The sequence below is a fragment of the Calypte anna genome, chromosome 23 (genome assembly GCF_003957555.1).
Source record: "Calypte anna isolate BGI_N300 chromosome 23, bCalAnn1_v1.p, whole genome shotgun sequence".
Lineage (NCBI taxonomy): Eukaryota > Metazoa > Chordata > Aves > Apodiformes > Trochilidae > Calypte > Calypte anna.
Window position 1 is genome coordinate 5,681,117 of NC_044268.1, and position 265,156 is coordinate 5,946,272.

Consider the following 265,156-nt stretch of genomic DNA (forward strand, 5'->3'; position numbering starts at 1 on the left):
AGGGGGGTGTTGGGCTCCGGGGTGTTTCGAGGGCTGAGGATGAGGTGTAAATTTTATCCCGTCTGCCTCAAAAGAACCCAGAGGTGACGGGCAGCGGCTCAGTGCGGCCACACATGTAGGCAGGGAGCAAAAGAGCAAAAAAACCCCAGTGCTGCTGTGGTTGGCACTCCCTGGGACAGAGCTCGGTGGAGAAGACACATGCACAGGACAGAGGATTCAACTGGAAAAGAAAATTGATTGCTGTGAGTCCATAAATCACAGAGGAGTGGCTTCAGTCTTGTCCCCAGATGGATCTGGCTGTCCCCAGCCTTGGGGAAGTGTTGGGAGGTCCAGCATTTTTATTTCAGTGACAACTTTGTCTCTGAAATGACAAGCCAGATGGAAAAAAAGAGTGTCTCCTCCCAGAGTGCTGGGTTCTTCAGTGGGGGAGCAAAATTTTGTTGGCTACCAGAAAAAAACTCAATCCACTGCAAGACTTGGCTTTTTTTTTTCTAAACCAAGCCAAAACCTGCTGAGATATTCATGTGGGATACTTTCAAAATGTGCTAGCTTCACTGAAAAGCTTTACAAGCCAATTACAGCACTCAGCTTGGTCGCTGGGACAGTGTTTCATCAAACCATGTTGCCTTGAGACAAAAAGCAAGGACCAGCCAGTCAGCTGGGCAAGTTCAGCCTTGCTCATGAGCACAGGCTGCGTGCTGACCCATCCACCTCTCCATCAGCTGCTCCACAAGGATGGCCACAGACCTCAAATCCAGCACCTTCCCCAAGGAACCTTCCCCATGAGAGCCTTGTCCCACACCAGTGAAGATGCATGGAGCACACAGAAGCTTTTTCCAAGCTAGATTTGTTGTCATCATCAGGACTAGATGAGGAAAGGGCCCTTCTTTCCTGCAGCAGCTTCCAGGGCTCAGATCAACCTGTGGTTTTCACCACCACTTTTCGCCCCCAGTTTTCCACACTCATGGCTGAGAAACCCAGCACAGAGGTTTGCAGGAGTCAGCAGCCAAGTGGCTCAGAGCAGCTGCTGAGATGTTGTGGGTACAGCAAGCTGAAGGCAATTCTGGCTGCAGACCCAGCTGTCAAGTCAGAAAGTTTCATTTTGCCTGGAAAGTTGCTTTTTTCTTGCAAAAATATACACACCCACCCCCCCAAAAAAAAAAAGAAATTAAAAAAAAAAAAAGTTTTTAAGCAGCTCCCAACCATTGGCTGTGCTCAGGGTGGGAGCCTGCCACAGAATCCCCAGTCCTGGGTGCAAGGACAACAAGCACCCAGCTCTGGGTGGTGTTCTGAGGGTCATTATCAACAAATCCCACTCTTGACTCTGGGTGCAGGAAGGCAGAGGGTAAAGCCATGCCACACATCCTGTGGTTAGAAAACAGCCTTTGTAATGCCTTCCTCTGCATCCTGGGGATGGCTCCTCCTGTCCTCCCTCCAGTTTGCCCCAGCTCACAGAGCTGCCACAGAAGAAGACAGCCAGAGGCAGGCAGCAAAAAATGCCCTGAAGAAGTGAAAATAAAGTCAGGATGGGTTTATGGGATCCAGAGTGAGGTAAATCCAGGATGGAAAGAGACACATAGGGTTTCTTCTCACTCTAAAGGGGTCAAGGAGGTATTGTCCCCAGCAAGAAATATTTTTGGCAGGGTCTGAGAGGCATTGGGAAGGATTCCTGGGTGGCCCTCAGCCACCCCACTGATATAATCTGTTAAAAAAATAAGTGATTGAGAAACCTACAGAGAAACATCCACCCAAACAACTGATAGCAGCTATAAACCAGGAAAAAGGAAACTCTTGTTTGTTTGGTTTTTAAGCTGTGTGGGTTTACCCCCTGGACCTTTACTGCTGGGATGTGTCAGCAGCAAGGGGCAGGGCTGAGCCTCCTCCAGATTCTTACTCCAGCCTTCTTAACCAGCCAGCAAACTCTGTAGGGACCAGGAAACCAGAGCTGCAGGGAAAACAGGAGCCTCTACAGCCTCTGCTAGAGGCTGATGGATAAAATAAATGAGTTCTTGGGCTATGAACAGCCATTGCCTCCAGAGAGCTTTGCAGGCAGGTAGGGCTGTGCTAGGGGATGGCTGGGTTGGGACAGCAGGCTCAGGAGCTGATGGGATCCCAAAACTCCTACAGCTTAGCAAAGCAGCTGCAGACAAGAGAGTTCAGGTGGTGACACCTTTCTCCTAAGAGGGAGATGGTGGTGACATCCCTGTTGAGTGGGGGCTGCTAGCCAAGGCTGGTTTGATACCCAGCTGGAAAGGAGCTGGCAAACTCCAGGGCTGCTCTTGGCCAACCCTTTCCAAGTCACAGTGGAGATTTCTCCCTGCTCAGGGCATCCCACCCACAGCAGCTCTCACTCCAAACGTGTCCCAGGCCAGCTGCAGCCTGGGACAAGGGATTGTACCTATGTATGGTCTAGCTAGATCACCCCGAGATCCAAATCAGATCCTTACAGCTACCCCCTTCCTTGCTTCAGGAGCTCCAGGAGGGTACAGACACCCCCCAGGAGCAAGGAGAGGGGACACAAGGGTCCCTGTGATAAGTGCTACCTGGGGACATTTCACACCCAGTGGTGGCATGTTGTCCCCATGCTCTGCCACCAGTAGGAGCAACACCACCTCCTCAGTGACTACTGGAGAGGCTTCTCTGCTTGGGGATCATCCCCCACACCATACCTCATCCCCAGTTCTGATCATCCCAGCTCTGAGGCAGGATGAAGCTTTCCAGCTTGTTTGTTATCATTAAATATATCAGCACCAGGCTTTCTTGACAGGCAATTACATGACTAAGCCCTCTGGAATCTTGCTGCCTTCTCAGCCCATGTGACTCCTTTCCACAGGCCCATAGCCTGATGGTGTTTCGTGGGGAGCAATTTCCAGCTGCCAGCTCTGGTGCTGTTGCCCACATCACATCAGCTCTTCCCAGTGCTGGGCCACAAGCTGGAGGGATGCTCTGACCTTCTCCTGCCTCTCCAGCATCTCCTGAGCTGAGTCAGGATGGAGCAGGGCATTGGGAGAGGTGGATCCTTCCCCTGGAGACAGAGCTATTTATTAGAAAATAGAAACAACTATAAATATTATTACTGGAAACCTTCAGCCTGTGTGTAGGGCAGCAACACTAACAAGAGCAAGGGGATGAGCAGTGGCTTTGCAAGATCTCTGTCAGCCAGAAGGTTTCACCAGTCTCCAACCCCACTTCTTGGCTCCTAACTTTCCAAGCCCTTATCTCCTGGGGTTTCAGATGTCCCGTTTGCTCTTGTCCCTCACCTGAACACTGGTCAGTCACAATGGCTTCCCAGATCCTCCCCAGGACACAGCTCTCTGCACACCCCACACTCAAGATGTGTTTCCTGTTACATTCCCAGTAAAGAAAACAAAACAACAGCCCAGGAAATTGTCAGGTTTGGAAGAACATCCTCCCAGCTGTGGACTCAAGCACTCAGATTTAGGAAATGCCAGCATTACATTTGCCTGTGCAACCTTCCTCCACCCCCCTTGGGCACATGCTTTGTGATCCAGTCTTTAATTACAGCTCATAGATGAGGCTTTTCCCACAGCACCCATGGCCCAGTTACAACTGGTTCTGCCTGGGGCAGAGCACTGGGGGAGATGTGGCTCTGGGACCCTCATGTCCCATCCTGCCCAAGCTGGAAGGAGTGTGCAGGGTGAAGGGCAAAGGGTTTGATGCTTAAAATGATTTTGCTTTTCTGCTCCCTCCTAACCTGAGTGATTTTGCTACAATCCAGGAGGGTTTGCTGAGGAAGAAAGGGTGAAGGGTAAGAAGGAGCCTCACAACTCCCACCTCCAAACCCCTCTGCCACCACCAGCCTGGCCAGCACCCCTCCCTGCCATCTCCCCAGTGGGCTGCTTCCTCCCACCCTCCTCTTCATCACCCAGAGCCCTTCTGGCAGCCCAGCTCCACACCATCCCTCTGCCCACACACCCCTTGCTGTGGAGCCTGCCATGTGCCTGGCTGAGAGCTCCTTTTGTCCCCACACCCCCCTGGCAGCCCATCCTCCTGCAGCTCTGCCCAAAGCAGGCAGCTGCTCCAGGGTGACAGCTCCAGACACCTCCTGCCTCTGCTTCCACATCCCCACAAGCTCAGGAACCACTCAGCTGAAGGCAAAGGTGCTTTGGGTGCTCTGCCTGGGGAGTGCTCAGGAGTCCTGGCACCAAACCCTCTGCAAACCCCACCCTTGGCAGCCTTGGCTTTCCCCAGTGTGTTTGCAGCTCCAGTGCTGGCTCCCAGGCACACTCCAGCCCATCCTCAACCTTTCCTGATGCTCTGGAGTTAAATGCCAGCTGGCTCGGGGCTGACTGGGATGCAGGACTGGAGTGTGATGTTGAAAGGTGTCCCAGCTGCTCTCCTGGGGAGTGGTGGGGCCACTGGTCCCTATAGATATCCATATATGCAATATGGATATAAATACACTCTGTATCAGTGCAGCATCTTTCAGGAGAAGGCAGCTCCTGGTGGGAGCAGACAGGGAACTTGTCACATGCTCCAGGCTGAGCCATGTGCTGTGCAATCCCAGCCAAAAATCCTGCATGGCCCCGTGGATGCACTGCAGCCAGCAGGGAAAGCCCTGGAGTTCCCACCATGGCATCCACCACGTCCATCCCGTGTTCATCTGGGCTGTGGATCACCTTCCAGCTGGGTCTGGAGGTGATGGGAGCACCCAAAGGAGCATCTTTTTTGGGATGTGAGCCCAGGGATTTCGGGGCTCTGGCACCCATCCAGCTGATCTGAGCAATGTGATGCCAGGAGGAGGGTGCCCTGAGGGGCTGCTGCAGCATCTTCCACCTGGCAGGAACCACTGGAGAACCTAAGAAATCAAAGGGGAAAAAAATGAGGCCCAGGATATGTTCCTTTATCAATTTAGCAACAAAACCAAGCTGCCAGCTTTAGCAGCAAAACCAGCTGCAAGCAAGCTGCCCTCCAAGCACAACATCCTGATTCCCTGATTCCCAGCATCCCACCGCATCCCACCGGCCCCGCCCCTCTTTCCCTGCCCCGTTTATCTCTGCACACCTGGGGTCACCCCAGCCGGATCTCCAGATCTCCTCGAGTCCCTGAAAAGCCTCTCTATGCCTTTGTCTGAGGTCCTGAAAGCGGCTTTTTTACTCCTTAACATCTGTGACTCGCTGGGGTCCCGCGGCTGCGGGAGGGAGGCGGCGGTTTTGTGCGGGGTAAATTCATCCTTTGTTGCTCCTCGGCCATTTCTTTCCTGGGGATGGGATGGAAGAAAATCAACTCGTTTTGCTTCCTGCCCTTCCTGTTTACGGCGACACAGGGGCTCCTCACATGGTAGCAGGGTGAGATGCTTGGACTCTGTAATTCCATCTCAGCCAGAGGCAGGCAGGGGACAAGTGGCTGAGGGAGGGACCAGATTGGGGCTCAAAGTGAAGTTCCCTCAACCCCCCTGGGATGGGGGTAGCTGTGCCTTCTGAAATTCTTCACATTCTTCTGAAATTTCCCAGAATGTCAGCTTGGAAGGATCCTCAAGGATCCCACCCTCCACATTTGAGGTGCCTTGGTAGGTTTAGGGACAGCGAGAGCATCTCTGCTGGGGATGCTGCCCCGTGTCTTCCAGCCCCATCATGGAATGAATTCCCATGGCAATTGTTATCCAGCCAACACGTGCACCCCATGGGGCTGATGTCCCTTACCTGGGTGACACCTCCCAGCTGCCTCCATAGGGACCTGATCCGTGACAGATAAAGCACAATGAATTTCATGGCTACAGACACTGTGTGATGAACCAAAAGAAGCCTCCTTCAATTAAAGATTTTAAGTGGAAACCATTTGAAGAACTTGAATTAAATCTCCAGTTGGGTGTTCTCCTCCCTTGCCTGGCCTCTTACAGGGCACAGGAGGCAGAACCTGGGGAATGGGGAGGCTGAAGGCTGGAGCCCCAGTTCCACCCAAGGCTTTCCTGGCGTGCCCGAGCAGGCTGCTGGGGCCAGGGCCAGGCTGGGTGGCAGGAGGTGGTTTTGCAAGAGGTGGATCCATGGGTGTGGGCTGGGAAACAGGTTTCCTCCTTCCTCCTTACCTGGGGAAGAGGAGTGTGGCCATGGGGATGCTCCAGAGGTGTGGCCATGGGATGCTCTGGTAGGACCATGGGGATGCTGACCCTCTGCTTCCCTGGTCCACAGCCGTGGGGTCTCTTTGCCTGCACTGTTGCCATAGAAACAGACCTCCAGCCCTTCTGACACCACTCCCTGTAGTGAAATGAGGCAACCAGGTGCCACTCATTGCCAGGGAGTGGGCAGGAGCTTGTGTTCAGCCCACCTGGGCCTGATTAGGATGGGTTTATTGGCCCCCTAATCCTGCTCATGGGCAGTGGGGTCCACCCTAATCAGGCCCAGGTGGGCTGAACACAAGCTCATGCCCACTGCCTGGCAATGAGTGGCACCTGGTTGTCTCATTTCACTACAACCCCCACCCCCTCTCCCAATTAAAAAACCTTATTTCCCCCACTCTTGGTGCCTCCTGCTCTTGTTGGCTCAGGCCTCACCCACACACACACCTCACTACCCACAGGGACACCAGGGGGTCCTTTGGGTCCCCTCCCTGGGGACTCAGGGCTGGTGACAGCTCATCTTCCCCCCATGCAGAAGGAAGGCCCCAGCAAGGGCCACTGTCTGCCCTGCACCCACTGCTCTGGGGCACCCCAAGGGTGTTGGGACACCCCACTGTACCCATGGCCAGGGCAAACTCTGGGGTTCTCCCATCCTTACATCCACAGATTTTAGGTCTGGAAACCAGCTCTTCCTCTTTTCTATCAATCACCACACCCTGGGATGGTGAGCTGAGCCAGCAGGACCTGCAGGTGACCTGGTGACATCCACTCAGGGCCACCCAAGCCCAGCCCAGGGACACCCAAGGGTGCTCAGGACAGCACTGCCACACCACAGGGTCTGTCCTCTGGCTGGGGACAGGAGGACCCTTACCAGGATAAAGGCTTCCATCCTTCAGGGACAGAGATTTGGGAACAAGAGGAAACAACTCAACACAGGCATTTTGTCCCCAAAAAGCTGGTGACAAAACTCCACAGGAGGGGGTGGCTGAACAGAAGCATTAGAGGGAGCTCAGCCCAGGGTAGAAGGTTGTTCTGGTACTGATATCACCACAGACACCATAATTGCTCTCCTGGCCTCACCACATTTCCATTTTGATTGAAAAATATCAGATTTAATTCCCTGTCATCACCTCCCTCCTTCTCCTGGAAAGGCAGCGACAGGGAGAAGCCCAAGGCAGAGGATGGGAGCAGGAGGTGACCACAGAAGGTGAAACAGCTTTGGGTACTTCCAAAGAAATTTTCCCTTTCCATCCAGGGAAAACATCACCCTCAAGGGTTGGCACTGAACTAAACTAAAAACTGCTGCTTTGGTGAGGGAAAACTGTGAATATTGGGGCAGAAAAGGAAACTTTCCCTACGAGGCTGCAACTTCAACCAGCTGGGGCATCCCTACTCTCACCCCTCCTGGGGCTGGAAAACTTTCTTTCAGGAGCTCAAACTAGAAAAATACCCCCCGGGGTGTTGCTAATATTATCTGGGGGGGGTCAGGGGTGGGTTAAGAATGTTTGTTTTGGGGTTTATTAATATTCCTTTGCAGGGAAGGGAAGCTGCAGACCCCCAAGCACAGGGGTGGGAGGCACCAGCCCCTGATCTTGCCCCATGGGTGGATGGAATGGGGGATGCTGTTTTTTTGGCATTTATCCTTTTTTTTTTTTTTTTAATCCTGTTATTAGAAGAGGAATATTATTTCTTATTTCTGTTATCAGAGAGGAAACTACCTGTGCAGAGGCAGTGAGGATGGAGGCAGAATCTCACCTGAGCATCATTCAAAAGCAGCACTGAGTTACCAGGCAGGGGGGAGTTGGGGGATGCAGAACCAGCAAGTGAGCAACATGAACAAGTAGGGGGGAAGCAAACAGTTTAAAAAAACCCCAAAACCCAGCAAGTTTTAATCAATTCAGCTGCAGAAGGGAGGGAAATGCCCCCAAACCAGAACAGCCATTGGGTGAAACTTTTCCTTCGACTTTTATAGTTACAGAATAGAAAAGAAATCCTGGGTTCACATTACAAATACAGTCTTGTATAAAAACAAGCCAATGGAAAAGAAAACTGGAAAAGGTCACGGAGCACCGGTGCTTGGCTCCTGCTGAGCTCCAGGGGGGAGGGAAGCTCTTTCCAATGGGTTTTAAATGATGGGAAGCTTTTCCTTCTGCTTCCCGCTGGGTGTGAGCAGGGCTGTGAGCAGACGGGTGTCTTCCCAGCCCATCTCAGGGCAGCGAGAGCATCCTTGGTCCTGGAGAGGAAAATAAAACCCTGGAGATGCTGCTGTCCCCAGGGCTGGGCAGAGCTTGGGGGTGGGGATGTGTTTTGGGGGGCTGGAGAAGGGTCTGTTGCCTGAAAAATGCTATTTTCCTTGGGAAAAAAAGTCCCAAACAAACAAAACAAAACAGAAAAAAAAAAAAAAACAAACAGAAGGGGAAAAGGTGGAAAAATTATTGCCTGTAAAGTCTGCAGCTTGGCTGGAGGGGGTGGAGAAGCCCCAGCCCATGCCCAGGGTTTGGCCTGGGGCACCTTGGGTTGTTGGCACTTCATGGCTGCTTGTTGGGAGGGAACACAAAAAGGAAAAGACAAATCGCTCCAGGGTACACAAATGATCCCCAAGTAACCCCCAGGATGGGAGGAAAAACTCCTGGGAGGCAGAATTTGTGTGACCTTGCTCCCAGATGCAGAGGGTGGGCTTGGGGCCAGCTCCAGGGATCCAGGAGAAACGAGGGAGAAAAAAGAGGAGGGAGCTGGGATGCTTCAGGAAATCATCTTCTTCCTCCCAGCTCCTTCCAAGGGTTTTAATCCCCAGCCAAGTGATTGCTGCCCAACCAACCTTGTACAACCCCCCCTCCAAAAAACCAAACCAAAACAAAAAACCACCCCCATATGGACTGACATCTCCCCCCTTCTGCCACCAAACCTGATGGATGGGTTTGTCACCAAGACCCCAAAGGGATGGAGGGGTCAGAGAGCTGAGCAAGGGGTTGGGGGGCACCAGGCAGCCCAGGGTGGGGGGCAGAGCATTGCTGATGTCAGCCAGGGGGGGTGGAAGCCTGGTACAGACTTGCCTGGGGGGAGATGGGGATTTTGTGCTCAGTCAGAGTCTACTCAGGCACTTTAAAATAAAAAGAATAATTAAAAATTTTTTTTAAAAGCCCAAAACAAAAAGAAAAAGAAAAAGAAAAACAAAACAAAAAAACCCACCACCAAAACCCAGCCTCAATAATTAAACTAAAAAATAACAAAACCAACCCAAAACATTCATTAGATCCATTAGAACAGCCAGGCAGGGGCTGTGTGGAAGCAGTGTCAGTATTGCCAAGCTGGAGCAAGACCCCCTCCTCAAAACACAGCAGAAATAGGGGGGGGATTTTGGGGTGCTGTGCCCCCAGCTCCAGGTTTAGGGGCGGGGGGGTTGAGGCAAGATGCTCCCAGTAGGATCCAGCTCCTCAGGGCTGGGGGGGCAGCCTGGGCTGAGCCCTTCCCCACTGTTTCAGCCAACTGGGGGGGTTGAGGGGGCTGGAAAATTCCTTCTGGGAGCAAAACCCCCCATTTTTGGGGCCATCCCAAGCCCTCAGAGGATGAAGCTGTCCTGTGTGCCCTGCTGTCCTCAAAGCCATATTTACCCCCTCTGCCCGGTTTCAGTTTGCTCCAAACCAGTTGATTTTCACCCCAAATCTGCCCCAGCTCCCTCACCCCCCTCAGTCCCACCCCTCCTGCTCAGAACGGCCCCACTGCTCCAAGGAAAAACCAGGAGAAACAGAAGAAAAGAATGTCCGTGAGTGATGCCACCTTCCCAGTTGTCCCCATGTGTCCCCATGTCCCCATCCTGGGCAGGGTGGGGGAGCCCAAGGGGGCAGCAGGGCTTGGAGGGGACCCCCCCATAACCAGGCCCCCCCCCATCTCGCTGTGGTTTGGGCTGGGCTGGACCTGCAGCTCCTGGCTGTGATTTCGGGGGTCCTGGGGGTGTGGGGAGGCAGGAGGGGGGGCGGGTGGCTCAGGGTCGTGTCAGGACCCCCCCTTGCCGGGGGTCGTGTCACCGGGTGTGGGACAGTTCACTCCAGGGGGGGTCCTGTGGCCGCTGGGTCCCACGCCGGGCCAAGAGGAGGTTACCCAGACCTGGAGGAGGAAGGGAGAGGGGGGGTCAGGGCTGGCACCGGGGTCTCCAAAATCACCGTGTCTGTCCCCACATGGGGACAAGGAGTCACAGCCAGGGGCCACTGCCAGCTGGGGTGACCCAAGGGGGCCCCCGCCCTCCTGTCACCCCCCCCTAAAAATATACGAGAGCCAGGCTGGGGTCCCCCAAAGAGGTGATGTCCTCCCCACGGGTGGTGACACCGGGACTGCCAGGGCCTGACCCCCTCTCGCATCCCCGGCTTCTTGAGGGCAGCGAGGGGACATCGAGGGGACATCGAGGGGACATCGAGGGGACATCGAGGGGACACGGAGGGCCCCGGGAGCCCTGACCACAGCGGGACAGATGCTGCCCGTCCCCCCCACTTTGCTGCCAGCCCCCCCACACCCCCACCCCTGTCACAACTGCCCAGGTCTCAGCTGGTCTCAGGGTCCCCATCCCGCTGTGCCATGGGAGAGGCTGGGGAGTCACAGGACCCCCGCACACACACGCACGTCCGCGGGGTGGAGGGGACACGCGGTGCCCGAGTGTGACACGGCGGGTGGGGTCCTGGCGTCACCCTGGAGGGAGCCAAGGGGACTGAGAGCTGGCGTGTCACCTCCTCCTCCTTCCGCTGGGTGGAAACCCTCCCCCGCGCCCGGCTGCTGCCTATTCCCGTTAATTAGGGGATTAGCTTTAATTAATTACTCAGGCCTGGCCTGCAGCCCCGCCTCCCCCCTGCCCGGCTGGCCTTGGGGACAAAAGTGACCACGTCGGGAAAGCACCTTGTGCCTTCTGTCACCAGGGAGACCCCCGGTGTCCTGTCCCCCCCCAGATGGGATCCCCCATCCCTGTGTCCCTGACGGGCTCCCTGTGACCCGGCATCTCCCACCTTGGGGACAAGGTGAGACCCCCCCCCCCCGTGTCCCTGGCACCACTGTCAGGGTAAGGGTGGCAACTTGATAGGAATTAGAGCTCATTAATTAGGTGATGGTTGATTAATGAGCTGCTGGGGTAGGATGGAAGGGACTGGGACAGAGGGGGAGGTGGCAGGGGTCTGAGTGTGAGTTTCCCCCCACCCAAGCCCTGCCTGTAGAGCTGCCCCAAGCCTGAGCAAGCTTGATTAATTAGGAAGCAATCTCATTAGAGGGAGGGGGTGCTGAGAGCCCCAAATGCTGCATTTAAGGGGTGCTGGGCCCACAGCTCCCCCTGTGCTGCTGGGGGCTGCAGGCAGGAGAGCCTCAGGCAGGGTTCCCCCCCCCTTTCTTCCCTCCTCACTGCCCATCTTTGCTCCCCCTGGCTTTGCAGGGTCCCTACATGGCAGTGCTGAAGGGCTTCCCCTGGGGACACCATCCCTGGGACATGTCCCATCCCTGGGACAACGCTCTCCTGCATCCCCCAAAGCTGAAAGGAAGGCAGGACACCCACATCCATCCCCAGGGTGACACCAGTGCCATCACCCATGTCCCCATCCCGGGAAGGTCCCACCCCACCATGCCCCACTCACCCCAAAAGGGCTGGGGGGCTCCCAGGCAAGGACCAGCTCGATGCAAGGCACCCATGGGTGCTCACCCACACCCACACATGAGAGACCCTCTATGCCCAAACACCCAAGGAGGGCTGAGCAGTATCACAAGAGCTTTTGTTCCGCCCCAGCCCTCTTCTTGCAGCTCTGATGTGTGGTGTGCCCTTGAATTTGCATACAGGGCTTAAAATATAATTACTTTTTGGCACCCGCAGAAGCCCACACGAGGCAAATCCCTTCAGACTTTGCAGCCTTATCTCATTTGAGTGTTTATCTAGTTAAGCTTAATGGAGAAGGGAGAGGGGGAAAAAAGAAAAAAAAAAAAACCAAAATTCAGCTGCATTTATCTGAAGAGCTGCTGCTCCCCTGGGCAGCCCCAGGGTGGGGAAGCTCAGCAGCCAAAAAGCAGCCAAAATACAAACCAAGGGCACAAATCCCCTACCCCTGCCCAGGCCTGAGCAACCCTCTGGATTCTGGGTGAGGCAGAACAGACCCATAGACCTTCATCTTTTGGGCTGTGATGGGGTGATGGGCACCTTGGAGGGGTTTCTGCATCCCTAAGTGTCCCTGAGCATCTCTGAGCACCCCTAAGCATCTGAGTGTCCCTGAGCATCCCTAAGAATTCCTGAGCACCCCTGAGCATGTCCAAGCACCCCTGAGGGTCCCCACAGTCCCCCCCCAGCCCAGACTCACGTGTAGAGTGGCTGTAGCTGTAGGTGTGAGGTCTTCTGTGGTGCCTGGTAGCCGTAGGAGTCGAAGCCACCGATGAAGTCGACTGAGGAGAGGGGGGGACAGCAGTGGAGGGTGAGCTGGGGAGGGCAGCAGGGACACTTTCCTGCCATCCCCCCCACCCCAATGGCACCCGGGGGCTGTGAGGCATCCCGGGTCAGCCCAGCATCCCAAGGGAATGCAGGATGCAGTGCTGGGTCATCACAGCACCCTGGGGACAGGTAGCACCCCAGGGACATCCCCAGGGTCACCGCAGCACCCAGGGCAGGGCAGCATCCCAGGGAAGCTCAAATACTGCATCCAGTTCTGGTGTCCCCACCATGAGAAGGACATAAAGCTGTTGGAATGAGGCCAGAGGAGGCCACGAAGATGATCCCTGCTCCAGGGAGAGGCTGAGGAGCTGGGATTGTTCAGCCTGGAGAAGTGAAGGCTCCAGGGGGATCTTAGAGCTGCCTGCCAGTACCTGAAGGGAACCTCCAGGAGGGCTGCAGAGGGACTTTTCATCAGTGTCCAGTGATAGGAGAAGGAGAAATGTTTGAAACTGAAGGAGAAGAGGTTTAAAGTGGATCTTAAGAAGAAATTCTTCATTAGGAGGGCGCTGAGACTCTGGAACAGATTGCCCAGAGAAGCTGTGGCTGCCCCATCCCTGGAGGTGTTCAGGGCCAGCTTGGATGAGGTCCCTTCCAACCTCTCCCAAGCTGCTGATGGGGGTGGCACCGTTTTTGCCACCTCCCTGGGTGCAGAAACAAGTGGTGAGCAGGCAGGGCCTGATGGCACACCCAGATTTTCCTTTTCCCCAACAGCAGAGGTGTGTGTATGGGGAAAACATGGGGATGTGGCCCCACAGCACCCCCAGGGCTGAACCCAGTGGTGATCCCAGGAAGGTGCAGGATGCTGAAAGCTCCTGGTGAGGTTTTGCAGGAGGTGCTGGGAGCTGCCAGCTGGTGGAAATTAATGAATGGCAGATGAAGGTTGGATGGATGGATGGATGGATGGATGGATGGATGGATGCATCCTCAATCATGGGCTGTGCAGGACACAATACTTCCCCTTTCATTGTCCCCAAGCCCCAGGTGGCTGTTGAAAGGGGGAGGCAGGTGCTGGTGGCTTCAGGAGATGGAAGCAGGGAGGAGGATGAGATGGTGGAAGAGGAGGAGGAGGGGGAAGAGGAGGAGAAGGAGAAAAGGTAAGGGGAAGAGGACAGTTCTCCTGCAGCCCCCCCAGAGCAGGATCCACCCCAGAAGGAGCATTCCCCTTCTCAGCCTTGGATGTGGCTTTTTTACAGCAAGGACAATTGTCCCCCCTCTGCCACACTGGAGCAGGGACCTTGGGGGAGGTGCTGTGCCCCAGAGGAGATGTCTGATTCGGGGTGACTGAGAGCCACACCAGCCCCTGGAGCTGCTGCAGCTGGGGATCAGCACCCCAGATTCCAGGGGAGCTGCACTGGGTGCCATGGAGCTGGTGTGAGGAGCAGGCACCATCCCAAGCCCTCCAGGAGCTGCTGTGGGGATGGAGCCCAAGCCCACCATCCCCTTCCTGCATCCCAAAGCTGGGATTGCACCGTTGCCATGGAGACCCAGCAGCTCAGGGCTCGCTGTCCATGTCCCCCATGTGCCAGGGCACAGCATCCTCCTGGAGGCTGAGGGGGTCCTGCTGGTGGCACCTCACAGCCCAGCCCATCTGCTTCATCAGGGGTGGGAAAATGGGGCAAAAAAACAAAAAAAAACCAACTAAAGGGATCCCTTCCTCCAGTTGTGACCCAGGCATTGCTGCCCTGTCCCCAGCCAGGATGTGCCACCCCAGAGAGGTGCCAAGCAGTGCTGGTCCAGGCCATTCTGTGGCTTTCCCACCTCCCAGGACTAACACCAGGAGCACTCACAGCTGTCTTCTTCCTCCAGGAACACTTTGCTGACGTAGCAGGCATAGACGAAGCCAAAGAGCTGCAAACAGAAGTGGGCAGAGAGGTGGCTGGGTGCTGGGGTGCTGGGCAACTCAACCAGCACGGTGTTCATGATGGGGATGGAGGTGGGTGCTGCCAGGTGGGTGCCAGGGAGCATCCTGGGCCCCCCAACCCCCTCCCCTGGGCAGGATCAGAGCTGCTGTGGTGCTGGAGCCCAACTCCTGTAGGTCTGGGTGCTGGGTTGGGATGCAGCAAGGTTGGGTGGGTTCAGCTGGGCTGGGGGGATAGGGGTAGTGGCTTTTTTGGGGACAAGCTGGCACTGCACCAGGACCACAGGGCAGAGGGTGCTGAGCCCCTTTGGTGGGTGCTCTGCCCCCAACTCCCTTTAAAGCTTTCTTTTCTTGCAGCTCCCCAGGGCTCCCCAGGAGCTTTGTACCCAAGTCCCCTTCCCATCTCCCCATGGGGTCAGAGAGCCCCCAGGAAGGGGGGACACCCCTCTCCCACCAGCCCCAACTCCAGCCAGGCAATGCCTGGGTGTATCACACCAGGAACCCCCCAAATTCCCACAGCCAGGACTTGGGCTGGGCAGCACCCCTGGGTGCTGGCACAGCATCCTTCTGCTCCTCCCTTCCCCACTCCAAGCCAACACCTTGGTGCTACCAACGGGTGCATGGTGGGACCAGATGGACCTGGGGGGCTCTGCCACCATCATCTCTGCCATCCCCTCCAAAAAAACCCCCAAAAAAACCCCATGACTCTCAACTCGGGGAGCTGGGGAGGATGAGGAAGGGTGCAGGAGCTGCCCGTACCGCCAGGAATATCTGGGTGGCACTGCTCAGGACCTCGATGTACTGGTAGTCCAGGAGGCAGCCACTGACTGTGATGACGTGGTGGTCCTCAGGGGCCAGGTTGGAGTTGAGCACCGGGGTCACCAGGCAGCCTGGCCCGTTCTCCATCCACCAGGAACGGTGCAGTGAGGTATTGAAGGTCATGATGAAATCTCGGTCCTGTGGGACAGGAGCAGAGGAGGAGGAGAAGGATGATGATGATGATGAGGAGGAGGAGGAGGAGGAGAAGGATGATGATGATGATGATGATGATGATGATGATGAGGAGGAGGAGGAGGAGGAGGAGGAGGAGGAGGAGGAGGAGGAGGAGGAGGAGGAGGAAGAGGAGGAGAAAGAAGGAAGAGGATGATGATGAGGAGGAAGAGGAGTAGGAGAGGGAAAGAGGGAGGGAGGGAGAGAGAGAGGGAGAGGGAGAGAGGGAGAGGGGCATGACAACGGAGTAAGGAGGGAGAGAGGGGAGATGGAGGGGAAGGATGTGGAGGGGAGGGATATGGAGTGGAGGGAGATGAAGGGGAGAAGAGCAGAGGGTTTTACCTGTGACAAACGTCCAACCTCCAGGTAGAAGCAGATGATGAAGGCGTTCCAGCCGACCCACAGCACCAACCACACTGCATACTGCCAGAGGAGAGGGGGTCAGGGCCGTGCCAGGGGACGGTCCCCCCTCTCCAACCCCCTTTCCGTCCATTCCCTGAGTCCCCCCCACATCCCCAAGGGGTTTGGGCTTTAGGTCCAGGAGGGGACCTGGGGCTGAGCCATCCCTGGGGGTGAGGATGCAGCTCGGTACCTACCATCATGAGGTATTTGGATCGGTACTGGACGGTCCCAAAAATACCCAGAATAACTGCCATGATGTGTAAAAAATTAGCCAGGATGGGTGCCCACTGGTAGCCCAGGAAATCAAAGATCTGCCTCTCCAGAGCAGCCACCTGCAACACAGCCAAGGGACAGGGGGGTTGGGTGTTAAACATCGGGCAGCAGCAGCTCCCGGGATGCTGGAGGCAAAGAGCAGCCGGGAGTTCACGGGAAGCCGGTGGGGAATGAGCTGGGAGAAGCTGAAACCTCCGCGGGATGCAGGGGCTGGGGGAATGCCAGGAGGGGAGGGGGGGAATATTGGGAGCAGGGAGATGGCAGCTTAGCAGCACTCTCCTGCCTCAGTTTCCCCGAGTCTCAGGCACTGATGAAAATCACCCTCCGGGATGGGTTTATCCCCGAGCTCAGCATATCCAGGGACAAACCTCCCTGTGGCACAGGATCCTCTGGTGGTTTGCAAAGCGATTTTTCAGCCCGCTCAGCCCCTGCCTCCCTCTCGGATGCCGCTGGGGTTGGTTCCCTGGCAGCATCCCTGGCCCCTAACAGAGACCTGCTGGCAGGTTGATAAATGCACGGCAGGAAAATTAGGGACGGTGCCTGGTGTGATCCCCCCGTTATCCCAGCCCTTATTTATGGCTCTATTTGCTCGGGATCTATTACTCTTAATTACAGGATTAGCTTAGAGAAAGGTGGTTGCAAAAGTGAGGGGACAGAGCTGGAGGACTCGCTGATGGTTTGAGGTTAAAAAAGAGATTGGATGAGGCTACATTTTTTTTTTTTTTTTTTTTTTTTGTGAGCTTATAGAGGACTCTGGGATGCACTGGACACTGCAGTCCCCAGGGGCACAGGGATGGGGTAGCAGCAAGATGTTCCCAGCAGCCCTACAGACCAAAAATCCTCTTCCCATTCGTCCTCCTGCCAGCCCAGCCCCATCTCGTTGCTCTCCGAGATGCCCCAGATTCACCTGAAAAAAACCCATAAGCTCCGGGGCCCGAGTCCTGCCTCAGTGCAGTGACCCCCATCCCGGTAGAAAAGCAGGAGTTTCTTTATCCTGAAAAGCAGATGAGGAATCAGACTTTCCATCCCCCTCTCCCTGCAGGGATCTGGATTTCAGGAGCTCCATCCCAGTGCCACCCCCCGGGGGTTGCAGCCCCGGGGCTGCCCCAGGGCCCCGCAGTGTCCCTGCCCTCTGCATTACAGGGGAGGGGGGGACAAATGAGGTGCTAAAACCCCTTCCTTGAGCGTTCTGGAGGATGAGCCCCGGCTCAGCCGTGCCTCAGTTTCCCCAGCACACCCTCGCGGGACCGGCTCTAATTTACGCCTCTTCTAAGGCAGGAAGCCAAAGGCAGAGCCAAGGACCGGGGGATCCCGTTCCCTTCCCGATTCCTGGGGTAGGATCCGCTGGATCGGTGGAAGCAGAACCCCGGGCTCAGGTAAAGATGCTGCAGAGACACGGAGCAGCCCTTGGATCCTCGGGGCCGGTTCCGAAGCTGTTTGAGTTGCAGCTTAATTCACTTCCCCGCTATTTAAACTCTCGGAGGAAACAGCCTTTGGAAACACTGACAGCCCGGCTGTAAATCTTTTAAATTGAGGCATGTAAATAATAAATGATACAAGGAGAGCAGCGCCCGGGGGTTTTACGGCCCCCATCGATCTGCTGAGCAGGAGCCAGATGCAAAAGGCTCCAAGTTCTGGGTTGCTGGGGAGGCTCCAAGCTGAGGGATGAGGTTGGGAAGAGCCTCCGAGAACACCCCAAGGAGCTGGAGCATCCTCCCAGTGAAGCCCAGGCAGCTGGGAGAGGCTGGAGGAGCTGGGGAGAACCTGGGTGACCAGAACCCTTCTTCATCCCCAGACAAATGTCCAACACCACGGTGTCCCTGCAGAGGAGCAAGGACTGCTAACTGCATCACAAACTGGTGCTGGAGTCACGCTGGTGGGTAAAACACTGAGCTGTGTCTGCTGGTACTGAACAGGCTCCCTCCAGGTGAAAAATAAAACCTGTTGGGGTTGGGTTGGTTTTCAGCCTGCTTAATGTGAAGCAAATCCAGAGACACAGACAGGGGGCTGGGGCTGCAGCTCCGAAGCCCCAGGGGCAGGGCAGCAGCTTTACACCGAGTGTCATGAGTGGGGAAACTGAGGCACAGCCACACTCCAGGGCAGTGGGGGGCACAGGGTGGGCAACCCTCACACGGGGCATTGCAGGGCTGGGCGAGCACCAACTCAGACATTGGTCTCAGATCATTGCTCTTGGCTTGCTCCCAGCCCCTGTCACTGCTGCAGACCCCACACCCACAGCACCCTCATGGAGCCCTAGAACAGTTTGGGTTGGAAGGGACCCTAAAGTTCATCAAATTACAACCCCCCTGCCATGGGCAGGGACACCTCCCCCAGCCCAGGGTGCTCCAAGCCCCATCCAACCTTGGACACTGCCAGGGATGGGGCAGCCACAGCTTCTGGGGGAACCTGGGGCTCAGCACCCTCACCCCAAAGAATTGCTTCCTGAAGATCTCATCTCAATCTCCTCTCTGCCAGTTTAAATCCACCTCCCTCATCCTATCCCTCCATTCCCTTGTCCCAAGTCCCTCCCCAGCTTTCCTGGAGCCCCTTCAGGCACTGAAAGATGCCCCAAGGTCTCCCCACTGAAGCCTTCTCTCCTCCAGAATGATCCTTCAGGGGTGAGATGTCCCCCAGCAGCAAACCCCAGGACACTCAGATTTTCCCCACAGCCACCACCAAACGTTCCTCAGCAGTGGCCCTAACAAAGCAAGAGAATGAGCAAGCCCAGTCCTGGTGCTCCACAAAAAAACCTCTGAGCAGCTTGGGGACTCTCAGCATCCAACCCCCCCAAACCCAAGTGCCTTAGAGAGCTCCAAGCATCCTTCCCAGATTGCCCTCCTCCAAGACAGTTTCCCATCCTACAGCAGCCCTATTAATGTGTCCCTCCCCCCTTATTAGCACCCTTCTCCTGAGGAATCACACCACAGCCTCCTCCTAATGAAGATAAACCTGCAGCCAATCAATGCAACCAGTTTTAGGGCTCCCTCTGAATTAAACACTCTCTGGTTTATTGATTGGCCCCAAAAGTTCTCCTGGCAGCAAATCACAGCAATTAGTTGGGGCCTGAGTCCTGCTAATTGAAATGCCTGGGTGTAATGATTTTATTCTAATCAAGAAATCAAAGCTGGGGAGCTGCAGGAATGGGGGGGAGGGCACCAGTGTGGGGTGGGTGCCAAGGAGGACATGGAAGGAGGGGACATGGGAACAGAACACTGTGCTGGAGTTTGTTTAGGTTTTTTGGGGGAATTCTGGTACCAAATTAAAGTGGGAAGGAGATCACCTGTCCCTAAATCACTCCCTGGTTTTGGTGCCTTCACCTTCCTCACACCCCTCCTGTTACTTGGTGGGGTTCTCACATCCTTTTTAGTCCTCATCCAACCTGGCCTTGGACACTGTCAGGGATGGGGCAGCCACAGTTTCTCTGAGCAGCCTGGGCCAGGTCACCACCCACATTTCTTCCCTACATCCAGCCCAACCCTGATCTCTCCAGTCTGAAACCACTGCTCATTGCCTTCCTTCTACAGCCCTGCTGAGTGGTTTCCCTCCAGCATTCTAGTGAGGGCTTTAATATATTGAAACACCCCTGGAAGTTCTGTCCAGAGCCTTCTCCAGGCTGAACAACCCCAGCTCTCCCAGCCTGGCTCTAGAGCTGCTCCAGCCCTCCCAGTATCTCCAGGGCCTCCTCTGGCCTCACTCCAGTAGCTCTATGTCCTTCTGGTGCTGGGGACCCCAGAACTGGACCCAGCACTGCAGGAGGGGCTCTCCAGAGCAGAGTAGAGGGGGACAATCCCCTCCCTGGCCCTGCTGGCCATGCTGCTGGGGCTGCAGCCCAGGACACGTTGCCAGCTCACATCCAGCTTTTCATCATACCAAGCCCTTCTCCACAGGCATGCTCTCAATCCCATTCATCCCCCAGTCTGTACTGGTGCTGGGGATTGCCCTGTCCCAGGTTTTACAGGACATTACACTTGGCCTGGTTGAATTTCAGCCCCCTCCTCCAGTCCAGGTCCCTCTAGATGCCATCCCATCCCACCCAGCTTCACATCATCTCCTGACTTGCTGAGGGTGACCCCATGCCACTGCCCATGCCACTGATGAAGATATCAGCCAGTACTGGTCCCAGTATGGATCCTGAAGGGACACCACTCATTACCCATCTCCACTTGGCCACTGAACCATTGGCTGCAGCTCCTGGGACACAACCATCCCACCAGCTCCATAACCATCTGTCCATCAAACCTGCACCTCTCCCATTTAGAGATGAGGATGCTGGGGGGGGGGGAACCCCTTCTGAACCCCACCCTCTCTTTGTGGGATAAAACCAACCCTGCCCTGCTCAGTGGACAGGGACCAAGTCCTCTCTCTGCAGACTGAGATGGACACCACACGGGCAGGGTGGTCACGAGGTCCCAGCACAGCCCAGGTCCATCCTTCCTCCCACCATCTCCACCAGGGATGAGCTGGAGCCATCACAGCCCTTCCCAACCCATCACCCTGCCTGGGATTTGCAGGAGAAGGATTTGGCAGCAGAGCCTCCCAGCACATCTGTCACACCTGATGCCTCTGAGAGCTTTGTCCAAAGCCCATGGAATTACCACCAAAACGGAAGGGATGTGAGGACACAGCCACCTGTGGCCACCAGTGACCCCAGGGCAGATGCCTCTGGGGACTCAGCAGTCCTGGATGTCACAGGGAGGATTTATCCTTCTCCCACAGTGCCCAGGGGAGGTGACACTGATGTCACCGGAGTGAGGATGGGCCCTGGGTCCCCATGGGGGGGGTGTCACTGTCCCCCAGCCCCCCTCCTTGCCTGCAATGGGGATGACACATTGGGTGACATGTCCGATGGCACACGGGGTGGCACAGACACAAATACAACATGACAGCCCCAAAACCTCAAGAACTAATGGGTGGAGAGGGATGGGACCTCGCTCTGGCACTGGGGAGAGGGTCGTCTCCACACCTCCAGCCTTGCATCCCACGGGGCATGTGGGCACAGGAGCTCCCCTTTGGGGCTAAAGATTGGAGAAAAGGAGATTTTTAGAGGATTTCACCACGCACACACACACAAAAACTTCAGCTTTCCTCCTGCAGCTTCCCCAGGGTGTGACTGACAGTTAGAGGCAGGAGCAAACCTCCCCATCACCCTTTCAAGGTGCCATGGGGGCAGGGGCAGGGGCAGGGGATATCCCCCCTGAGATTTCCCAGAAAGGGGGGAAAAATAAATGGGAAAGAGTTCCCACTACAGAGAAAAAAAATAATTTCCTCCTGAGAATATTCTCCCCAAAGACTGAAGAGCCCTGACAATCCAGATGGGGTTTTTTTGGTTTTTTCCAGTGTGAGCAAGGCAGGAGCAGGCAGGATGCTCCCCTGGCTCCTCTGCCCTTCGTCTCCGGGGCAGCATCTGCGCCCCGGGCTGAAATCCCAACCCCCCTGTGCCCCCCTCTCCGCGGTCTGGCAGGAGGGGAGCGGAGCTCCGGGCCCCCCCGCTGGGTTATTCTCCAGCAGCCGAGTGGTTCTGTCCCGCTCACCATATGTCTGGGCTCGCCGGGGATTGAACTTTTCGTTTTGCTGCAATTCCAAGATATTTGAGGGGTTTTATTCGGCTTCTGTGCTGCGGAAGGGGAGCTGAGCCCACCCTGGGGTTTCTGCCCCTTTTCTCTAGGAGGTTAAGCCAAAATAAAAAATAAAATAAAACAAAATCATGGGATGGTTTGGGTTGGAAGGGACCTTAAAGCTCATCCAGCCCCACTCCCTGTCATGGGCAGGGACATCAGCTCAGGTTTAGGGCAGTGACACCCCTGGGGCAGAGCTGTGGGGCAGGATGGGGATGCCTGACCTGTCAGTCCCTGGAAGGGACATTTCCCCATGTCCCAGGGGTGTCCCCGCAGCAGATGGAGCATCCCAGGCGCTGCCGCAAAGCCAACCCCAGCCCTGGTCCCAACCGAAGAATCTTCCAGGGCTCCACACCCCCACCCTGAGCCCCCAGCACCCTCTGCCAGGCTCACCCACCCCCCCAAACCTCTCTTTTGAGTTGGGCTTTTTGAGTTTAAGGCATTTTGCAGGATTTTTCCTCTCGAGGAAGTGTCGGAGGTGTTTCCATCCTGCAGCCCCCCCGCTCCAGGAAAGGAACTTGGCTGCGATTTCAATGAGCGCCGAGCGAGCGGATCGACTCTTCAGAAGGTGCAAACACCGCTGCAAACCCAGGGACTTCAGTTAATGACTTGGAAACAAGTTCTTGACCTACTTCCAACTTGCAAAAGCTTTCACAAAAAATCGCAAAGAAATTAAAGGCACCGGAGCCTGGGTTGCTCTCGGGTAGCAGAGAGTGATGAGAAGATTGGCCCAGAGGATGCTCCAGGGCTGAGCAGCCCCCGCTGCAAAACGTGGCAGGAGGAAAAAAAAAAAAATTGGGCAGCAATTGGGTCCTTCCCCAGCTGTTGCGATCCCCCCCGTGGATGCCAGTGGGTTCTGGGGAGCTCCTGGCGCCCTCACAGCCCCTTTCTCCCTCCTCGCTGGATTTTGGAGCCCCCAGCATCCCAAACCTCTGGGATGTGTCTGCAGGGTCACAGGCAGAGACTTGGGGTACGCGGCGTCCCCTGCCACAGCTTCCCATCACCCCCCAACCATCCGGTGGGCTTTCCTTTCCCTCCTCTCCCTCCCCCCCCCCCAATTCCCGGTGATTTATTTCATTCGGGGCATCCGGCGGCGTTGCCATGGGAACGCAGCAGCAGTCCCGGCTGGATGCGTTTGTCTAGACGCTGCACCCCGGGAACTCCCCACGGGCAACAAACCCCTTCTCCGTGGGCTGGACATGGCCCCGGGGGGGAGCTGCACCCCTAGGGGCGGGGGCACCCATTGCACCGTTCCCCAGGATCCCCCAGGGACCCCAGCACCCATTTGGCTGGGTCCCCTCTGAGCCCTGCACTCCAAATCCCTGCTCCTGATTTCATCTGGCTCTGAGGGGCACAGGGAGGGCTGGGAATGGCTCAGAGGGGGCTTATGGCATTAATAATAATAATAATAATAATAGAATGGGTTGGGTTGGGCACCTCCCCCAGCCCAGGGTGCTCCAAGCCCCATCCAACCTTGGACACTGCCAGGGATGGGGCAGCCACAGCTTCTGGGGGAACCTGGGGCTCAGCACCCTCACATCAAATTAAATATTAATACAAATAATAATCATAAAAAAAAAAAATCATCATCCTCTAGATGTAGCCCCAGGGTTGCAAAGTGCCCACTGCCCAAGACAGGTTAAACCCTACCCCCTCCTGTTTTGACCCCAGCATAGAGGAAGGGAAACTGAGGCACAGCAGGGCAGAAACCCCCAAACCTTCACAGTGCTGCAAATTTGAGGTCTGGAGGGGTGGTGGAGAAGACCAGAAGGGGAAGCTCTGGAGAAGGGCCGTGACCTGAGGACAGCAAAGTGAGAGCTGCTCCAAAGCCAGGGCTGGGAGCTCTGGGCTGGCACCGAGATGGCTTTGGGCTGGATCCTGCTGAATGACAACTTGGAACCTTAATTAATCCAGGAGCAGAAACTAAGAAGAGGGCAGAGCCTGGCCATGCCACTTGGGGCAGCTACAGCCAGGGCTTAAATTTGGAAGATCTTGGGCTTGAATTTGGTGGATTTTTGGCATAGACCTGCGGGATCTTTGGTTTCAATTTGGGGGATCTTGGGCTTTGATCTGGGAAGATCTTGGGTTCAGGTTTGGGAGCTGCAGAGGGAGACCAAACCAGAAGGGGAACCAGGAGAGATATGGAGAGCCTGACCCCCAAAATAACAAGTTCTGGGGGTGGGACACAGCCAAAGCCTGGGGTTGGGTGGGATGGGGAGGGAGGAGGAGCTGGTGGGGAGCTCTGGCCAAGCTCTGGCCCAAGGGGGATCCCAGTAAAAACCATTTTGGGCCCTTGGAAAGAGGAGGAGGAAGACAAAGCCATCTCCAAAAAACTCACACAAACCCCACAGGCACAGGATGGCTCCTGGCAGAGGTGTCCCCACCAGCCCGCGGTGCCCGGGATGGTCTGGACAAGGATTAAGCCCCAGGCTATTTCGATGCTAATTCTCCCCTTCAAATTCTTCAGCCCAGCAGCTGCGAGAAGCGAGAGGTAATTTCCCCCGGATCTCACCCGGCACCTCAAAGGCGCCGTTAATGTAATCCGATGGAGGGGAGAAAAAAGGGGGGGAAAAAAAAATCCAATTTTACTGACTTATTTAGTGACACCTTTCGTAATCAATTCTCCCAGGAAAGAAATCCTGATTAAAGCCAAGCGCATCGCTATGGAAACCGGCAGTCCCTCCTCCCACGACCCGCAGGCTGGGGAAGGAGAAAATCGGGTGAGGAAATCTGCCTGGTAACAACCCCCTTAATGAGCCGGAGAGCAAAAATAATCCCTGGGAGCGGTGCTGAGAAAGGAGCAGCCGGCAGCAGCTGGTGGGGAGGCGAACCCACGCGTGGCTTCCAAAATGTTTGGTTTTGTGGGAGGGGAGAGATGCTCCGGAGGAGGAGGGGATGCTCCTGCATTCTGGAGGGATGAAGGGAGGTGGGACCCATGGGTGGTGGGGTGCACCCCCCCAGCTCTGTGGATATGGGTGGGTTTTCCAGCATTTAGCCCGGATTTGATCCTTAAAATACAGCATAAACTCCTCCTGACATCTGGGTTTGAGGTTCACCTGCCCAACAGCCTGTGAGGAGGCAGCTGCCATAAACCCAGGGGGTGTTCCTCTCATTGGGGTGATTCCCTGACCCACGGGCAGCCACGATCTCGGGTGAGGGGCACTGCTGTCATGCCCGTTCTTGTCTCCCTCTGGCCAGAATTTCTCGGGCAATTGGGGATTTTTTTCTTATTTCTACACTGAATAACAACCCCAAGCTCTGGGAGGGTTTTGGGGTTTTCTCCTGGCTGGCTGTGTTCCCAGCACCCTGCAAGCTGAAGATGCTCAGAGCACCCATGGGTGGAAGGTGCAGGGATAAACCTTCCCGTGGGCTGAATACAGCCCCCCCACGGCCCCCCCACGGGGAGTGGGAAGCAGCAGGACCATCAAACAGCAGCTCAGAAGGGACCCAAGCACCCCAAGCACCCACGCTGGTTTTGGGGTGCTTAAAGGAGCAAAACTCTGTGCAAGGCATCGTCAGGGCCACTCGTGATTTACCGGGAGACTTAATTACAATCCCACCCGGTATTTTCTTTACATTCCCCCCATCACTGTCACCATCACTGCCACCGGGGGTGTGGACAGATGCCCACAGCTCCAGCAGCAGAACCACGCAGCACAGGAGGGTCCCCCCACTGCCACCCCCACGCCAGGAGGATCCCGTGGGGCACCCAAAGGGCTGCGCCGCCCGCAGAAAACCAGAAACCTGGAGATTTTGGAGGCCTTCCCAGGAGCTGGTGCTGTCACCCAGCTCCATTCCCCATTCCTGGTGGAGGGGAATTAATGAGGAGCCGGAGCCGTGACCACCGGCGCGTTATTAACCGCGGCGATTAGCAGCTGCCGCGGATGGGAGCTCATTAGAGACTTCTTAAGCAGCCATAAAAATTGCTTTTATTAATTGGTTCGGTCGCTTTTAACACCCACCGCCTTCGGGAAGGGAGTTTTTTTCCCCGATGTGTATGTGGTGCTTTTTGCCACCCCCTTTGTTGCACGGGAAGGTCCCAGGATTGGACCCAGAACCAGCCCCGGGGCTGCTCCGCTCCGCTCCGCCACCTCCTTTAATGACCAGGAGTGACACTGGGATGTCGCGACGGGTGACAACAACGCGGCTGAGCAGGGCGACGAGGCCACCCCCAAGGAAAAGCGGGACCCTCACATCCTCTGCATCCCACAGGGATGAGAGCCCAGCCCCACAGCAGGGATTTCCACCCCAAAAAACCAGCTTTTTGTCCCCTCTAACCACATGAGATGCCCGGGTGATGGGTGCTGCCCCGTCCCACACATTCCCTCCCCTGCTTCTGGGTGCAGCTCCAGGAGGGATCAGAATTTCCATACCTAAATTATGGGGGGGAAATGAGCCCAGCAGCACCCGTGGCCCGGAGCCAGGACTGGGGGGGAGCTCCTGGGGTCTCCACATGGAGCCCCCCATGCCCTGGAACCAGGAGTAATGCTCTGAGCACCTCCTGGAGTCCCCCCGAAGGGAAATGAGGCTCCGGGGGTCTCCCTGTGTCCCCCTGCTCCATCCCCTCCTCTGCTGGGGGGGAACCAACCCCCCCATGGACCTGTCTAACAAGGCCATGGCTAATTGCAGGGTGGCCACCAGCCCATGTATAATTCAAGCCCCTTTGTTAGGGCTGGGTTTGCTTTGTCTGCCCACCACCACTTCCCCACAGGACCCCCCAGGACCTCCCCAGCCTGGCCACCAAGCATCTCCTGGTCTTGGAGTGGGGGGTGGGGCTTGATTAAAATTAATTAGGGCTGGGGCTGCTGCAAGGTTGGGGTTGTTAATGGGATTTGGATCCTGGGGAGGAGAAGATGGAGAAGGGGGACACAGGGAGAGCCCTGGAGCCCCATTTCCCATGAGGGGAATGGTGTGGGGACCCCAGGAGGTGTTGGAGAATTAGTCCTGGGTCCAGGCTATCTTGCATGTGGGTATCCCAGGGGTTCCCCCAGTCCTGTCTCCAGGCCATGGGTGCTGCTGGGCTCATTTCCCCCCCAGTAATTCTGCTCACCACCACCCAAACAACTGATGAGCTTCAGGGGGGGAAATTCAAGATATCTTTATCTAAAGCCTTCAGTGATCAACTGGTGTTCCTGGAGCAGGTGGGGACAATCCCAGCCTGATGATGCCACCTGAAACCCTTGTCTGCAGTCTCTGGGTCAGAGCTGGGATGCAGCTTCTCAGGAGGGAACAAAAGAGATCCCAGCACTGAGCCTGCACATGTCCCCATCCCTCCAGGCCCTGCCCTCTGTTCCTTCCAAGGAAAGGAGGTGACATCCTGCTTGTCCCCTGGGAACAAAAGGTGAGGAGACACAAGCAGAGCTAGGGCTGCAGAGAGCCAGGGCCATGGGGACCCCCAGCCCAGATTCCCGTGAGCTCCACACCCCCTCCCAGCCCCTCAGTATTGTCCCCATGATGTCCCCACCAAAGCTCAGCCATGGGGCTGCTAGGGATTGTCACCACCCATGCCCATGTGCCATAACACCCCCCCAGTGCCACCCCCAACTCCACAGAGCAAACAGGCACCCCCAGACCCCCCCAAACCTCACTGCACTGACCACCCCCCCAGCCACCCTGTCCCCACACCGCCACGGGGACTCAGTGCCAGCTCCGTGTCTGTCACTTGTGTCCCCTCTCCCTGAGCAGAGCTGGACCAGATGTCCCAAGAGGATCAGGACAGGTTGGTTTCCCCTGAGAGTCCTGGGGAATTGGGCACCAGCTGGTGATGGGCTGGAAGTGGTGGCAGAAGAGGGGACAGCAGGGGACAGGAGCAGGGGGAGAAGTCCTAGAAGTGCAGATGGGGCTGTCTTGCCCCCCAAGGTGGGTAAGGGGGACAGGGAGGAGGAGGATGTGTGTGCAGGAGAGCCCTGGGGGATGGCTGGGGACAAGGACTCTCAGGATGGCATTTCCAGGTAAGAGCTGAGGACCACAAGGAACCTGAGCCAGTGCTGCACCCAGGCAGAGCCAAGAGGATTTCCCAGGGGCTCCTGGAAGCCTCAGCATCCTTCACTGTGCTGGCCCAGCAGCCTCCAGGATCACCCCAAGCATCCTCTGTTCTATCAGCACCCTGAGCACCCATGAGCACCTCAGTTATCCAGTGATCACCCCCAGCATCCTCCATGCTCACTCTGAGCATCCACAATGAGCACCCTGAGCACCCTCTGGTCCTAGCCCAAGAATCCTCCATGCTCACCTCCAGCACCCTCCACTCCCCAAGCATCTTCCATGACCCCCCTGAGCACCCTCCCTGATGCCCCCACTCATCCCTACCTCACCCCCCCAGCCTCCTCCTCTCCCCTGGGACACTTCCTAACTGGGGCTCTGGCCCTGGCTGTCCCCATGGGATGGCAGGGGCATGCCAGGCAGAGTGACACATCCACAGCTCCCTGCAGCCCCCCAGTCCCAAACTGGGACAGTCCCAAGGCAGAGCCAGGGCCCCCCCAACCCTTCAGCTTCCCAGACCCCTTCCCCGAAGGGCTTCATGTTCTGTCCCCAGTCTGTCCTCCCTCTGTCCCTGCTCTGTCCTTGCTCTGTCCCCATTCTCTCCCCTCCCTGTCCCTCAGACACTGACTCTGGGGTGGGAAGGGCTGCACTATTGATCCTGTTATGGGAAGATCCCAGCTTGCCCCAGGGTGCTCATTAGCCCTAATCAAGGTAATTAGCCACAGGCCAGCCCTGAGCTTGCTGCCTGCCCTGCCCCTGGTTGTGTCCCCTCTGTGTGACCGTGCAGCTGTGACCCCCAGCCAGGCCGTGTCCCCTGCTTGGATGTCACCCAGTGTGGGCAGGGAGGATGATGGGGACACAGCTGGGACACAGCTGGGACACAGCTGGGCTGGGAGCCCAACAGCTCTGCCAGCACTGGTGGCTTTGCAGTGCCACTGCTGTCCCCACCAGCCCCGGGCACCTGAGGGATGCTCAGCAGAGAAGCCCTGAACTGGTCCCAGTTGTGGCTGCAAACAGTCCCCCAGCCTGGATTGGGGTCCTGCCAGCACCCACCCACCCCAAACCCCCAAGCCAAGCTCCCCAGCACCCATACTGAGCCTCTGACACCCACACTGAGCCCCCAGCACCCATCCCAAACCCAATCCCTGCTGGGGTGTGTGTGGGAGGGACACAGCCCATGGGAAAGGGGGACCCATCACCCCAACACAGGTCCCACCCCATGAGGATTTCCCCTTTCCATAAGGACATCCCCTTTCCATTAGGATATCCCCATGACAGCTGCAGCACCCCAAGGGCTCCTCAGCAGCAGAACTGCTCCCCCAACAGCTGCCGGGTCACAGAACCTTTTTCCAACCCCAGCACAAAGTTGGGAGGATGTTGGTACCTCTGTGCCTGCACCCTGCACCCTCCCCATGGCCATGACCACCACTCTGCAGGTGTTTTGGGGGAGCAGGATCAGTGTGGGGCTGGCAGTGCCATGGGCTCAGCTGTGGGGTGGGTCCTGGGGAAGGATGTGGATTTCCCATCAGGAATTCAATTTCCCTCAAAGCTGCTCCCTTCACCCTGGGTCTCCTGCACTGGGGACCATCAGTACCAGGAATCTCTTCCACCTCCATCTTCCCCCAGACCAGCTTCTCCAGAAGCCACTTCCAGCCTCAGAGCTCTCTCCCCAAGCCTTCCCAATGCCTTGGGGATGTATTTTGGGCTCCAGGTTCCCCAGAGGCTGGCAGGGACATGGTACCAGGGGCCTGTCCCCTGTTCACCCCATGCCAGGTGATGCTCACCCAGCAGCCCATCATTCCACACATTTTCTCTGGCAATGATTTTATTCCTTCTCTCTCTCTCTCTCCTTTCTACTACCCAAACCAGCAGAATTGATTTTTTATAGTGCTAATTTCTCCCCTACCCACAAGCCAGCCAGGATTAAATCAAATGGTTTATCAGCATCTCAGCACCATTATGGCAGCTTGGTCCTTTGCAGCAGCCAAACCTGTGAGCTCAGCAAGGAACAAGATCAAGCTGGGCTGGACAAGCTTTATTTTCCCAGGCATCAATTAGGGCACGGGCTTTGCTGATCACATCGAGCACCAACCTTCCCTTTCCCTTCTCCCATGGCTTTGCTGTCAGGCCAGCCTGCTCTCTGCCTCATCCCTTGATTTTCTCTACGACCCAGCCCTCCAAGATATTTATTTTCCAGTCCCCCTTGATCCCAGCTCTGGTAGGAACCGACATGAATGATTTAGAGAGTTCTTCAGCCCGGCTCATTAATACTCTTGGGTGCACATTAGGTGGGCCTGGGAATGGAGAGGTTTACCTCTACGCTTTAATTGTGGTTTTAATTGCAAGCTGTAAGGCTCTGCCTCCCCAGGCCTGCCCATAAACCTTCCCAGCAGCCTGGCAAGCAAAGCTCTGGCTGTGAATAATGTACCAGGGGGCACCAGGGGATGCACATTCCCATGGGGGTCCAACCAGGAGGAATCTCCATGGCCACCAGCACCCAGGCTACCTCCTGAGGTTCTCAGGGTGGTCACCCCGTGGTGACAAGGTGGGTCGGGGTTGTTCAGGCCTCTGACACACCCTGAGGCTGCCTCTGGATCCTCAGTGCTTCCCATCCCTATCCCTCCTCCCCAGCATCCACCCCCCAGAGCATCCGTGGGGGTGGAGGGACCCCCGCACCCACCGTGTCCCCCCCTGCAGAGATGGGGTGGGGGGAACGGGGGGGCTGGCCCTCCCCCTGCCACCAGCAGCCCCCCCCATTGCCATGGCAACCATGCAAATGTGAAAGCTTTCCATAATCATTAGGGAGAGGAGCTGGGCAGGATAAACAGTGCCTGCAGTAGATTACATGCCCATTATCAACAGTCGCGCCTTCCGAGCGCTGGTAATTATAGCTAATTGTGCATTTAATTGTGTAATTGAAAACCCCCAGCCAAGAGTTCAACCCGGCTCCGTTCCCCCTTCCCCGAGGGTGGGAAGGAAGGTGGCCAGGGAGGCAGCTCCAGCCCCACTGTTCCCGTGTTGTCCCCACCATGGGCAGGATGGGAACCACAGGAGGACAAAAGCTGCTGGCAAATCCGGGAGGTGGCTGAGTGGCCCTGGTGACAGAGACAGAGGGTTGGTGGCCAAGAACAGGCAAAGGAGGACAGCAGAGGTAAGAGGGCAAGGCCAGGATGGTCTCATCAGCAGGGCCATGATGGCCCCAAGGGTCCTGCTGGGTAAGGAGATGCCACCCAGGGCTGGTGGGTGGCTGGGGGACACAGGGAATGGGACCCTCTCCCTTCACCCATCCTTGGTGAAGCCAACCCCGTGAGCTTCTTCTACTGGTTGGGTGATGGGGATCATGGCCTGGAGGCTCTTGGTGACCCCTGTGAACCTTGGGGCTCAGGTAAGTGGGGTGGGATGGACCCACAGCCCCTGTCCTGCACCCCGGCACTGGAAGGCTGATGGAGAGGGGATGGCATGGCACGAAATGGCATGGAATGGCATGGCACAGCATGGCACAGCCCACCAATGCCAGCCCAGCAGCCTCCAGCAGGCAGGAGGTGCCAACTGAGCTTTTGCTTTTTCCAGCCAATTAAAGGAGAGGAGAGAAACAAAGAAGGAGCTGAAACCGGAGCCGATTCCGCTGGGTGGAGGTGGGAGTGCTGAGCATCTCCTGAACCCACCTGGCTCCGGGGCTGGAGCTGTGACCCAGCCTCTGATGAGCCCCATGCCATGGGGGGGCAGTGGGGTCACCACGCTGGGATGGAGATGGAGCCCACCCCAGAGAGCCTGCCCTGCTCCAGCACCTGAGCACAGCCCCATCCAGAGCAGGATGGCCAAGAGACATGTGCCAACCACCAGCACTCTACATCCCAATACCCCATGTCACTGCACTGTCCCCATCTACTACTGACACCATCAGGCTCCAGAGTTAACCAGCATCACAGCCTGTGGCTCTCCAACCCCCTGCCCATGCTGGTGAGCAGAGTGGGGTCACCTCTGGGGTCATTTTCCAGCCAACCACCTCTTATCTTCCAGTAGAGGAAAGACAAGCCCCCCCAGAACCAAGGGGCATTCTGGAGAAAGGTTCACTGAGCCACCACCAGCCCCTCCCCAGCATTTCCCCGTGCTCCAGATGATGAAGAAGATCAAATAGATCATCACCCCTCTGCAGCAGAGCTGTCTCCTGGGAGGTGGGGGGCAGGTGGGGCAGGGCAGGTGTGTGTCTGGCTTGGGGGTCTGGAGAAAACCACACGGGGAGGCAAAATCTGGTGGGTGCTGCTTGTCCCCTGGGACCAGAGGGACACATGCTGGCAGTATGGTCACCCTGAGCTGGGGAGAAGCAGGAGGTGGGGTACTTGGATGCTCCAAAGCAGCTGTCTGGGCTCCCCCCTGTGCCACAGCCTGAAAATCAGTTGCCCAAACTGGTTGAGGTGCAAGTGCTGCCCTGAGTGGAGCAGAGAGAGCTCCCATCCCTCCACGGGGCACCAGGACCTTCTCCCCAGCACCCTGCAAGAAGAGCATCCCTTGGGAATCCAACCAGAAGGGAAGATGGGTTGATGGTGTCACCTGGGGAGCTGCAGTGGGGACCAGCATGAGATGGTGGCATCCCCACAGGGCAGGCTGAGCCTCACCTATGTTCCTCTGTTTAAGGGAAACTGAGGCACAGCTGATGAGGCTGCTGGGCTTGCAGTGCAGCTCGGACATGGGCACAACCTGACCCAGGGAGCCCCAGCACACACCAGTCCAACCCCAGCCCCAGTGGATGTTACCCATGGGGACACCCCGGTGGCATCTGCCCCGACCCTCACCTGGGGGCTGGCTCAGAGCAGAGCTGTTGGTGGGCACCCAGACCCCCACCCCAGGCAAGGCACCCAGAACCACCTTTTCCCCATGGGGTGGGGTAGGTGCCAAGGCTGTGGGATGGGATGAGGTGCTAGGTGGTGGCATGTGCCCATGGCTATCAGGGTGCAAGCTGATGCCTCAGAGTTGGGAAGGAGCTTGGGAGAATATCCCACAGGCTGGAAGGGTTTGTGCTGGGGTACAATGAGCTGGGTGGAAAGGCCACCAGTAAGGGACAATTCCAGAGCCAAGTTGTAGGGAAGCACAAGGAGACCCAGGGTGAGGGGTGGAAAGGGAAACCTGACCCAAATCTGCATCACAAAGTTTCTCCAGGTGTGAGCAGGAGCTGCTCTCCAAGCCTGGGATTTCCCACAGATTCATTTTGGCCTCTAAGATAAATGAGATGAAAATCTCCTGGATCAGAGATATCTCCAGGAATAAACACCAATAAATCTGCTTGGGAGCTGAGTGGTAAAAAAAAAAAAAAAAAAAAGTGGCTGGAAGCCAGAGAACTCCTGCACACACAGCAAACACCCGTGGGGGTTTCTCCTTAGCGAAGGGGACAGCACAAAGCAAGACTTCACAGACCAACACTTGGGGACAGCTGGAGACAAGAGAGGTTATTCCTGCTGGGAACAGGACTTCAGCCCGGGATGAGCCCCCCACAGCTCTGCCCCTTGCAATGACGACTGGCTGGGTGCCCCCCACCCTTTGATCCTGAAGTGGGGACCCCTCCCCACTCGCTGCCTTCTGAAGGATGGAGAATGACCAAGAGTGATGCCAGGAAGAAAGTGCCCGCCAGGAAGATGCCACCATCATCTCCAGAGCAGAGCCTGAGCCCCTTTCCATCACTGCCTCCATCACCTCAGTCCCTGGGGACATCACAGGCTGACCACCACCAGCAGTCCCCCCATCTCCTCATTCTCCTCACCCTGACAAGCCCTGGCGTGGCTGTGTGGCCAAGCTGTGGGATGCTGATTAAGGAACCACTGGGTCGGTATAATTAATTGCAAGTTTGTCAGTGCTGGTTTGATCAGGAAACCCCTGAACACGCCACATGCTCCTTCCCCCTCTGCCAGCAGCCTGATGAAGATTGATTCAGGGGTGGCAGCAAGCACGATGCCAAACAATCCCATCCAGATGAAACCTCTGCTTTCTCTCTCTGCCCCAACAGCCCCGAGTCCCCCAGCCGCGGGTCCCCCAGACCGGTCCCACTCGGAAGCAGGAGAGTTTACAAAGTGCTGGGAGAGGCTCCAAGTTTCCCTCTTGCCTCGACTCGGGGGACCAGCACCCCAAGAAACATCCTTGGAGCCAGCAGGATGGGAAAGCGCCGGCGGGAGCAAAATCAGAGGGAAGAGATTGCAGTTGGAAACAAAGCTCACACCTGCTGGAGACGCATCCTCAGGCGCTGCCAGCATCGGAACCGCTCGGCATCCATCTCCGAGCCTGCTGCAACTCAGCCAGCGCTGGACTGAGGCAGGGGATGAGGGTGGCACTTCCCTCCTCGATTATTATTTTTTTTCTTTTTTGGGGAAGGGTGGAGGGTGCGGGGGGTTGGCAGTGAAGCATCCCCAAGCTGGTCCCACAGCAAGGTCACCGCCGAGAGGGAGTGGGCAGGGGTGACAGCCAACATCTCGCACAAAGCAGAACCCGGCATGCCGATGAGCGCGGACAGCCCCTCGCCTTACCAGCTGCAGGCAGCAGAATCCGACCAGCGTACATCTCCCATTGCATCTCCCCATGGTTTCCCAGCCGGAGCCTCGGATTTCCCCCACCGTGGCTTCGCGTCGCCGTCCTCCAGCTCCTCACCAACCTCCCCTTCGCCACCCGGGGAGCATCAGGGGGGCACCAGCAACATGTCCCGCTCTCCAGCCTCCGGCCAGCCCCGGGACTTTCTTCACAGCAGCCCTGCCGTCTCCCACATCCTGCCGGGTTAGCACAGAGGCGGGCTGGGCTCAGAAAGGGGCATCGCCCCCCTCCTCCGCCTTCCCCCCACCCCCAGCCCCGCTCTCCCCACCCCGAGCCCGCTCCAGCCCCATCCCCCGGTGCAGGGACCCCGGGGCCGCGCACACCTCGCCATCCATCCCCGGGGCGCGCAGGTTTGCGCGGAGCCCGCCCGGCCCCTCTATTGTCTCTCCCGCACAGCCGCGCTCCGCGCCCCGGGGGCGGGCGGGGAGGAGGCGGCGGGCGGGGTCGGGGGCGCGCCGGGCAGGGCCGCCGGAACAAGGCCAGACGCGCTGCCGGCGGGGCCCGGCGGGCGGCGCGGCCGGGCGGGGGGAGGCGCGGCTGGGGTGCGCTGCGCCGCGCTGAGCCCTTGGCGGCTTCCGGGGGCGCGGGGCAGCGCAGCCCCTTCACCGCAGGCGCGGATGCTGGTCGCTCCCGCCTTTCGTTCTCGTCAGCGCTTGTCTTTTTGATCGCATATTTTTATTGTCGGGTTTTTTTTTTGTTTGTTTTTTGGTTTGTTTTTTTAATCCCCTCCGGAGCCAGGTGGGGCTGGGTTAAATCCCGGCAATTTGCCTACGCAAAGGCTTGGTGAGCGGCTGCCTTTCCCCTTTCCCTTGGGTGGTGCCTAGATCCGTGTCACAGGGACCCTGCAGCCACCTCCTCTGGGAGAGTCCCTGGGCTAACCCTGCCAGGACAGCAGCTGGGCTTGTAGGGAGCACAGATGGCTCAGCCCTGGGAGGAACATCCCCGCCATCCCCCAGCAGAGCCCTGCCCGGCAGCCCGGCACACAAGGCAAGGCAGCTTCCAGCCCTCCCCCCCGGCTCTGGGGCTGGGGACCCACGGGGCTCGCAGGTTCAAACCCAGCTGGTGTGGGCAAGGGGGTGGGTGCAGGCAGAGCTGGCAGGGTCCGGCCCCTCACCGCCACCCACCCCGTTCGCCTTTGTTCTGTTCTCACAGCGCACCTTCAGGGGGATCGGAGAGTGCACAGCTGCCGAGGAATTGCTGCTGCTGCTGCTGCTGCTGCTTCTTCTCCAGGGCTTTGGCAACCTCCTCCTGCGATGCCACCCAGCAGAAGGACTTGGGAACAGTTCACTGCTCGTCGCTTCTGTGATTTCTCAACCCTGATTTTCACAAGGAAGCAGCTCCTAAAGCAGCCCCACACTCTCTCGGGTGTCAGAGCAGCTCTGCACAGGATCCGAGGGACTGCAGCCTTACAGATCCATCTGTGCACAAAGTGTTGGTCTGGCCGTGCTCTGACCTGGCCCACCCAAGCTTGTGTGGGTCCAGCCAGACCACACATCCCCAGGCACTGCTGGGACCAGCACCTGCCACACCTGGAGCTTTTCCTTCCTCCCCCATGGTGGGAATTTCCCTCCCAGCTGCTCTCTGCTCCCAGGAGTGTTTCAGGAGCTCCACACCAGGCTTGGCAGGAAAGTCTTGGCTTCCAGGAACCCCAAAACCCTGCTGCAAGGATGTAGTGGGTTCACTGAGCTGTTAACCAGGGGTCCTGGGAGAAATGGTTGGACCCAGCCTGAGCCAGTGGGTGTCAGAAACACCCAGACCTCTGGTTCAGTGCCCACACGGTGAGCTGCAGCCTCATGTTACCCCCATGTCCCACCCGTGGACTTGTCCCCCACTGTGGGCTTGACAGGAGATGTCCCCATGGCCACTGGGGAGGTCACCAGCAGTGGGGACATCCTCCTGGGACCTCTCTGCTCTCCTGGGGCTCTGGCAGCCCTCGGGATCATCACTGAGGCCAAATCCACCCTGGGCAAGCCCTCCAGCCCCAGGGCAGCTGAGAACACTTCCCTGGCTACACAAAATCACCTCCTTCCCCCAGAAGGGATGTTTTAAGTCAAAACATGCCTGGATCATTATGCCAGAGAGATCTCTCTGCCAGGGGTATAAACAGAACACATGGAAATAGCTTTTCTCTGTTTTTTTAACTGAACTGGTATTTTTATCCCAAAATGTCTGGGGTTTTTGGTTTTTTTTTTCTCAAGAACACCATCAAATGTATTTGTCTTCTGGGGGATTTTTTCCACAGAAAAAAACAATTCTGGAGCAGAAGGAAATCACACCAGCATCAGGTTTTACAGCCCTGCTTCACCCACAGACCATGGAGAGCTGGGGACCTGTTGGGACACCAGGACTTGGAGCACTTGTGTCCATCACCAGGATTATTCAGTATTTCCAAACGGTGCCAAAAAAGACAGATCTGACTCCCCAGGCTCAGCATCAGCAATGCTCCCCATACAGCCAGCAAAACGTTCCTGTGGAAAGAAGGAGGCACAAGGCAAGCCAAACAGGGATGCCTTTTGCTGTCTTAAAAATGGCTAAAAGGAGGAAAAAAGAGGAGGTTTTAGATTAAAAATACCCAAGGGCCATCACACTCTTGCAGCTCTGGCACTGGATTGGATTTTTTTTTCTCTTTTTCCACTTGGGCTCTTTTTTTTTCCTTCTTTTGGGCTAAAACATTGTCCAGGCCTGGTGATGATTCAGAATGTGATTTTTGGGGGGGGGAAATCTATACTGAATCTCCAGTCAGGGATGTCCCTGGGAGAGGCTGGAGGGATGTGCCAGCACACGGAGACAAAGCTGGGGAGGCTCCAGAGCATCTTTCACCCACTCAAGAAGTCCTTAACAGCACTGAGGCAGCAGAACAAGACAAAAATGATGATTTTTGGCATGTTTATTGGCAAAGCTTGGAAGGGACCCCATCAGTCTGAGTTACAGTGACAGTGACAGAGAGAACATATCTATTCTGATGCATTATGGAAATCAGGGTAAGCACATGCAAGTCATCAGCACAGACCACATGTAATTAAGCTGCCTGGGTAATTGCCCTTTACTGGGGATGGAGCTTGTGCTTGGCTTCTTCTGGGATCTCCTGGGACAATGTAGCCTGGGGACAGGGACATCCTGGTCCTGGAGTCAGGGATGCTCCAGCTCTGGGGTGAGGGAAGTCCCAGCTTGGGACCAGGAGTGCTCATGCTCCATCCCTGGGATAATGGACGTGCAATCCTGGGGTCAGGAACATCTCATCCCTGGGGTCACAAATCCCACCTGGAGGTCACGGATGCCCTGGTCCTAGGGCCAAGGACACTTCATCCCCTGGCTCAGGAACACTCCATCCCTGGGAAGAAGGACAGTCCCTGTGACAGGGACCCCAGATCTGGCCATCAGGCTGAGGGTGCTGGGCACCAGCCCACCCCCAGCACCATCTGCCACCATTGATTGTCATCAATGCACTCCAGGAGCTGCCTGGAATTCTGGTGCTTTGCTGTGTTGTCCCTGCACCAGCTGTCAGAGTGATTCCAGTACCCCATGAGCACGATGGCTTGAGAGTGGAAAGAGGATCTAAATTTAGATTCTCCATCTGAAGAGGATCTCATCCACTTGGCCATCCTCTTGGGGTGGTCTGTAGCAAACCCCAGTATGTTCAGTTCTGACCCACAGAGCTCCTCATCCATCCCGGGCAGAGCTCCTTGGACATCCCTGGGGCAGTGATGGACAGACAGACAGACAGACACACACCTCCTTTCGCTTCTCCTGTCCCAGTTTGTACCAACTCATCCCATGCTCCACCAGAGGGAGCCAACCCACCGTGTCTTAGTGACACCAGTGACTGTAACCAATGGTTTGGGTCGGAACAGACCAATAAAGAGTGTACTCTGCCTATGCCATCAGCAGGGACATCTACTAGACCCTTTGACTTCCAGCTCTTCTCTGGACAACCTCTTTCAGTGTCTCATCACCTGACATAAACCATCCCTTCCTCAAGGTCAATACAAACCTACCCACATTCAGTTCAAAGCCTTTGCTCCTTCTCCTACATTACAAGCCCTGGTAAAAACTCTCTCTGCACCTTTCTCCTAAGCCCCTTCATACACCGAAAGGCCACAGCAAGGTCTCTCTGCAGCCTTCTCTTCTCCAGGATGGAAGCCCCAGCTCTCTGGTGTCACACTCCAGACCTACCCACTGCTGGGTTCCTCAGGCCCTTGCAGGAGCAGCAGAGCAATGGGCCTGGGGGGCTGTTGAAAAATAGAAAAGGATTGACTATGGCTCTATTAATGGATTGGTGACAAAATACTAGAATTAATCATGTAAATGTTTTAAAATCTGCACAAACTGAAAGCTTGGTGGATGCTTGACTTGATGGAGCATGAGCAGCTGAGGAACGAGGCTTTGGGCCACAATTCTGGGCAAACTTCAAATGAATTCCTGGGATTGAAACTTCATCTTTCACACTACCACTTGAAGTAACATGGAAACAACATGTAGACAACGAGATAATTACTCAGAATGATCTTATAAAATGGTAAAATGGATTGACTTAGGTTTGACAAACCAGACTCTTGAAGAATTGTCATGATGAGAAGTGAAAGAAAGGGGTGTCCAGCCAGAACCCCATGACTTGGCAGAAGGGTCATCTTGGACTCTTCTTTAACAGTCCCCTCCAGGGACTGAAAGGACTGGGCTCGTCCCACAGCAGCTGGCGTGGAGGCAGATGGCCAGTTTCCCAGGCAGAGATGTTAGTTTTGGGTCCTGCTCCTGGAGGTGCTGTGCTCAGAAGCAGCTGCAGCAAGGCGCCTGTGGAGAGAGGAGCTGCTGGGCCCTGCTGTGGTGCCAGGGTGTGGAGCAGTGCTGGGTGGGGAGATGGGACCTGTGGGCTCCCCCGTGTAGAAAAGGGGCACCCTGAACCCCTGTGCCAACCCACAGCTCCTCACCCCTCTGCACCCCAGCTCACCCAGGGGAGCAGAGCTGGACATGGCACTGCAGGGCCAGGAGAGGCTCCTGCTCTCCTTCCTCAGTGTGATGGGCACAGACCAGCACTCAGCTGCCCTGCCCAGGACAAGGGGACAGCCTTGGCTCTGCCCAGTGAGGTGCTCTCTCTCTTTTGAAGACAGATATGAAGAGAAACCTTCCCCTGCAGAGGGAAGGCCCCTGCCTGTGCTGGGAACACCTCGCTGACAGTGATGGGATGCAAATGGCACACACTGACTTCCTTTCTCCAAAGCAAGGCTGATAGCTGGGAAAGTTCCTCACCACAGTCTGACACCTGAGACACCGGGGTCAAGGTGACTATCTGGGGTTTATGGTATCACCTAAAGGGTGATTTCTGCTGGCAGGTTCACTGGGAGGGAGCTGCCACTACTGCACTTGTCACTTTCTGTGGCAATCTCATCCCTCTCCTTTGTTCCTGACTTTGCCTCCACCTGGGGGCTCTTGTTGAGGCAAGGTCCCTCTTAACCAACACATGCAACAGGATGGACGAGTTTCAGAAAAGAGCACCCAGGAGCTGAGAGATCATTGAAACATCTTGGAGCAGAAACCTCAGTAGAGTCTGGCCAGTGACTAACCCAGCCCTCCAGACCACCCTGCCTCTAACACTTCATGGCAAACAGGAGCCATCTACTGCAGATGTTTGGCAACAACCCCCCCAAAAAAACTCACTGGTTTCTCTTCCTCCAGAGCTGGAACACACACAACACCACCATCCCAAACAGCATGGGGCCCAAGAACGCCAGAGCACCTTCTGCACAGAGCTTCTGGTAATTTGGAGGTTCTGCAGCATTCGTGTTTCTCTTGCCACCCACACCTGGAGGGACAAATCTGTACTTGAATGTGTCCTGCACACTCTTGGTAATCTGTCAGGAGCTCTGACATTCCCAGGAAATGTTCTTTCTTCCTTTGTTAGCATCTCCAAATGAGTGAACCTCCTGGACTGCCATGTTTCCTTAATCTCAGTGGAAACAAAGGAAACTGCCAGTGCTGCAGCAAATCCTTCATTTCTGAGCACAATTTCTTTTGCTCTTACCCACCTTGACCCTCTGAGGCTTTCTGGTGGTGTTTCAGTCTGGAAGGTCTCTGAGCCTTTGGGACATCCCACTGACCTCATGAGGCCAGATGGAGAACACTTGGGGATTGCAGCTGTTTGACCAACTTCCCCTTCAAGTGAGACAGAACAAACCCATCCCTGGAGCAGGGAGTGCCACCTGATGCCCTGAGGGTTTGGGGTCAGACCACTTGGGAAACACTTGAACTGTGCTCTCCTTCTCTGCCTTTTCTCCAGTATGGGCACAGCTTGCAGCCCATAGTTTTGAGGACTTGTCTCCCAAGGCCATGTGGCTCAGGTACAGAGGATGCAGAAGGACAGTGCAGGTTCCCCCTAAGCTGTGCCCCATCTGTCAGTGGGCTTCAGTTGGACCTCAGTTCTCAGGAGGGATTTCCCTGCTCTTGTGCCTAGGAGGGCTCACAGCAAGCTCTGGGAGGTAAATTCCACTAAGAATCTCATTTCCCATCATCTGCAGAGCCTTGTTCCCAAAATGGCAAAGCTCTGAACTCCCTGTGAGCTGAGTGTGCTGGGCAGTGAGCATCTCTTTGCATACCCCAAGCTCCACACTCCAGAGCTGACAGTCACCCTTCCTGGCTTCCCTTAAAACACTCGTTCTGTACAAATGCCATGTCTGGCACCCAAGGGTTTTGATTCAGGACAGGGGATGACCCAAGGACAGCACTTACCTGGCACATCTGCTGGCTGAACTGCCCTCAGGTTTTCATCAGGGACCAGCACTACGTGACTGCGTTCTTCCTGAAAGGCTTCCTCACGTATGGGATCTTCCTCGTGGTCCATGTCTTTAGAAAGAAAAGGTCAGTTTAATTAGAAGTGACCAATTGCTCATCAGGAGCATGACATCTTCAGGAGGTAATACTTTTCCAAGTCCATGAATAATGCTCAGACATTGGTGGTGCACCGAGTCACTAACCCAAACAAGATGTCACTCATGGGAAAAAACCTAATGGCTGGACACTTCCCAGTTTATCCTGACGTGCTGAAGGACCAGGGGGTTGCACTCCACACTGTGCATTTGTGGCAAACTGTAAGATCATGGAATGGCAGGGGCTGGGGCTGGGGTTGGGGCTGGGGCTGGGAGGGACCTCTGGAGATCATCAAGTCCAACCCCCCTGCCAAAGCAGGACCACCTTAGGGCAGGTCACATAGGAACATGTCCAGATGGATCTTTAAAGTCTAGAGAAGGAGACTCCACCACCTCTCTGTGCAGCCTGTTCTGGTGCTCCATCACCCTCACAGTAAAGAATTTCCTCATGTTGAGGTGGAACTCCCTGAGTTCCACTTTGTGGCCACTGCCCCTTGTCTTATCGCAGTGCAGCCACTGCAAAGAGACTTCCCCCTGCTTAACACCCACACCTCAGGGGTTTATAAACATTAGTAAGATTTGCCTCTCAGTTTCCTCTTCTCCAGACTAAGACAGATGTTCCAAGCCCCTGATCAGCCTTGTAGCCCTAAGCCAATGGTACATAACTTCCTTCAGAGAGGACAGGGAGCCTCTGTGGCCAGCTCAGCCGGGGCAAGAGCCCTTCCAGGAAGCACATCCCATCTGCCAACTCCACCACAGAGTTGGGAAACAGAGATGGTGGCCTGAACCACAAGTTCTTGCAACCATTTGCTGGAGACTTTTACAAGTGACAGTGAAAAGCCCACAGTCCCCCAAAACAAGGGAAACAACAGACTAAGTTCTCTGAAACAACTAGAAACAGACAGGCACACCCACTGAGGCTGAATTCACACAAAGCTTCATTTTATCTGCCTTCAGTTTATCTGCCCAGCCTCAATCTCTCTCAATTCTCCTGTCCCTGACCCCAAGGGGTTGCTGAGACAGCAAGGAGAACAAGGGGGCTGGACCAAGCTGTCAATGAAGTTGGGATGGTCTAAGGGTTGGACTTGATGATCTCTGAGGTCCCTTCCAACCCAGCCAGTTCTGTGATTCTATGATTCTATGATTCTGTGATCCTGTGATCCTGGCCAGGGGATCCCTGCAGCCCAGGGCAAAGCCTGCAGGTCTCAACAACCCCAAGCTGCCTCTGGATCCTCACTGCTGCCCAAGACCCTCTCCCCTCTGCTGGCTGCAGGGTGCTGCCCTCTCACAAGTCCCCAGCAATCAGCTCCTCAGCAAGTCCCTCACACACTCAAGGTGTGTGCACTGCCAGCTGGATACCAGTGTCTGACCAGTAAGGTTATAGCTGGGATCCAGCTTGCACTGGGAACAGAAACTCTGGATCATCTCCCTGGCTCACCAGCACCCAGAGGTGTGAAACTGAGTGTCAGTCAGGCTTGGGTGGATCCCCTGTCCATACGGGTACCTAAACCTTCACCTTCCCAAGTCTCCTGGTTAAGAGGGATGTGCACCCACCAGCTGCTGCTTTGTCCAGGTCCTTCAGGATTCCCCTTAGGTCTTCTGATAATGACCGGGAAGATCTTCCTATTTTGGGTTCATACTTTGCTCTTCGAGGACCTAAATGGAAAGTATAAAGTTATTTCTCACAAGCAAACAAAAAATTAAAAGAAAAATAAAATAAAAATAAAAGAAAAAGGAATACTTAGTCTGTGAAGTGAGCCAGGACTGTCTGCTCAGCCCTGGGATGCCAAGGGACTTGTAGCAGCAGAGAATCTAGAAAAGCCCCCCTGGTGCTGTCACCTGCAGCTGAACACCCAGCAGACCTCTCCATGCACACTGTCACAGCTGGGCACTGGGACACACGGGATGTACAACAACGTGACAGACACACAGATCGCCTCTCACACTGTCTGCCAGCTTGCAAAGGGAGCAGAGAGCCAGGACATACCCAGGAGAGCTCCCTGGATGTCATCCCTGGAACCCAGCCGGGAAGCTGAGTATCCACTGCCTGCAGCCATGCCTGTGAGCAGACAGAGCACAGCCAGCTCCAGTAAACAGCTATTGATTTAGATTTATCTATTATATATGTATTATATATATTCTATATGTATTCTATATACACATTATATATATATACACGAGTGGATTGGAGCACTCCTCCACTTGCACTGCTCCTTGATTCCTTCCTCCACAAACACAATTAATGTTTACATTGATCTTTACATTATGCTCACAGTTATTTATCACCCCTGGAGCCTCTCCCGTCCCCACCCATCACCTGCAGTCCCCTCGGGGCTTCCCCACGAGGCATCCGCTGCCCACGGACCTGCAGCCCAGCCCAGCCCAGTCCATCCCAGTTTGCTCCCAGTGCCCCCCATGGGTCCCACTCTTCCCGGGGCTGGGTTCCAGCTCCCCCCCAGCCACCTACCTGCCCCCCACTCTCTCCACGGAGCAGCCCCGGCCCCGTGGGCTGGCAGGGTCACCACGAGCACTAAGCAGAGGAGGTGAGTGGGGGGCATCGCCCACCCGCGCCGTGCTGCTGCCCTGCCGCTGCCCGGGCAAACCCACTGCCCCGCGTGGGCACGGCCAGCACTGTGACTTCACAGCCCCCCCGGCGGCATCACGGCACCCCCAGCCTTTCCCCTGCCCTTCCCTCCGGGATCCACCCGTGACCGCCCCGTCCTGCCCATCGCGACACAGCCCTGTCCCCACACGCAGCCCGGCTCCACGTGGAACCCGCACCGCTCCTGCCCCCATCCCACCCCCGACGGCTCCGTCCCGCCCGGCGTGGGCAGGAGCTGAGGGCACGGGAGTGACCGGCGTGGGGCTGCGTGTGTGGGGCTGCGTGTCCCGCCCCGTGGGGCTGCCCTGGTCAGACACCCGGGACACGTGGGGGTCCTGGCTGGGATGGGGCTGAGGCCCCAGGAACCCCCCGGTCAGACCGAGCCCTTTGCCAGCCCCGGTGCGGGGATCCGGGGGCTCCGTGGGGCGGGAGGGGTTCAGGTACAGCGTTCCCACGGCTTGGCACACCCCGAGCGGGGGCTGTGGGGTCCGTGGACAGAACGTGGTGTGGTTTGGTGTGGTGTGGTGGTTCTTTTGGTTTGGTTTGGTTTATTTTCAGAAAACCGAGGATCACTCTGCATGCCAGCCTTCAGATGGCATCACCCATCCCCATCCCCATCCCCATCCCCATTCCCATCCCCCATTCCCGTCCCTATCCCTATCCCCTATCCCCCACTCCCATTTCCATCCCCCCATCCCCATCCCTATCCCTATTCCCTATCCCCATCCCTAACCCCATTCCCATTATTCCCATCCCCTATCCCTTATCCCCTCTCCCCATTACTCCCCTTATCCCCATTATTCCCATTCCCCCATCCCCTATCCCTTATCCCCTATCCCCTCATTCCCATTCCCATCCCCTATTCCCCATCCCCATCTCCATTCCCCCATCCCCATTCCCTATCCTCTATCCCCCATCCCCTACCCCCTATTCCCCATTCCCCACTCCCATCCCTATCCCTTATCCCCTATCCCCATTATCCCCATTACCCCCCCATCCCCTATTCCCCATCCCCATCCCCATTACCATTACCCCCCCATTCCCCATCCCCATTACCCCCATTACCCCCCCATTCCCCATCCCCCCATTACCCCCATTACCCCCATTACCCCCATTCCCCATCCCATTACCCCCTATCCCCCCCATCACCCCCATTCCCCCCATTCCCCATCCCCATTACCCCCATTCCCCCCATTCCCCATCCCCATTACCCCCATTACCCCCATTCCCCATCCCCATTACCCCCATTACCCCCATTACCCCCATTCCCATCCCATTACCCCCTATCCCCCCCATCACCCCCTATCCCCCCCATCCCCCCCATTCCCCATCCCCATTATCCCCATTCCCATCCCCCACTCCCTCCGCCCCCTCGCGCTCCCGTCGCGCCGCGTGACGTCACGCGACAGGAAGTCCCGGCCCGGCCCGGCCCCGCCCCGCCGTGGGTCGCGCGGAAACCGACGCCGCGGCCGGTGTCACGTGCGCGTCAGGTGACCCCCCCCGTCCCGGGACGATGATGTCAGCGGGCGCGGGTCACGTGAGCGGTGCCTACGCGCAGTGGTGCCGAGCGCAGATGGCGGACGCCGAGGCCGAGGCGGCTCCGCGGCCCGAGATGCAGCGGCTGCTGGCGGCGCTCCGGGGCCGCCTCTGGCAGCTGCACACCGAGCTGCGGGACCAGGAGGTGTCCGAGCCTTCCTCCAGGGCCTACTGCCGCGGCTTCTGCCAGGTAGGCGCCGCGCAGGACCGGGCCGTGCCACGGGCCGCAGGCCAGGGCTCGGTTCCGGCCTCCCCCGCCGCGGTGCGGGCTGAGGGCTGACCGGGCCCCGGCGGTGCCTTCCCGGGGCTTCCGCTCTTCCCTCCGTAGCTGCCGTGCAGCGGAGCTGGCGGCCTGCGCTGCTGCCGAGCGGGGCCGTGCGCGTCCAGCCCGAACGCGAGTGCCGTGGGCGTTGCGGGGCTGGGCCCGCTGCACCGGGGCAGCTGCTGCGCTCTGCGATCCCCGGCAGGCCCTGGGACGCTCTCCTGGGCAGGCAGGCCGGACCTGTTCTACTGACGGGCTCGGCGTGTGGGTCTCCTGTGTTCTGCTCTTTGCTTGTCTCGGGAGGTGCCGTGGAAGGCTCGGTGCTTGCTGGTGTGTGAGGGCTGCGGTTCGTGTAAGGCACTGAGCGGGGTTCTGTGACCCGGGGATCCGGTTTGGACACTTGCAGAATGCAGCCCAGGCTACGGAGCAGCGATTTCTGAACCGAGCTGTTGACTTCCAGAATAAAAGCTGAACGTTATTAAAGTCACAGTGATCTTAAACCTTTCAGTGGTTTGTTAGTTTTTGTGTTCCCTACAGCATCATTTAATGTGATCCTTAAGGTTTAATAATTACTGCTGGGTTGGAGAGCCATCAGTGCTGAATTTGAAGGGATTGGTGTGTGCTCACCAGTTGGATGTGTTGCTGGTGGCATAAAAAGGACAGGGTGAAGTGTGAGGGGTGCAAGTTAACCAGACTGGAAATGCTCAGATATTCTCCTGAGGCACTTACACTGTAAGATAGCAACTGCTTATTAATTTGTTACTTGGCAGCTCATTAATGTGTAGGTTATGTATTCCTGACAAGTCAGAAATTGTCTAATTTCTTATAGAGACTCCTAGGAAAAGCCTGTGGTGGGCTGCTGACACTGGCATTGCTTGGGAAGAGCCTCCTGAATCCAGCTGTTGCACTTTGCTGATTTGTCAGCATGTTAATTATAGCAGAATTGTGTCCAAAGCCACGTGTCCTGGGAGTTCAAGCTCTTCATAAGTCTCTGCTCTTGAAAATGTTATACACTGCAGGTGTCATTGTTCATCTGGGGAAAGGTTTCTGGTAAATGTCTGCTCAGTGGAGAGCTCAGATTGGCCACAAAACACTCAGTGCTGGGGCTGCACTCAGGGAAGTGCAGCAGTGTTCCTGCTCAGTTTGTTTCATCTTGGGAGATTCTGCCAGGTTTCCTTTAGCTCCCAGAGCAAGCAGTTTGATCTCTGTGTCTGTCAGGATAATTGAGGAGTAAACTTGAACCTGATTGGTTTTATTGGGTGTACTTTTAGAAGAGTGCAGAGATTGTTACCTTTGATCTTTGGTTTCTGTAGTCACTGTAATTGCAGAAATCAGTTTTAGGGGTTGAAAGGGACCTTGAGAGATCATCAAGTCCAACTCCCCTGTCAGAGCAGAACCACCCAGAGCAGGTCACCCAGACATGCATCCAGGTGGGTTTGGAATGTCTCCAGAGAAGGAGGCCCCACACCCTCCCTGGCAGCTGTGCCAGTGTTCTGTCTCCCTCCCAGTGAAAAAGCTCCCTCTCTCTGCTCCCTCTTGCACCCATTACTTGTCCGGTTGTTGGTCATCACTGAGAAGATCCTGGTGGATCAGGGGGTCCTGGCTCCATCTTCTGACCCTCTTTACATCTTTGTAAGCATTAATTAGCTCACCCCTCATTCTCCTCCAAGCTAAAGAGCCCCCTCTCCCTCAGCCTTTCCTCACAAGGGAGATGTTCCACTCCCTTCATCATCTTTGTGGCTCTGTGCTGGACTCTTTCAAGCAGTTCCTGGTCCTTCTGGAACTGAGGGCTCACAGCTGGACACACTATTCCAGATGTGGCCTCAGCAGGGCAGAGTAGAGGGGGCTTGACCTGCAAACTACCCCCTTCTCGTGCCCCCCAGGTGGCATTGGCCACACATTGCTGCCTCATGGTCACAGTCTGTCTGCCACCACCCCCAGCTCCCTTTTCACTGCTCTGCAGCAGCCCCCAGCCCACACTGGTACCTGGGGCTGTTCTTTCCCAGATGCAAGGCTTTACATTTGTCATTGTAACTCATTGAATGTTCCCTGCCCAACTCTCCAGCCTGCCCAGGTCCCTCTGACTGGCAGCAGAGGCTCTGAGGTGCCAGCCCCTCCTCCAGCTCTGTGTCAGCACCAAACCTGCTGAGCAGACTCTGTCCCCTCCCCCAGCTCACTGGGAAAGATGTGGAACAGGACAGGACCCAGCACTGATCCCTGGAGCACCCCACTGGTCACAGCTCTCCTGCATATCCAGTTCTTAATCCACCTTACTGCAGACTCCTCTGTCCCTCCTTTCCTGAGTTACTCACGAGGATATTATGGGATGCTGCTCAAGGCAGATGCACCCACTGCTCCCCCTGCCTCTGCCCATGCAGTCACCTGACAGCATTTCTGCTGGGTTTGCTAACCAGGTGAATTTCTGATAATCATCAGCTGAGTATCTGTAGGGATTGTGGCTTGACAGCCTCTCAGTGTCATTTAATGCATCTGATCATTTGTGTTATCAAATCTTTCATTGATCTATCAGGGAAGCACTTGGAGTGGTTAGTAGTGATTTGTTATTTTGCTGCAGATCTTTGTGTTTGAGGAAGATTTTTTGTAAACTTAAAATCTTCCCTTCCCCCACCCTCTAGACTTCTTTATAACTGAATGATGTGTGGGGTTTGTTTGAGAGAGTGGAACTTTGATTCAGCTAAGAAGTATATTATTAATGGTAAGTTATAGGAGACTGATCTAGAAAGCAGTCTTAATTTTTACTGATTCCTAGATAGTACTATTTTCTAGATTATTTTTTAAAGTATGACACATGGTTGTGTCAGCCTAGTGGTTGCCTGCTTTTTTTTTTCCTTGTTTCTAGGACTACTGCCATGTAGTTAGATCACTGACATTGCTGTCAACCTTACTAATATTAATTAGTAGCCTCCATCAACATAACAGCAGATAGTGCACAGAATGGTGTGTAGCTGGCCACTGAATTCTTGCTGTGTTGGAAATCAGCCTTTGTCTGACAAGTTCCTGGCCATTACAATGACTGCACTTGGTTTAGTGAGCTCAGTGCAGTCTGCTCAGTGCTGTCCTCCATCAGCTATTATTGGTGTGATGATGTGTTTGACACAACCAACTCACCAACCTGAACAGTGTCCCAGCTTTGGTGAAGCCATTTGAAGCCTGATGTGACCTGATCATCATCTTAGGTCAGTTTGGCTGGTATGGAGTGGGTGGGGTGCTCTGAACCTTTGTTTTCAGGTCTTGACCCTCAGGGTTCCACAAAGCAGTAATTGTTTGGTTTGGTTTGTTTTTTTTCTCCAGTTGGCCTTAACCAAGACAGGGACCTTGTTTGATCTAGGGAGGGTGCAAGGTGAGAGGAGGGTTGTAACTGGTGAGAACAGGAGCATAACTGGTTTGGAATTGTAGATAGAGGGTGTGCACAGAGAGAAGGAATGTTACTTGTGAAGCTGTCAGTGCCTGCTCCCTCTCAATACACTCAATTACCACAGGGAAATACCATGGCAGTGTAGTTCTGAAAAGGTTGGGAGGCACTACAGTCGTGGGGGGCACTACAGTCGTGGGGGGCACTACAGTCGTGGGGGGCACTACAGTCGTGGGAGGCACTACAGTCGTGGGGGGCACTACAGTCGTGGGAGGCACTACAGTTGTTCCTCAGCTGGTTTTTGAAACTAGTTTTGATTTCTCTTCAAACTGGCTCAATTTTACCTTGCTTCTTCCTGGATATGGACAAGGAAATCTGCATTTGTAAATTCAACATCTGAAGAATGATTAACAGCCTTGATTTATGTTTTCTGTGCCCTTCTCATGGCTTCATGTTTGCTGTGTAATATGCAGGAGCAATGTACACATCTCTAGAATGCTACAGACAGAGTCATGTTCCTAATCTTGAAGTTCTTGCCTGTTTTTCTGCATTCTCACTAGTAATAAAGATTCTGGTGTTACATCTGTGGTGCTCTCTCTGTGGCTGAGTGCAGGACTTCATTAATTTAACAGATCCCATTTCTGCTGATTGCATCTGGATTTCCCCAGTAGAAATTCTGATAACTGCATCAAAATAATAAACCACATCAAAGCATTTTTTTACTAAAGAGAGAACTGTGGTGTGGGAAACACTGCCAGCTTTAAATCTCCTTCAGAATAAAAACTTCCCAACTCCAGACCTCCTCCACTGGGGGTGCTTGATACTGCATATTGATAAGTGGTTTTTTGACAAAAGTGTTATGAGAAGTTCTAATGAGAATTCCTTTTCTTTCAGACACTGCTGCAGTATGCTGGCACTCGGGGTGCATCAGAACATATTTTACCTTTTTTGGAAGTCTATCGAATCTCCATCCAAAGCTTTGCTCATGCACGACCTTACTTGACTACAGAATGTGAAGATGTTCTTCTGGTACTTGGCAGGCTGGTGCTGTAAGTTTTAAGTGCCATTAATATTTCTTTAAAAAGAGTTGTTGAAAATAGCAAACTTAATTTGACAAATGTGTTTGGTTTATTATCTAGTAAATATCTGTAGTACTTTATAAGTCATAACAAAAATGTACTTGAGCATTTTGTTAGTTAATATGAACAAGTGGTAAGGCTTTGTTCTATTTTTGGATGTTGTGCAGGTGTTAGGAATGTTCTGTTCTTAAACATTCTGAAGAAAAAGCTTGCTCTAAAGAAAAAGCTTAGTGTGAACCTCACTAAACAGCAGCTTTAATGTTAGATCTTCATGGATGGATTAACAAACCTCTATCAGTAGCTCTGCAGCTGCTGCTTTCATGTGTTCTCTCACCTGTAATGCTTCTTCTGACCATGTTCCTGTTCAGAAAGGATGAGCTGGTTTGTATTGATTGCAACTCAGGTTGTTACTTGGATTGCTATAGGATAGCAAAGCAGTAAAATAATTCAGTCTGAGCTCTTTGAGAAGTGTCTGTATAGATACTACCTGTCCATCAGCTGAGTTGGAATAACTTGTCTTTCCTCAGTCTGCTTTAAGAGCAGAGCAGCTGTTTGTAACTGCAGGGCACAGTCAGAACTGTCATACATGTTGGAGTATCAGTTACTACCCTTAGCCTGAGAGGGATCATTTGGTGAGCTGGTCATTCCTTGCTTGTAAGGTTTCATTCAGAAGGGAAGGGTGAGGATCTGGAATTTAATATAAAGATCATCAGAGAATAAAATTAACTTTGTGACAGTTTTTCAGTGTCTTTATCAGTAGCTTACTTGCTTTGTGGTTAAGTCAAGTATTATTTTAGAGAAGGATTTTGCAATAAACTCTGTATTCAAATGTTTTTTTGTCATCTGCTAGCTTACAATACAAATCAGTGGCTCAGACCCAGATATGTCCATCTGATGCCTTGAATTATTTTGGTTTTTTGAAGTTATGAGAAGTACAAGAACTAGGAGTTCTTTGTTGGGTTTTTTTTTTTAAATCTATTGTGAGGGGAAGATGCTTGAAACCAGGAAAAGTGTCTGAACTTAGTAATATGGAAAATAAAGACTTAAACTACTAAATAATTTACCTGGTATATAATACATATATTTTTGTCAAAGTATCTTAATTCCTTTTTTAGACTGACTCTGTGGAGAGCATTGTCATCTTGATCATATTATTCTCAGTTACCTTGTGTATTCTGCTGTTTCCTATTTATTTCACTTGTCTGTTTCTTACTCTCCATGTATGCAGATCATTCATATTTGGATTATTTTCCATCTGTATTACCACTGTTATGTACCTCGGGGTACAAAACCCAATTCTTTGTCAAAATTGTTCATCAGAACTGTTTTTCTCTTGAGAAAAATCAGCAAATTCTGCTTCTGCCATGTCACAGCTTAGCAGTTTGGACAGAATTTCTTCTCTATTCACCTCCCCACTCCCCCTAGAATGAAAAATAAAAGGGGAATAAATACCAGAGACTTAAAGTTGGAAACTGAGAACAATTGGATGCAGATTTACTAGCACAGGGGAAAGGTAATAGCATAAGGGGTGAAGTAACAAAGCATACAAATATATGCAATATATACAAATATATATCTGCACAACCTGATGGATAAGGGCTCTGACAAACACCTGGTGAGCTGCTGAGCCCCCAGGAGGTGGAAGGAAAAGCGTGGGGGGTGCAGGTGCTGACTGCCCGATCTTCATAGAGCAGGGCAGGAAATGGGAGGGAACAGAGCCCTCCCTCTGTGTTCCACCCCTGAGTCCAGAATCCCTCCTCTAGTTCCTCCTGCTCAAACGAGGACATGCTAATGGCTTCTTCCACCTTTCAGTGTGAAGAGTTTGATTTCTGTATTTAGAAAACTTTGTGGCTAGGGCAGTAGAGAGGCTGCCTTGCTGGTATCTCCCTCTTTGGTGCTACATTTACATTTGAGAGGGATCTAAAGAATGAGAGTTCAAGGAGTGGGGTTGCAGACAGGGTGAGCTAATTGCCATGCCTACTGAACTCTCTCTGTTCTTCTTTTACATGAGAGTTTCAGGGGGAAGCACAGAGAAGTTAGAGCAGGGAATTAAAGATAAAATGTAAGTTCCAGGAGGGAGGAAGCCTGTTACCTGGTGAGGGGTATGAAAGTGGACTGTAACCATGTAACTGTGATTTTTGGGGAGACAACTGGCTTACCCACAGCTAGGGTATGTGTTGGGTATTTTCAGACTTGAACCCTGATGAGAAATGAAACAAGCAAGTTTCCTGTTTTGAAGCAAAAGTGCTGTTTTAAGAACTTCCTGCTCCTGACACATTCTCAGTAGGGTGAGCCAGTAACAGCAAAACTTGGTGTCTTGTGGCTTTTCCTGCTGCCTGACCAGGTCAGTTGTGTGCTCACAGGAAAGAGAACTGTAGAGACTGCTCTGTCAGACCTCACTGGTCCTCTGTTCAACCTTAGAAAGTAAAAGGAAAGCTTCAAGCAGTTTTCTTGTTGACAGATGTGGCAAATGGTTGTAGAGGAGCAGGAGTGTTCTGGATTGTGGCCATGAAGACCCAGAACTGCTTTCTTTGGTCGAGTAGATCTCAGCATGTTTCCAAAGCTGCAAAGCACCCTCAGCTCCCAGTGTCACTGTATCAAAGGTATTGCCTGTGTGGAAGAATTAATAAAGAATTAGCCACATCAAAGTGTCTCTCGGTGAGATTTGTTTAGCTGGCTCTTCTGAATCATAGGAAGTCCTTGAAGCTGACTGTTCACTGGAATGTCTTGGGTTTTGTTTTGTTTTTTCTGGGGACACTATGTGAGGAGGAAGGTGCCATTCATGTTACTGTTAGTATGAAAATTTTACTTCTATCTAAAAATGGTTTATATTGTCCTAAGAGTCAGGCTAAAGAAGTAGAAAGAATTACAGATAGTTCACATTGTGTTTGTCACTAGCTGATCTCTGACTGCTTGCTGCTGTCTCCCATTTCCTGTGATGGCACTGGTGAGAAAGGGAGTTGATAACTTCTACATCTTTGCTTTTCTACCTATAAGAAGGGAAAGGAGATGAAGATGTTGTATTGTCTAAGCAGCAAAAGTGGATTCAGCTGAGAAGACCAGTCTGCCTCAGCCTTCTTTATCTTATCTTGTTTTCCCTACAGAGTGTAACTTCCACTGTGTCCAGGAAACGTGTGCTTGCTTTCCTCTCTGAAGAGGCACCCATGGTGGTGTCTCTGTCTTTATCTAACAGAGCATTTCTTAACCTCATAAGCTGTTGTGCTTTGATTCACTACCTTGCATTCACCACTTTGCTGCCTAGCAGTAAGAGCTAAATCAGCTCTTAACAAATGCAGGATAATTCCTGGCAAAGGGTCAACAATTCCTGCTGATCAGCTGATGAAAGAAACTTAGGATGAGAAAAGTTTCTAACACAATCTAAAGATGAACACAATTATGAATGCTTTTTAAATTTGTCTGAAGATAATAGTGAGTGAGGTATAAAGTGATTACAGAGTAATTGTATGCAAATAATGTATTCATTTTTCCTAGAGTTATTCCTTTCAAAATAAATAAATTCAGGTCTAGGAGATGTTCACAGGAATAGCAGTGGTTGAAGTTTTAGTGCCTGATGATGGGAATAATTACTGAGTAACAGTGATAAAGGCTGTCCTGTCCTCTGCCTGTCCAATAGAAATTTGTAAAGCTTTTGCAGGTCTAAACCTCCATTGAACAGGATTGTGCAGTGAAGGGAAACTTCTGAAATATGAGGAGGATGGCTGGATGTGAAGTCACTACTTGTTCATTCTGTCTTTTCTATGTACATGACTGCTGGGTCTGGCTGAAAACTGATTAGAGAGCAATTTCCTAAATAGGCCTTGCTGTTCAGTGTAGTGACTGAAAGTCAGGAGGAAAGAGGGAAGGAAAGTCATTCTTTTGGGACACTAAGCAGTTTGGGAACTCATTGTTTGCTTTGTAGTAATCTCTTTGTTATCCCCTTCCTCCAGCTTAGCTCTTCTGTCTCTGGTAAGACTTGTCCTGTCATTCTTCTATTTAATATTTGGTAGTGATGGTTTTGAAAAAAAAAAAAAAAATTGCATGATGTGGAACTGCCCAACAATGTAGGTGTAGCTTCTGGCTGTTATTCTGTGCATTTATCATATGTGGAGTCCTAGGCCAGTTTACTTATATTGTCATGATTTATGAGAATGTTTCTGCTGCATGTAAATCTGTGAATTTCCAGCAGTGTCACAGTTAACACATTAGGTTTGATAAGGTCAGGTTGTTCTGTGCAGCAGTTGGGGTTTATTGATTTAATCTCTTGGTTAGGTAATGCATATGTCCCATACAATTTTAGAGTTGTATCCTATACTATTTGAGAACAGCCTGAGTTTATATATGGAATATATAGGTCTCAAATTAGCTGTTTATTTAAGAGAAGTTAAAACTTTCTGGACCCTTCCCACTTCCCTGAGTTTTCATTTGGAACACCTGACACAGTAGTAAGTTCACATACCCCTGTGATGGGTCTGGCTCGTGCTACCATTAATTTGACACAGCTGAAAACGTGGTGTAGGGAACTTTCCTGTGTATAAAATCAAAAATGACAAGTGTCCTACTTTTAATTATTAGCTTGTCTTAATGACAGAGCTGCACAAATACACCAGCTCCCTGAGTTAATCAACTAAGAGTTTGCTGTCTGATGTGTTTAACTCTGACATTATTATGAAGATCTTTGATATTTATATTGGTGCAGGCAGGGGTTTTTTGTATTTATTTGGTAAGCTTTTGAGCTTATTGCAGTTTGTGCCATAGGACTTGAATCCTTCCAGCCCTCCTTGCCATGCCATCCAGGATTCACAAGGTATTGCTGTAAATCTCTTCTGCAGGTCCAAATCTGTGCTGGTGCACTTTTGAGATAGTTTCTCAGTCCTTTGGTTTTAGGATACTGTTAGGGATCTGTTAGTTCTATTTTGATGCTGATGCATGTGTCTTCTGTCAAGCTGTTCTTCAGTTTCATTTTCTTACATGTCAGAACTGAAAACTTGAAGTTAGGGCTAGGTAAAACTTTCATTCCCAGTGTAGGCAGAGAGACCATGCTGGGAGCAAATGCATTGTACTCAGGATAGGTACTAGGATATTCCTTTGGGAGAGGAAAGTGCAGAAATTCTGTAATGCAGGATTCCTAAGCCACACTGAACTATCTTGGGCTGTAAGAGTAGTTGTAGTTGTGTTTAACAAGACTGTGAGTAGTACCAAGGAGCACTCCTCATGTGATGGTTCCTGCTTGGTTATGGGACTGTTTGGCCATTAACTGATGTGTGCAGTCCAACATGAGTCAATGTTACTGTAATTTCTTACCTGAATGCTAAGTAATATCTACTACAAATGTGAGTTAACATAAAACCAGGTACCAGGGTTCAGGTAGCTTGCTTACTTGCCTCTTACTTTTCCAGGAGTTGTTTTGAGCTACTGCTTTCAATTCCTGAAAGTGAATTGCCGCATGAGGTGTGGTTAGGATTCCATCAGTCCATCCAGGTAAGTGTCCTGATTTTCCTGTTTCCAATTTGCCTTATTTAAAGAAAAGGAAAAAAAAAAATAAGGTGTGTGCCATTTGGCTCCATTTTTCCATCTTTCCCCCGAATTCCACCTGTCCTGCATTGCTCTTGTCAAGGCAGCAAGAGTTTCTGGGCAGCAGCAGAGCACACAACAGTGTTGGCTGCCTTAAGCCCAACAGCTGCACAAATAATGACAACTGCAGCAAGAGAACTGTAGCAAATCTTCACCTGTCTTCTGGCTTGTGTGAGAGAGAATACTGGCTTAGATGAAGTGATTTAACTGTTCTGAAGTATTAGTTTTAAGATGACTTAAAAAGCTCTTGTGGAGATCTGAGTGACAAGTGTCTATACCTGAAGAATGAAAATAGGAGAGGTCTTTAGGTAGGACAGGTCATGCTGCTTCTGAGGTGGTGCTTAAACAAGCTCATAAATGCTACACTTAAATGCAAATGGCTACTGTAGACTGTGTAGGAGGAAAAGATGTATTCAGGGTTTTAATCTGGAGGTAGTACTTAGTTGTCTGTGAGGAACTGTGCTTTATGGAGCTGAAAAAAAGGAGCAGTAGTCTTTCCGTGTCTGTACTGATGGGTGCTTCCAGATGAGGGACTGCTCTGTTGCTGCTATTGCCTGTTCTGACTTTAGCTGTGAGTGATGAAGTTGGGAGGCAATACCTGTTACCAGTTACTGAAACGAAGACTTTGGCAGGAGGTTGTGGGGCAGAAGTGAACTCAGAGCTTGCAGCTGTCTGCACACACCTTGTCACAGGACATTTTGCCCCTACCACTGGGGACTTTCCTTGGCAACTGCTGCTATGCAGTAGCTTTGAAGACACAGATACAGGGGCTCTGAAAGAGCTTCTGCTTTTGTTTTACAGTCAGGCAAAGATTTGGGCAACATGGTGATACTCTGAAACCTTTCTGAAGATATTTGTGGACTTACATGAACAGGTGCTTCTAATGAGATTTTTGAAGTAGCACTTATGCAAAAGTATTAGAATGAGACTGTTTGTATCTTGTCCTGGCATACAACAGGAAGGGACTCATCAGAGGAGGGAATAACAGAGAAGAAGAATGCAGTTATACAAAGGGCAATATAGACCTTTAGACAGGAATCATGTGAGGACTTGTAGGTTTAAAGCCTGTGACCATGTTAGTGCCTCTCTCCAGACAATTCCAGCAGCAAAGCACTGCAAAATTATGTAATTAGCACATGCCTCAGATTGACAGATGTCAAAGTACCTCTTCCTCTCCTAACAAAAGGGACAAGTGTGACTTGTGAGGAATATAACTCCAAATGTAGGTTTATGCTGCATCTGTTGGTGAAGTTGTCATGCAATCATAGAATGCTGTGGGTTGGAAGGAACCCCTAGTCCATCCCCCTGCAGTGAGCAGGGACAGCTTCCACTGGATTGTCTGAGCCCCATCCAACCATCTTCCTGGTGAAATCTGAAGTTACAGGCTGTTAAGTACTGATGATTCTTTTCATACTTAGTCTTTGAGCTAATGATCTGATGTACACTTGGGGCTGCTACAGGTTAAGGCTGTAATGTATGAATTGGGAGGGGAATTCACAATTGATCCTCTGGGAAACTGTTGCACTGAAAAGACTTAAGGTATGGTGCCATCCTGTTGAAAAAGGTTCAAAGCAGAGGTTTTCAAAATGGGCTGGTATTTGTTTTGTGGGTAAGATACAGTATCACTTTTACCTGCACCCTTAATTGTTTTCTTAATCACCTGAAGATAAAGTAAAATGATAAATGGTGGATTCCTACAGAAACTGTGAACTGTGGATAAATACTTAATAATACAAATTGAGATCAGTGAATTGTTTTCCACTGACATTTTAAAAGCTGTCCTGAGACTGCATTTTTGGCAGTAGCACTGGCTTATGTATTGTCTGTCATTCATCTGCCTGATTCTGCTGGAATGCCATTTAGCTGTGTGTAAAGTGGGGAATTGATCATCCTTTAATTTTTAAAAACAAAACCCACTCATCCCCTGAGGCTCTTTCTGATGAACTTGGTTTCCTAATCCAGTTTGCACAGCAAGGACAGACTTGAGAGGAGTAATGGCTGTGTGAGCATAAGGATTGCTTAAATGTTTCAGATGCTGAGAGCTCTGTGTGTTGTAGCTTAGGTATTAATCTCAGTGCTGTTAGCTAAGACCAGTTTGAGCTCTGTTTGAGAACTTAGAAAGTCCCCTGAATCTTCAGGATGCAGTTATGCCACTTTTAAATTTATTTTCAGTTGACCTTGTGAGTAATGTTTGAGGCTCAAGGCCAGAAATCAGTCATTGTGAGCATCATACTTGGCTATCCTTCCATCTGCAAAGCACCAACTCCTGATACCAACAACTCACCAATAGCTCACTTGCTAGTTTTACTTTATTTATAATTGTTTTAGAAGTGGCTTAGTCTTTATAATTGATCTTAAGAAGTATGTGAGGAGCTAAGAGTTGAAACACAGTTACAGTAGTTGTCTAAAAATAAAATAAAAAGTAGGGAAGTATTTACAGAAAATCATGGATACTACTAATCAAGGTGAAATGGTTAGAGTTACCAAAACTGCTCTGAGACCTTTTGATGCTCCTTAAAAGATGGAATTCTGCACTATGGTTCTGCATGTGGAGAGATATGTGCTTTTTTTACTCATTTCTGGTGTTATGCTTTATTCTTACTATTGGAGAAAGTGTGCTTTCAGTATGTTTAGTAAATACATTGAATTTGTAGCCCTGTGAAGGTGTTTGTTGTGGAAGAGTCCTGAGGTAGCTGGAGGGTAGCTCAGGCTGCCTGATCACTCAGAGTAAGGGCTATGTTGTTAGGTTGCTTAGGGTCATCTCCCCAAGATTTAAGTGTTTCTATGGAGGCTGCACAAACTTTGGGTGCTACTTTCAAAAATGAACATATTTAATTATTTATGTGCTTCCCACATGCACACTTTACAGAATTTCCCTTTATGTAACTTCTCCATGGACTCATCAGACAGCAAGAAGAGCCCAGCTCCAGCTGCCTAGTGGGAAGAACAGCAAAGATAAAGACTGCTCAGATTTCTCTCTTCACCCTCTCTTTCTAAGTTTGTATAGGACTTCTGGTGGCATTTTCTGGGTTTGATTCACCATGGCAAATGAGTTGTACAGGACAGACACAAACCAAAGCTGCACCAGCAGAGTGCAGGTTCTGCTGGGAGCTGCAGCCTCCTGGGTTGCACTTCTTATGCAGGGGCAAAGTATGGGACACTAAAACCTTCTAGACTGACAAAGACATTTCTTAGCAACATCAGTGGGTTATCAGTGTTCCTACCCAAGACTAAACACAGCACTGTGCCAGCTGTTGGGAAGACTACTAAGAAGTTGGAACACTTTTTGCCATCTAAGGTTTCAGTAAATCTTAGGTGCTCATGCTGAGTAAGCACAGCTGAAGAAACAGCATACTAAACTACACAATATTCTAACTAGGTAATTAATTCTACTTAAAACTTATTAAAGCTAAAAACCTAGCATTTCTAGGCACCTTCCCTTATGGCTGGGACATTTCAGATCTGGTATTGGTCTTGCAGTGAAATCTGTGATCTCAGTTGACACTCCTGGCTTTTGTTTGGTACCATGGATGCTAACATGATTGTCTTAACATCTCACCTGTTGTGCTGCTTCATGGCCACTGCCCCCAGCTTTGGCACTAATTACAGGGCCCAGGAAGGCCAACCAGAGTGCAGATCTTAACTTGAAATCAAGTTACTGAGTACCTTAGCCACCTCAGTGTCCTCCATTACTTGATACCTGTCCTGTTTAGCTGTTCTTACACTTTCCTTGGCCTTCCTTTTGCTTTCAGTCTTACATTTTCCTCAGCAAATTGAAGATAACCATGTGGGTGGTTGTGAAGTTCAGGTTGGCTCCCAGAATCTTGTATTTACTCTGGATGTGCAGTGTAATTGGTGTCCAAGTGTGTGAGCAGCAAGTGAGAGAAGCAAGTTATTGCTTCTCTGCAATAACCTTGATCCAAGTCCTTGTCAAGCTCCAAACCTTGTGAAGTCTGATTAGCAGCTGAAGATGGTGAATGCTTAGAAAGGATTTAGGCAATGAAAACTGGTAACTTTTTCCTTCCTCCTTCCCCTCTTGCCTATTACATTAAAGACTGGCTGTAGCTGGAAATCCTGTTTATTTAAAGATAAGACATCATGTTACTTTTATGTCATAACTTGTATAGGAAGAGATTAGCCTAGCTGTGGAGTCCAGTGATAGTTTCTGGAGTGGAGTACATTTTGTCAGTTTACACAGGAACATACAAAATATGCTTTATTCTTCCTTTACCTCCCTGTGTTTTTTCTGATAACAGCTCCTACAGGTGCTTACTTCTGTGGTGCAGAACACCCCCCATGAGGGTGAGCATTCTTGCTCATCCTCTAAAATTTCTCAATTCATTGCATGCCAGACAAACGAGCAGGAAGGTGGTTGCTGCCATGAACTTAGAAGAGTGTACACATCTTTCTGTGGTCTCCTTTTGATTGCTGGAATCTTCACTTGGTACTTGCTGAGAATCATTTTCTTCTGAACTTGCTTTTGTTCTCAGTTCAGTCAAAGAGTGGCCCAGAGCCATCAGGATGCACTGACTTGATGAAGTGTGCCCATAGATTTAGTTTCATGTTCTAGGCTATCCAGGGGATGAGTGGATCTGTATAAACTTGCCACTGGACACAGGCTTAAATGGTGAGGTAATGCTTGAGTTGATTCCATAGAGTATGCTATACACCAGTATTCTATGGTCTGCTTGGAGTGGTTACACATAACTGGTGAGTGAGGAGGGAATAAAAGCTATTGACTTTAATTTGGGGTTTACTAAGTAGCATGTCTGATAGTTAATTGAGTCCTTTAAGAAACTTCTGAGACTGCTACTCAGAATATCTCTGGAACAAAGGAAATGAAGCATTCACTGCAAGAATGTAGTTTTCCCCTCATTAATACTTAGCTGGGAATAAACCTTCACTCCTTAGTGGGTGGATGCTTTGCCCAAGAGTTGTATCCAAATTCTCCTATGCAGAGAATTATGGAGTGCAGTTTGCTGCAATATTAGAAAGGAAATAGTTATACCAAAACATGAAAGTTGGTCTGAAATTAGCATCTTACACTGAACATGAACATCTGATTTATTGAGGAGTGTCTAATTATTAAATTCAAGGATGACTTTTACTGTGAGTGGTTAATGGGCAAATCTTGGGTATTTTAGTTGCAGATTTACTTGGTTATAGAAGGTAACTGGGGAACCTGGAAAAGGTGTCTATAGCACAGTCCCATAGGATTCTGATAAATCAGAGCATCAGATTGCTTTGGTATCTGTTGAGGATACAACAGACTGCTGAAGGCAAGGCTGAGGTTAGTAGTGCTGTAAGTACTGCCAGCTTAAAACACATCTCACCAGAGCTGATGGATATTGTCATGTATCAAACTGATTCTTAACCTTAGGATGTATTATGACTGATGTAAGCAGATTTTTTTACTAAACATATCTCCCCAAGATGGCTTTGATTTGTCAGTGCTAGGAAGTTCTGCATAGTTATATTTTTTTCAGTGCAAGTCACCCTTGATCCATGTTCCTTCTAGGGACATTGGAGTCTGTTTCTGTGCTAGACTCTAGACTCCTATATGAATAACAGCTCTTTTTCTTCCTTCCCTTCACTCCTCAGATTTCCAGAATTAAATTGATAGGCCCTGGAACACTGAGTATTGTGCTATGGACATTGGTGGATGTTCAGTGTGGAGTGTCTCAGGGGTATCACACTATCAGAACTGTCAGGACTGGAAATCCCTGGATCTTAGAGCAAATGCAGTGGACATTGAGTAGTTTCTGAGTAGTAAATGATATATTTGTATCCAGGAAAAGGATGTTTTCTTACAGGAAATAATTCATGATCCAGTTTGGCCTGGATTGTGGGTGTTGTACAGCAGTCTCTGCTGTGGATATCGTGCTCTGCTTTCTCTCAAGTTCCATGAGACTTCTTGCTCCTCTGACTACCAGGAAACTGCATCTTCTTATGACCCCAAACTCATGGTTCTGGGAGATGAGTCCTTTGTGAGCCTCTCCTGTTGCACTGCTTCATATGTAGCTTAGAGATGTTTCTCCATTCTCACCCTCACTTTTCTCAGAGCAGTGGGTGACAGCTTTAAATAATTTTTAGAAGTGAATTGATGGGCTCATCTTGCTAGTTTTAACACTCAATATAATATTTTACATTCAACGTTTTGCTATTAATTTTGAAAACTATTCATTTTGACTTCTTAAATGGCACTAAATGCTTTGATACAAAATCATCCTCTGTCTTTGATACAATAAATTCTGTAATATTTACATGCACATGTACATGGAGAAACATAAAAATTGCTCAAGACTACAACTGCAGACTAAGCTTTTAAATTAAGTAATTTCAATTAACTTCCATTACTTTGAAACTAGGAGCTTTTGCTGCAGAGAAGTGAAAGGACATTTTACTGTTAGAATCCCCATGCAAACATGTCAGAATAGTTAATGAGTTACAGTGGTATGAAATTACTAGATTATGGTGAAGTATTGATAACAAAGTTATGTTGGTTTAATTTTTAGCAAAGACTTTTAATGACTTCTTTTAAATTTTTTTGTAGGATTCACATGATGCTTTACTAGAATTTGGGAATAACAACCTCCAGATATTGGTGGATATCACAAGGGAAGGAGTATGGAAAAATCCAGTTCTTCTTAAAATTCTGTCCCAACAACCAGTAGAAACTGAGGAAGGTAAGAATTTGAGGGCAATATAATTTATATAATAATTTATATAATTTATAATTCATTGCTGAAATACCAATTGATGATGCCCCATCATGATATCATGATGATACCAGTTGTTGATGCCCCATCCTTGGAAGAGTTTAAGGCCAGGTTAGATAAATCCTTGTGCAACTTGGTCCAGTGGGAGGTGTCCCTGCACGTGCAGGGGGCTTGGATCTTGATGAACTTCTGAGGTCTCCTCCAACCCAAACCATTCTGTGACCTCATCACAATCCACAACTTCTTCAAGGAGGGAAGAGGAGAGGAAGGTTCTGAGCTCCTCTCTCTGGTGACCAGCAACAGAAGAGGAAACTGAATGAAGTTTTCTCTGGGGAAGTTCAGAACTGGACATTAAGAAAAGGTTATTATTCCCTGAGGGAATTGTTAGTCCCTGGAACAGATCCCCAGTGAAGTCTTGACATCCAGCAGGTCAGGATTCAAGGAGCATCTGAATGATGCTCTCAGTCGTATGGTTTCATTTCAGTTAATTCTGAGAGGAGCAGGGCATTCAACATGATGGTCCTTACAGGTCCTTTCCAACTTGAGATATTCTGTGATATTATGATAGATACCTGGAGAGAGACTCAAACTACATCTGTAAGGTTTTTCATTAGGTTAAGTGTTTGATACAGATCATAAGCATAGCATGTCTTAAACACAGCTCTTCCCAATTACCACAAATCTAAAACCTTCTAATTTCAGCTTCATTTTGTGTATTTTGCCATTGTGTGGGTTTTTAACAACTTGGGTGGGAAAATCTCCAGTTGAAAAGCTTGTAAGGCTTTGTTTGAAATGTTTTTGTTTGAATTGGAAGCTGCAATTTAAAGTTGAAGATCTTGAATGTCAGCTAAACTACTGATACTTTGTCTAATAAGTGTCCTTTAGCCACTGCCCTGGCATGTTTCTTGTTGTGTTAATAGATTTTATCTTTCCTTTGGGGAGGGTTGTCTGTTTTCTGCAGTGCATCATTGTCTCCCTACACAGTTGGTCTCAATTTGTTTGGGGAAAAATATTCCATTTATTGCTGTCACTTTTTATCACACTTAGAGTTTCCTAGGAAAGCTGATTGTACTTTGCAGGTTTGTAGTAAAATAAAATGTGAATGCAGGGAGACAGTTTCACTGAAGTGTCAGCTGTAAATTGGTGTATTCTCAAAGGCTTTTTTCTTTTCCTAGCTACTAAACTGATTACACGAGAAGGGCCTTCCTTTCTGCAGATGAGAATAAAGCATTTGATGAAGTCAAACTGCATCCCACAAGCCACTCTCTTGTCCAAATTGTGTGCAGATTCTCCAGAAATTGCAAATGTTTCATCATTTCGCCAGGCCTACATCACATGTGTGTGTTCTATGCTGCCTAATGAAGACTCCATTAAGGAGGTTAGTAATTTGTAGTCCCCTTTTTAAAGGTGTGTTTTTAAGCATTTTAGAAGTTGTTTCTGCATGACTAAGAACTGAAGCTGAAGAGGGAATCTGTTGCAGCAGATTTCCAAAAGAGAAACAATTTATTACAGACAGCAGTAGGAAACTGGGTTTGTATTAACTGCTGGTTTGGGTAAGTATGGAATCAATCAGTGCCAGACATGAATGGGTGACAACACCTGGACTGTTACATTTTACTCTTAATGAAAAGCAAAACTGACACATCCACGAGCACCTGGACTTTGTGAATTGTTCTAAAAATGCTGCAGAAGGTGAGTCATGGATCTGTCAAGCTGAACACCAAGTTCCATGGGCTCTGGAAGATGCTGACATTGCTTAATCACCTCCAGTGTCAGGCCTGGATGGAAAGCTGGGGTAATATACCTAATTGTATGAGATGTCTGAAAATTAGTCTGGTATATTTTAACTCTCAGTATTGTTACTTTTCATTATTAGGAAGGGATTTTAATTGTTTATGGTGGGAACAGCTGATGAAAGGAGATATTGCTTGAGCACAGTCTATTCTGTGAAGTGGAACAGCTTCAGTGGAAAAAACACATTAAAAATAGTGTTGTCTTAATAGCAAAAACACTACATGCTAAAATTCCTGTCAGTAGTCTGAAATGCTTGGCTTATAACCAGCTAATGCTGTGTTTTGATAGATGGATAGGTGCTACCTTAAAAGTGGGCTTTTCAGAGCTTTGTTGGGATTTACTTCTCCTTAGGTACTTCTGTTTGTAACATCATGCTTTGTCGTGTGGCTGTTCAGTCTCAGCACTTAAAATGGCTGAGAAACTGGCTTTTTACATCTCTGGACCATTTTGAGCCTGGGTTTTAATTTTCAAAAGGAAAACAGGGATGCCTGCAAGTGCAGAGAAGGAGTGGGATGTTTTAGATAGACTTGCACAAATTGTGCTAAGCTGCATGAAATGGAAGATGGCCTCAAAGAAATTAAAGGATTAGAAGGGATCAGAATTAACATATGTGACCTCCCATCATTCTGAAAGTGTGGTATAAACTCTGTGTATTAAAAGGAGACATAGTGCTTTGTTCATGTGTTTCTGAGGCCATTTTCTTTCACACAGTAAACATTCACTTCTTTTCTAACTTTCTGAGAATAAAGTGCCTCTCTTTTTCATTTTTTTTTCTTTAAGATTGCAAAGGTGGATTGCAAAGAAGTACTGGACATCATATGTAATCTGGAATCTGAGGGCCAAGAAAACACTGCATTTATTCTATGTACAACATACCTTACTCACCAGCTTCAAACAGCAAATGTTTATTGCTCTTGGTAAGTAATAAATATTACTGATATTTATAACTCCTCCTCTGTGGCTTTAATACAGGAGAACTGAATTGAGCTAATAGAGAATGGTGATATGTGGGAAATTGCAGCATTCCATGGCTGGGTTGCCTTGGTTATAATCAATTCCTTAACAGCTCAAATGGTCCAAGCAGTGAAGCACATCACTGCTCAGAGGCTGTAGGTGAAACCCTCAGCTTCTGTGTCCCTTAGCCACACATCAGAGTGTGTTCTGGGGGAGGGATCTCTGGGAGCACTGAGTTCCATCATTTGAATGCAGGTGTCAGCATCTGAGCTACTTGCCTGGTGGGAGAGAAGTGGTGACTTTACATTAGGATTCATCTTCCATAATTTAATGTTCTGTGTGAAATGTTAGGTCTCTGCAAGTTTGGGAGTTTTTTCTTGTCTACAGTGGAAGTCTTGGCAGCTTACAGATGCCACATAAAGAGAGACAAATCCCACTGCCACTGTCTGTCCCCACTGAGCAGTAGGAGATCTACTGTGTTTTGGTCTGATGCTTGTTTAGAAGTACAAAGTGTGGTAGAAGTTTCCTTCACCTTCTCCTGGAGATGGAGACCTGATTGAAGTGTGTGCTGTTTTTAAAAACACTGAGACTGTGACAGCAACTCTGAACTGAATTGTGTAGAACTGGACAAATTGTGTACATCAGCAATGTTACGTTCTGTTTTCAACTCTTTTCAGGGAACTGACACTTTTTTGGAGCAAACTGCAGAGAAGAATAGATCCTTCTTTAGATTCCTTTTTGGAGAGATGTCGTCAGTTTGGCATCATTGCCAAGACACTGCAGCATTTATTTTTCTTGATCAGAGTCATACAGTCTGAAGTAAGTAAGTCCAGAGTCTTTGGTCACAGTCAGAACTCTTCACATGAATTTGTTTTCTTAATAGTACTGAGATGATACAAAATATAACTTATTTCATTACTCACATTTTCTGATGAACTGACTAATAATTGGACAGTTCCTGCCATTGTAGTTTTGCATCAGCTTGCACATTAAAGTGTCCTTTCAAAATGGAATGGTTTATCTGTTACTCTGAACACACAGTGTACTTAGCTGAGACTTACAGAGATTTAGCTGAAAGCAAAATTATAAGATAGAAAATTGGTTCTATCCAGGCCCAAACCAGGACACTGCTGCTAGCAAGTTAACACTGCTGGGGAACTCAAGAGGTATTGCATAACCCAACAGGCAGAGCACAGTGAGAGCAAGAGCTTGCTAATTCTTTGAACTTGTGCTTAGTTCTTTTGGGTCTTTATCATCTGAGGTGGTGTGGATGTGGTTGTGTTAGATGTCTCTCTATTCATAAATATCTCAGCTGTTAATTATCTTTACTACCAATGAGTAAATTATTATTTCATGCATTCAGATTTTTATGCTGAAAAGCATGCTTTTGGAACGAGGTAACTCTCAAATTTGTCCAAGTAGAATTTGGAACATATTGTCTTTTAATATCAGCGTGTGAATAATATTTGTAGGAGTCTTCTTGATACTATTGAGCAGCACCTCAGGGTTGCTAAGACTCCTCAGAAGATGTTTGGAAATGAAATGCCAGTTATCTAATTGGGAATCATATGTTACTGTACTGCTTATTCTGTGTGAAGGTTATTTGCTTTCAGGATGTGAATTTATATTACCTTATTACACAGTACTGTGTGTTCTAACTTAACATGCTGTGGGAGGAATGTAAATGGGGGACTTTAATACCATTCTCTTACAGACATTTGGCTTAGTTAAGACTGAGACAGTCAATGAAGAGAAAGGATTTAGGAAGATGTTTTTCAACATTTGATGCCTAAATTAGTTTGTGTGACTCCTCCACAGAGTGAGCTCAATGTGAAGTGACTCCCCTCACTTGAAAAGTAGAAGAGGTTCCTCACATGAAACAAACTAAAACTTTTTAGGGTATGTTTAGTGACTTGGGCACTTAACACTCAAAATCCTGGATACATCCTGATTGAGAGAATGTTGTTAAAAAAAAGAGTAATATTTCTTTTGTGGCTGATTTTGTGTGATATCTTTATGGGTTTTGTTTTTGTTTTTCAAACAGGCAGAAGAAGCAGGACTTGCTGTGTCTGTTTTGTTATGTGTTAGAGCACTTCAGATCAGATCAAATGGAAGTGATGAAATGAAGACATCAGTATGTAAAACAATTGCATGCCTTTTACCAGAAGACCTTGAAGTTAGAAGAGCTTGTCAGCTCACTGAATTTTTACTTGAACCAACTCTGAGTGGATTTAATGTCTTGGAAGAGCTTTATATGCAACCAGATCAAAAATTTGATGAAGAAAATGCACTAGTTCCAAATTCACTACGTTGTGAGCTGCTGTTAGCTTTAAAAGCATACTGGCCATTTGATCCTGAGTTTTGGGACTGGAAGACTCTAAAGCGGCATTGCCTTAAACTGCTGGGGAAAGCAGCTTCTGACTCTGAGGATGATGCAAGTTGTAATATGTCAATCAATGAAACTGACATGTTAGAAACTTTCTTTAGTGACTACGATGAGACAAAAGAACAGAAGTATTACGATGGCAAAGATGCAATCAACCACCCCAAAGAAAAAGCAAGAGTAAAAAAACCAATTGGTTCTTCAGAAAGATACCAGAGGTGGCTTCAGTACAAGTTTTTTTGTGTGCTCTGCAAAAAGGAGTGTATAGAGGCTAGGATTCTGCATCATTCTAAGATGCACATGGAAGATGGTGTTTATACATGTCCAGTGTGTACAAAAAAATTCAAGAGAAAGGAATTTTTTGTGCCGCACGTAATGGAACATGTGAAAATGCCACCTAGTAGAACACACAGACCTAAAAAGAAAATAATACTGAAAAAAGAAAAATCACCACAAAAGGTGACAGCTTCCAGCATCCTGCCCCCAGCATTTCAGGAAAAGCCACACCAGCCCCAGCTGCCTGAAAACTTTGAAAGTGACTCCCAGGAATACGTCACCTTCAGCCAGCTGGAGAACTGCCAGCTGCAAGACAGAGACATCTACCCATGTCCTGGGACAGATTGTTCTAGGGTGTTTAAACAGTTCAAATACTTAAGTGTGCATCTGAAAGCTGAACATCAGAACAACGATGAGAATGCAAAGCACTACCTGGATATGAAGAACAGGAGAGAGAAGTGTGCCTTCTGTCGCAGACACTTCATGACATCTTTTCACCTGCGGGAGCACGAGCGTGTGCACTGTGGGCCCCAGCCATACATGTGTGTGTCCATGGATTGTTATGCTAGGTTTGGGTCAGTTAATGAGCTGCTTAATCACAAACAAACACACGATGATCTTCGTTATAAGTGTGAGCTAAATGGCTGCAATATTGTTTTCAGTGACCTAGGGCAACTTTACCATCACGAGGCACAGCACTTCAGAGATGCATCGTACACCTGCAACTTCTTTGGCTGCAAGAAGTTTTATTATTCAAAAAGTGAATTTCAGAACCACCTTGCAGTGCATAATATTGAAGGGTCAAATGGAGAGGTGAAGCAGACAGTAAAACTTGAAGAGTCAGTTTCAAAAGACAAATCCAGTTATCTTCCAGAGTCTCAGCTGCTTGAACAATCTGAAAATTCCAGTCTGAATGATAACTTGGATCCCTCAGGCTCTCAGGAAATCCCACAGATAAAGGAAGAAGCTCTCTCTGACAGTGAAGATCTAGACAGTGAAAGCAATTGCAGTATTCATTGTGGGGACCACAGCACAGATGCTGCAGGAAGCCAAGGCCAGGTATCTCCTCTGCTGATTGAAACGATGGCTCATAATCAATCAGTTCCAAATTTTCTTATGTCCCAGGAAGTCTTCCATGTGACAGATGTCAAACAACAGTGTTCCACCATGGCAGTTTGCTTTGATGAAAAAAACCTTTCCTGTGGTTTTGAAGGCTGCTGTTCCACACACAAAAATTCCAGAAGTATGCAAAAACACCTTCGCAGGGCCCATCCATATAACCTGAAAGGTAAAAAAAGTATGGAGATGAAACCTAAAGATTTTCTTGATCTGTTGAGTGACACTCAGGACAGTAAATCCCCTGCAGACATTAGTACAGAGTTAGGTCATAATTCAGATACAAATGCTGACTCTCCAGAAAGCTTGTGTTGTGCTATAGATGCTAAAGGACACAATAGCTTGAAGGAAGAAACTTGTCCTTCTTCCCCAGAAACATCTTTTTATGACAGTTCTAAAGAATCAAATATTGAGGATAACATATTGGAATTAATGTTAGGTTTGAAACATCTAAGCTTAAAAAACTCAAACGTTCAGAATTCCTCAAGGCACAAACCTTTTTTGGGCTCTTTACAGTCCTGTTCATCTAGGGATGCCAAGTGCCCTGAGTCAGTAGATGAAACTACCTCAAAATTTCAGCTTCAAGGACAAGAAGGTAATTTACCCAGCCAGTACCTTACTCAGCTGGCAGCTAAACCATTTTTCTGTGAATGTCAAGGATGTACATGTGAGTTTGTGACCAGAGAAGCTCTCTTGATGCATTATGTTAAAAAGCATAACTACTCAAAGGAGATGGTTCTTCAGTTAAATATGTTCCAGCACAGGTACTCACCATTTAAATGTCATATTTGCCAAAGATCATTTACAAGGAAAACACACCTTAGAATTCACTACAGGAACAAACATCAAATTGGCTGTGAGGGGGTAGTTCACAAGGTATGTTCTAATGAAAAATTTGACCATGAAGGTTTATGTACAGATGATGTGCATAAAAATATCACAGCACCTGTGTGTGCAACCAGCGTGGAGTTCATTGAACATTCAGAGCACTCTGACCAGCTGTGTCATCCTAAAAAGGAGGACTGCAGTTCTGAGACAGATCTGGAGTCCAACGAAGAGACAGACAATAATTTAACAAGAAAAACATGTAACATGGCTTCTCTGGACAGTCACAGGGAAGAACTGGAAGCAAGGCAGGGAAGAGGAAGCAAAAGAACAGTTGCTAAAGGAAACTTATGTTATATATTGCATAAGTACCACAAACCATTTCATTGTATACATAAAAGCTGCAACTCTGCATTTACCAACCAGAAGGGTTTGATTCGCCATTATAGAACTGTTCACCAGTATAATAAGGAGCAGCTCTGCTTAGAAAAAGACAAAGCAAGAACAAAAAGGGAACTTGTCAAATGTAAAAAAATATTTGCATGCAGATACAAGGATTGTGGTAAACGTTTTCTATGTTCTAAAGCTCTCACTAAGCATTGTAGTGACTTTCACAACGAACAGTTAGAGGATCAAAAACTGCTTTCTGAAGCTGAATCTGCAAGATTTGCTTGTAACCAAGCCCATTGCCATGCTGTGTTTTTTACCTTTAATAAGCTTAAGCAGCACCTAATAGAAGAACATGCCAACGAAGAAAAACTAAACAAAGACTTTGAGATCCATTGTGACCTGAATGGCTGCGGTCGAACTTTCACAAATTACAGTCACTACTCTCAGCACGTGTATTTCCGACACAGTGAATATTACGACAGTCTCTTTGGAAACAGGAAAGAGGAGGAAGAGAACCAAGAGAAAGATAAGAGTGAAGAAAGTTATTTAAAAGGCAGTTTGGACACGAGCAAGCAGGATGCGACCCAGTCAAAAGAAAAATCTAAAAGAACAAGTAGAAGTAAAAAAAAGCATTTGATTAATTTCAAAACAAAAGAGGAAGCCCTCCAAATGTGCAAAGAGAAGTCGAACCAGACCCAGTATCCTTGCATGGTTCAGGGGTGTTTGTCTGTTGTCAAACTGGAGAGCAGCATAGTGAGGCACTACAAACGCACCCACCAGATGACAAACATGTACATAGAGCAGCGGATCCAGAAACTGGTTCTGTGTGTTAAATGTGGCATAATGATTGAAAAACAGTCCTGCTCTGAAACAGCTGTAAACTTGGATAAAAAAGGGGTAGAAGTTAAAGAGGAGAAATCAGCTGACCCTGAGTATGTGCAGGAAAATGAAAAACCTCTCGATCCAAACACTGACTGTGATCCTAAAGTTGTAAGTGAGGAAGACCCCAAAACCTGTCCCACGAGCAGTGTGAGTTTCGATGGGAGTGCCTTTATCTATTCGGGTACTTTAAAGTATAACCACAGTTCCAAGAACACCTCTTTGGAAGAGCATAACATCAGGGAGACAGCTCTGGGTAAAACTGAGGATCTTTCTGAAGGCAGAGAAAGAGAGAATAGCTCTTGTTTCCCCAAGGTACAGCTGGAGTTGCCAACAGAGAAAGACTCGGAAGGATGTCAGCATAGTGCAGTTAATCAGAATGTAAAAAGAAATGTACTTTGTGCTCCAAAAGACAAATTTCAAAAGCCTCCAGTGTCCAAACCATTTGATTTAAAAACATATAAACCAATGGGATTTGAATCTTCATTTTTAAAATTTATTCAGGAAAGTGAGGGAAAAGATGACGATGATGATGATGATTTTGATGAGGTAGCAGAATGGGAGTCTCCTGAGCAGTTACCAGGAGATAAAACCTTGCAAAAAGAAGGAGATGGTCGAGGGGGTACCCCAGTAAACAGCTTTGTAAATGACAAAAGTGTAATCATAACCCAAAACAATCATGGGCAGCTAGCAGAAGTCCAGCCCTTGCTGTCAGAATCATCATCTGCCCCCTCCTTAGAAAATCTGAGGGCAATCCTGGACAAGGCATTAACAGACTGTGGAGATCTTGCCTTAAAACAGCTTCATTACCTAAGGCCAGTAGTTGTTCTTGAAAGATCCAAGTTTTCCACATCCCTCATAGACTTATTTCCAACAAAAAAGGCTGATGAGCTTTGTGTAGGAAGTACATAATTAGTTTTGCTTAGACCAGATGGCCTCCACTACTGCTCCTTGGGGAGAACTTCAAATTAGAACAGTAATTGTTACAGTGCACACTTTAGGTTAGTTTGGACTGTTTAATTCCATGAATGTATATCTGTCAAAAGTATTGGCCAAGTTAATTTAGCTCCCCATTTTTTTTCAATGGACTGTGCTGATTTTGGTGCTATTTAACACATCAGAATACTGGGGGCTTCCTCTTGAAGAGTAAATGTGCATGATTGTATATGGAACAAGTACTAGGGTACCAGGGTTTGGGGGGCAATGGAGTTATTACTTGACTTGAATGTGCACCCTAGGGTGCTTTGTGTAACATATTGTACACTACAGCATCTTATATTTTTTGAGTTATGAGTTTCAATAAATTACAGTTTTTCACCCATTTGTTTACTGTACAGTAAATCTTTAATATGGTTTGCTTTTAATTTAATTTGGGACCATTCAGACTGCATTGGACCGTGTTGCAAGCTTTATGCATCTGTAGATAATGTATCAGACTGATGAAACAGTGGAGTTACAGAAAAGTATAAAATTTTATTTTCTGATATCATGTGTGCTTTTTTCAGACTTGAAAGAGTTATAGTTTGTACAGGCAGAAAGCACTTGCCACTTAGGGATGAGAAAGTCCTGGTTCCCCTTCCCTTTAAATGGAACATTTATCATGTTGTGTGGTACAACATGAGTGAACAATATTGTCAGACTTCCAAGTGAGTTGTGTCATGTGAAAGTATCAGTGCACATTTTGGGTGTTCTGGTTAGCTTTTTGGGTAATGAATAAAACCTAACTGGAAGATTCACCAGAAGAGTAATCTGATATTTTCAGACCTGTTTCTTGTTCTTCCATGTCTCGTTTCTTGTACTTCTGGAGACACCACGAGGCCCAGAGTCTGTTTGCTCTGGGAGTGTCATTTCTGAATCTCCACAAAGCACCAATCCCAGCTTCCTAGAGCTGTTTTGTTGTGGTGTTGTCTGGTTTATACTGGGATGTGAACAGCAGCAGTGGGAAGGAAATGGAGAAAACTTGTGAAATGTGGTTTAAAACAGAGCATGAACAGGAGCCAGGTGCAGAAATGAAGAAGGATTTCAATCTTTGAGCACCTCTTTTTTATCACCTGCAAAATGCTGCCCTCTCAGCAAGGAGATTCCTGGTGGAGTCACTTGAATCCACATCCTGTTCCTGGTTTCTTCTTGGCCTTGTTTATCTGATCTTCCTAATTCCTTAGCACTTCTTTTTCAGGGCAGGAGGCCCCACAAGGCTAAAGGGCTGAAGTTAGGAATTTTTACTGTGTATTTCTACTTCTGTGCCATCAAGTAAGCCATCACGTTTTCCTTCCAAGTGCCAACAGATCTTGTCTTACAAGTTCTGCAAGTCTTACCGTGCAGATGTAACGTTTCCAGCTTCTTGCTTTCTGACATACTGGAGAAACATTTTCTACTGCAGTGAAGGAACATCATCACACTGACTTCCTAAAAAAGGATTCTTAAACAGCAGATACCTGAGAAAAAATAGGTGTAAGTTAATTAACATGGTATATTGCTTCCATTTCTTAAAAACTCTTTTCAGGTACGTGGATGTGATAGGAAAACAAAGTGTTTATTGGTTGTAAATGCCTAAATTCCCCAAGACTGTGGGCTGCCCTCCCACGTTTCCATTGGTAGTAAAAGAATTGGGAATGCCCAAACATCCCTGGTGCTGTGTGAGTACAGAACTGCTGTGGCAAGCTCTGAATCTCAGCAGTACCAGTGCTGGTTTCACTTGACATTACAGACAGCAACTCTGAAGTGTTTTGACTCCTGGCACCTCATTACTTGCAGGGCTGTGTAGGGTCCCTAACTTTGTATTTCCCAAAATATTTTGGGTTGATCCTTGTTCAGAAGTGGGACCTGCTTACCTTCCAAATGAACTGGGTCATGCAAAAGCCATGACAAGGAAGGGTTGATGTCTTCTAACACTGATGTGTTCTTCAGGCTTTACTACAAAGCTGTGTAGGTTGGTGAGCACAGAAAGTCAGGGAGGGAAAGAAGGGGTTGATGTTCTGCTGATGCTGAGTCAAATCCCTTTCAAACATACCCAGAGGTGAGGCAGTAAATGTCTCATTGCTACCAGAAGGAGTCTTTGCTGCTTCCAGCCTCCCTTGTGCCAGATCTGGCACTTCTGTGAATTTATTTAACTCCTTGAAACTTTAAAAAACAAACCCAGCAACAGTAATATACACTCAGGTGCATTTTTACCATTACAGTGCAAGGAAACAGGGCTGCAACTCTATAAAGATACAGGTTTATTGATGTTATTTGGGTGAGGGGTTTGTATCCCCTTGGGATGATCATGGCATCTCTCAATACCCAGTTTCCCACATCCCTATGCCAGTCCTCTAAGCATCTTACTCTGGTCTCTACCCCTCTTTTCTCCCTGTGCTATCATCCATCTTGTCTTCTTTTGCAAGAGTCAGCTGAGGCTTTGTCTCCTTATTCAGAAGTGGTCCTGCCCAGTGAGAATGGGATCACAAAAAAACCCCCACCAGCTCAGCATTCCTAATATGAAGATGCCTGGCTGTGCTTCCAAGGGTCCCCTCTCCCCTCACCTCCCCACCCCTCTGCGTTCTTCATGGTTCTTCAGATGAGTAAATGTTGTGTTCCAAGTTGTACCAAGTTCCTGTGCTCTCTGCTCCTCTCCAGATGGTCTGGTGCAGCTGCTTCTCTCTGTGGCAGAGCTCTGCTGGCTTGCCCAAGAGGGGCCAATTCAGTATCTTGAATTCTTCCATGTTTTTTAAAAGAAAATAACCCACGTTCTGAGAATTCCTCTGGAGCAATATCCATCTGCAATGGGGAGTCCCAGAGGAAGCAGCCAAACCAGTGACTTCATGGAACATCATGTGCCAGTCTGCTTTATTTTAAAAAGGACTTAACAGAACTTCCTATGTACAGTTCAAGTCAGTGATGCTGCATTGCAAGGACTAAAAAACCCAAACCAAACCAAACCAGCTGTTAGGAAGCAGTCAAGGGACTGCTTGCAATATATACCAGAGGGAAAAACACCAAATACTAGTTTAGTCAGTATTAATTCCTTCACTTCCCTCCTCTTAGTGTGGCTGTGGATGGATTTGGACAAGAACTACTGAGGCTTTATATGCATTATTGTGCTGAAGAAAAACGATCTAAATATCTTCAGATTGCTGTGGCTGGGGAATGACAACTGGAGTGGGTGAAGAAAAAGTAACAGCCCTTGGACTGATCAGCAAATGCAGAGTGAGGAGTGACTCTTCCCCTCACTTCCCAGGGAAGCTGTGTGAGCTTACAGAGCATTGCACAGGGCACATCAACAGGAACACTTTTGTACTGGATGAGGGAAAAAAAAGAAAAAAAATCAGTTGCAAATTATTAGAGCAGTTCTGGAAGATCTTTTTGGTAGAAGCAGTGAAGAAAGAGACCTCTGTGAGGTTGTGAAAGGATGGAATGATGATGACTGTCCTCAGCAGCAAAAATTGCATCCATTCAGTAAAAAAGGAATAATTAAAGCAGTACCCTTGAGAAGAGCTGTGTGACAGGAGTTCATTCTTCTGCATTTTAGGTCAATCGGAAACTTAATGAAATTCTTGGGTTTACTGGGAAGTGGGGTGGGCTAGAGAGAGTGGAACAGAGAAACAGCAACACTGTGTTTGGAAAGGCAAGCTCTAGCAGTAAGGTCGTGTTGTGCAAAACTAGGAAGAATGGCAGATGTAAATTAATTCCAATAATGATAGCTGGGCAGCAGAAGGAACCATCAGAAGCCAGCAAATAAAGACTGGCAAAAATTTTCCTTGTGTTCTCAGATGGAGCCAGCTGGAAAGTATTTGGGAGAGGCAGAGTTGGAAATAGGGCAGAATTTCAGAGCCCTGGGAGGTAACCAGCATTAGGAAAAACATATTTTGGGTCCAGCTACCCAATCATGGAACTGCAGGACGATGGCTTTGATGTTGCACTATGTGAGCCCCACTACATGGGGCTAGAAACTGCTTGTTCAAAAGTCCATTGGCCTAATGTAGAGATTCACTGGCGAACTGTGTTAATTTAATTAAGGTCACCCTTGTCTAAGCACTTCTACTCCCATTGCTACCAGGCCACTCCTCTGCCTCTTCTGGAGGGAGATGTTGTGGCTGATGGTCCAGAACCTGGTGGTTACACTGTCAGTGTACATCAGTGCATCCGCTGGTGATTCTGGTGCAGACAAACCTTTTCCTGCCTTTTTTCACAACTATTTCCAGGCTAGTGTCGTTCAATGGATTCTACTTAAGTATGAGTAACACCAAAGTCTCCATCAAAATCCCACCGTGTCACCACATTGCAGCGAACTAATGTATATATTAACAAACGTATAGATTAACATATAACTAATGTATATATTAACAAACGTATAGATTAACATATAACTAAAGTATATATTAACAAAGATAACCCGCTTGCATACTATAAAGACCAACTGATAGGACTGATAGTCAGGGAAGGGAATTTCCGTAACATCAGCCCCTACGTGTGCACATCAGGAGAGACCTCTGAGCTGTGTCAGGTGTCCCGCATGAACCTGGTGGTGGATATCGATACCGATATCGATACCGATACCGATACCCCCCGTGCTTCCCGCCGGTGCCTCGATCCTGCGGCTGCACAAGGGCCGCTCCGGCAGCTCCTCAGCCAACCTTCCCCTTACACAGCGTTGTCCCAGGAGCAGATTTGTCCCTGTCCTGCTGGCTCCTGACTGGGGTAGTTGCCTTATCTCTCCCTTACCTCTCCCGCCCCATCCCCGTCCCCGTCCCCGTCCCCGTTCCCCTCCGTCTCCCGGCCGCCGCTCCGGGCCCTCCCCCCGGCAGCTCCTCCGGGCTCTGGGCGGCGCCGCAGCGCGGTCGGCGGAAGGAAGCGCGGGAGCGGCGCTGGCCATGGCGCTGCCGGGGGAGCTGTGGGCCGAGGTGCCGACCGAGAAGCGCATCTTCTGCTCCGTGCTGCTCTTCTCGTGGGCCGTCTACCTCTGGGAGGCTTTCCTGGCGCACCGGCAGGTCAGGGAGAGCTCCGGCGGGCAGAACCACCGCCGGGCCGGGAGCTGGGCCGGGCCCGACCCGGCCTCACGTGGAGGGCGGCCGCAGCCCCTCGTTGGGGCCGGCCCAGTCTGTCGGGTACCGGGGAGGGATCGGCCCTTCCCTGGCGAGGCAGTGGGGCTGGGATGCGGTGTCAGCCCTGCCGGGTTGCGGCGGGCAGGCGGTGGGAGCGGGATGAGGGGAAGGAAGGAAGGAAGGAGCGGCCGTGTCTGGCGCTGCGACCCGAGCGGGGTTTCGGAACCGGGTGGCAGAGTTCTGAGCAGATCTGCCGAGCGGGGTCCTGTCCACACTCAGTGCCTGCCTCTGTTCACGCTTGTCCCTGCTCTGGGGCACGACTGATGTGTGGGCTGGCGATGTTCCCTCTGCTAAGGGCTCCGCACGGCGCTGGTTTCGGCGGGGCGGTGGGGATGCTCCCCGGGGTCACAGCAGCGAGTCGGGGAGTTCAGGAAAGGACCTGGAAAGTGTTGATGTGATGGGGTAACCAGCAGGCCAGCACCCACCCAGCAGCCCAGTTCTCCTCCCCCAGGAGAGCTGAGAAAGAGTGGAAATGAGAAAACTCACGGATCTAAACACAGACAATTTAATACCTGGAGGAAGAGGAGGGGGAGTGGGAGCTCCACAAGTGCTGCTCACCACCTCCCACAGGTAGGGCAGTGCTTGGCCAGTCCCCAGGTAACAGCCACCTTGAAGTCAGACCCTCACTCCCCTTCTTCCTCTGCTTCAGATTTTATTGCTGAGTGTCCGTATAATGTTATACAGGATAGAATATTACTGAACATTAACAGTATATCCCTTGGGTCTGCTCAGGTCTGCTGCCCTGGCTCTGTGGCCTGTCCACCTCCAGCTTGCTGGGGGAGTGAGGGTGCCTGGAGGCTCCTAAGCAGTAGCCAGACCACTGGTGTGTTTTTAGCACTGCTGTGGTCACAAATGTGAACCTTACTGTGATGCAGACTCCTAGGAAAAGATTAACACCATCGCAGCCAGACAAAAACCCTGCCAGGAGGGCAGGCACCAATGCTGGGTTCTGTTGAAATCAGCTAAATCTGTGAGACCACCCCTGAACTCTTGTCAGAGAAAGAATGTATTTTGCAGTGACAAAGGGTAGGAACTTTTCCTTTGGAAAGGTATAAATACATTAAAACATGATAAAGCAGTGGATGGAATAAGGACTTTTAGTCTTTAAAAATTTTAAAGTGGCAAGTTCTGCACCAGCACTGAAACAGCACCTCATTTATGCATATCATAGGTATGCTTTCTGGTTAAGTTTGCATGGGATGATCTGTTGGTTTTTTTCAGAAAATGCTGTCATTAACTGGTGTAGTAAGTCATATCCTGTAAAAAATGTGTGCTCTTTATGTAGTGTCAATATTGGAAATAAATTAATAGTTAGGCATCACAGTCTCTGGTTATAACATAGAGTTTAGTTTTGTATTTGGAAATAGTGAGAAAACAGGAATTCAGTGATTTTTTTATTTTGTGTGGCTTGGATTTTTTTAAAAACTTTCTCTGGTGGCCCATGGGATCATGTTATGTGTTACCTTTAAATCTTACTTATGCCCTTAATAAAAAATACTGAATGTAGGTAGACTTTAAGGTTTTTTTATTTTATTTTTCAGAGGCGAGTGTATAGAACAACAACACATGTACCCCAGGAATTAGGACAGATCATGGATTCAGAAACATTTGAAAAATCTCGTCTGTATCAGCTGGACAAAAGTACTTTCAGCTTCTGGTCAGGCCTGTACTCAGAGATTGAGGGCACTGTAAGTACCTGAGCTGCCCCAGCATTTATTTGATACTTTTCATGGACTTAAACTGTGAAATAACATCTGTGGTGGTTCTGTGCAGCTGCACTACTGGTGTTCTGGCATCTTAGGTCAAGCACTGAAATTTGGAAGGCTTAGGATTCTGTGTTCCTTTTTTGTGGCTGTATTTACCATACAAAAAGAAGGCATTATTCAGACAGCACATCGTTTTTCACACAGTGCTGAGTCATACTGCACAACCACAACATACATTATGTTTCCATGGCACAGTTGACCTACTCTGGTTTCTACTGCCAAATAATTAAGGGACATTAGAATTACTTTAAATTGTTAAAAACACAGACCTTTGTTTTGTGTTTGTAGGGATGAGACTAGTTTAATTTTAAAATAAAATTTAAGTAGAAGGGAGAAAGAAAAGCCTGTGAGAACAGGAGCACTAGTGGGTGCTTGAGTGTAAGAAAATTGAAACTGGGCAAGTGCTTTCATCTTGTGTGAAGAAACTGAGCCACTGAGTTAGAACAAAGTATTTACCTGTGTGATACATACTCATAGGAGAATCCTTTTCTGATTTACTGCTGAAATGCACTGCTCACCACGAGCACAACTGGTTCAGAAAGGAATCCTGAAATGCCTGCCATTGCCAAAGATGACTGCAGTATGATCTACATAATTAACTTAAGGAAACATGAAGGTTGATTATAAAAGATAATGAAAAAGCACTGTAAAATAGTCCAAGTCATGTAACTGCATAGCTATGAGGATGCTGGGGAAGGCTCTGGAGGAGAAGTCTTAAGAGGAGCAGGTGGGGAAACTGGGGTTTAGTCTGAAGAATAGGAGGCTGAGAGAAACCTCACTCTACAGCTCCCTGAAAGGAGTTTGTAGTGAGCAGGGTGTTGGTCTCTTCTCCCAAGTTACAAGCAATAGAATAAAAGGAAATGGCCTCAAGTTGCCCAGGGGAGATTTAGATTTGATATTAGGAAAAATCTCTTCCCCAGAAAGGGCTGTCAGGCACTGGAAGAGGCTGCCCAGGGAAGTGGTAGAGTCCTCACTGCTGGAGGAGTTTAAGAGATGTGCAGATGTGGTGCTCAGGGATGTGGTTCAGCACTGTACTTGGTAGAGGTGGGTTAATAGTTGGACTTGAAGATGCTAAGAGTCTTCTCCAAATTAAATGTTTCTGTAAAGGTATTTTACAGCCCACCTGATACCCCTAATGTTTAGGTACATGCAGCTTCTTTGCTACACGATGTGAGTTCTTTTCTCTGATGTTGAGCTGTGTCTTTCTGTTTCTCAGAATCTGTCCTGAGATTATCTGATTCCAGCAGAGCTTAAGTGAGGTGACCTCTGTCTGGGTTTGCCACCTCCTCAGAGAATTAACCTTTATTGGCTTTAGGAATTGCCTAAACTTGGAAGGGCTGTCGTGGCCAAAGTGGATGAAATTGGATGACAGTTTTTGCAACATTTTGCTTTTAGTAGGTAGAAGGATGATTCATTCACCCAGCAGGTTAACTGAAGAGGAAATGCTGTGTTAAATTGCTGGTATGCTCTGATTTATTTCAACCATTCATTATGTGGGTATCTCTTTAACTAGTAAGTAGTATCAGCATCATGCTAATAACTGTCTTTGTTCATAGAGTGGTACTTAGGAGATTCCCAGCTCTGAAACTTAAAGGTTGCTTTCAAAAGCAGAAACATGCTTGATTTGGTCCTTGATATCTCCAGCTAACACTCAAAATAATAGTCTAGTCATACAAAACAGTAACTGCTCCAGTAGCTAGGCTATGAATGTCAGCCTTTAAAAAAAAATAAGAAAAAAAAAATCCTGGTACTGTCCAGACTGGAAGGCTGCTTACTTGGAAACTGATTTTCATGTGTAGCATCACTTGCTAAGAAAATAAATGTGAAACATTTGGAAGTCAAGGTACTTGACAACAACTGCCAGCAGCTCTTGCCTTGAGCTACAGGTAGCACTTGCTTTAGCACTTCAGTCCTGTATGGCAGGAGGCCTTTGCAAGGCAGGCACAAGGGAGAGAGCATGAAGCTTTCTTAAAATGGTTGGAGCTTTGCTGATACTGGAAGGGAAATCATGGCCTTATTCTGAGTGCTTTTCTCTCAGTAGGGGGTGTAGGCAAGACTGTCAAGTTGCTGAATCTTGAATGCCCCTCCTAGACATGGTATGTAATAAAACCAAAGGGCAAATGAGCTCTAAGGTCTTCTGAAAAAAAATAGCAGGAAAGTCTACAGTCTAAATAGGCGTGGAAAAATGATGGTATTTCTCAGGGGAAAAAAAAAAAAAGAAGCACAAATTTGACCCAATCTTCTGTCAAGTAAAAATGAAGCATTGCCAAATATTCAAGGCTTTATTTATGCATTTATAAGATCATTGGGGGACAAAAAAATCTAATTGTGAAGCTTCATCCTTAAAATGAATCCTTGTCATGCTGAAACTTTAATAGAAGAAGATGACAATCTGTTTCATATTGCCTCTCTGGTGTGTGTTCTTGTTTCCAAGATGATTCTTCTCTGTGGAGGAATTCCTTTTCTGTGGAATCTGTCTGGTCAGATCTCTGGTCGTGCTGGGTTTGGACCAGAATACGAGGTAATAAGTCTTTAAATTTTAGTGCAGATGTTTGATCCATGAATTATAATGTTATGATTTTTACTTTTAAGCTTGCATTTACTTGAAGTGGGTTTCAGCTTCAGGTGGAATATTTTCTGGTGAACACAATGACTGTGTGACTCAGAACTGATAACAACATGTGGCTTTTAAATTAGCTCCCTAATTAATATAGCCTTGTGAATTAAAACATACAAGTCTCAAAGCTACTCGAGTCAAATGGGGTGGTGGGTTTGGGTGTTGGTGTCTTTGTTTAGGTGTTGACTTTCTACTCATCATAGAACTCCTTGCACAGTAAAAGGTTAAGCAGTTTGAGGCTTCTTCTTACACTGTCTTTGTGCTGTGGATGAGGCATCTATGAAAATTCTTGTCCCAAATCCTTAGTTTTCATTTAAATTTATTTCATCAGTACATTTTTCTTTTTTTTCTTCCTCTAACACAGTGATTTGTAAGCTAATCATCACAAACAGTTTATTTCTGTGAATTTATCTAGCTTCATCATCTAACTAGTTTCATTGAACCACTGACATAAAAACCCATTCTTTAAATCCATTTTAACAGCCATCAGTGCTGGTACAGGTCAGTAAATATCAGTTGGTTGTGGTTTTTTTTTCAGATTGTTCAGTCATTGGTGTTTCTGCTGCTTGCAACACTCTTCAGTGCAGTGACTGGTCTGCCCTGGAGTTTATATAACACATTTGTCATAGAGGAGAAACATGGATTCAACCAGCAGGTAATGCAGATACCACTTGTACTGACCTAAGGTCTTCAGTGGGTTTGGTTGGTTAGATGGACTGGTATGGACTGGTGTGTCAGGGTTCCATACTGGGCCAGCAATTAAATGAGAGATGCTCCATTGACTCCTCTCCCTTCCTGGAGAGGAATAAGGGAAAAGGAGATGAAGGGGTTGTTACTTGACAGGTTGCAAACTGAATTCCACAGCTTTAACAAAACTGCAGTGAGGGAAAATAAAATAATGGAATATGAAATGCACAGAAACCAACACACACACCACCTCCCAGTAAGGCTGATGTCACCACTGGGACTGCAGGGCCAGCCCTGGGAAATCCCAGGCTGGATTCAGCAGCAGCCAGGAGCTGGATGCAGGAACACAGGGATCAGGATCAAAGGAACAGATGGAGTCCTGCCAGGACACCAGCCATGGATGAATTGAGCTTGACCCTCATGATCCCTTGAATTTATACTGAGTATGAGGCCATATGGGATGGAATTCTCTGTTCAGTTTGGGTCACCTGCCTTGCCCACTCCTCCCCACAGAAAGCTCACAGGTGTGGCCCCTTCCCTTTCATTTCCAGTGCTTAAGAATTTAAGCAGAACCAGGCAGAGGCCTTAGTTTTTCATTCCATTCTTCAGCACTAAGAGCATAATCAGACACTGACTGAAAAACATGCTGTTGATTTCACAGCTACTTAGAAGAGACTTGAAATAAACAGTAAAATTACTTCAGAGGAGATTGGTTCTATTCTGGCTCAAACCAGGGCAATATTTCTGCCAAAGATCACTGGTTTTAGGAACTTTTCTACTCACAGTGCATAAAAATAACAATTACAGTGTGTGACTGTTGCTGAAGTACCCATGCCACACCAGAATGCCTCTGTGTGAGCCACAGCTGTGAGAAGAGGAGGTGAAGAGCTCATTCTGGCTTTTCTTAATGAACTGTGATCTCCTTATCACACTGGCATTGCTGTTTTGAGATCTGTTTTAATCTGTGTGTCCAGCCAAAGGGAGCAGTTCATTAACCACTGTGACATATCAATATTTACACTGTTAATATCACTGGTATCCTTTCTTTACAGACACTGGGATTTTTTTTTAAGGATGCAATTAAGAAGTTTGTCGTGACTCAGTGTATTCTGTTGCCAGTGACATCCCTTCTGCTTTACATTATTAAAATAGGAGGAGACTATTTCTTCATCTATGCCTGGCTTTTCACATTAGTTGTTTCCTTGGTGAGTATCAGTTTGGGTTTCTTCCAAATGGCTTATTTTCATGGCTCAGTGTGCTGAGGTTGAAAAACATCACCAGCAGGAAAGGCAGAAAAGTCTAAATCTCCTGGGAATTTGAGAGTCAATTTGAGAGGAAATTTAACAGTGTTTTGTTCTCAGTGTACTTTTTCAGGAATTAATACCCATATTAGTTGTCCAGATTAATGTGATTTACTGGAGTAATACTGGAGTAGTGTCCTCAGTTGAAAAGTAAACATTCAGAAAACCTTAATTTTTCTTAAATACAGAAAGAACACAGGGAGAACTGCCAGGTGTCAACATGTCAGCTGCTGACTGTCAGCATACTGAGCAGCTTGGTAGATGAGCTGACCCATGGAGAGCCTTGCTACAGATGACACTGTACACACACAGTACTGTTTATCAAGTGCTTTTCCTGAAACTGTGCCCTCTTCTTGTATTTTCTCATGCTCCACCTTCAGTGCTAAACACACGTTATTGTGCCTTGGTTTTGCAGGTGCTTGTGACAATCTATGCAGACTACATTGCCCCTTTGTTTGATAAATTCATTCCCCTTCCTGAGGGAGAGCTCAAGCAACAAATTGAAATAATGGCAAAGAGCATTGACTTCCCACTGACTAAGGTGTACGTTGTTGAAGGTGAGGTTTATTGGGTTTTTTAAATGAAAAGATTAAATTTCTAGATTCCTAGCTGTGGTTGTGGATGCTGTAGTAAGGTATGTTCTTGTATTCCTCAGCTATTGAAATGCTTGTGATTGTCTTTTTTTGGTGATTTTCCTTTTTTTGCCTTGAGGTTAGAGAAGTGAAGCTGGATTTGCTGCACTAACTCAGCATCTCATTGGAAGGATTGTCTTGACTGTGGAATGGAAGTACATAGCAGAGTCAGTGATGGAAGGGGCAATCAAGGTTCCAATTTTAGAAGTAAAAACTAGAGGGAAAAGAGTTTATTTATCTTTTCTAGTTTCAGTTAAGGGTTAATTATCTGAAAGTCTTTCATGAAACAGTTGAAAAAGGTATGAAAGTTATAAATTATTCCTTCTGAGATGTTAATATGAACAGTTTCTTACAGTATGCAGAATGCTCTTTCCACTCTGAATCTGAAATTCAAATAGAAACTGCTTTTCTTCTAGATATTAGATCTTCATGTGACTGCTCTTGTGTTTTTAGCAATTTCAGTGATTATGTATTACAGGTGGAAAAAAAAATATTTCTCTGTTGGAGTCAGTAAATGAGATGATTATTACTTAGATACTGTTAAGATAGACTGCAGCCTGCAAACTCATTTGCTTCAGCTTGTTTATTTATTGGGGGACTTTAAGAATTCCTTTGGAAGAATCTGTTCTATGCAATATTTCAGTCTTCAGTGCATGGGATTATTCAGGTCATGGTCTTTAATGTAAATTTTCCACATTAGGTTCAAAGCGTTCCTCTCACAGCAATGCTTATTTCTATGGATTCTTCAAGAACAAGAGAATAGTTCTCTTTGACACCCTCCTGGAAGATTATTCTGCATTGAACAAAGAGCCAGCAGAAGGAGAAGATAGTGAGAATGAAGAGACAAAGTCTAAAACCAAAGTTAGTTCCTCTTTGTTTTTCATTTTATTATTTCCAAAGTTAGTTCCTTTTTGTTTTTCATTTTGTTTTTTACATTAATTTTGTGCTGAGATATGCCCTTCCATTTTCTCCATGTATCCTAAAGGTCCTAAGTGAGATGCTAGAACAGAAAAAACCAATGATTTCAGCAGCAAAGTATCCCTGAGGTGTGTCATCTTGTACCATGGGCAGGAGTTCTGGTGCACGAGGCATGCACACACATACAGCTCACACGTGTGCATCCATGAGCAGGTTGCCTGTTGATAACAGGAGATCAGATTGGTCAGGCAGGACCTTTCTTTCCTAAACCCATGTTGGCTGGGCCTGGACCCCTTGTTGTCCCCAACATGCTGTTTGATGGCACTCAAGATGATCTGCTCCATAACTTGCCAGGCCCTGAGGTCAGGCTGACAGGTCTGGAGTTCCCCAGGTCTCTTTCTGGCCCTTCTTGTGGCTGGGTGCTACACTGGCCAATCTCTGGGATGTCCCCAGTTAGCCAGGACCACTGATTAATGATGGAGGGTGGTTTATCCAGTTGGCTTAGCCAGTCAAGCACCTTAGTCTGGGACATCTCCAGTATCAGAACAGACTGGGGTGTGAAGGGATTGAGAGCAGCTTTATGGAGAAGGATTTTGGGATAGTGGTTGATGAAAAGTTAGATGTGAGCTGGCAGTGTGAGCTTGCAGCCTAGAAAGCCAACTGTATCCTGGCCAGCAGGTTGAGGGAGGGGATTCTGCCCCACTGCTCTGCTCTTGTGAGACCCCACCTGGAGTCCCCAGCTTAAGAAAAATGTGGACCTGTTGGCACAGGTCCTCAGGAGGCCACAAAGATGATCCCAGGCGTGGAGCACCTCTCCTGTGAAGAAAAGCTGAGTGACTTGGGGTTGTTCAGCCTGGAGAGGAGAAGGCTGTGGAGAAACCTTGTCGCAGTCCTACCAGACTTTATATCATGGCTGGTTGTAATAGGCCAAGAGATCATGGCTTTAAACTTCAAGAGGGTAGATTTAGACTATATGTAAGGAAAAAAAATGGTTGGATTTGATGGTATTTAAGGTTTTTTTCAATTAAAATGATTTTGTGATTATGTGGAAAAAAAATTTACGATGAGAGTGGTGAAATACTGGCACAGATTGCCCAGATTGGTGGTAGGAGCCCCATCTGTAGAAACACTGAAGGTCAGGTTGGACAGGGCTCAGAAAAACCTGATCTGGTTGCTTACTGCAGGGGGTTGGACTAGATGACTTTTAAAGGTCCCTTCCAGCCCAAAATACTCTATGAAAACTGACAGAAAAGAGCCTGAAGGAGTAACTGTGAGAAGGAATTGTCTTGTGCAGCTTATGGATTAGGCCAATGTATAGACAGATTGTTGTTCAGTCCAGCTTTTGTTTCTTGTTAACTGCTGGTGGTGGAGTTCTCTTAATCCATGGTCTGGTTTAGCATACTGCAGGAGCAGGGGATGAGAGGAGGGGATTTGGAGCTCACCTGCTCGAGGCATGAGTATAATGTGTTCCACTTCAACAGGTTCTTCAGGTAGTTCTGTTACCAAGTCCACTTGCTTGCTTCTGACTTGTTATGTACCACTGATGTCTGTCTTTCCTAATGACAGGTTTAAGGTATGTCATAGCATTTGTTGCACAGGACAGGGTTGTAATTTGGTTTTAAAGGAAAAAATAACACATCCTACCCTGGGAGGAAGGATATATGTTGAGTGTTGAAGGAATTAGGGAGAGGACTGTGCTCTCAATTCTCTGTTGAGTGTCTGTGGCTTTCAGTATCTGCTTCCACTGTAATGTCTTTTCTTGAGTAAAGAAACAGGATGAGATCAAGGGATGGTATGAGAGAGTTTGGTAGGCAAATGTTCAAGCATTCTTCCAGGTTTGCATACATGCATTTCTAAAAGAACAGCACTTCATGGTAGGAATCTTGTTGAACTTAAGAGTTTTTTTAATTATTGGGAAAAACTCAATAAGAAATTGTATGTGTGTATCTATTGGCAGAAGGGAGCAGCTTGACCTGGGGAAATTAAGTGGCCTAGGAACTAAACTAATAAGTAAGGAATGTACTGAGTTGTGTTCAGACACACCTCATAATACTTATGCCTTGTTATTCCCTCAGAATAAGAAGCAAGGATGTAAAAATGAAGAAGTTCTGGCTGTACTTGGTCATGAATTGGGTCACTGGAAACTGGGTCACACTGTCAAAAATATTATCATCAGCCAGGTAAGTCAAGATAAACTAGTGGTTTCTCTAGAGCATTCTCTAATCATTGTTACCAAAAGCCTGCTTCCAGATTTGCATGTGTACATTCACACATTGAGTTCATTTCATCAGCTTGCTGAAGTTAGACACATTTTTCTTGCTCTGTAACACTTCTTCCCTGTTTGAATCTCAGGGCCCTCTCTGAAAATCTGTTTTCATCCCTGGGCTGGAGATAGAATTTGATGTACCCTGTCTCCCAACCTCCATTTTTTATGTTTGTTTTTCTCATCTTTTTTCTGTTTTTCTCACCTTTTTCTGTTTCTCATCTTTCTCTGTTTTATTTTTCTCATCATGTTTTTCTCATCTCTGAGAAACCTGTGTGTCTGAGAGTTTCAATCAGTCTTGTTCCTTGGAGAAGGAATGTGACTGAGTTAATTAAATGTGACACAAGAAGGTGTTCCTACTTATTTCTATTATTTAAATTAGATTGTTAGTAAATAACTTCACTCTGCTGTGCTTGCTGCATGCCCAAGTGAGGGTGAACATTGAAGCAATCTCTAGATACTGCCCAAACTTTTTTTTGTGGCACCTTCCACATTACTCTAAAAAGAGCAAACAGCCACTTGAACTGATTGAAAACCTATAGAAATTGAATTTCCTTCTGTAGGAAACGTGGTAAGGCATGGTTCTGAAAAGCCAGGCAAGCACAATGCTTCAAGACATGACACATGGATTAGATGGAAGTGTAGGTTGTTCTCAAGAATAGAAATACAACACAGCACAGACACATTTTGTTTGGTTTTAACCATTTTGGAACCTATGCCTACGTCCAATGAGATGGATTCTGCACTGTCCCCTCTCTCCTTTCTCTTTATTCTTGCCTTTTTATCTTTACTACTCAGACAATTTTTTTCTCACTGACAGAAATCAGTGTTTCTGTACTGCAGACAGTATTTATTTATTTTATTTACAGAAAGCTGGTGCAGGTCTCATGTTTTTCTCCTTTTCCCATATTTATCACAGAATGTCAGGGGTTGGAAGGACCTCTGAAGATCATCAAGTCCAACCCCCCTGCCAGAGCAGGACCAAAACCTCTGTTTTCAGGGCTCCTGCCTCATCCTGCAGTAGGCACACATTTTCTCTCTTCCTTTTCCTATTGACATATTTGAAGAAGGCAATTCTAAAGTAATTTCATTTCAGTAGCATTTCTGTGCAAGTCTGCAGTATGAGACCATGTTTTAGACTTGAATTAAAAACTCATCTTAATCAAGATTGTTGTTTCCTTTCTGTAGATGAATTCCTTCCTCTGCTTCTTCCTGTTTGCTGTGTTAATTGGTCGAAGAGAGCTCTTTGCTGCCTTTGGTTTCTATGACACTCAGCCTACCCTGATAGGCTTGATGATTATTTTCCAGTTCATTTTTTCACCTTACAATGAGGTAAATAGTTTTTAAGACTTAGCTGCTGGAGTATCGTGCTATTTAAATAATTATTTTATTTTGACTAAGGGGAAAGTTTTGGATTTCCTATGGCCTCCATCTGGTATCTCATTTTAATAAGTGGGCTCAGTGCTGCAGTTTGGGTTGGACTCTCAGTTTCAGCTGTGGCCTGGACAGACTTTGGTGAGATCATTCTGGAGCCACAGTGTGGGATATGGGAAAAAAGGTGTGGGAGAATTTACTGATACTGTATAGAACTTGCAGACAGCTGAATTTTAAAATAATTATGAATATATTTCTCCCCACAGGTGCTCTCATTTTGTTTGACTGTGTTAAGCCGACAGTTTGAGTTTCAAGCAGATGCATTTGCCAAGGAACTTGGGAAAGCTAAAGACCTGTACTCTGCTTTGATCAAGCTAAACAAAGATAATTTAGGTTTTCCTGTTTCTGACTGGATCTTTTCCATGTGGCATTACTCCCATCCACCCCTTTTAGAAAGACTTCAGGCCTTGAAAGATAAAAAGCAACAGTGACAGGAATCACTGCTGGTTCAGAGACAGTGCTTCCATCTCAGAAGCAAAGTTCAGAGCTGCTTTTTAATTTCTTTTTAAAAACTGATAATGCCAACTAAGTGCAATATTAACAGCACCACAGATCTAAGAATTCTGAAACAGGTATGATATTATAAATGACTTTTTTTTTAAATGAAAATGAAACTGTGGAACCTAATTTAGAAAAAGTACTAGGTGGAGACCTTCTCCACACAGACACTGGCTTTTATCACAGTATCACAGTATCTGTAAGACTGTAAAGGGAGGAAAACAAATGTGTAGACTTCAAAGCACCTGTTTCTGCAGGTTGGATATGCCTTGGACATTGCTATTGATCCTCTCCCATCCTCAGCATTCTGTGAGCTTTCCCATTCTCAATCCTCTTCACAATGGATATGGTTTGATTTACTTGATTTCATGTATAATAACATTAGTACTCACCATTCACTTTTGTGTTTTTAAAAGGTAAATGCAAGTGCAGGCCTTTCTCCTGGATTCATGTCTGTCATCATTGAAATGCTACTTAATAAAACCTTCTTTATCTGAAATGTGGGAAGAAGTATGAATTACAGCTGAGGGAATTTACTGTGGTTTCCTTGAAAAGTGGCCAGTATTTAGTACCATGATAGCAGGATGAGGCTTCTCTGTGCTGCTGGGAACATGGGATGATGTTACAAAGAACCAGAACAGGACCCACATTAGAGAAAATTGCTAATTTTCTGTTCTTCTCCCTGTTGCCAGTAAGCAGAATGGTTAACAGCTTTTCCACACCTCAGTTCCTCCATTTCCCTTGTCCTTTGCCTATTTTATTTTTTTTTTTTATATATGGAAGTATCCAGTTGCTCAGTGTACCAGAGACACACTTCCATTCTGCAGAGGTTGGTTCTCCATGGAGTGTTTTCCATTAATATGAAACAGCAGTGCTGGAATACTGAGAAAATATTTCTTGTCCTTGCTCTGATACCAATAGATGAAGGCACAGTTTATTTATGTGGTTAGTGATGGACAAATTGAGTAGTCACATAAATGGTTTCTGCATTGATTATCTCAGATTCTTCTGATGAGAGGTGGAATTAAATTTACTTTTGTTTAAAAACTAGTTACCTACATGTTAGTACATGCCATACAAATGTTTTGGAGCAGATTAAATGCACATACTGCATATAAAAAATAGGGATTTATATCTGCAGTAAAAGTTCTGCTCTTCTCTCTACAAAGAGATGAGAAGGTGAAGCAAGTTAATGTTGTTTCAGATGTCAGTATTCTCAGAGACTTTGCTGTTACCTTTTCTGATCCTAGGGGAAAATGCCTTATAAAATGATGGGCATGGTGACCTCAGGTGCAGGAAGACAGGAGATCTTGCTAGAACCCTTTGTATGCCTCATTCTCCTTGTGTTTATATCCTAGTACATGTGAAACTAGGGACTTAGGAGGCAGCTTTACAGATGCGGGGAGCCTGTATGTCATGTTAGCTGCATTTAATGAACAGCCCTTAAGAGGATCAACTGGGTTCGTTCGGTTCAGAAGAGTAAATAAATGGGACAAGTTTTGAAAGTCATTTGTGAACTCAGAAACTGCTGTGGCTGTAGGAACAGCGAGGGAACAGCACGCAGGTACCGCCGGCAGGGAGACAGTCGGACAGACAGACAGTCGGACAGACAGTCGGACAGACAGTCTGACAGACGGACGGACAGACAGGCGGGCGATCCCTTCCCCTCCCGGCAGCTCCCGTCTGACCGAACGCCGCTGAACGGCAGCGCAGGGACCGCTGCTGCGCACCCACCGCGCGGCTCGGGGAGGTGACGTCAGGAGGAGGCTGTATCGGGGAGGTGACGTCACAGCGTGTGACGCCATAGGATGTGAGGTCAGGAGCAGGGTGTGCCGGGGCCGCGTCAGAGGAGGTGACGCGGGGAGCAGGCGGTGTCGGCGGGAGGCGGTGCGGGCCTGGCGCTCGCTGCCTTCTTTGTGCGGCGCGGCCGGGGCGATGCTGTCGGGGGGCAAGAAGGCCGCGGAGGCGGCAGCGGGCGGCGAGGGCGGGCCTGAGGTGCCGGTGCCTCCGCCCGCCGCCTCAGGGGCCCTCGGATCCTCTGCCGAGGGCGGTGTCGCCGCGGAGCGCACTCCCCGCAAGAAGGAGCCGCCGAGGGCCTCTCCCCCGGGCGCTCTCACCGAGCCGCCGGCAGCCGCTGGCGCCCTTGCGCCCGGCGCCGAAACCACCGGGATCGCCGAGACTCCCGAGGGCCGCAGGACGAGCCGCCGCAAGCGGGCGAAAGTAGGTGTGGGAGTGGGAGTGGGGGGCTGGGACGGGGCTGGGGCTGCGGGGCGTGTTGGGGTGTTGGGCTGCCAGGCCCCATCTCGCCGGGAAGGGCCCGGGGCAGCGGGCTGAGGGGCGCTGGGCTGAGCGGCTCCTCGGGCCTTGCTGGGATGGTGTGTGAGGTACGAGAGGTGCCTCGGGGCGGTTCGGGGCCTCCAGGGAAATCCTGCAGAGAGCTAATGGGGTGTGGAGCCTCGTATTGTCAGATCATTCTCACAAGGTTCTGGGGCAGTTTGTTCCTTTCAGGAGGGGCAGCAGTGTGCAGCTGCCGTCGGGATTTTGATGGGCTTCCTGGTCAGACACCGAGCCTGGAAAAGTGGAAAATAAAACCCCTCCGATGCTGTATCTGAGTTCTTACGATTTGCGTTTCCATGAGCACATTAATGTTGTTACTTGGGGTAGATAAATGGATGCAGATTCTCTTGAGGCCTTTGTGCTTGGGATGATGCTGGCATTACAAGGTTACAAACGTGATGATAAAAACATCCAATAACTTGGCCTTGTGATATGTCATTCTCTTACCTTATTCTGAGCATCTGACAGCTTTTGCCTTCTTTTATTAAACTTTTTCTTAGAAATGTTGTTGCAAAAGACTTTGAAGATATTGGCTGTGCCCAAGGCTGGGTGTGTTCCATGGGGAAGGTTAAACTACTTTTAGGAAGGTTTGGATTTACTGTAGCCAGGACACTGAATCTCTTACTTTTCAGAGCCCTTCCATGATGTGATAGCTGGACTGGTACTTTGCACATTAAAACTGCTAAGGAGGTCATTCTGGTGCATCTTCTAAACTGAAAGATGTTAGATGTACACTGGACATGAGAAAGAAATTTTTTATGGGGAGGGTAATGAAGCAGCAAAACAGGCTGCCTAGAGGAACTGGGAATGCCCCTTCTCTGGAAGTGTTAAAGGGCAGGTTGGATGGGGCCTGGGAGCAACCTGATCTAATGAAAGATGTCTCTGGAATTGGACTTGATAGTCTTTAAAGGTCCCTTCCAACCCAAACTCACCTGGGGTCTTCAGGGGGAGCATACCTGGGTTTTACCTGTTTTGTACTGGTTTGTTTGCAAGTAGGAACTGGTGCCTTTTCTGTGGGTTGTATTTCAGTGATGTTTCATTTGATAAGGGCATTAATCTCTTTTAACACAGTATATCCCCACCAGCACATCAGGGTAGCACAGGGTTGCCTGACTGCAAGTGTTCATGGTGTGAGCTCAGTTGAAGAGGACATCCAGATTAAGAGTAAACCTAGGGAAAAGTTTAGTTTTTTATTGGGCTTGATTGTTCTCGGAAACTTTTTGGAGCTTGGGGAAGGTGGGAGACTTCAGAGGGCTGTAGAACAGAGCTGGTTTGTGCTGGTTTCATTGTGATTTTCTTCAGAGTGGGAGTTCACAAGTGATCCTGGTGGTGCAGCATTTGCTGATCAGTGTGCAGAACTGGTGGTTGTGGGCAGGAAGGAGTTAAATATTTGAAAAATAACAGATCGTGGCACATGCCAGTGTTTTACTGAATTTTGGGTTCCTATACAGGAGCTTCTGAGTGGCAATTTGAATCACACCAACTATTGCCCTTTCTTAAAGACTGAACTGTGAAAGATCTGTAATTGCTTTGATGAGAAATGGGGAGTTGCTTTTGTCATCTTGTGGTAGAATATCTGACCTGTAGGATGTTGGAGGTACACTTAACAGGTTGGGGTTTTTTTTTCCAGTTTTTATCATGGCTACATATTGTGAGAAATGCTTTTTTTTTCCTTTCCAGTATGTAGGGAAATTCAACAGCTATATACAAAGCTTTTTTACTTTGGAAATAAAGCTTGATTTAATAAGCAGTATGAGATGGATCCTTTCGAGGTTATTTCTTGGGGTTTCTGTGTTGCTTTATGCTGAGGCAAAGGTTTTGTTACTGGTAATAATGTTTATTTTTATTGGAGAGCAGAATGAAACATACACAACAGTAAGAATATTTTTTTTATTGCTGTTGTGTTTAGTCACTATTGTGACCACCCAGGGGAGGAGGCACATGCGATGCACCATGACACTGAATGTCTTACTCTTCAGAGTTCTTTTGTGATGTGATTGCTGGACTGGTACTTTGCATATAAAAACTGTTAAGGAGGTCATTCTGGTGCATCCTCTGTACCATGGCAAAATTTCCAGGAAACAGGAGATTATCTGTGCAGGATATATATCTCTGTACAGGACACAGGTGGGTTTTTTTCAGGAAATGTTATATACAGTTCTGCTCAGCCATGTTAGTCAGGTAAATTCAAATTGGAACACACAGACTGAGGCAATTTGTTATTTCTGGAGTCTGAGGTGAAGGTGTTATTTCTGGAGGGAGATGAAGGAAAGGAAAAAAACCAGAGAGGTTAAATACACATCAACTGGTCTTGGTATCCATAGAAAGTTTCTCCTGTTGGACAAGTGCTGAGCTCATTTTCTTTAGTGGAGATAAGAACACACGGAACTTGTTAAGCTGTTGAAAATTTATAACATGGTGAGTGTAATAAGACTTTGGACAAAGTATCTCAGGCCACTTACTTTGAGCTGTGGGCAGTTTTGTTGTTTGCCATGTTCATTTTAGTAGTAAGACCTGAAGTCATCTTCATTGTGTTTATCCTCTGTTGTGCTTTTCACAGGTGGAGTACAGAGAGATGGATGAGAGTCTTGCAAACCTGTCAGAAGATGAGTATTACTCTGAGGAAGAGAGAAATGCTAAAGCTGAGAAGGAGAAAAAACTACCCCCACCACCACCACCAGCTCCTGCAGAAGAAGAGAATGAAAGTGAGCCAGAGGAGCCATCTGGTGAGTAAAAAGAGCCCTTCTCATCTGACACTACTCACCTGTTTTATGGCCAGAAGTTAAGCAGGATCAAGTACATCATGAATCCTGTGTCTGGCTTTGGTCTGGTTTTCAGTTGTTCATGTGTATTGTTTTCTTTGATGGCCCCATATATGGAAGGAGGGGAAAAATGCAGGAGACTAGACAGATAAAGATGGAATTATGCATGATCTAATTCCAAACTAACTTCCCATGGTAGATTCTTGTGATCCTTGCTGACTTGTCTTTGGGAGCTTGTTGACCAGAATAACCTCTGTGGCACTTAGCTGCCTCACCTTCTTGTGTACCAACATTCAGTTATTCCTTTGAGAGAAAAGAGATTAGATTTACTGGAGGAACTGTTATGCAGGAGAAACAATTTAATATACAGTGATTTCTGTGGCCTTAAACTATGACTCTGTTCTTAAGTTCTAGTTGGGTACAGTTTGCTTAAACCTTGGTGCTTTACTCCTAACCTTTGACAGATTTGGAAAGCTTCATTTCCAAATAAAACTTAGAAAGTTTTTTGTTCAGTCTTGTTCAGGAAGCAGCTTTTTGAAATTTATGGTGCTAGCATATCATTTTCCTGTCCATTCTTCCTTTGTTGTGTTTACAGCTTCCAGAATCAGTTAGGTTTGGTGGTGGTGTGTCACTCTCCTGTCTACAAAATTACACTTTTGCAAAGTTTAGCTGTCAGAGAGATTTCATGAGGTGATGTGTGTTGTGTGCCACTGGGTCATGCTAGGCAGCTAGACAACAGCTGAAATCCAGCAGCTGAACTTCTGCTGGTTCATCACTGGTGTAAATAAATGTTCAGTTCTGCTACTCAAAGTTGGCTTCCTTTTGGATGGCAGACTTGAAAATGTAGACAGTAAGACTGATGTCAGTTTGGGGATACTTATCTTCAGTTTTACAGAATATACTAAAAGTCCCAGTTGTGTTGTCTTTTAGGATTTGCCCCTGTAGCCTCTCCAAAGTTGTGGCTTTTGGCTCTTGGTTTGATACAGGAATACTGTAGCTCATACACTCCCCTGAGATATTTGCAGTGATAAAAATCCTCTGTACCCCTAGTTCTATCTGATTTATCAAAAATGGAATTCTATGGGTGTAATTAAGCAAATAACCTGAGTTTACTACTTAATTTACTTTAGACTTTGTGTTGAATCCTTGAGGCCTAATATTAATATACTTTTGCTATTTCTCAGATGCCGTTTTGTGCCTCTAAGAATGATTACTGAAATCACTGTGAGGCATAATCAGTCAAGGACAGTGTTCTGTCCCATGAAGGAAGGAATGTGGATGGTAGGCAGTAGCAGATTCATGCTGTTCTCTAAATGCAACAGTCTGTTAAGCAGTTATTCTGCAAGCACTGTATTTAGTAATCTAAACACAAATAATTGTAAAACATCTGCTTAGAAATAAGGAGATATCAGCTCATCATATTCTTTCTCTGTTCCTGAAAAACCTGTGAGAGGCATAAAGTAGTTATGTTGGAGCATGACTCATTTTCAGTTGTCATTCCATAGGTAGTCTCACTGCATTTTTAAAGGCTTCTGAAACTATACCTTGGTGTATCTCTCTGCCTTTGTCTTTATTAATGCAGGCATTAAGAGCATCAAGCCATCCCATGCTGACTGTTAAAAGGCATGGAAGCTTTTAATTTAAACAACCATTAGCAGGAAGAGGCACAGAGTCTGCTGGATATTGAAGAAGTATTTAAAACTGAGGTCTTGACTGTCTCTTTGTAGCAAAAAATGTGTGTTCAATAATAAATACTGAATAGGACAGCAGTACTAGAACATGATTGCTTATTGAAAACTTAAACTACTACAGGTTAGCTTCTGTATTAGTGCTAGTTTAGTTTCATTGTAGGCTGTAGGTTTTAGGTTTAGAACCTGCAGAAACACAGTAGGGATGTAAAGCTTAATTGTGCATACTTAGAAATGTAGTAATGGCAGTAGCTGGTATTTCAGTAGTCTGTTCTGGCAGCCACTTTGCAGTATGATGAGATGAGTGTTTTAAGTAACACACTTCAGATGACAGCAAAATGCTGGTATTATTTGGAGTGAGTTCCATTAATATGTTCAGTTGTGGGGAATTCCAGATGGTTTGGCTATGCAGGTTGTTGCACTCTGGATTTGCAGTTTTAAAAGGTGTACCAATATTTCATGATTAATTTCCTTTAAGTACTTCTTCTCTTCTTTACTTGAGAAATATTATTTGATAGCAAAAAGTTTCCAAACTCACTTTCATTGCTGAATGACATCTGTGTTCCTGTTTGCCAGTATCCTTTCTAAAATTAAGGAGCTTGCTGCTCTTGGTAATTGTTCTCTAAGGATCTTTTTTGTTTGACCAAATTGGATTCTCATTGCTGTAGCTTCCTGAAGATCTTTAACAGCTCCTGTCTTCTTAGTTTCATTAGTGCTCTTTGTGGTAATTGTGTGTTTCTAGCTGCTGTTTTCCAAGGAAGAGTAAGACTGAATATGATCCAGATTAATTTGTGAATTTTCAAATTTACTGGTGCTCTCTTTCTTTCATCTGACTTGTCTGTTTCCCTAATTACATTTCAGTACTCAGTGGTAATTGTGTGCTGCTATTCTTTATTTTGAGGCACTAGATGATCATATGGACTCCTTTCTAGACCTTCCTGATTGCAGTTCAGATCATGGCCTTATATTCTGTTGCCTTGAGCTTTTCATCAGATTCTGCTCCTGAACATGTTGTGTTCAGCTGCAATAATGTGATGTTAACTTGGAACAGCAGTTTGTTTGCTGCCTTGTTCCTTTGCAGCTCAAACATGACTTTGTTACAGGCTGCACTACCTGGCCTTGTTTCTCCATTTCTGTATTCAGACTGGGCAGCATCCAGACTTGTGTCTGAGCAGGCACTAATAGTGATGCTTTGGTTTTTTGACCTAACGTTGAAAATGGTTTAATTGTTATTATCAGAAAAGGAAAATACTGATACCTCTTTGTAAGTAAAACCAAAGGAATTCTGTCCCCTCTACTCGATGTCAGTGCTGGTTCAGTAACACTGAATGCCACAGGGTGATGTCAAGATCTTGTCAACTTCTTAATTTCTGGAAGGCATAAGTGTAACTTTTCCTGCAAATTAATGGTCTGTGCTGGAACATAAATATTGATGTCCCACTTGTGTTTGTCTCTCCCAGAATGGAAGCAGGTCTTGTAATGTTCCCAGCAAAATAAAATACTTGCAGTATAAGTGAAATGATTACTTTTCTCTTGGTGTTGCCTATGTACTAGTTCACAGAACCCTGACTTTGGGATTTCTGAGGCCTGTCAAAATACAACTATTTGTCACGGTCTCTCTTGTGAGTTTCTGAACTTCCCTGCTGGTAGACTGATTATATAAAGGTGCTGTCTATTGCTCCTCTACTGTAGCTGAGTGAAAATGTGTTTCTTGTTTCAGTTTCTATTTTATTTTATCTGTAGATGTGGAAAGTTACAGCATTCCAGATGTTAATCCAGGTTATGGAGGTATGAAAACATTTGATTTACTTTGTGTCTTGCCTTAGGGGTTAAATGTGTAGTTCAGATGAAATTATAAGTTGGTGTATCCCCTAGGAGCCTCAAATGACATTCTGGCAAAATTGTCCACCCAGTTTTAAACTCTAGAGTAATTTTAAGGACTGTGTGTGCAGCCTCAGGTTAGACCTTGCTCCTGTATGTTTGGAGAGGACACCTTGACCAGTTGTGCTCTAGGAAGTGACTGTTTCATATCTTAACTTCACCTCAGCAGTTTGTTTCAGAGAGGATTTGTTTGGGCTTCAGAGAACACCCAGTTTGCTGGCAATTGAAGCACTTGATATGAAGGAGCCTTGGTACTAAACCAACTTAGCTGAGCAGCATTTGGCCATCTCTGTAGTGTCCTGCAGCTTCCAGCTCTGTGGAGGTGAAAGACTTCAGGCAAACACCTCACTGTAGAAGGACGTTTCTTCTAGAATATTCTAGAAATGCTCTGTTCCTTGTTGGGTTGTAGTCCTGTCAAGAGTGCTATTTTGGACGTAAATGCAGGCTAAAGTAATTTTGAGACTTCTTTGGATCTTTTTAGATGAGTGCTTTGCCTTTCCTCGTGTTTCCAGCAGTGGATACATTGGAAGACCAAAGTCTTTCAGTGCTTGGTATTGATCACTTTCTTGATCAATAGTATTGGCTTGTACTTGGCTTCAAAGGTGGTCTTAGTGTGTTAGAACATTGTTGGTGCTGAAGCCAAAGTAAGTGGTCCTTAGCCATTCCAAAAAAAAGTTCCATCCTCAAGCTTCAAGGAAGGATTTATGGCAGAAAAAAAAAGAATAGGTGTTGCTGAAAGTAAGAGGCTTTTCAGACTGATTCCCATTGCATATGAGAAGACTTGGGAGTACCAAGGGCAAGATTATTAATTTCTTACATGTTGAGATCCATGGAAGCTGGTGCTATCCATCCACCAGATCTTGACACTTAAGAAATGCATTCAGATTATTCAGATCCGAGCTATTGATGAAGTCCATCACCAGTATTTAGCCACAAGGAATGCTACATATTGTGTACTACTTTTTTTCCTTTAAAGTCTGATGTAAAGCCTTCCAGTAACATGGATAACACTTCAGAAGACTCTGATAGAGTTTGGTGCCCTAGGGTCCAGACGTGATTCTCAGAAAATGGGTTTAGTTAGTTGGTGACATTTAATACCTAAACCGCCAACTGCCGAGCCTTTATGTCCAGTGTGGTTTAACTTATGGAGTAAGGTCCCTGAGTTCTCCTCTTTCCTTCCACAGGGCAAGCAGGAGGACTTCAAGACGACAATTCTGGAGGGTATGGAGACGGCCAAGCATCAGGTGAGGGTGGCGTTTGATGCTTGCCACTTAGCAGCAAGAGCCCCCAGGTTAGGGATTGATGCTTGCAAGTGCGCATGGGTGTGGTTGTCCAGAACTTAGCAAGAGAAATGGGAGATTTTAACCCCCCTGCTAAAAGTGAGGGGGATTTTCAAGTTTCAGTTGAGGTCTGTACCAACTGTGGAAAAAGGACACTGACTTTTGTTCAAATGCCTCAGGCCGATCTCTCATCCCTCCACTCCTCTCCATGTTTAGAGGAGTCCAAGCATACAAAAAGATCTTTCTTACCTAGCCAGTCTCTACCACCTAGAATGAGAAAGCTCTGGGCTTTAGCACAGTAGACCTTTTTTTCCAATTTGCTGAAGAAACAAAGCATGAGGTATCTTTTTGCTCCTTTTTTTTTTTGTAAGGGTTTGTGTTTGAGCTGTGTACCAATGGTTAGCCCAGAAGGTTTATCTTTTGGGGAGATTTATAGTCTGCTTCTCACTGGACTGGATTGGGAATGGCTAGCAGTATCCTCTTACTGTTTAATTCACAGAGTGGGTGTCTGGACTCAGTGCTACTGAAACTCTTCCTCCAGCTGCCACTTTTGCTCTCACCTGAGGATTGAGGATTAGGGTTTTAACAAAGGAGTTGAAGGCTCCAGAACCTAATCTGTAACTAAAAGATGGTCTTTTGGAAGCACATACAACTTCAAGATACTCCTCTAAGAGTGCATTATTGCTGTTCTGAACAAAGGAACGTAGTTATGTTTTGGATCTTATTACTTGCTCAGAATTTCTGACTATTACAGATTGTGGCCCTAAGGATTCATTGCCTGTTTCATTTTTTTTGGCTGGCATTGACTATTTGGAAGTTCTGTGTTTTACATTTTAAATACATGCTGAGAGTATGCTTTAGCACTTGTCTGATACATCAGCCAAATAACTTTCCTTCAGAGCATTTTTCATCTGCAGATGTTTCAGTAAATCAGTTTTCAGTGAGCAGAATCCTTCAAGATTTCTTCTTTGGGGAAGAAGATAATCAAAACTTCAGCACATTAGTTGCTGATGCTGAATGTCAGGAGGTGACAAGTATGTGTGTGAATGTGTGCTAAGAGATGAGAATGCAGCCTCAGCTGAGCCATGCCTACAGTTGTTAAAGGGTTGTCTGCCTCCAGGAAACTGTGTGTAGTTATTAACTGGTACTCCCTTTAATGTACTGCTTTCTTGAAACAGGCAGTAATGGTGTGGGATGAGGATTTAATCAGCCTAGAGTTGATTTAACTTTGAGCTCTGTAGTTGCAAAAGTGAATTCAAGAATAATAAGCTCCTATAATATCTTCTAGTGGTTGGGCCAAATAAAACAGTATATTAATAAGTAATAATAACTAGGCTTTTTCTAAATTCTGGTGTCAAGCCCTATTATGTTTGGGGTTTTTGGGTTTTGTTGGGTTTTTTTTTCTAAATATCAGTGTTTATCCAAAGATAGTCTAACTCTTTAGTTTAGGTATTGCCATAAAAAACCACATGGCCATAAAAAATAAGTTATCAAAAGACCCACCTTGGAGTTTTTTCCAAGGCTGGTAGGAATGCCAGTTCTTTGGCTTCTCGATTTGAAGAAGTCACAAGAAAGCTTTTAAAGAAACTGGTGAGTTGCCTTAAATCCACATATCTGAGAGTTTCTTGGCAGTTGAACACTGCATGACAGTCAAGGCTACTTAGCAAGTACCTAGAGAATTCTCACTCATTTTACTGTAAACCTGTGAGGGAGGCATTTTGAAAAGCCTGTTCAGCATTTCAGATCTTTAAGTGGCCATTCTCTGAAAATGGTGCTGCTGATTTTTTTTGCTAACACTTGATAATCTAGAAGCTGATTAATATCAACAAACCTTCTAGATTATTAAGTATCAGAGAATTGTTATCTTAAGTTCGATTTACATGCAGCTTTTGGGGTGTGTAATGCATTCATATGTAAATGTTTGCACAGTTGTTCCAGTGTTCAGCTTAAGGATGACAGAAGGGCTGGGGCATGTTTATTCAGTGGAGAAACTGAAGCTCTAGCAAAGTTTGGGTTTCTGTTCGTAGGTGACAAGTGGTGTCCATTAGGATTACAGATGGGCCAAGTTTTACTATCATTAATCTTATTTCATTGCAGTGCTCTGTAGCCTCTTACTAATTTCCTCTTCTTGTAAAATTCCTATAAATTATTACATACAGTTTTCTTTACTTTGAACCAGCACACAGGTCTTCTAATCTTTGCTTGTGAATGAATTTTGTTAGCTTTGCAATCATTTCTTTGCTTAGATTTTTTTCCTTCACCTTTGGGACATAGAAATGTTTGGAAGCTAAAGGTGTGTGTGGTTGCACCAGAACTGGAAGGAGAATTCCTGTCCCCAGTAGAGTGACATGGTTACCTCTAAACATGGACTTCAAACTTCCACAGTTGTCTTGGTTACTGTAACACACTGCAAGCTTGTATTTTCTTTGGTATTTTTAAAAATCTTTTGAACTCTTCAGTTTCAGCAGATGATCTTAAACTTACTGCATTACTTGTGAGGTTTTTTTTCCTCTGTGGGTTGCATTGACTTGTATCTTTCTAGATTCCATATTCTCTCCTCTGTCTGGCCTGATCTCAAGTTATTTCCTAGGACGTACAAGATTTATTTTCTTCTTGCTGTATTTCACATCTGGGTGCTTTATTATGTTCTCTGTGCCTGCAGGTTTGTCTTTCTGCACTCTACTTCTGCTGTACCACTTTATGCAGTCTTCATTTTTCACATTATATGTAGGGTAGCATTCAAATGAGATTGAGGAATGTAGGGTACATGGCTGTATTGTTATTTAATTGCCAGTGCTTGAACTGACCAAAGTATGGGTGCCTTGATGAATGAAGCCTTTCCACAGAGGTGTCTCCTGTGTATGTTCAGATTAGTCTTCTACATGTGGAACACTTAAAAGAAAAAATTAGAGATCTGTAGTTGTTGATTGTAGGAAACACTTGGAGAGTGGACACAGGAACAGGATAAATAGGGCTGTATTACACCACACTGCCTGTTGTGAGCATATGACATAGTCCAAAGGACAGGCTAAGATGGATTCTTGTAGCTTGAGGAGCTGAGTACAAACTGAACCTTGAAAAGCAGGTGAGAGGGGGCTGTGGGCACTCTGCTTCAGTCTTGCCAATCTTCTGCCTTGATTCAGGTCCAAAATATTTTTCATATTCTGGTAGAAACCAGAAACCACACAAATTAAGAACAGCATCTAAACCAGTTTTGGTTTATTGATACTATATTTTATAACTGTTATATATAATATTATATGTTATCTTGATATGTGCCCCAGACCTCCCCTTACTTTTCAGAGGTTTATTTTGTTTATGGATTTTTTTTGCCCTGTAGTAGAGCTTTTTTGTTGACCCTAGGTGATTCCTGTAATTCAGAGAACTGTTGACTTGGGAACCTCCATGTCTTGCAGAAACAAATAAAACAAATAAAAGGACTAAATGCAAGCATGGCACTAAATTGGTCACCATAGCACTTCAAGGACAGGGGCAGTGGGTAGGAATAGCAGTGTAAAAATCCTCATTTAGAAGTTCCTTTTGCAGTACCTGTGGACAACTTGTCTTTTTGTTGTAGGTGTGGAGGGTGCAGCTTTCCAGAGCAGACTTCCACACGACCGCATGACATCTCAAGAAGCTGCCTGCTTCCCTGATATAATCAGTGGCCCCCAGCAGACCCAGAAGGTGTTTCTGTACATCAGGAACCGCACCGTAAGTTGATGGGAAAAGTGTTGATGAAGAAAAGGATAGGGCAAGACTTTTGGGTAGATTTGTTTTTGTTGGGTTTTGAGACAGTGGGGCTTCATTTCTGACATTTTATTGTGCTCTTAAATTGCTAAGAGAGGTGTGGTCCAGTCCTTGATGGAAACAATGTTGTAAGGCAGAATAAAAAATATTTAGTATATTTATAATATCCAGAGAATAGTCCAACAACCATCACAACTCTGATTCAGTTAATAGAGCTCTTGAAAAATAAATAAACAGAAAGCTGCTGCAAATGTTCCTTTACTTCATCTCAGCTTAAGGAAGTCTCTGTAGTATATTTAAATAATACTTTTTATTAGTAGCCATTTGCTGTAATACTGAGGCATCAAGCCAGTCATGTGGTTTATTCTCAGAAGAGAAAAATTACTTCATTAGCTTTGATTTTCATAAAAGAAATTGTAAAGTTGAAGAAATAAAAATGCTTCTGAATGTTCTACTTCCATCCAACATACAATATAGAGAGAAGGGGCAATATTAATGTAATTCATAGAGGAGTTCATTCACTTGAGTTCAGACAAATGTGCCTGAAGTTTAAACCTTATTAAAGTTTCAGCAGTAGTGTTGTGTTTTGCTGATGATGCTTTATAGTTGTGACAATGCTTTTACATTCTTCAGCACACAAAGAAGGTTCAGGTCTTTCTCCTGTTTGTAGAAAAGTGTGTTTTAGAAAACTTAAGTCATGTTAGAAGCATTAGCAGTAAGAAAGCAAGAAATATTTTGAGAATTGTTTTGTTACAGCTATTTCTGCTTCAGTTTTGAGCTGTAACTGTCCTCTAAATGTTCTTTCTTGTGTAAATATGGCCAGTGAAGTCCAGGATAGTGTTACTCATCAAAGGATGATTAAAGGTGTGAGATAAAGTTCATAAGAGGACTCATACTTCTGTAGCTTTTACAAAATAATGTGAAGTTTGATGCCAAAAAGTCAGATGCTGGGTGATGTTGCATGTCCAGTTTAAATATCACACATACCACACTTGCCATGCAGCTGAAAGGAAGGCTTTATGTATAAACATCCTGGTGCTTCCATTTTGTAGGTTTTGTTATTTCAGTCTATGTTTTCTTGTATGAGTGACTAGGAGGTTGCTAATTTGATGCATTTCCACTGAGTTGAAATGGTGTAGGAAGTTAAAATCAGTGATATTCATCTTGAAGAACACTGGAAGGCAAAGTTCAGTGCAGCTTGGGTAGTGCTGCCAAAGTTTTAATTCTTTCACCTAACAGTAACAAACACATGTGGAGAATACCTCTTTTGTATTGCTTAATATAATGTGTCTTATTGTTTGTTTAAATACAGCTGCAGCTCTGGTTGGATAACCCAAAGATTCAGTTGACATTTGAGGCAACTATTCAGCAGTTAGAAGCACCTTATAACAGTAAGTCACCTTTTACTGCCAAAACCACATCCTTGCTAATTCTTTCTTTGGTTTTGGTTGCTCAGAATTGAGGGGACTTCAGGCGGGTCCTTTTATTAGTGGAAGTCCATCAGTGTTCATATAGAGAATGTGATGTTGCAGTATGCTTATGGTTCAGGGCATATTAGGGTTCTTTTTGTCTGGTAAAGAACTACATCCCTAGCAGCATTCAAACAAGCTGGTAAAAAGATGGGTTGTTACACAAGTTTCCCAGCAAGTAAATTTACATGAAGGTTCTAACATTTGCTGCAACTTCATGGTGGTTTGCAGCTGTGAGATTTTCTTAATCATAAGGTTCCTGGGAAGCAGTAAAAGGTTATGTAAAGCATAAACTGAGTGGCTGTGGTGAAAGAAGTAAGAGAGTAAAAGAGCAAGAAGTTAATGCTTTGAAATGTTGACCTTTGCACTCTTCTCCAGAAAGTTCCTAACAGACTGAAAAAGGGTGGAGGGGAGTCACAAAGAGAGAGTCATTAAAGAAGAAAATAATGCTGACTGTAACGTGGATACACTGTGAATTATTGCAAAATAGTGAATTATTGTGTTTAGAAAAATGAAAACAAGAATTCACTGCTTCAGTAATGGGTTGGCTTAGTACTGGCAAATTGCATTACAGTTCCATGTGAAAATCTCCAGATTTTTGTAGCCATCCAGAGGGACCTTGAGAGGCTCCCTGGATGGGACCTTGAGCAGCCTCATCTAGCAGAAGGTGTCCCTGCTCATGGAGGGGGGCTGGAACTAGATGATCTTCAAGGTCCCTTCCAACCTTAGCTGTTCTGTGATTATATGGTAGTCAGTTTCAGACAAGTTGTTCTTCCACACTAAATAAACAGAAGCATTTAATGTCCTATATAACTTCTCAGGTAGTATTCAGAACTGTAGCATAGCATGGGAAACAGTGTCAAAACCAGCAAACCTTAACCTCAAACCTTCACCTTCTTCAGGATGGATTCTTCAGTAGGACAGCTACAGTCCAGAAAGGGATGTGTTCAGGGTAATTTTGCTGCATTTCTGCTGTGACACATTTGCTTTAAATATGTTTTCAGTACACAGGTGCTGACAAATGTACAGAATAATTATAAACATTACCATCTTCCAGGTGACACAGTGCTTGTGCACAGAGTTCACAGCTATTTGGAGCGTCACGGTCTAATCAACTTTGGTATCTACAAAAGAGTGAAGCCCCTTCCAAGTAAGAAACTTGAAATTTGTGTTTAATTGTAGTTTTGTTTCTTGTTCTGGGATTTGTTAGGACAAATTTTTGAGTGCTTCTTATAGGATTGTGATGGTGAGAAAATTAAGATTTTTACTATGATTTTTACTAAATCATAAAAATATTTTTAAAACTTTTAAAAAGCTGGAAAGCCATCTGGCTATCATTGTCCATGAAGAATCCATGTATTTAAGTAAATAACTTTAAGAGGCAAAATGTTTGGAAATCTGTAGATAATTTGGTGCCTGTCACAACTTAATGAGTTATCCTTGTTTCTTATTTGAATAAAAAAAGACAAACACATCTATTAGATGCTCACATGACACTTGAATTTTACAATGCTGAACTTGTCTGTCCTGTTTAGGTTTTATTCTGGGGCAGAAAGAAATAAAACCATGATATTTTGTCTCATTGTATGTAAAAAAAAAAAAATCAGTTTCTTCAAACAGTTGTTCTTCAGAAGTATTTTTCCTCTTGTATTGGTCCCTGTCACAGCTGGAGTAATTGTGTACTTTTCATGGACCTGTCTCATTAAGAAGTGTGAAGTGTTTCACTGTTCCCATACTATGTACATAATTACTTCAATTTTCATCTTGTGGTTTTTTTGCTTTGTTTAAGAGCTTATTCTGCCAGAACTAGTAATGAGAGGAAAGCTTCTCTGTGTTCTCTGTATCTCTTCAGTGCCACATAATTGTACATCTAGAGCCTGCAGCTTATTTTTCCCTTTTTTTAGCCAAGAAGACTGGAAAGGTGATCATTATTGGTTCTGGAGTCTCTGGATTGGCAGCAGCTCGCCAGCTGCAGAGTTTTGGGATGGATGTCACAGTTCTGGAAGCCAGGGTATGAATTTCTGTGCTGGTTTTTTTTCTACGTTGTAAATTACCCAGTAACCACATTTAGTATTGGCATAATCCAAGTACCCTAGTGCCATGCCCAAGATTGGGAAGCCTGTGTGTAGCTACAGACAGTAAGAATACATATTGCTGGGTAAGTAATAGGTAAATAGGAAAATGAGTGTTATTCCTAAGTTAGTAGCATATCAGAGAATCAGACCCTTTCTTTCCTGAATCTAAACCAGCCTGTTGGTTCGTGGTTATCTTGGTTGATAGCTGGGTCCAGAGAACAGATAAGTATGATTGGCTGATGGTTTTTCTAACCCTAAAATTTAGTTTTTTCTAGCACAGTTGAATCACTTCCTACAGAGCTTTTGGATTTGTGGTAGAAAGGAGTAGGAATTCTACTGTAAACATAGTTAAATCTGTCTAAATTAGGTTAGGCATCTTTTTCCTTTTTTTTTTTTTTTAATGCCATGTTAATGTTCATTTGCAGAGAGTCTTGGAAAAGTGTACATTTTCTTTATTGAACCTTTGGATAAGGGAATACTTATGCCATGTGTAGGAGGTTAAGTGATGATATTTCAGTGAGATTTATTGCTGAATGTTACCAGAGGTTTAACACATTGTGCTTTTGAAAGGACCGAGTAGGAGGAAGAGTTGCTACCTTTCGGAAAGGGAACTATGTTGCTGATCTGGGAGCAATGGTGGTAACAGGACTAGGTGAGTTTTTCAAAATATAAAGGTGGGAGGAAGAAAACTGGGGTAAGATATTACAAATCTGAACCCTGATATTATTTCATGGCCAAAATAATAGAGTGTTTTCAACTGTTTTCAACTGCCTCAGTGGCATTTAGCATTTTCCATCAGTGAATCTTGAGAACAGATAGTAACCCACTCTAAAAGTTGGGATTTTTGTTGTTGCCATAGCTCTTGGTCACAGAAATCATACATGGGTTTGTCACATCATCAAGCTATTGAAGATCCATTCTTTTACAGTTTGCATGTGCTAGGTGGAATTCTTTGCTCTTTGGCATGCTGTCCTTCTGTATGTCTGTTCCTTTGCCCAGTTCCTTTAAAGTGATATTTGCACTGGATTCACTGCACTTGCTCAGCAGCTTTTTCTAAAGCTCTTTTTCCCACTTTTTTCAGTGGATTCTGAGCTTGGGTCCCTGGGCTAATTTTCTGGGCAGCTCTCTTAGTTGTTCTTTTGGATCTTCTGAAGTGTAAGCTGAGACTGAACCTGGAGAAGTAAGATTGTTTAAGTAGCTAAAAGCAAAGTAAGTAAGAACAGATACATAGCAAATTTACAAGATGGGAGAGACCCCAAATCTGCTAGATTGCTTCCAGATCTGTTTAGTTACACTTGTTACAGGTATGGTTTATGTCACCTGTTGGAGTTCCACCAATATTTTTAGAAATTAAGTTCTTCAGGTTCCTTCTCAATGTCAGCACACTCCCTAAAGCTCCTGAAATTATTTTGTGGCTTTGGGAGCTTTCCTTGGCTTTACAAGCACACTGCTCACAAACATTTAGAATATATGTTTATGGCTGTAAGTTCTGATTCATACTAAGGTTGCTGTCACCCCAGAACTCCACTTTTCTTGTCAGCCCTTTTTGCATGTGGTCCTTTAAATGTTGGTGGGCAAGGATTTTTTTTTCGTGACCTTGTTGCAAGAATTGCTGTGAAGACCAAACCTCAGGCAGTGTTATGCTACTTCACTGGAATGTATTTTGCCCTGGAGTTGATGCATTTAGTCTCTGAAATAGCTCTAACTGCAGAATTTTTATTGAAAAGCAAGCAAACTTTGCAGAAGTACTCTATTAACTAACTATACAAAATATTTTCCAGGAGGAAATCCCATGGCTGTGGTCAGCAAACAAGTGAATATGGAACTGGCTAAGATCAAACAAAAATGTCCACTTTATGAAGCAAATGGACAAGCTGTAAGTCTGATGCTGTTTTCATGGAAAAAAAAATGCATCCAGTGCTCTCGTGTGGTTCAGGAATGCAAAGGTCAAGTCAGTGGTGGGTGTATCATTGGGAAGGGACAAAAAAGTTTGCATTTTGAAAGCTTTCCTTATAGTTGCATTGTTCATAGTAGCTTTGTTGAAGTATTTTGGTAGATAAAGGGAAATAGTCTCACAGTTGTGAAATACATGTTTTACTTAGTATAAAGCTCAAATATGTTTTAATACTGTAGGTAAAAATGATGTTATATAGCTACAGAGTTATGATTGTTATCAAATGTGACTGACAGGATGGCATGGGGGAATCTTAAGTGCACATCAGGCTAAAGGGGAAGCTTCAGCATAAAATTCTGAAGGGGAGCAGTGTCAGTAAGGGAAGGTGATAAAGGTCTTTGGGGCAGATTTTCAGTTCTTACATAACTGTCAGCAGGCATCGAGATCCTGAAATTGTGCAGCACTGGAGATATATAGGAAAAGTTTGAAATATTCTCATACAGTGTTAAAAAATGAGTAATCTTGAGATTTGCTCTAATCATCATGTAATGTGCCTTCTATAATGCTGCAAAGAAAGCTTGTTCTTTTGGCTCCTAGGTTCCAAAAGAGAAAGATGAGATGGTGGAGCAAGAATTTAATCGTCTGCTGGAAGCCACCTCCTATCTCAGTCACCAGTTGGATTTTAATGTGCTCAATAATAAGCCTGTCTCCCTGGGTCAGGCTCTGGAGGTTGTCATACAGTAAGTGACTTCTCTGATTGTGGCAGACTTCACTGTTTCATGGAAGATTTTCCAAAAGATACCTGAAACAATTGTGATGCTCCTAGGATAAGCACTGACCACTTAATACAGCTCTTTGGCCTCTGCTGAGTTCTCCTTTCTGTATCTGTTGTTTAGTGAAGCAAATTATGCCAAATATAATTTTCTAATTGCCATACAAGTATTTACTGAAATAACCCCTCACATGTGCTTTTATTTCATTACAGTGATTAGATTATCTCAATAACAGGATTTTTTTCTGAGCTGACTCACTTTCCACCTTTTCCAGATTGCAGGAGAAGCATGTAAAGGATGAGCAGATTGAGCACTGGAAAAAAATTGTGAAAACACAGGAGGAATTGAAAGATCTTCTTAATAAGGTCAGATAGTGACATTTAGGAAAAGGGGACAGCTCTGTGCTCCTCAGAAAGTGGCAAAAGATGCATTAACTTCCATGGAAAAATATAAAAACATTTCCATTAATGTTCTTAAATGTATCTTGTTCATTTAAGACCTGCCTAGAAGCAATGTTAGCTCAAAGGAGTCTCTCTTTTTGAGGAGTAAGTCATTAGACACAAGATAAGACAGAATCTGATTTTCAGTGTAGAAGCAGTGTTTTGGGCCTACTTACAATGTTTTTGGTTGTGGTAGATGACATCTTTACTTCTCCAAGGAATTATTTCCAATTGAAAATACCTGGGGACAGCTTTCATATCCTAAGTTATTTGCAGCATATTTTGTTAGAAATCAATAATGTTGAGTTTGAGCCATGTTCTTTGCAGTTGGGTGATATTTATTGTGGTTTCTTGGAGGTAGAATTGTATGTAAGTAACACCTGCCAAAACCAGGAAATCTCATTGGTATAATGGCATTGTTTAAGTTGTGAACATTCATTTTAAACAGTAATTGCCTTAAAATCTACCTTCCCTTATTTTTTTTTTCTTTCTTCTCCCTTTTCCTTCTCCACCTGAAAAAGATGGTGAATTTAAAAGAGAAGATTAAAGAACTTCATCAACAGTATAAGGAAGCTTCAGAAGTGAAGCCACCCCGGGATATTACAGCAGAGTTCCTTGTGAAAAGCAAACACAGAGACCTTACAGCTCTTTGCAAGGTAAAAGTAGAGACACATACACCAGATTCTTCCACTGTTTTACGTTGAGATTAGGTCCAAGTGATGCTATGTGATGCCTTTTAAGACCTTTTGCAGTCAACTGATTTTAATGTTAGTCTTTACTCTCTTTAGGAATATGATGAATTGGCAGAAACACAAGGAAAGCTGGAAGAGAAATTACAAGAACTTGAAGCCAATCCACCAAGGTAAAGATGAAAATTATAAAGTAAATACTCAGGAAAGCAGGTTTTTTACCAGTTCTCACTGAGCTCCAAAAATGGTGTGGTATGCTTCCTTTTAATTACTCTAGCTCAAGGTATTAGGAAGGGACAAACAAGTCTGATCTCCCTCACCTTTAGCTCTTACCTTCTTTGGTTTCAGAGGTGACAAAAACATTTCAGTGGGAATTCTGGCTGTAACCAGAGACTGATCTCAGGAAGCCTTTGAGATTTGTCATGGTTTAACCCCAGCTGGCAGCTCAGCCCTGGGCAGTTGCTTGCTTACTCTCTTCCAAGGGGATGGGGGAAGAGAATCAGAAGGGTACAAGTGAGAAAACTCCTGTGTTGAGAACTGACATTTAATAGGTGAAGAAGAGGCAGTGAACACAAGCAAAGCAAAACAAAGACTTAGTCACTCCTACCATAGGCAGATCTTCAACCTTGTCCAGGAAAGCAGGAGTCCAAAACATGTAATGGTAACTGGGGAAGGCAAACACTATCACTTATCCCTCCCATTCTTTTTCTTTCCCCAGCTTTATATCACTGAGCATGGTGCACTGATGTAACTTTTACTTATGAGTCTAAAATTAACTTAGAGTATCTTGAACTTCACTTTGAAAATGTGAATTCCCTGGTTTTTGACACTCATCTTTCACAAAGGAGGTCTGAACATTTATTCTCCACTAAGCAGGAGCTCAAACAAAAACTTGGATTAAATGTTCAAAATCAATGCATTTGCAACATCCTGCTCTGGCAAACTAACTGTTTTTTGTATTATGTTTGGTTTTTTCTAGTGATGTTTATCTGTCATCAAGAGACAGGCAAATACTCGACTGGCATTTTGCAAACCTAGAATTTGCTAATGCTACACCCCTATCTACACTTTCACTGAAGCACTGGGACCAGGTACCTAAATAATGTGTTAATTCAGCAATACACTAGAATTTAAGCTGTATTTATTGAACTTTATCAAAGTTAACTGTTTCTAAATACTTAAGTGCTATCTGATTTTATGCAGTTGCTGGGCTCTTAAGTGGTTATTTGCTGATGAAATCCCAGACATCTTTTTATTAGTGCCAAAACAACCTCTAATAATTATGTCTGTGAAAGTTCCTGTATTTAGGGCTTAACTCATAGACAGGAAAGATTTCAAATTTGTTTGACTTGCTGTTAGAGAACAAGTCTTTGAAAAAAATGTTGCCATTGTGTAGAGCTGCTGATTGTTTTCTGTTGAATTATGTGAGTACATTTTTATGCATTTTAATTTCAGGATGATGACTTTGAATTCACAGGCAGTCACTTGACTGTGAGGAATGGATATTCCTGTGTGCCTGTAGCCTTGGCAGAAGGGTTGGATATTAAATTGAACACAGCAGTTCGACAGGTTCGCTATACAGCATCAGGTAGAGGAAACCAACTGCCCTGGAAAACTGCTGAGAGAACAGGATCTCAGCAAATAGATTTCAGTGCTTCTGCAGATGTGAAAATTGACCTCATAAATAGTCTCTCAGTGCATGTTTTGGGTTAGATAAGCAGCCACATTTCTTACTGTGATTAATTGTAGTAGGAAGCTGGGGGTTTTTGTTCATTTCTGTGATTTTACTTAGTTCTCTTCAGTTGTTTCAGAATTTACTGATTCACAAATGCACATTTATTCTTCTGTTTCCTTCATTGATTGAAACATTTGGAGTAAGTGGTCTTGGACTGCTTAAGACTTGGTGCCACAGGATCTGGTAACAGAAGTATAAATAAATGCAATATGGATTCAAACAAATGGGAGGAATATGTCTTTTTGATCTTCAGAACATTGGGCTTGGGAAACTGCCAGTTGGAAGAGCAACTCCATGAGAGGCTCACTCTACTTGCTCTTTATTTATGCATATATTTAAACATAATTTACTGGCCTTAAATGAACATTTGGGTTTATGGGTGTTTTCAGATGCTGTGTAAATTAGTTTCTGGAATGTGCCTACAACTTAATTATTAGTGTAAAGCTGTCTTCATAAACAAAATGTTTTCTGATATGGATGTGTTTTTATGGTAGTTTCTTTAATTTTGAATCCAAAATTCTTGTCTCCTGGCCTACTAAATGACTGTTTTCTCTCCATTTTCCAGGCTGTGAAGTGATAGCTGTAAATACCCGATCTACCAGCCAGACCTTTATTTACAAATGTGATGCTGTGCTGTGTACTCTGCCCTTGGGAGTGTTGAAACAGCAGCCTCCAGCAGTGCAGTTTGTGCCACCTCTCCCTGAGTGGAAAACATCTGCAGTGCAGAGGATGGGATTTGGCAACCTTAACAAGGTGACTTGGTCTTTGAGGGAGCTGCAGGCATTGCAGTGGGAGTTTGGAATGGTGGATGGGAGGAAGTACTTTTCTTCTACTTCTGTTTTGTTGAAAGTTTTCTGAAACTGTAAGAACTCCTTCTTGTTTTACTGCTCAGTTTCAGAAGTAGATTGGTGCAGTGTGTCTGCAGTAACTTGTTAACCAGCAAAGTTTTGAGAGCATAATAACTCATGGAAGGGAAGGCAGTGTGTGTTTTATGAATATGCATATTCACCAACTTTTCCTTTCTTGACCTTTCCAGTGGTAAACAAGGGAGCCTAATTGCCTCCCTCCCCCCTTTTTTTTTTCTGTGCTCTTCATAACTCTTTGATTCTTTCTGTTTCTAGGTTGTATTGTGTTTTGATCGTGTCTTCTGGGATCCAAGTGTCAATTTGTTTGGTCATGTTGGTAGCACCACTGCAAGCAGAGGAGAACTTTTCCTGTTTTGGAACCTGTACAAAGGTAGCTTTGGTGCATGTTTCAGATTTAAGAGAGAACAGAGAATCACAGAAACACTTTTTAAGATGCTGTTAGTGTTCAAGTACAGATACAAGATAATATTTATATTTACATTTTGTAGGAGGACAAATAGAAGCAGAAAGCACCATTGGCTTCCAAGTAATTCTGTAGTAAATTAGGGGAGAAGATGGACAGTAGGAGTTTGCTAATGCTGAATTCCAGGCTATGTCTGTTAAATTGCATTGCTACCTATCTACTTTAACACTTGCTAAAATTACATGTTTGGAAAGTATTGTGTCCCCATAAGTTTAGCCTAGATGACTGCTAGGTCCCATTGGAAACTCCTGTGTCAAACAGCTGATGTCCTCACTAAAGAACAACTTTCCTCTGTCCTGCATGCTGTACTTGCTGATGCATGTATTTAATTTTTAATACATCAGTTCTCTTGATAATTCTAAATAATACTATAGCATACATTAATCATTTTTCTTTTGATAATTTGATATGATGGTGGAAGATTTAGGACTATTTTCCTTTGGTTTCTTTTAGTTTTCAAGCTCATGATTTAGCTGCAGATCTGAGTCTGTTCAACTTGAGCTTGTCTGATAAAAATGCTTGATTTCAGTAATTCAGTTGTGTTTTTCTCTCCTTCCCAACTCCCACCCAACCCCAGCCCCAATTTTGTTGGCCTTGGTAGCAGGAGAAGCAGCAGGGATCATGGAAAATATCAGTGATGATGTCATTGTGGGACGGTGCCTTGCCATCCTCAAGGGAATATTTGGCAGCAGTGCTGTGCCTCAGGTTAGTGCAGACAGCATTTTTTGGTAACTCCTCTGCATTTCAGGATGCATGACAATTCTTAGTAGTTTGACTGCAGTATTGAGCTCTTTGGGTTATGCTCCACCTTTTGGTTGTTCAGAGATTTTGGGGAGGAGGGGTTGTTTGTGGGTTGTTTGTCCTAGAAGTAAACACTGACTGAGAAACTTGCTGTTCATTTTGGCAAATTCAGCTACTTACAAGAGACTTCACTGAATAGAAAAATTAGTTAAAAGAAAATCAGTTCTTTCCTGCTTCAAACCAGAACAAGTAGGTTCTGGTAATATATTGGAAAACAGACCAAAGACACCAAAGAGGAGTTACTTACTTTGTGTTATCATGCAATAAAACTTGCATTTTCATGATGAGCATTTGCAGAAGGACTTTGTGTCTTTTGTTCTTGCTGTTTTCTTCTTTCCTATTTTAAACTAACTGTAGAACTTGCACTGTGTCACCAACTGAGGTTTCTCTCTTGTCTCAGCCTAAGGAGACCGTGGTGTCCCGCTGGCGTGCTGACCCGTGGGCCCGAGGATCATACTCCTATGTAGCAGCTGGATCTTCTGGAAATGACTATGATTTGATGGCTCAGCCAATCACTCCAGGACCAGCCATTCCAGGTGCTCCTCAGGTGAGAGATCTCTCCATTCTTTTTAGAAAAACCTCAATAACTTTAGATAACTTGCATTTTCTGATGGTTAGAACATGTAAAATACTTACTGTCCTATCCATGGTTTCTTCCTTCTATGTTTGGTGTCATTTATTTACTAGAAGAAGAGTGGGGTTTTTTATTCAGAAAGTCAGTTTGGAAATGCCTGAAGAAAGTATTATATTATTATCCCTTTCTTGTGTTTCATACTCCATATTTTTGGTGTCCATCACCATATTTGGGTTGTGCTGATTTGAAAAAGGGTGAAAGATGAGTGAGATGGAAAGGTCTCTCCCAGACAGGGAGCTAACACAATGAAGATGTCATATCAAAGCACTAACAGAGAAGGATGTATGGCTTTTGCTTTATTTAGGGTTTTTTCCAGTGAAAAAATACTAATGAACATAGTTATGGATAAAAATGATGTTCTGCAGAGAATAATATATGAAAGTTTGCTTTTCTCCTACTTTTTATGACTCTGTCAATATTTGTTTTAGGTTTCCATTTAAGGAAAACCTGCTACTTCAAGTGAATTGCTGAAGTTTTTCTTTGCTCTCTGTGCTGCAGTTCATGTTCCAGGATCAGAAAATATCATTTGTCTTAAACAGATTTAACAGTTTGGCTTTAGAGTTGTAGATACAACACTCAAGTGCTTTTTCTATATATGGCTGGAGACATTAAATCTCCCCTGTTTATCTGGTTCCAAAAGTACTGGTTTTCAAATAGAGCTTTACTGTCTTTGTATCAAAGCAAAGATGCTGGCAAATAATTGGAAAATATCACCTCATGTTACTGTCATTACAAGTGTGAAGCCCTCCTGTGAGATGAAATGCAGATATAAGCATTTCCTCGGTCATTTCCAGGACAAGTTAAAATATTTTTAATACAGATGCTTTTATGTGTGCCACCTTCTTGTTAGTGGGGACTGTGGGGTGATTAAAGAACTTTAAACATTCTTAAAGTATCTGAAAGAACATGGACAAGCCCTAACAGTGTTCTCTGTTCCCCCCAGCCTGTCCCTCGCCTGTTTTTTGCAGGAGAACACACAATCCGCAACTACCCTGCGACCGTCCACGGGGCTCTGCTGAGCGGGCTGAGGGAAGCTGGGCGCATTGCAGACCAGTTCCTGGGGGCCATGTACACCCTGCCTCGCCAGCCTACACCTGGGGTCCCCCCCCAGCAAGCTGCCACTATGTGAGGAAAGCAGAAGGTGTCAGAAGAGGAGCGAGGAGCCCGCAGTGCTGCTCTTGTGGATGCTTTGGGATGAAGATACTCACACAGGAACAGCACCTGCTGCAAGGACTCAGCCATGAGTTACTGTATGGTACTTCTGTTAGAATGGCCTTAAAAAATCAGCCTTTGGCTTGGCATCCTCTTAGAAAATCTCTTGCAGCTCTTTGAGGTGCACAGACACCTTTACTACCAAGCTGGTCAGGGACTTTTTGACCCTGCAGATACTTTTTGAAAGTCAAGCTTCTAGCTCCAGGTTTTTTTAGGGTTTTTTCCTACCCATACATGTATTTGCAGTTTGGTAATGGCACAAGGCCTTCTAGAAGCTGATTACTACAAATAGGGTAGAATTTATGTAAGCTTCAATGTTGTTTGGGGTTTTTTATACTTTTTGTTTTGAAGATTAGTAGTTTTTCACCAATTCTGTTCTTATCTGGCATTTGAGAAATGGGTGCAGCTGTTTCCCCACCAGTAACAGCAAATCACATCTCTTCAGAATGGTTCACTGGTTGCTACACTATATGCATCCTGTCTAAGAAAAAAAGCTGGTATTAACTAAGAATGTGCTGACTATATTATTTTATTAAATACTTTCAACAAAAGAAATAATCAGAATTGAATATTTGTAAGATAAAACCCAGAAAATTTATTTGTATTTGTTTCTATAGAAATGGAATTGTCTAGACAGTAAGTTAGGTGCAGAACTAATCTCTCTTTACTTCCTTGTACTGCACTCTCTGTACCTGTTGAATTTATTTCTTTTAGCTTCATGAGATGATGTTGCAGCTGTCATTGCTATGCTTCTGAAAATCTCTTTGGTTTGGCTGCTTTTCCAAATATTTTTCTTACAAATTCAGCACTCAGAGTATTCCTTTCATTTCAGAGAAGTCTTATTTAAACATTTAGGTCCCTTTTGCCCTCTCCTTCTTTCCCCATTTTGCATTAGACCATTTCTATTTCTTTCAACTTTTGTTACCCTTCTCTTTCTACAGTTTATTTGTCTCTCGTATGAATATAGATTCTGTTCACACTGGTTTTTCTATTTTTAGTTTTTCTATTCTCACTCTCCCTGACCCCATGTCTTTACACTGTCCAAACTTCCTTTTGCTCTTGAACCTGTTGAGGACTGGTACCTCCTCCTCTGTAATGTTCATCTCTCTGCAGTTACATTGCCCACACTTCTGAATGCACACAGAAATGTCACTGCAGCCCCTACTTGCTTAGATATTTATCTCATCATCTTTGGCCACAGACTCTCCATCTTCTAGCATTGTTTCTTCTGCTGTTTTCTTGTGTCTCAGTAGCTGGAGATCATTCTTCCTCCTCACTATGTCTGTCTTCTGTTTGCTTTCTCATTAGATGTTGGTATCTATGAGGCAGTCCTGACAGTCTGTGAGGAGGGGGAGGACTCTGATGTAGCAGGAGTAATAAATATATTTGTCTGTCTTGAGGTGTCAAGGACTAAATTTGAAGTGGCTGGACTGGGGGGACCCTCTGTCCCAAATCTCTGTCTGAATTAGTGCTCCCTTCCCCAATCTCTGACTTTGAAAATGTTGTTCCTACTTGATCTCTTTATCAAGAGGGTTATCCCTGAGCAGCACAACTCATCCTTGCTTTCCCTTCCAGGGGACAAGACAGACTTGAAGTGGGACAGGAACTGGAAGTACAACAGGGCATAGAGGAGGGATGCCAGGGGGTGACTGAGATCAAACAAAGAGTAATTTGAGACTTAATTCTACTTGACTTATGTTCAGGTAAAGCTCAGCTCCACTACCCAGAGAAATCCTGTTCCATGGTGAGAGGTGTGACAGACCTTTAAAATCCACCAAGAGCTGATCCTGCCTTTTGGCTAATCTGACCTAAGATGGGAAAAGGATCTGAGAATTGGGGTGCTATTTTCTGTAACCAGGCTTCCAGGTCTCCGTATTTGTGGGGTGGTTTGCTACTGGGATTAGTGATGGTGTTGTCTGTCACCATGAGGACTGTTACCCCGTTTGGTCTAGCAGTGTCAGAAACTCAGAACAGCACTTCTGTCCCACTGAAAATCAAGTAGTTCTCAACACAGCTAAATCATATCTTTTTCAGGCAAATATCAAGCAGTTCTGTGTCAGCCTATAATGTTATATTTGTTCTGACTGAGACCTCAGCAGATTATTCAGCAGACCAATTCTGTCAAACAACACAGTAATTGGTCAAAGATAAAATTGCCAAACAAACTTCCTAGTGCACATTGTCTTTGGTTTTGACTGAGTGGGGACAATGCTTCAGCTGACAATCAGACTGTCCTGTTCTTCCTTTTCAAAGAGTTACCTGAAAACTGGTGACCACTGTACTGAGAAGGTGGAGATGGAGTTTAGTTCCTACCCATTTTGAAGGTGTGTGAGGACTTGGTGGCTGTGAGCACATGAACAGGAATGTCAGGAGGAGACCAGGAGGCCCTGTGGCTTGATGTAGCCTGCTAGTTGCTTTCAGAGTGTTTGTTGGAAGATGCAGTCAGTCTGCACAAAGGTTTGCTTTTCTCTGTTCTCCAAATGCCTGTGTTTTTGTCAGGTGCTAGCATCTACTTTGCAATAAACTACTGTTAGTTCAGAGTCTTTGTGTGCAGTCGTTGTGTGGAATTGAGAATATTTGCTGTGGTCTTGCCTATAGTGGAAATTGATTGCAAAGTATGGGTTCTTGTTTTGTTGTCTTGGCAAGTGACAATCATAAACCTCAAGGAGCAGCTGCACTAAGGTGCTTCAGTCTCTTTTTTTATTAGGAATCTTTTCATCTGACTACATCTCTTAATATTAATATATATATATTACATACATTTACCTTATGTTCTGGGTGTTACCAGCATCAGCTGGAGAAATACCCAAGAACCCCACAAGAAGTCACCCTTAGAAAGTCAGTGGAGAATGAAAATCCCTTTAATTACCTGTACATATTAATCATGCAGTGTGTCTTATCCAGAGAACAAATTGTTTTAAAAGTCATTTCTTTAAGGTTTGCAAATATGTCTGCTAAAAGCTGCTGCTTCTCTAGAGTCACTGGGCCTGTATTAGCAAAGGTCCTACAGGCCTTGTGGAGTCTGTCCATTACTTCCAGGTGCTAATAGGCATCAAGCCAACCTGGTGTTTAGAAATTCCCTGGGAAACATCAGTCACAGAGGCTGAGAACTACAATAAAATGCCCAATGGGAATATTGCCATCAGGCATGCAGCTGAGGTTTGAGTCCTGCACTCCTGTGTGCACACAGGTTCTGCTCACAGTAGCTGACCAAGTTCTCTATCACACACTGACCCCAGTTGTTGTTGGTGCAGTTGGTACCACCAGCTCCAGGACCTTGGGAGATGGTTTCTCTTTACCACTCCATATTGCAAACCCAGCTGCAGCTTCACACTCTCACAGAAGCTTCTTAGGATATATCCAAAGGTGGATATATCATCAAGGGGAGCTGCTCTAAAGCCAGGTCAATTTTCAGCAGTGGCATATCTTGGCAAATTTGTTTTTTCCTGAGGTTTCCTTGTGGTAGGGAAGCACCAAGGGAGTGGAGTGACAGAGCCAGCTGCCCTCCTGCGAGCTGCTGACAAGGTCTGAGCATCATCAGAGCAGAGGTGGGAGATGTAAACGCAGTGTAAGCCAACCCACCCTGGGGACCATGAACAGGCAAGCCAAGGGGGACTCCTAAATATCAGACAGTACTAACAGGTTAATTTAATGGAGTGTCTGGAAATGCATCCAGTTTTGCAGTCAATTAGAATAAACCAGATGTAAGGGAAAAGGCTTTGTCTGACACAAGGTGTGGTGCCCTTTACAAGTCCAGGGACTTCTCTCCAAATGACAGGGGCTCACCCTGCATATGAGAGCTGCTACCTGTGTCTGACACTGCAAAAAGTCAGGAACTGTAAAGGAAACTTTGCTACTTGTACTGACACCTCCATCCTCCAACTTCTTCCAGGAGATGGCAAATGGATCCTATTGGGTCTATTACAATCTAAACTGGATGAGTCCAGCAGACCTAGTGGAGAGCTGGCTTGTTTCCCTCTGTAAAGAACCATCCTTCCTTCTACCTGCTCTCAGCAGTGCCAAGTCCAGCTCATCCAGTAGGAGAGTAGCTGTATTCAGCTTCATTTGCCACGTGTATACACTGCCCTTGCCTTAAACACAGCTTAGGCATGGATGTATAAAATCTGTCTGGATACAGGCAAAAACCCCAAGCACAAGGCAGTCAGACTCAGCACTAATGGAGCTGCCACCTCTGAGCTATGGACACTTCGCAGTGGTTCAGCCAAAGCTATAAAAACCACATCACAACCAGGTAAAAAGAAATTTTTATTGGTTATATACTGTAGAGCTGACAGTGTTTGGAGTCAGGAGAGACATGCAGATAAAGTGTGTGTTTACATTTGGCATGCAGGCTAAGAGCACTGTGTAGCTGGGAGGAGGTGAGCACCATCTGTATCCACTGCACAGGCAGTGTGAGGAGGGAAGAGCTGGCTTCCCCCTACTAGCATGCTGAGGCAGGGAGGGTTTTGAGAGGGTGATGATGGCTCTATTGGCACAAAAGTTGCTTTAGGGATATAAGCAATACTGTAGCCCTGAAAAAATTTGCTTAACTTTACTCAGTCTAAGGAGAAGATTTCTTGCATTATTTGTCTTCTAACTAAGCTGCCCCAGCCCGAATATATGTCTGCAAATACAAAAAAATAGATTTAGTATCTTAAAAATACATTCCATGCAGCCTAGAGGGCTGCTTCCCCAAGGCAGGAGTCTGCACTGCATGCTGGGCAGCCTGGGATGATCCTTTGGGTCCTTAGGTTAGTGACCATCAGAGGCAGCTGCAAAAAAGGGCTCCCTGATGGCCCCACATCAGAGCAATCCACAGGAGCCTGGCCTGGAGCAGTGCTTTGGCCACTCCAGTGATGTGCAGTGGTGGCTAAAACGAGGTCAGCTGTATCACAGACAACACCAATGTAACTACTGCTTCAATCTGTAGCTATGGAATTGCTCATGTCCAGTGTCTCTGAAGCACCCAGGTGTGCCCTGTGCCTCCTGTCTCTTCCAGGAGGTACCCTCTGAGCTGCAGTGTGACAGTGCACAGTGCTGGTGACAGCACTCTCAGGATGTCACCCATCCAGGCCACCCAACCAGCTGGGGGGTTGTTGCTCTGAGTGCTGCACTGCTGTTTCTGGACACAAAGGAAGCTGCTCCACGAAGCTGCAAGTTGCTGGCTCCTCAGGCTGGTGCCTGCCATTCTGGGGAAAACTGATGGCTTTCCAGCAGGGACCACATCTCTTGTTTCCTTGGGAGAAGTGAGCACTGACACACTTCCTCTGTACAGCAAATACATTTACAACTTTGGAATTACCCGAGTTCTTGGTGATGAGCATCAGCCCATCTTGGTGGCATCATCAGCCCCTCTGAAAAGCCTATTTATATGCTAAAATTACAAATACTTCAGCGATGGCAATATTTACACATATACTCTATTTTACAGCTCTTCAAAAAAAGTGTGCAATTTGAGTAAAACACATTGTGTTTCCTGAAGTCATTGCTATAAGTTTAATAATACAATCAGATCCTATTGCACTCATGATTGGAGGGCATGGCCCCTTCAATTTTAAGGAGGGTTTGCTTTCTCAGATTTAATCTTGGTCGGGGTAAAAACCACCCAGTGTAGAGTTACTGAGTGACATCTGTGTTCATCATTTGTAAGCAGGGAGTCTAGAGCAAGAGTCCAAGGGATGTGCTGTAAAATACTGAACAAATGACTGAGGCCTATGGAGAAAGTTGTCACCTGTAAGAAGCACCTGAAGAGAGCAGACAGTGCCAGAAGAGCTGCACTGCTGGGTCAGCTCCTGCTGCTTGCTGTGAGCTGGCCAAGCAACAAGGTGATGCGCTCCTAAAGTTTGTGGTTTGTTTTTTCCCCATACACTTCAGACATGGGGCTGCATTCTTGGAGTGAGCTGTGGGGTTGAAAAGCTGAGGCGTCAGCCAGAGTTTTGTGAGTAGGTCCAGGGAAGGCTGTGATACCCCAGCATGTTGTGTTGTAGGGATGCAAACCTTTCCTGGCCTGGATTGGAAGCTGTTCTCTTGGAAGGAACTTGGAAGCACCATGCTGAGCTGGATCCATGACAAGAGGATAAGCAGGAGAGGGCTGGTGGATGTGAATGGGAACCCAAGTGTCCTGCAGCAGGACAGGGCTCATCAGGCTGGGAGGAAAAACCACACAGTCACTGCTCAAAGTGAGCTTGGTCTTCTTTGGTGTGCAGGTGGTGTCCAGCTGTGTGTAAAACTGAGCTGCAGATCCTGGGCAGCAGTGACACAGGGAACAGCAATGCCAGGCAGGTCATCAGCACTGACTCCTCCAGGGTGACTCTAACTGGGTATCTGTCATAGAACTGAGAAGCTGCTTCGGGCATGCAGAAGGAGGTAAATAATTCCTGTGATGTCTGACGAGGCAGATGGATGCCCAGACACTGCCAAGCTGGGAACTTGCTGGTTCAGCAGTCAGGTCCTGGCATCTGTGCCACTCACTGCAGAGCAGCTGCACTGCCTTGGAGGGATTTTCTTTTGCAGCAGCATCTCCCATGCAACGGATGGAAGAGGACCTGAGGCAGCAGGTTTGAAGGGAAATGTTATCTTTAACATGAAAATAAGGGGCAAAAAGTCAGCATGCAGCATCCTGAGGCTGGCAGAGGCCAGCAAGCAAGCCAGCACTGCTGCAGTTCTGCTCAGCAGCAGTGGGAAGCTGCAGGATTACACAGGAGGCAAAGCAAGCTTGCAGTTATCTCAGAAATGTTTTGTGTGTGTGGTGGTGATCCTGCTGTGCAGTTAATCTCTGAGCAAAGGAGGGTGCTCAGAGTGCAGACTGCAATTTCACAGGCTCATTAAGAAAAAAAACTGTGGTTTCAGATATGCACTAATTTTCAGTACTCCCCTTTTAAACAGAGGGCAGCAGAAGGCATCTCAGATATCTGCATTTAACTTCAGAATTTCAGTTTCTTTCATTTTTAGCTTTGAGTTTCAGTTTAAATTTTTTTTCCATTAAACTTGATGATCTATTTGTCCCATTCTCTCCAAGCACTGCCACATCATGAAATGGTAAGAGAGAGCAGTTGATATAATTTATTTTAATATAATTTAATTTTAAGATTATTAGAACTTCCACTTAGTACTAATTTAAAAGCATTATCTTTCTGTCTTGTTATGCAACTTGACACAGATGTAATGAAATATAAAAGAATTAAATGAAAGATTAAAAATATAAATTTGGCAAAACATCTAAAAATTGTAGAAAGAAACACGTTTTTTCAAAAATAATTTTTCCCTTCCTCCAAAGAATATTTTTTTAAAAAAAACAAACATGTCATTGAAACAGTTTCCTTTTCATATAAAAGTTTTCATATATATTTTCCAACCAGCTCTTTTTTTTTTTTTTTTTTTTTTTTTTTTCTTTTTTTTGTTTTTTGATTCATTTGCCTCTCAGAATTGAGGCATGTAATTCCAGGGGGCAGGGAGGAGATACAGCATAGGGGTGTCCACTGCTGTGGTAGCTGCTCATGGGGAAGGTGGGATGTGGGAATGGGTGTGGGTGCAGCTCAGATGTGGGAGCTGCCGGGCTGCAGCTGTTCACACAGCACCTTTAAAACATGTCAGGGACATTTTCTCTTCTGCAGCACTGTCCTTGTTCCTCCACAGATTGTGATGTCTGTTTCCAACAGGTGGAAAAAAGCACTGGCAGCAGTCAGGGGTTTTTGTGTACAGGAGAACAGGGCCAGCCCTGCATCCAGGTTGGGGGACATGAAGAAGAACTGGTGGCTCTCCAGCGTGGGCAGATGCAAACATCTTGCTCAGGGCAGATGCTGCTCCAACACCTGAGCACCTCTTGGGGCTGCAGGGGCTTCCTGCAACAACAGGGATGCCACCAGCACTGACAGGGAAATACACCCAGGTGTTTGAAGCAATCTCTGATGATACCTGGGTCCCAGACCTGGCAGATGGGGTGGTTCGGAAGAGGAGCAAAGACCAAGGCTGACTACGTAGCCAATATGGAGTTCAGCTCAGAGTCCAACCCTGCTCTCTCCATCTTTGTTTTCAAAGGAACAAAGACATCAAAAAATCAGCCCAGTCTAAATCAGGAAGAAGTTTCATTGCTGTGTGAACTGCTGTGGGTTTGGTTCAGAGGATGATTTCTTGGTGCAAGGTTTCAGCTGTGATGAGTAGGTCATGAGAAGCTTCTTGCAGAGACTGACAGCAACAGGGAAGGAACACAAGCCAAGAGGGCTGGGGAATGCAAACTTTCCCTGGGAACTGAAAGCTTTCAGTTGTGTAGCCATGTAAAACAACTGTCAGGGATTGGTGAGCTGTAGTCAAAGGGATAAGGTCTGGAGAAGTCTGGCATCTTGTCTAAATGCAGGGAGTATCATTGTTCCAAGTGTTAAGCAGTCAGGATTTCCATACTGAGACAGAGCTGTCATCCTGTGGAGATTAAGATTGCAGAACTGGAGGTGAGAAGTGGGAGTCCCCTGAGTGAAGTCTCTGCAGCTGCCTCTTCAGCAATGAAGAAAAAGAATTCACCAGTAAAGCTCCTGTACCTTAGCATTAAAAACTTGTTTCAGGCTAGCTGAAGCCTCTGGAGTGGTTACACAGAGGTGTGACACCCACGTGCTTGGTACTATCCTGCCCCTTGCTCCACCTTGCAGCACGTTCACTGGGAACAGAACTCATCTCCGAGATGTTGTCCAGCAGGCACGGGAAGCACCCTGTAAAGAGACAACCCCACAGCATCACAAACTGGCCAGGACCTGCAGCTGCCTCTGGCACCATTTTTAATTTGGGCAGGAGTGTCATGATTGTGCTTAGGCAGCCATCCCAAAGCCCATCAGGATCCCAGCCCAGTGCTGGGGTAGGATTGCTGTGGAAGATACAGGCTGTGTCAGTGTTTACAGTGCAGTGAGCCTGCTCTAGGGGATCCTCCTTGGGCAGATGATCTCTAGAGGTCCCTTCCAACCCTAACATTCTATGATGCTATGATTCTGTAAGCCCAAGGTAGAATGACCTGGCCCTGCCCACATGGACAGGATTTATTATCCTTTTTTTATGCTGTACCATGCCCTGCAGGTGTTTCCACACCCAGCACGTGGACTTGGCAGGTGAGATGCACAACAGCACAGAGGAGCTGAAGCAGTGGGTGGAGGTGTGAGCAAGACAGAGATCCAAACGATGGTGTGTATGTCATGCTGATATGGCTTTACCCAAGTTCTTATTGGTAGTTGACCCAGTTTGTACAGACAAAGGAACAGCTTTTCTGGATGGTCCTTGAACTCACATACCTGCTCCTCCACCTGGAGACCCAGTGGTGCCCGTGGGTTGGACTCAGACTCCTGCAGCTCCACCTTGGCAGCTGCCCTTTTCCCTGGGCTGTCACCCTGTGAGAGGTGCTCAGAGGAGCCGTATTGTTTTCTTCGGGAGCTGGGCACATAATCTTTGCTTTCATCCTGTACAAAGGAAAATAAAGAGGGTTGGAACTTGGGGACTACGAGAGGGTTCCTGCTGGGTTTGCAGCACGAGGTGCTGCCTGAGTCCCTTCTGCATGGAGGGATTTCAGCCACCAGGCCAGCTCTGGCATGTCCTCACCCATGTGCCATTTCATAAAGATTATTACTATTTTTTAAATCGTCCAGTAGTTTTAACCCAAGCTATGGGTGTGGAATCCTCTGTTCTGCTGAACGTCCTCTGCACGAAAGTGTTCAGGGTATGTGGCTTATGAGTCCAGATTGCAGTTGTTGTGCTTTGGGCAGTAGCTGATTATGGTAATGCAATTATAAGTTTGTCACAGCTTAGCAATTCGGGCAGATCACCAACCAAAGGACAGAATTACTCTCTATTCTCCACCCCCACCCCCACCCAAGGGGAAGATAAAAGGCAATGAAGACTGGAGACTTGAAGTTGGAAACTGAAAGCAATTGGAGATGGATTATTGGTACAGGGGAAAGGCAACAAAGTAAGGGATAAAGTAACAAAAATACAAATAAATATATATATATACACAACCCAATCTTGATGGTGGCAGGGATAGGTGCCTGAGGGCCCCTTGCAGCAGGGCCAACTCAGGGAGGGGGGGTCCATGGCTCTTTCCAGCACCCAATGGATGTGGGAGTGGGTGGTAAAGGAGCAAGGGGAACACAGCCAGGAGAGAGTGAAAAAAAAGAGGAGGGGCTGCAGCAGCATCTACAATAGGCATCTACAAAAGGGCACCTACAATAACCTGAGCTGCTCAGATACATACAGTTTGGTATATATGTGCATCTGGGTAACTTCATGCTCCTCATTTACAAGCTACAATATACTTTATGTGTGACCAAGAACTTAGATTCGTGACTAGGTGGTGTTTGGGTGATTTTATTTTATGATATCATACAGAGAGATACCTAACTGAATCCTCAGCAGCTCTCTGTGAACTAACCACACAGCTGCTTTCCTGCCTGCTTGTCACTGCAGACACAGGCAAGGCTGGAAGCCAGCTAATTCATCAAGGATAAGAACACAGAGGTCAGAATCCTCTGCCAGGCACACTTCAGCTGCTGTTGTAGGCACACTGCATAGCCAGCAGATTTCATCTGACAGTGACTTTGAGACCACCCACAGAACATGCTGCAGAGCTACACCTTGAATTGAACCTTTGGAGGAAGTTACTGAGGACCAAGGGAAAAATTAAAACAGTCGTGTGTGGCCAGCAGGTCCAGGGAAGGGATTCTGCCCCTGTGCTCAGCTCTGGGGAGGCCACAGCTTGAGTCCTGTGTCCAGTTCTGGGCCCCTCAGCTCAGGAAGGAGATTGAGGTGCTGGAGCAGGTCCAGAGAAGAGCAAGGAGGCTGTGAAGGGATCCAGCAGAATTCCTGTGAGGAAGGGCTGAGGGAGCTGGGGGTGTTGAGGCTGGAGAAGAGGAGGCTCAGGGGAGACCTCATCACTCTCTGCAACTCCCTGAAAGGAGGTTGGAGCCAGGGGGGGGTTGGGCTCTTTTCCCAGGCAACTCTCAGCAAGACAAGAGGGCAGGGTCTCAAGTTGTGCCAGGGGAGGTTTAGGCTGGAGATGAGAAAGAATTTCTTTCTGGAGAGGGTGATCAGGCATTGGAATGGGCTGCCCAGGGAAGTAGTGGATTCTCCATGTCTGGAGATCTTTCCAAAGAGCCTGGATGTGGCACTCAGTGCCATGGGCTGGGAACCACGGGGGGAGTGGATCAAGGGTTGGACTTGATGAGCTCTGAGGGGTCCTTTCCAACCTGATTCTGTGATCCAAGATGACAATGCCACGCAAAGCCACTCTGAAAAGCACACCAAGTCCTACATAAGTTGTTGTAGTGAAATGAGGCAACCAGGTGCCACTCATTGCCAGGTAGTGAGCATGAGCTTGTGTTCAGCCCACCTGGGCCTGATTAGGGTGAGCCCCACTGGCATGAGCAGGATTAGGGGGCCAATAAACCCACCCTAATCAGGCCCAGGTGGGCTGAACACAAGCTACTGCCCACTACCTGGCAATTAGTGGCACCTGGTTGCCTCATTTCACTACAAGTTGTGACTATGTTTTCCCTGATCTTGGCAAGATCAGATGCTAGGATACAGTTATTCAGATGGCATTACAAGACCCACACAGATGGATCTAATTTCAAGAAGTCTTAAATGAGATACTTCATATATGAGGTGTGGGAGCTGGGAGAGGGCAGCACTTCAGTAAATAATCTGTAAGAATTCCAAAGCAGACACCCTACAGCTAACAGCCAGCTTGGACAACCTCATCAACTGAAAGCCAGGAGTGTTTCACATAGGATACTTACAGGCAGCGTGGTCCTGTGCCAGGGAGAAGCTGCTGTGGAATCACTGGCATAGCTCCTGCGTGTGACCAGTTCAGATGCACTTAAGTTACTTTTGGTCCTTCGGGACCCCAGCTCAGGGGCACTCCAGGAATTAGCTGTGGCACTGGTCCTTGCTGAGCTCTGCTCCAAGGAGTTTGTTCTATCACTGTTCTCTTCCATTTCAGAGAGGTCTACTGAGGACCTGCATGTGTTTGTAGTATTGGAGGCTGCACTTTTCTCCACTTTGGTTTGAGAGCTCTCCAGGGAATGCAAACCTTGTCTTGTTCTCCAGGAGCTTCTCACTGTGACATGTTTTGTTTCAGATGAAGCTGCATCTGAAGAGCCGTGGGTCTTCCAGCTGATTGTCTCTGAAGGTGGCTCACTGTTCCTCTCTGAGAGTTCAGAAGTTTTTATCATAATGCTGCTTCTGGAGACCACTGTTTCTGCTCTGCTTCTCGGTGCTGCCTCTCCAACTCTGTCTGTCTCAGATGATTTCAGAGTATTTTTACTAATTGATATCTCAAAGGGTGTGGGGATATTGTTTGTTATTGCTGAAGGCTCATTTGGAGCAACTCTGATATTGCTGGTGGTAACCTGTCTTTCCTTTGCTGCTGAATCTGCACTGGTCCTTGGAGCTGCTGGCTCAGATGGGAAGATTGTGATGCTGCTTGTCATTTTATTTGTTACCATTTTAAATACAGACTTCTGCTTTTCTGACTCTGCCTCAGCAACAGTCCCTCCCATGACTGCCTTCATATCTTTTTCAATAATTGCAGGTTTAATGACAGCTTTTGATCTCAGAGCTTCTCTTGGGCTGAATGACCTTTTGGATTTAATTCCTCCAGTGCTGGCATCTGATGGTTTTATACACTTGGTGGAGTCTTCATCATTTACAGTGGTTTTGTCATTCTCAGCAACTGCTGCTTGAAAAACTCCCTTGGAACTGGAGAATTGCTTGGAGCTGACTTTTTTTCTTTCAAAATCTGGCTGACTGGTTGGTTTTTTGCTTCTTTCCAATTCTTCATCTGAATTAACTTTTTCCTGGTTAGTCTGTTTGGCTTTGGAGTCTGCTTCTAAGCCAGCTCTTCCATGATCTGGAGCTGGAGCTGCAGACTGCTCTGTGTCTTCTTTATCAAGACCTGTGAGAATCTGCAGGATGTCTTCCTGACTCCTGGAGCGATGGGAACACTTTGTTAGTGTTGAAAGCTTTGCACTCTCAAGGGATGTGTCTGTGACTTCTTTTTCCTGGGAGATAATTGTTCTTTTAGCCCTCGCCTCTGAGGACTCCCTGTGAGATGCAGCAGAAGCATTCGCTGCTTCTGTTTTAGAGCCAGTGGTTTCTGATGCCAGCACATGGGAGGAGAGGTGGTACCTGTAAGCTGAAGCTGTCCCATTGGAAGAGCCATGATTACCCCTGGTGAGCACCATGTTCTTTGGGCAGTCACTGACTTCTGCCTGACTGGTTTTCAGCTTCTCAGCCAAAGAAGCCACTGATTCCCCTTTGCCTGGCTTCTCATCCCGGGTGTCAGCACCACTTGGGCAGCTGCCACGGAACACACGGGATGGCTTTTCAGCCTTGGGTCTCAGACCTGTGTCACCAACAGGTTTGGAAGGTGCTTTCCATGATTTCTGCTCCTGGGCAGCAGGAGGGTATCTGCTGAGGACAGACGGCTGCTCTTTCAGTCTCTTCCCCTCATTCTGCATGATGCAGCTTTCCTTATGACCAGAAGACAGAGTAGAAACTGAAGATTTCTCTTCCAGTCTTTTTGTATCTGTCACAGCAGTGTCTGAAAGGGCAAATACACCTGCTTTTCCTGCTCTTCTGTTCATTAAGCTTGGGCTTGGCACCTGCTTACCACTGTGGCTATGGCTGTCGTTACTGACACAGAAATCCCTGTTCCTTGCCCTTTCCCGGCGCTGTTGTGGTGAGAGCTCCCTTGGCTTGTGCTTGGCAGATGTCAAATCAGGGGTGAAACCTCTGTATTTAGGTCTGTCATGTTTTCCCCTGCTAGAAAAGCTTGTATCTTCATTTTCAACCTCTCCATTCTCCAGATCTTTCTGTTTCTTTATCTGCATTTTTATTTCTTCTAGCTGGCCCATTAGGAGTTTATTTTTATTCTGTTCACTCAAATAACTGTCTTGCAGATCATTGTTTTTGGCTCTCATGTTTTTAAGTTCTTCTTCTAAAGATTCAAAACGTTTGATCTGAGTTTTAAGCTTCTCAATTTCTTGGGTGAGATCTTTCACTTTGTTGTCTTCCTGATTTTTATTCTTTTGGTTTTCTGACTTATTCCTGGTTTCATTTTCTACATGTTTCAGGTAATCCACACTTCCCTTTCTCCTGGTCTCCTTAGAGGGCAATGCAGAAGTTAAGTCATCTTCAATTCTCAAATCATTTCTGTCCAGGAGATTATTTGATGACCTTTCTAGCAAGTTGGATGCATTTCTACTTTGATCTGTCCTATTTAGTTTATTGTTTTGTTCCAGTTTCTGTGTTAGCTCCTGGATTATTTTTTCATTCTGTTTTTCTCTTTCATTAAAATGTTTTCTTTCAGTGATAAAGCTCAGTGCTAAGGATTTCAGTTTTTCTAACTCACCTGTTAAGCTCTGCTCTGTTTTATCCAGCCTGTCCTCAGATGCTTCCAGTTCTTTCACTTTCACTCTAAGTATTTCTAATTCTGTAGATATCTTTTTGGTCAAGTTCTTTTCTTCATTCAGGCTAAGACACAGCTGTGTACAGTCATTCTTGCTCCTGCTGAAGGCCTCCTCCAGCTTCTCCAGTTCTGCCATTCTCCTCTGAAGGTGTTCAATCTCTGACTTCAGCTCTCGGGTGAGGCTTTCTTCCTCTTCAAGTTTTTCTTTCATTAACCTGCAAAGCTCTTCGGCCTTCCTAATTTCTTCATCCTTGCCTTCAATCTTCAGGACTCTTTTCCGCAGGGCTTCAACATCAGCCAGCATGCTGGAGTTGCTGCCTTCTGCCTGGATAACTTTGTCCTGGAGGTCAAGCAGCTCATCCTCTGCTTTCTGCAGGTTTTTGGTTGCTTCCTCTAGTTCATCAAGGCGGCGGCTGAGGCTCTGCAGTTTGAATCGTAGGTGCCGATTTGAGGTTTCCTTGTAACCTGTGAATTCTGCCATGTTTGCTTCTTTTTTTCTTTCTTTTAGGCAAAAGCTTTGCTTAGCCTGGGTGAACGGTGTGGTCTTTAACACCTGATGTATTCCTGGTACCTCAGTGTTTCCTTGACAATCTCACCCTGAAAGAAAGAATGCTTAAAATCAATATCAGAGCTCAGAATGTAAATGTTCTCACTGTCAAAGTTAGACTATAAATGTTTACATAAATAACCTTTAAAATAGGCACATTCCTAAGTGCTAAATTAGAAGAAACCTGTGAGTGGCCAAACACTGGCACAGCACCCGGAGGGACTGTGGGACACCCATCCATGGGATACTCAGAAGTCTACAGAGGCAGCTCTGGAACATCTCAATACCACCCCAGCTGAGATGATTTACTGCAAGAGATAAAGGAGGCTCGTTCTAATTAGCTTAATAAGGAGAAGATGACATAAAGCAACATCTTCTACAAATATGTTGAGCATCCATAAGAAGTCTTCTAGCAGATGGCTCTTTAACTTCTCAGCATAGCCAGAGCTAACCTCAGTACTTGGAAAACCTAAACAAACCAATATTACAAATAAAGTGCACATTTCTAAGATGCAGGGGAATCAGCCAATACAAAATACAATCTTAAATGTAGTGGCTGCTTTATGCTTTGAGTGAGAGAACTCCAGGGATACTTCCAACATAAATTACTCCGGCTGTTCATGACTGCTCTTCTCCAGTCTGCTACTGACAACAAAATATCAGAAGGAATGGTGCAGGACTCAAACATTAGGATTATTATTAATGCTAATTAACATTGTTGAGGGATTTTCAAATAGGACTTATTAGCTAAATCTAATAAGGCAATAACTTGTTTCAGCATCTTTACAAGCTGAGCATCTGACAGATGTAAGTACTGCAGATTTTCTCTCTCTTTTTGGAAAGAAAAGCAGTTCTCATTCTAGCTCTATTTTACATTTTTTGCAGACACCAGGAAGAGAATGACAATTTTCACAAACAGCAAAAAAACTGTGGCAATGTGAAATATAATAAGGACATTTGAGTTAAACAGAGCCACCTGAGTCACTGATAAAGTGCCTGTAAAGGCTAAAATGGTCATGGTAGAAGTTTTATCTACAGAGCAGCTCAGAAGCAGAGCCTCCTGGCTGTATCAGCAGGAAATAGTAGATGTATGACAGTAGAAATTACATTATTTTGTATGCAGTACTGGACTGTGTATTTACTCACCCAAGTCTGTCACATCTCTATTTAGTGACACACAGCAAAAGAGACACCTACAAATTGCTCCTGACCAAAAACCTCAAAAGAGCAGTCATGAGTTCTTTCTTACCCTTTAAAACTCTGAAACTACTGACTGCACCTGAACAAGGGGTGATTCTGTATTAAGAGTCACAATAACATCAATGTGAATTTGAGCTCTGGAAAAAATGCCTTCCCACTGAGAGACATAGTTTGAAATTCCCTGGCTTCCTATCTGTTATTCAAAGCAACCATCAAGGCAAAATGTGTATACCTAGGGGTATAGGTGAATACCTAGGGGGAGAAAAGATTTCATCTGATCTAAAAGGTTCTTTATTATAGCACCTTAAGTCAAAAACCAATTTCACAAGAGAAACATGGCACACAATGTCAGCAATTCAAAGCAGTAACTTACTAACAAACACTTAAGTGAATTTACCAGGATTCATTACTGAAATAATTCACTCTGTTTCTACTTCTCCCTGTGGATTTATCATTGGGCTTTCTGGTCTTCTTCAACAAGTGTATATGTTCCTCCTAACTTTATTTATATTTATGATTACCAATTCTCTCCCCCCCTTGTTTAGTTCAGATTGTCTCTCAGGGCTCTTCTGACTGTGCATAACTTTGGCCAAGGCATCTTGTTACACAGATGAGAATTCAGTATTTGGGACATTCACAAGAGTACTTTCATAACTCTTAATTACCCTTCAGGTTCTTAATTTTTTTTGGCACACTCAGCTTTGCTTATCATTATCTACAGTTCTACGAAAACATTTCTTTAAGAGCATCACTGGATAAAATCTTCCACTGGAGCTGTACATGATCTTGTCTGCACAAAACAGTCAGTTCACTGCTGTGCTTGGAGGCAAAACCCATCTAGCTAGAAACACCTGTACTTTGTGAATTGGAATATAACAAACTTTTATTTCAGGAACAGCAAGTAACTGGCTACTACTTGAGACCTATACAGCTAATCTGTCCTTAGGACTGGGACACTACTCCTCTCCAGATGCACAAAAGCATCTTGCCCTATCTATCATTTTCCTTGCTCCAATCTGTGTCTTGGTTGGATCCCCACAAACACCACTGCTCTGGGCTTCAGGATGTCTGAACATGCACTCATGGGAATAATGATTGGCACCCACTCCCTACTGTTCTCTCTGCTGTGCCAAGATAGAAATGCTGCCAGCTGCCATGCAGGTCTGACACATGCTAGAAGACTCTGCTGTTTGTCATGAGCCCATTTTGCACTTAATTTGGGGGGGTTTTATATTTTTGTTTGCACTTTAATACTGATAATGCAACATCCCTCACTGTGGCTGGGGAAGCCCTGACCCTCAGGGATGGCACTGCTGGTCTGCCAAAGTACTTGTCCTCAAAAGGTTAATGTCACATGATAAATGTCAAGTCTTACTCTATCCTAAAGATGAATGAGAATTATTAATGTCTTGGCCTACAGCCACTTTTATTAATTTGGTCTTGAAGCTGTAGGGGTTTCCAGTAGGTCATGGAGAGCAGCACGCATCACAGGCAATAGAAAATCAATAGGTACAAACACAGCAATAATCAGAGGTAAGCACAGCAATTGTAGTTGGAGTCCTTCAGGTCACTTCCACACAGGATAAGAGTTTTGCACTCCTCAGCTAATGTGGTCTGGCTTCAGGGGATGAGCAGAATGGGATCCTTGCCCCAGTGAATGGGGCCAACAGATGGTAGCACTTCTTCCACCTCCCCAGAAACAGGGGTGAGTTTAGATCCTCCCTGTTCTGTTTTCTGCTAAATTAGAAGACCTGTGGGAACTGTATTTTTGGACAATGCTGGGAGTGTTTGCACATACCTGGGGTAATACAAGACTCCAGACTATGTACCCAAACTGCATTAGGAGGCTGAAAGTCACTTCAGACATAAGGACAGCTCTGGAGATGTGCACCAACCATTGTTGGGGGGTGGCAAGGGGTGACAAGAGGGCTCCTCACAGCAGTTCCAGGTGGCCAAGCAGGTCAGGGAGAAATCAATTAGACTATGCTCTGGTTCCAGTGCATCCTCCTCCACCTGAAGCATAGGTGAGGTGTGTTTGCTTGATTCTGCCCCTGTGCATATACATCTGGAGTTTCAATTGAGCAGTTTCTGGTGTATACACATGCAAGGGAGTGTAAACTTCTCATGCTCAAATGCAGTAATGCTGCTGACAATTCCTGCTTCTATCACAGTTCAATGTGGTGAGAGCATCAGAAAGATTTTTCTTCCCTGTCCCAGGGTGAAAGGGGTGGGAGGAAACCAGCAGGTCGTTCTTCATTTGTAAAGCAAAATTTCTGTGCCATTTAATTAGAAAAAGGACACGGGTGTCACAAATTGCAGCAGATGAGGATGCTGTGGCCACTGCCTTCAGTCAGTTAAAGAGAGAAGGAAGGAAAGTTTTTCTTAATTTGATTTTGCCTTTTCTGAGCTCCTTCCAGCACCTGGTTCTTGACCCCACACAATGATACACAGTCATGGGAACAGGAGAAAAATACTCCAGAAAAAAAAAAAGGGTATAAACCAAGATACTCATACTAAATAAGAATCAAGAGTCCACTATGTGTCATCAACCCCACATGCCACCTGCAGGCACCAAACAACCTCCTGGGGCAGCTTAAGACAGGCACAATGTGTTTGTTTGCACAGGGTGGGGACATGGGCACCCCAGCCCCACTGAACACAAACTGCCAAGTGACTTAAGAAGGTCTGTGTTCTGAGGGATGAGCTGCCCCAGAAATGGCTGCATCTAGTGGAAGAGGAAATTCTGAGAGTCAGAACAAGTGAAACGTGGTTTGAATATTGACTAGTACAATGCTAGACTATAGAGACATGAAATAATGAGAGACCAGCCAAAAATAACCCCATCAACCACAATGTTCAAGGACACTACAACAAAGACACCAAACAGCATCTACAGAAAATGTGAGAGGCTGCAGAGCCTCTGCAGATGCAGAAAAGGACCTGGCATGTCACCAGCTCACACTGACCCCATGCCAACACACTCATTACCCACTGATCTCCTCAGTGCTGCTCTGTTCATGGCATTATGAAAGGAATTTTTCTACATGAAGCTTGCTGGGCCAACGTGAAAGAAGCAGAGCATCAAGGCACTCCCAGTCACTCACAGCAGATGCTTTGAGCAGCACTGAGGTTTGAGCAGGGACAGTTCCTGTTGCTTTCACGTGCACATAGGAGATTTTCCTTTTCTTCACAAAGGTGACACCACTCTCCTCGTGCTTCCCCCCTTCAAAATGACTGCTTGCCTCATACTGGGAAGACTCACAAGTAAAGGTTCACTGAGATCAGGTCTGAGCAGGGACTAGGTGCAGTATCTTCCTTCCTGCAATACCTGATGGTGCTAACATGGGTAAGCACCAAAAGGAGCCCTGGGAATCCTGTATTCTGGAGCTCCTTATCAGAAAAGGATTGATACTTTCAAAGACCCTCAGCGTTCTGCTCCTATCTGCCAGGTGTCAAAAAATGCCTTGTACATGCAGCAGACAAGTTACCTATTTTACACACTATTTTTACAAGCTCTGCATTTGCCTCATATTTGAATTTAGCAACCCATTTCTTATGTATTGCAGGCAAGCAGAAGAGTTGCTAAACAGCTGAGGATCTCATCACATCACAAACCTCAAGAATTACCTTCCCACCTTCTTCATTATTTCAAGAAAAATGCCCCTTCCTGCACTCGAATCAAAGCTGAAGATATTTTTCTTTTCTGACTCAGTGTCCCATGCTGCTACTTGTGCTGTCCTCAGAAGCAGATTTTACTGTCACATTTGATTTCACAAACACTATGTAGGCATCTCTCCAGCCAGTCACAAACTTGGCAGCATCCTGCAGATGGCATGGGAAAAGCTGCCCCAGCTCAGTGGTGCCTTTGAAATATTTACTGGACATGGAGGTCTTCCACATCTTCCAGCCTCCATCTCTCCCTCCCGTCTCCATCAGGCTCAGCACTGTGAGGGCTTCGTGGCTCTCACCATCACTTCTCTTCAGCCCCATAACTTGTGCTAGACTCAAGGTGACGCCTGGAACTGAACCACCCATGGGCTGGCTGAAAGCCATCAGAGCCAGACTTTGGGAGAACCTCAGGGATATGTGTAACTGAGGTATATCAGCTCTTCTTCTCCTCCTCCCCAATATCAGCTTTTGTGCAGCTGGGATGCTGAGGAGATGGGCACCTAGGTCTGACCTACAGTGCTCTCTTCTCTGTTCCTGTCCTCCATCACTTCAGCTTACCTCTCTCTGCCTCTCGAACTTCCACTTTGCCCTGGTATCTAGCATACAGAAAAAGCTCTTCTCAGACCTGTCTTCAACATTGTCACTTTAACAGTCTTGCTTCCTACAATTGCTCTTCTAACCCTTTCTTCAGGCCACAATTCTCACCATTCAAGCACAGCTCTATTCCTCAATCCTCTGCTGTCATGCTTGTGCTGAAGGCTGGGACAGTAATATTGGCTCCAGTCCTTGCTGGTGTTTTCACTCCCTCTTCCCACCCTGTTGCCTTCTGCTCATCTCTGGTTGGGCTCACTCTGTTCAGCACCCTGCTTCTGCTTCCATGTGGCATTACAGTGGGAAGCTTCTTGCTGTAGAATGCTGTGCAAGCTAAAAGTCCTCATGGGTTCACAAAGCAGCAACGAGAGAAATTCACAGAAGAAGAAAAGTCCCTTAAGGTCATGCATACAGGGACAGGGACCCAATCATAGCTCTAAGCCAAAACTTGGAGGTTGGGAAAATCCTCTGGCTTGCATCAGTGCACACTTCCCCTGCCCCTAACTTCCTTCCTGAAGTACATTTCTAGCCACTGTTGGGGATGGGATGCAGAGCAGGTAAACCTTTGCTCTCATTCACTACAGCTCTTATCTTTCTGGGTTCTTGTATTGTCCCATCCCAAACACTTAGCCAGATCAGCCAGGACTAACAGTGCACATCTGGCAAGTGCCACACTACAACTGGGGTAAGTACCCAAAAGCATAAACCCACACATATATCATCCAACAACATCTACAGAGCTGGTAAAGGCATCCCTGTTACAATCCACCTCAGATAAACTTCAGGTACTCATAAGCATCTCAAAATCCTTTCATTAGGTATCGACAGCTTTAACCTCCATGTTTTTCCTAGCACTGTACCCAAGAGCCACATGACACCCTCCTGTTGGCACGAGAACTTATAGGGCATTGGATGTTTCTGAGCACCTCAGCTGGTACAGGGGACACTCCACTCCTAACAGAGTGGCAGAAAGACATCAGAGGCAGCTCCTTAGCTAGAACACTCCTCTGATTGCTGTGAGCCTTCCCAGCCAAAAGCCTGGCTCAGCCATTCATATGTTTTCACTAGGATCCCTACAAATCCTGCAGAAAATAGGGAATGCTCCAAAAGCCCTCCCAAAAGAATGAGGTCATGGATGTAGTAGCACTGGTTATTCTTGTGACCTCATCCCTGGAATAACTCAATCAATGAGATTTACAAGTGCTAAACCAAAAGTTTTTATTTCTCTTATATGTGCCACAAGAACAGCTTGGGGGGTTGCCATAGCTACTGCCTGCTCTGAACTCCTACAGCTTCTGAACCAGCTGGTTTTTGCCTTGGACAGAAATGAAAGGACAGGCCTGCGTGTGGGCACCCGCCCAGCCTTGGCACAGAAATGCAATTCAACAAACTCCCAGCAGATCTCAAAAGCCAGGACAGAGCAGAGTTTTCAAAAAAGGGAGTACGTACGTTCAAAAGACACTTCACATCTGTACCCCTGTCTGGAGGCCAAGACACCAATGTGCACAGCAAGGTTATGTGGGGAAACTAAGCAGAGAATAACTATGTAAAGAATAACTGTAAAATCTCCCAGTGTGCTGTTTAACAGTGCAATTAGAGAACAACAGGATGCACTTCTCATCCTCACCAATGCAGTCCCAGCTATCCCCAGAACACAGCTGCTAGCTTAGAATGCATGCCCCAGTTTTTTTCTCTAGGGCCAGCAGGACTGATGTCTTCAGAGTTTGAGGTGTATTTCAGAAGAAAGCAGCAGCTCTGTTCATCACCCTGGAGTGCAGTGCTGCCTGTTGCTGCCAGGGAACAACTCTGAAAGCCACAATGAGATGTTTGATTCACCCAGTAAAGGCTGCAGGGCATCACTCTGAAGCTCAACCCACTGCTCTGGGGCTTCTCCAGCAGCACTGACTGCTCTTTTGATGCACAGCTCATCCCATGGCCTATTTTCAAGTTTGTTTTGGATATCCCACCATAATAAAGCAAAAATCTGTTGCCACAGGAATGGCTCACTAGCCCTCAATCCATACAATAACATTCCAGAAGGAAGATGGCACTTTTCAAGCTTTTTGAGCTAGTCTACTCAAGGAGGTACCTGTTGGTAGTTCAGGGATTCCACAAGGTCCTATTTGATTTGCTGCCTGTTTGTTACAAGGTTTACTTACAAGGTGTCTTTCCCATGGTGCACACAGCTATGAAAAACAAAGCTTCCCCCCTCATGTTGCAATTTGGATTCCTACATTTTGCTCTGCTTTAGCCATTTCAGCAGCTACTGGGTTTGTTGCCACTTGCTCAGGGATGTCCCAGACTGTCCTAACACTGCTGCTGCCAAAGCAGTGTTTGCTCACTGATGCCTTCTCACTCCCAGGTGTATATTCTCCTGTGCATACCCACCTAACTCTATCCCAAGCATTCATGCAGGGTTTATCCGGGCTAAAATTAATCTCATTAAGGTAAAAAACATCAACAGAAAAATGTTTGTCACAGCAGTGACAGAAGTACAAGGAATGGAAAAGATTTAAAGTGAGCAGCACAGGAGCAAAAAAGCAAGAGGAAGGCACCATTTCTCCATCAGTGAGATCTCTGATTGCTCACAGCTGCCTGCAGCATCTCTTAGGGAAAACAGTGACAGAGCTCCCATATCTTCATAAGCACTTCAGCAGAAATCATGTAATCATAGAATAGTTAGGGTTGGAAGGGATCTTAGAGATCATTTTGTTCCAACCCGCCTGCACAGGCAGGAGGCACCTCCCAACAGACCAAGCCCCATCCAACCTGGCCTTGGACACTTCTAGGAATAGGGCAGCCACACCTTCTCTGGGCAACCTGTTCCAGTGTCTCAGCACCCCCAGAGTGACGAATTTCCTCTTAATATCTTATCTAAATCTTCCCTCTTCCAGTGGCCTTCCTCTGCACTTGCTCCAAGAGCTCCACATCCTTCTCATGCTGGGGACTCCAGAAGTGGACACAGGACTCCAGGTGAGGTCTCACTGCACCAGACCTGCTGGCCAGGCTGCTTTTGATGCAGCCCAGGACACAATTTGCTTTCTGGGCTGCAAGCACACATTGCCAGTTCATGTTGAGCTTCTCATCAACCATCACCCCAAGTCCTTCTCCTCAGGGCTGTTTTCAATCCAATCACTCATCCTGTATTTCTGTTTTGCCCTGACCCAGGTGCAGAACTTTGCACTTGGCCTTGTGGAACTTCATGCAGTTTGCATAAGCAAACAAGGTGAGATGCTGCTCTTCATGATGTGCAGATCAGCTGTCAGACTGCCACAGGATGCTGTGAACTCAAAAGGTTTCCACAGGTTTGGAGCAAACAGATAAAGTAACACCAAGGATATCCTTTAGGGGCTAGTAAAATCCACAGAAGCCACATCCAGCTCTGTAAGTGCCTCTTCCACAAGGGCCCTGAGGCTGGGAGAGCACAGAAATTACTTACTCTAAGTTTTCCCTGGTTTTACTCTCTTCTCCAGGGCCCTGTTCATAGGCACTGCAAAAATCCTGGGCTAGATACTTGTGGTCTGATCCTGGACAAACCTAATGGGTAGCAAAGTGATGTCCAGCTTATAATCACAAAAAGGAAAAGATTTGTCTTACTAATCTTGCCTCAAGAGTGAGGTGAAACAAGGATTATGGCAGGGATGGAACCACAGATAGCAATGGATAGACCTTCACTGAGAGGTCTCTCCCCTCTCTGGCAGACAAGGTGAGGCAGCAGCTGTGGTTTGCTTTGTGACTTCAATCAGATGTAAAAACCTGGATCCCACACTGCACAACAGCATGGCTTGAGAGTAAGGGTACAAAATGGGTTCATCCCAGCCATGCATCAGCTTTCAGCACTCCTCAGGGGGCAGGCAGAGCTACAAAGTGAAACCTGAGCAACCCCAGCATCAGGTCTGCTGGTAAATCCTCTGACCCTGAAGCTGACACCTCAGGTGACACAAGTGCCCTGCTCCTGTCCTTGGCATTTTAAATCACAAGAAGAATGTGCATGACTAGACAACTCAAATATGTGTTCTGGGGCTGGACAGGGTAACTCCATGCTCACTAATGTGTTACTCAGCATCTGCTGTTTCAGAAGGGCTGTGACTCCACACTTGCCTGGAGGTAGAGGCCCTGCAAGAAAGCAGCAACACCTAATTTCACAGAGGGAATGTTCTGGTCTCATGTCACAACCCAATACAGAGCTGTTGTCAACAGATTATTTAACCATCTAATTTGCTTTTTGTTGTTGTTTTTTTTTTTAGAAAGGTAATTCTATGCCAGCCTCAGTGAGCAACACTCTGCTTATCAAGAATATGACATAATCCTGCTAAATTGCCTAAGATCTGATAAAGGAGACTGACCCCAGGTTAAGGAGGGTCTCATCCCTAAAACCAAGATAAAGGCAGAGTTTGAAGTATGTGTCATTTTCCTAGCACAGCCCCTCCATTGGTTCTTTGGAGCAGCACAGGTAATGGAGCAGAAAGGAGACCAAAACAACCTAGAGATGCCACCAAGCTGAGAGCAATGGTGAGCCCAGAACCAAGAATAGTCCTGACACACAAGAAAAATACTTCTGAACCCAAACCAAAACTCACCCGAGGTTAAGTCCTGCACTACAGGCAAGCAAACCACCTAAACAGAGGTGACCTCACACCAGAAAGCAAATATGCTTTTGAGGTGAGAGCAGGCTTCTACCAAACTACAAGTTCATGGTTTTGAGAAAAGGCAATTCATGCTCTGGATACACCAGAGAAGAGCTGTACACACAGCAGGGGAATTATTTTTCTATTTTTCTGAGGACTTTGGGGTCTAAGACACAATACTGTCTTTAGGGCTGCACCCTGGAGTACATGGCCACACAAAGGGATCACCAGGGCATCACTTGAGAAGTCACCATCACTTACACACCAACTGAGAAGCTCAACATGAGCCAGCAGTGCCCTCATGCAGCCCAGAAGGCCAAACATATCCTAGGATGCCTCAAGAAGAATGTGGCCAGCAGATAAAGAGAGCTGATTCCCTTCCTCTACTCGGATCTTCTGAGACCCCCACCTTTAACTGTGAAAATCTCCAGGGACGGAGATGCCACAACTCCTGGGGCCCTCTTCCCCTGCCAAACTAATCTCATGGTGAAAACTATTTGCCTTTACATCCAGTCAGAATTTACCATGTTGCAACTTCCTGCACCTTGGTCAGTGCAGTCTCCAGTATCAGTACAGGCTGGGGCACGAGGGGATTGAGAGCTGCCCCGTGGTGAAGGACTTGGGGGTAACTGGTGGATGAAAAATTGGACATGAGCAGGAAACTTGCACCCAAGGAAGCCAAAAGTGTCCTGAGATGTATCAAAAGCAGCATGGTCAGCAGGTCAAGGGAGGGGACTCTCCCCCTCTACTCCACTCTGGTTCCTCCTTCGCAGTTCTGTGTCCAGTTCTGGGGTCCTCAGAAAAGATTAAAGCACAACCACAAAAAATACCAAAGGACTGGGCCACCTCTCCTGTGGAGAAAGGTGAATGAGCTGAGGTTGTTCAGCATGGAGAAAAGAAGGCTCTGGGGAGACCTTTCAGCATATAGAGAATGTATAAGGACAGAGAGACTTTACCATGGCCTGCAGAGGACAAGAGGTTTCAAACTGAAAGAGGGGAGATATAAATTAAGAAGAAAATCTTAACTATGAGAGTAGTGAGACACTGGCACAGGTTGCCCTGAGAAGATGTGGATGCCATCACTGGCAGTGTTCAAGGTCAGGCTGGATGGGACTCTGTGCAACCTGATCTAGTAAAAGGTCCACCTGACTCTCATGGCACTTCAGACACCAGTAATGAGAGGAAAAAAAACCAACACCAAACCTTCTCCTTTGACCAGCCCTCTGTGCTGGTACCCACACAGCCCCACAAGCTTTGCTGACCTTGCCCAACTTATTGCTGCTTTTTACACAGGAGGGATGGATGCTCTGTGTGCCACACCACACAACCACTGGGCTGAGACAAGGACTGAGCACCCCCAGCCACATGGTCCAGCAGCCACAGAAGCACACAGAGATCTCCATTAAAAAAAAAAAAGAAGGGAATAAATAAGAAGGGAAGAGCCCTGCTCTGCAAATCAGCTCAAAATTTAGGCAGCAGAGGAAAACATGAATGGGAATGATCTGTGGCTACACCCTTGAGAGCAAGTTTCTGTTGTAAGATGGGGGGTGGGAGGGGGAAAGAGGCTCCAGGAATGCTGCACGGCAATCAAGGTGCCAACAGTGCACAACTGCACTGCTTTTTCTGTACTTAGCAGTTGCTTCCTAACTCTACCTGTCCTTAAAGCCAGCCTCGCACCCATCGCTACTCAACACTCAGCCTCCAGGAGCCCCTTTCCTGCCCAGGCTTTGCAGAGCACCCCCGGAGCCCGCACCTCCCGAGCACCGCAGGAAACGCCCCCGCCGCAGGTTACAGCTCCCGCATTCACCTTCAAACACAGTTTCACGGCTTTGCACAACACTGACGACACCCACTGTCCCTTTTACGGTACCTCCGTGACAGGTCGTTTTAAACAAAAAGAAATCCCCGATGCCAAACTGGCTGCTCGGCTCGGTGCAGAAAGAGACCTGAAGGCAACACCCACAGAATTCAGGAGCGGATGGTTCATAATATCCAGCAGCCAAATCTCACCCAGAAACATCAACACCCACGTATTACACAGGATATCTTTATGCTAAGACATTAATCACCCTCAATAAACCCCAAAACCAATCTCAAACAGTAGGTTTGCAGCATGGCATAGAAACAACAGAGTGAGAAGCTTCACCGGGATTTCTCAGCTCCTCTGAGTTCCAATTCTCACCACAATGCAGTACTAATGGTCATTTACTATCACACAGGAATTACTGTTTCCCAGTAAAAACAGACATATTTCCAAATGATTCACACTACCTGAGGAATTCATGTTTTTTCAGCTCTGTTCCAGATCCTAGGTCAGGTATCTCCTTTTTATTCTGGTAAATTAGCCACTAAGATCTCTCATGTCCAAGCATACTCTTTAAGCCGTTTCCTCAGATTTTCCCTTTAAGGTAACCCACTGCACTCCCACGTGAGGCACAGGCACCTCAAATGCACGAGCAGCTCAAAATGCTGCAGTAGAATCAGATGATCAGCGCAAGCTTGGAGCCTCTGCAGCCTCCTTTCAGCTTCAGAAACACCCTGCTAATTTCAAATCAACCCAGTGGGGAAGCCACAAGCCCATGCTGTAGCCTAAAATCCAGATAATGCATATAAAATCAATTTTTATAAAATCAATGTCTATAAAATCGATTTCTATAAGAGCAATTTATACAGAAGCAATTTATATCAGAGCAATTTTGAGAATGAACGTGAAAAAGCCTGACAGATTCTGCAGCAACACGCAACAAGGGTGCAGCACTGCAGCAAAATCTGTGACTCCCAGCTGTACCATGCCCTGCTGCATGCAGCCCAGAGAGGCAGAGCTGGAGACAGCAGAAAGCAGGGAGCTGTGCTGCCCACACTGCACAGCCTTGAGCTGCTCTGTACTTCTGCAAGCATCTGGACTGCACTCAGCATCAGATGAAAATGTGAAAAGTAACCATTAAGGTAAAGAGAAATGTGCCTGAAGTAACTGAGGAGCAGCTTTAGCTTATGTGCCTTGTAATCAGTCACTTAGAAAGGCACATTTTCAGCTTAGGATGAAGTTACCATGTGAGAGGTCAATTAGAGCACTTCAACACATATACAGAATTACAGACACAAACCTGGCCACAACATACTCTTTCATTCCTACTCCACCTTTTCCTGCCATGGGACTTTCGTGTGCCATGTGCTTACTGTTGCCCACTCGCTGATGGCACGACCTGCTACGTGTTGCCCACTGGCTCACAAACTGGGAGAGGTGTTGTCCTGTAGCAAAGGTGGTGATGTGCCACCAGAAATCACATCCCTCAGCTGCCCACAGAGCTGCTCTGCTGTGGTGCAGGTCAGGCAGCCCTCCCACATCACCTGTCAACAGAAGCAGATGCTTTTCTCTCCTGCTGGGGAGCCTGACACATGAGCCCAAGCTTCCGGAGTTTTGTAATATTAACCATCAAACCTACCAGGGCTAAAAAAGCCTCAGTTCTCATTTCTTCCTGATACTCTGCTCTTTCAGAGGTGTGCAGTACACAGATGTGTGTCTGGTCTTCACCACAACACTGCAAGTTGTCCAATTGATCTGGGTGAAAATCAACCATCAGCCTCTTTCCCCCTCACACACCTTCCTTAACCCTGCCTAATTCCTAGCCCAGCTGCAGGTTTCCTGTTGTCTCACTGGGAGAGGGGGGTGTGGGTCTAGAAGATGGCAGGTGCAGTGCAGGGCCACCTAAAAACTGCTGTAAAACTTCAGTCTGAGGATGAGGTCCAAAGCCTGTGATGTCACTTTGTGTAGTGGTAGCATCCCCTGAAGATATCGGGCATTGCTGCTTGTGTTTGTATCTTATCCACCACCTTCCTTTTGTGGTGACTTTGGACACGCTGCCTTTGCAAAGCTCCTGCTTGCACAAAGTGCTCACCAGGTTTGGGCAGCAGGAGTATGGACACCATGTCTAGAGATCTGCAGTGGAAAAGTTTATGTATTTATTAAGTTACACCAATTTTGTTCCTGTTAGTTAGAGCTTTGCTGGACTGGGTGAACCTCAAACATCTTTCTCTCAAAGTAACTTTTGAGCCATATCATCCTGGGTCTGATAAGCTCTTTTGAATTTGGGCCAGCATTTTCACTGGTTTTTTAATAAAACACACTGGTCTTGTGTGTGTAAATACTTTGTCAGAGCTGGAAACTTCTGTATTGCTGCTTCTTGGAGCTGTAGTGTAAGGGCAAGCTATCTGGAACTGCCTCATCTCCTGCACTGCCCACAACTGAGCCATGCTTGTTGTCAGCCTTGTCTTCCCTTGGTTTTGCCCCTTCCAATCATGATGGGAAAAGTGCAGGGTTTAAGTGTTTTATTAGTACTGCATGAACTGGTCAGTTGATGGTTGATTCTCACCCAGATCAGCTCCCTCCACATGGTGCAGGGCTGGGAAGGGCACCTGAAGAAGAAAGCAGCTGGGATGAGGGGAAAGGAAAACCCATCTCCTGAAGCCCCAGTGCCCACCTGCACTGATGCACTGCTTCCCAAAACTGCCTGGAGAGGATGTGAAAACTCCTTGTCTCTCCTTGGAGCTGACAGAGCTGCAGCAAGGAGCAGCAGCTCTCATCTGACCACTGCCACACAAAAACAAATTATCAGCTGATGTTTCCTTGCACTTCATAGCTGTGTATTTTGGCAACTTTGTTCCTAAACAAATAAACGATCCATTTCACTAACTAACTGTATCCATTTTTCCCAACAGGTTCCAGCATTGGCAGAGCTTATCCAGCTCTCAAGGCACAAGGCTACATAGTGTGCTGATTGCTAAGAATAACATTAAAAGTCTGATTCCCTAACACCCTCTCTCCTTTCAGCCCTTTACCTCAACAGGGCATTCCCCTTCCTGGATTGTGTTTCTGTTACAATCGCAGAGATTCAGGAATGCAATGCTGCACAACCACTGTAAGACAGCACCAGAATAGTGCAAACAGTCTGTGCATGGTGTTTACACTGCTCTGCTCACTGTGCTCAGTTCGGTGCCTGCTGCACCTGAGTCTCTTGCTCCACCCTGGTGAAGGTTAAAGAACAGAGGGCTGAACTATATAACCCCTTATCTGCCATGATTAGGGCTTCCTCACCACCAAAACCTAGGAAGACAAAACCACAGATAGAAAAAGACTGAGGCCTAACCTGCCACGTTTTGGCTGCTGACACCCAATGCCACACTTCATACTTGATCATTTCAGTGAAGTATTGATTGTCAGGCTGATGAATCAACTCAAATACCATCGGCTCCTTAGGAACAGCATGCCTGCAGTGCCTGCTCAGAGCCAAGGCTGAAGGCTCCTAAACCTGAACAATTAAGGGCAAAGGGTTTGTGGGTTTTCCACCAAGCTGATTCTATCACCAGCTCTAAGCTCTCAGACACAGAGATGTGACTGTCCACAGCATCTGCAGGGGGTGGATGCAGTCCCCACCAGCAGAAGGCTGCCTTCCCCCGTTATCCTGGCAAACAGCTGAGCTTGGACAGGGAGATGAATCCCACCTGTGGTGACCATGGAGGGAAGAGAAGATAAAATAAAGACTTGAAGCTCTCCAAATATGCAGCCTGACTAAAACAGAGAGAATACCAGTATGGAAAGATGAAGCAGACCACCAGCAAGCAGCAGAGATGCAGGAAAGGCAAGTGTTGCTTGCCAGCATAGCAGCTGTCACCAAGTATTTCAAAACACCAGAGCTTTTTGCTTCACATTTACAGATCCAAACACTAACCAAGGCAAAAAGACTGTACAACAATCTCTAGATTTCTGAAGATGTAACTAACAAAGCCATAATGACCACAGCTACTGCTCACCCTTTCCATACATTTTGCAGGTTCCTGTGACTTACATTGCACTTGTTATCACAAAGTGCATTACTGCTACTGCTGCTCATCACCATCCTGTGAATTATTCAGTCCAAATGACCACCTGAAAAGATTATATGCTTCATTTTAGTGTAACATTTGTTACCAAAACAGCCATATTTTGTCCCTTGGCTCAGCCACAGCAGCTGCACTTTCTGAAAAGCTTCCAGGAGGAAGGAGGCACTTATCAACTGGCTCCTCATTGACCACAGCCCTCAGTGGGAATCAAAGGTTTCATGGAGGATGAGCACAACCTCAGAGTGCCTGTGCACATCCTATGGTAAGGTCATGCTCAAAGATGTAATCACCACCTCATTTTAACAAACAAAATAATGTGGTCTAGATTGTAAGGCATATTGGGCTTTTAAACATTACCACTTCTGGTAACAGCCACATTTGAGACTACTCCTTTTTTTAAGAACAGCTATTTTTTTTCCTTTTAAGTCACATTAAATAAATAAATTTAGAAAGTTTCTCTCAGTTGGGCCAAATTTTCAGAGCACAGAGAAAATCACAGGGCTAGCACAGAGCCCCATTGCCATGATTTCTTTTGACTTCCTAGAAAGTAGAAATCTGGCTGTACTGGAGTGGAAAAACTTTACCATTACTTATAGGGTTATGGGGAAGCTGAGGCCAAAGGGCTTCTCAGATCAGAATAGAGGCACAGGGGTTGGTTAACTGGGACCTCCGTACTCTTCAGTTGCTCCATACTCCCACATACCTTAACCTGGTTCCCTCCTGCCCACAGGAACTTTAAGTCACTTTAAGAACCCCAGCACACGCTGCAATGAGGAGCACTCCTCCTCTGCAGAGGTTTTTAGCAGAATTTATACACTGATTAACATTGAATCCCACTGCACCTAACTCAAGTGGGCTGATAATTTGGGACAGTCGCTTTGACTTGTGTTAAATTGGTTTAAATGCTTCAGATGAAGAAGAAAAGAAAAAACAAACAAACAAAAGGTTTGCAATGAAAGCATGGTCACCAAGGATTACCACCAAATGTCTGTTATTCCACTTGCTTCGTGTGCCAGCACATGGGACACCTGGCAAAGCATAACGTGGTGCTTTTAAGAAATGTTATGAAGAAAAAAAGAAAGGTTTTGCAACATTCTATCAATTCATTTCCTCACAACGGGAGAGCAAAGAAGGCTAAAGCAGAGCATTGGAAAAGGTCACATATAAAAAGGAGAGCACTATTAATTACACCATAAATGTGGGTGAAAGACGGGGGAATTCACAAAAAAAAAAAAAAATAAGCAACAGGAAAGGAAGCATGCGGCTGCAGGAAAAAAAAAATAGGAGAGAGGAAAAAAAAGTTTTTTACAGATATCCCATGCTTTAAGCGCCCGGAAACCTCCAAAATCTTAACTACGCCAAAACGCAACGATGCATGGCGAAGGCTTCAGCCCTTCCCTTAAGGCAGCTCGCAGCAGCCCCTAAGGGATCGTGCCCTTCCCGGGCGGGGACCGGGCGCTCGAGGGGCCGCTCTCCAGTCAGGAAAGCGGCTGTTCCGGTCACGTCGGAAGGAGCCCGACGGCGTCTCCATTTCCGAGCGGGAGCCGAGGCCCCGGCGGGCGCCGTAGGGCCGGGTTGCCCGGGCAGGGAAGGCGGGGTGCCCGCCGCCACACCGCAGGCAGCCCCGGCCCTGCGGCGCCCGCCGGGGCAGGGAAGGAGCTCTGCCGTCCGCAGAGACAAAGCGGATGCCTCAAATTCCTCCCCGCCCGCCGGTCTGGCGGGACCGCGGCACCCCCCGCCCGCACCCTCGGCGCCCACCTCCGCCTACCTGAGCAGCGGGAGCGGCTGGGGCTGCCTCCGGCCCGCGGCGCGATCCGGCCGGCGGGACAGCCCGGGCTTGGGCAGCCGCAGCCCGCGGGGGGCTCCGGGCTCGGGCGGCGGGTGCGAGCGCTGACAATGAGAGGAGGGACGCGGTGCCGGGCGGCGCTTGACGTCAAGGGGAGCGGGGCGGGGGCTGCCGGCCCGGCCCGGCCCGGCCCCGGTGTAGCGCCGCGGCGCCCTCCCCCGGCACTGGGCGCGGGCGGGGAGGGAGTGTCGGCCATTTTGGGGGGAACGGGATGGGGCGATGTCGTGTGAAGGTGCTCGGGAGGGAAACTGGAAGTTAGGGAAGCGGGCGAGCAGCGCCCTGGGGTGGGTGCTGTGGGACGGAGTGCAGGGGAGCGGGGAGGCCCTGGTGAAGGTGGGTTTCCCGCTGGGTTGCCACGAGAGCCAAGCAGACCGAGTCTCCCAGGGGTTCCTCTCGGGGGTGGCTCCACCGCCTCAGGGCTCTGGAGGGGCTGGTGATGGGGTGAGCACTGCCGGCGCCTTTGGGGCGCTCCCTCCCTGCCCGGTGTGCAAGGGATTCACGGGAAACTCGTCTCCCGGAAAGCGGGGCGGGCAGCCGCATGCCAGGGTTTGTCCTGGAGGAACTCCCCTTCCATGTTCATCTCTTGGAAAGTTTTGGACTTGCATCGAACCCCAACTGTGGTTGTTTCCATCTCTGGTATGTGCAGCCCAGAGATGTTTAGATGGAATCAGAGACAAAAGACCTTCCAGCGCTAACCGGGAAAAGCTGCTCCAAGTGTTACTCAGCTGCAAGCAAAGCCCCAGGACTTACCATGACGCTGAGCTGTGGGGTGGTGCAGTCACAGACACTGAGGAGCGATGGTTCGGTGCTTTTGTACATCACGGGGCTGCAGTTCCCCAGCTGAGTCAACAGAGGAGCATCTGGTGAGCGCTTCCAGCCTCCTGGCCCTGCAGCTGGACGTGGCAGTTTTAGAGTTCTTCATCCCCTTTTACCAGCAGGTACATCAGCTACAAATGTATTTCCAGTCCTCTTCTATTTCAGACAGTGCCAAAGGATGATGGTTTGAGCGCTGATTTACCTTGTAAAGCTCTGATAGAACACTGCCCATGCTGTATTCTGAGTTAAAATACTATTCTGTTTCCATAGCACAGTCCGAAATTCACTTGTAGTATCTCTACTTGAAGTATCAACACTTGAAAGTGAATTTTCTAGGTTTACAGCTAAAATCCGAAGTCATGCATGAATGAACAAGACCTTGTTTGTAGGCAAAATGAGGAGGGCTTATGTACAGTCATTCTAACAGGGGAAAGTATTTTTTTTCCTGAAACTCCACCTGCACAACAGCATTCAGCACACAGTACATGTGCTTTGTGGTGCAACTACATTGAGCAGTTTTTTGGTTCTGTGCTTTACACATAATACTTTTAATTTGGGAGGTTTGCTAATGTCAGCTCTTGAAATGCATCTAGTGACAGCATAACTGGGTTTAACTGACAGCTGAAATGGAAAAAAAAAAAGGCAATTTTTTATTTCAGTATGTCCTAAATGCCTGTGCTCCAAAGTGTGCCAGGAGTTGTGTACATAGAGGATGCTTTCCATGCTCTTGGATTTGCTGTGCTGATAGAGAAGTGAAGCTGTGCATGGATAAATTTTCATAGAGTTTGTGGTGAAACTCATTGCTGCAGCATGATACTGGCATCAAAGGTTTCTGTTTCAAAAAGGTATGAAACAAATGAAGGGAATAAAATTCTGCTAGGGGCTGTCAGGGAATCACATCTGTCTTTCCTTACTAAAGTAGAACCTAAAGAGATGGGAAGTATTGATATGCTTGGCATATTGTTATACGTTTTTTCAGACATAAACTACTTGCTGTCTTTATTGGTTTCCACAGTGAAAACAGCTGAAAGTGTATCAGAGACCATTTAACCATCAGAACTGCTCCTCAAGGACAAGGAAGGCATTGTGAAAGCTGTGTGCCTGCTGCTACCTGCTGATGCTTCAACCAAGACCTCCGTGTGCCAGCTTCCCACCTGCCAAATAGGAGAAATAATCCCAGAGACAGAGAAACCCCTGTAACAGGGGACCTGCACCCCTCTCCATAGCCCCAGACAGGGGTCCTGACACTGTTCTTAAAGACATCCTGAGAAAGTGATATCGGATCCACCTCAAAACCTTGATTGCTAAGAAAGTTTTCTTTGATACCAAGTGACTTCATTCTTTCCTCTCTCACTCTTGATTTCTTGTCTCTAAGGAGTGAAGCTTCTGTCTCTTTTTTGAGGTTGAATCATTCCACATTGGTAGTGAACATAGTTTCCTGTTTCAGTTTGTGCATGCAAAAAAAATTAAATGACAGAAATATAAGATTGAGGTACTTTTCAAAATTTTAATGATATTTATTTTGTAGTATTTCTGCACTGTCTATTCTATTAATGATAAAATGGTAAAAGTTATTTCAAATAAATTGCTTTCTTTCTCCACCAAAAGGATTCATTAAATGCAGGATTCATTAAATATCCACAGAGCTTAGGTATGTACTATGCTTTCTATGCCCTGCTGCTTCTGATAAAGCAGAATTGTTCTCCAGAATTTTCTCAGCCTACATAAATTGTTAATAATATACAGCAGAAATCCTGGTGTCCTGCAAACATGCACATGTTTTCCTCCTGTCAGGTTACAAAGGCATGGCAGAACTGCATAATAAGTGTTATACAAACTTAGCTCTCTGGTTCATACTCCTTCACTTGTTACAAAGCTGACTTTTAGTACAAAAACAATCACTGCAGAGACCACAGACAAGTTCTGCTATGGGATACAGAATTCCAGAATAGGAAAAAAATTACCAATTGCATGCACAGCACAGGGTAGCAGCAGCACTGGCAGCTTCCAATACAAACCTTTGGAATAAAAGCACAAAAAGATTCCAGGTAGGCTGCAAGATTGCCAAGGGTCAGGAACACAACAGGAGAGGCTCAAAATGAACACATCTTAAAATGTATTAGTTTTTGAAAAGCCTGTTTAAATTCTTCATTAAAGGCTGTGTAAATTATGGGATTGATCAAGGAGTTTAAGTAACCTAGCCACGTAAAAAAGTCCAGCAGGATGGGGTGAAGCCAACAAGCATCTTGGCAGATGGGCAGGACCAGGGCGACAACAAAAAAAGGCAGCCAGCAGAAAATGAAAGCTCCCAGAATAATACCTAAAGTTTTTGTGGCTTTCCTTTCTCTTGCAGCAGAAATTCTTTTCCTTTCCAGGACACTATCTGCAAGTTTTATTGTGACATGACTGATAAATATTGGGGATCCACCTGAATGGGAATGCCCTTCATGAAGGCTGGCATTAATGGAGCAGAGGGAGGACCCCGCAGAGCCGGTGATCAGGTGTGCAGTAGTGAAACGTTTCCCATATAATGGGGGTGGCTTCAGAATCCTGGATCGAGCTGCTACATAAATTCTACCATACAATATCAGCAGGAGCACTGTTGGGATGTAGAAAGCTCCACAGGTAGAATATATCGTGTAGGAGATCTGATCTGTGTTCACAGCACACTTGGCAATTTCTTCATGAGCTTTCACTTGCCTCCAGAAAAGCGGTGGCACAGAAATACTCACAGATATCACCCAGACCACAGCAACCATCAGCACAGCCCGGGCAGCTGTCCGGCGCTTGGCATATTCCAGAGCATCAGTGACAGCCCAGTATCTGTCCAGGGCAATGAGACAGAGGTGCAGGATTGATGCTGTGCAGCAGGTGATGTCTGATGACAACCAGATATCACACAACACTTGGCCAAAGGCCCAGGTGTGGGTGACAGTGTAAGCAATGCTGATGGGCATCACCAGGACAGACACCAAAAGATCTGTCACTGCCAGGGAGCCGATGAGGAAATTTGCAGGTGTGTGGAGCTTTCTAGTCAGAAGAACTGTAATAACAACAAAAACGTTTGCAAGGATCGTTGCCAAAGTGACAGCAGACAGAAGGACTGCCAGTGAGATCTTCAGTCCTAAGAGTGTCCTTTCATTCAAAGCCAGGGGTGTTTCAGTGAAATTTAATGACTTGTTTGCTGAGCTCTGGAGAGAGAGCTCTGCTGACTGGTTATACAGAGTCATCCTCTGCTATTGTTTCACTTTTAACTCTCCACCATAGTATTTTGGGGACAATGAAGAAAGATTCTTTTGTTGCTGAAGTAGAGCTTTTCTTGCTAGAGTCCAACACTGAAGAAATACTGACTTTTAAAATTTCAGTGTACATACAAGGCCCTCTAAGCTCTGTTTTCCATCACAGCACATCAATGACATCGCTGTCAAAATGTGACCATAATCATCCACACATGATGCTGCTGCATGGCAATACAAGTGGTACTATAAGTGGTGAGAATTTTTTTTTTTCATTTTCACATTGCACACAATTAAATCATTCTTTATTATCTCTATTCATTCTTTCTGAACTCATCTTCTGCAAAGCTGTATAACTCAAAACTGAAGAGTGAGAGGGCAGAAAAACATCTGGGAATGTAATTGATGTCCTTGTGTTTGGGACAAAGCTGTCCTCAAGAGTATTTTCTCTTCCTCTGTAATAGCTGAATGTCAAGGTTTTGATAGTCATAAGGGATACTTTACTAGTACAGTACACAAGATATAAAGCAGCACTCTCTGGATTCCTTCTGTAAACATCATTTCTGCCAGATCTGTAAATCAAGACCCACTCTTGAAAAATGCAGAACTCTTTTCATTTACTTCTCCAGACCATTCATGTTTTCTCTCCAATCTCAACCTTCAAATGCTGAACTCAGGGGTTGGGTATCAGAATTCAATATGCTGCCACGGAAGCTCACAGCTTGTTCAAGTTCCTGGTCATGCACATGGTGAGTGATTGCAATGTCTTGTGGAGTGGTGATTCCTTCAAAAGAGGACGAACAGACTGGTTGAGGGGGTCTGGAGAAAGAAAGCAAATGTTTTAGTCTGGAATGGTGATAAAAGAGCTGTGGAAGTTGAGGTATCACAGCATACAATTTCCATAGTTTTCTACAGATTCACTTAGTGTAACCTGAAATGTTTACAGACCTCAGACAAGGCACTGCCATCGTGCTTACTCTGTGTTACACACTGTAAGTAGCCAGGCCCCTCACATCTTGCTGCTTTTTGATATGCCTCAGTTTAAGAAATATACTCCCCAGATTGCTCAGAGATCTGCAGACCAGCAGTATTCACACCACAGAAAAGGTTTGATTTTGTTTCCTTATTCTCTGCCATTTACTCCCACATGCCTGCATTACACATGCTCAGTTTCTCCTCCCTGCCCATCAGAATTATAACCCAGGCCATGACCATCATCTGCAAAGGTGACAGAACAACCTGTGATTTCAGGAAAAAATGAACAAGTGATGTCTGGTAAGGATGCTCCTCAGAGACCATCAGGATCTGAGCATAAATGGCAAAATGAGAAAGTGTTACAGGCAACATGAAAAGCAACAGATTGACAATTTGTTTGATATTTGTTCATTTTACTATTTGCATGATGTACAACCTAAATCCTTTGTTACGGTGCCACCTTAACTTTGGTGAGAACATAAGGAAAAAAGAAAGCAAATCTGTCTTGATGAGCTTCAGAGGTCCCAGCCATTGCTTCCTGGAATAATCTATTTCACACTTCCTGTGATGAGGAAGTTCCTGGCAAAGTAATTCCCCCATTCTGAAGCCAGTTGTCCACTTAGTTTTGCAAAGCAAGTTTCATCCTTTAAAGCTCATGCATTGCTGCCCACAGCATTTAGGAGAAGTCAGAACCATGTCAAGATCACAGGGCAATGTTACCAGGCCTTGTCTTTGGCTGGATCCTGCTCTTTGCTGTAGAATCCAGCCCCAAAATGGTTCACATCCATAATTCCTTTAACATGGGATGTGGTGCCAGGTGGACTTTGCCCTGGAAATCATGTTTTACATCCAAGCAGGCATGTCAGTACAGAAGGGTGCAGACTGTAGGACATTACAGGGGAGACTCCTGGCTTTGTACTTCAATGGAGGGGATATTTGGTCACCTGAAGCACTACTGAGAAAGGAGTCAGTCACCTGTGATACACAAAACCGGGATGGTGTGGGATAATGCCGGGACAACTGTAACAAGACTGGAGCTGTGGTCAGCCAAAGCTTTACCCAGGGCAATCCATAGACATTTACCCTTTCAAACGGTTCGTTTCATTTTACCAATTACCCAGCGCCTGGGGGACGGGATCTGCAACATCCATTTAAGAGTCTGAATTGCCAGTGAAACCAAAGCCTTCCCTTCGAGATGAACTTATGGGATAAACGCTGCTTCCATCCCCGCGTTCCAGGCTGGGCCGGGGTAGGAAAGGGCGATCCCAATGCCGGAGAGCTTCTCGCTCCCTCCTCCCCCCCCCAAGCCCGGCGGTGCCACCGCAGGCCCCGGCCTCCAAGCCCCGCACCCCCCGCGCCGTCACCGCCCTCCACCCGCGGGGCTGGAGACACCGACTTTGTCCCCGGGCACGGTCCAGCTGCGGCCGCAGTGCCGGGGCGCTGGCGGGGCAGCCCCTACCCCCTTCCCCTGGGGAACCGGCATCGCGGGGATGCGGCGCGGCCCCGCCGTGGGAACCAACTCTAACCGGGACCCTGCGGGCATCCCCCGCACGGCCGGGCCAAACGCCAGCGGGAACCCGCCCCGTCCACGCGGAGCCAGCGCCCCGGCCGCGCCCCGGCCGCACTCACCTGCAGTCCCCATCGTCCCCATCGTCCCCATCGTGCCCGCCGTCCTGCTCTCTCCAGGCCCTGGCAGCCCCCGCCCCACATCCCGGCTCCCGCGGTCGGGCTCGGCTGCGCCAGCGCCGCGCGTCCCGCTCCGCTCCGCTCCGTTCCGCTCCTCCGCTCCGCTCGGCTCCTCCGCTCCTCCCGTTCAGCTCTGGGGGCCGGGCCCAGGTTCTGCCGTCGGGCTGTGTCGGGGCACCGAGCAGCTCCCACATCGGCCCCGGCCCGGCCCCCGGACGTGCCTGCACCGCCATGGGGAGAGCCCCTGCTCGGGGGGCATCGGGGCTGCGGAGCTTCCGCGGGGGACCGGGGTGAGCCTCAGAGTCCTTGGAATCAGAGAATCGTGCTGATTGAAGAAGATCTTTAGGATCATCAAACACAGCATTAACTCAAGACTACCACCCCCATTGCTGAACCAAGCCCCTCAGCACCACATCTACACGGCTTGTGAACACCTCCACCTCCCTCTTCTAGCTTTTAATTACCCTTTCAGTGTAGAAGTTTCTTCTATCTAATCTAAACCTCCCCTGAAGCAAATTTAAGTCCATTTCCTCTTGCCCTGCTGCTTGTTCTTACGGGGAAGAGCCCAACCCCTCCCCCGTTCCAGCCTCCTTTCAGGGGGTTGTAGGGAGCAGGGTCTCCTCCACTCTGTTCTGCTCCAGGCTGAACATCCCCCCGTTTCCTCAGCCACTCCGTGTAAGAATTACTCTCCAGCCCCTGCACCAGCTTCGTTGCCCTTCTCTGACTTGCTCCAGCCCCTCAATCTCTTTTTTTTTCCATGGGGTTACAAACCAGAACTTGAGGTGTGGTCTCACCGGTGCTAACAGCCCCTCTGGCAGGCCAGACTTCCAGCATCCAAATCTCAGTGTTAGTTACAGCTCTTCTGAGAGATGCAGGCAGCATCTTAAAACTGTTTCTAGTTGCTAATGAAAAATAAATTCTGGTATTTTGGGCGGGGAGAAGCAATAACTTTGTTCACACATAGCATTTCTATTAACAGCAATTCAAATAGAACCAAGGTCTTGAAAGAGCAATGCTTAAGTCACAGCCCCTGTGCAGAATAATTTGGCTTTAAATAGATTTTAAGTTAGCCATTGCCATCCAACTGTCTCCATTTCCTTCTGGCAGCTAATTTGCATTTTGGATTATTTTCAAAAAACAGATTACCTCATGATTTTTCAACACTTACTACTGCTGGTAGCCAGGCTCTACAGTCTACACCGTGTTCTCTGTGGATGTGTTGAAACTCATCAACATTCAAAGGGTTTGTGACTGCTGTAGCTGCCTAGAGGTCAGTCTCAGAATAAACACCATGGTCTCTCCAAATGTTTTAGATAATTTTGTCTGAACTTCAACACCTCAAACATCTGGTTACTCCCAGGAACAGCAGCATTTCATCTGTTCTCTGTTGCAATTCGGGACTTAGAACGTGTTTCTAACCATGAAGGGGCTGGGTATTTTATAAGGCAGAAGGCAATGGCCTCACTTATGAATGAAAAAGGAGAATTTTCAACCAGCAACACCATGGTGTAAATCATATACAAAAGAACTAATAATTCCCTAGAGCATCACTTCACATCCAGGCTGGGCGAGGACACTTGGTGAATGCTTTGAGCCTCCACACTTCCCTAGACAGACTGAGTCAGATGGAGCTACAATAGATTTTCTTAGAAAGCCTAGAAAATAGACCTCTCAGTTTATATTCCTTCCAAACAATGTGGGTGCTGGTTGTGGGTGGAAATGTGTGTGTGTGATACGATATGCAAAGCAAGAGCCTGGCTCTTTTGTGTCTCCCAACTGAGGAATAAATTCCACTCTAGGGACAAGAGATACTTCAGGGACGTGAGGTCTGTGTCCACCCCAAAAAAGATATTGCTGCCCTGCCAGTCACTCAGCAGGAGTGGGGAACTCCAGTCGAAGGAAGGAGCAAGATTCCTCACAGCACAGGAAAAACATCTGCTGTAAATTTATTGTACTTCATAGATCTTACATATTTTTTTCAGAAATATTAATTCCATGTAGATAGAAGTGCCCGGTGGTTTTTCTTTGGTTGACTGGAAAAAACAGAGAATTTTTGGGTACAAACTGGTCTTCATATATTTTTTTTTAAAAGAAAAAAAAAAAACATTTTTCTTCTCCCTCTGGCTTTAAGTTATGCAGAGTCTTTCTTGCCTAACAACAGCTATAGTGCATTTCACTCCTATTTTATAAGGTAAAGCTTGTGTAGAGTGCTGTATTCAGTACCCTGTGTTCAATGTCCTGCTTAGAAAAATAATGCAACTCTTGTTTTTTGTGCTATCTTTATTTTGTCCAAGTGGGTACACAGGGTGAATCTGTGCACATGCCCAGAGACAGCGTGAATGTGCATCAGTAACACAGGCAGGTCTTTAAGGAGCCTTTGAAGCTCCAGTTTAACACTAAGAAAAAAACCACAGCTGTGTTGGCAAGGTTGACAGAGTCCCAGGGAAGTGCCTGTGGTGGTGCTCAGCCTATGGACTCCTGTGTTGCAGCAGTTGTAGTTTATACCAGTGCAGCTCAGGTACATTTGCAACCACTTGGTGCAGCCTCAGGCAGAGCCTTTGGAGACGTGGACTTTTCTTTGGGCTGCAGGACACAAACACAGCTCTTGCTAAATTCCTTCCTTGCATCCATTTATTTGACTCTGGTTCGATTCTTCATTTTCAAATGGAGCCCATGTCAACAGTCCTGCCTCTCTAATTTTTGTTTCCTACCATAACACCAGGAATTTCTCACCACTGTTTCTCACAGCCTAATAATTTCCTCAGCAGTCTGAGCCAAGGTTCTGATGCAGCTGAGTCACAGGTCCCTGGGACACCAGGAAGGGGTAAAGTTGCAGGCAGACTTTAAGGATGCAAGGAAAATTAAACCACACTCTTCAAATCTTGAGTGAAAGCCCCACAAGTATTTTCTGGACTGTTGATTGCTCTAAGGTAGTGAAGTGCATCTCCTGGATGTTTGATTTCAAAGGGCTTAGGTTTTTATTCTCTTGCTGCAGCAAAAAGGCTGAAAACTTGAGAGTTCTGCAGCGTGGGAAAAAATTTCCTTCCTTGGTGTAGCTGGAAGACAAACCAGATGCTTTCCTGTCCTTCCCAAGGGTTGGAGAGTACTGGCTGTCCAGCTGTAGGAGTGAACTCAGGATCTTTGGTTCTGGGCAAGCTCCACTTCAAACAAATCTCCTAGGGTGCTGTTGCTTTCCCTGCTGTGACTGCCCTGACTCCCTGGGGAAGTTAGCTGCTTATTAATTATTTCACTTTTCAGACATGCCAGGGGAATGTTTTCACTTGTTTGAGCTGACAGGAGGGGTGTCCATCAGCAATGTTCATCATCCTGTTCATCATACAGGAAAATTTCCAAATATCATGAAGAAGTAAATCAAAGTTGTGGGTAATCATTATGACTCTGGGAAGCAGTAATTAGGAATATGGTGAGGACAGAAGGGTGCAGATCAACTCACTGAGTGATGGAAGCAGACACCAGGACTTGGACACATGGTGCAGGTGTCCTTATCTGTAACCAGTCTTGTCATAAAGTGCAGCACTGCAATCAGAGGAAGAAGAGCATTAGCACTGCCTGGCATAGCAACAGCTTTGAATGATTCATGACATGAGAGCAGATTCATCAGTGAGCTCCCAGACAAGGTCCCTTTCTCATTATTTCTGGTAACTGCTTCTGCCAGTTGATTCTTGTGAGGCAAAGACACCCTCAGAGCTCTCAGTCCTGGCTAAAATGAAAACACCAATGTCACACATTCCAGGAACTTCTTGGATTGTTCCCTCTCTGCTGTGTTGTACTCCCAGCAGATACCTGGGAGGTTCAAGTCCCCCACAGGAACAACACCAAGTGTCTGTGAATTTTCTCCCAACAGCTTATAGGAAGCTTCATCCACCTTGCTGCTTTGGCTGGGAGGTGTGTGGCAGACTCCCACAGCAATCCCAGATTTATTGGGCCTTAACCTAACCCACTCTCAGCCCCATCATCACTGTACTTGATTTCTGAGCTCTCACAGCACTCTCAAACATACAGGACCACCCCACTGCCTCTCCTCCCCTGTTTATCCCTCTGGAAGAGCTTGTAGCCATCAACTGGCACTCCAGGGATGTGATGCACACCACCACATTTCTGTCACAGCCACTATGTCACAGTTTTCCTGGTGTGCCATGGCTTCAGGCTCCCCGTTTGTTGCTCAGACTGTGTGCATTGTTACAGATGCACTTAGATGAGCTCATGATTCCAACACCTTTTTGTAAGCCCCTTTTCCTACCAGACCCAAGAATCTTGAATTTTGGGCTGGCGTTCAGCTCCCATATTGTGCCAAATTGTTTGTGGATAAAATGTCTATCTGCATCAGGTGCTCCTTAATGTGGGCAGTACTGACTAAATATTCGTATTTTTGATTACAAGTGGCAGGTCTGTGTTTGCTGTTTGCCATCCTTCCTTTGCCTTACAGGCTATTGCAAAACTAAGTGTGTAAAGAGAAGAGCAAGAGAAAACACTGGATGCTGAAGGACAAAACATTTTGATTTTGTTTTACAAAACCACTTGTCCCCATCCCATTATGTTCCTAACAATGCATTTTGCTAAGAGAAATTCAAGTATTCAAAGCTGTGGGAAGCAGCAGTGTAGTGAAATGAGGCAACCAGGTGCCACTCATTGCCAGGCAGTGGCCATGAGCTTGTGTTCAGCCCACCTGGGCCTGATTAGGGCCCCCAGCATGAGCAGGATTAGGGGGTCAATAAAAGGTGAGGCTCAAACAAACTCAGCTCACACTGGAACTCACAATCTCGGCATGCTTGGCTTTAACCACTGCTTTCAGCACTGCACTGCCTTCATTGCTCCACTAGAGCTCATCGCCCTCAGGGTGAGGCTTCTGAGTCTCGAACCCCTGACCTCAGCACTGCTCGGGTTTGTTGGTTACTGCGTGCTGGCCGGCTGCACCAATCAAGCCTCACCCTAATTACCTTTTATTGGCCCCCTAATCCTGCTCATGGGCAGTGGGGCTCATCCTAATCAGGCACAGGTGGGCTGAATGACCACTACCTGGTAATTAGTGGCACCTGGTTGCCTCATTTCACTACACAGCAGTCCTTGGGAAGTGCACATCTCAGCACTCTGCAATAAAGAGCTGCAGCATGCAGGGCCACAGACATGGGCAGAGGGCAGGGATGCTCCTCTGTGGCTGTGGTCTCCCAGCTCTGCTCTTGTTTTCATAAATGCAAGAGACTGAAATACCTTTTTGGGTAAGGAAACACAGGTGAAATCACAAAATAACTGTTTTCCCCACAACCTTTTCTTCTCCAGGCTGAACAACCACAACTCTCTCAACCTGTCTTCATAGCAAAGGTGTCCCAGCCCTCTGATAATTCTTATGACCATCCTCTGGACCTGCCCTAACAGGTTCATGTCACAGGCCTTGCTAGCATTAAGGTGTAAAACATCCCCTTTTCCTCAGGGCTGCAATGGGTGATGTTCCTGCAGTGTCTCAGCAATCCCTATCCTTACTGTGTAGCTCCCTGTTTGCCCACTCACTTTACTGCTTCATTCCTCAAAGTGTAGAAGAAACTGAAGCACCATCATCAGCCCGAGGTCCACTATGACAAGAACTGTTCCCATCTACAGACTTCAGAGCTCTGTGCCTCAGAGCAACAACTCTACTGTTCTTCAGACAAGAGAACAACCAGAGGATGTGCACATTGAAGTATCCTCCCAGCCCTCTTCTCTCCCCAGAAAACAATTCTCACACAACATTTATTTCCAATTCACAGCTCCCTTCACAAAGAGCAGGAGTTCACAGACACAGAGCACGTTTATTCATGTTGTGACAGATTCAAAAGGCTCCTTGCCCACAAATAGTTAATGATTTCTCCAGTTCTGGTTGAAAAACCATCGCCCTTCTCACCCCCAGGTACCCAATACACTCAGTTACTCACAAAACCTACAGTTTTAACCTCATTTTTTTCCATAATAGGAGACATTGACTGAATTCTGAATGAATACAACATCAGACCATCCTCTTCTCTTCTCAGGAGGGAGCTGCCTGCCACACCACTTACAAACCAAGAGCTGCACTCAGAGGGCTGCACACACAGCACCATCACCATGGTGTGATAAACTGAGGTATTTGAGGTTTTGTGTGTTTGCAGAGGGTTAGAGCCATGTCAAAACTTCAGAAATTCAGGACAATTGTCTTGGTTTTTTTCTTTAATTTGCCAACATGTTTGTTATAGGATCAAACCTACCCCTGCTTTCTTGGTCAAGTCTCCAATATAATCTCATGCTAACTCCCAAATTTACACTTAGATACTGGTGGCTTTTAGGAATGGCTCATTCCTGCTGTTATACAACATTGCATGTAAAATGGATTAAGCATGAGAAAAAAGCATCATTCTGAAAGATTCTGGTAATGTCTGTACAGCTGAAATGAAAACCAGCCAAAGGGAGCTACAGGACGTGGCAGAACACTTCTATAGAATAAAGGGAATTTTAAATAAATACACACACACATTCATTGTCACTTCTTGAAAACATAACTATGCAGGCACACAGTCCAGCTTCACCCTAGTAGCTGGAAACAATCAAATGGCAGAATACTGCAAACAGAGAGGTACTGCACATTAAAACCAGAGTGTGCTCTTCTCAGTCCTAGAAAACAAAACTTAACAAGCCAGGATGAAGCTAAACCCTTGGTACTGATGTGAGGTAAATCTTGCCTTCATATGGCCAAAATTTCCACAGGACTTGGCACTTCACAAGATCAAAACTTTCAATTTTCTTCCTTAGCATTTTCCAAACAGTCAAAATTGATCTTGCTTCATGAGAAATTCCTTCAAATTTGCTTAAAATGGTTTTAATTGATCTAAAGCATCAGGACATTCTAAGGAAATACCCAAAACAGAGAAACTATTAGAAAAGGTGTTTCATTTTGACCTGACAACTTAAAATAAAGTTCCCATCCAAAGAAAGTGATTCTGAGTTTCTGTCCTTCTCCTCCCTGTATGATCCAAAGAGAAAATGTCACTGAGGACAAGCAACACATGAGAACCCTCAGACCCTTGGAAAACAGCCACAAAACAATGACTTGAAAAGATGTTTATTAGAAAAACTGGACATTACAAGAGGATTGGGTAGGGAACAAATTATACAAGGCAGGTGCAGTTTCTAGCCCACTGCATAGCACAAGAGAGAAGAGCACAAACACACGTAACACACCCACCTGAAACTGCTAACGTGGGTAAGTCACTGCTCACATCATTTCCACAACAAGCAGACACTTGGGCTCTTCTGCAAGACACCCAATCTACAGTATATTTCACATTTAATGTACAGATTTTAATTGTATTTTTAATGACTGTTAAAGCGAGCTCGTATTCAAGAACTTCTCCATCATTCTTCCAAGTTGTGGCATTCAGATACTCCTATAATTGAGATATCTCCTATAATTTTGTTTATTTCAATTCTAGCTCACCTAGATTTTAACTTCTCAGGCCACATCTTTCCCCATGAATAGGAAAACCTTGTTGTCTACACATGCTTCCAGCCAGCAAAACATATATGAGAGACTATTTGCTTGGTTACCTACGGAAGAAATTCAGAGACTTAGTTATCTGTCAAAACAAGATTCACAGGTAAGTCCTTCAAAGCCCAAATCAGAGAACCAAGATACACATCAGGTAAAACCTTCATTAGGCTCCAGAAAAAACACACCCTAAACCTGACTGAAAACAGGAACTCCTGTTATAAAGACCAGCAATCCCCCATCACAGAGGACAGGGAAATCCTCAGCTGAACTCAGCAGAGAAATAAATGAGCATAAGGAATTCAATAGTTTCTAACAATACAAAGACACTAATTCTCAATTGGGAACATGAAAATAAAATAAAAAAATACCTCAGAGAGCAGACTGGTGACTTTGCATCTGGTTATCTCAAAGGACAAAAAAAAATTCTTCCAAAGTATTAAAAATCTGATTCTCAAATCGGTGGCTTTCCCTCCTCAACACTAAAACTATTCTGTTTCTTGACTTTTTTTACAGTTTCAGCAGCTGTCTGATCAGTCCAACATCTGCTTATAAAACCATAAGGATTAATTAGAAAAAAACCTGAAGAGATTAACTATTGAGGGCTTAGTTGTCAATCCACTCCTCTGTCCTCCTCCCCTGAACTTACCATCTCTGTTGCAGTGCAGCTCTTGGATATGCTATAAATAAAGACAAACATTTATATCAACACTGAAATTAATAAACTGAGAACAGAAAAAATCATGGCCAAGAGACACATGGCAGCTAAGCATGGCAGCTAAGCCTTTTCCAGACACATCAGACCACTGGGACTAGATACAAGTACCTGCCACTGGTTCACGTTACAAGTCCATGCTTTAGTGGCCATCACAGTGTCTATCCACCATCATCTAAAAACAGATGAGAGTGGAAATAATTACATTTCAAACAGCAAAAGGTCATTGTAACAGAGCACACATCCTCTAATCCTATGCCAAGGAGAAGAGGAAGCTGGCATTCAGCAAATACAAAAGCAACAAATGAGATCTCTATTACAAAAAATGTGTATTAAAGACTTGACAAGCTCAGGAAAGGCTTTGCTGCCCTTTTCATTGCTGTGGTGAAGACTATGACATTGCCAGTTAGTGATATTACTATGCAAGCAGCTAATCAACTGCAATGAGACAGAGGATCTGTTCCATTACCCTCCTGCCTCTCCAGGAGCAAAACTCCAAAGAGAAATGAAATGAAATGAAGCAGGTTACCTGTTCTGTGTGCCAGCAGATATCCTGGGTGACTGCAGCACACCTGGGAAGATCCTGATCAGTCTAAAGCAAACTAACTCCTTGCATCTGTACAGCCATCTACAAACCTGAATCTGGAAAATGAAGAGGCAGTCACCTGAGTTACTGCTTCAGCTCACTGAAAGAAACGTGACATAAAGCCAGTGCTGATTTAAGCCATTTTTATGCTTCAGTCTTTGAATATCAGCTTTCCTGAGGCTTGGTCCTGGCTATGTAAAAAATACCTATGTTGCCTGACTTCTGTGGTAAGGCTTTCTTCTTTTTAACTCCTCTTGTCCTACAATATGTTGGAAACTTCTTTTAGGCATACAGAATAAAAATAAATCTCAACCATCTGGAACAGACCTTTTTTTTTTTTTGAAAACGCCCATTAAGGAAAGAGAATCTGTTCAAAGATGGATCAACCTGAATACTCCACAGATAAAAATAAAATGCAAGTCACTTCACCATTTACCCAGACATTTCATAAAGTAGTGCAGCTGTGACCTGAACTGGCCTTTAATCACTTCATTTTTTTTTTTTTTTTTTAGAAAACCTAGAAAAGGAAGCTTTTAACACTGCAAGAGTGCTAAGGCAGAAGAAAAGTTGTACCAGTGTCTTACCAGTCTTCAGCTCCCAAAGGTCTGCCCATCTCTATCCAGAAAATGCAGTGCTGCACAATTCTTCACAGGATGATCAATGAACAAAACACCAGAACCATTCCTTTCAATCCTCCTTCTCTCAACCCAAGTCACATATTTTACTTGCCTGACCTACACATCTCAGAAGTGGAAGCAATCTGTAAGGTCTGGTTTTGTGATGGGCACACTGTTGGAAATGCAAGAGGATTCCTTCCAGGAGCACACAGTCCAGACGTGTTCTTCAGATACATCACAGACATTCAAGTCAAACAGCAAGTTCCTCCAATTATGAGCTGATTTTCACAGCACAGTCTCACAGAAAAATCCTTTTAACTCACAAAACATGCCACATCCTGACATCTTTCCAGTCTTTGGGTGGAACTCCCCCTCTCCTCACACAGATCTGTGCTTTACTCCCCCACCTCCATCTGGCAGAGGCAGCAGCACTACTGCTGAGTGTTCTGGCCCAGATTTTCCAGCCTTGCACGTGGGCATAACCACATTTTTAATTTAAAGAACCCTCCAAAGAAAGAAGTTGCCAACTGCTGCCCTCAGCTGGGAAACTCTCCTTCCTGCACTTTAAGCTGGACACTTGAAATCACCCATTTCACTGTCTTGCCCTTCCTGCTCAATTCCTGGCAACTTCTTCATGGCACCCTTAACTCAGAGACCTCCTTTTGGTACAGAGCATCTACCTGCCTAACACAGAAACACAACCATAGAGTGGCTTGGGCTGTCAGAAGGGATCTTTAAAGGTTATCTAGTCCACCCCCCCTTCAGTGAGCAGGGGCATCTTCAGCAATATCAGGCTGCTCAGAGTCCCATCCAACCTGACACTCAACATTTCCTGGGATGGGTCACATGTAACACCAAGATGTAACTAACTTGTTCCCTTTTGTCAAGTCAGATTCAGAGAACTACTTCCCTTCAGAAAATAACGTGATAATTGATGATATTAAATGTAATTTAACCATTTACAGCTAACGTGAAGAAACAGGTTGTAAGAGTCATCCTCCTACTTGCATCTACTTGGGCCCACAGTGCTAGGGATGAACACCAACAGCCTGGCCTTTCCAAAGATGGCCATGCCCTAACCTGAGTAAAAAACTTCACTAGTGGCCACTAAAACTTCCACTGAAATGGGTTTCCACCTACGAGTCTGGATGAACCTCCTAAATCCAACCAGCAGAGCAGAGGACTGGTTCATAGAATGATCCAACAGTGAAATGTTGTGCTAAATAAAGGATATTAAGAGAATGTGGATCTTTTCTTGGTTCTGGTAAGCCTCATCTTGTACTTCACACCTTTTTTAGGCACACCATCTTTAATTTCTTTTCCTGGTAGACTGGATACATGCACAGTTCTCCAAGCTGCATCACTTATTACTTGTGATCAGCACATACATATGGCTTAGAAGGACAATACACACATCAAGTACTGAGGTCTTATTCCAGTGGTAAATGTAACATCTATGATGTGCACCTTAATTAAAATGCATGCAGGCAGCAAGAAGTCCATTCATGTAAGGTATCAGCTGGGTGTATGAGATTAGTAAACAATGCTGCTCACTGCAAGGTCTTTGAAAGGAAACAGGTGGTTAAAGAGATGAACAGTGTGGTGTTCCAGAAATAGCCATGTATCTTTACTGTTGTGTCTGTATTTTAATGGACATGGATTCTTAAAGACCCTACATGCTGTATGGTTCACTGCATGATGCATTCATGAAGGACCCTTCCAGTGATAATGTCAAAATGAAATGCCAACAAACTTGGTATATGTTTGCACTGACTACATTCCTACCTTCTCTGATTCCCCTGAGTGAAGCATTTATTCAGAAACTGGAAGCTTCTTGAGAGTTATTAAAAGACCACTTCATGCTAGACAGAAGTCCAGCAGGAGGAAGAAAGTGTCACAGTAAGAGTGACAGAATCCCCTAAGGAACTGTCAGGGAGTTCTCCTGGAATGCTCTGGAGCAATCTGTATGGACCTTGCAGCTTCCCTCAACACAGAGCTGGACTCTATGGACAGTAAGGACACTGCTCTTGGTATTTTGCATGCTTAAGATATTATTGTCACTTCCTGGAATGGGAAGTCTCCCACTGTAGTGAGAGATGAGTGAACCCAGTGCTGCTGGTGAGCAGGACCTGCATGCACCCAAACACAAAGTATTTGTTCCAGCCATCTTAACAAGCTGTTTATCTGAGACAAACTGCTCCCTCCACTGCTAAGAGACCTTCAGAAGGGAAGATGAACTACACTAAAGGAGGTGACTATATATACATAGAAACGATGTACAACCTTCCTTTTTCTTTGCACTGAAAAAAATATTTCTAAGTGCATCCCAGCTTTCAGACTTGCAGCTTCCAGGACACATCCCACTCAGAGCAAGCACAGAAGAGCTCTGCAACAAAGATCAGGTAAGAAGCACCAGATCAGTGCAAGCTCTTCAACATGAACTTCACTGGAAAAGGTTGTCCTAGGAGGCTGTGGATGTCCCCTCCCTGGAAGGGCTCAAGGCCAGCCTGGATGGAGCTTTGAGCAACATGATCTACTGGGAGGTTGTCCCTGTCCATGCAGGGGGGTTGGACATGATCTTTAAGGGCTCTTCCAACCCAAACCATTCTATGATTTTAACTTTATCTGAAAAAGGGCAGACAAGAGGAAATTTTTCTTCTAAGTAAAAGCAGGACTCCTCATAGCTGCTGATAACAGGCTGCAGAGCGACTTCCTCAGCTCTGTGGTTTTTCTTCCCAATACCTTAAAAGAGAAAAAAAATAAGCAGAACATATTTGCTCCTACTCCTCCAACTGGAAACAACCCAAAAACCTGAGAGCACAGTAAGAGCCAGCAAATTAGCAGGAACAAAGGGAACAGGGAAACCAGAGAAGACCAGAATGTGTATTTCATAAGATCAGAATGGTTAGTAATGCCGATTGTTCAAGGAGGAAATAAAGTGATAAATAATCTATTAATTAACAGGCCCAATATGGTGCTTTACATGAACAATCACACATGTACAGTTCTAGGCTTTACTGGGTAAGTGGATGTGTCAACAACTGACAACTGAATGAATCACACAAGATATTTTGTCAAGCTGCTCAGCAGTTAGGAGGTTGTCTTCAGCTGCCTGTGACCTCCTCCTGGTGTTTAAAGCAGATGCTCCATGCTGAGTATCTGACCTCAGCCAGAATCTCTGGGAGTCAAATTAACTAAGATGGTCTGGATGTTAAGGACAGGAGCAATTCAACACGACTGCACATTAAGGATGTGATCTCAGTGTTGCTACTGCCAGCACTGAGTAGAACAAAAGGGAAAGAGCTCCCCAGAACAATGGAGATAAAAATCTGCAATCTCAAATGATTGTGCATTTTCAGTCAAAAAAATGAGTTCAAGATCTCTGGTCTTGACACAACAGACCTGAAACTTAAAGCAAGCTTTTCTTATCCTTTTTGGTGTTCTACTAGCAAAGAGTTACACTAGTTGTCCACCCCACTGGTTCAACATATTGAATTTTAAAGCCTGATGACTTCAAGTAGGGCTCAAGGTGGCACCTTAGAACAGGTTTTAAAGAGGTCTTTCAGAAAGCAGCCTGCATTCAGGAGCTGGTTAAAAAATGAGCATAAGAAACATCAAATTATTGCTCATGCAACCTGTCTTTAGTTATCCTTAGTACTTGCATTACAATACTATCTTCAATTATGCACCTGAACAATATTTAATCAGAGGACATGTAGTGTGTGCAACATTTTGCTTCCCTGATTCTTGCAGAATTTAAAGCAGCATAGCAGGAAATTTAAACAAAGACATTGTTAGACAGCTGAATGCTCTCCAAGATTTCCCTTCATATCACAAAATTAATGCTTATACCATTTCTCCTCCTAAATTGGGTGTACATTTTCTCTATGCCAAATTCAAATCATCTGAAAGTTCTCAGAAAAACGTCATGTAAAGAGGTACTGATGCAACAGACACTCATTCTTTGAAACTTATATGGAATCACAATCACCTCTCACACAGGCTGATATGAAGATTTAAGGAGAGAAGGAATTGTGTGTCCACTCACACAAGCTCTGCAAAAAGTTTAGTGGAAAATTAACAAGACTGAATGAATCAAAGGGAGTTTTGTCTGCTTTTCATTCTTTCTTCTTTTTTTGCACATCATGTAATTTCACAGATTATAACAACAGAAATACGTGTTTCAAATTAATTGACCTCACTGATAAGAGACTGATGTTTCAGCTTTATGAAAGAAGTAAGACACACTGTGTATTCCACCTGTTATCTCCCAATTCCACATTTGCAAAAGCCTATCCACTCAGGTTTGCTTTTTTTTTTCCTGTAGTGCCTTTGCCATCTGCTTCAAATCCAAGGGACAGGTCACCTGTGCATATTCAACAAGTCCTGTCACACTTTTTATAAACCCAGGTGACCATGCAGATCAGAGAATCCACAGGTAAAAGAGATCCTCTTATTTCTGTTTAGTCGTTCAAGTGAAACAGCACCGACAGCTCCGCACAATCTGAACTGTTCTCAGGTCAAAGTATGCCAAGCAAAGTTTTGATGGAATTAAACAACATATCTGAAAAACCCTTACAAAATACCTCTACTCACCAGTTACATTTCTTCTGTTGCTGGTTTCAGAACTGTCATGCTGTTCAGTTCCACAACAAAGAGGGACCGACCCTGGAATGCTCCTACAGCCTAAAGCGCGTCCCAACTCCTCCGCTCCTCCCAAAGTACTGTGCAAAGGTACAGTCAGGAAAAGAAAGGTCTTGATGCTTCTGGCTAAGGAAATGTGCAAGATGAGCAGGTACCATGAGGGATTCAACATGTCCCAAGTATTTCAGGTTTCACTTGCAAATCTGTTCTTCAGCTTCTGCTATTTATTTCTCTCGAATCAATGTATTGTACCTTCCACAAAAAAAAGACCACTAAAATCCAGTGGGTTTATAATGCCATCAGCTACAGCTGTGCTTGGTTTATCAACTGTCTCTCAATTAATGCCTTCTAACCATTACTGTGTTCTGTATGTGAATGATCCAAACTCATGATATATGCCAGTTTTGTTGTCCTTTTCAAGGTAAAATTTTATTATTTTACAGAGCTCTACTTAGACACAATTCTCAACAGTATTCTTCAACTCTGAAGAAGTGTGCTATAAGTTCCCTTTCTGGGGGGGGAGAAAAAAAAGCCCCACCCCATACCTGGATTTCACTACAACAGAAAAATTTAAGTGTTTAAAATCTTTTGTGCTTCCAGCATCCCTAAGATAGAACCCAGTTTTCAAGTGCAAGTCACCTTTATTTTTTATTCCAGCTGTAACAACCTACGCCACGTTCTGTATGGCCGTGGACAAATCTACTTTTAACCTTTACCTTCAGTGCTTGGCATCTCTCCATGTAAGGGCAGATTTTCAATACAATCCCTTTGATCAGGTCTGTAGAGCTCATATCCTCCCCTCCTCCCACCCCACCCCTTTAACCTTACTGAAGGAAATTAGAAAGAAAGTTGTCTTACCGAAAACTCCAAGGTTTATGTCCCCTGCGAACCCCACCTAGCAAGTCGACATCATGACATGTCAGGTCAGCCTCAACCACGCTTCCCTGATAGTCAGGTAAAAGGAAGGAGTTAAAATACAAAATTGACACTGGCAGATTTCTGGACATCAGAAAACGTGATGCAATATATCCTGAATTGTCTTTCAGAGCTTCTGGTAACCTCCAAGTTGTTAAAACATTACTTCAGGTTTCTCCTAAAATTTCAGAAGTTCCTGATCGGTAACAAAGTGCTGCAGATCCACCTTGGATATTTTGTTTAAATGAGAACAAAAGCTTAAAATTTCCCTTCAACATGATTTTTTTTCCCTACTCTGCACATTTTATCAGTTTATATGCTCAACTTAGCTGCTCTGGGTTTCAAACAACATTTTAAGCCAATACACTACAACAGCTTCATTCAAATTCTAAGTTAACAGAAGCTCTTTTTTTTTTTTCTTCTCCTTTTAACTTGAAAAAAAAAACCACCCAAAAAACGGGAAACACAACTTAGTACACTCTTTCTATAAGGCTCAGAACTACTCAGGTAGTTCATGTGAATGACAGAATTCAACCTGGCAAATCCTCCTCGTACAAGCAATGTTTAATCACACAAGTACTAAGCTCAAGTCATGCAGGATCAAAGATTATTCATGACAGATTTGTGGGGTTGGGTCCTGGCTGTTCTGCATATGGCCCACTCTAATTTTTGGGTAACAGTAGGAAAATACAGAGATCTGCATTAGTGTCTAAAGGTCCAGGTGCCAAACATGTTTTAGGAAAAGGTTGAAGACCTTCTGCTTAAAACTTCACCTTTATTTTTCTGCTAGCCTTATAATAAGAGTGCCTTCTGTATTTTTTTTCTGGGCAGTTCAAATACAGTAATGGGCTTCAGGTCCAAAGGTAGAGAGAACAAAACGTGGTCAGGTTTCTACACAGAGTCACCAAAATCATGTGGTGATGTTCTACTTAAGAGTTTATTTTGAAATGGTTTAATTGATGCAGCTGTCACTTAAAAATTAGACTACAGAAATTAAGGCCTAAAAATAAACAATGGTTACAAAAAATTTAAACTTTTAATACTTTGAAAAAATGCAGACTTTAATTAATTTGTAAAATTAAGAGCTGATTTTATTAAACTGACTTTAATAATGTGAAAGTAGATCTATAATAACACAATAACTGTAAAAATCTTGTGCTCGAGTTTTGGAATTGGTAGGAATCTGGAAACCTACTTCTTATTTTTAAAGTCAAACACCTTATAAACACAGACATTTAAGCAACTGCTATAAATGAGTGATCAAATGATTATTAAAATCCCATTTCATGGCTCCTCCTCAGTGCCAGGAGGACACCCATAAAAGTTTAATCTTGGTTTGCAAGTTGAAATCCATTTTCAACATATAGGAGGATTTTTGCCAAATTATACTGAAGAAATTATCAAAACAAATGGATGAGAATAAATTTACATTTTATTTTTTTGTTATGTATTAAACTTTGGATGAGAAGACAGTGCAAAATTCTTCCCTTGACCATCTGCCATCAGGCATGCTGGACTTCTCCACTGTGCTACCAAATCTTTTTTTTTCAGTAATTTTTTCCCAAAACTTTGTTAAGTTCTTCAAGTTAAGTATGTACCACTACTCAGTTGTAGTATGTGTTAACTTTAGAATTCAGAAAAGCACTGCTGGGAATTTAAATGGTGAATCTGAGTATGTGCAAGTCATGTAAATGGAAGAACTAGGTATAACTTGTAATCATAAACTTTTACTCATTCTGATTTCCAATTCTAAAAATGCATATCTCGCTTTTCAGATTTAATAAATAATAAGATAAATGTTGATTTGGGGAGAAATAAATACAAGATGCAGATTTACAGTTCTCAAGCAAGATCATTTAACGTTTTAACATTTTGGTTCCTTATTTGTTTTGTAAACATCATAAACTGAAGTAATTCACTTCCTCCCCACACCCCCCATGCCCTGGCACTTTACCTCTCCTGGGCTACCACTTGGGACATGCACTACATGAACACTATCTTGCTTTCAGGACAGAAAATACTTCAAATTTTATTCCAACTAAGCTGCTTGGTTGCATGCCCTCTGCAATGAGATTACTGAAAAACAAATACTTATTGGGACTACAGGGACTGTGCAACACGAGAGCTGGGGAAGTACTACAGAGTCATACTGACAGGACAGCAAATCCTTGTATTACAAGAAAATTACAAGCCAAATCCTTACTACTACAAGCCTGAAATGTATACTCAGGCAATACTCTGACTTCACTGCTCCCACTAACATTATGAAGTAAAAAAAAAACAAAGAACAAACCAAAAACAAACAAACAACAAAAAAAAACCCAACAAAAAACCCAAACTAAAAAAGGGTTTTAAGGTACTAAATACTAATACTGAAAGGCATTTTAAATTATTTATGACCAACTCTCTTAATCTGAAAGGAAGAGCCTGACAGAGGGGTAAACTCATTTCTGGGACCCAGAGACACATCCTGACTTTCCATCTGACAGCCCAGGTGAAAACTCAAACCATGCAACCATCTACCTGACCCACCACAGTTAGGGGTGGGAAGGTTCATCGTTCTCTTTACATTCTGACATTATACACTTGAGAGACACCAGACAGGAATAGAAGACAAAGGGAGGAGTAAGACCACTGAAGTTTTAACTTCCTCAATAGTCTGTGTTTAGAATGCTGCAAATCAAGTAGGAGCAAATGATTTGATTTGGATATTTTGAGGTCCAGCAATAGTTTTCTTTAGAGAAAGTTTAAATCTGTTTCTTTCTTTCTTTTCTTGAGAAGCAAATGTTCTTCATTGGGGTACAGAATGGCTCAGATGCAACACAAGAGTAATGTCATGACTTGCCAGTTAAAACTGACATCCGGGAATGTCCAAGACAAGGGTCAAAGCAACACATAATACCCCAATAATGTAGCTAAGTAATGCCCCCAAAAGATACGTATTTCTTTTAACAGCCTTTATTACAAGGCATGAGAATTCTGAGGCAAATTGTTCATCATGGCAGAACATCAAATTAAAATGTCAAGATAGAAATAAGCAGAATATGAAGAGTGCATTTGTGCTATGTGTAGCAAGAACTTAGCTTACTGTGCCACAGCACCTTATTTATAATTCTCATTTCTACTCAAATATTACCTTAAATTAGATTTAGATGCTTGAGATCAAAACCATTTCCTTATGTGTTTGTGCACTGAGTGATACAATACTGCTGGATCCTAGCAGAACAGCCTTTAGAGGGACTCCCCAGCACACAATAAAAAGTAACAAAATTAACACCATTGTAGGCTCTGCTTCCTTCTCCATATTACATTAGAGGATTATATTTAAAAATAGAAATCTCTATGAATGTTTGGATACATTTCAACACTTTTTAAAAGAAAAAAAATGTTTCAAAATTAAATGCTGGTAAGTTACTGAACATCAATTAAACAAGGAGTGCCATTTGGGCTTTCTACAATTTCTGCTAGTTTTCAGTCTGATGTCCACAGTGCTACAAGTTGTAAAGCACAAGAAATTTGCATTAATTTGATCACTCACATTGGCAGTTATACTTTGAAAACAATATTTTTCACAAGAATTACCAATGAAATAATGTTTTAGGACACAATTGAATTTGAAATAGGTAATGTTTTGAATAGATTTTTGAGTTTTATTGAAATCTTACATGAACAAGAAATTGGAAATACAATCACATCAAGGAACAAATTGCCACGGCTTTGACGTTTTAAGCCAAACAAATTTTGTAGGGCAGATTTTCAAAAAGGTGTGAAGTTATAACAATTTAAAAACACAGTTAACCTACTCCTAGGAATGCAAAACATACAATCATGTTATTTTCAATACAAGAAAACTTAATTTGTTGTAATTTCTTAAAACTACTAAGACAAAGCACTGGCTTTTACTTTTATGTACAGCATACTCCTATGTAGTCTATCCCAAATCCAAAAAAAAAAGAAAAAAAAGGAAGAAAAAAAAAGAAATAAAATAAAATAAAAAAAGAAACTGTCCAAAACCAGAGGTTCTGCAAAATCATGATTGAACAGTGTGCCATTCCTGCTTTTAAACTGCTAAAATGAAGCCTAAAATGATAAAAGCATTGAAACCCCTTATGGAGTTCAGGAATTCTGCAAGCCCAGTAATGTCCAAGTGCGTTTATGAAAAAAGAAAACTAAGAGACTCGAGTATATACACAATAGAGTGATTCTTCAGCCCAATACAAATGGCAGCCAATCGCTACTGAAGGATGAAACATTAAGCCAATTTTGTTTTGAAGGATGTAGAGCTAGAGCCAATTCTATGTTTCCAATATTCTCAATCCCTCCTCACTTGTCTACTTCCACTGTTGCCCATAAGTATCCTGATAAAATTCCTGGTTGTCATTATTGTAACCATAGTTACCGGCATAGTCACCACCTTGCTGGAGAGGCTGCTGAGCGATGGGTTGGGAGCCCCAGTTCTGCTGGTTGTTGGTCTGACGGCGTTTGGAATCAGGCTGGTTGTACCCATCTGCCTTTCTCTTGCCTCCTACGTTGCCCCCACGGTTGCCCCTGGCTCCACGAGCACCGCGTCCTCTCTGCTGCTGTGCAGGACCCCCTCTCCCACCCCTGGCTCCTCTTGGTGGTCCCATGGGTGCCCCCCTCTGTGAATAGCCAGCTCTACCTCTTGGTGGTGGTGCTCCCCGCCCCCTAGGTGGTGGAGGGGCACCTCTCCCACCCCTTCCTCCTCCTCCTCTTCCTCTTATAGCATAGCCATCATCATAGCCGTAATAGGGATCTTCATAGCCACCACGGTAGTCGTGATAGTCATAACCATAATAATCATCATAATAATCTTCATAGCCATAGTAATCTGGGGGATAGCCATATCCACCTCTGCCTCCACGGCCTCTGCCTCTAATGGGAGGTGGCATGCGAGGCGGAGGGTAGTAATAATAATCTTCATACCTAGTAAGAAAAAGAAACATGCAATTACTCATCTTCCTAAGTCTCCCAAAAGAAAGTGCAACTTTCCCCTTGTCGATTAACAATACGCATGGAGAAAAGACAAGACAAGACAGTCAGAGTTCTTCTAAAGCAGCTCACACTTTACAGCAGAGCATCAGTGTGCAGTATCACAGCAGTGTACAATGAACACTCACGCAGTGCTCCTGGAGGCCTGTCTGGCAGCCTGGCGCTCTTTCCTTTTCTTATCCGGTGGCTTTGCTAACACTATTTCAATTTCTTCCCCTTCTATCTCTTTCCCATTCATTTCATTCATAGCCTGTATAAAAATTAGAAGAGAAACATCTAAAAATGTGTTTCTGTTCAAAAGGAAACAAACTGACTGAAAGAAGCCAAGTGGTTGGACTGCTCCAGACTGAATTATGCCAAGTGCTCAATTTCTGTGCTACCTAAACAGAATGTAACCAAGTATTCTTTCAAGTCCCACCTTATTCACCAGTTACAATGAAGCAGCATCTTTTAAAAAAAACAAACATTATCTTTATATAAGGTAAAAGACCAGCATTAAAATATTGAGCATTATTGTTTAAAAGTCAAACATAACATCATCACTCTTTATGTTTGTATATCACCCAGAAATGGTTTGGCAACACACTGGCAGAAGATGTCACTGTTCAACAACACAAACACTCCCTGTCCTTGTATGCCAGGTAGAGCACACACACACAGAAAAGAACATTTGTACATCTTAGCACCCTGGCTGGTTTAATGTGCTACATGAATGGCTAAGAAAATTAAGTAGTTCTGAAGATAAATGCTTAAGGTGAAAAAATTAGTGAAATCTGGTAACCTCATCAAGTGTTAAGAGAGTTCTCCAGAAAAGTAACATGTAACTTTTATTATCAAATGCATGCACAACAAGAACTGAATATGCATATGCAAAATAGTATTAGGACTACGTCCCCCTCCCAGTTTTTTACCAGGAGTCAGGTGCTTTGCATTTAACATTTCCACACATTAATATCTGCACTAGCAAAGACTGCATGTCTGCACAGCTACATACCTCAGAAGCATTAGAGATCACGGTCACTTCAAAGAAGTTATGAAAATAAAGACACTGGAACCAGTCAATTCCACACATTAACACCATAATGCTTTCATTGCAAAATAAACAACACACCCATATACAAAAATGCCACAAAATTCATAAAGCAATGTAGTGGCCATGTATCAGTCACATGTGGTTTGATTCCAGCTTGTTTTCACCATTCCATCTGTATTTTCTCATCTGCTACAAGCTTATAGTTGCTCAAATCTAAAACAGCATTTAAAAAATCTACTGGAAAGGGATTAGAGGCTGTTGAAGAAATGCTACACTAAAGCATGTAAGAAGGTGTTGACTTACCCTGTCAACCCTCTTAGCCTTCTCTTGGCCATGTTGAAGATTCATTTAGAAGGTGGCTTCCAGAGAGCAGAGTTAAAAATAGGTAAGGCATTAAGGGAGCCACTACAGCCATTTTTCCTTCCCTTCCAATTTGTATTCCATACTTCTGTCACCCCAAAACTACCCACAGCCTATAAACCCTTTGACAGACAACTAATACCTTTGGTCAGTGTCTCCTCAGAAAAACTGTCTAGGCTGATTTTTTTTTTCTTCTTTAGATTCTCTCATATTGGTCTATACCTCTTTTCCAGTCTACTTGTTTACTTGCTAGTTTTGCCCTTAGCAAGTTTCACATCTTCCTAGCTACTGAAATCACAGGAGCAAAATTATTAGTGTTAAAATTCTCACAATGGGAACCTTATTAAATGGGCTCCACACATTGTCTTCTCTAAGTATTTACAGCAAAGAAATCTCCTAAAACCACTTTTACAATATAAACTGCTCACATCAACTTAGCTAGGAAGGAATAACCAACCCACCTTCACTGCTGCGCCTCTGTCCTCAAAATGAACAAAAGCATAATCCTTCAACTTCTTTACTCTTTCCAGCTTTCCAAATTCAGAAAAGGATTTCTCAAGAATTTCTTCTGTCACAGTAGTCGCCAAGTTTCTTACAAATAAAACTTTCACCTGGTGAAAAAATGAAAATGGAAGCTGTAATCTTTACAAATCAAGTCTCAAAGGAAAGTAACAAACCAGTAAAATGTTGTTATCCCTTTTCTGCATTAAGAAATTTTGGGTGACCTTGTAAATTCTGCAGCTGTTTCAAAAAAATAAAAAGAAAACCCTTGCAGTTACCTGTATAAAGTTTCTACAAATTCTCTCCTTCTACAGGTCCCTTTCATGATCTGAAGAATACACAACTTTGATTTTCTGCCTCTGGGATGCTACAAATCCCACTAAAATTTTCATAATAGACCCCAGGAGCAGCTGAGTTATTCCAAAAACACAGGGAAAGAGAGAGCATGTCACTCCCAGTGCTCAACTTCACTTGACTCCAGAAAACAGTTTTACAAGATAGCCACCTAAGTACTGATTAGCAGCAGAAGCAGATGATGCACATATTTATGTGCCAACCCATAAGATAATAGTTTAAATGTGAACAGTAGGTTACAAAAGCACATTCCCAACCTCTTACAATTGCTACTTGTCTGCAGTGCTCAGTCCCTGACAACCTGTATGGCTTACTACAAAAATGCACCCTAGCTGCTTTTTGTGCCTCAAACCTAGCATTGCTCAACTGAAACAAATCTTCATCACTATGGCATAAAGAAATTCCTCCCCCAGGACAGAAGAATTCAGTTAAGCCTCTGTCCTTACCTTTGCCATCACTTCTGGATCAGGTTCCTCTACTGGATCAGCCCATTCCACTGTCACAACATTTCCCCAGACCTTCACTTTCCCACTCATCAGGCGGCGGCGAGCTTGTGCTGCTGACTTGTGATCCTCATATTCCAAGAAGCAGAACCCTCGATTCTTCTTTTTATCATCAGGTTGATGATACAAGATTACATCCACCAAACCCTCTGAAAAACAGGTCTTTAGTATTAAGCTCCAAAGGGAAGGAAAAAAAAAGTCTACTCTAAAATGCCTTCACTTGTGTTCTGTAGTACACAGCGTTTGAATTTAACAGAAGGAGTAGAAGAAAAGCAAAACAATTAATAGATATCCAATTTACCCAGAAACAGCTGAGCTAGCAAGTGAAATTCTCCAGAACAAACTTACCTCACAATCAGTCCCTGGAAAACATCAATCTGAACAGTTCACACAGTGTAAGCTTTCTATCATTTGTTTAACCCTTTTTACTTTTTGGAAAGCAGTCAGCATTAATACATGATGTGTACCATGCCTCAAAGAGAAGCTGGAAAGAATTTCTTCCACACATCTCCAAAAAGAGGAGAGGTGACTAAATGAGAAAAAAAACAACTTCTAAAAAACTTACAAATCTAAAAAAGAAGCAGTAGGTTAAAATTCTCCTACAGGAAAAAGAGCAGGTGATCAAGACCTCAATTCTGTTATTCAAAGCAGAAGCATCATTCCAGTGGAGAGACAACTTCTTTTCTTCCTACTTGCTGCATGTATACTAGGGAAAAACACTGAAGAACTGGGACAGAAATTAATCTGTCATTAACCACTACGATAACATTCCCTCTAAACTGATTTAGCACTCCCTCCTTTCCATCATTCCTCAACCATATGCTCGCCTGAGGCTCCCCAAGAAGCTGAGAGCAAGTCCCAGTGTAAATCCAGTTACAAACAGTCTCCAACAGGAAGCTAGAACAAGTAAAAGCATTAGAACCTGCACATTTTTCTGAGTTCATTTGGGCTATTTCTTTCTCAGTTTGTAAATCTTTCATTTAACAGTATCTAAAACAGACACTAATCCCTTTGCATTTCACCATAAAATATATTTGATATGTAACATTTTTACCAGCAACAAACTTGAAATCCAACTTGGAGAAAGTTTAAATGATAGCTGAATGCATCTGTCACATAACTAAACCTACAAAACAGAAAGACTGCTTGGTATTTGAGATCAGTGTGGAAAACTTGTTAAAAAGGTCTTACCTGTAACTTTACTGAACTCTTCCAATATGTTTTCCTTAGTCTTGTTCTTTGGAATTGACCCAACAAATAACCTGTTGTTTGCCACAGAGATGCATACTCCAAGGTGCTTCCCAGGACGGATTTCATAGTTGTCACACTGAGAAAACAAAATGCCATTCATTTGCTTTATCAACAATAATATGAATGAAAATATCTTCAAAGTCACAAAAATTGCTATTTATTGTGACCTGTCATACACAGTACACTGAATTCACACTGCAAGAGAATTACTACAACTGCTGTATTTGTGCCAGCATTCACTTGGAAGAACATTGCCAAGCTCAGCTTTTCCACAGAAACTTCAGAAGCTCAGATGAATAGAATGCTACAAATAAACCAAAACACAACTCCTAGCATAGACACATTGCATGGGGTAAATTCATTCACCTTCTATTTATTTCAGACTTGACAGATCTCTCTAGGCAATTGTTGACTGACTGCTTCCTAAGCTGGGACTCAAATACCCAGAAGCATTCAATTGCAAAAACTATTTTGTGCATCTGCTTCAGGAAACCTCCAAGGAGGTTCTAGAAAGGAGAAACAGCTTAAGAAGAGACATGCAATCTCTAGTCCTGGGAGGGCCTAACCTAACAACTGCAACTACTTCTCAATACATTAAAATATTTGAGGAACCAAACACTGGAACATCTAGAGACAAATGACACCTTCTGAGGCACTCACAGTGCAACAGAATCACTTCTTAAGATTCTCTAGGTCTCAGGGCTTCTCCTCCTCCTCCCCCCAGCTTAACTAGATGTTTAGGTTTCTTCCCCTTTTTCATACAGCATCAACTGAATTCTAAGGCAAATGATATCAAGTGTTTCACCACTTTCAGCAGTTTTTCACAGCCATATCCATAGCCTTGAGATATACACTGATCTGCTTAATACTACTTCTTCCTCTCATGCAGAGACAAGGACAAATGAAGGTGGCCCAAACCAAACTGCTGCCTCTTATTTTAACTCTAGGGATCCCTCTGTGGCTGTTACCAAACCACCCAGATGCAGGTGGGTTAAGCCAGGTTTCCATATAGTGAGCTAAATGCACGACTGCCAACAGAAAGAACTAAGGGCCAGCATGAACCGTAAGTCATGAACACCAAGTCAGGACCTCCACAGCAGCAAAAAGGGAACATCTTTAATTAGCTCTTTATAGTAGGAAGGCTGAAAAAACTTAAATACAGCAAAGCTTAGAGAATATATTTTCCAGTTGTAATCAAGTAAACTCTTACTATAACCACTGAGGTATTCTAATGGACTGCAGTAGGCCACAGCAAACAACGTTCTACTTTTAGGACTAACTTGCATTTACTAAATCAAATCAGGAGGCAATTTTTAAGAAAATAAAATTTTGAGTATGTCAAGTGATGCCTTAACAGAAGACTTCAAAGACTTAATTAAGAGATTACCAACATGCCTGCTGCCTGCACTGTGATGTCCATCTTGGAAGCTACTCACCAGTTTGACTGCTTCCTGTGCTGCATCTTTACTGCAGAAAGTAATGAAAGCATAACCTCTGTTCTGACCAGAAAGAGGATCCATCATGAGGCGCAGATCCCAAATTGGACCAGCTTTCTCAAAGAGTGGTACCAATTCATCTTCATACAAGTCTCGGGGAATCTTACCAACAAAAACCTAAAAAGGAAGAGAACACTTAAAACTTTCTCATAAACCCAACCTTTTAATACCCGAAAGTTCCTGGGAATGGAAGCACATTGGAGCACAAAACATCACAGCAGAAACACTACGGTTGTCACTGCAGCCATCATCACATGTCCTACCAAGGCTACTAAACCTCCCACAGTCAGGTTTTCTCACATGGAAAACACTGTTTTGTTATCTGTACTGAAGAAGTTGTAAATTTCCACCAGTGGGGACCTAAATGGTTCTTACCTGATTATAATTTTGGCAATTAAAACCAAACATATCTAAAAGCATATCTAGGTGGGTATCCTGCATTAAAGCAGGCCAAGCACTTCTAGCTCTTGTAGTATTTTCATATAATTTTGTAACTTAAACTTCATCATAAAGCTACAAAGAAAGAAAAAAAAGTCTACAACAATCCTCAAATGAACCACTTAGCATTTTTCACTTTTAACACCTACCATGATCTTATTTCTCACCTATATTTTTTTCAGCCTTCACCAAACATGTTGATGTATGTCTGAGAAAATCTGAAGTTTTTTGCTCCTTACATAGAGAGATTACAATAATGTTGGTAAAGTTTCACTATGGAATTTAATCTCCTCAGAGGAGGTCTCCCCAGAAAGCTTCCCCCCTGCCCAAACTTTTTAATCACTGCAGCTCTCCCTGGGATTGTTAATACAAGCAAAATATTTCATATACTGTTTATCTGGATTAAAAAAAAACAAACTAGGGGTCAACCTTTTCTATCTAGGCAAGTCCTTGCCACAGTAATATCTGGTACAGTAGGACTGATAATTTGAGAACTAGACACTCAGCATGGCCATGGAAGCATTGATATGAACAAACCCATGAGGAGAACATGATGACTGATTAGAATTGTGGAACACAAATTATTTTTCTCCAAAGGAAAGCTAGAACCCTTAGATATTTCTTCATGGAACAGATACACCTCAAATTCAGCTTCTAGAACATTTCTTTCACCAGGCTTAGCCTCTCTCAGTTCAGTGTGAATGTCAACCAAGTAATATTTATTTGCTATTGGGGAAAAAAAATTTATCACAGAGTGAAAATTCAATAGCAGAACCAACAGGCTTTCCCCTCCTGTCTCCCTGAAAAGCTTAGAAATCCCTACAGATAGGTAATTCCATTGTCATTACACCTAGAACATTTCATTCCAAAACCCATGCAGTTTTTAAAGACAAAAACCTGGTAGCACCATGGAAATGGACAAGACAGGAACTCCATCTTACTACTAAAGCAGTGATACTGTCAGCTGAATTCTCCATATCTAAGTTGGTCAAATGCAAAAAGGCAACTTAAATTCTTTGTTTCAGATAAAACAGAAGGCAACACACCAGAGCAGAAGATTTGAGAAAAAAGAAAATCCCTAATCCAAATACAAACAGTCTGCCTATCCATCTATCTACCAAAGATTCAGCATTCTGAACGCTTCTGTTTCCTTCTTTCTTCCCCGTCTCTGGTTCAATCTCTGCAAACTTCAGGCCACAAACAATTCCACAAGACTACTATTACAGTTCAGTTCAGGTAACACTCTACTCTTATTTATCAGTTTACACAAAGATGCAAAAGAACAGATTATTCTGTATATACCAACCTCTGTTCCAATACCAGGTTGAACACCAGAATATACAGTATCTGGAGGAGGGCCCCCATATTTCCTCTGGCCTGTAGTTACATCCAAAGTGTAACCAGTCCTCTCTAGCAAAGCCTGGAAACAAACAAACAAACAAAACAAAACAAACATGCCACAATAGTTACAGAGAGGAAGGACAGTGGATTAAAACATAAAATAAAAACTTGTCACACGGTAAGCATTTCCTTAGCTGCCCCTTGCCACATTTGGTAAGAGGTATAATGAATAGAGAGAAAGTACAAAAAAAAACCCAAACCAAAACCAAACTGTTATTTTGGTGGTATAAAAAAAAAAAAAAATCACCACAAACAGCAACATTTGTTTTATACAAGGTCACCAGAAAGAACTTGTTTTTCTCTTCCCTTATTTTTCATTACATATGTAGTACCCCCAGAACTCCAGGCAAGTCTTTTCACCCACTCTGTACCTTGTTTCTTTGCAAAGAGAAGTTTGTTGAGATGTCAGATTAGTCTGAAAGTAATTTTGCAAGTACACAAAAAGGACAACTAAAAGAATTAATAAATAGATAATGTTTTCATAGACTTCACATAACATTAAGTTTGCACATTAAGTTTGTACATTCTGACAATTGTGGTAATCTGGAAAATGTGAATTTTAAACTAACTAATCTAACTAACACTTCCTCTTTTATATCTCTTACCATGCAAACATTTCTTTCAAGCCAACTGTGAACACACTTATCCTGGTAGCACTGACGCTTTAAAGTAAATTCACAATTACTTCAGTCTGCATATAGGTTATGTATCAGGCAGTATTGAACCATCAGTATATTCTAAATTTTACCTTAATCTTTGCTTCATCTGGTCCCTTCGTTGATTCCTGTACTTTGCTGCCTTGTTTCTCTCTTTGCCTGTAGGTCTTCATAACTCCACATAAAAATGCACTTTTGTTCTGCAGATACAATTTACAAAATAATTCAATTGTGCATATGAAAAGTCCTGGGAATCCACCGAGTCTTACACTCCATACCATGAGGTCACTATATCAAGCCAATGAAATAAACAAGCTGTCAAAAAAATATCTTTTCAAAATATAATAATTAATTGAACAAACTTGTTAAACTGAAAAAGTTCAGTAGATTCCAGAAAGTATTTTTACCTTACTTTCTTAACAACACACTCATTTTTATTATCTGGGAGCTTTTGTTTTGCACTCAAAAACCTGCACATTTTTTAAAGGCTTGTGTTTTGGGGTTGAAATGTTAGAATACAGCAACATCAAGACATTTTTAAGTTACAACTCTCCTGCCAGCAGTGCCAGACACTATTCATACTTATGTGCTCACACTCCTGGAGCTCTCACCTTACCTGTACATGCGACAGGTCACTTTCTTTAAACTGCTGTAATACAGAGAGGGCTCCTTCTTCATTAAATTCCCTAAGAGCATCAATTGCTCTTTCATCAAGATCGACATAAGCTACCAACCCTAAAAGTTAAAGATAAAAAAGTTACAGATTTCTGCTGTATTTCATATGAACTAAGAACTATGCAGTTTGCTTTAAAAGTCAAAATGTTACATTCCATAGCAAGAGAATTATACATTTAATATAATTACATATTCCTACACAAGCATATGAAAGAACATGAGTACAACAATGAAAAAAGTTAAATTAAAATGTATATACCTAAGCACTAACTGACGTGGGAGATTATACCCCATGTGTTTTCTAACATTCAGGAATCCAATCTGCTGCAGAAAAGCAGTATTACACACCAGAATTTGAAACAGTGAACTCGTGCTCACTTCTGATAATTTGGATTTTGTTTGCCTTAAGTTTCACACCCTGTTCTCTGAATGGAGCTGTTCTAGAGTAAGCTGACATGAACATTACAGGTATCCTACTGTACATGAAAAAGGAGCTACCTAAACTGACAATCAAATACTTGTGAAGCTCTACCCCACAAAATATTAGGAAGTGAATGGTTTGTTCACTCTTTTCCTCCAACTTCAGAAAGCAAAAATCAGTGGACATGCTTTATGTCTAAACTCTTTTTTTTCTTTTTTACTCATTTTGTTGCTCTATGCAGCTCAAGAGCCAGAATTCAAAAGCATATTCTTTACAAGCCCTGCTATGTACCCGAGAAGGCTAATGTTAATTTTACAGGTACAGACTCCCCCAAGAAACACTGGACCAGTTCTGAAGCACTTATTCTGTTTAAGGACAGTTACAGGTTTATTGTTTATTTCTTTCCTTTTGTAATGCACTTGCATAAGATGCAGAACATGAGAAATACAGACTAAAGATTTGCACTTCTTAAACTACAGGACAGATACCAAGAACTCAAAAACTTTGCAACAGCTTGATCTCCAAAATACACTGATTATTTAACTGCTACTTGGTTTCAAAAATGCACAGTAGTGCCAAGCCCAAGGACTACATTTCAGAAGTGATCCTGCATATTGGAAGACACCTGTATCTTTATAAAGACCTCAGCAGGTTAAAAATCCCAAAGTTCAGCCCCAAATTTAGCTCGGGTGTGAAAAGTAGTTTGCTTTGCTAACAAACTCCTGCACAATGCAAACATCTTCAGTGTAATAAAGAAGTGTAAATAAATGTTTTCAGGTTAATCATGCAGTGGAATTACACTAGGTAGTCAGGTTCTGGGCTGGAAAGCTTGGTAACTCCTCCCAACACAACCCAACTGCAGCTGTTAGATCCCCCACAGGTTCCTCTGCCCAGGCACTTACACCTCCTCTCAAACCATCAAGTGCACATCAGTGTGACCCTCAGTTAGGAAGTGCATTGCTAAAACCAATAAAAGCTGACTAAAGCTTGTGAATGACTTCCAAAAGACATCATCCACATGAGCCAGAGTATCATACTGAAGATGAAGGTAGTGGTTTGGAACCACCTTCTCTTGATCAGTGAATTTTGCCTCTTTTCAACAAAAACTGTCATCTTGCCACCAAGGCATTCAAGATCAGTGCATACAGCATTTCTGCTGCTTCTTGTAAATCTCTTCATAAAACACACTCTAAAGAAGAAAAGGAAGCCCCTGCCTACAGGAGAAAATAGTGAGGGGGTTACAAAAACAAAATAGAAAAACCTTTGTATATAAAGAAACCTCTCTAGAAGTTGCAGAGACCACTTGCTACCAGCAAGGTATTGCTCAATTTGCTCGATAGCTTAGTCCTCAACTTTGTTGAAAAACAGTTAGTGTCAAACATTTCAGTGTAATAACCAACATGGATTAAACTGTCCACTCAAAACCAGAGAGAACAAAAAATCCACAGGCAGACTCAATTCAAATGTAGTCCCAGGCAAGACAAGCTAGTTGCTTCCCTCACTAAGTCACCTATCCAACCTGTGAGTGTTAAAGAACCACTGTGAGGAGTTGACAGTAGAAAAGTAAAAGCAAAACGATGATTCAGATTGAAGAAAAAAAATTGTACAGTTTAGTATGCTCAAACATACATCTTTATTTGACAATGTCTACGAAACTAGTGCTCTGTGCCCTAAAGCAACTAAGATATCACATACAGCACTAAAGATGTGTCAAGTAATTAGTAAATGTCAAACCCAATTTGCCTTTAGGGAAGTCAAAGTAGCAAAACATTCAGAGCTACACAGATCAAAAACAATGAACTTTTAAACCTTAATCTATAAAAATTTGAAAATGGTATGCCTCACTTTCATAACCAGTCAGAAACAAGAAATGCATATTATACCTGTCTGAAATATTTCATCAAGTCTCTCTGCCACCTTCTGTGGGAGGCCTGCCTCTATCAGTGTCTTGTAGTGTTCTGTGTGAGTTACACTGGAAGTATCCATTGGTTCTTCCTCTTCTTTTAACTGTACCGCATTACCATTCACCTGATTAGCCATTTTATTATGCTGCTGGAAAAAATTCAGGAGCTATATTACAATGAGCCAGAAATAACTAGTTTGTAGGACAATGCATGATTTATCTAAACTAATTTGTATACATGCTGCAAATGACCTGTATCAAAAGTTTTATTTAATACTTTCTGGATGCAGCTGATCTAAGTTTCAAAAGAAAGTACAACCCTTAATACTGTGGATAATGTACATGGAAGAATTTACATTTTTTTTAAATGTACTTCATGTACATAATGATGTCTAAACTTTTATCTGCTGATTGTCAGTAAGTTAACTGGTTACCATAGCAGCTAGAATGTACTGGGATATGATAACAACATCCTTCAACAAAGAATCAGAAAAACTAGCACTATTTTCATTTCCCATTCCTCTACTTTTAAAACAATTGCTTAAAATTTAGTGAACACACAACCCTGCAGGATAGCTTCATCTATTAAAATGTCAGTACTTGTTTGCTAATTTTCACTTTCTTGGCTTATTGCCATGTCTTCCTTCAAACCCAACATGATGCATAAGACTAGCCAAACACTTTCTCACAACACCGTCAAAAAACACAGTAAGGACAGAAGAATTGCATTCTAATGCACATTGTAATTTGAAGCTGCAACTGAACCATTTGTGTGCTTTCCGTTTTACTCAAATAGGAGGTCTAGAAATCACAGCTACTTTTTGTATAATACACAACATTGGTTTAAAAGGAAGCCATGACTGCAGCATCTTCAGTTCTTACATTAATAAAAAGACCTGCTTTCAGAATTAACAAACTCATTCCAAATATGTGCACTAAAAAGTTCACAAGTACCTTCTCAGACAATTCCAGTGGGCATTGCCCAATTCATTAAAAACAGTTTCAATTTCTCAATTAACCAGCCAGCTGTTACTTAGTATTCTCCAATAAAAAGGCTGACAAAGCAAGTCAACTACCCAGCAGAGAACATGGGGATGATCAGCTCTAAGTTCAAAAATGAAATGAGCCTCTGGCTTTTAAATACCCGAAGAAGCAAAATATCAGCAGTGAAATGATAACTGGATAGACATATGCAGCATGGTCAGAGCAATGCAATTAATTACTGGGATACAGGTATGGAGATGATTTGGGAACAAGTGGGGTTTTTTAAATGCTGAAGCCTCCAGCTATATACTATGCTGCAAAAATAGTCTCCAAACATAACCACACCTCTGTCACTTGCGTACCCCTCCCTTCTAGTCTACAGCTCACAGACTTTTTGGAAGATACCCTGTGAAGATCTGCAAACTTTGATTAAAGAAAAAAAGTAATGATTTTTCTTCAGACAGAAAAGTAATCATTTTACTAAAGCTGTCTTGACTTGAAGGGTAAGTTTAGGGATGTACTGCTACCTCACATTGCTGCTCTGTTAGATGCCAATTCTTTATGCAAATAGTGAAGGGGAAAAAAAAAAAGAAGTTTTCCATACCTACATAGTTCATTTATTTACACACAGTCTGTTACTTGACAAAGAAACTGCTTTCTAACCAATTCAGCTTACTTAAAAGCAACCATGACTATAGTCTAATTACAAAAGAAAAAAATGCAACCTGAAGAGCACAATAATGCTTAGCTATCATTACAAGTACTGACTGAACTCTCAAAGCACTAACTGAACATTGTTTCTATATATTCCAAAAATTATGGAAAACAAAAATCAGCTAATTGTCTACTTGATAGCCTCTGCAAGATCTCAAATGTGAAACAGTGCAGGGCAATGACACTGACAACTCTTCGGGTGCAGTGTCATTCTAAATCCCTCTTCTCAAAAATGCATAGGATGATATACACGAGAGATACACAAAGGAGTGTTTGTTGTTTGGGGTTTTTTTCACCTTTTTACTGCTTGAAAAAGCCAGTTATTCACACATACATTGCCTTCCCTGTATCAAAAAACAAAAACAAAAAACCCCACCAAAAACACAACAAAAAACCCCACCACAAAACAACATACCCAAGAATTGTAAGGCTAAGCCAACAGAGAAAAGTTATTGGAAACAACTAAGGTGATGCTCCCAGAGATTATTTTTTCTGGACACAGATTAACTTGCAAGTGTCACATACTCAAAAGTTTAGCACTACTCTCAGTGTTCTCTATAACTGAACAAGGCAGAACCACCTCCTCTGCAGTTCAATAACCCAAACTTCTGACAGGCCATGTCCAGTGCCTAACAGCATGGCAAGATATCTCCCTTCTTCACAAAGCTACACCAGTGTGTGGAGAACTATCCAACCTCCAAGTATCAGATTTCTACACAGCATCACAGCTGGTGACATTTTAGCTATTTCCTGTCCCACAAACTTAATTTAAAAGGCTTCCTTAAAGAAACATACTCTGGAAAATTCTGCAGTGACAGAGCTGTCAGAATATTCAGGTCCCAACAGCATCCAGAAAAAAATATATTCCTTTTCACAGTTATAGTAATAAGGTTCCATGCTGGCTTTGAAAGCTTGGTCAGAAATCTGAGATTAGGCTGACTCTTCTTCCTGACTGATCACCAACAATGAAGATTATGTTTCTTACAATACTGAATCTGCACTCTTGAGTTCAGTAGAAATATGCGGGTGAAAGTCATGGCTAAAAGATCATTTAGCTCTCCCTCTAGATAACACCAACAAGATGCTATCAAGAACTAGCTATCAAGAACAGCACTTTTAACATAATTTTGGCAGTAAGAAAAATGCTCATGTATTTTATTACCTTTTTTATCCTCTAACAAATTTAGCTGCTCAAGAATAAAAAGGAGCAGTATCTACATTTCCTGTGCAGCATCTCCATGTGCCTCAACCTGTGACAAGCCAGGGGACACAGAAGTGCACCTGCACACACTCAAGAGTTTTCCATCTGCATTAAGTAACTCGTTTCTAGGAAAGAGGGAGACTAGCTGAATCAAAAAGATTTTAAATATTTATTATAAGCAAAGGATTATGTATATTAGTATGTGTGGACTATGCATTTGTTTTTACAACATGCAGAGATGGATGAAATAAAAACAGTGCACACAAAAACATGCTTACTAAATGAGCAGCTGTAATAAACACCCTTTGGGGCCAATGAGAACTCCCACTGGTGCCCAAGGTCACCCTACTTTCACCACCTCAGAGCTGTGTGCATGGGGAAGGGAAAGATTTTCTCATTTCAAACTTCACACTGTTGTTGCCAACAATGTTCTTCTGAAGATGCTGAATACTTAATGATATAAAACATGGTTTTGGCATCAACAATCTTACTGCTAGAATTCCTGCATCTAAAAAGAGTAAAGTGCTTGGTTCTTTTGTAAAGCTCTAAATCATATGACAAGTAAGAAATCAGAACTACAGGTGCTTCTAGATTACCCAGAAACAAATTGCTTCTTATGTTTAATTACTTAAGTGGCTCAAACAGCAACTTTTTTCTAGAAAATATAAAAATTACACACGCCTGAGCCTAACAGCGTGTGACACCTGGAAAACAGAAACTTGATCTCAATCTGATAATCATTGATTAAATAGCCATGATACTACTATTCCATGTATTTTATACCATGTACCTAACAGAGACTGCCACCCACACACTGTTTAACTCCACCCAAATAATTCTAAAAATCACAGTCCAGTTAACTCAAAACATGCTTTGTAGCATCTTAAATGAGCAGGAATGGTAATTCCTTGCAAAGGGACAATCTCTCAAACTACCAAACCAACTTCACTGTGATTATCTATCAGTGCAGCTTTCAGCCTTCTGCTACATAACTGCTGACTTCATGGAGGAACTAAACCTGTTGCACTTGGTGCACAGGAAGCATAACTAATTCATAGTTAAAAACAGCACCAAAGTAATTCAGTTAGCTTATTTTACTATTCCTTCTATTCAATATATTATCTCTGATAAGCTTTTAAGTATTACCACATTAAATACAGCACTGAGGGGAAGTTTTGAGGATTTCTTGTTGTCATTGTTTTGGGTTTTGTTTTGTGGGGTTTTTTTTTTTTTTTGTCTTGGGGATGTTTTTGTTGTTGTTGTTGTTTTGTTTTGGGTTTTTTTATGAAAAAGAAAACAAGTGTAGACCTTTAATTCAGGAAGGTTCTTGTCAAAACAGGAAGAGAAGAACCAGTATTAAAAGAAGGAACTGGGGGCTCAGTCACAAACATTGCTGGCATTTGTCTTCACTTTTTCAAGTTTTAATAACCATTTCTTTTGTACCACAGCTTTTAACAGCTTAATTGGATATAATGTTTATTAGCAAGATGACTTTTTTCTAAGTTATCCCAAGCTGCAGACCTTTACACATCAGCCAGGTTTCCACACCAGCGTTTCAGAGGCAGGCTATCTTTACAACAGTGTAGTTAGCACCCTCAGCCCTCCAACAGAGTTCTCAGGCTTTTCCACTCCATGGAATGAAAAAAACTGAGAACCTCCATCACTATGCAAAGCAAGAGACTAAGACAGCTCACACAAAAACTACACCACAGTGTCTACACAAGTATCACTGAGAGATCAGCACAAGAGGCGTGCAAGGCATTCACTGTGCTGTTAAAACACAGCACTGACTGCAGGAGCTGCCACTACATTTTACTAACCTGAATTATAGAGTCTAGATGTGCCCATTTCTAACTGGACTTGGCCATTCATAGCTCCTCTGGTTGGTTGTTCTGACACATTTATCCTCAAAGAGCTTTTCAGATCTTTACCTAAGAAAGCTGGGAGTATTGCTTGTACCTTGAGTCTTAGCAGGAGGCTCAAATATTATTTAAATTGTTCACATCTTGATCTTAGACTTAAACTGACAGCTAAGGCTATTAGCTACTTGCAGGCATAGCAATGGGAAATACTCTAGGCTACAGTATTATCAAGCAGACTCTGCTAGTTTACAAGCACCAGTTTGCATAGATAAAATAGCACAAGATGCAGAAATCTAGATTGATTACCTTTACTTTGATAAGATATATACAAAATTCTGTTATACAAAGGGTAATCTGGAAGGGGGGGAAGGGGCGACTACAAAATCAGCTTCATAAACATTAACATCCTTTGCAGCACAAACAGATCACTGCTGGCAGGACCCCTCACAGAAAGGGGAATCCAAACAACTTCTTCAATTAGAGTAATCAGACGTAAGTATATAGTTAGCCACATTCAAAAACTGATACGCAGTGACCAGGAGAGACTCTACTGATAGTAGAGCCTCATCTGAAAAATAAAAGCGATACTTATGCATTTAAGCAAAACTTGAAGATTTGGTGAAGTCCTGCCTTAAAAGCCCATTTAAGAAAAACAGCGCCTCAGAAACAAAACGCGGGACAATCCCTCCTTCTGAGTATCTGACAAGCCTTCCTCTCTCAACCCAAGAACCCGCCAGCAGTGAGCAGGTGCAGGGCAGTTCTCTCTCCCGAAGCGGGACGCAGGCTATGCACGACTGTAGAGGCTGCAACTGCGATGCATTTTGTGCCGAAACCTATGCTGGGCCCCACACGGCAGCCGCGGCCCCTGCCTGCCAAGGCCAACTAAACTGCGGCAGCGCTACAGCTCCGCCGCGCCGGGGGAAACTGAGAAGGGACTCGATGCCCGGAGCATCGGCCGCACCGCCGCTGCCCCTCGCAGCAGCACCGCGAGAAAGTCGCGTCCAGGCTCCCCGCCACATGCAAGCCTAATCCTGACGGCCGGGCGGAGCGGGGCACCTCAGTCCGCGGCCGTGCTGCCCTCCCCATGCAGGGCCCGGCCCGGGCCGCCCCGCGGCGTCGAGCCGCCCTCCCCCCGCCAGGCCGCAGGGCCCGCCCCCGGGCTGCTACCCGGCCCAAGCTCCCGCGCACTGCCGGCTCGCCCGACCGTCCCGCCGCGGCCTACAGGACGGACGTGCCGCGGCCGGCACCCAGCGACGCCCCCGCCCCACTCTCCGACGCGGCGCCAGCGCCCCAGGCCCGCCTCTGCCACCCCTGGGCCTAATCAGAGCCTGCACCGGCCCGCCCCACCGCAGGGCCTACGCGGGAGCCCTCTCCCCACGCTGCGGAGCCCCCTCCCCGCTGAGGCCTCCCCTTCTCGCCCCCGGCAGCCCCCGGGGAACTCACCGGAGCGGGGCCTGCGCGGCGCAGCTCGGGCCCAAGCAGCGACGGCAAATGGCGCGCGCTCCTCCTTCTCCTCATGGACGGCGGCGCGACCCCGGCAACACGCGGGGTTTCCCGGAACTGTTTCCAGGGACCGCTGCTTCACCCACTCAGCAACGCGCGCTCAGGACGAGCGGGCGGCGGCGCCTATGGGAGGCGGGGGGCGGGACGCGCGGGTCCTGCCGGCAGCCAATGAGCGGGAGGCGCCACGACCAATCGCGAGGCGGCTTCACCCCGGCGCGCCGGTAGGGCCGGAGCTGGGAGGATTTAAAGGGGCCGCACCGCGGAGCGCTGCGCAGCCGAACAAAGGGAGCGTGAGGAGCGGATCCCGCGCCGTCCCGCGCCGTCCCGCGCCGTCCCGCGCCGTCCCGCGCCGTCCCGCGCCGTCCCGCGCCGTCCCGCGCCGTCCCGCGCCGTCCCTGCCTTGCGGTGCGAGGGCAGACGCTGCCCCTGTGGTGTGGCCGGGGCTCCCGGACCTGAGGGGACCTCGACTGGCGGGCGGAGCGGAGCAGCCGCTGTGCGGGATGGGCACAGCCTGTCCCGGACGCCGATTCCCGCCCGTCCCGCGGGTCCCGCCGCGGCTTGTGCTGCAGCGGAGGGGAAGGTGTGGAGCAGCCCCAGGAAGAGCTGAGCGGTGCGAGGGACCGGGGTGTCTGGGCCTGCTGTCATTAACCGGTGATTAATTATAACTCGTCTGTTCAGCTGATGTGCTCTGCCAGGATCTTGATGGGTGCGGGTTTGATGCGGGGGGGAACCAGCCTCCTGTCCCTTCCCGCTGCTCCCTGCAGCTCCGGGGCTGCCGCCGCCTGATGGGGAAGCGAATGTGGGCTCGGACGGGGCGAGCTGTGCCCGGAGAGCTGCATCCCACCGAACCCAGAGCACCTGGTTGGCGATGGAAACCTGAACTGTCCCTCTTCAGTCCGGTAAAGAAAAAAACCAGTAGCTCTCCTAGTCTTGGAGAAGACTTTTCCAGGAGTTTAACAACAAAATTACTGAAGGTTTGTATGCATCTCTGCGGTATATTGTGTGTATTTCCATCGATGTTAACGTGGAGCATGAGTAAAAGTTTTGTGTTAGCTGATGTAAACAAAAGAAGCTTTCTGATCAGCAGTCCAAGGCAAATTCCTCCAGACATTGGAGGGATTCAGTCTGTATTGCTGAACCTGACTGTTGGCACACACACACTTCTGTGAAATTGCTCTGCCACTGTCACTTTCCTAGCCAGATCTGGCTGTAGTGACAGCTCCTTGCAAAATGTAGGGTTTACTGTGGTGTAAAGATGGAAGGAGATACAATTGTTCATTACCTTACCCATTCAAGTTCATTGCAGCAGTTTAGGGGGAGTTAAAAATGAGAGGTTTAAGGACTTCTCACAGCACCAGGGGGGAATTGAGGAATCTGAGCATCAGTCCCTTTAGTGATGTTTAATAAATATCCTGCAAAGCTCTCGAATATTTCATAATACAGTAGCCAGGAGTAAAATATGGAATATACTGAGATGGCTCCTGTCAGCTGGCAACTGAACATGGTGAGAGTACAGCAAAATGTGTACTGAGGTGTGGATGCTTCTGGCAGTGTGATGATTCCAATGGCTGAACACAGGTCTTGCAGCAGGGAGATTCCTAATGTGCTAACTGCAAGAATAAAAGCCTGGATGGTATTGCTGACACTTTTTAACGTGTTCTGCCCTTGTATTTCCCAGAGTCGTTGTGGGTTAGTAGTTACATGTAGATAGTTGTGAGCCTTAGCAGACTGGGGGGTGTGAAAGTTGGGCTTTTTTTGGTAGTTCTCATTTCCTACCCAAAATCAATATTGATTTTGTGTTAAGCCTGACACGCTTTTGCCAGTACAGGACTATTTTTCTGCTAATCAAATGATTTATAAGTTGATGTTCATAAAATAGGATTTGTAATTAAATGTGGATTAACTCTAAGCTGCCACTCTGCCACCCCATGTTTCTTAAGAGGATCTAGAGCTATTAGGGATATTATATTTATAGTTAAATTATTTCCCTTGATAATACTGGTTTCATTGAGCAGTCTAGTTCATTTTTTTGTCCTGTGATGAGCAAAAAGCTCTGAAGCTTTGATTCCCATGACAATAGAACTGTTGTTACACTGAGAAAAACAGTCTGACAATCCTCTGCTGTGTGCTGCAGACTGCACATACATGTCTAATGGCATCCAGTGAATTCTAACACAAAGAATCCTTCAGGATGTTTCTCGTGGTCAGCCTATGCCACCTGAGCACATGTAGGTAGTTCAGAGTGAATTTGCTGCTCTTTGTCCCTAGTTGAAGGTATGAAGGAAGTCTTTTCCTTCCATTTTTATTTTTGGATGCCCTTGCCCTCCATGTGGAGGTTTACTATCCTTTCTTTTTACAAGCAAGCTCTGCCCTGCTGTTATTCTCTGGGTGTTTTACTATTGAAGGCAGCAGGGCATCAGAAAAAGTTATCTTCTGTTGTACAGCCACTTGGTGTAAAGGTGCCAGACCCTCAGTTGGCTGAGGCCCTTAACTCTCAGACCAGGTTGTTATATCCCTCCAGAATATCTGCAGCTTCCACGGGTGCTTTGCCAGTCACTTTGCTCCTTAGTTTGGTGCAAAGCCTCAGCCCCAAATTCTCTGAACACTGAACACCTCCATCCAGGAACAAGCTATGATTATTCCAGTGCCAGACAGCAAGCTGAGCCTGGAGGAAGGTCCTAGACATGCTGGAACAAAGAACAATTTTAAAGTTTTTGCTAGAATTTTCGATTTTAATTTCTGCTAGAAAGTTCTGGGATTATACTAGGTAGAGCACTCTGGGCCAAGGCAAGGCAGGACATGAACTGTCCTGGAACCAAGGACAAGGTGTATCTGGTGCAGGGAGCTGGGATGCTCCAGCCTGGGAAGGCAGGCAACAACTCCCACTGCCTCGTGGGCTAACATAGGGGATAAAATAACAAAGCATACCAATATATACAAATGTATATATGCACAACCTGATAGATATGGGCTCTGACAAGCACCTGGTGAGCTGGTGGTAAAGAACGGCAGCACAGCCCCCACGCAGGAGGTGGAAGGAAAAGCGTGGGGGGTGCAGGTGCTGACTGCCCGATCTTTATAGAGCAGGGCAGGAAATGGGAGGGAACAGAGCCCTCCCTCTGTGTTCCACCCCTGAGTCCAGAATCCCTCCTTTGTTCCTTCTCTTGGAAGGATGACACTGGGCCTGTCTGGTTGACTTTTAACTGATCTATAATGGCTCTTGGGATTATCCGTTCCATGACCTTCCCTGGCTCTGAGGTGAGACTGACAGCTCTGTAATTACTGGGATCCTCTTTCCAGCCTTTCTTGAAGATGGGTGTCACATTTGGCAGCCTCCAGTCCAATGGGACATCCCTGCTTAGCCAGAACTTCTGGAAGATGATGGAGAGAGGCTTGGCAGCCACATCTGCCAGCTCTCTTAGCACTCTAGGATGTAAACCATCAACTTATGAGTGTCCAGTTTATGAAGCAGGTCCATAACCATTTCCTCATGGATTACATAGGGCTTAGTCTGTTGCCCATCTCTGCCTTCTATCTTAAGGGACCGTGTGCCCAGGGAACACCCAGACCTGCAGAGAAAGTATGAAGTACCTCAGCCTTCTGTTGATCCTTGGTTACTGCGTTTCCCTCAGTGTCTAACAGAGGATGGAGATTCTCCCTAGCCCTCCTCCTGTTATCTTTATAGAAACATTTATTGTTATTTTTCACCGCAGTACCCAAGTTTAATTCCAGTTGGGCCTTGGCCCTTCTAATTTTCTCTCTACACATCTTCACTGTAGCTTTGTAATCCTCATAAGCTTCCTGCACTCAACATGGAAGAAACACCTGCCTTACTAAAGCACCCCAGATCCGATATACTCACTGTATATTGTCAGTACTGTATCATAATATGCAACAAGCAATATACATCTATGTTGTTTAGTAGCTTATTGCAGATACTGACAGTTCATTAGAAGAAAAAAAAATGCTTATGAAGAAATGCACTGATGTTGAAGCTACACAAAGCAAGATGATTTAACATCTCCCTTGCCCAAATGCAGAGGTTCCCCTCAAACATTTACCTTGATCCACTGTTGCTAGCTGATCAGATACCACAGCACTTAATTCTTCTTGCTGACCTCAGGGAAGAGAGAAAGACATTTCTGCAATTGAATCTGCTTATGAAAGGTTTGAATAAGAACTGGAAGCAGCACCAGAGAAGGATTGGGGTGCTGTGGCCAGAACTGGGGTGCTGGGAGCTGTTGTAGGAGTTGCTCAGAGAGCTGCACCGTGAAGATTCATTACAGGAGGGGTGGGTGAGGGGCTTGGGATTTCTAGAGGCAAATTCAGGGGAAGGGTCTTTTGTCAGGAGTATTTGCACCACCAAGGAAATTAAATGGTGCCTGTTAACTGGGAATGGCTGGAGTGTCACCAGCATTAAACTACAGCAAACTGGTTTCACAGAGATTTAGGTTATTGGGGCTTCATGGAAAAGGTCAGTGGGTAGAACACAGGAGAGAAGCCTCATCATGAGGACAAAGTGAAGAGATGCTACCCAAGGCATTAAAGTTCACAGCCACGTGGAATCCCTGGTAGGAGGATAGCTGCAGAATCAATTGTCATTCCAGCTGGATAAAAACAGAGACCTTTCTAATCCAGCAAAGGTAATTTCAAGGGATGGGAGAAGCCTGCTCCCATCACATACACCCTGCCTCCACCTTACTTCTCCCATTTGCTCGGTGCTGATCTTGGCACTTCTGGACAGTTGCACACATCCTCCCAGCCCAGCTTCCTTGCCAAACTTTGCAGTATAAAGTGACATGCCCTGAGGTAGGGTGGCTGTTACCACTGCTTTGAAAGTCTGTTCAGGCAGAATTAGACACAACAGTACGAGTGTGGAAGGAACACACTTCTCTTTCCTTACCTGCCCATTCTTATTACAGACAAACCCCCTTCTTGTCAGAGCTCAGTGCAGCACGGCCACACTATTTCAGTAGGTCACTTGCTGTATCTTATTTTGGATTTCTTACATTAAAATTACAGAAGTGACTAAATTTCATAAAATCATTCTCAATACACCCTTCTTTGGAAATGAACTTAGATTAAGGAACATTGAGAAGTAGAGAATCAAAGAAGCAAAAAACACCATTGGGTATTTAATGTCTTTGTGGAAAAGAACATTCACCTACAAGCCAGCATCTCAGCTGTCTTGCTCCATAAAGTTGCACCAGCACAAATAAAATCATTGTAACCCAAACTTAATGTTATTTTTCTCTCTCAGTTTATGGCACTGAACACTAAGTGCAACAAAAAAAATTAATATTTTTAGATAAAATTAATATTTTTAGATAATCTGCTAGGTCAGTAGAAAGCCATCTCCTCCCTACACCACAGTTTTGAGACAAAGTTATTTCTGTATGAACAGATTCCACTTTTTTCCCCAGCTTTTCTTGCAGTTTTAACTGTAAAGTTACCACACAAAGTACAAATGATAATTTCTTTCAAATCAATGTAAAGAAAACAGTGGAGTACAGAACTGCCTACTCAAGAGTATATCCTTACTTTTGGAAGAACAAAGATGTTTAAAACCAGGCAGTGGATTTTTGTTTTCATTAAACAGCTACTGAGCAGAAGACAGATGTAGTTTATTTTAATGTTGCAGAACACAGTATAATTGTGCAAATTTAGATTTTGTTGGCCAAAGCATAAAGTCTTCAGTGCAGCTTTTCACCACAACAGGTATGGCCATGCACATTCAACAACAAGATCAGCTTAATTATCATCTTTAAGCTTCTTGATCTTATGCTTATGACGCTCAATTTCTTTCTGGAGACGCTCTATCTCTTTCTGGTGGTGATCAATCTCTTCCTCGTGGTGTTTCCGTAAGGCAGCGAGCTGCTCCCTCTCCTTGTCCCTGCAACAAAGCACGGCACAAGCTGCACCACGCCGGAGGTCACCGCAACCCTCGGGCGCGGGGCTCGGGGAGAGGCGAGGGCCCGGCTGCGGGAGGAGGCGGCTGGCGGGGGCCCAGCACCAGGCCGTCCTGCCGGGCCCTGCGGGGGATACCGGGCGGGGCGGAGGGGGCTGTCGGGCTGGGTCCTCGGGGCGGAGGCCGCCGGCACGGCTCACCTGAAGTACCGCTCCTCCTCGGCCGCCTGCTTCTTCCCGAAGGCTCCCCCGGCCTCACGGATGGTGCCGCCGCCGCCGCCGCCCTTCCCGGCGCCTTTGCCCAGCTCGCCCAGCTGCGGGGAGAGACCGCGGTGAGGGGTGCGGGAGGGACAAGGGGAGACAACAGACACCGCCCGGACCCGCCGGGCCCACCTGGTCAGCTCCCGACCCCGAGCTCCACCGCTGCTGCTGGGCCAGCAGGACCCCGCGCAGGCCGCTCCGCGCCACCGCCGCCGCCGCCATCGCCTCCTGCCCTTGGAGCGCCGCGGACGGGACCCGCCCCGCGCGTCACGCCATGCGCAAGCGCAGCCTTCGCTCCCCCATTCCCCGCCCCGGGCTCGGGCAGGGCTGCAGGGCTCGGAGACCCCCGGAGACTCCCGGCCCCGCCTCTCCCGGGCCCCGCTCCCCGGTCTCCGCTCCCCGCTGCCTCTCCCGGGCTCCCCCCGCCCCTCTTCCCCTCACAGGCGGTGCCGGGGTGGGGGGGGGAAGGGGGCGGGGCCTGTTGCTATGGCACGGGCGGCGGTCACGTGCCGGGGGTGCCGCCCGCCCCCGCCGCACTCAGCCCCTCGGGCGCGCGTGCGTGCGCGGGTCACGTGTTGGTGGCGATGGCGGCGGCGGGGGAGCCCGCGGCGGGGGGAGCCGCCGAGGAGGCGTTCCTCACCTTCTATAACGAGGTACCGGCACCGGCACCGGGACCGGCAGCCGCAGGCGGGACCGCTTCCCCTCCCACCGCCGGGGCCTGGCGGGCCGCTTGACGCCTGGCCCGGCCCAGCCGTCCTAAGGGGACGCCTCCGGGCCCCGAGCCTGGCTGTGGCGATGCAGGGGGCTGCCCCGGGCCGCCGACGGGCGGGAGGGCGGGCGGGGCGGGGGACGCTGGGCAGGGGGGCGAGCGAATGGCCGGGGTGGGCAAGCGGCCGGTGTGAGGCCCAGGCAGAGCGGGCGTCCGGCCCCGCGGCCTCTTCCGCCCTCCGGGAAGCTGTGGCGGGGGAAGGAGCCGAGCGCTGAGCCCCTGGCCCTGTCTCGGGTAATCCTGGGGGTGTTGTGCCGGGTCTGAACGTTCTCCCCCGCCGTGCCCACGGCTGGGCCTTCCTGGGGACAAAATGTCTCCTGGGGAGGTGCGCGGGGCCCTTTCCCTCAGCCCGTTACTTGGTGCCCAGCTGGGTGTGCTCACCAGCCTGAGGTGATGGGCGAGTCGTGTGTCTGCAAATGAAGGTGAAGGTTGAGTGTAAATGCACGGTTTGGTTTGGCTTAATTGTGTTCGGAGTAAAAAGTAGAGTGAGCTGAACTGCATAACGTGGTCAGAATGAAATGGGGGGAGTTGCTTTGTGTGTTTCACGGGCTGTTAACGACAGCGTGTTAGAAGTGGGTTCTGTCGGTGCTGAGGGGATCACGATGATGGTGCTGGTAGATTTAGGAGTGAGGGGAAAAGCCACAACCCTTGAGCAAGCTGTAGAAGTACTTTCTAGGAGCTTGGGTTCTTTAGTGGTTAAAAAGTGACATGAAAAATATGTCATGCTGTAGAAAAGGCTGAAAAACTGTTCTGCTGGTGCTTGAGTAAAGTAACTGGACTGGGGATGAGCAAGAGGTGTTGTAGTACCAGCTGAGGATAACTGGTATAGTAATCACACAGGATGGGGTGACTGTTGTCAGCTTACATAGGTCTCTCTTGTTCTTCAGGTAAAGCAAATTGAAAAACGAGATTCTGTTTTAACATCAAAAAACCAAATTGACAGGCTGACTCGACCTGGATCTTCCTACTTCAACTTGAACCCTTTTGAGGTTAGTTTGACATTTTGTACTCCCTTCTGACTAGGTATACTCATTTCCAGATTTGCTGGGTATTTTTTCTAGTGAAAAAGACTAAACAAAAAAATTCTCTAGCTGTAGATTACGATGCTAAAGGTTTACAGAAAACAGAAGGATGGTGTATGTGTGCTTGCTCTCTTTTTCATTGCTTTATGACAGGTGTAAACCCTAATGGAAGATTTGGCAGATAAATACTTGGTATGCTGAATGAGAATGTAACAACTACAGAGGGCATGCTCCCCAGTTCTGGAGAGCTGGCATTTCTAATGGTGTCTTTTATTTTGGATGTTTGTCTCACTGAACTTCCCTAGTGCATAGAACGAGAGAAAGGCTCTTACTGCACACACTAGTGAGCAATCTTTGAGGAGTCACTGGAAGACTGGTTATTCCCTTGCACGTTATGTAGTGTGATTCCAGATGCAGACAGTTGTAAAGTCTTAACACTTCAATAAAGCAGTCTGGGGTTCCTCTGGAGCTAGCTGTCCCTGTGTATATTCCTTCCTGATACAATCTTCAGCTGTCTCTGTAAAGCCCCAGGTGATTTTTGTAGTCCCAGTTTAGGACTGGACAGCCTAATAAGTTGTCAGATTCACAACGTTCAGTTCTCTGTAGATCTTAGTACCTGATGAGTGAATTAAAAAAGCCATTTAGAAGCAGATTGTAGCTTTCCTGTCAGAGAGTGGGTTTTATTTGCAGTTCATAGTGTCAGAGCAGATGAGTCTGCATTGAGTAGGCTCACTTGTTACTTCAGTAATTAATTTACAGAAGAGCTGCTAAATGGCCACATGCTGAAAGATCAGTACATAGGCAAATGGTCTTATTCATGGAAACCAAACAGTAAAACTTTACTTCCTCCTTTCAAACTGACAAAATTGCTGAATATGAACACTGAAATGAATTAATAAATTATTACATTGAATGTGTCATGCCCAAAGCATCTCAGTTATGAATGATTCTACAGTGTCCCAAAAGCACCATGTGCTTCCATTTCTGACAAACTCAGCATTGCTGCAGGACTGGCTGAAGGTTTGGATCAGTTTTGGCTATTTAGGGGTGGCAGCTGTTTACATGAGACTTGAGTGTGTAAAGGACATTGGCAGACTCAGAGGATTCTAGAATTGCTTCAACTATCATGTTCCAAACACCACGTCACTTAAAATGTTTCTGGTTTAATATGTGAAACTTCATGTCCTGAATTAGCTCCCTGAAGGGGGGAGCTTTCTGGTATTGTGTCTGTGTGCCAGTGAACCAAGTGTTTAGAGCTTGCTGCCAAGGATCTGGGTGCATCCTCAGCCTCCTGCTCTCATGGTCTCTTTTAGGTGCTGCAGATGGATCCTGAAGCCACAGATGAAGAGATCAAGAAAAGATTCCGGCAGGTATTTGACTTTCACACTTGAAACTTCTGGAAGGAAGCTTAGTAAAGATTGTGCAGCTGTGCTTGGGAACAAGAAAAATGATGGTAAAGCTGTGTTTGGGTATAAAAGTAGCCGTTTTGGGAAGCAATGCATAGAGCAATCTTTCTATGAACAAAAGGAGAGCTGCAGAAGTGTCCCTTGTCTGTGCTGCTTTGCCTGTAAGGTGTGTGATGGGGCTATGGCAAACTGATATACCAGTGTATAACCAGGTTATTAAACTTTGGTAGAAAGAGGGAGTCCAGATTTGTCAGAAACTAAGAACAAAGAAAAGGTACTTTTCCTACATATTTTCTCTGAGTTTTCTTTAAGAATTTCTGCAGTTGTTTTTGGTGGCTGGGTTACCTGGGGCAGCTCACTGACCCATTTGTGTTGCCCCATGCAATGCAGAGAGCATGACCTCAGATTTACTGTGCTGACAAGTCTGCAAAAGAAAGTTGAGCTTTAATTAGTGCATGCAGCAAAGAGGCACAGTAATTGGAGGGCTGTAGCCTCCTGACTGAATTAGAGCTGTAACCATCACAGACTTTTCAGAGGTAAGCTGTGCTGGCTGATGGAGCCTGCCAAGTTGTTGCTGGGATGTAGACTACATCTGTGTGTGGGGAAAGGGCTCACCTTTCTGTATGTTCCTGAGTTCTCAGCTCTGTGGATCAATAAACTGGGGTTTTCTTAGCTTTAGGCTGATGGAATACCACAAGCAGATGTTTTGAAGTCAGTGTGCTGAAGTGAAGTGTGTGAAATTGTGAAGAAACCAAACACCTAAATACAGAATGTGGAACAGCCAAGAGAAGGAAAGACACTGGCTGTTGACAATCACAGGGGCTATTGGCAGTGTGCTGCTGTTTGGGACAGGAGGCAAACCTTTTTTCTGTGAAGGAGAAAGTGCTGTCTGTGGAGTTTAGGGAGCAATCATTTTGCATTCTTCAGCACTAACACAATTTTACTTGCCATACTGTGACTGGTTTTGAATAACCAGTTTTGGGGGATTGGACTCTGATCTCTCAATATCTCTTCCAACCCCTAACATTGTGTGATTCTGTGATTGTACTGGGAATGATGCAGATGAACTGGAGAGCTCACACAGTAAGAGAAAAAGTAGGAGGTCTGGAAAAAAAAAGCCACGTGGGTAAAGTTTGAAAGAACTTTATCATTGTCTGGAAGAGGAAGGTGAACAACAGGTGCTTTGCAGTCCATTGGAGTTTGTCCTAAATGTGGCAGTGATCAATATGCTGTCTCTGCTGGGTAGGAGCATAGGAAGTTTTCTTAACTTTCAGTAAAGGACACTAAGGGAAAACTTGGCCACTCTTAAATAGTTTTATATGGGAACAGCCTTAAGGATGCTGTAGAACTTTTTGGGTGACATTGCTGAGTAAAAGGTGCAGCTGGGGTTGAGGGTGATCTTTGTGGGTTTGTTTCTTCTAAAGACCAAAGATACAAAACTTGAGTGACCAAGGGGTTCCTAACAGCCCCAGGCTCTGCAGCTGGAGGGTGTTTATGTTGCTGGGCACATCCTAAGCCATGATGTTTCTGCAGCAGCTTGGTTACTACATGGATTATATTTGAGTTACAAGACTTTACTGGTGCACACTTCTCTGTGGTGTCAGGTCCTTTGACCGTATACAGAGAAAAGTGAAGCCTTCTGATTCCTTCTTTCTGAGACTACCTCACTCCTCTTGCAAAAATCTCAGAAATACTTTTCATTTTTTAATAAGTTCTTTAAGCAAGATCCTTTCTCTTGCAGTTGTCAATATTGGTACATCCAGACAAAAATCAAGATGATGCAGATAGAGCCCAGAAGGCGTTTGAAGGTAATTTTTCCACTTTCCTGGGCCGTGGTGTGGCTGGGTGGGTGGGGAGCAGCAGGAGGGGGGTGATGTTTCTGCAGGGGCTGTCACTAGATGGCGTGTGGACATCGCCCTGTGCAACCAGGACAGAGCAGATTGCTCAAGAAAAACTTGAGTCAGTGCGTTAGATTTTATTCAAAGGCCATGTGGCAGAAGGAATGTGGTGGTTTCAGGTGTGTGCTTTGCATTATGGTGAGGAGTTATACACCCTAAATTTACTTTGTGCCCTTGATAGGACTGACACTTTCACCTTGATGACTTCACAAACTGTCTGAGTCTCTGCCACCACTGTACCCCAGATCTCATTTGACTAATCAGAGTGTAACTTACCTAGATGTAGTAAAAACCAAAACAAAACACAACCCAAACAAAAATGAAACAACCTCCCCTGAAAAGCTGTAGGAAGCAAAATGTGTGGTCAACAAGTAGCAATCTTGTCATGCCTTGTGAGTGTGACTACTGGTGCTATTAATGTTGATGTTTTTTACTAGCTGTAGATAAAGCATACAAGTTGCTGCTAGATCAGGAGCAAAAGAAGAGGGCCTTGGATGTGATACAAGCAGGAAAAGAATACGTGGAGCACACTGTAAGTATTCCATAGGAATGTCCAGGGGTGGGAGTGAGCAGTAATTGGTCCTTTTTCATTTGCTTTTTGATATGTGGGCTGTGTGTTCAGGCCATTAGAAGATGAGCTGATCAAACTTGATGATGAGGCTGTGCAGGTGGACTCTGAGCTCTTCATGGCAGTGCTTTGTCCAAGTCTGCTCTTGAGCTCAGTGCAAGATTCAGTGAAATTCAATACTTGACATAATTAGGTCAGACCACATGATCTGACCTAGTTTGTTTTTTTTTTCCAAGTCTGTGAATGAATGATGCAGCTCAAATGTGTGTAGGTGGGAAAAATAGGTGGTGACAGCAGGAGACAGAGAAGTTTGCAGCAAAATGACCTATAAGATAAGGAGCTTGGACTGCATTGGCCAAGAAGTTGAGTGATGTGGCTGGGCTGAAACACACCAGACTTGGTAAAGCAGGTGATACTGGGATACTCTAAACCTAGGAATACTTTGTGTTGTGCTTGTTTTTGTTAGTCTTTTGAATATTACAAAGCAAAATAAACTTCATGGCTTGGATGGTGGATATTACATACAAATATATCTTTAAAGCAAAGCAAGAATAACAAAAGGGTTGTTGAATCAATATTATCTAACATAGTATTTTTAATTACCACCATTCATGTGATAGTGATCTCAGGTGTTTCTCTGGACCTAGCATCAGATTTTGGTCTAAAATAAAACATTGATCCAAATCAAGAACTTACTGTCATCCAGAGTTCTTCCCACACAGTGGAGCCAGAATACAGAGCTTCTTGAGTACACTTACATGAGCCCTGATAGAAATTTTTAGGCTCTTATTTTTGTTCTTAATTTTTAGGTGAAAGAAAAAAAGAAGCAGCTGAAGAAAGATGGAAAACCTCCCACTGTAGAAGAAGATGATCCTGAAGTTGTAAGTCTTACACTCTTCGGAGAAATGCAGTAATACAAAATGTCTTCTGAGGAGTTAGGAGTTAAATCCAGCGTGGAAGTATCTGTTGGGCTTGTTAGAGTGTTGTAAATCCTTGCACTTACAGAAGAAGAAATTCTGATAAGCCACTATGGAGTATTTTAACTGTAGTGTGAAGAGTAAATAAGTCACAGAATCATAGAATGGTTTGGGTTGGAAGGGACCTTAAAAATCATCAATTCCCAGCTCCCACCAGGCCAGGTTGCTCCAAGCCCCACCCAGCCTGGCCTTGAACACTTCCAAGGGTGGAGAAGTGAGAATATACAGATCAAAATACCCAATTCTTGTACTGAGTCTTCTTGCCTATGCATTGTGCAGTCTTTTTGACTCAAATTTCTTATTGTATCCTGAGTGCTGGGATTTCAGATGTCTCTTCCTGTTTCTTAATAATGAAGTTTGTTTTAAGTGTACTGATGTTTTCTACTTAAGAACTAGTGCTAGAGTTTTACAATACACCCATGAGGAAGACCTGCTGGGAAATTACTATCTAAACAATGACAGTTTTGCCTTTTTTATTCAAATGTATCATTGCAAGACTTAAGAGAAGAATAAGAGAGCTTGAAATGAACAGTTCTGTGTAGATACAGCTTCATTAATACAAATGGAAATGAGACAACTATGAGGCTAATAAGTAGTTGTTCCCTGGTGTCAGAGCCAGAATTTAATTAGCAATTGTTTATACCTTTTTGAATGCCACTGCTGCTGGCTGCTGTCAAGGCAGGGCACAGGGTTATGTGGGCACACATAAGCTTTGCATTGTTTTTGTGCTTCTGCATTTTTAAGTAAAATAAATTTCTCCAGCTGTGTTAATGGGCATTATTTTAAGACTGAATTTGTGTTTTGCAGTTCAAACAAGCTGTATACAAGCAGACAATGAAGCTTTTTGCTGAACTGGAAATAAAGAGGAAAGAAAGAGAGGCAAAAGAAATGCATGAAAGGTATGAGCTGGATTTTGCTTTTTTACAGTTTAGGTTCTTTTCTCCTCGTGCTTCCTAAGAAAAGATACAAGGAATGATAGAATGTTGGAACAGATCTCTGGAGATCATCTTGTCTGGCATCCTGCTGAAAGCATTGCCTTAGCTTAAATGAATAAGGGTCCTGTCAAACTGACTTCCAGTGATGTAGATTCCAACCTGTGGGTTGCAGAGCTCTGTGTTTGAGAAATGCAAAGAAACTTGCCCTCCCCTACTTAAAGCATTGATATATTTGGAATGCTTATATAGTTTTATATGAAGAGAAGCCAGAACAGTGAAACAGTGACACATTTCTGCATGTTGCTAGCCTGCAAAGAATTGATTGTCATTTTAATTTTGAAGTCACAGAAAAACCCTGTAGCATGTGTGATCCTGAGCTGTTTCAGGTGTTTTGATCCCATGTTGCCTGAGTGCTCACTGTGGATGCATTTCATAAAGCAGGGTTTCTGTACTGGTCAGTGAAGGCAGCCTGAGAGGTGGTTGCAGGGCACTGCTTTTGACTGCAAATAAAAATTAGGGGGGAAAAATTCATTCAGGTGCCTATTAACTTCTCAAAATGTGTACTGTCAACAGTTTTAGAGCAGAGTTATGAAGGAGTCCAACTTATTCTGCAGAGCAGGAGAAACTGACTCAGTTATCAAGTCCCTGCATGCTGTTAGTGGTGTCAAGACACCTTCTCTGCTCGCTGCTCCTCCAATTTTGAAATAAAATTCAGTTTTCTCTGCTACCTTAGGTGGGTGTATTTATCTCTTCTGATAAGGACTTTAATCTGCCAAGAAATAAGAGCTTTCTGAGATGTTTTGAAAGTATTACTGTGTTTCTTTAAGGTTAGGTGCTTGTGGGTTCATAACTTCTTTGTGGCATCCCTTCCAGGAAGCGGCAGAGGGAAGAGGAAATAGAGGCACAGGAGAAAGCCAAACGAGAGCGGGAGTGGCAGAAGAACTTTGAGGTAAAAACAGATGAACTTACAGGTTGGGCCTCAGAAATTCTTGGCCATGCTTCAGGGAATCTTGATGTATTTTAGAAGGAGTAAGCTGGAACATCTCCTTTTACCTGCCCCACCCTCAAAATTAATTTGCTTTGTAATTTCAAGAATAACTTCCACCAACAAACAAGGTTAGAGCAGAAGTAGCCATACAGCCTCATCCCTAGCAAAACTGATATCACAGAACACACCAGAGACCTTTTCTCATTGTTTCTTTGTGATGAAGCTTGGAGCAAGAAGCAGGAGGGGAGTCAGCATTCAGCATTTTCCTTGGAGATGAGGTCTCTTGTTTGCTGTGCACATCAGAGGATTCAGTCAGGATTTCAGAATTCAAGCTGCTTGCTTTTGAAACAAGACACCAGCACAGAGCTTGTACAGGTGTTTGTTGCCTCACTTGTAGTTCCACTGTGCTGTTTCAGTTGCTCTGGCTCTGTACAGTGTCTGTAAGTCCTGGCTGCCAGGCTGCTACATGCTATGTAAGGAGTAAGAATTACTTCTCTTAAGTAATTGCTACTGGGCTCTTGAATCTGGTGTGTAATGCCTGTTTTCTGGCTCCTGCACTTCTTAACTCTCTGCTCTCTCTGTTGCTCCCAGGAAAGTCGGGATGGTCGTGTGGACAGCTGGAGAAATTTCCAGGCAAATACAAAGGGGAAGAAGGAGAAGAAAAACAGGACCTTCCTGAGACCTCCCAAAGTAAAAATGGAGCAGCGTGAATGATCCTGGCAGCAGTGCCCAAGTGCAGCTCCTCAGTCCCCTCCCTGCTTTTAAGGACTCATTGGCATCTAGAGTAAGAATTGCTTTTTAGTAGACTGTTTGTTTCCTGTACAATTAATTATTGGTCAAAGTATTTTTTGTACTCTGTCCATTTGAACTTGGCCAGGAATCTGCTACATGTAGAACACTTGGCTTAGGAGGGTCCCTGCCATTATTGCTTTCCTGTTTGTCTCCTGCTCTGTAACTTGATGTTTTGTACTTCACAGGTTGTGCTGTTTCACCACTTCCAATTCTAGTTTGAGAGCTGAACAAAGTATTGGAAAGGCTTCTGTACCTTTCCAGGTATCATCTTTCTCAGCTAGTCCAGTTCTGGAAAGGTCTGAACTGCCTCTGGGAATCTGCTTTCAGCACTGTGCAGTGCAGCTCAGCTGCAGTTCAAGTCCTGCAGCTTCTTGCTGAACTGAGTGGTGCTTGGAAGGACCCTTCCCTTAAGATCTGATTTCCAAACTAAAATTCCAGCTCTCAGGCTTAGATTTCTGTTAATCTCAGACCAACTGGTCACTTCTTGTAAAGGAAAAATAACTTCTCTTGATTAATAGTTAAGTTGCAATGGTCTGTATGTAAAATAAATTTTTACCCAAGTTAACTTTTTTTTTCTTCTTGGAATTATTCAAAAGTACAATTGCAAGGGTCTCAATTGAATGCTGGCTACTGCTGCTTTTCAAGGTGAACATTCTCCCAGGTAAGGGTTTACTGCCATCCCACAGCCTGTTAAATTCCTGCAGTGTGGCACCCAGGAAGATGGGGGTGAGGGGCTCTGGCTTCCCTGGATTAACGAGCTCTTAGAACAGTAGAATGCACTTCCTATTTTCTTTGTAAGCACAGGAATACAGTTTCTTTACTTTGTTTGCCCTGCTAGGTATAAGCAGCTAGTTAGCTTACTTGAGCCAAACCTCAAGGGGTAAAACAGCTTAAAAAAATAATGTCTGTGATGTCTGGGTGGCACAAAAGAGCCAAAAAATAACTGGCAGCAGTTAAAAATAATGGGTGGTCTGAGTGACACTTATCTGTGCAGCATTGCTCAGTTCAGGCACTGAAATTCCTTCATGTTGGGAAAGCCTGATTCTCTGTTAACTGGGAATGCATTGGTAAGACCCAACCTCCTTGTGTAGGCAACAATTGGCCACATTGGAAAATGCCAGTCAACTTTTGTGCTCTCAGATGCAATCTCTTGTGCTTCCTGGGTGCAAGAAATGAGTAGGGCTGGGTCATAGCTTGGATGATGAGAATGATTTTAAGCGTAGTCTTGCCCAGAGGACATTCTGTCCCTCTGTCTGCTTCTTGCTCCTTTGTCAAAGTTTTTTAGCTTAGCAGTCTGTCACTGTCACTGTTGTCCTAGAGTCCTTCCGTTTGATACTGAAATAATTTCTAGTATCATTTCCTTTCAGATGGTGTAATGTCTTTGCTGAGCCGTGGTACTGACCTTTCAGATCTTTTCTTTACATTTTTTTCAGATAGCTCAGCATGAGTCCTGTGAGACTTACCTCTGTAGGTCTTTAATTTGACCTTGTGTTTGAAGGGAGGCTGTTGCTAATGCCAGGTGAAGTCAACTGTGGCTTTATCTAGTCAAGTGGTAAGGATGTGATCCCTGGCCTCTCCGGGTTCCTGCCCCAGGAGTGCACAGCCCTTTTAGCAAAAGTATTTCACCAATGTCAATCCTGACTGTCCTGCACCTTCATTTGTGGCTTTTGCCCATTTTCATGGCATTTGGTGCTGTTGACAAGAGTTTGCTTACCTCCTCTTTGCAACTTCCCTTCCAACAGCTGCAGACAGTGATCAGCCCTCAGCCTTTGAGCTGTCCAAGCCCAGCTCCCTTTATAGGACATGCCTCAGGTCCCAGTCCATGGTGGCCACTCTGCTGGTGCCTCACCAGTTCTCCAAGTTCCTTTTGAATCCACACACTGTTCTAGGTGCAGCACCACCATTACCAAGCAGCAGGGATATTAACTGTCCTCACTCTGCTGGCCACACTCCCCCTAGTGTAGCCTAGTTTTCCTTATTCCCAAGAGCACACTGTCAACCTCCTCTGTTAAGAAAGGCCATAGTTAAACTGGTGCAGCTTTGCTGTTTGGTTGGGAAATTGGGATATTTGCTGCAGCCCTACACACTGCAGCTGGGTGTCTGCCAGGCTTGTATGGGGGACTTCAGAACTTCAAACAGGGAGTTCCTTCTCATAGCCACACAGGCTCTGTGCCTGGTCTGATGTGCTTTTAACATCTTTTTGTGCACCAATCAGCTGTGACAGTCTGGCCCTTGAGCACTGACTCAGCCCTTTCGCCTCCTTCCTTGCAGCAACCAGTGCCACTTAACACCAAAGAAAACCCAGCAACATTTCCTTGTTAAACAAACACCAGTGAGTAAAGGGAGCAGACAGAAACACATGTGATTTCTTGTTCTAGCATCAGTGACTCAGGTGGATGTTATGTCCATGACAAATGTGGTGCCAAGTGGCACAGTACTCATCTGGGGAAATCCCATGTGAGACCTGAGCAGAGCAGATCCCTGAGGTGCTGCCCTGGGACTGCTGCAGCAAGAGGCAGTGCATCTGTGCATCCACCCCTTCCTCAGGGGCTGAAGGGGCACAGGAACTGAGTGGGTTTTGTAATGGAAATACATCCGTGTGACTTCCACAGAATCTAATGCTGCAGAGAGGACAAGGAAACAAGCTGCCACAGTTGGGAATATTATTCTGGCTAATGTTTAATCTCCTCTTGATGCTGTGCCCTGTCGCCTCAAGTCTCCACATCCAAGGGAAGTGTGTGAACAGGGACTCGCCCTGTGCAGGCGCCCACTCCCTAGTCTGGAAGGAAGTGAGCAGCCCATGGGATGGATCTGCCGAGGCTGCTGCCCCCTCGACGAGCCTGAACGACCTCTGCACCCCTGCCTGGAGCTGCTGCCACCTCTCCTCAAGCCTGTGGGGCGCTGGGTGACACCGGCAGTGACAAACCCCCGGCCAGCACCCAGCTGCTGTCTGCCGCTTCCCTGCCACTGCTGGCTCAAGGAAGGGCCATAGGAATCGGTTGTCAGGCTCCAAGGGTGCAGCCAGGACACATCCAGCACAGCCTCAAGTGCCAAGAGGGAAGTGAGTCACCCACCTGCACCCAGTGGCGCCTCCTTCCCGCCCAACCCCGCCCCGCAGCAGCAGGGAGGTGGCTCGGCCCTCCCGCTGGATCCGCTGCGGGATGGGGTCTGCTGGGCCAGGTGCTCTGTGGCCCTGAGGTAAGAGGCTCCTTTCCTTTCTGCTTGCTCTCCTGGGGTTTTGGCTTCCTCCCTAAGCTCCACCAGCTCCTCCTTCTGTGTCTGGGTGTCTCAGGATACGGGCTGGCAGCACATCCCCCCTGTATCTCAGTCGTGGCCTCTGAGCTCCAGGGACTTCAGAGCCGCCCTCCCCTCTCCTGAGGTGCTGGGAAGATGTCCCCGGTGCATTGGGGCAGGAGCCAGGTGAGCTGCTGCTGCCTGTGGGGCTGTGGGGATGGGGACTGTCCTCACCTGGGTCCTGTCCCACCTCTGGGACAGGGCAATAGCCCTGGCTTTGCATGGACGCCCCAACGCCAGGTGAGGAGCCCTGCCATGGACGTTCCTCCTGAGAAGGAATGCTTGGAGCCTCTCAGGGATCCCAGGTCCCCCATCCCACTGGTGTTTGGCTCTGCTCATGCTCCTGCCAGGTTGGGGCAGGGGACAGGGGGACAGGGCAGAGCCTGCCTAGGCTGAAGGCAGGAGCCACTGCAGGCAGGGAACTCTCTGCAGGCAGCAGCAGTGGGAGCAGAGTGGCCCCGCTGTGGGCAGCACAGGGACAGGGACAGGCACAGCACAGGGACAGCAGTTCCAGACAGAGCGGCTACAGCCTGGGGCTGCAGCACATGAACCCTTTCAGAGCAGCCTGGAGAGATCATCCTCTGCCCAGGGATGGAACTGAGCTCCACCTGCCCCAAACCCTGCTCCCAGCTTTGCCCACTGCTATCAAGAGATACTTCCTGCCAGGTTGGGATATTCCAGTGGCTCCACAGGGAGTGGCAGAGACTTTTCCCTGCCTCTGCAGCTGTCAGTGGCTATCAGGAAGCTTTCTGGCTCACTGCCCCAGGAGAGGTCTCTGGGGTGGACGCAATTCCCTGCTGAGCAGCCCAAGCTCTGGGGCACATTCCTGCAGAGCTGGTAAGAAGGTGGGGACATGTGCTGGGCTCCCAAGTGCTTGCAGGAGAAAGCTACAGAGAGTTTATTTAGCATTCTTTCCTGCTACTAGCAAAAGGAAATTGTTCAGAGGGTGTGACATGAGTAGTGGAAAGTCACAGACAACTCATCAAGTTGCTGATGATCTGACAACTTGTAAGGAACTTCATGTCTTTTTAAAGACTTGCCCTGGCACTCCAGAACATATCCCTGTGACTGGGAGCAGCAGAGATCACACTCACCTGTGTGCTGGTCCTGCACACTGTGGGTACCACACAGCTCCAGGCCTGGTGGCAGCATCTGGTGGTTTCACAAGTTCCATAACTGGTATTTCATCTTGTCCTTGTTAGCTGTTCTTGTCACTGAACATCTCAGTTGACTGCAGATGGAGCCTGTCAGCAAAAATGCTTCTCTGTTGGCTCTCCACAGAGAGCTCTTCTCCAGTAATACAGTGTAGGTTTGCTGTTGGAAAAAGACCTTTGGATATTTATCATAACGTTGTATTTTCAGTACCGAGGGGGTTTCTGATACCAAGAGAGCCCCCAGGCTGGAAGGGATGCAAGAGGGAGGCGTGCTGTCTGCAGGCACTGGGCAGGGGTAATGGGACCAGTAAGTGCAAACTAGGCACAAAGCAGCTCAGGAGGGGGTGGGGAAGCTGTTCTCACCCTTTCTCTACTATCTTAGTACTGGGGGTGCTGAACCCAGGTCTACTTCTGCTTTAAATTCATGCTTTAAATACAACAACTGAAAATGAAGATGATGAGGAAGGAAACTGCTCAATAATTAAGAGGTGGAAAAGTGCAAGCCCTGCCCTGGAGTGGTTATTGTAGGGAGACCAGCCAGAGGCAAGGACCAGGTCCCAGGTTCAGGGCATTTGGAGGTGGGAGTGCTTAAATCAGAAAACTTGTGTCACTGCTAGAGCTGCCACCCAGCAGGTCTCTTCGTGTCTTTCACCACTGAACTTGATAAGGTTTTCCTGTTTGGTTCTCTTGGTTTTATGAAAGATCTGGTTTTGCTGAGCTTCAGTGATGTGCACGTGCTCAGTCAGTGCAGATCTGAACAGGGCTCAGCAGAAGGGTGAAGATTTCTGATCAGAACTCCTCCCCAGCCCAAAATCTCCTGGGCTTTCATTTCCTCCAAGAACAACAGCAAGCTTTGTTTGCCTGTTCCTACAGCCTTAATGAGTGCTCTGTGACATCCTCACGGGCTGCTCTTCACAAAGACATGGACTGGCTGCCAGCCAATCTCATCAGCATGTTTCTGTTTGGTTTATAATTTAATGTCCCAGAAGGAGTCTTACCTGGGGCTCTGTCCTTGTTCCTTGAGGGTCATGTTCCTTGGCTCATCTTTACAATGATTGGTGGGAAAGGGGGAGGGAGAAAGGACAGTGGGTGTTGGAGGGTTGGAGTTTGGGTCCTGCTCAGCTCAGGCAGCTACCACATCCCAAGGACATCCTGTGTTCTGGCTGTTGGGAACAAGCACGATGCTGCAGCAGCTCAGGGCACAGCCAGCTGTGGTGCCAGATGTGATGTCTGTGCACCCCTGGGTGTTTTGGAGCTTCCTCTGCGCAGGGACTGCAGCAGCAGGACATCCTCTTGTGTGCAGCAGCTTGCTGAGCAATTGCACAATGCCCTGGCAGGCTGGAAGCTCAACTGGGGCTGTTGGTGGCTGCCAGCCCCTGGTCCAGAGTCTGCCTCTGCTCACCCTGGGGTGAGCACTGTGGTGGTCCTGGCAAAGGCCATCTGCACCCTCTGGAGAAGACTCAGGGGAGAGATGACCCAGGGAAAAAAGACCAGATCAGTGCTGGTGCTTTGCCTGCCCCTACCTATGTACATCCAGCCCCCAGCATGAGCAGAGGGTGGGTTCTGGCTGTCCTTATGCTATGCAGCTCATCACCTCGAGATGCCTGAGGCAAGGCAAGCCAAAAATCAGTGTCTGCCACTGCATGTGATAGAAGACAGTACTGCTGCACCTGACAGTCTGCTTTGCTGTTGTCCACCTTGTTCCCTCTGTCACTGCCCCATCCCCCTGGCTGATGATGAGTTGGCCATGTCCTGGCTCAGAGCCAGGGCCCACCAGCTAAAGCTTGACCTGAAGGTGTCCCAGGACCCATGCCAGCTCCTGCCTCTCAGAGAAGTCCACTTGGTGCCCTCAACCTCTGTAGTCCAGGGGCCTTCAGGCTGTTCCTGGTGGAACCCCCAAGACATGGCACCACGCCACGGGGGTCTCTGGTGCTCCTCACAGCATGGATATAGCCAGGGCCGGTCATGGGCTCCTTGCTGTGGATGGCATCTCACAAGAAAAGCCAGGAATGACAGTCTTCCCAGGGAGCATCAAAATGGATTGGCCTCTTCTGCTTCTACATGGGCCCATGTTGTTCCTTAGCAGCCTTGTTGGAGGTTCAGGAACCTCTTTGTGCTGGCTGTGGGTTTTGTGGCTTCTTTTTAATGTATTTTACACTGCAACGAGGCACCAGATTTGGTATTTCAGGTCCTGTAGGTGTCTGCAGGTGGGAGGTTTGTGCAGAACGTGGTGCAGATGCTCCAGCCTCACATCTGCACTGTGAGCAGGTTAAAGAGCAGTGCTGGCACGGCAGGCAGCATGTGAGCTACAACTTGGGATTTACAGCTTAACTGGGACCATGTGTGCAGCTTTGTTTGTCACTGGTGTTTTCCTGAGCACACCCATTTGTGTCACTGTGATGAGTGCTCTGCAGGCTGAAGGTGTATGGCTCAACTGAAGACCTGTGTCATGGTTTAACACTGTGCTGGCAATTAACCAAATGACAGATGCTCCCTATTAATCCCCTGACCTGATAAAGAAAGGAGAACAAGGGAGCGAGACTTACATGTTGGAAACCAAACTACACAGCTTTAATGAAACAGTAATGATAAAAAGAAAAAAATATTCAGTATATACAAATATGCAGAAAAACAATACCACGTTCCTCATTCTTTCCCCCCAATAATTCTCACATTGCTCCCAAGGCTGCAGAGCAGCCCTGGGAAAGTCCAGGCTGGAATCCTGGGGTCAGCAGCATTCGGGAGCTGGAGGCAGGAACACAGATTCAGGATGGAATGGATCAGGAGCACAGGGAGACAAACAAACAGAATCCTCCCTGGATGCTGAAGCAAACAGAGACAGGGGAAGAAGGGTGAAGAAAAAGGCCAAAGGAAGGGGAAGGGGTTTGACCCTCATAGTCCCTCAGATTTATACCAAGTATGATGTGTATGGGATGGAACACTGGTCAATTTTGGTCATTTATCTTGTCCACTCTGCCCTAAAGGAGGGTTGCAGGTGTGACCTCTTCACTCCTTTTCTCTTTCCAGAGCACAAGATGTTCCTCAAAACCCAGCAGTGGCCTTGGCTCTGCTCACCAGTCTCTAGCCATAACTATAAACATGGAGTGTTATCAGTCCTAGGAGCAGACACTGACTGAGAAACTTGCTGTGTGTGTCTGTCCATGGGACATACGAGTTTTCTGGCACTTCCTTTCCCCAAAGTTACCAGTGAAAGCTCTTCCAGCTTCTGACATTCATCTGTTTGGAAGAAGGATGTGCAAATGCTCTATAACCCCAGATCTAACCAGAGACACAGAGTAGATTCCTATTGTGCCTTTAGAGGAAAATCCAAGCTATCCAAGCTTTGCTCTTTCTTAGGATCATCAGAAGCTGAGATACTTGGATGAAACATCATTAAGGACTTAACAGATCTTTGCTGTGGTTAATTGCCTTTCCTCTGCAGCTTATTTTATTTGTCATTTCCTTTGAGCTGATGTCACACGTTTCCTCTTCCCTAGTGACTCTGCAGTCATGCTGCACTTGTTCCCACTCTGGTGTCTTATTCTTGAGAGTTATCTGTGTGGAGTCCTTCCAGCCCCAGGTCAGAGAAAATAACACTTGGAGGAAGATGAACCATCCTCAGTAAAATACCCATCACTGCTCTACTGAAGCTGAAGATGGACACATTGTGCTAAATCCTTTTGACTGTGGTAAGTAGAAAATATACTTTATTATACTATTCCTCTTGGAATATACTTTTGCTGATGACATAGGTTGTGTTAGCAGGGTCTGGCATGGCCCTTGTACCTTGTGGCCATGAGCCAGCAAATCCTTACTGGGAGAGCATGGTCCATGGGAGCAGAGTCTGCTGCCCCGTGCTCTGCAGTGCACCCAGCTACTTTCACCTCTAGCTCTGTGTGCAATGCAGCTCATGACATAAACCAGTTGGGATGACTGGCTGGGTGACTGGTGTACAAATATACAAGGCAGTGGCTTGGGCTGGAGCTGCTGGGGATTTTGGTAGTGCAGTGCAGCCTGCTGCAGCAGAGAGCTGGAGTCACCCCTACCAGCCACACCCTGACCACTGTTCCTCTTCTCCCTGCTGCTGGAGTGGAGAATATTTATGTGTTTTATACAAAGAGGAACTGCTTCAACAGGAGAGACTGAGTGAGATGCCCCATACTGCACTCTGGAGTCTAGGGCTTAGAACACCTCACAAGTAAACCAAGGATGTGAGCTTGGGTTCCTCAGGCTGAAGAGGGAATTGAGAACTGAATAAATTTAATGGGGAGTGGTGCCATGCTCTCTTCTGGCTGCATTTTGTAGAATATATGGCCTGACAAATGAGAAGGGAAAAACAAAAGATGAGGCTGTGTCCATGTACATCTGAGACAAGAACATGGGAAGTATTGATGATGCAGAAATTTGGGTTGTCCAAACCATGGCAAGGTTTGAAAAAATATGAACAGAGATGAAGACTGGTAAAATTAAAAAGATGAGGCATCTCTCTGGGGACAGAGTTTGTCAGCAGCCTCACCAGCAACACAGGAAAGTGCAGACTTGCTGCTGCTGACACTTGCATTTGTTGCAGAAATGGTAGGGGGGAAAAAAGGGAAAGAGATTGCTTTGATGACAGCTTAACTTCAAAATGATGGCATGGTAGAAAACCAACAGGATTTTGAGATCAATTGTAGTTAAAATCAACAATGTACCCCAGAACATTAGGATTAATGACTCGGCCTTTATACCATTCACTGAAGTGACTGTGAGCTCCTATGGTCCCTGGAACTGAGAAAACAATTACAGTTTTTAAAAGCCTAAGATGGAAAATGTCATAAAACAACAAGTAGAGGGGGACTGGAAATTACATTTTTACCAGATATTGTTTCCCATGTGGAATTTCTCAGTAAAGATAAATGTAGGCAAGTTAGAAAACACTTAGAAGGCATTAGGAAGCAGAAGGGGAAAAAGAGGCCCAGAAAACCTGTTTGCTTATAGTAAAAGTCTAAAAGACCAGGGCAGGTGTTTATGGCTGGAGCAAAGGCACAGGGAATCCCTGTGGTATCAGACAGCTGAAAACAACAGGTCAGATTTGTCTTAGCAGTGGCACCATACCAGCCAGCTCATTTGCTGCTTTATGCTTTTTTAGGTAAGAAGAAAAGCCACAGCACAGAATTCTACTTCAGGGTGCCCGCTTAGCACCATGATGTCTGCAAAGGATGAAGGTGGTGCTGGAGGTAGTGCTGATTCCTACAGTTCATGCAATATAGACTCAGAGTTTCGCTACAACCTCTTCACAGTTTTCTACAGCATTGTTTTCGTTCTGGGCTTTGCTGCCAACTGCTACGTGCTCTGGATTTTCAGCCGTATTTACCCCACCAGGAAACTCAGTGAAATCAAGATATTCATGGTGAATCTGACAGTAGCTGACCTGCTGTTCTTGGTTACGATGCCAATGTGGATTGTTTACTATCACCACCATGGAGACTGGATCATGCCTGAGTTCCTCTGTAATGTGGCTGGCTGTTTATTTTTTGTTAACACCTACTCTTCTGTTGCCTTTCTGATGGTCATCACATACAACCGTTACCAAGCTGTGACTAATCCCATTAAAGCTGCTCAGTTTACCACCCAGAGGAGGGGTATCTACTTATCAGCAGCTATCTGGATCATCATAGTGGGCAGCTCTTTGTATTACCTTTTTGACAATAATACTAATCAAGAGGAGATTGGTTCAAAGAATTTCACGCGGTGCTTTGAGCGTTATGACTCTTCTGGCAGTGTTTCAGCTGTCCTTGCTATTCATGTCATCATCTGCCTCCTCTTCTATATAATTTTCCTTTTTATACTAAGCTGGAACATCATAATTATCAGGACCCTGTTCTCCAAATCCATGCGGCCGAGGAAGAATGCTCAAGTCAAGCAGAGAGCTCTCTGGATGGTTTGCACAGTGCTGGCAGTTTTCATCATAAGCTTTGTACCTCATCACATTGTGGATTTGCCCTGGACCCTGACAGTCCTGGAGCAGTGGCAGAGGGAAAACTGTCAGCTGCGCCAACACCTCAACGATGCTCACCAGGTGACTTTGTGCCTCTTGAGTATGAACTGTGTGCTGGACCCAATCATCTACTGTTTCCTCACCAAGAAGTTTCAGAAGCACCTTTCAGAAAACCTGAAAAGCATGAGGGGGAGTCGCAAGTGCTCCAGGCAAACCACAGACACAGTGGTTGAGGGCACCATTCACCAAGAGGATGCCATCAGAATCTAGGGCAGCTCTGTTCTGTTTGTAATTCACTGAGGTGAATTAATTAGTCACTCGTATTTTCTCAAGAAGAGAAACATCTCTTTTTTTCCCTCTAGATGGAAGAATGGGTGCTCATTTCTTCTGTGACATGCAACTGGTACCTGTGATGATCTGGCAGAAAGGCACCCCCTCTCTGGGCTGATGTTTTCATGGGCACTGGGAACAGCTCAGACAATCTGCTTTTACATGAACGAGCTCTGTGTGAGCATGTGGAAGCTCCGTGCACTGAAATTACCCATTGTCAGCCTAGATAGCACTTTCCCTGGTCCTTTTCCTGCCCAGCTCCCACAAATAGTCCAGTATTAGAAACTTCTAAAAGACATGGAAGAACAGACTGAGCTGCCAGCATCATCAAGTGACTTTTCTAAGAAGTTTGCATGATTCTGTGAAGAGAGTCCGAGCTGAAGAAGCTCTTGAGTGGCTAGATGGGATGTAAGCCAAGGAGCTCCTTAAAGCCATCAGAGATCTGCACCTCTGATCCCTTCTTAACGACTTGCATGGTCTGGGGTCCATGAGAGATGTCTGGGAGTAGCTATCAAGGACTTTTGCCTTTGCCCCCTACTCTTGAATCAGTCAAGTAACAGGTAGGCAAGAAGAGAAATTGGCAGTGCCTCAGTCCCCACCCCAGATGAGCATTGTGTCCAGAGGGGACTGCTGTCTGCCCTGGCATCTTGTATGATAGCAGAAATGGCAAACCAGTGGCCTCTTGCACTTTGTTTGGTAATTTTTGGCTGACTCCATGTGTCTGTGGAGATCCAATCTCACTTTGGAGGCTCCAGATATCAGAAGATTTTTGTCAGCATGGGCATTATGATGAGAAGAAAAAAAAAGCTTAAAATGATTCAGTAACTTCTTATTTATTTAAATTAGAGTTGTAGCAAGCAACTGTACATTATTACTTCTCCCAGCTTTTCTATTTTTGCTATGAAGCGATGAAGCTGAACAGTTCTTGATATCCCACCAGGTCATGGCCGCTTTCTGAGTAAATCAAGTGTTGCTCAGTGACACAGTGCACCTGACAGACACTGAATTCACACACTCCGAGTCTGGAGGCTCCTTTCAGGGCTGGCTGCAGTCCCTTGGAGTCAGAGGCAAAGTGGTTTTTCAGGGGTGCTGAGTTCTGTTACCAATCACAAGACACTTGAGGTTCCTTTTCTGACTCAAATTGCTCAATCTAGCACAGGAAATTGGGCAGGGAAGGGAATTTACTTGTTTTCATAACAGTTTTTAGTTCCCTAAACCACATATCAGAGTCTGGCTGACAGGAACCTGTGACCTGTGACATTGAGCACTGGTATTCATGGACAGGAGCCTTCCTGCACCCCCCAGAGAAGTCACAGGGAGAATGTGAAAGATAAGCTCAGGTCTTTCCAAAGATAGAACCAAAGTTTGTATCATATTTTGCCTCCATTCTGTGGAGATACAGGTCACTTCTCTCTATCCTATCAATAGCCTGAAGATCCTCAGGCAGCTCTTATGCTTATTTGTATGAATGAGAAAAAGAACCAAGACGTTTCTTTTTCTAATGCCATCAGCCAGGGATAGCCATGTGTCCAGTGCCAGGCAGAGGAAAGAATCCGATCACAATGTGAGGTTTTTTCTCTCCTGGTCCTGTAATGGCCACCCACAGAGTACACCCCCTGACACCTTTTAGCAGAGGAATTCCCTGCCTGTATCTCTCAGCTTTGCCAAAAGCTTTCCCTTGAACCTGCAGTCGTCCAAGCCCCAGCACACACCTAGGGGAGCAATTTCTGTCATAGAAAAACCCAAATCCCTCTCGCTGGAGGAACCTGCCTCTGTGTTTTTACCTTTCCCAGGTGTCACATTTTGGCTGAGGAGCTCTTGCAGCAGCAGCTGGGGGGGAGCTTTCCCTTGCCCCCCATGCTGGTGGAGCCCCTGAAGCACTGAACAGTGGGGTCTGGCAACCCTTACAGGCAATGGAAAGGGATTTTACATGGAGCTCTGGAAAATGCATGATCCTCTTCCACGGGTTCCTCGTAAGCCTGCAACAGAGTTTGCAGTTTGGGCTACTTAAATAAAATGCTTTCCTCTCAGGAAACAGCCACAGGGCCAGTGTGGGCTCAGAGAACAAATATAAGCTGGCATTTAAGGAAGCAGTTAAGTGGAGTAAAAAGCCCTGAGGACACTTGAGGAGGGTACATTGCGGTAACTAAGTCAGTAACAATGTGTTTCTAAAAACCAGTCTGAGCTTCTGCTTCTGTTCCTGGAATTACTTTTTTTTAGTTTCACCACAAAGTTGCATTACTGTGCTTTGCATTGCAATAAAATGTTCTTTTATATCAGGGGTGTTCCGCAAGTGATTTGACTTTTAACTTCTCTCGCCTTCTTATCTGTTTTTATCCCTAAGGGTAAAGCCCTGGTAGCACAATGACGCAGCTTGGTATTTTGATAGTGTGCTATTTTGATTATTTTTAAATCACCAACTGACCTCTAGGGAGAGGTGAAATTAAACGTTTAGCAAATTTTTAAGAAAAGCGTGAAAGAAATAATTTAAGAGAGAAAACGACGTCTGGAAAACCTCCTCCAGGTCTTCAAAACCCAACAAAAAAACCCCACGAACTCTCTGACCCGCAAAACTGTGGCTGAGCTGAGCGACTGTGATGACCATCCCGCACAGAGACCCCGCACCCGGGCGGAACCCAAACCCCGCGTAGTTACCGGGGGTGACCGGGGCGGGGGGGTCACCAACTCCGCCCCCTGTGGTGACCATCCCGCACAGAGACCCCGCACCCGGGGGGAACCCAAACCCCGCGCAGTTACCTGGGGTGACCAGCGGGGCAGTGACCGGGCTGCAGTCACCATCCCCGCCCCTTCCCGGTGCGGGCTCTTCCCTTCCGTCTCCCTCACTTCCTTTTCGTCCCTTCCGTCGCCACTCGCTCCGCTTCCGGCGGTGCTGGGCGGGGAGCTGCGGGGCCGCCGCTGCCATGTCCGCTGCGGGAGGCGCTCCCGGGCCCGGCTGCGGTGCCGCCTCTCGGTAAGAGCGCGTCCGGCGGGGAGGGCAACGCGCGGCCTCAGCGCCGTTCTCCCCGCAGCCTCCGGTGCCGCTTCCCCGCCACGGGTCGGGCCGGGCCCTGCCGAGCCGAGCTCGTCGGCCTTGGGGTCGCAGGCGGCGACGTGTGCGTGGAGTGTGCGGTCTGGTCCTGAGCTCCCGCCCGAGGAGCAGGGGAGAGGCGCGGGGCAGGAGCGGCCGTGGTGTCCGAGCCCCCGGGGCGGGATCCCTGGCGGGGGCAGAAGCGGAGCGGGCGGCTCCCGGGGCACGGCGGGGGCTCCGGGGGGTTCCGGTGCTTCCACCGTCTCTGCTGGGGCTTGGGAGCCGCTAAAGGCGCTGCCTGGGTCTCTTAGCTGGGCGCAGGTCATGGGGGAGTTGCTTGAGCGGGATAACCAGGAAAAAGAACTCTGGGGAGCTGGGGATGTGCCCAGCTGGATGGGGTGTGCACAGGGACAGCAGCTCGGAGCAGCCTTGGTCAAACTCTGGGCGCTTTGCAAGGAGACAGACAGATGGGTTTCGTGGCTGGCACTGGAGCTTGTGCAGACTGCTCCAGGAGGATGTGTTTGGGCTTGACCAGGGCTGGGGTCAGCTGTGGGGACCCAGGTTGGCTCTGCTGGATGTTCCTGCTTCTGGAAGTACTGAAGTACTGAGTCAGCTTAAACACAGCATAACTTAGTGATTGGTTTCAGCACTGCAGGGTGTTGACTGAACTTTTTGCAGACTAGAGGTTGTCCTTGATACAACATAACTGTAGTAATTCAGATGAAACACAGTACAAAAAGGTCTTGGTAGCCTTTGTTTTTAGGATGGAGCTGGCTCTACAGCTGCTCTGCAGTACACTTGTCTGGGGTGTAGTAAATTCCAGCTGATAGTTAAAAATCAATGACACCAATTCAGTTAAGAATTTAACAGTTACCATTATCTGCCTCTGGTGTCTTTCAATTTTGTCTGTCGAGGATTACCTTAAATTTAAGATACCGATAACATAGTTTTTATTGAGAATCATGGAAATTCACATGCCTCAGAACTCTGTTTTCTGTAAGCTACTTCTAAAAGTACATTAAGATAGTGGCTTCCTCAACCTGCAGAATTAATGACCTATCAGACTGTAACTACCACACGTTGGGTTTCTTCTTATCACCTCATGGTGTGATACTTTTTACTTGTGCAGTTCTGTAATCCAGTCTTTGCCATACAAACAATGATAGGCAAGTACATTCTCACTGCTCTAGAAGGTTTCACAATTTACAAGCCATTATAATTACTGCAGGGTCTTTCTGCAGCTTTTGCCTTCTCAGCTCATCCATACAACCTCAGCAGCACTTATGGTAGCCACGTATTGTTGGGTTGTGTGACAGATTGTACTGAAAAGCTGTCACTGCCCCATCACAGAGGTATCCAATAGCTGTAGTACTTTGTGGTAATTCCTGACTGATCTGTGCCTTTGGAAGGTTTTGTAGCTTTTCAAAGCTTTTCCCTGTTCAGGGGTTGAATAAGTTTTGAATTTAGTATCTCAGAGTACGTTTTGTTAGATGGGGTTCCACGTTTTGTGTTAATGGGCTGGAGCACCTCCACAGCACAGTGATGGATGATTTGCTATAGATTTCAACCACTGAAGGGCAGTTATATGTGACTAAATATAAAACTGGATAAAATATACTGAAATGTTCTGATTGAATGAAAAACTGAGCTAGTAGCATGTTTTGATGTGCAGCTCATGTTATGCATAATGCCTCAAGGCTTAAAGCAGACAGTGCATCCTTGTGGGATGAGTAACTTCAGTGCCTGTATTCTTAGTTAACAGAAGTAAGATTATTTTTTCTTTCCCTCCCCACAAGTCTGTGCCCTTTTATTTCCTGAAAGGTGTTCCTAGAAAATGAGTGTTTACTGGGCCTGCAAAACCCTGTGATCAAAAAAAGAGCTGTTAGGGTAGAGACATACAGGAAACTTCTGACATCTTAAACCCTGACATGATTCCATTTAACAACTTGCTATTTGCTGTATGATCTTGCACCCAGCAGTGTCTGCAGGCAGCTCACCTCCAGGCAACATTATCTCTTATTTTAATTCTTCTTTTTCTGCTATTTCTTTTCTTTTTTTCCTATCCAGTAGTTAGCTCTCATGCCAGCCTTGCTGCTATGTAAATTAATTCTTCTGGGTTAAAAATACTCATTCTTGCCTGACTTGAAGAAGCCAAAAACTCCCCATGAGCTGAGGATACCATTGCTCTCAACATTTTAAAATAAGATAGGAAAAGTTTGACAGTTCTCTGATGTATTCATGTGTGTTGTAGCTTTCCGGGACCTAAAGAATTTAATTTTCATGTTGAAGAAAAAACAGCACCAAGTTGATGAGTAAATTTATCTAATCTCTGCATGGAATGAGAGGTTTTTTTGTGAATGCTGTTCATGCAGCTTTTTCCAGTGAGGGACATTAGAAGTGGACCAGTTCAAGGGAGACTTTGGCTGACTCCATTAGCTGAAGTAGAGCAAAAATGATGGCCCTTTGGGAAATGCCTTGATGTGGGCAGATTTTAGACCTAAAAGGCATCAGAAAATACTGTGCATTGTTATTTCTCACAGATTTCCTCTTAGTATGGTAAGCAAGAAGATACTGATTGCCTGGGCTGTTGTTTGTCATCCTGGTGGTTCTGCTGAAACTTCAGTCCCACCAGTCACTGATGGGCTCTCTGTCCCTGGGGATGGGCAAGTGGTCAGGGTGAGAGAAAACCAGGGCTGAGAGAAAAAAAACAGGTGAGAGAAAACCAGCTTCAGAATGAGCTGAGCCATCCTTCCTTCCCAGTCCCAGCTGTCACATACAACTGATGGCAAACTAACAGACTGTGGAGCTGATTGCATCTGTAGTGGTTTGCATATGGTGATTTGCTTTGCAACTGGTGTCAGCTCAAATGAAAACACACAATATTATCACTTGCAGCAACTCAACTGAGGACAAATATCTTAGTAAAGCAGTGACCTGGTCATTCATCTGCCATCATTCATTTTGTGTTCTGGATTTTCTGCAATCTGATGAAAATACTTTCATGATCTTGTTAATTTCCTCCTGAAATCAAGCAACACTTGCTCATACCAGAAGGTCAGAAGACCTGGTTTTGCATGATGCACTTTTCAACTGGAAGTATTGGTATGGGCTAAATATAAAAAGTTATTAATGCCTAGACTGACAGAAAATCCAAATAAATAATGGTATGAAAGAGAAAGAAGAAACTGACACTGTTATAACAAATGATAGAAAGCATCTCCTTCACTATCCTGTTTGATTTCACTGACTGGTATGTGTCCAGTCTTTTAATTTCATCCTCCTGTACCACGGGTGGTGTCTGGCAGAGCAGGGACACGCTGGTCTCTAGAGGAAGGGACATGGCAGCAAGGCAGCAGCGGTGCCTCAGGAGCCTCAGGGTGAGCTGGGCAGTGGCAGGGAGCTGGGTACGGCCCTGGCTGGTCTGTCTGACAGATCCTCAGCTCAGCAGTGCTGAGGTGAAGCCGGGAAGTCGGGGAGCTGAGGCAAGGCCCAAGGTGACAGACACAGCTTGAGGGCACCTCCAGGCTGGGAGCGAGGGCCTTTGCTGAGGCCTCCAGCAGAACTTTCTGAAAAGCTGTCCCAAGGTCAGCAGCTCTGCTGTCCTGGCCTGAACCCAGCTGACCGAGCCCCGGAAGGTGGGACATTTCCTGGTGGCACTGACAGGTTGCGGGCTGGGCTGTGCCAGGCTTGTCTGGGCTTTATCCGGGCGGACTGGACTAGGCTGGACTGGACTGGGCCGGTCTGGGCTGGACTGGGCTGTGCAGGGCTGGACTGGGCCGGTCTGGGCTGGACTGGGCTGTGCAGGGCTGGGCTGGGCTGGGCTGGGCTGTGCCGGTCAGGGCTTGGCTGGGCTGGGCTGGACTGGTGCTGCTCTTGCCAGGAGTTCCGGGCTGTGCTGGGCCGGGCCGGGCTGGACTGGACTGGACTGGGTCAAGGCTGGGCCAGATAAACCACTTGCCTGACCCCGTGGGCTGTTTCTGAGCTCCCAGCTCTCTAGCAGCAGAGCTGATGCTCTGTGAAGCAAATGGTGTAATTTGCTTCATTAAAAGCCATGGCTCTTACCAAGTGGCTGAATGTTGAACACCATCATTTAAACTGTTTCTTTCCCTAGTAGAAAATCTCAAATATCCAGTGCTTTATGCTTGCTGTATTTTTTTTTTTTTTTTAGCAGATTACTCTTAGCAAATGTTGTTGCTAAGACACAAATAGCTACAGATGTTCTCAGAGCTGATTGCACCATGATAAATACCATGGCTGCCTCTAATGCAAAATAACAAAAGAAATAAAAAAAATTACTGTAGTCACAACCTTTTTAATAAAATCATTATGAGAGCTGAACACTGGAATGGTCTCTCTAACAGAACTATAGATTCATTCCCTGGTGGCCTCTAGTGGTAGCTGTATGACATTTTGGTATTTATGACTGAAGTCTCTTATTGACAATTAAGTTTACAGCTGCATGATGTAAATACCTTTTTGTGGTTAATATGCAGGTATGCTGTCTGACTGATAAAAGATTAAGAATTTCAGTATTTTGTTGATCAAATATCTATTTGATCTATCTATTTGAATGTCTGAAGCATCTTTTAGAAATTAAAGGTAGTATTCTTTGCTGTTAAAAGGATTGTTTTAAAAAGCTTTTAAACCATACAGCATTTATTTCTTTTCTCCAGAGCTGCAGCTTTAGAGACTTGCCACTCATTTATTGATTATCTAAAACACAAAAAATATATGTGTGCTAAAACATACCAGGGATCTTATAATTGTGACCTTCAGAAAAAATCCGTTAAGTCTTGGTGCATATTGAATCCTCATGAACAGAAGAGGTAAAAGATTTCTCTCCTTTTCTTATGTTTATATAAAATACTGTGCTTCATTTTGTAACTGAAAGATTAATAGTAGTTTAGTGCCACATGAGCTATACACACATTAGGTCTAGCTCGAAGAAATTGCCAACTTGTTTCTGGGCACATAGGGAGTTGGTTTTCTTGAGCATGAAGTTATTTCCAAACTTTCTTTTCCCCATTAAAAATTTCCCTGGTGTGTTTCAAAATTAAATTTAACAGAACTGCATAAGAACTGGGAAACCAAGCTGCTTGTGTCATTGCTCAAATGAAGTGAGCTGCAGACAGCCTTAACATTGATAACATTTCAAGGATTTAAAAATAATGTGAAAATTCCTAATAATGAAAGAAACATTGATTTAGGGTAAAACTATTTCTATTACCACGTTTAATTTCAGTAATTTTCTCAGTTCATAACTATTGCACTTTTTTTTCCCATTTTAAGCTTATGAATTTTTAATCAAACCATAATTTTTCAGTCCTACAGGACTGTGTTTAGTCTTGCCATGGCTGCTTGTACCCTCAAAACCACAACACACACTCTGCCTTTCTTGTAACTTTCACAGTGTTTTAGTCTGTGTCTTTCCCTATTAAAAAAGAAGGGTACAGGGAGTGCAGAGAGCAAACAGTAAAAAATCCAGCGGATCTCATGGCAAAGGTATGTTCTTTGGTATTCTTCATGGTATTTTGCAAATATTCCTTTTGTGTTATGTGTGTGAATCTGTGTGTGTGTGTGTGTGTAGAGTGAGAAAAAGCAAAGAATAGCACAATACAAATCTTTGCCCTGAGATCCACTGGATTTTTTTCAGGGTACAAAATCATCAGACTGATGTGTAGCACAGCTTTCAGTCATTAACTCTTTGGTTTTGTTGTTTGCTTTTGTTTTGTTTTGTTTTTCTTTTTGCTGTTTTTTTAAACAATTGCTCTCTGCTTCTGAAAAAGGAAAATGGAGAACTGCTTAAAGAAAGGGGTGGGTTTGACAAAATCAGGTTGGAGATATAGTGCCTCGAAGATGGATTTTAAAGAGCATTTTTAAGACTTGTTTTGGAGAGTGGGACTGTTGTCTGAGGAGTTGATTGTTGACAGTGTTAGAAAGTAGAATTTGCGGCTGTTACAATTTGAAGTTGGAAACCTGAGTTCCTTTTCCCTCATTACTTAATTTGTATTTTCAAACACTGGAGCAAGGCACCTGTTCTCATCTGCTTGGTAGTCGTGGGATGACTTTCAGATACTGAGTGTGCAGCCTGAATATGGTATTAGTAAATTGACTTATGAGCACCATGGGAAAATCATTCATTGTGTTACTTGTAGGCCTGCTTGTGAAAGCAAATGATTTGTATTAAGCATGTCATTCCTTAATGGAGGAGAAAAGCTGGATGGGCCTCTCCTTTTTTTCAGAGAAAGGGTGGGCTTTCTCTGTGTGTCACTGGAGCTGCAGTGTATTAAATACTGGAACTCCCTTTTCTTTAAATTATTTTTGAAGGGTTTTTTTCAGTTTGTGTTCTGACTTGTCAGATGGAATATTTCACCCACCTGACCCGTGAAATCAAACTTCAAAACCTACAGAAGGTTCTAAAGCAGGTGTGTTTATCATGGTGCTGGGTGTGAGGGGATCTCTCCTCCTAATTCTCATACACTGCAGCTGAATGCAAACAACTATTAATTACCTAAAGTTATAGATAGGTATTACAGAAACATGCCCATGCATACAAGTGAGGTTATTTGGGTCAGCTGTTAACATCAGTCTCCACCCATCTCTGGTGTGTTTGGTGGTCATATGCGGGGGTTTTGGGATGAAGGCTCTGAGTCTTCCTCACAGTGAACTTTTCAACCTTTGGTTCAAAGTACTGAGTTGTCATGAGCTGTTATTCCCAGAGCTAGCTCAAACCAGCACTTACCTTAGCTGCCTGCCCTTGCATACCACAGCCTTTATCGTCAATGTTCTGCAAACACTGCAGATGGAGCTGTGCCTTGTAAAAAAATTGTTAACCCTGTGCTACTCCTATACCTTCTGCTACTTTATTAGTTTTGACCACAATCTTTATTAATTGGTCAGAAGCCCCTTATCAGACCCAGGCATTACTCTTTAAAAGTGGAGGGGGGGATCCACCACATCCTACTGTGCCAAGTTCTGCTCTTCTCTGAAAAAAAGTGATTTCTCACAGAATTAAGAGCTTATTGCTATGAAACACCCTGGTCCAGTTAGTGGTGGCTCAGGTGGCTGTGGCTGCACCCTCTGATCCTAAGTGCCTGTAGTGTATCAGCGTGGGACAGATTGCCATGAAATGCTCCACTGGAAGCTTAAATTCTTCTGCTACTGCTTCATTCATATATTCATTGCTATTCATGGCAAGGTGCTGGTCCTTCAGTAAGTAAGGAGTGGAAATAACTGCATAGGTTACATTATTATTCATACAAAACATTTTATTCTAACTTTTAGTTTAATAGGTACATCATTGCTCTAACTAAAGTTTAGTTCTTAGGGAAACAGTAATTATTTTAAAGTAATATAAAACCATATTCAAACAGCTTTTTCCCTAATCAGTGTAATTACTGCTTGTTGGTTTTATCATAATATCCTTGACTTTAATTTAATGCAGCTTGACAGAAGAACTGTTCCTCAGTGGAGATTTTATATTCAAAGCCAAGGAAGATGGGCTTCAAACAAAACGAATGAAAGTAAAATAGCAGTCTAGCCTGATGCTGGAAGGGGGTAGCTTTCAGAAATTATAGTATCTAGTTTGAGAGAGCCTGATCAAGCTAGACTTTGCATCTAAAGATATTTAAAACAGGATTTAGCTTATGAAACTCTACAGAGCTTGCTAGGGCTTTTAATGGGGAATTATTGGCATAGCAATCTTGTGCAGAAAGGTAGACAGGGAACTGATGTGTGCAATGCTGCAGGCCATTCCTCTGCTTTGATGCCTTCTCTTTTGCAGTTTAGATCATGTGTCTCCACAAATTGAGCAAGCAAAATAAAACAACCTTTGAAACAGCTCTTTTTGATGTGAATCACTGGAATCTCCTCTGTAGCTGGGGCTGTGTGTGGGAAGGGGAGCAGGGCTGATGGCCGTGTTTGTTCTCCTCCATGGTCACCCCTGGCATGGGGCACCTGCAGCAGCTTGGACTCCATGGAACGGGAGATGTCAAGGATCTGCTGCAGTATCTCTTCTCTTAAAATAATGATTTTAAAATGTTCTGTAGTAGAAATAGGGTGATAAGCTTATCTGAAACACAGTTGCCTTGAGTTACATACAAATTAAAAATGCAATTTTGAGACTTGGGATGTCACACATACACACACACACACAAAATAAAATTGGTGTCGTTTACTGTCAGTTTTGAAAAATCCACTTTGCTTCCAGGGAGCAACTTGCTAAATAAGATAATACTCAGAGGGGGCTCAAGGAGAGAGGTTCAAGGTGCTGGGTTTGTTTTTTGGAAGCTGAGCCCTGGTTGATGATGGAGCCAAGGGCAGGCGGGGGGCGGCCCTGTGCAAAGATGGTGGCGGCGCTGTGAGGGGAGGAAGCGCGGCCGGAGCGGCTCTCCCGGCAGCCTGTGGGCTGCAGCTGCCGGCAGCCTGGCTCGGGCTGAGCCCTCCTGGCCCTGCAGCCTGGAGGGAATGGCAGGGACAGACTCAGCTTTGCTCATGGTGCTTTCTGTGCCTGGACACAAGAAGTGCTGGACACCTGTGGGACCCCAACACACTGAGGTGTCCAGAGGAGGCCATGGAGCTGCTGGGAGGGCTGGAGCAGGGCTGAGAGTTGGGGGTGTTCAGCCTGGAGAAGAGAAGGAGCCAGGGAGACCTTAGGGCACCTTCCAGTGCCTGAAGGGGCTCCAGGAAAGCTGGGGAAGGACTTGGGACAAGGGCCTGGAGGGATGGGATGTGGGGGAATGGCTTTGAACTGGAAGATGGGAGATTGAGATGAGAGAATAGAAGAAATTTTTTCTTGTGAAGGTGGTGACCCCATGGCCCAGGTTGCCCAGAGAAGCTGTGGCTGCCCCATCCCTGGCATTGTTGGTCTGGTGGAGATGTCCCTGCCAGTGGCAGGGGGTGCACCTCAATGGTCTTCAGGGTCCCTTCTGACCCAAACAATTCTGCAATACAGGCTGAAAGGCTGCAGAGCCATGTATCTGTATCACAGCCACTTATGTCCTCTTTGTTTTGCTGAAGCGGAACATAAATAAGATGGTAAAATTCTGGTTTCATTTACTATGACTGTCACTGAAAAGGGAAAGGAATTCTGCTGCCCCTCTTGTGTGGTCTGCCTGTTCCTGTGCTGCTGGCTCCCCTCAGCACAGGGCTGTGTGAGACCACAGCTCATCCGGCTTGCTCACAGCAGTTTAGCAGAAAGGGTGTTTCTCCTCTCCCTTTTCTCCCTTTTCACCCTTCTTTTTCCTCTTTTTCTCCTTTTCCTTTCTCTCTGATACCCTGGTATCTGCTCTGGTGTTGTGCTGCTCTCTCTTCTGCTGTTGCTCTCTCTTTCCTTTTCGTCCAAGGAAATGCAGCCTTGGAAAATTCTCAAACCCTTTTACCTTGGCATATATGATACACGTGGCATATAAGACCTTTACCTGCCCTCAAATAAGGGAGAAAAAAATCCTTTGTGTTTTCATGGTTAATATGAAACTAATCCAGGCTGCAGAACATCCCCATGCTCCGCACCTGGTGCTCCACTGTCAGCTGCTGCACGTGTTGGGAGTTTAAGTAGGTCTGGCAGGGGCCAGGAGGGGGGAAAGAGTTGTTTTCAAGGCCACCAGAAAGTTGTTTCTGTTAACTTGTTCAGTCTTTGCATGGCAAAATTTTCACGATGTGGAGGTGACTGAATGCTCCAAACAGGATGGGACAAGAGGCACAGAGGAAGGAGGGCTGGAAGCCTTTTGCATCCACCAAGATTGACAACAAAACTTCCATGGCAGGAATTGGTTGTATCTCAGCACAGAAAGATGCTGTATTTGATTTCTTTCAAAACGTTAAGTGTTTTTCAGCTTTTCTTCTAATTTTTGGACCCACTTAGATTCCACTCGTGGAATAATGCACAATAATGCACACGTGTGCGAATGGAAGAGAACTCTGCTGGGTGGGAGAGGAGGCACCCACTTGCTTTTGGTGCAGTTGAGATGGACCTTGTCTGAAGAGGTTAGGAGGTGTTTTTAATAAACTCTCTGAGATGAAAGGGTGAAAGAGCAATAAGACACATAGGTCAGACTCTTTGTGAACATTGGTCAGGCAGAGGGGGAAGCCATGGAGGGACCCATGCTTTATCTTTTGCTGAGCAAATTGCAAAAATTAATCAGGTTATAAAGGTGATAATGCAAAATTTCTTTTTCATGGTTTTAAAACCCTGATGGATAGCATGTTTTGTATAATATATAAGATCTCTATGCTAATTGCTACTGGGTTACTTAGCATCCAAAATAAAAATGTTTTATAAATTTTCGTCAAACTTCTCTTTTTGAAAGACTCAATTAAAATAATAAACTTACTTTGTGACTTTGGCCATAAACAGTACTGCATGTAAATACATTTAGGTATGTGGTCTTGTCCTGATTTTTTTTGTGTGTGTTATATAAATGTTCTAAATTAAAACAGGTTAGATTGAATCACTCTGTTTACTGACCTAGTAGGCCAGACTTGATAATTTAAAGTGTCTTTGAAATTATGGTGTACATGTTTGATTGATACATTAGCTTCTGTAGTCAGTGGGGTACAAGTAAATGATACAGAAATGTGCCACGTGTGTAAAAAAATCAGTAACTTGAAGCTTAAAGCTAAATCCCTTGCTTATGAAATCTTTCCCTATATGAATTTTTTCTTTTACTTGGAGTAGACAACGTGAGTTTAGAAAGCTTGTGGGTGGAATATATAATAATTAATGTTCTCTGATAGCCTAAATGATAAGCCCCCCAAAAGTACATAAAGCTATGAACACCTTTTTTGACAGGCTTTGAAGACTGCTGAGGAACACAAGATTTGAATCATTTAAGCATTAGAATAGTAATACCCATGGAGGAGCCACAAGACTTACCTGAACAACCAGTAAGTACATTTTAAAAGTCTGAAAATGAAATATAAAACAAATCTGTGATCCCACAAGTTCAATATAGTTATTTTTATTAATAATGGATAATAAGGCTTATCCTTAGTGTATTTATCTAGAAGTGAAAAATCGTTTTGCTGTTAGTAAAATGTGTTGTACATTTAATTTACTGTAATTGTACAGGCAACAATAATAAAAGGAATAGTTATGTATGCTTCATCTATAAAGTTTCTATACAAAATTGTGCCTAATAGTTGCTTGTTATACTCAGAAAACCAGACCATTTCAAGACTGCTCTGGGGAAACTAAAATTTACTCTTTTAATGACAGAGTCAGATTGCTGGTTATTGCATTAAATGGTATTTCTTTCTTCTTTTGCTTAAGATCTTGAAAAGGTCCCATGAACAATCATCTCCACCAGTGAAAAGCCTTTAAAAAATTCTTAATTTAAGTGTTTGACTGGGGAAACAAGTCATAAGTTTAAATTGCTGTCCTGACATCTTAGATGTTTTCAATGCTGTTTTATCTGTAACTTTCAGTGCCACATCACAGTTGCAGAAGTTTTGGGAACAGCAGTTATTAATGCAGTATGGTATGAAGCATAATACCATAGGAGTTAAGCAAAAATCTTTTATATTAATTACCAAATTAATTTACATTCCATGGTGTAAACTTGACAGGAAATTGCCAAGTTACCTTGAAAGTAAATTTTATTTTAATTTTGGACACCTTCTCAAGTGCACGGGACAGTAAGGAGTGTGCTGAGGGCAATGGGATAATGTTCCCATTGGAAAGTTTTTTATACTTTTTAAAGTATTAATTTTATGTTCTTCAGCTGACTACTTAGAAAATACATTGTAGGATCAGCTATGCAACTTTATGACTTAGGAACAAAGTTGAATGAAATAGAAATTTACAATTTTTCCTGACACAATATACAAATTTTGTGTACATAATAGGCACAAAAATTGAAACCAATCAACAGAAGCTGAATTAGAATTAAAAATTAATGTGTCTGTTAAAAAAGGAAGTGTATCTATTGCATTTTTACATAATGAAAATTGTCTATAAAATCTTCAGGCCATGAGAGACAGCATACAGAAAGGTTTCAGTATGTGAAAGCATCCTCTGTAAGTCTGCTGTAATTTCCACTGGGAGGTTTTCTTGGTAACTTCTTTCAAGTATCTTATGCCATTTGGTCATTCTGGAGCAAAATATGAGACTATATTGATCACAAGTATGAAGCAAGGTGCCTTTTTGTGTTTGTATTCTTGCAGGAAGAAATTAAAAGAACAATCCTTTTGGATTTTTTTGTACTGAAACCATTAAGTGAATTTTCTGAACTAAAAAAAAGAAAACTGAAGTGAGCTTTGCAAAGTTCTGTCAATCACAGCATTTATAGTGTACAAACTTATCTTTGTTCCCAAATGATTTTGCTTTTGTTAATCACAGGAACAGAATTTTTATGTTACTTCAAAAAAATAATGTTTATGGTGAACTGTTGATAGTTGAATCTGCTTTGAGTTCCATGTATTTTACTTCAAAAATAATACTTTTAAAAAAAGGATAATTTTATTCTGTTGGTGTGGACTGATATTATTAATTGATTCAATGTATACCAAATGTCTTTTCTAAAATAATAGTAGACTTTTCACTGTCTCCCTACATACCTCCTGTTGAACAGACACGTCTTTTCTCCCTCTTTTTTGAATATTTCTTCCCTTTTCAGGTCCAAAGAAGAATGGCAGAGTTTCTGTGCACACTGTATTGGTAGAAAACAGAACCAGACATGGGAGAAATGACCTCCTGGCCTTCTCATGACAAAAAAGTTCTTAATGACAACAAATTATGAATCTGGATTAGTTTTTAGAAATAATCCTGTATATCTCAATTGTTGAATGCATTGTGGATTTATGTAGTGGATTTTTGTAATACTTTGTTTAATACTGAATGCTAGAAAATGTGAAAAATCTCCAGTTTATAAGGGACTGTGAACCTGTGTTGCACTCACTGCAGACATCCACAAGGTTAATTTCTGTTTGGAATCCAGGACAGCAAGGGCAAGACAGAGTCAATGGTAGGGAGAGAGAGTGTTACGGGGAAGGGCTCCAGAAAGACACAACTCTGCCAAAGGTGTAGAGAAAAAACAGTGGTGATGTGCTTGGGCTGAAGATTTTTGTTAACTGAAATTAGCAAAGGATTTGCAGTGAAATTCTGCACTGATGACTTGTGTGCAGCACTGCCACAGTCTGAAACAGCTTTGGCAGTGTTTGCTCCAACAAGTCATCACCTTGCTTGTTGGCTGCCTCGGAGTTTGGGTTTCCCTGGCTCTTCTTGGGCTTGGAAATGAAACTGTGAATGTCAGTCTGAGGGTCAGATCCAGGCACAGAGCAGCATCTGATGCTGCTTGTCTTGTGGCATGTTATCTTGACATCAGGAGGATGCTTTGATGCTGGCTCTGTAAATAAAACCAAACTCCAGTGCTGGAAGTTCTGGGGCAGAAACTGGCTATTTATTTATTTGTTTGGGTTTTTATTTTAAAAACTGAACATAAGCCCTGGGAATAGCACCTTATGAATACCCTCTGAAACATTCACTGTAGAGCAGCTTAGTGAGATCATCTCTTAAACTGATAAAGTTGTAACTGGAATCACTGAAGTACACCGTATCTTTTTCCCTGTTTTCTTTTTCTCCTTTTTTTTTTCTTGTTTATTTTTGAAAACAATGAATTCACCTCTTCATGAGAACAGTCTTAAAACTGTGATCCTGTCACTTTAGAGGGGACCAAAAAAAATAACACCAACCCCTCAGCATCTGTCCTGAGGTTTTCAGAGGGATGTATGTGTTGAAAGGAGGCATCTGAAGAGGTTCCACAGCTTGTTCTGAAGCTTGTGCATTGCTTTTCTGGGTTCCTGAACCAGAGTGTGAAACTCTCTCCCATTATTTATTCATTATCAAAAAAATTAAAATTAATTGTTGACTTAAACAAAAGCTGATTTTATCCAATTTCGATAGATTGTCCTTACCAGATATTTGTAGATGTTTCATCTGTTCATTACTTAAATATAAGAAGGCAATTTTGCTAATACATTCAGCATTGGCACTTGGTTTCTGATTAGGAAACAGGCTTGTTTTCAGATAAAGAACCCATGGTTACCCTGCTTAGCTCTCTGCAAGGCTTTCTGCATCTAAACACTAATGCAACTCTGTAGTATCCACAGAGGTCTGTATGCCCAGATCCTGTCAAGGACACCTCCTGTTAGTTCTGTCTCTGAATCTTTTTGTCTTTGCAGGTGAAAAAAGCCAAGATGCAGGAATCCAGAGAACAAAGCTTGAGGTATGTAATTTTGAATTTGCTTTTAGAGTGGAACAATTATTGTTCTAAGCTTCCGTTTTAGAAGCTTGCATGTAATTTTATTTTTGTATCAAATTTAATAATGGCAAATATAAGTCACTTTAGTGCTAGTTCTGCAGCATAGCTTTTCATGCCATTTGGAGGCTGTATGTTACTCTGATAATCTTAGGCTGACTTTTTACATGGTGAAGGAGACAGTACATAACTGCTCATGGCTGAGAAAGGAAGATCTGCTTGTAGCTCAGCTGTGCACCAAGCACGGTGCTGGCTGGATCCCTCCATGAGTTGAGTCTGTTCAGTATCCCAAATTACTGCAAAAGTAATTGCACAGTTTTTGTGCTGGATGAGCAAAACAATCTTTTATGGACAGCCTGATGGGTACCTGAGCTGATGGAAAGCAGCAGGAGAGAAGTGCACAGTGCCTGCTGCAGGTGGCAGTGCCAGGCTGCTGGGTCTGCTGGGGTGCCAGTGAATTCCAGCCTTAACTGGGCAGCCCAGCTGGTGAGAGAATGTGCTGGAGCTGATGACAGTTTAATGGAAGAGCTGCAAATCTCTCCCTTGGGATCTCTGTCTGAAGTATCAGAGAGTGCAGAGTGAGTTTCTGCTAAGAGTTTGCCTCAGGAATATCCAACCCAGGAATTATGATGGCCAAAGATGTTAATTTAAAAGTTCATAATGTTAATGAGCCTTTGTTTTTCCTGGCAGTCATGTGAGCAACGCAGAAGTCAGTGATCAGAAACCTGAATCTACAAGCCTGGGTTCAAACCTTTCCATGTCCAGTGAGAGTAAGTATTTTCTGGAGTTCTGCTCCCACTGTCTTTCCTCTTTTCCTCCATTAGTCTTCTTAATTGCTTCATCAAGCACAAGCTTGGTCTCCTCCTTGTAATCCTTAGCCTTGACTCAATTTCAGTCATAAAGTTTGCTGTGGTGCTTACAAAGCCTTGATGCCTGATGGGTAAGCAAGTATCTTTCTAACAAGTATTTTTGTGTCCTTGCCCCCTTGCTGCTGGGTACAGCTATGACTTATTCATACCTTATACTTGATTTTTCTTGAGGGGTGGGGTTGACTTGATCAATAGTGATGCCTATTTGTAAAGTACATTATTTTTATAAATCATTATCTCTACACAGCTGGTTGATTCTTAAGTGGTAAGTTGCCATACACTTAGCCTTAAACTCTGAACTCTCTTGAATTCAGAATGTCCTTATTAAATAAATTAAGGGGAAACTGAGGCAGAAAATAAAAAAACTGCATAGTAAGTGAGAGGTGGAATGTTCTGGAAGTTATTATGAAAGTAAGATTTTGTGTGAAATACCTCTGAGTGCCCATACATATTTACAAGCATAAATAAGTTTAACTTGATTGAAAATATGTCACTTCCCATTGCTAACTGATTGGATCTTTACTATTTTAATCAGTGTGATGTGGTGCTGCAATTGCAGGAGTTACCAGAAGTTTTAGCTTGCAAAATCTGCTGCCTGACTAGAGAAGTCATTTACAAATTCCAGCAGTTGTATGTAGTAATATTGTGGGTGTTTTCCCTTTTTTACACCATTACATAATTCTTTATATTCAATTTTTAAAACAAGAATTCTAGAAATACTATTACTACAGAACTGTTCAGACTAATACTGACAACCAGGGGAAAAAAAAAAAAAAAAAGAGGAGGTAATCTAGGTAGCAGAATGCAAATGTTCCAAGCTAATTTTGTCCTGTACAAGCTAATTTTTTCCTCTTAGTGGATGTACCTTCTAAAATGTTTGACTACTTGGTGATACAAGAGCAATAATGTTGTAGGACTGTTCCAGGTAGGGAAAGCCCTACTACTTTTTGTACCACATCATTGGCATCTAGAGCAAATCCCAAGGCAAAGTATGCTGCTCACCATCACTGTGTTTCTTTTTGAAGGCTGATAGTTGAGTCTCAATACAGAACAGGGAAAATGCAGCTTTAGGGATGGGGATGGAAGACCCAAGCCCCTGGACCCATTGAAAGATACAGTTAGCCTGGATCCCCTCTGGATCCAGGACTGGAACCTGGATGCTTTGCCTGCTTTTTATCAAGTTTTATCTTGAGAATTGCAAAGCCAGCTGGTAGAGAGAAGAGTGCTGTTACAAAGGGAGGAATAGTACTGACTAAATCATCTATCTGCTGTGAACTGGAAAGAAAAACTTTTTTGTGCTGTTTTAACAGTGCATGTTTAGAGAATGAGAAACAGATATTCAAGGCACTAATAAATTTTTTAAATCCAATGTCTTGGATAAAATGTAGTGTGCATGCTGATATTGTCATTATTTTGGGGTTTTTTGAAATCACCTGTATAATTATACCAATTTTTTTTTTCCAGTTATGACATGCACTGATTATATCCCAAGGTCATCAAATGATTATACCTCACAAATGTATTCTGCAAAGTAAGTTGAACAATTGTTACTAAATTCTCTAACTCCTACTTCTTTCTGAAGTTGTCTTTTTGCATCTTTATGCATCTTCAAAGCTGACAGAAGTCACCTTTTGGCTTCAGTGACTGTTGGTTTATAATCACCAGGATGAACAGCCACTTCAAGTAAATGTTGTTGAATAGTGCCCATAGTATTTGAGAAGTAAACAAACTGGAAATAAATTAATGTAATGGAAAGACACAATTTTTTTGTCATTTGCCACGTTTGGGGATCTTAATAGCTCATCAGTGTGTATTGTTTCTTCTTCCTAAAGCAATTTTCTTTTGTGTGTCTTCAGGTTTAGAAGCTGAAGTAGCATAATATAAATAGATCTTTTTGACTTTTGTTCTTTCTTTTTAATAAGGCCATATGCACATATCCTTTCTGTACCTGTATCGGAAACAATGAGCCCTTACCCTGGCCAGACTCAGTACCAAGCACTGCAGCAGTCTCAGCCCTACACCATCTACCCCCAGACCACCCAAACCTATGGACTACCTCCTTTTGGTAAGAAGTAACTTTTCAAAGATTTCTCAGTGCCTGCACTTGCTGTCTTATGTCTTATTTAAAAGACAATGTTAAGCTTAACCAGTTGTGTTGGAGAGAAGAGTTTGTAGGAGAGCACATTCCTGACTGAAACTGTAGGTCAGTACATACAGTACTGATGGCATTTCATATTATAAAATTATTTCTTACAAAATTACTTTCCTGGCCATTAATTTGAATGTCTCCCCATGAAGCTTATTAGATGGTTCTTAGTTTGGGATCATAATTTCCTCCAGTTGTTGTGTAGCTGTGTTTGTGCAGTTTCCTTGTCAGTGGAATTACATAAAACCCCATACTACACCACCTCTGAAGGCATTTTTTCTTTCTTTTTTGCTGACCAGGACTAAGACTTGTTTGGTTTTTTTTTAATTTCATCTCTCTTCAAATGTAGATTTCATGCTAAAATGCCTCCAGGTTTACTAGGCAAATAAGTTTGCTTAAGTTCTCTAATACTTGAGCTCTCTATTAGCCATTCCAGTTTTTGTGAATGCTTGGAGCATCTGGAGCATCACAGTTCTGCCACAGCTGAACAACTAAAGGTCCCTGATGGGGTTTGAGCTGATCACCCTGCACTTCTTTTGTAGTGTGTGAAGGCAGAGACACACCTCTGAGGTTGGTCTGTTTTAGAAGTTAGTGGCCTTCTTTCTCCATGATGCATAAAGAGAGTTGAGAATGAGTAGTGCTGACAGAAATAATGTAATTTCTGTGTGAGTTACCTTGTGAAAGTAACTGTCTGGTCTTTCAGTCCACTCTGTCTATTAGTGTCAGTCACTGAGGAAAAAAACCCCACATGATTGACTCCCCTCCTATGTATGAAATTGTATAGCTCATTATTAAAAATTAACATTTAAACATCTCTTTTAATTTTTAATGTTGCCCTCCTTGGTTTCATACCTAGGTTTTGTACACTGTTGCCAGCTCTCAAAAGTGTATGGTGGTGAAGGCTGTTGTGCCCCTTCACACCCAGCTGTGATGGGCAGGGACAGCATCACCCTTCCCTGCAGGTAACCTGGGGGAGCTGTGCTGCTGAGAAATGGCCATGAAGTGTCTGTCCTGGGCTTGTGGTCATGCTGCATAACTAAATGAACAGAGCCTCTTGCAGATCTGTCTATACTGCTAGAATCTTGATGTATAAAAGGATTAATTTTGCCTTAGCTAAAGACATAGGTGTCTTTGAATAAACCCAGCAACATTTACAGCTTTTGTTAGCTGCCAACAGCAAAATCTCAGATATGAACTACAAAACAGTTGTTTTGTCATGCTCTTTTTGAAAGATGGTGTAGAAAAGGTAGTACAGCTGGTCTCAGTTTTATTAGACATGTTGCATTAGTAATTCTGTTTGAAGTAGTATGGCACAAACTGTTAACTTTATGAGAAAGGTCAATATGTAAAATGAATCTACATACCTTTCTTTCTTTTTTTTTTCATCTATATATATACCTGGGATTCATTAAAAGCAGTTTTATTTTGCCTGTGGGATCCTTAGAAAGAAAATCATGGATTTTTACTGGGATGCAAGGATCAAACAGTATCTCATTTTGAGATAGGTAGTTCTGATGTATCAGTTGAATACCACAAAGTGGGAACTTTGCCAGGTATACACGTTGGGCTGTTTTATTAGCAGCTCAGGGCTCTGCAGGGGAATAGAGGCAGTTGGGTTATTTGGTGCTTCTGCATTTCTAGCTCAGCCCCTGACAGAACAATTCAAGTAGAGCTGCCACTTCAGAAGTATTTCAAAACAACTAACCCTGCCCACCGCCTCACTTGACGGCAGTTTGAGGATTTATTTCTAGTGGATGAGAACATTGTTGGCTCTGTGTTGTGTGTAGAGCTGAAGATCTCTGCCTGTGATGCTTTCTGAGCTCAGGAGAGCTTTTCCCTGGAAAAGCTGAACCAGTGCAGAAAAGCCTAATTCCATGTCCATCCTCAACTCTTCAGTTGCCAGTGCAGTTTGTGCCTGTCTTTCTAAACACTCTTTTGTTTTTATGTCTAGTTGGATTGCTGGGTGTTGTCATGATGGTCTGTGATGTACAAACTGTGCTCAGCCCCTTGGTATTGTTGCTGGAAGTTACTGGGTGTCTGCACTTTGGTTTCAGTGCTGTGTTGCACTGGTTTTTGTTACGTAGTGGGTGATGATTCCCTTTACTTCATTTATTTGGGGTTTATTGGTAGTTTGTTGTGGATGGTGCACTGAGGCTGTCTTGTATGTTCTTAGGTATTTTAATGGGGATTTTTTTGTTTGTTTGTTTTGTTTTTAAAGGCAGCTGTTTGTCCTTCAAGTGTTAGTCCAAGATGTTTAAAAAAGTGGTTTAGACTTGTAAAATTTTTGTGGAGGGAGGATATAGGGGGGATTTGTTAGTGGTTCTTGTGTGTGGTGTTTTGTTGGTAGCAGTGATGGTGGATGGATTTGCTGAGAAAGGTGTTTGGTTTTTTAATCCAAAGATTCTGGAATCTGAGAGTACTCAGCTGCTTCTTTGTTATACCTTGAATGTAACAGTAGAGATTTTTCTGAATATCTAGGCAAGAGATCAGCTTTTTATGTTGACTTCATAGGAATTTTTGTCTGCCATACTCGTGTGATGGTGTTTAGTCCATTGCTCTGCATGCAAAATACTTGTGGTCTGGAGAGATTTTATTAAAGGAGCATTAAAATAAGAGTAGTGACAGGCAAGCTGCATATATGTGATTGTAACACAGAAACTGTGTGACTGACATGTTAGAAATGCTGTGCGTGTGAGAGTTTACATCGACTCAAGTAAAATCTACAAGTGATGGGCCCACTTGTGTGGGGCCTTTCCTCTTACATCCATGTGTCCTGTGACATTCTTCTGCCCCACCTGCAGTGCTGTCACTGGGCTCCATGAGAGGGTCTTGTTCCCCCTCACACAGCTTCCTCTGTCATCCTCAAGGCCCTACTAGTTTACAGATGCTCTCTTGCAGACCATGAGTAAGGACTTGTTCCACCAGGCCAAGAGTGGGACTTGCTGTATGGACAGTAGAACTTCACATGTACTGGAAGATGACAAAGGGACAGACATGGAGAGCAGGATAATAAGTCAGTTCCTGCACTTCCATGCAGCCAGCCCTGTGAACACCTCTGGTATGAGTCTGACCTGGTGTTACACTCCTCATGGGATAATGATCCTGCAGCATTGAGTTGGTTTGTGTTTCATTGTCCTGGTTATTAGGCCCTTCTGTGTCTCCTGTGATTGTCTTAAGTTGCTGTGTGTTCCGTGTCCATCTCTCTTGCACTGTAAGGAACTGTTGGCTACTTTCCCCTCTAAAACTACTCACATATTTGAAGATTGTGGCACTCTCTTTCCAGATTAAACAAATGCAGCTACTCCTCTCTCCTTAGAGGATCTGTTTGCTGTATATTTTGTTCTGAAGTTTCTGAAACATATCTGTGATCTTTCTTAAGTCAGTCTTTCCCTTTTGTTTGCTAATTATCATGGTTTTCAAGGTTTGAAACAATTATGAAGACACAACTTGAGAGTTGAAGAATCCAAAGCCTGGTGGGGCTGTACAGATAGGTGACTTAATTTGACTCATAGGTGGGAGGTGAGATCAGGTATGTAAGTAAATCAAAGAGCTGTTGCAGAGTTTAATTCTGACAAAGTTGCAGCATGGAGCGAGCTTTTGGAGTTGTTGCTCTTGTCCAGCTCTGTAGAGGCTCCCATGTCATCTGAGTAAGAGGCTTGGAGCTTCTAGCCCATTGCTTGTTCTGCTAGAGTAGGTGAAAAGCTGCCCTGGTAATGTTTTGGGGGTTGAAGTAGGAGGATGATCTTTCTGCTGGCCCTGAGCTTTGTGTCTAGCTCCAAATGTTCTTTGTCCCTCTGCTTTGCACACTCTTGCTTGTTTTTAAAAAAATCCTCTCAGCTGATTCCTGCTTTCTAACCAGGGCTGGGAAGAAGTGCCTTTGTCTTTGGCTTTAAGTCTGGAAAGACTTAAAAAAGAGCCTGAAGAGCCCTGAAGAACCAGGCTCTAGCTGAGCTACTTCAGTCTGGTGCTGTTTTCACCCCACCAGTGCAGTGGGGGAAACCTTAACACAGCTCCTGAGCTGAACCCGCACTACTTAGGTTTCCAGATCAAAGTCACTTGCCTCTGTGCTTTGCCCAGTGTTGTTAAAAATGCTTTCCAGAATGGTAGGAAACCCATAAGAGACATTTAGGTGTTTTTTTTAACTCTCTATTCAGTGTTTTCAGTCTATGAAAATTACTGGCTTGTAGCTTGTTTTAAAATATGCAACCCAAAGCCCAGTGAAGCAGTGGAAGCTTTGACCTTGACCTTCATATATACCAATTTCAGCCTCCCTGTGTAATAGCTGAGATCATTTGCAGTTCTAGGCACTGGTAGTTCCTGTATACTCCTGTGGCAATGTATCTTACTGTGACACTAACAGATTTTTAGTTGAAAGCTTTGGAAATTAGTCTTGTTGGTGCCTTTAATTTTCTCTTTTTCAGCCAGTTTTATCAGCAGCTCTAATCCATGCACAGCCTGACAATCAGCACTTGCTATTGCAGAAATTAAACATTTTCCATGTGTGATTTGTTATTTGCTTTTGCAAAAATCTTAATCTGTGGTAGCAGCATGCTGTTTGGTCCCAGCATATTTGTTTGTAACTGGTCCAATTTATCTGATTCAGGTGCACTGTGGCCAGGTATGAAACCTGAAAGTGGTTTAATTCAGACTCCATCTACAAGTCAGCACAGTGTTCTTACCTGCACTACAGGGTTAACCACAAGCCAGCCCAGCCCAGCACATTATTCTTATTCCATTGAAGGTAACTTGGCATGGTTTTTTATCTGCATCTCTCTACACCTAATTGAGTCCAGATCCCAGAAATAGAGAGGCTTGCACGTGTGTTCTTAGTTTGTGCATGGTCCTTCATGCTTTCCCTTTTTTCTCTGTGTGTGTTTGTGTTTAGTTTTGTATTTGCTACAGACCTCTGTATGCACCAGGCTGGCTTGTTGGTGCCATGCTGATGGACTTAACAGGGTGAAGAGCAAATGGGGAGAGGAAATTAAATGTATTCTTGCATGCCTTTATTGGGAAAGCTCTTGCAGCTTAAGCTTTCTGTTGGTGATCTTTAGCTGGATGTCAGGAAATACCCTGACACTGGATTTTAATGTCTTTTTTTTTTTAAAGTTCCTTCTTGGGGTAGGTGGCTTTTATTTATTATACACACCAGCTTGGTAGATCTGCTAGAAAGTGAGTTTCTCAGTATAAAACTTCTCTGCCAATGTTCCAACTGAAAGTGCCACATCCAAGAAACCAGGTGCTGAATTTCACCAAAGAATTTATAGGAGTAAATGTGCCACTTAGTTCAATAATATAATACTGTTGTTTATGGAAAACATGTGCAAATTGATACTTTTTTGCTAGGCAGGATTTTTGCCATTTGTATTTGTGTGGTGACTTGTGAAAATTTGTCTCTATAGTTTCTGAAAATCACTTCAGTAATTTTTAATCTACTTCTTGTGTGATATTTTCATAGAATGATTCAGGGACCTCATGAGGTCTTTATTTCAACCTCCTGATTAGAGTTGACACTGAATTCAGAACAGGGCTTTATCCACTTGGGTCTCAAAAACCTCTGAGGGTGGAGTTTTTACCAATTCTAGTGCCTGTCATGGTGAAATATTTTTGTCAGCTCAGAGCATCCCCTCTTTCACATCATCACTTCTCCTGCTGAGCACCTGAAAAAAGATCCTGGCTCTGTCTTGTTGAGAACCTCCATGCAGGTACCAGCAGGTTGCTCTCAGGTCCCCCAAAGCCTTCTCCAGGCTGGACAATCCCACTGTCTCACAGGCCACATGCTCCAGGTGCTTGGCAGTTTTGATGGATCTCTGCCAGACCTGCTGAATTTTATCACCACTTTTCTTGCACTTGAGGCCCCAAACTGAATGTCGTATCCAGATGTTGGTCTAATGAGTTCCAAGTAAAGGGGAATAACTCTTAAAATTGGCAATAAGTGGGGGTTTAGCATATCTTTCACTGACAGGAAGGCCCTGCAGTATGTCATGGTACTTGCTCAGCTTGGGTCAGTATGGCAGTAAAGTTTATTTATGGCCCAGGGTAATGTTTATCCCTAATTTACTTTTTATGTTCATAACACAAATAATACTGCACTGAAGGTGCTACCTTCCTGCAAACATAACTCTCCTCTAGGTACTCCCACTACTGGAATGAATTATAGTGTCTTACAGCACCAACTTTAATTGCCAAGGTGCCTCAGATGAGCTTTTGCATAACATGATCCCTGACAAATTTCCCAGTGATGTACAAATGAGCATGGAGGTCCGTGGGAGATCAGTCTCCTGCTCTGCAGGAGGATTTTAGACTATTTGATCTGTGCTGCTGTGAGAATGTGTGATTTTAGCAGAGTTTTTCTTCATGCAGCTCTTTGAAAGTGAGAAAAAATACCTCAATTGTGTTGATTCCATGAAAGCAGAATGAAGACTCAATGCTGTGGAAGACTGTTCATCAAGGTGTTCTTATTGCAGCACTGGGCACACAGGGGATCACTCTTCTTATGTGCATGCTGATGTTAGCTGATTACGTAGGTTTTATACAGGTGTTTGTTTACATAGTTTTTATAAATATTCATACATTTCCCAAGAAATTATTAAAATATTCATAACTTTCCCTAGAACTCATCAGCTTAGGTTGCCACCCTTTTCATGACAGTCTTCAGGTGGTCTTGCTGGTCATTCTGTCATCTTAGTCCTTTGGATAACCTGCAGCATTTTAATTCCTTTTGTGGCAGTCCAGACCCCCCTAATTAGTTTTGCTCACTTTTGGCACTTCTGCAGACTGCAGCAGCCTTGAGACATCCCATAAGTTGCTCTCAGTGTAGAGTTTTCCATATTAACTACATTCCATTATAACACATACCCTTGCCATGCACATATCTACCTATGTTAGTCAGCTAGTAAATAGCCATTAGGCTCCATTAAACTATTGCTTATGCATTTCTTTAAACTACTACTTTTATTTCTGTAAACTACTGCTTCAGTGGCAATGCTATCACTTTTTTTGAAAATGTTTTGCAAACAGGCAGGAATCTCTTCCTTTTTTGGATTTTGTGTTTCCTTTTCATGAAATTAGCAAGCAGACTGCTGAGAGGTCAGGTCAGTACTTGGGCTGGTGCAAGGGTGGAGAGCAGGAGCTGGAAGGACAGACAGAGTTAGTACTCTCTTGAAAATCTCTTTTCTTTCCAGCAGTAGGGTAACTCAGAGCCATGTGGTGCTGCTGTCCCATGAGAGGTCTCAGTGCATGGATGTGGTTTAATTTGCAAGTGCTGGTCTGAAGTAATTAATATTTGAGCCCTGGTAAATGGATGCACTTAGTGCCTGAGAATTCTGCTTTTTGCACTCACCTGAGCTATGGCCATGGTGGTTGGTCCATCTGAGGAGCACTTGGAAACACTGGGAACGATGTGGAAGGAATGACTGGTTCTTGCCTTGCCTCTTCTTTCCCCATGAGAGCAAAGCAGCCAAATGGAACATAACATGCATTAATTGTGATTTCCCTTCCCAGCACATTGAGCATGTTGAAACATCTTTGAAAGCAACTGAAGCAAAACCTAATGGGACGAATGTGGCAGGGATCTAAGGTCTGAGGATGACATCTGGAAGTCAGGGAGAAAGAGGAGAAGAGGAGTCAAGGCAGCTTCAAGGCAACACTTGTGTTTGCTGATCTTTTAAACCTGAGACCATGAAGTGGTCCTGTTTGGCATGTCCATATCTAACATTTTTCCATGGTATTGGCCCATTCACAGGTAAAGGGAACCACAGTGCAGGAGGAACCGGTTAATTAGTGTACTGGAAGCTCTTTGTAAAGATCCAATGTGTAACTGTGTAGATAAAGGGTAATTTAAAAAGAAATGTTGGAAGGAGACCAGAGTAAAGATAAGCAATGAATTTCATATGAGGGAAGGGAATTGGTGTTTTTACCAGAATCCCAGCTCTTGAAATCTTTTTTTCTGTGATTTCTTGACTTTTGTTATCTATCTCAGTGGAGAAGCAGCCTCTTCAGAGATGAGAATTTTCTGTGTGCTGTCCATGATAGTCTTGAGAGGGATGGTAGAATAATCTGTCTCCTAGATAGTTCATCTCATCAGGCTTCACATCAGGTTTGTTCTGCATCAACACAGATCTTTTCTGGAGAGCTGCTCTTTGCAGTGCCCTAAAAATTGACATATTCTTAAGGTAATAACAGCCTTTGATCATTTCTGTAGCATGTATAGTTGGAAGGAGTTTTATTTGGACAAATACCCCTGTTCTTTAGCTCATGTGGAGTATCTGTGACAGGTACCTTAACTCTCACAGCTGCACTTCTAGTAGTTGCATAGCTACTGTAGGTGCTTGAGTATATTCATCACTATTATTGCTGTTCAGTGCAGCCTTTTTTTCCTTTTTCTGAATTTCCCACCAAAATTCTCTCCCATCTGTTTTTGAACACTGCTGCTCCCATCTACGGGGGTATTCCCAGGGACTGATTACTTCATTTCTGCTTCTGGAGAGATGCCACTCTTCACATTCCTCATGTCTTGTAAATACTGTGTATTTCTGAACCTCTTTTAAGAGAAATTTCTTTTGGTTTTCATCTTTTTTGAGTCATATTTTGGAACCATTCCTCTTCCCAGGAGCAGTTCACCAGCTGCTATCTGTGCTTGAAACATACATTGATTAAGACTTCATGATGGGGGCTGTTTCCCTGGGACAGAAAGACTGAAGCCTTCAGAAGTCTGAGTTCTTCAGTCTTTGGGTGTTATCTGCAGAAAGTGAGGGCTTTTCTCAGAATGTTGGCAAAGTAGGAAATACTGTAGATTTCTGCAAGTCTTTTTGTAAGCATCGTATACAAGTGAGTTTTGTGTTTGTTTATCTGAAGAAAGAAGGTTCAGCAAAACAAAATATTCCTTGGTAGCACCTGATTTAGTACCTCACACTGATTTCTTTGTTCATTTTCCTGAGGGTCCCAAAACCCCATGTGGAGCAATGTTTAATGAAGTGGCCCTGTGGCTGTAAAACCACAGAATCTGCTAAATGGGTTGTGTTTCCAGGAGGTGCTGTAGCAGCCTCTTCTGTGTTTTGGAAGAACTGAATGCAGTGACATAAATGATGTTAAACATCTTAAAATCATAATAACAACTACATGTCTCTAATAATTTGTCCTACAAGCTGCTGACAAAGTATTTCTGGATTCATTCAAAAAACAGTTGTAGTCTTACAGGACTATGGGGAGATCCATTAGCTTTCTCCTGTAGAAAGAACCCTTTTTATGCAGTTTGAAATATTTGTACTGTTTCCTTATTATTTTTTGTCTAATTAAACTAAATACACAAAGTACAGTGCAGGGATTTTTATCAGAGATGATTTAAATGCATTTGGATGCATTTTACTGATTTATTCTGAGTAATTTTCAACTACTACTAATTGACCATCATAATGTGATTTCTGTAATCCCAAACATTTTTACTTAAGATATGAAACTTTTAAAATTATATTCCAATTCCTTAGGAGGCATGGGGAGAAAAGGTTTCTGAAACATTTGAAAGTACTGGTTTTAAACGTATGCTAGCTCTCCTTCCCTGTAAACCCCACTGAAATGTAACTGGTTTCCAACCACCCCAACTCTGTTTTGGCTGTTACAAGCAGAGTGCTACTAGAAGCACAAATGCTTGCAGGTAATCCTAGAAAGTACTCATTTCACAGCTTGGATTGGTCTCATTTCTTGTGCTTTTCTAGAAGCATTTAATGCAGTAATTCTTAATTTTCAGCATCAACTACCAATGCTAGTCCAGTCTCTACATCCTCAACCGTTGTCAATATTTCCACGTCAGCAGTAGCCAGCATCTCACAGGTAAGACTTCTTCCTTGTTATATTTACATGCAGCATCTGCTTCACCTTTGTTTAACTCAGAACTAAGAAGGGAAGACCAAATATTTGCTTTGCTTCAAAGAGAACACAATGGGCATTAGAGTTGTAGGACTCAGAATGTAACTCAACAGTCAGCAAAACAACTCTTGCTGTCTCTTTGACCATGAAGCTTTTCCCTTTGGCCTTGGCAACAAACTCATCTGTTCAAAGCTGTTTCCTTGTCTGCAGATTGTGTGGGGAATCTTAAAACAGGGTGATGAGACCTCTGCAAGAGAGATGGTGGAGAAGAAACAATAGATCTATTGTGAGAACCAAACCTACAAGGAGTATTATAGGTGGATGTTTTTCAAAAGCCTTTGTTCTCCCTCAGCAAGAAAAGGAAAATAGATCCTACACAAAGAAATAAACCCAAACATAAATCAAATTCAAAAAGCCCTGTAGGTAGCACAGAGCCCTTCTCCCTGACTGAGCTGCTGTAATACCATAACCACTGTTGGTGGTTAACTGCCATCCTAAATATTTGGAAGTACAAAGGAACCCTGCAATGTCACAACTTTGAAGAAAGGGCACATAGAAGTGGGGAAGATGCAATGGGTGCACAAAAATACATGTACACTTAGGCTGTTGTGTCTTAATGTTTCTTTCATTAATATAAACTTGCTTGGAGCTGCAAGGGGAAAAAAGATTTTCTTTCAATAGTGCAGACCAAGGTACCAGGCTCACAAATCCAGATTGCTCTTTGAGGGGACTGGGAGTGCACAGTGTGCCAGAAGAGTGTGAAGTGACATTTGGGTCACTGCTTTCACAGAGGCACAGGAAAGTCAGATCTCTCAGCCCTTTTTGGGGATGTCTTACATCTGCAGAAAGGAACAGCATGAAGTCAGGCTCTGCTCTTGCTGGGATTTCTCTTTAGCAGGCATATTCTAGCATAAAAGTCATCAATATAGTGTTTTCTGAAGGAAGGGTCTTGTCACAACTAATTCTTTCCTCTAACAGGAATATCCTACCTACACAATCCTTGGCCAGAGTCAGTACCAGAGCTGTTACCCCACTCCTGGCTTTGGAGTCATAGCACCAGCAGACAGCAGCACAGAGAGCACTGCAATTGCAGCATCCACCTACCCACCAGAGAAACCAAACCCCACGGTGCCTACACGGACAGTGCAGAGACATTCCTCAGGTAATGGCTGCATCTTTAACAAGGTGGTTGCAAAACTCCTGTGCCAGCACAGTGTGCAGACACAGGGAAAACTTCTTTCCAAAGTGTAATTACAGCACCTCTGAGTGCTCTCCTGGACAGACATTGGCATTCCACTGTCAGATTGGTTTCACTGATGTGCTCAGTCTTATGGTGGGCCAGCCAAAATTACATATTGGAAGTCTTACACTGCAATAGATCAGGAGACACCTACCACATGCTCTGAATGCCCTAGGGAGAGGGAATTCCAGGGGTAAATGGAAGAGTTGCCAACAGCAGCTCCAGGGACCACTGATTCTGTCATATGTCTGGGCTGGGTGTTCACTTGTGCTACAGGACAGCTGATGATACCCAGTCTCAGTACCTCCTGCTAGCACTTTCCCTCCTGCATGCAGGTCTGCAGATTAGAATCATAGAACCATGTCAGGTTAGAAAAGATCCTTGGGATCATAGAGTCCAACCATCTGTCAATCCCTACTCTACAAAGTTCTCCCCTAAACCATATCCCTAACCACATTTATTTAACCCTTAAACACATCCAGGGATGGTGACTCCACCATCCCTGGGCAGCCTATTCCAGTGTCTGACCACTTTTTCTGTGAAAATGTTTTTCCTATGTCCAGTCTAAACCTACCCTGCTGCAGCTTGGGTCCATTCCCTCTTGATCTATTGCTAATTACCTGTGAGAAGAGACCAGCACCAGCCTCTCTCCAGTTTCCTTTCAGGTAGTTACAGAGAGTGATGAGGTTTCCCCTCAGCCTCCTCTTCCTCATACTAAACAGTCCCAGCTCCTTCAATCACTCTTCATAAGATTTATTCTTCAGGCCCTTCACCACCTTTGTTGCCCTCCTCTGCACTTGCTCCAGCACCTCAAGACCTCCCTTATCCTGAGGTGCCCAAAACTGGACACAGTACTCAAGGTACCCTGTGCCTCCAGGACCAAGATAATCTCTTTTTCTTCACTAATTCTTTGGAAGCCCAGTGGACCTGTGGTCTGAGTCTGTCTGTCTCACAATTAGCACACTGTGGATCTGTCATTAACACCTCTGGATAATTTGGTGCTCTGGCTGTTGTTTCAGTGTGGGTAAAAGGTTTGGAGCCACACAGGAGGGAGTGGTGTACACAGAGGTGGAAACACCATGAGCTGTGTAGTGCAGTGTGACACAACAAGCTTTGACTAGTGCAGGAAATCTGAGCTGGAGAGACACTGTTAAATCCTTTCCTTTGTACACTCATTCCAGACCAAGGGTTTCTGATGCTCTCTTAAGTAGAATTAAAAGAAACAAATGAGTAATAAAGCAGTTCAAGGGCAGTGAGACACCTGAGGGGTAATAGACTATAGGATGGAGGGTGCTCTGTCTTTGGGGTTGTATTACAGGCAGAGTGCTGTAGCTCAGTCCTGCTGGGCTGAATTGAAACAGAGCTGTCCTGAAACAACAGGACAAAGAAATCATGTTTCATGTTCTTATAAGGGTTCAGCTACTTCTGCCTCAAGATAATACCTTATGCTTTGCTAAGGAGGTTTGTCGCCAAATGCTGTAATCTTTATGTTGGTGTTTGTTTTGATATGTGAAGGGGTAAGAGCTGTGTGATTTCTTTCTTCTAGGAGATGCATCCACAAGTCCATCATTATCAAGACCAACAGCAAGTAAAGAGCTAGACGAGCAGGCAAGAAAAAACATGCCTGGGAAGAACAGGGGTAAGAGGAAAGCAGATACCTCCTCCTCCCAGGACAGTGAACTGGAGGTAAGTAGTAATCTTGTTTTATACAGGTAATGTTGCAGAACAGTGCAGTGATAAAAGTCCTCTTTCATTCTGTCTCTAGTGGTAGTGGGGCATCTACCACTTCTCTGGGCAACCTGGGCCAGTGTTTTGCCATCCTCATTGCAAAAAATTTCTTCTTTACATTTTTTCTGGATCTCCCCTCTTTCAGTTTACCATTACCCCTTATGCTATTGCTGTGGGCCCTGCTGAAAATTCTGTTTCCATCACTCATATAAGCTCCTTTTATATATTGAAAAAACACAACAAGTTCTTCCCAGAATCTCTTCCTCTTCAGGCTTAACAACTGCAACTCATTCAGCCTTTCCTCACAGGAGAGCTGTTCCACCCCTCTAATAATTTTTGTGGCTCTCCTCTGGACACACTCCAACAGGTCTGTGTCCTTCCTCTACTGAGAGTGTATCTGGGAAGTTCCTATGACCTGTGTTACTTCAGAACTGTCCCAAATGAGTTCTTAACAATCATCACTTAAACATGTGTTGGAATCATTGTGGTGTCAATGAAGGAGACATCTGGGTCTGTACTACAGCCTCCTGCTCAGAGCCATGGCTTTGTCTAGCTGTGTCTTGAGAACCTCCAAGGATGGAGATCCTGTACCTGTCTAGTCATCTCTCCCAGGACTGCAACATCTATCTGGGAAAGGAGGTTTTGTGTCTCCATCTGGAATCTCACAAGCTGCAAATTTACCCTTCTTTTTCCATGGCAATTTTCCTCCTGTCAATATTGAGAAGACTTTGTCTCCATCATCTGTGAGGTTCCTTTCAATGATTTGTGGTCAGCTTTAGATCACCCTTAGTCTCCTCTTTGCTGACATAAACCACCACAGCTCCCACAGCCTCTCCACAGCTATCTTGGCAGCCTTTTGCTGGCAACTCTCTGGTTTCCTCACATACCTCTGGAACTGGGGATGCAAACTAGGGTGACCTCCCCAGTGCCAGGCAGGGTGAGACAGCATCTTCCTTCTCTCAGGTAGGCACGGATAGAAGGCAGTGTTCTCCAGCACAGTTTACCTTACCCACAGAGAGCATTTCTGTCTCATGCTGTGTGTGGTGCCCACCCTCCAGTCCCTTCCAGTCTGGACCAGTGTGAGGGGATATTCTACCACACATGCAGCATCTGCAGTTGTTGAGCTTCTCGTAGTCCTGTTGGCCAAGTTCTCAAGCTTATCAAAGTCCTTCTGTACTGAAACCCTGTTGTTCCTCATGGTGTCCAGTCCCCCTTACTTAACATAACAAAGGTGTCTCTAATAAACACCAAGGTCATTTACTGATGTTCTCCAGATCACAAATTTCTATAGCACTCACAAAATTCATTAGCACTCTAAGTATTTGCTTTTATAGTTACAAAAGCAAAAGAAGTTTGGCCAAGAGAGCCTTACTCTGAGCATATAGTTGCACTGTAGCAGGCTATAAACTCCACGGCACTAAACTGAAAGAGTTTAATTTATGCTGTGTTCAGCACTGAAGATTAATACTCCTGTTCATTTGTGTTAAAAACACACTACAGCTAACCACAAAACTAACCCTAAAACTTGCTCCTTTATTGTAGCTCAGTGTTGGAATACCTCAGTTCTAACCTGCTTTTATTCTCTACTCAGCGAGTGTTTCTCTGGGACCTGGATGAGACCATCATAATCTTCCATTCACTTCTCACAGGGTCTTATGCTCAAAAATATGGCAAGGTAAGATGGTCTGTTCTGTGGAATTAAAATTGTGTCCATCATGAGGAATTAAATGTTTATCTTTGGAAAAGGAGTAGGAAATTGTATGTTGTCTTAAATGTGTAAAGTGATACTTTTAACCTGATGGGAGTCTGGGGTGTGAAAGAGCATGAATTTTGGCTTTATACAGAGGTAGGATATGGTCACCACAAACACTTCCCTTCTAACAATAGAAGTCTTGAAATATCAAACTTTTTATCATCATCATTGGTAGTTATGGAGATCATAACACATAGTAAAGGAGGTATTTTTTTCTCCTTCAAGTATATTGAAGACTTTTGAATGTTTTGTGTTGCCTCTGAAAATGTGTCAGTCTGTGCAGCACTAAAATCTTATATTTTGGATCAATAAATTACCAGCATGTGAATTTAGTAATTTTCTTTTTAATTGAGTTGTTTAAAATATTTGGGTAGTTCTCAGCATTGAATGCAGATAGAATTAAATCAAGCTTGAAATACAGTGGGACCTCTTTCAATGTAACTGATGAAAGGTTTATCACAATTTACTTCTACCCATAACCACAGTGAATTTACATTTTATCTCTTTGTTTTGCCAGGACCCAACACTAGTGATTGGCTCAGGTCTGTCAATGGAGGAGATGATTTTTGAAGTAGCTGATACTCACTTGTTTTTCAATGACTTGGAGGTACATGACAAATGTTTTTGAAAGGCAAAACTCCACGTCTCCTGGTTGGAATTTCACTGCACTGTTTGTGAGGGCTGTTGTGCTTCAGAGCTGATTAATGCTGAAACATAAGTCTGGCAAAACTGGAGTGGTTTGGGCACAACCAAATCAGGGGGGTGCTTTTTTTCTCTGAGAGAGGCATTCTGCAGACTCCTAGAGCAATCTTAGCTCTTTGATGGGTTTCTACTTGACCCTGTATGAATAAAAAGAGTGATGTCTGCTTCGTCTTGTATGTGTGTTCTGGACTGGTAAGCACTGATGCATTTCCCTGACTGTCAGTCCTCAAGGGGCTTTGACTAAGCCAAGGATGAAGTACAACTCCTGCATCTCAGGGCTCATGCTGTCAGTGATAGTGTTTACCACTGTGTTGATGAAATATAAAATCAGTACTTGATCTGATAATGTGGTTTGGGGGTATTTTTTACTTTGTTTTGGTTTTGTGAAATGGCAAAAGGGTTTCAAATTAGAAGTGAGTTTTGAGTCCAACCTCTTCGGTGAGTGTTGAAGTTCCTTTTTTGCAGACAACTTGAAATGCTGTAGACAAATGCTTTTTTTAGACTCTTTGGTACTTAAATTCCAGTCTTGGCAAGGACCTGTAGGTGCTGAGAAGTAAAACCTAGTCCTGGAAGACAAAGCCAATGGAAGCTTTGTACAGGTTTGTGAAGGCAGTGTGGCATGATCTGTTGCTCTAGGGAAATGTGAGGAGATTGTTTAATATCACACTTTGTTTAACCTGCACATTTCAGTATGACTGCAGTGTGACTGTTTTTTTTTTAACAGGAATGTGACCAGGTACACATAGAAGATGTGGCATCTGATGACAATGGCCAAGATTTAAGGTGGTGTACTGATAAATTCATCAAATGTGTAGCTGATATAATTTGCTTTTTGTGTGAACTTTGAACCCAGATGGGTTTATGGCATGGAGGTCAGCATTGTGCAGGGGATTGTCATGGCTGGGACAGTGACAGCTGGGCAGTGACAAATGCTCTCTGGTACTCACACTTCTATCCCGGAGGGAAGAAGGGAATAAGGGAGAAAGACTTTAGAGTTGAAAAACCCTGAGTAAGTAGAAGGTGACCTGTGTTGGTAAATGCTGCCCTTCCCTGGTCAGGAAATGGGGAAGAGCAGCAGTGGCAGGAACCAGGCAGTACTAGGAAGGCCTTAACCCATCTAGCACACCAGCCAGAGAAAGTCCCACAGAGGGCTCTCTTGGAGCCATTTTATACTGAGCACCATGGGAAGGAATAGTGGGATTGGTTCATTTAGGTCCCAACCTCCCATAGGCTCAGCTGCTCCTCATTATAGGACAACATCAACCTCCTGGCACTTGCTGGTGCTGTCCCTGGGAGGGTTTTTCTATCCTGGTCCTCTCAAAACAGGACAGGATGAAACTTGGCAAAAACTCTTTGTTTGCTGGGTGCTATTTCTCTGAAGACCTATGAATTATTTAAGACCTTTTAGAGTTGTAATGGGAATTATGTTGTCCACCATTGAGTGTTGCCTATGTGCTGAATGACATGTTATGAGTGGACAACCAACAGTCCAAGCTTCAGTCTTGACCTCTGGAAGGCTTCCTGTGGTTGACATTCCCCTGTGAGCTGATTGTGTACACACTATCAGATGGGGTGAGGGTAGGCTTTCTGCTCCACTAATGAAAGGAACTGACTCAAGAAAAGGTTTGAGAAGTGCTTATCTGTCATGGAGAATGAAATACAGGATAAATGGTGAAGGAGGACCTGCTTTGTGCAGTCACAGTCTGGTAAAGCAGCTCATGTCCTTCTGGAGCTGCAGCTGTAAAGATGCAGATGTTATATTTGGAAAACACTCTGCTGGGGTTTATCACTGCAGAAGGAGCAGTGGGGAGGTTGCTCTGTGCCACAGAGGAGTGAGCAGTCAAAGAGCAAAGGAAGGTTTTGCAGTGAAGGGTGTGAAAGAAGAGTTAAGTCAGTACATTTCAGTACAGCAGTTCAGAGCATGCAGCAGATGTAGCTGGTGTCTGTTGCCTGTAGCAGCAGTCTCTGCTGTTGGGTGGTTGTGCAGAATCCCTCTCTGAGGTGCTCTCCCAGCTGCTGCCAGAGCTGAAGTCTGCAGCCCCACCAGAAAAGCTGCAGTGATTCTGCTGCTGTGGCACACTTAACAGATCTGCTTTTCTGAAACAGCAACTACAATTTCTTCACGGATGGCTTCAATGGGTCTGGCACTAATGCAAACCACAGCTCCTCAGCTGGTGTCCAGGGGGGAGTGGACTGGATGAGAAAGCTGGCGTTCCGGTACCGCCGGGTACGAGAGACCTATGACAAATACAAAACTAATGTTGGAGGTGAGTGTTCACCCACACCACTATCACACTAAACAGAGTCTGTGGTGCAAGACTCTGTCCTTCCTCAGAGTTTTTGCTTTCTTAAATCTTAGGTTGTGGAAAGTAACCATTCTCCTAGTGCTAAATGGGATCAAATCTCCATGGAGTCTTCCAAAACTGAATGGCCACCAGAGCAGTCTGTGAGTTAACATGTGGCTAGAGGAGGTCAGTTACTCCTGTATCCAAGAGAATCACAGAATTCTGTTCTTGGTTGGAAAAGGCCTTCAAGATCAGAGAGTCCAGTTATTAACCTAACCCTGAGAAGTCCTTAACTGAGCCATATCACTATGTACTATGTCTGTAGGACTCTCAAATACCTCCAGGGATGGTGACTGCACCTGGGCAGCCTGTTCCAATGTCTGATAACCCTTTCAGTGAAGAAATTCTATCTAATCCAATCTAAACCTCCCCTGGTGAAACTTGAAGCCATTACCTCTTATCCTATGGCTTGAAACTTCATTGAACAGAACAATCCCCACCTCTTTACAGCCTCCTTTCAGGTAGCTGCAGAGAGTGGTAAGGTCTCCCCTCAGCCTTCTCTTCTCCAGCCTAAACATCCCCAGCTCCCTCAGCCACTCCTCCAAGCCTTGTGCTCCAAACCATTCCCTTTGGACACACTACAGCACCTCAGTGTCCTTCCTGTGGCAAGGGCCCAGAACTGCAGCCTCAGCAGTGCTGAGTACAGGTGTGAGATCACCCTGGTCCTGCTGGCCACACTGCTCCTGATGCAGGCCAGGATGGAGCTGGCCACCTGGGCACACTGCTGGCTCATGTTCGGCTGTCAGTCAGCACCCCCAGGTTCCTCTCTGCTGGGCAGCTCTCCAGACACTCCTCCCCAAGCCTGTAGTGCTGCTGGGACCCAAGTCCAGGACCCAACATTTGGCCTCAGTGAAACTCACACTATTTGCCTTGGCCCATCCATCAAGCCTGTCCAGATCCCTGTGCAGAGCCTCCCTACCCACAGGCAGATCAACACTTCCACCCAGCTTAGTGTTGTCTGCAAGTTTACTAAGCGTACACTCTATCTCCTCATCCACATCATTGATAAAGATGTTAAAGAGGAACAGCCCCAGTATTGAGCCACCTGTGAGTGGCCACCAACTGGATTTAACTCCATGGACCACAGCTCTTTGGGCTTGGCCATCTAACCAGTCTTTAACCCAGCAAGGCATGTGTCCATCCCAGCCATGAGCAGCCAGTTTCTCAAGCAGAATGCTGTGGGGAAGTGATGCTGTGGTTGTGTAAAGTCAAGACAGACAACATCCACAGCCTTTCCTTCATGCAATGTGTCACCTTTTCATGGAAGGTGACAAGCTGTGTCAAAGCTGTGTCAGAACCTGCCTTTCATAAAACTATGGGCCTGATCACCCGATTATCCTGCATGTATAATAGTGCTCAGGATGATCTGCTCCATCAGCTTCCCCAGGACTGAAGTCAAGCTGAGGGACGTGTGATTTCCCAAATCATCCTTCCATCCCTTCTTATCTCTGGGTGTCACACTGACTGCCAGTCTGTTGGTACCTCCCCAGTCAGCCAGGGCTGCTGATCAGTGATGGAAAGTGGCTTGGTAGGCACCCCTGGGTGTATCCCCCTCAGCCCCATAGACCTGTGTGGTGCAGCAAATCACTGCCCTGGATTTTGGGGGTGTCATTCTGCTCCCTTCTCCTAGTTTGAGGGGCCAGGTTCCCTCCCTGATGTATTAACAAAGACTGAGGCAAAGGTGGTGTTCAGCACATCAGCCTTTTCCTCATCCCTCCTTACCGTGGTTCCTCCTGCCTCTAATAGAAGGTGTAGGCTCTCCCTGGTCTTTCTTTTGCTAGTAATCTATTTGTAGAAATCTTTCTTGTCTTTTATGTCAGAAGCCAGATTAATTTCTATGTGGGCTTTGGACCTAATTTTCTCCCTGCACAGCCTCACAGCATCTTTGTAGTTGTTGTGGGTGGCCAGGCTCTTCTTCCAAAAACCATAAACTCTCCTTTTTCCCCTCAGTTGAAATAGAAAAGTTTCAGGAAGTCAGAGAGGGGGATTGTGCAAGTTCCTTCCCCTGCTCTCTGTGGCTTCAGACACCTGCTTTTGTGAGTGCTTTGTACAAGAGAAATGCTCTTTATTGCATGTATCCTGAGAAACAGCTTCAAATAATTGAAGTATTACCCAGTTCCCTGCACACCAGTGGGTGTCTGGGCTCATCTGTGTCACTGGAAGCTGCTTTCTCCTGTTTCCCCAAGACAGTCTCAGCTTTCAGATACCTTCAGTTCTGTGTTATTTATTGCAGAACAGGCAGCTGTTGAGTGATGGCTTGCTCTGTGTTAGACTTGCCAGCTCAGCTGGGAAAACGTGTTCCTTGCCTTCCAGGCCTCCTCAGCCCACAGAAGAGGGAGGAGCTGCAGCGACTGAGGACTGATATAGAAGTGCTAACAGATTCCTGGCTGGAAACTGCATTGAAATCCCTGCTACTCATACAGTCCAGGTATGGAAACTGGAAATGGGTGTACTTCTTTCTCAGCCCTTTCTCTCACTTAGATTTGCAGTTCTGCACGGCAGCTGTGTCCATATGCAGTATTTCTGCAATCTGTCACAGCAGTAGTCATTGCTGGGAGCTTTGTCACTGCTTTGTCCCTGAGAGGCAAGTGCAGGAACTCCTCTCTTTGGGATGTTTCTGCTACAACAGCTGTAATGTGGGGAAGTTCCCCACAGTAGGGCTGTGCTCATAAAATTACCTTTCTGCTGGAGAATCTCTGTCCAAAACAAAAAGCAAACAAACAAAAACCTCAAATCAAAATTTTGGCCTAAAAAGCCTCTACAAAGTAAGACAACAAAGCAGATGACACTTTGGAAAGCTGAGCAAGCTGCCCAGAGTTGCCCTCAGCATCACTGGCTGTAGACATGCTTTTACAAGTGTTTTTCTTCTTCTAGAAAAAACTGTGTGAACATCCTGATCACAACCACTCAACTGGTGCCAGCTCTTGCCAAAGTTCTCCTGTATGGATTGGGCGAGGTGTTCCCCATTGAAAATATTTATAGTGCTACCAAAATAGGTAAGAAGTCATGCTGAGTACTTGTCACTGAGGTGTCTGCTCTGGGTTAGCTGCAATTTTTACACAGAAAATACAGTTTTTGCAGCTGAGCAGCTGCTGTGGTCCATCTGGCTGTGTAATAGCAGTGGCTTCTGCCCTCACATGGTGAACTGGACATTACCTTCTTCCCAATAAGACAAAAAATGTTCCTGTACTGGGGAGAAGGGACCTGTTCAGCTTCTATTACTCTCTGGCCAAGGCTCATTATAGTGGAATTGTCTCCTGTCAGGTAAAGAGAGCTGTTTTGAGAGGATCGTGGCACGATTTGGGAAGAAAGTCACCTATGTGGTGATTGGAGATGGGCGTGATGAAGAGGTTGCAGCTAAGCAGGTGGGTGTCTGACTCTTCTGTGAGTTGATACAAATGGAAGTTACTTCAGAAGACTTTTTCTGCAGACTTTTTCCAGGGCTGAACTCTTCAGACCAGGGCTGCCAGGGGGAAAGTTTGCCTTTGATGCAAGAGATCTTTCACTGGGTTAAACAGGGGTTTTCTCTTGGGGGTTTAAAGTTTCTGGTTTACTGTTGTTTCAGATTGTGTATGATCTTGTCCCTATAAAACACTATCTTGATGTAGCATGTCTTGATCATAGCATGCAGCTATCAGTGAGATTTCTCATAAGCTCAGGTGGGGTCAGGGCTTGTTTGCCAGCAGACAGATCAATACCCAGCATTAGTCTGAATTAGTCTGAATTACACAGGAGGAGCAAAGAGTTTGATTGGGAGAGGCCTGAACAGGCTGTTCAGAAATGCTCATTAAAGGCAGCAAAGTGCACAGATTACTGTCAGGACATCTGCAGTCCTCACACTGTCTGCCAGAGTTCCCATCTCCTCAAGTTCCCTGGGGGGGCTTTCCTGGGTGGAGCAGCAGCTCTCAGCCAAAAGTGAGGGTGCAAAGCAGCCAGCAGTGTCATCAACCATCAGAAACAGATGTGCAGCTAAACAGGCTTCAGGTGCCAGTGTGCACAGGTCCTTCCTGAACATGACTTGCTGTATTGCACAGCCCTGCAGATGGACCTTGGCTGAGTCCACCTGGCTGTAAAATCACTGCACTAAACCTGTCCTCTCTCTGTTGCAGCACAACATGCCTTTCTGGAGGATCACAAATCATGCAGACCTCGTGTCCCTTCACCAAGCCCTTGAGTTAGACTTCCTGTAAGAAGCTGAAGCAGAGGTGGTGTGACTGCAGCCTCCTGCAAGCCCTCTCCATTGCTGGGGCAGCAGAAATCTCAGACTTTTGGGGACTCACTTTTCAGCTTGATGAAGAAAACATGCCTAATGCAAACTGTACAGTAGAACATGGCTCCAGGTCATTTCCTCAGGAGCACAGGCCCTGCCAGCTACAAAGGTGTCCTATAAAGGAGCATCAGACTCAGCAGAGCTGGAGCTTGTCTGAAGAAACTTGCAGGCACCAGCTGAATTCCTCTAGCAGGCAGTCTCCAAAGGGAGGGGGTGATACAACAGCAGAAGTGGTTGTAAGAGCTTTCTCCTTTCTATTCAGCTTAGTTGTAGAATCTAAGTAAACACAAATCCTTATTTTTGTAGAAAAATACTGGCAAAGCTGGACCTCCCTTGTCTCTCAAAGCCAAAAAGTTATGTTGGGTTTTTTTCATAGGAAATATTAATGAAAGTGTCAAAAATACCTCTATTGCTGTGAAATGTGTCCTCTCCCCTTCCCTGGGTGTTCAAAGCAGTTAATTTATTACAGTTTCCTTGTATTATTTCCTCAACGTGAGATTGGTGGAAAATAGAGAGATGGAAATATTTCTGGGATATATGGTTCTGTGGAAAGTGTTGGTGTTCTGAATTGATCCCAGTGGATTGTAGTCAATGTGTGCAGAAGCCCTGTTAACAGTAGGAGATCCATGGATTCCAGCTATCCACAGATCCCACAGATTTTACCTGTCAAGGAAAACAGAACTTTAGATAGAGCACAGTGCCACTGCAGACTGCTCAGATGAGAACAGGGTCCCCATCTGGACTAGGAATAACTTGAGAGAACTAAAAGCTCATGAATGTTACATAAAAGGTATGGTTATCAACCTTCACCTCTGATTTTGGGACTCCATTTGTGACAGTAAATTCCTTTTAGTAGAATCAGAGTAAATTTTCTTGTATTCTTCTTTGCATTAGCCTGTCTGCATAGTTTGAACCAAAACCCTTGTTAAGAGGGGCTTCATTTTCTAAGGCACTGTGACTTGGCTGTGTGGAGTGTAGTGAAATGAGGCAACCAGGTGCCACTAATTGCCAGGTAAGAGGCATGAGCTTGTGTTCAGCCCACCTGTGCCTGATTAAGGCCTTTTATTGGCCCCCTAATCCTGCTCATGCGCAGTGGGGTTCACCCTAATCAGGCACAGGTGAGCTGAACACAAGCTCATGCCCACTGCCTGGCAATGAGTGGCACCTGGTTGCCTCATTTCACTACAGTGGAGCACACTGGCCTTGGGGGTGATGGTTATACTGGTGTGAATGGTACCATCTCAGCAAGGAAGGGTGGAATCAGTGACCTGCAGTACCATCAGCCAGCAGGGCACTAGGTTTGTGGCAGGTCAGGCTGTGCTCAGTGGGATCTGCCTGCTCCCTGTGCCCCAGTGACACCAGATCAGCAGCTGCCTGGTGCTTCCTGCACAGAGGATGGGAATCTGCTGTGCCCCACCATGGGGAGCTGCACCCAGGGTCACCCTGCTGGGATCCACAGGGTCTGAAAGCAAGCTGCTTCAGGGAGGATGCTGACCCACACGGGCTGTGCCTGCAGAATGTGTTTGCTGCTTTCCTTTCGTGGCATTAATTACTGAGGAATAATTTCCATCAGTGCTGGGGAGCTGCTGGGCCAGCTTAGCACGTGCTCTGCTGTACCCTGAGAGTGTCAGTTCCTAGGCCACCATGGAGGAGGTGCCTAGAACCAAGGGCTTTGGATCCCCAGAGCTAAGGAACTGAACACAGAGCACTCTGTTTCACGTGTTCCTAGCTACAGTTTTGGCTTTAAAAAAAAAACAACAAACAAAAAACCAAGAAGAAAAACACACCAAAAAACCCCACAACAACCCAAAACATTAAAATCAGAGGAATTTCTTGTCCTTCAGAGGAATTCCTCTCCCTTCAAGGTGGCCACAGAAGTCAGGAGTGGCTTGCTTTCTATCCAGGTCCTTGGTTGGTGCTGGCCTTGTGCTCTGATCTCAGGTGGATGCTCTGGGTCTTTCCCCAGGAGCTCCCTGTTTGAGGAGCACCCTGGCTGTGGAGAAGCTGCTGCCTGTGAGCAACGTGGCCTCAGATCCTCTTAGAAAAACCTGAGGAGCCCATTGCTGCTCAGAGGAGGGGTTGTCCTTGTGCTGCACTGACAGCTGCTGTCCCAGCAGAGCCCCAGGCACAGGACAGGCTGTGCTGTGTGGTTGGAAGAGAAGCAGGAGCCCATGGGATGTTCTGCCCTCTGCCATGTACACAAGGTGCAGAGCTTAGGTGCATTACCAGGTGTTCCCACACAGCTAGGGAGGTGTCTGATGGTGTTTCACAGCAGAGTGGGCCCCGTGCAGGGCAGGCAGAGACACTACAGAGCTACAGCTCCATTACTGTTGGGCCCATGAAGAGCCCAGTTTGTCTGGGGTGCCTGGAAGGGGTCATTACTGTGTCAGCAGGAGCAGAGCTGGTAGGAAGTCACCCGTGCTGAGAAGCAGCCCCATTCCTCTGAGCATCTGAAATGTTACCAGATTAGGACATACCTGTAGTTGCAGAAGAGTCTGTGGGGGATCCTGAATCTCTCTGCAGGTCCCCAGTCCATTAAAAGCTCTCCTGTCAGTGGGCTCGGGAGATGTCCCAGCCTGGAGCCCATGTTGTACTCTGACTGGCTGAACTTTGGGATTAAAATCTGTGCCTTAACTTCCCACCATCTGGGATGGCTGAGCAGCCCCTTTGCTTCACTAACATCCCAAGCACCTTGGAGGAGAGCTGAGCTGGCCCATGGGGCAGCTGGGGTGTGTTTTGCCCAGGCCCATGCAGGGAGTGCTGGACCCAAGGTACCAAGCAGCCTGGCAGCTGGCTGGCTTTGCTTTGTGTGTGTTTATTTCAAAATGTTTTAAGGAAATGTTAAAATGTCTGGAAAATTTTAGCTGAATGTGGAACTCTTGCAGCCAGTGGCATTTCATACTGATATTTATACAATGTCGCCTTGAATGTGTGTAAAGTACTTTTATAACAGGAGGTTGATGGTACATTTCTGTGTTTGTTTAATAAAGGTTGACCTGGCTATTTTATTTTTTTCCTCTACTGGATGAATTTAAGATCTTTCCTGTCCCACATGGAAGGAACAGCATCTCTATCCATGTACTGATTTGTTTCTGTCTCTGTGCTCTCCCATTACCCCCAGACCTGGCTGTAGCTGAACTGGTGACAAACCTGCTGCCTGCAGGACATCCAGCACTGCCCTGGGCTGGGGCTGAGCCTGCCTGGGTGCTCTCTGCCTCCCCTCCAGCTTTGCTGCAGCCCACAGAGGCTTTAAAACCTTGCCTGATCTCTCATGTTTGCTGCCTCCAGGATCCCTGGGGGAATGTCTGTGGTGGCAGTGGTGGAAAAGCATCAGGACCCCTCAAGCAGCAGGAGCAGAGGGAGCCCCCAGCACTGCTGCTGCAGAGCCTTTGCCTGTTCGTGGTCTGTGTAATGGGAACTGACTTATGAACTGGAAAAAAATAAAGGCTTTATTTTCTATAGTCTCTGCTTCAGCCTGTTCTCTGACACGCTTGCAGTCAGTCCCTGTTCCTGGAGGGCCTGGGACATAATCCAGGGTGACAGTGCTGCCAGTTCCCATGCCAGAGACCCCATTCCGATGGAGTGTCCCATGGGAGCCAGCAGTGGAGCTGCCAGTCCCTGGGCAGGCACTGGGTGCCGGGCCAGGCTCACGCAAACTGTGCCCTTCCCAGGGGACAAGGAACAAGGAACCCTCCCCCCGCTGCTGCTCTGCCTGGGGTGTATCATGTCAGGCCAGCTGTGAAACCATCCTGTCAGCTACTCCAGCTGCATCCCCCTGCCCTCCCCACATCTGGGGTTCCCCTCTCCTGCTGGTGGGGTGGGCAGCAGGTGAGAGGAGAGGGCCAAGAGCTGACCCTGTGGGCAGCCAGGACCTTCTGTTTTTGGGGCTGAGACCCAAGCACCGAGGCAGGGGCAGCCCGGGCTGGGACGTGGCCCGGGGGGCCCAGCTGAGCCCTTTCCTGACCACAGCAACACCACACCTGGCTGAGAAATCAGGAACCAACTCCAGCTGTGTGCTGGCATCAGGAGCAGCACCTGAGTGGGGGTGAGGATGCCAGCACATGGACCCTGACATCTCCATCACAAGCCAGAAGCACTGAGCCACACTGTGACTGTACACCAGGACACAGCCACGGGGGAAC

General features: G+C 45.6%; 11 protein-coding genes across 16 annotated transcripts; 6 read left to right on the forward strand and 5 right to left on the reverse strand.

The window, feature by feature from the left end:
* Positions 1-10,095: 10,095 nt before the first annotated feature.
* NKAIN1 (sodium/potassium transporting ATPase interacting 1) lies at positions 10,096-34,308 on the reverse strand. Its single transcript, XM_030464445.1, has 7 exons — positions 34,154-34,308; positions 15,966-16,103; positions 15,712-15,792; positions 15,139-15,336; positions 14,309-14,369; positions 12,394-12,475; positions 10,096-10,180 (listed from the first exon to the last, which is right to left on the reverse strand). The coding sequence occupies exons 1-7, from the start codon at positions 34,205-34,207 to the stop codon at positions 10,171-10,173; spliced, it is 624 nt and encodes a 207-aa protein (XP_030320305.1). The 5' UTR covers positions 34,208-34,308; the 3' UTR covers positions 10,096-10,170.
* A 10,873-nt stretch (positions 34,309-45,181) lies between these two features.
* RLF (rearranged L-myc fusion) lies at positions 45,182-72,569 on the forward strand. The gene is made up of 8 exons (XM_030464405.1): positions 45,182-45,399; positions 49,739-49,893; positions 55,320-55,401; positions 62,048-62,180; positions 63,389-63,591; positions 64,788-64,924; positions 65,639-65,780; positions 67,006-72,569. Exons 1-8 carry the CDS (start codon positions 45,187-45,189, stop codon positions 71,740-71,742), a joined length of 5,802 nt encoding a protein of 1,933 aa, XP_030320265.1. The 5' UTR covers positions 45,182-45,186; the 3' UTR covers positions 71,743-72,569.
* A 4,034-nt stretch (positions 72,570-76,603) lies between these two features.
* Positions 76,604-89,525, forward strand: ZMPSTE24 (zinc metallopeptidase STE24). Its single transcript, XM_030464560.1, has 10 exons — positions 76,604-76,796; positions 78,452-78,598; positions 81,111-81,197; positions 81,832-81,948; positions 83,033-83,185; positions 83,697-83,838; positions 84,614-84,774; positions 86,907-87,011; positions 88,283-88,426; positions 88,735-89,525. Exons 1-10 carry the CDS (start codon positions 76,680-76,682, stop codon positions 88,957-88,959), a joined length of 1,398 nt encoding a protein of 465 aa, XP_030320420.1. The 5' UTR covers positions 76,604-76,679; the 3' UTR covers positions 88,960-89,525.
* Positions 89,526-90,869: 1,344 nt separating this feature from the next.
* KDM1A (lysine demethylase 1A) lies at positions 90,870-118,312 on the forward strand. Of its 2 annotated transcripts, XM_030464367.1 has the most exons (20): positions 90,870-91,246; positions 93,924-94,089; positions 98,879-98,938; positions 102,552-102,685; positions 104,034-104,112; positions 105,248-105,340; positions 106,095-106,201; positions 106,836-106,917; positions 108,047-108,141; positions 108,757-108,899; positions 109,207-109,297; positions 109,894-110,028; positions 110,161-110,234; positions 111,041-111,152; positions 111,517-111,649; positions 112,362-112,549; positions 112,918-113,032; positions 113,703-113,830; positions 114,327-114,473; positions 115,504-118,312. In XM_030464367.1, exons 1-20 carry the CDS (start codon positions 90,962-90,964, stop codon positions 115,687-115,689), a joined length of 2,553 nt encoding a protein of 850 aa, XP_030320227.1. In that variant the 5' UTR covers positions 90,870-90,961; the 3' UTR covers positions 115,690-118,312. The 2 variants fall into 2 exon arrangements, with proteins under 2 accessions (XP_030320227.1, XP_030320228.1); XM_030464368.1 differs by lacking the exon at positions 98,879-98,938 and having other exon boundaries at positions 90,892-91,246.
* Positions 118,313-123,146: 4,834 nt separating this feature from the next.
* LUZP1 (leucine zipper protein 1) lies at positions 123,147-148,631 on the reverse strand. The gene is made up of 4 exons (XM_030464513.1): positions 148,493-148,631; positions 127,541-130,809; positions 125,042-125,206; positions 123,147-124,471 (listed from the first exon to the last, which is right to left on the reverse strand). Exons 2-4 carry the CDS (start codon positions 130,691-130,693, stop codon positions 124,433-124,435), a joined length of 3,357 nt encoding a protein of 1,118 aa, XP_030320373.1. The 5' UTR covers positions 130,694-130,809; positions 148,493-148,631; the 3' UTR covers positions 123,147-124,432.
* Positions 148,632-151,280: 2,649 nt separating this feature from the next.
* HTR1D (5-hydroxytryptamine receptor 1D) lies at positions 151,281-152,744 on the reverse strand. The gene has a single exon (XM_008496428.2). It carries the CDS (start codon positions 152,614-152,616, stop codon positions 151,480-151,482), a length of 1,137 nt encoding a protein of 378 aa, XP_008494650.1. The 5' UTR covers positions 152,617-152,744; the 3' UTR covers positions 151,281-151,479.
* A 19,366-nt stretch (positions 152,745-172,110) lies between these two features.
* Positions 172,111-192,604, reverse strand: HNRNPR (heterogeneous nuclear ribonucleoprotein R). 4 transcript variants are annotated; one of them, XM_030464332.1, is made up of 11 exons: positions 192,480-192,604; positions 186,256-186,421; positions 183,893-184,011; positions 183,369-183,476; positions 182,526-182,639; positions 180,722-180,898; positions 179,226-179,361; positions 177,978-178,183; positions 177,138-177,287; positions 175,412-175,533; positions 172,111-175,217 (listed from the first exon to the last, which is right to left on the reverse strand). In XM_030464332.1, exons 1-11 carry the CDS (start codon positions 192,552-192,554, stop codon positions 174,605-174,607), a joined length of 1,986 nt encoding a protein of 661 aa, XP_030320192.1. In that variant the 5' UTR covers positions 192,555-192,604; the 3' UTR covers positions 172,111-174,604. The 4 variants fall into 4 exon arrangements, with proteins under 4 accessions (XP_030320192.1, XP_030320191.1, XP_030320194.1 ...); XM_030464331.1 differs by having other exon boundaries at positions 186,256-186,424; XM_030464334.1 differs by lacking the exon at positions 186,256-186,421.
* A 5,255-nt stretch (positions 192,605-197,859) lies between these two features.
* Positions 197,860-198,963, reverse strand: ATP5IF1 (ATP synthase inhibitory factor subunit 1). The gene is made up of 3 exons (XM_030464353.1): positions 198,840-198,963; positions 198,648-198,760; positions 197,860-198,432 (listed from the first exon to the last, which is right to left on the reverse strand). The coding sequence occupies exons 1-3, from the start codon at positions 198,927-198,929 to the stop codon at positions 198,291-198,293; spliced, it is 345 nt and encodes a 114-aa protein (XP_030320213.1). The 5' UTR covers positions 198,930-198,963; the 3' UTR covers positions 197,860-198,290.
* Positions 198,964-199,238: 275 nt separating this feature from the next.
* DNAJC8 (DnaJ heat shock protein family (Hsp40) member C8) lies at positions 199,239-208,627 on the forward strand. Its single transcript, XM_030464561.1, has 9 exons — positions 199,239-199,360; positions 200,364-200,465; positions 201,812-201,868; positions 203,646-203,712; positions 204,240-204,334; positions 205,180-205,251; positions 206,155-206,246; positions 207,156-207,231; positions 207,862-208,627. Exons 1-9 carry the CDS (start codon positions 199,292-199,294, stop codon positions 207,982-207,984), a joined length of 753 nt encoding a protein of 250 aa, XP_030320421.1. The 5' UTR covers positions 199,239-199,291; the 3' UTR covers positions 207,985-208,627.
* A 2,260-nt stretch (positions 208,628-210,887) lies between these two features.
* On the forward strand, positions 210,888-219,645 carry PTAFR (platelet activating factor receptor). Its single transcript, XM_008496402.2, has 3 exons — positions 210,888-211,260; positions 216,008-216,199; positions 217,639-219,645. The coding sequence occupies exon 3, from the start codon at positions 217,693-217,695 to the stop codon at positions 218,755-218,757; it is 1,065 nt and encodes a 354-aa protein (XP_008494624.2). The 5' UTR covers positions 210,888-211,260; positions 216,008-216,199; positions 217,639-217,692; the 3' UTR covers positions 218,758-219,645.
* Positions 219,646-221,652: 2,007 nt separating this feature from the next.
* On the forward strand, positions 221,653-264,028 carry EYA3 (EYA transcriptional coactivator and phosphatase 3). 2 transcript variants are annotated; one of them, XM_008496403.2, is made up of 19 exons: positions 221,653-221,788; positions 232,635-232,729; positions 236,024-236,067; positions 236,791-236,870; positions 238,434-238,500; positions 238,892-239,034; positions 243,719-243,856; positions 248,858-248,940; positions 249,955-250,138; positions 251,763-251,902; positions 253,536-253,619; positions 254,215-254,304; positions 255,124-255,182; positions 256,506-256,666; positions 259,058-259,172; positions 259,619-259,740; positions 260,009-260,109; positions 260,854-261,986; positions 262,208-264,028. In XM_008496403.2, exons 2-18 carry the CDS (start codon positions 232,697-232,699, stop codon positions 260,932-260,934), a joined length of 1,725 nt encoding a protein of 574 aa, XP_008494625.2. In that variant the 5' UTR covers positions 221,653-221,788; positions 232,635-232,696; the 3' UTR covers positions 260,935-261,986; positions 262,208-264,028. The 2 variants fall into 2 exon arrangements, with proteins under 2 accessions (XP_008494625.2, XP_008494626.2); XM_008496404.2 differs by lacking the exon at positions 243,719-243,856 and having other exon boundaries at positions 221,654-221,788.
* Positions 264,029-265,156: the final 1,128 nt, after the last annotated feature.

Excerpts from the sequence above, each read along its gene's own strand:
- ATP5IF1 (XM_030464353.1), bottom strand. The coding sequence starts at position 198,929 with ATGGCGGCGGCGGCGGTGGCGCGGAGCGGCCTGCGCGGGGTCCTGCTG. Across the intron at positions 198,761-198,839 it reads CGGGGTCGGGAGCTGACCAG|CTGGGCGAGCTGGGCAAAGG; the intron begins GTGGGCCCGGCG and ends CTCTCCCCGCAG. Across the intron at positions 198,433-198,647 it reads GAGGAGGAGCGGTACTTCAG|GGACAAGGAGAGGGAGCAGC; the intron begins GTGAGCCGTGCC and ends GCTTTGTTGCAG.
- EYA3 (XM_008496403.2), top strand. The coding sequence starts at position 232,697 with ATGGAGGAGCCACAAGACTTACCTGAACAACCA. Across the intron at positions 254,305-255,123 it reads TGTTTTTCAATGACTTGGAG|GAATGTGACCAGGTACACAT; the intron begins GTACATGACAAA and ends TTTTTTTAACAG. Across the intron at positions 259,173-259,618 it reads CTGCTACTCATACAGTCCAG|AAAAAACTGTGTGAACATCC; the intron begins GTATGGAAACTG and ends TTCTTCTTCTAG.
- HNRNPR (XM_030464331.1), bottom strand. The coding sequence starts at position 192,554 with ATGAGGAGAAGGAGGAGCGCGCGCCATTTGCCGTCGCTGCTTGGGCCC. Across the intron at positions 186,425-192,479 it reads GCCGCGCAGGCCCCGCTCCG|CAGCATAATAAAATGGCTAA; the intron begins GTGAGTTCCCCG and ends AATTTTTTCCAG. Across the intron at positions 178,184-179,225 it reads AGAGTTCAGTAAAGTTACAG|AGGGTTTGGTGGATGTAATC; the intron begins GTAAGACCTTTT and ends CCTGTTTTTCAG.
- LUZP1 (XM_030464513.1), bottom strand. The coding sequence starts at position 130,693 with ATGGCAGAATTCACAGGTTACAAGGAAACCTCAAATCGGCACCTACGA. Across the intron at positions 125,207-127,540 it reads GGCACAGGACCACGCTGCCT|GATGAAAGCAAAGATTATGT; the intron begins GTAAGTATCCTA and ends TCCTTTGTACAG. Across the intron at positions 124,472-125,041 it reads GTCTCCAGGTGGAGGAGCAG|GGTGCTTCCCGTGCCTGCTG; the intron begins GTATGTGAGTTC and ends GTCTCTTTACAG.
- HTR1D (XM_008496428.2), bottom strand. The coding sequence starts at position 152,616 with ATGACTCTGTATAACCAGTCAGCAGAGCTCTCTCTCCAGAGCTCAGCA.
- NKAIN1 (XM_030464445.1), bottom strand. The coding sequence starts at position 34,207 with ATGGGGAGATGCAATGGGAGATGTACGCTGGTCGGATTCTGCTGCCTG. Across the intron at positions 15,793-15,965 it reads GATCCAAATACCTCATGATG|TATGCAGTGTGGTTGGTGCT; the intron begins GTAGGTACCGAG and ends CTCCTCTGGCAG. Across the intron at positions 12,476-14,308 it reads CCTGGAGGAAGAAGACAGCT|TCGACTTCATCGGTGGCTTC; the intron begins GTGAGTGCTCCT and ends CCCTCTCCTCAG.
- DNAJC8 (XM_030464561.1), top strand. The coding sequence starts at position 199,292 with ATGGCGGCGGCGGGGGAGCCCGCGGCGGGGGGAGCCGCCGAGGAGGCG. Across the intron at positions 203,713-204,239 it reads AGCCCAGAAGGCGTTTGAAG|CTGTAGATAAAGCATACAAG; the intron begins GTAATTTTTCCA and ends GTTTTTTACTAG. Across the intron at positions 204,335-205,179 it reads AAGAATACGTGGAGCACACT|GTGAAAGAAAAAAAGAAGCA; the intron begins GTAAGTATTCCA and ends CTTAATTTTTAG.
- KDM1A (XM_030464367.1), top strand. The coding sequence starts at position 90,962 with ATGCTGTCGGGGGGCAAGAAGGCCGCGGAGGCGGCAGCGGGCGGCGAG. Across the intron at positions 91,247-93,923 it reads GCCGCCGCAAGCGGGCGAAA|GTGGAGTACAGAGAGATGGA; the intron begins GTAGGTGTGGGA and ends TGCTTTTCACAG. Across the intron at positions 110,235-111,040 it reads CTTGAAGCCAATCCACCAAG|TGATGTTTATCTGTCATCAA; the intron begins GTAAAGATGAAA and ends GGTTTTTTCTAG.
- ZMPSTE24 (XM_030464560.1), top strand. The coding sequence starts at position 76,680 with ATGGCGCTGCCGGGGGAGCTGTGGGCCGAGGTGCCGACCGAGAAGCGC. Across the intron at positions 78,599-81,110 it reads ACTCAGAGATTGAGGGCACT|ATGATTCTTCTCTGTGGAGG; the intron begins GTAAGTACCTGA and ends CTTGTTTCCAAG. Across the intron at positions 81,949-83,032 it reads AACATGGATTCAACCAGCAG|ACACTGGGATTTTTTTTTAA; the intron begins GTAATGCAGATA and ends CTTTCTTTACAG.
- PTAFR (XM_008496402.2), top strand. The coding sequence starts at position 217,693 with ATGATGTCTGCAAAGGATGAAGGTGGTGCTGGAGGTAGTGCTGATTCC.
- RLF (XM_030464405.1), top strand. The coding sequence starts at position 45,187 with ATGATGTCAGCGGGCGCGGGTCACGTGAGCGGTGCCTACGCGCAGTGG. Across the intron at positions 55,402-62,047 it reads GATTCCATCAGTCCATCCAG|GATTCACATGATGCTTTACT; the intron begins GTAAGTGTCCTG and ends ATTTTTTTGTAG. Across the intron at positions 62,181-63,388 it reads ACCAGTAGAAACTGAGGAAG|CTACTAAACTGATTACACGA; the intron begins GTAAGAATTTGA and ends TTCTTTTCCTAG.